This window comes from Balearica regulorum, chromosome 5 (genome assembly GCF_011004875.1).
Source record: "Balearica regulorum gibbericeps isolate bBalReg1 chromosome 5, bBalReg1.pri, whole genome shotgun sequence".
Classification (NCBI taxonomy): Eukaryota; Metazoa; Chordata; class Aves; order Gruiformes; family Gruidae; genus Balearica; species Balearica regulorum.
The window spans coordinates 38,450,852-38,652,828 of record NC_046188.1 but is presented as its reverse complement, the minus strand read 5'-3'; the positions used below and the strand labels follow the sequence as shown (position 1 = coordinate 38,652,828).

The 201,977-nt window shown below is 44.3% G+C and overlaps 3 protein-coding genes and 1 long non-coding RNA gene across 15 annotated transcripts; 1 reads left to right on the top strand and 3 right to left on the bottom strand.

Moving 5' to 3' along the window:
* Nucleotides 1–10,426: 10,426 nt before the first annotated feature.
* On the bottom strand, nt 10,427–148,101 carry SMOC1 (SPARC related modular calcium binding 1). Of its 9 annotated transcripts, none has more exons than XM_075754232.1 (13): nt 147,820–148,101; nt 100,759–100,930; nt 91,432–91,544; nt 81,199–81,298; nt 78,931–78,978; nt 59,157–59,213; nt 54,241–54,321; nt 36,720–36,912; nt 35,760–35,842; nt 32,048–32,153; nt 22,059–22,306; nt 15,925–15,975; nt 10,427–13,943 (listed from the first exon to the last, which is right to left on the bottom strand). In XM_075754232.1, the coding sequence occupies exons 1-13, from the start codon at nt 147,925–147,927 to the stop codon at nt 13,927–13,929; spliced, it is 1,377 nt and encodes a 458-aa protein (XP_075610347.1). In that variant the 5' UTR covers nt 147,928–148,101; the 3' UTR covers nt 10,427–13,926. The 9 variants fall into 9 exon arrangements, with proteins under 9 accessions (XP_075610347.1, XP_075610345.1, XP_075610346.1 ...); XM_075754230.1 differs by having other exon boundaries at nt 59,157–59,246; nt 147,820–148,088; XM_075754231.1 differs by having other exon boundaries at nt 10,427–13,940; nt 59,157–59,246; nt 147,820–148,088.
* Nucleotides 148,102–170,924: 22,823 nt separating this feature from the next.
* On the bottom strand, nt 170,925–184,764 carry LOC142602051 (uncharacterized). Its single transcript, XR_012835696.1, has 4 exons — nt 184,053–184,764; nt 183,272–183,433; nt 180,926–181,052; nt 170,925–173,910 (listed from the first exon to the last, which is right to left on the bottom strand). It is a non-coding gene; the product is annotated as an uncharacterized LOC142602051 (long non-coding RNA).
* Nucleotides 184,765–185,429: 665 nt separating this feature from the next.
* SLC10A1 (solute carrier family 10 member 1) lies at nt 185,430–194,059 on the top strand. Of its 2 annotated transcripts, none has more exons than XM_075754224.1 (7): nt 185,430–185,759; nt 186,629–186,783; nt 186,878–187,317; nt 188,030–188,240; nt 189,372–189,550; nt 190,478–190,674; nt 191,506–193,559. In XM_075754224.1, exons 3-7 carry the CDS (start codon nt 186,917–186,919, stop codon nt 191,646–191,648), a joined length of 1,131 nt encoding a protein of 376 aa, XP_075610339.1. In that variant the 5' UTR covers nt 185,430–185,759; nt 186,629–186,783; nt 186,878–186,916; the 3' UTR covers nt 191,649–193,559. The 2 variants fall into 2 exon arrangements, with proteins under 2 accessions (XP_075610339.1, XP_075610340.1); XM_075754225.1 differs by having other exon boundaries at nt 185,488–185,759; nt 186,649–186,783; nt 191,506–194,059.
* Nucleotides 193,704–198,432, bottom strand: SRSF5 (serine and arginine rich splicing factor 5). 3 transcript variants are annotated; one of them, XR_012835695.1, is made up of 8 exons: nt 198,267–198,402; nt 197,553–197,698; nt 197,274–197,344; nt 196,984–197,079; nt 196,572–196,641; nt 195,206–196,298; nt 194,779–194,889; nt 193,704–194,617 (listed from the first exon to the last, which is right to left on the bottom strand). XR_012835695.1 is itself a non-coding variant. In XM_075754227.1 (8 exons), exons 2-8 carry the CDS (start codon nt 197,676–197,678, stop codon nt 194,368–194,370), a joined length of 798 nt encoding a protein of 265 aa, XP_075610342.1. In that variant the 5' UTR covers nt 197,679–197,698; nt 198,267–198,432; the 3' UTR covers nt 193,704–194,367. The 3 variants fall into 3 exon arrangements, 2 of the variants coding, with proteins under 2 accessions (XP_075610342.1, XP_075610341.1); XM_075754227.1 differs by having other exon boundaries at nt 195,206–195,279; nt 198,267–198,432; XM_075754226.1 differs by having other exon boundaries at nt 193,704–194,614; nt 195,206–195,279.
* Nucleotides 198,433–201,977: the final 3,545 nt, after the last annotated feature.

The window sequence follows — 201,977 nt, the reverse complement described above, 5'->3', positions numbered from 1 at the left end:
TTTCACAGCGCCCGCATCTCGCTGGTGGTCTTTGGGCCATTGAAAAGTACGGGCTTAAAAACTGCCACCCACGTCAGGAGTCCTGTGTCATCTTAAGTACCTTTTAGGAACACCAGACAGACAAAAAGGCATCCTTTTCATTTGAAGTGCATTTCTTTTTAAGGAAAAACAAAAAACAAACCGCCACGAGAGTATGTCATGAATTACATCAATGGCTGCAAATTGAAATGTTGGGTTGGTAATAAAAATAAATAAAAACTATACCTATATCTATATAAACAGTGCTATCTACAAACATATTTCTTAATTGAGAGCCCTGGAAGAGGATGTTAAAACCTTACACTTTGTAAAGTGTTGTCAAGATGAAGATCATTTCTTCTCTCCAGAAGCAGGCGCTGTAAAGGGAAGCATTTTCGTCATAAAGGTCCCTGTAATAAGCCAAACGGCGGGAGGCAGTGCCTGAGAGAGGGGCTGCCAAAAGGTACGTCTGTGCCTGCTGCGGTGCTTTCTGTGCCCGGGAGGCAGGAGGAGGGGTCCGCAGCTTAGGGGAAAAAGGAATGGCAACGAGGCTGTCCCGGACACAAAAAGAGATGTAACGCCATAGCAGGTGGCTAGATGAGAGTGACAATGGTCCGTAACACACAGATGAAATTTATTTTCATACAAAATGTTTATCAGATAGCTCTATATAAATGTGTATACACATAAGGCAGAGAAGGATTCTTCTCAGAGGAGCGGCAGGAGCTTTGCCGGTGGAAATCCACCGTACGTGAAAGCCATTGAATTTGAAGCCAACAAGCATCCGACCTGCCTCCTTACCCTTCCTTCGCCATGCCTTTGGGGAAGGGCCTGAAAAAAGATGGGCAAGAAACTCCCAGGCCAGGCTCCCAACGAGCTTGCCGGTCCTTCTGGCCTCCGGCCGTGCCAACAGCCACCGAGAGCAGCTGCTGCCGCCGCCGGCCACCGCCACCGCTGCCTGCCAGCCAGGGACCCCAGAGCACATGTGGGACACTGAAAGAAAAATTACAAAAGCCTCCCCAGATATTGTCTGTGGGGGTTTAAAGTGCAGCTTTTGGGGGGGGGGGAGGGTTGTTAGCATCGCTGTTTTTAATTTGGACATACAAAGTCTGTTGAGCTCTTATTTTACCCATGCCAGCTCACTCACCCCTGGGTAAAGCCCGGCCTGGGGAGCTGCCGTGCTGTTCTTCTGTTGCTTGTGCTGTATCCGCCATGTGCTTTTCATCTGCTTCCTTCTTCAGCTGACCTCGGGGAGGGGACATGGGGGGGGAGGACTGGCTGCCATGAGTACCAGCTGCATGGAGAACCTGGTGCCCTCAGTGCACAAGGGTGATCTGCACCAGGCCAACAACATCCGTGGAGTGTTTCTTTCTTTTATCTTTATTTTTTACTTCATTAAAAAATATGCAAGCTAAAAAACAAACAAACAAGTTTGGTGCCTTTGGGGATTTTTTTAATTTATTTTTTTTTCTGAGACTTTTATGTTTTATATTGGGTCTAGCTGTCTGCTTGCTTCTGTTTTCCTTTGGGCAGATGCCTGGACCTAGTCACACTGGCTCTGGCTGGTTTGCTCCCCCCCGCCCCCCGCCCCACTCCACCCCAGCCCTCCGGTTCAGTGCTGCTGGGAGGACCCCACAGCGCTTGCCCCTGACTGGCTGGTGGAGAGGAGATTTTGCTGGTGGTTTTGTTGTCACTGCTCCTTCCCCTTTGTTTCTCCCATCAGCTTCCCCTGGCAGCCTGCAATAGCAGCCGCTGGCCCCTCTCGGCAGCCCTCGCACTCTGGGCAGCACGTGGTTACCTTCCAGCGTCCCTCTCCCCTCCGTCCTCGCTCCTCAACGAGGCCCCTTTGCTGCTGTGGTTGGGGATAAATAACGTGCCCTGACATCAGGAGGGAAAAGAGGAGCTGATCAGAGGAGGTGCTTAGTCCCTGGGGACTGCCATGGCACAGGGGACATAGTCCAAGGACCACGGCATGGTGCCAGTGCTACCTCTGGCTGCCTTCCCACTGCTGCTGCCATGGGGGCACCCCACAGGTTTTGCCATCCAGGTGATGCTGTGCTGCATGGATGCCAGCCAAAAATCAGTCCGTGCGTAAAGAATTGGTTTGCAAAGAGCTGTCACTCACCTGTCCCCCTCAAGCTGGCCAGGAATCGTGCCCCGGTTTGGGCTGGTACCATACCAACATCACCACTGACTGCCTTTTTCTACTTTATTTGGGTGCCTAACCCCAAAAAATCCTCTTTACAATGAGCCTTGTGCCTTTCTGCAGCAAAGGGGCAGCTGGAGCAGCCCATAACCCTGGTGGGAAGACCCCAGCTGGGCACCCATGCTGTAGGACAGGTGATCCTGGTGGAGCTGCCGCGGGGAGGTTTTGCTGCAGCCTGGGGGCAGCCAGAGCTCCGCAGAGCCACAAGAAGGCCACTGCCCCACTGGGTGCTGCTTTCTCCCATCTCCCCGCAGAGCTGTGGGGGTCACTTCCCACCCCTGGCCATGTCATCTGGCTCATGCCCTCCATGAGCCAGCAGCGCTTCCGCCCCGGGGGGAGCACACATGTTCCAGCTCTGGGAAAGGACCCCATTGCCTTTGACTTCAGTGAAGGAGCTGGGGCTGGTGGCATGGCAACCCTTGGGGCTGGCTCAGTTATCGGACATCTGGGTCCGCACAGGTGCTGAGCTTAGGTCCAGGACAGAAGAGCACCATCCTTGAGCAAGCTGGGCTGAGTGACAGGAGCACGCAGGCATCAGGGAATTGGGTGCAGTATGGTACAGTGAGATGAGATGTTTTTTAGAGCTGTTGAGCAAAGGTTTTAAGCTAGGAAGGAGGCACCTGCAGCTCTTGGATTGGGCTTTGTCACCTTTTTGTCAATTCCTGTGGTGCTGGCGTGATCAGTGCTCTTCTGGATAAGCACAGCTTAAACACAAAAATATTCTGTGATGCCCATTTCCTCTGATTCCATGTCTGGGGCTGCTGGACTGGTTTGCAAGTCACTTGTCCCTGGTATGGGAGGACCCCACCACTACCCTCCATCCCAAAGTAGCAACATGACCTCACCTCATGGCACCATCTGCAAGGAGAACCTCCCGTCAGCTGCATGTGCCACTTTTGGCTTCAGCTGCCCTGGCCCACTGCTGTGGTGGGATGATGCCTACCTGCATGTCTCCACTAGCACTGTACTTTGCTTCAGGAAAGCATTTTGGAGGACACCCAGTACTGTTGTAGCTGGACCCTGGTGAGATAAAGTGCAGGTAACAAGACCTTTGAGGAATGACCATCACTCAGCTCTCGATAGCACAATAGGACAGATACAGACAATAACAGAAAGGCATCCAGGAGATCTGGTCATGCTTGAACATGCCACCATTCAAAATCAGGACACCAATGTCCCAGACAGGACTGCTGCTATTGCCATGTATGTGGCAAGTTGAGTGGAAGCTGTGGCTAAAGGAAAAATCATGACCTGCCTACTACTCATGGCTGGGCATGCACTCAGAAGTTGGCCCAGTTTGAAGAATGCACTAAAACAACCCCACAGGTCTAGGATGTACTTTCATAGAATCATAGAATGGTTTGGGTTGGAAGGGACCTCAAAGATCATCTAGTTCCAACCTCCCCCTGCCATGGGCAGGGACACCCTCCACTAGACCACGTTGCCCAAAGCCTCATCCAACCTGGTCTTAAACATTTCCAGGGATGGGGCCTCCACAACCTCTCTGGGCAACCTGTTCCAGTGCCTGACCACCCTCACAGTAGAGAATTTCTTTCTAACATCTCATCTAAATCGACCCTCCTTCAGCTTAAACCCATTACCCCTTGTCCTATCACTACACTCCCTGATAAACAGTCCCTCACCATCTTTCCTGTAGGTCCCCTTCAGATACTGGTAAGCCGCAATTAGATCTCCCCGGAGCCTTCTCTTCTCCAGGCTGAACAATCCCAACTCTCTCAGCCTGTCCTCATAGGAGAGGTGCTCCAACCCTCTGATCAGCTTCATGGCCCTCCTCTGGACTCACTCCAACAGCTCCATGTCTCTCCTGTACTGGGGCCCCAGAGCTGGACGCAGTACTCCAGGTGGGGTCTCACAGAAGCCAAGTAGAGGGGCAGGATCACCTCCCTTGACCTGCTGGTTACGCCTCTTTTGATGCAGCCCAGGACATGGGTGGCTTTCTGGGCTGCAAGCGCACACTGCTGGCTCATGTTGAGCTTCTCATCAATCAATACCCCCAAGTCCTTCTCCTCGGGGCTGCTTTCAATCCATTCCTCGCACAGCCTATAGTCGTGCTTGGGATTGCACCGACCCATGTGCAGGACCTTGCACTTGGCCTTGTTGAACTTCATGCGGTTCGCATGGGCCCACCTCTCCAACCTGTCAAGGTCCCTCTGGATGGCATCCCTTCCCTCCAGTGTGTCGACTGCACCACACAGCTTGGTGTTGTCGGCAAACTTGCTGAGGATGCACTCGATCCCACTGTCCATGTCGCCGACAAAGATGTTGAACAGTGCCGGTCCCAGTACCGACCCCTGAGGAACACCACTCGTCACTGTTCTCCCCTTGCTCATTGAGCCGTTGACCACAACTCTTTGAGTGTGACCATCCAGCCAATTCCTTATCCTCCATGTGGTCCATCCACTGAACCCATGTCTCTCCAATTTAGAGACAAGGATGTCGTGCGGGACAGTGTCAAATGCCTTGCACAAGTCCAGGTAGATGATGTCAGTTGCCCTTCCCTTGTCCACGGACGCTGTAACCCCATCATAGAAGGCCACCAAGTTTGTCAGGCACGATTTGCCTCTCGTGAAGCCGTGTTGGCTGTCACCAATCACCTCCTTGTTTTCCATGTGCCTGAGCATAGTCTCCAGGAGGGTCTGCTCCATAATCTTGCCAGGCACGGAGGTGAGACTGACTGGCCTGTAGTTTCCTGGGTCTTTCTTTTTACCCTTCTTAAAAATGGGGGTTATGTTCCCCCTCTTCCAGTCAGTGGGAACTTCACCGGACTGCCAGGACTTCTCAAATATGATGGTGAGTGGCCTGGCCACTTCATCTGCCAGTTCCTTCAAGACCCGCAGATGCAACTCATCAGGTCCCATGGACTTGTGCACCTTCAGGTTCCTTAGATATTCTCAAACCTGATCTTCTCCTACAGTGGGCGGTTCTGCATTCTCCCAGTCCCTTCCTTCTGTGACCTGGGCAGTGTGGCTCAAGGATTTGCCAGTGAACACTGAGGCAAAGAAGTCGTTGAGTACCTCAGCCTTCTCCATATCCTGGGTAACTAGGTCACCCGTTTCATTCCGGAGGGGACCCACATTTTCCCTCATCCTCCTTTTTTCACTAACATACCTATAGAAGCTTTTCTTGTTGTCCTTGACATCCCTGGCCAGACTAATTTCTAATATGGCTTTGGCTTTCCTAACCTGCTCCCTGGCTGCTTGGACAGTTTCTCTGTATTCTTCCCAGGCTACCTGCCCTTGCTTCCACCCTCTGTAGGCTTCCTTTTTTTGTTTGACTTTGCCCAGGAGCTCCTTGTTCATCCATGGGGGCCTCTTGGTGGATTTGCTTGACTTCCTCTTTGTTGGGATGCATCGCTCCAGATTTTGGAGGAGGTGACCCTTAAATATCAGCTAGCTGTCTTGGGCCCCTCTTCCTTCCAGGGCTTTGTCCCATGGTATTCTACCAAGCAGATCCCTGAAGAGGCCAAAGTCTGCTCTGCTGAAGTCCAGGACAGTGAGCTTGCTGCGTGCCCTCCTCGCTGCCCTGAGGATCCTGAATTCCACCATATCGTGGTCACTGCAGCCAAGGCTACCCTTGAGCTTCATGTTCCCTACCAGGCCCTCCTTATTGGTGAGAATAAGGTCCAGCATGGCACCTCTCCTCGTGGGCTCCTCTATCACTTGGAGAAGAAAGTTATCATCGACACCTTCCAGGAACTTCCTGGATTGCTTATGCTCAGCTGTGTTGTCCCTCCAGGAGATGTCAGGGTGGTTGAAGGCCCCCATAAGGACCAGGGCTTGTGAGCGTGAGGCTGCTCCTATCTGCCTATAGAGGGCTTCATCTGCTCAGTCTCCCTGGTCAGGTGGCCTGTAGCAGACCTCCACTATGATGTCCCCTGCCCCAGCCCTCTCTTAATCCTGACTCATAGGCTCTTGGTCAGCTCCTCATCCATCCCCAGGTGGAGCCCCATGCACTCCAGCTGGTCGTTGACATAGAGGGCGACGCCCCCTCCTCATCTGCCCTGCCTGTCCTTCCTAAAGAGCCTGTACCCTTCCATCCCAACACTCCAGTCATAAGAGCTATCCCACCACATCTCTGTAATGCCAATAATGTCCCTCACTATCTTTCCTGTAGGCCCCCTTCAGATACTGGTAAGCTGCAATTAGATCTCCCTGGAGCTGCCTTTTCTCCAGGCTGAACAACCCCAACTCTCTCAGCCTGTCCTCATAGGAGAGGTGCTCCAGCCCTCTGATCAGCTTCGTGGCCCTCCTCTGGACTCGCTCCAACAGCTCCATGTCTCTCCTGTACTGGGCCCCCAGAGCTGGACGCAGTACTCCAGGTGGGGTCTCACAGAAGCCAAGTAGAGGGGCAGGATCACCTCCCTCGACCTGCTGGTCACAACTTTGAAATTGGTATGAAATCTAGGTGAATTAAATAAATAAACCATTCAAACAAGGATTTTTATTTTTAGGGTGTAAGATGTGAAGTTCCCAGGAAGACGTCTCTGCTAAGAAAATAAGCTTGTGTTACAGAAACACTGGTCCCATTTTGTGAGAATTATTTGTGTACAACTTGGGTGCATGGAAAAGATGCAGGGAAAAAGAATCTCAACACAAAAGCTTCAACATTGCTCTCAGAAAGTCCCCTAGGCACATCCTTGGCACTAAGGCATACTGTACAGAGCACCTCCGCCCCTCTATCAACACCATGGTTGTCCAATAAGCTCTTAAAAAAAGCTATCAAAAGAGATTGCCTCCTCTTCTTCAGGAGCATCTTGGGTAGAAACTAACAGCAAACACAAATGGGTGGGGGCTGTCCCTGCTAATTTTTTTTCTTCTTGTTTTATTCACAAAAGCATGGAGAACAACTGATTACTATCCTTGTTGTGAGAGGATTTCGTATGTGGTAAAGCCTTTCATGTTCTCCACTTTTTCCTCTTACACGTTCCGAGAAGTCTTTTCTACTGGATTGCTGCTGGCTGGGTCTCGCTCTGGATCTGCACATCCATGCCGGCTGCCTCACGGCAGGTCATCCCATGGTGCTCTGCTGAAACTCATCCTGTTGACTTGGACTATTTCCTCAATGTATCAAGCATTCTGGTCCTACCCTTCATAGGTGCTCACAGCCCCCCAGTCCCCTAGCTGGATATCACCAGGAAATGTTATAGCAAAGCAATTTCCTAAAGCCGCTGCTGAAAATACTGAATAGACCTGGACCCTGGACAGCCACTGGGAAGATTTCCCCAGAAAGCTCTCTGACTGTGACACTGAACTCAACATATTGTGAGTCTAAATAGGTTGCGTTTCCTCAGCTCGCTTACGAGAATGTCTTCTGGGACAGTGCCAGAAGCCTTACCAAAGTCAAAACATATCACATCTAGTGCTGACCCCCCTAGCCATGAGGCTAGTTATCCTGTCAAAGGATGGAATCAAATTAGCTTGATACAATTTATCCAAAGCAAAACATCAGCAAACCCATTCCAGTCATTTTTTTACAAATTTATAAATCTATCTAGGGGATTAGAGAATCACTGGTGAGTAGTTGACTCTTTTATGTTTTCCCAAAGAGATATTAGGACATCAGGTCTGTAATTCCCTGGGCTTCTCTTCGTCTCTAGGTAGGTGACGTTGCTATGCCATCCTTAAGTCCCTTGGAAGCTCACACGTAGTCTACAATGCTCCAACACCCCTCCCACATTTCATATTTTCCTTTCCATGTTTCAGGATGTTGAAGAGCTCTTCATTCCTTTTATTGGTCTCTACTTATGCTGCCTTCATGTCCCTTGCAGCAGGACAGTTACATATTGGGACTTTGATCCCAGCTCTTTTATCAGTCCTCAGATCTGTTTTATCCTTTAGGACATCTCTTCATAGATCCTATCCACCTGTTTTCTGAATTCATTGATATTTGATTTATTTTTTTTTTTGGAGTCTAAGTACTTTTTTTACAAAGCTCTAGTATTTAATTGCATTTTGTGGAGAAAAAGCTTGCAGCAGACATCTGAATACTTGAAACAACCATTAACAGCTCAAGAGAGATGCAAACATTTACGTTCATGTTGGGCTGTACGTGAACAGATCCAACTTCAGCCACCTTCATACAGCTTTGTCTGCTATAACCTGCCAGCTCATAGCAAGAACATCCAAGTCACTTCAGAAATAGTTCCATCGCTTCAGCCAAGCGCTGCATCAACTCTTTTCTGACATGGTGAAGTCAGCAGGGATTACTTCAGTGGTCCCAGCCAAAATCATGACTGAGGGAGAGAGCAGTAGTACTTTGTGCTATGCAAGGCCAGAGCTGTACTGTATAACAGGGCACCGGACGTTCCAGCTCTGCAGTTTTTATTCCCTGAAGCACAGCACTGAGATGCTACAGAAGAACTCGTTTCAATAAAGCGAGCCCTTCATTCACATACCAAAAAGCAGTGAGTGAAGGATCTGTTTTGCACTGGGACTGAATTTGTCTATCTTAGTAAGTTGAGCTGAATTCATCCGTACTCCAGACTCCCAGATCTTGCACTGAGGAGCTACTCTGAGATCCAGATTAGGGCCACCTAGTTGTGAACTGCACATAGGAGCCCTGGGCCTGCTATTCCTGCTGGCACCAGAGAGGAGGCAAGGTGTGGAAACCTCAACCTCTGTGGGAGCCACAACCTTCTGCCTCCTTCATCACTCAACGTACACCCCGTGCACCCCTCTGACTGCAGCATAGTGCAGGTCTGGCTCAGGCAAGGAGCAGAAAGCCACCCACCACCAGCACCTTGTCTTCAAGGGGAGGACAACTGGTTAAGTACACAGCAGGGCCACAGCTCCTCTGCCCAGGAAGGAAGCTCCATCAGCTTCTCTGACAGAGAAGACCCTCAGCCCAATCTCAGCGTGTTGAAAGAAAACACAATGTGGAATAAACATTCATTTATGCTTTTGCAGGAGGTGGGGATATAGGTTTGTGCTACAACACGCATCACAGAGCTGGTGGTGTTTTCTGAATGAAAGCTAGACACCTCCTGGTGCGCACAGGGCAAGGCACCTTTGAAAAACAAAACCCACCGTTAAAATCAGTAAACAGGCCCTCAGATACAGAATGGGGGAAAAGCATCATTGCTTCCCAAAGCAGCCAGACAGCCTCAGGTTTTCTGGCAAACCCTCCGTACAAAACATTTGCTGTGGTACTCTTAGTTCCCAAGGTGGTAGGTTTTTAACCCACTTTGTTTTCAAGGTGTTTTCCAAACTAAGGAGCACCACTTCTGCAGATCTTGCCGTCTAATTTAGTATCAGCTTTTGGAGGGTTGCCAAGTTATTTTGCCTGAAATGGCTTGTAAGGGCTGGTTGACGAGAAGTCAGAAGGTCGGCATTCTGCATGTGGATTTTGTTAGTTATGTCAAAGATAAGGGGGAAGGAGGTGGGGGAGGAGGAAAAGCCTTCCGGCAGTATCACTGCTGGAAGCAGAGGCAGAAGCAAGCTATCTGACTTGCTTACAGAATGACTGCACTGCCAGGGAAGGGTGAAGACCTTTCAGAGTACCTTATGTTGACCCCAGAAACATGAAGCATGGCCAAAGAATTGCCTTTTTTTTTTTTTTAATACTCTTTTCCTATTTTTAATTAAGTCTTGCAGAACTCCAGAGATGACAACTACTGCTTCTCCCTTAGCCCCTAAACTTGTTACCTTGGCAATACAAGGAAATTAGCTCGGTTTGCCAATTTATTCTTGACAAATCACATTGGCTGTAACTTATCCCTGCAATTTCTCCTTTCATTATTGAACTTGCATCTAAAGACAACAGTCTTAGCAGGCCTGTGTCTGCCCCTCTACAAACAATCCAACCTGTGACTACTATACAAGGAGAAAACCTCCCTTTGGGAATGCAATTGCCTTGTGCTACAAGAACCCACTGGGCTGTGGTTCCAACCTTCTGCACTCACCTCTATGCTCCTGCTGAAGCCTCAGAGCCTTTCTAAGCAGCCTGGGCAGATTCAGGCAGCTGTCATCAAACCACAGAGACGCACTCTAGGGCATGTTTTAATTCAGCTTGGAGGCTTACACACAGGAGAGAAACATCCAAGGACCTCAGATCCCGACCAAAGACTAACACATGACTCTGCGAGCAGGAAAGTCCCCCATCCCTCTCCTATGGCACTGCGTAGGTAACAGAATAGTCTGTGGAAGAGAAACCAAGATTCAACAAGAAACCACCACAAGACACTGGAGCAAAAGTTATCTATTTTATTACAAAACCAAAATCAAACAGATGCCTTTCAGTCTAACAAACAATGCCATAGGCAGAAATGTGCTGGGGCAGGGTAACTTCAATACAAACTCAGGCCATGGAAAGCAGTGCCTTCACACAGAGGAATCCCACCTTAATGCAGTTCCCTCCAACGCACTATGCCCTTGGAGGATCAGCAAAAAAGGAAGGATTTTTCCTTCTGGCAGGAAGAGCAGATGACTTGCACTGTGGAGCCCTGGTTCTCTTCTCTTCTCTGTCCCAGCTGTTTTCAGCTGTCATTCAAAGTAGAGCTGGACAGGCCCAGGAGGACTTGAAGGATGAGACGACACATGCCCAGGATCTGCTTCCAGACACAATGCTGACACTCCCCATGGCCCAGCTTCAGTAGGATGCTACTGATACAAGGCAGAGCAGAAGAATGCTTACCACCACCAGATAAGAACATGATTGGCCTGGCAGCCAGGTAGACTGGCCAGTTATCTGGCAATAAAAACAACAAGGGAAGAGGGGAGCTGAGGCTCTGCTCTCTTCTGATGAGTACAGACTGTTTGGACAACTCACAGGATGGACTATATGAATCAGGACCAGTACTGTCTGCATGATCTTCCAACACACAAACCCAGAACAAGTAACCTAACCTCTATCCAGATGTTACACAGTCATGCTGGTTGGGTCTCGCGTGCCAGTGTTCAAGTGTTGCCAGAAGCTGCTCAAAGGCCCATACAAACGCAACAAGTCAGGATGTGGCGACTTGGACTTGTGTCATGAAAGTAAAGGGGAAAACAATATAATGCTTAGACCCCAACCCATCCATAAGTCAGCTCTAGCATAGCAACATAAATAACCACCAATACCAAAGCTAACATCAACAGCCACCCCTTGTTTGGCTTCCTTGAAGAACTGACCCAAATTTAATTACAAACTAGGTGTGAATGCAGGCCTTTTGGATGGAAAGGACACAAGGATGAGAAAAAGGAGGTCTGCAGAAGGATTTGTGTGACAGGTGGGAATGTTGGCTGGCTGGTTTACCGACATTTCCAAAAGAAAAGATGCAGTAGCTTTTAGCAGCTCTGCACTCCCCCTGCAATCTTGTGGGGCACTGCTCGGACCCAGGGGCTGGCTGACAGAACTCCTATAGGCATCCAATTGGCTGCTTTTGCTGGATGCAACTATACATTAAAAAAAAAACAAACCAAACACCAACCCAGTAGCCAGAGCTTTTAATTCCTAAAACTAGCATATTAAAAAAGGAGAGGGTTGGGGTTTTTTTTTGTACAGTTGGATTCATTCTTTACTCCTACAATAGGATTAATGAGTGACAGGGACATTTCTAACTATACACTAAACCACATCATTTAAACACACAAAAGATGTGCCCTGGCCATTTAAAAAAGAGAAGATGCAATCAAGAAGATGGGAGTTTGCAGGCCAAAAATAGCACATACATTGTATATGAGAAACCATGAAGACCCAGCAGCAGGATCTGCTCTTGCTAAAGAGACAACTTCTTTTACTATGGTGGTGTGATGTGTACTTCAGAGATTACCAGAGGTGTTTTCAACCATGCCAAATACTTTCGTTAGCTCCAATCTACCTCCCAGAGGAAGAGTTATTACTACTCTTAAACAGCTATTGATAGAAAGAGTTTTTGTTTGTTTGGTTTTTTTTTTTTTTAACTTTCCATTTTGTCAACAAGGCACTAACTTACTGCATCAGGACACTCCTGCTGTGATGTGTTTCCCATGCTATTGTCATGATGATATGCCACAAAGTGAGATGCTGTGTTGCAACATCTTTTACAAAAGCAACGAAGCCTCAAGGGACAAGCCCAGTCTCTACAGTAACACAATGCTGTTACAAGCAATTCCTGGTGTGATCTCATGTTAGCGTGGCACATCATCTCCAACTACAGGTTCTTGGTAGAGACAAGTGGCAAAGGAATGCCAGGTCTGAAGGGGGAGGCTGCTCAGAACGTTTCCTATCAACAGGATATGTTGGAAATGCACAAAGCAAAACACTGCATGTCCCATCACACTCTGCTCAAACCTAGGTTTGTTGATATTGGTGTCCCTGCCTTACTGCTGACTTTACAATTGTATCCGAGATTGAGAGAGACACAACTTTGGAAAAACTGCTGGTAGCTGAAACAGCCCCTGTGGCCTCCAGGAACACCAGGCTCCTCAATCCAAGCCTTCACTGTTACGGCAATGTGCCACTGGAGTGTGATTAACACAGGAGGTACTGAAAACAGCGAACCAGGTGAAGTGGATGCTCTAAGCCAGGCAGGCACACCACTGCACAGGAGAGCAGCTTGGGATTCACAACCACCAAAGACAAGAATAGTCATTGCAGACAGACCTTCACCAGTGAGCATGGCCCCAGCTGTAGTGTTGACGCATAAGTAACTTCGGCTCCCCAGATTCTTGGGGACCAGCAGCATGATTGTGTCTTTCTGCACCGACAAATATGTTCTTTGCTCTTCAGCAAAGCAACAGACAGGCCAATGCTGCTTTTAGCAGGCTTCTCAATACTTTTAATGTTGTACAACACAGAGATGAACACTTTGTCAGAGAGGAAGATGCAAGACTTCACCCTGCTGACTCTACTAGGCCTACGGCTCCCACATCCTTCCTACAGCGTCAGATTCCCGAGGCATGGCACATCTTTGCTAAGCATGTCTTCTGAGCCTGGATAGTAACACATTTAGAATTCATTTCTGCCCAACTTGCAACAGGTGCAGAAACTACTGTTGTATGTCCTTAATATGAGCCTTTTCTATCCCTACTTTAAGCAGCTTTGCAGTGCACCAATACTTAGGTGAAATCTGTGCTCTCTCAAAAGCTCAATGGCCTGTGAGTTGCACAGGGCTTTACAGTAAGAGGAGAAGGGGTTCAGCTGCTCCCAAGAAGCATTTGGTACCTGGGACACTGCATGCACATCTGTAAGCACAAGTCACGCAGATATACTTGCTCCTTTTTGCATAGGGGTGTTAACATTTCCAACTGAATGATGGTTTGGTGGCAGAAATAAATGCATTACTGGAATCCATTAAAAGCAAAGTGTCCCTCTAACCCTAACAGCCTTCAAAAGCAAAGGGAGGAACAGAACAGTGACTCCAACCCCTGTACAAGACAACTGTACAATTTACATATATATTTATATACAGTATATAAAATTCTCTTTCTTTGAGTCCCAGTGAACTCAATTTTACGTCATCAGTAGCTGTTCCAATTTTAAAACATCATGATCCTGCTTCCCCCCACTCTCCAAAGTATTAGATAATGGCATTGAAAAGCAATTAAAAACAAACCCAAACCAATTATTAAAAAGTGCAAATGTTCTGGGTGCCACTTCTGCTACGTTGGATGTTGCTGATGCTGCGTGCTTGGTCACAAGCAGCAAGGTGTCTGTCCATCTGTTGCTGGATCTTTCTTTCCTTTGGGGTGGCTCCTGCCTTCCCTTCCCGTCTTCTGCTGCTACACCAGGCGACCTACTGAAAAGGGTGGTGGAGAGGGCAAGGAGAGAAAAAAAAAAAAAAAAAAAACAGAAGCAGGAAAAGTGAGGAAAAAAGGGATATTAAAACCAAAAAGGCACCTGACTGATAAAGATACAGTACAGTCTCTGCTGCAGCCATGGCCTCAGAAGGGTGAGATCCCAGAGTAAGCTGTGAGGCTGAAGACAACTGGGGGCTAATGAGACAGCCTTGCTGAAAAAAAAGCATTGAATGAGTCACACAGAGCCCTAGGAACTGACATTCTTTTAAACAAAACCCACTACTTTCCTTTCCCTCCCCCACCTTAGAAATGGGCACGCAGTCTGGGAAAACCACTGGTCTGACATCTCTCCCTCTGCTCTTCTGCCTGCCATGGCTGATGCAGAAGCCTGCTGCTGCCAGGCTGCCCTGCCACCATGTCCCCCGTAAGCCACAGCCAGCTGCCTCCTCCCTTAGCAGGCATGCAGGCCTGGAAGGAGGCAGGCATGCAGAGCAAGGGCAAGCCACCTCTCCCCATCTCTGCAACAGCACAATGCAGCTGTTTCCCTGCTTAATGGTTCTTAGAGACCTGCCTGCACCAGACACTCTGAAGCCTACCAAACTACTGAATCTGCAGTGAGGATACAGCATACTTGGAGCTGGACGTCCCAGGACCCTGCTGAGCTATTACTGTCCCATAGATGGTGCAAGGGTGCTGCTTGGCATTTCAGATAGATGTGCACACCTCCACACTCATTTCTTCAGAAAGTTTTTGTCAAGCCCCTCATCAAAGGTCCTTAAAGTATCAAAGTTCTTACGGGATCAGAGTGAGAGCTCTGTGGATTAATTACAGGTGAAAACACGCTGAAGTAGAAGTATGGATTTGGTTTTCAGAAAGGAGAAGGTTACCAGAGAGGCCTCACTGGGACCAGTGCTAATGGATATTGTTAAATGCAAAATTATTCCAGAGAGTCGTGTTTGCAATTGACTGCACAGCTCTGCAGAAGGCGCACACAGAGCTCAACAACCAGCTCATAAAAAGAGCAGATCGACTTCAATGTCTATGCAATGCAGAGCATGAGTGGGGAGCGGGGATGACCTGTCCTACACTGAACACTGAGTGACTAGGGAAGAGGCTGAAGTGACAGTACACAATTATTTGAATGTCTCCACTCAGATTTGAATTATTTGAATGTCTCCACTCAGTAGACAAAAATCACATACATGCTCAGAACTGAGGACACACCAGGAAACATCACTACACCAATGTATAAGGCTTAGCTGATCTTTATCTTCAGTTCTCCGTTCAGCCCATCTCATCAGGACCAGATAAGGTACCCAGAAAGGTAAGGAGGATAGCAAGAGATACGGGAAGTCTGTCATTAAGCAAATACATAGCCTAAGTCTTTTCAACATGGAAAGGAGCCTAACCAGACATGTGGTGGAAGGCTATAGAACAAGAAGTGGCAGGAGAAAGGCAGGGGAGAACTGCTCACTGTTTCTCACAGTCCAAAATGAGAAGCACCCAATGAAACTATGAGGCAGCAGGTCTAAAAGCAAAACAAATAAAAGGTGTTCTTCATGCCTGATGAAAGGGTGCCATTCACTGCCACAAAATGCAGAGGAGAGCAGACCTTCACTGGGACAGAGAAGAGTCTTCATGGGAACTTGTCCATGGAGTAATGTAACATAAACACAACAAATCACCTAAATCACTGCTTGCTAGAAGCAGGAAGAACAGGGCAGGGGAGTGTTCCTCCCATAGCTGCTGGATCCTATTCCAATTCCTTAGCAATATACTGTCTGCCCCTGCTAAAGACACAGTCCTGGACTTTGAAATGATGCAGTGTAGCTACGTGTTATATTCACGCCTCTTATGAACAACATTGGTTTCCAGCTGTTTCTATATTGCTATTCATGAACATAGGAGAGCAGGGGAGAATGAATTTTGGGACACATGGTTATCACAGAAAAAAAGGAAACATTTTGATAAGATACTCACTGAAAGGGTTAAGGCCTTGTCTTTTTCCATTGGGGAAACTGCTCAGGCTACCTGTAAAATCCAAGAACCACGTTAAAGGCAATAAATGCCGTGGCACGACTAAGGAGCCTCCCCACTGTCTGCTGCCAGAGGGCACGTTCAAAGCAGCTCCTCTGACTGAGCACACAGCGAGTCCTGCCAGCACTCCTTAAGATTCACATGCAAGAGTAAGACTAATTTGCTTGAGATGAGAGATGTTAAATACCTGGTGTTGCAGTAGCCAAACATCATGAAATCCAGAGGTTTGGTGGGGGCAAGAAGCAACAATTACAAGGTTAAACTAAACTGTAGAATGAGAAAGAAGAAAGGAAGGATGCAAGTAGTGCCATGAAGTTTCCTTAAATGTTTTTTGTTAACGGCAAGCAAAATAACATCATGTAGAAAGGGGGCAGCCAGAGAAGAGTGAAGGCATAGGCAATACAGATAGTCCAAGTTCACTAAATCTTTAGCTTGGACCAAACAATCAAACAGGTGCCTGAAATCAAAGACCAGAACTCATACGTGGCAGAAGGGCAGGGACAGACTGCAGAGCTGTGACTGTGTCTTGAGATACCGGCCCATGCACCCTACACCAGATGGAGCTCACAAGGGCTCTCACCTCAATAATAAACCTGTTCCTACCACGTGCTTGGTACAGACAGCTCAGGGATTACAGGATCATGTCACATTTCCTGCTAGTTGCTTGGTCTGATTTCAGATGAGGGATTAGGTGGAAATGGGAACTCCTGCTCCCAGCCAGAAGCAGTAAGCCTGTTGCCACCCTCCATTCTAGCCCAGCCTAAGAAGTATCTTTCATTTGTGCATGCATCTGACCTGATTGCTCAGCTTGCTTTGCGCATGAAGTACATTGCACACTTGCACACAGTGCAAGAGTAAGACAAGCAGAAGCTCAGAGAGCAGGGGTGAGACTGGGGAAGCCCCCGGGGGACGGGATGCTGGGCTGCATGACAGAACCGCTGGGAAGGAAAAGAGAAGGGGAAAGAAAAGTGGTGATGGTTGAGTTTGAAATGGGTCGCAAAGCACAACCTGTTGGCTTTTGAGATCATTAATAAGAGAAACTGTATAAACACAGTAAGTTATTTCAAGGCCCCTGAACGCCAGCCTCGTATCAGCCATCTGCCCTGGCGAGATCAGAGGAACCGCTGTTCGCTTATTTCTGCGCCCGTGTATAAAACGCAGAGCTCCGTTGCCAAGAGGCAGATTCCTCCAGAGCTAATTGGGACTCTCCCGAGGAGCCGGCAGTAAAAACCCAGGGCTTTTACGAGCCGTCGCATCCTCCGGCTGGCTGGAGCCGCGGAGCCGGGCCGCTCCCGGGGCCCTGGAGGGCGCTGCTGGGCCGCGCACGGCCCGGCCCCGGCCGGCTGCCTGGGTAAGGAAAAGGCATCCGGAAAAAACCCAAACCCGAACCTTTTGCACCCAGTGCAGCTAAACCGACGGTGCGTCGCCGTGAATGAGACCTATTTGTCTTCGGGAAGAGGCGGGGAGCTCCGGGTGAGTTGATTCCAAAGGCGGGGAGCAGCCCTGGCGTGGGCGCGGTGCTGCAGGCCGCGCAGGCCGCGCCTTTCCAGCAGCACGGCGGGGCGCTGTGCTTCCCGCGGGAACGGCCCCGAACGTCCCTGCCGGGAAACGACCCCGAAGCTCATCACCTGTCGCTCCAAAGGCAGCGAGTATTGCCTTCAGCCTTCTGCCTAAACACAGAAGACAAACCCCCTCCAAAGCAACACTGCACCGAGCGTAAAGTTGACATGAAAGAGAGGAAGGAATGCGGCAGATGGTGACAGCGGGTTACAACATGTACCTGGGAAGCCTTTGGGTGTTAAAGGGTAACATCCCATCATTCAGTAAGCTTCATAATGCAGAGTATTTGCTCAGCCTCACAAGTACACTATTTTGGGTAACAATTCTAGCCAGTCTGGATTAGGCCACGTGTCTTGTGCAAGGAAAAGCCCCAAGGAAACCCCGGCAGCTTTTTATAGGTAGAAATGATTCCTCAGACTTACCAAGCAAAGCTCTCGCCTTTCATGGGGGAGGAACACGCTACCGCAAGCCTTATTGTGTGTTCCCAACACAATACTGATGTCCTGATTCATACTAACCATCAGAAACTTTCCTCAAGATTAAAGGTGACAAACTATAGCATCTCTATTGAGCTCCGAAGGGGGATATCTGAACAAGGCAAACAAAACCAAGCACTGAACCAGTGGAACTCATTTACCTTCTAATCTAATTGTAATTAGATATATTCTGAATTTCCTTTTTATTAACTCAGTTGTTACCTGGTGACAGTTTTCTCGTAGCCTCCCAGACTGTTGTCAGCTTTCTACCATCATCGATCCAGAGGCTTTTCCCAGGTGACTGCTCCTTGCTACCTGCTCCCACACAGCTGCTTGCACAGCAGTGACACAGAGCATCCTCATTCCCAGAAGCCTCCTAAGCATGCAGAGACTCAGTTTCTTCTGCAGATACCAGTAAGAAGGGTCTCAAACATCACTGAATTAAATCTGCTGTTTAGATTGTCCATTATTTTTCCTTCTTTCTGTAGTATTTGCTCAGCTCCAGTAGAAAGTGACATGCTGTTTAATTACACACACACACACTTTTTAATTAAGACATTTTGATCCTGTTTCTGGACTGTGCTCTTGGTAGCTGGCTGCTTGGCAGAGACAGTGGCCAGGTTCCACCCCAGAAGTCCTCATGGCCTGTGAAGCACGCCCAACACCTACCATCTGACAAGCTCTTGGATGGCAAAGCTATCATGGGATCTGAACTGGCAGAAGGAAACTTCCCGTCAGCTGGCGGAGGGACATTTCTTCGCTGCTTAATCCCTTAGCTCCTCTTTGGGCAGGCACAAAATGCTGACTTTGTCTTCTGAATTTGGAAGAATGTAGAGGTAAAAAACTCCAGCATTTTTCAGCCAGCACGACTAGAATAAGCCTTGCTCAGATCTACAGTCCTCCTCTCTAAGATCACTGGACTCCAATTAATCTTGGGTCCAGTAACGCTCCAGCAAAGCTTTCCAGTGTGTGTCTATCTCCTCTCAAGGACCCTGCCTTTTGACTAATGCAGAAAGCTAAATTTGTTCTTTGATCACAGATGGTTCCCCCCTTAACTCAGGCTATGCAGACTGCACTGATGAATGCTAACTTTTAACAGGCTGTAAATCAGTCTGTTTTCCTCCCACAATTCCTCAAACAGACAATCCTAGATCAAATGATGGCAAAGACTGTTTCTGGCATACTCCGAGCTACAAGCGCTCCCTACTTGTTCTGCCCCAGTTTAAGAAACCATTTGCAGGCTTGTGCAAGCCCTCAAAGGCTGCCTCTATGTGGCTACTCTGTTCCAGATCCAGGGACAGCATTTTTCCATCCGAGTTGCCCTAATAGAAACACATCTGGTTTAAGTAGAGGGGCAAAAGCTGTGCAAAGTGGCCAACAGACCTAGCAAATTTCTCAGCAACTTTCTGGGTCATCATAAGGATGGAAAAGAGGAAGGGTTGCTGGCAGACTGACAGCTATTCCCCTCACTGAAGAACCACTGGCTGGCAGCACCCACATATTAGGTTACCACAGGCATCAAGAAAACCTGCTGAGGAGGGGAAGACAGACAGAACTATGCATCTCAGATTTGATCCTAAGCTGGAAAGAGCTCAGATTCAGGTTTGTCGTCTTTATGAATATCCCAGCTGAATCCTCCCACATAAATCTTGTTTATTTAGACTATCTAGTGCCCAAGAGGCATATAACAGTGCTGATTTATCTATGCCCTGTGCTTCCTTCAAGCAACACTATTTCCATGTTTGGATGGAACTGGCCACAGGGAAGAAGAAAAAAAAAAAAAAAAAAGCAAAACACTGACAAAAATGTAGAAGCCTTAACATTTGTTTTCCTCAGCATCCCAAACCCTACAAAAATTTGTATTAAGTTTTATTTTCAAAATCATTACAAGTGTTCAGTTTGCCTAGCAGGAGGCACATGGAATGATGACCCACTTCATTTTAGTCCGTATGCTGCCGAATACCCAACCAGGATTTGGAATATCTGAGGCAAGTTCATTTGTAATGAAGTATATCAAGGGGAAATGATGACTTTCCTCGCTTCCCTCCAACCCTTCCTCATCCAATCCAGACCAGAAAAACCTTTCCAGCAAAGCTTTTGTTGAAACAGAAACATTTCCATGAAAAGTTTTGGTTTCATCTGACTGGCAGTTTACAACTGAAAGTACATCATCAAAAAGGTTCCCAACTAGCTCTTGGCTTGGACCCACAGTGACCTCAGCCCCAGCAGATGTTTGGAGGCCACGGTACGGAGAAAGAAACAGAGAGCAAATACATGGACTAGTTGACTGACTGCATGCACCCATGATCAGGATAAGCTGGAGAAGGGGTAAGCTACTGATTATTTCTTAATTTAGAAGTTCTTGTGAATAGAAAGCAGAGCAAACATGTCATCTACCACCTCACAAATTCATAACTTCTTAAAAAAGATCCATCACAAACTTGCTTACTGCATGTCTAGAGTACTCTTCCCTCAGTTTTTTCCTACATGTTAGTACCTGCTCCCTGCACTAATCCCTCCACTGCATTTTGGCCCCCCTTGGTCCTCCTTCCACATAACTTACCCATTTATCTTTGATCCTCAGGGCCTATCAGGCCTTTAGTAGGTATGTGGAACTGTATGATCAAACAAGGTCAGAGCCCCTTTTTGCATACAATCCTGTCCTCAGACAATGGAAGAAACCATGAAAGGTCAAAGCTGTGTTCTCAGCAAATAGTTGGGCAATCAGACACTTACAATAATGTCTCACTGCTTTCTTTCCCCTTCACATGGGCTCAAAGATTCATGTTTTCTTCCTTCTCTCCTTTTCCCCCCCGCCCCCTTTCCATAAACTAAATTTTGAACAGTCGGTTGGGCAAAGCAGGAGATTCCAGAGAGTCTTATTCCAGGCCAAATAGCAATAAAACTCATTTGGCATATTCATCTTATTGGGAAGGTAATAAAATTAAGGAACAGGGTTGCTATTTTGGAATGTCATTCCTCAGTACCAACAACTAAGAAAAAAAACTTCCACTGAGCTAGGGAAGCTAAATGCTTCTCACAGCTGACAAGTAATGCAGCAGGCTTGTTATAACTAAGATGTTTGCAGAGCACCTAGAAAGGGCAACTTCTCAACACCCAAATGCACCAACAACTCCCTTCCCACTTGTGCTAAACCTGAGGAAAGAATTAAGGAAAGGTTAAGCCTGGAGAAAGCTACCCACCTTTCCCCAACTGGCACGACGGTTATAACAAGAGCTGTCCGCGCTGCCAAAACACCTGCACAGGAAATTAGCTTGCTTTCTCCTGCCAAGCAAGTCTGCCCACAGTCAAGAATGACTGATAATTATTGAATTTGGGTTGAACAGTTGCAATTCATAAAATTTCCAAAAATATCAGTTTGGTCCAGGTTCCAACAGAAGATGAGGTGAAGATGAAAGAGGAAGAAAAGGAAGGAGGGCGGGTTGGTTGCTCAGGCACTAACCAGAAAGGAAAATACGTTATTCATATGCCCTATTTCTTCCTCAATCTTAAAGCACAATTTAACTCTGAAAAAGGGCAACAGTACAGCCCTGCACTTTCTTTCTGAGTTGTTCTCTCTGCGTCATCCACTTCCCTGCATGCTGGATTTAGCAATGAAAATAAATATTATTTCTGTTAGTCAACAGGGTCTCTGGAGAAGGACTGGGTCTGTGCTGGCTCATACATCATCCAACCTACATGGTTGAGACAACAGAATATTGTTAGCAGTGTATTACTCAGAAGGGACCTGATCTGAACTACAGTTTCCAAGGACTTCTACAGTACAAGCAGGGTTCTGGGCAAGGCTCATCTTTTTGCCCTGTTTCTATATAGCGCTTAGCACAAAGGTCCACGATAAAGGATAAAAGACAGAGCCATAACACAAATAATGAACTACATTTGCACAGCAGGGTATTAATCCCACTCATTTTCTCAAACTGTGGCACTTTTGAATCACCTGGGAGAAAACAGATTCCTGAGCTTGCTGTAACTCCATGTCAGTCTTTTATTCTCATGCAACGGGGAAGGAAAGGCACTCACCTCCTTCCTTGCTGACTCCCAAGCATCCCTTCAGCTCCTGAAGCGAGATCGACTTGTCCTTGTTGAGGTCACAGTAGTCAGTGAAACGTCGGGCACATTTCTTGGGCTTGGCTTTCTTCTTTACATAACGCTTGAAAGGCTTCAGCTCCCGCTTGTTGATGTCATTGCTGCTGTTGTTGTCCAGCTGGCTGAAGTACCAGTGTACCACTCGCTCCTCCAGTGTGTGGCTGGGGTCTGGCTCAGAGAATCTGGAACAGAGAAAGCACAGACCCCCGACAAGTGGGTGCTCTCACCGACACTGTCAAGCACGTGCTGAGGAGCCAGAGCTGCGTGCCGAGCCAGACACGCACTATGCCATATTTAAAGCAGGCAAAATACGCAGGTCTTGCATTCTCCTCCTTTTAGCTGGGCTCTTTTGAGAGAGATGAACTTTTTCTAAAAATGTCCTTTAGCATTAACAAATGGACCTAAGAGATTCGTGAACACTGATAACCTCAGTAGCTCTGGTTCTCCTCACACCAGTTGCTGAAATTCTGCCTAATCCCAGAAGGATCTCCCTTTAGAGGGCAAGAGGCAATCTCCATGGTCCTTTTGACCCTTGGACTCCCATTCAAGTTACCAGCAGGAGAGCTGTGAGTGTCAGCTGTCACAGTAGTTTCTGTGATAGAAGAACATCTAGACTTCAGAAAGGGAACAAATTAATTTAATACAAGACACATTCATTATTTGAAAATGTCCTTGGCAAGATGCAACATTCCTGCTGTATCTATTTATACGATCTGAACTCCTGTGCTGTATTTTCAGCATATTTAATGCTTTTCACATGGTTGATTTATACACAAGAATTCCACAGCAGACAAGCACCACAAATCCATTAAAAGCAATACTACAGAACTGGCAACTTCAGTTTGCTTCATTTCTTACTCATTGTGATATTACCAGTTTGACATTACTTGGCTCACATTTTCTTTCTGTGGACAACAACAAACAATATCAGAGAGGAGGAAAAGAGGAGCAGGAAGAAAAGCAACAGCTGAAGATACACAAATAGAGAACGCTGCTATTCAATGTCAAGCCATCACTGAATAGGCACTGTTATGTCATGCCATTTAAGCAGTGTCTGGTGCTCTGCAGCAGCAGCAGCAAAGGGGTTATTCCTCAGTGATATGGAGAACCAGGAAAGAAACTCTTTCTAAAGAAGAATTCTTTAAAAATTATGCTAGGCTAGTCCATCTTTTCTCCATGTGATGAGTGTGCCAACAGAGAAAGCTGAAATGATGCTGAAATGAGGCTGTGACTTGAGCCTTTTTCTGCCCAAGAATAAAGCGTTTCAGTGCATAGAAATTAGTGGATAGGTAGTCAGACACACTACACTGGCACTGGTTGCTCTGACGAATTCCAGGAGACACCTCCAGCTGCTGCCTAATTCCTTCCCCAGCAGTGAGAGAGGGACAGTCGTGTGCTGCAGGCAGCCAGGTTCTGGTGTGAGTTTGGGGCATTCTGGTGTGAGATGGGGAAATATGAACCCAGGTACCTTCTAAAATGCACTTTAAGACTGTCACCAACCTTGTTTCAGAAACTGGTAGGATACATATTCAAGCAGTCACTGAAAATTTCTTTTTTGGGAACTAGAAGGGAGAAAATTCTTTTGATCTTCCAGTATGGCCAGTTTTGTCTCAAACACAGCTACAGTGCTTGAAAAATAAAAACCTCACCCTACGGCCATGGTAATTTAAATCACTAGTGAAGGGGAGTCTGCAATATGCAGAAAGCAAGCACTGGAGCTTAGGTGGAGAATAGAGATTTCCATTGACCTTCCCGATAGCTTTCACAAATGACAATACAATCTAGAAAGGTAGCCCCTATCCAGAGACACCTGGATCCTTGAAACAAGTAAACACACACAGCAGGGAGAGGCAAATAAACTGCACAACATTTTTCCCAAGGTTTTACTTGAAACTCTCTCCATCGTTTAATTCTTAGCTGAGAAGCAGCCTGGCATTCAGTCACAGCATCTGGCCAATGTACAGTAGGATAAGCACTGTCGGGGAGGAAGAGGAGGTTGGGAATAAGTTTGGCTTAGTTTTGCAAGCCAAACTACAAGGCAAGCCCCTGGAGCCACCTATTGACAAGCAGAAATTGCAAAAATCTCCCCAGGAAGCTAAGGGAGTGCCTAGATTTTTCAGAGCCTTGAAACTGTATGTGATGACCAGGATGACAGGAGAGAATAAAAACGCATCCTGTGGCTTGTTTTTATGACATTTATGAACACAGTCATTGGCCTCTCTCCCTTTTGGAAATGACCTGGCTATCATTTGAAGACTAGCATGTTTCCAACAGCTACAGGGAATTTCTGTATTGCAAGGGACAATATTCTGGTTTTGCTGAGATAGAGAAAAAAGCCTGAGCTTTTGCATGTGAGATTCCCCTTGTCCACACCTTGGCCTGACCTTTGTTTCCTGAAGACCTACAACTGGAGAGGCAGAAATGGAGAAAATAGCAGAGTATCTTAGAACCAACAGCAGAAAGACAACAGACAGGAACACAAGTTTCTCTGCTGAAGAGACACTCGGAAGCAGGAATTAAAAGTGCCTCTTTTTCAGAGGCACACCAAGGAGGAGCTCCTATGAGTTACCAAGAGAGGCAATATAGCTCTCTTCAGCACTTCCATAAAGAAAATGAGGCAAATCCACAGGCTAATACAAATACATTGACTCATGAGGTGATGATACACCAATTTTTGCCATTACAAACATGCTGAGAGCTCACACTAAAAACTGCAGCATCCTAATGAAGCTAAAGGGAGGTAGCTTAACTGGTGTGATTGTAGGAGGAAGGAAGATACAGTAATTTCTGAGGTTTTACCACTTCCTGTTGGCTGGCTTAGTGGGACTGCAGTTCCTGAGTTGGTTGCCTGCCCTTTCTGATGATCATCTGGAAGCCCCAGCACAGGAAGAATCCACATCATCTCAGTGCAGCCATATCTCCCTGGCTCTTGAAATTACATGATACACTAAAGAAGGCTGAGGTTACAACATCATATCTATCTTGACTGACGGCTGGCCATGCAAGACACTTACGCACCATCCATGAAACATGAATTGGAGCAATTTCACAGCACTGTTAAGCCACCTAGCTTTGATGATGTGCCATGACAACAGCCATACCCAGTGGGGCAGCTGAAATAAATCTGGGGGCTCTAATTGTCCTGCAAGCACAAACTTTGCAGGAGTATTCCAGGGGAATTTCCCTCTATTACTTCTCCATTGCTGTTGCAAGAGAAATGAATCAACCCTCAGATGCAAACTTCATTTGCTGGGCTGCCTCTCCACTCATTCAGACCATAAAGGAATCAGAAAAAACAAGAGAGAACAAAACTGCTTTGTACATTCTCAACTCCCAGCAAAACAACATCTCTTCCTCTAACACCAGTCACACAAAAATCCACTGGATTCCCGTCTCTCACTCCAGTGTTGTAGCAGCTAAGACAGACATTACCAAAATGCAGCCAGCCTTCTCATGTTCACTACATTACAGCTGTACTTAACTTTTCTTCCTAATTGTTCCTCTTTAGCACTCTATGGCAAAACAATCACTCCTAAAGAATGAGTGCTGGGGAAGCAAAAAGTTCTGTCCAAGCTGATTTTCCAAATCTAACCTGCTATCACAGGATCGCTTCCGTACATAAGCCAGCAAGTTTAGCTCCATTATGCAGCATAAACCCACCTACGGTCCAACAATGAAGAGAAGCACGGCCTGTCATTAACAGCCTAAGACAGGGAACCGGCTCTCTCAGCTTTCTTACAAGTTTGTTGGCATCTAGTATATAGTCTTCTCTATGAGGCTTTTGCTCCTCCTCCTGTATAACATGCTATCAGTTCCCTTATAAGAGGAGAATATTTATTTCTTAGGTGCTTATGCTTGGAGATACATGGGTTAAGGTACTGTTACTTTTAACAATACTATTTTCTAGTCAAGACACGCTTCCACAGAATACTTCCATATCATCTGGTGTAACTGGGGTACAAGCAGAAAGCAAAGAGGCTATGAAAAATCATGGACATGTACTTTTGCATCTGCACTGAATTCTGGGGCAGAGAGGGAAGAATATGCCAAAATATCAAATAGACAGCTTGAATATGCACTTTGCATACAGTCTGTAATGCTTTCCAGCCCTTGAGACCCCTTGCAAGAAAGGAGGAGTTAGCTCAGTGGGAAGGAGAGGAGGTATATAGGGTAAAGTATACAAGAGCAGCAAGTGTCATGCATTACTCACAGAATTGTGTACAGTGTGCAATCACATCATCCTCCATAGAACTGTGCTGTCAAAGCGTAATATGTCCCACTAAATTTTCTAAGTAAACTCAAGTCCATTCCTACCAAAGCTGGTCCTTTGCTCCCTGAACACTTGCAGCCCCACTGCATCCCACTACACAGGCTGCACGGACCCACAGTACTGTTGCAGTGACAGAAAATCCTAATACAAAATACTGCTTGGACAGCAAGCAAGGTTGTGGTCTCTGAAGTACCCAGCAGATGATAGTCTGTTTGAAGACCTTCAGAAAACCTGTTCTTTTGTAATACAAACTTTATGTAGCAACAATAGCAGCTGAGGCAGAAGGAGGGAAGGGGAGTAAGACCAGCCTAACATCACCTAACTGGACTGCAAACAGAGACTATAAACCAAAGGGAGCTGTTCCAGGATGAAAGAACACTGATGGACAAGAAGCTGCTAGCAGAAGCAACAGAGTAGAACAAAAATTAGTCCAGCATCCACTCTCAACACACAAGGTATGTTTTGTGGTCAGGATGTCTACAGGAGTTAAAGTTGTAAGTTTCTACAACTTGAAAATACTTTGTGAGGACACATACCATGCTTGGTGCTGTTGCTGAATGAAGAACGGATGAGAGTGAGGCAAAAGAAATGACAGGACTGACCCTGCCAAGTCAATGCCCATGACAGCATTGATGATGTCCACTAAGGTGCCTGCAGGGAGCGGTAGGAAATTATGAGTTTAACACAGGGGGGTAAAATTCAGAATTGTTCTTGTTCTGCATCCACTTCTTACTCTCCTTTTGTTGTTGTTTGAAGTTTTCTGTTCTAAACTTAAACGCTGTAACAGTGGAACACAGCTTGAATCAAAGAGGCTTACTCTAATGGAATTGCAAAAGGATCCTGTATTTGTTTTATTATTCTCCCCTTCCTGTAGCCAAAGAATCAAGAAACCAACAGAAAACTAAGCTGTGTTCAGACTAAACAAAAGGGTACTACACAGTCCAAATTCATTACAGGGACTGCGTAATTCCTCTACAGTTAAAACTTAAGTTTTCCTATTACAGGCCCAGTTTCTTCCTCTCCTCCAGCTAAGTAGTGTATGAAACATTATTCTGAACACAACTTTTCTGAAGATTGTGGGATAAATCATTTAGAAAGTTTAAAAATCACCTCCCTTCACTCCTCATTGACTGCTCAAAGATCCTCCTCTTACATGAACTCTCCCATATCTTTAATTAGGCTAGAATTTCCATAGGAGCACAAAGAGAAGTTGGTATCCAACTTCAATTGAAATGCAATAGGAGTTGGGCATTAACTTCCCTGCACTGTTTGAAAGTGTCAATCTTTATTAAAACATGGCTCGACTTCAGAACACCCTGGAGATGTGCTGAGCTGTGCTTGCCTGCTTCAAACTGCTCAACCAGAGCATGAAAGGGAACCTTGGGGGCAATTTTCTGAAGTACTTTTTAGGGCTATTACATGGGGAATAATTGGCAACTTAAAATGAAGGGACACAGCTGCTGTGTTACATGATAAGGGTGGCTGTTGTAAGCTGCCCTTTTAACCCTAAATTCCACAGGACAGTAATATTTTTGCTGATAATGTAGCAAGCCATAGTACACACATTTTGGCAACTAAAATTAACTTCTGAATTGGCAGGGACAAAAGGGAGTTTCTCAGATCAGGGAAACCCAGGCTGGGATCCCTTTTGGTCTATTTTAGTTGAGGCCCTGTGTAATATGAATATGGCCAAATTAGAAAATAGGCTAAAATGTACTAAAGTGAAGTATAAATCTTAAAAAGTGCTGCTCCTATTGTATAGGATTTATACGTGAACAATTTCTACTATGTGTTTTTTCAAAAAGGATAACAAACACTGGTTAATAAACCAATTTCCTACAAGTGCTCCCTTAATTACTTTGAAAACATACAGTAACAAGATGTGCCTTGGAGTTATTACATAAACTTAAAATTAAGAATGAATTTTACCAGAGATTTTCTGTTTCAAAAGTCTAAATGAAGTCTCCTTGGCTATTTTGCTGTAATATAAACCAGGGCCACAAGGAAGGGAAGTTCTCGTCTCATTTACATCATTGTAAAGCAAGAGTAACTCAATTAAAGTCAATAGCTTTGAACTTGCTTAAACGAGACAAGACCTATAAGGGATTACAAGGTTGTTTTAAGCATGCCCAATAAAAAAAAAAAAGTCTTATCAGGTTTTTCTTACATGGCCCGCAGCAATCCAAGTTGTACAGCCTCACTTTGCTGCTACTAGATTGCTCTTGTGTGTGCCAAGTATAAAGTGTGCAGTTTAGCACAGCTCTATGTAGTATTTTAAATGCAGATCTCTAATTTCTCCACATGCTCCTCTGCCCCCCCCCAAAAAAAGCTAATACAGACATTAATTGCAAAGCCACAAATAACTTTGCAGCATAAATACATAAAATCTTGAAGATGAAGACACTCAGCAAATGTAGGAAGTTTTCACTTGCATATCCAGATTCAGACTGAAGGCAGCAGGGTAATTTAATCTGATTTCCTGTATATCATACTCACAGAATGTGAATCAAATTACTCTTAGGACCATAACTTGGGTTAGACTAAAGCAAGTCTTTCTGAAAGGCATCAGGCCTAAGATGAAAGACTTAGAGAGAGGGGATCTGTCACCTCCTTCATGACTTCATTTTGCCTTAGAATTGCCCTTGCTTTAAAGAAATTTTGATCACAAGTTTGTTTATATTCAGCTAATCATGTTCTTCCCTGGTAGACTAAAGAGTCTGCAGAGCTTTTTGTCCCTATGGAGATACTCAGATTATACAAAATCATCTTTCAGCCTTTTTTTTTTTCTCCTCTTCTTTCTTTCACTACCCTAAGGAAGGCTGAGCTCCTTAACACTCTCACTGTTAGGCTTTTTCAGGCCTTGACACTTCAGGCTCTTCTCTGTGTTTGGTCCTATATTTTAATGTGGATACTAAAGATGTATATTGTATGCCAATATCATCTCTCTGCTGCCATGGAGAAACAGGAATACTCCCCACCTTCCCTAAAACTCCTACTTGCTGCTTCTCCGATTGATTAAAATGCATAGAATCATAGAATGGTTTGGGTTGGAAGGGACCTTAAAGATCATCTAGTTCCAACCCCCCTGCTGGGGGCAGGGACACCCTCCACTAGACCAGGTTGCTCAAAGCCTCATCCAACCTGGTCTTAAACACTTCTAGGGATTAGGACAATATATGGGACCAATTGACATGGGGGTACAGCTCACCGTTTGCCTGGCCTGCCCTCTGCAACAGCCATAAGCTTTACTGGTGATATGTTAAAAATGTACCTGAGATCATTGGACACATTTGTTCAGACTTTAAAAAAGGTCCAGGAGAATGAAATGCTGAACACTGTAAATGAACAGAAGAAGGGAGGGTACAGAGGGAACCAGTGCGTATTTAAATAGAGAACCTGTTCTGCCATCATTATGGCAAAGATGGAGAAAAGCCTGCAATAAGTCTTACTTGCCTCACAAGTAAGAAAACCGACATTAAAACTAACATGACTGACATTAAGAAAAATCAGATAGCCAGATCTCTAGCTTTTCTTTGAACATGACCTTCTCAGCAAACCTGGGCCAGAGAGATGCAGGATAAGCACTGTCATAAATCCAGTGTTTTGTTATTTGTTAAGGTTAAAAATGAATTAGCCTCACAACCCTATAAATAAAATACCCCTGTGTCTTGGAAAAAGAGCTTCATTTCCAGTGCCAAAGGGAAGTTAGGTTACCCAGACAATTTGAGATATTCCTGAAGAGAGGACTCAGGACATTCCTCCTCTTGGGAAACTTGGAAAGCAGGACTCATTGCACAGAGACAGCTTCCCAACTCTCCAAACTCATATGAAATGAAAGCTGTACTGATTAAACTTTTATTTAAGTACCCCAAATTCCTTGAAATGCTTTTCTTTGCAAAATAAATGGTCCCATCATGTCATGGTGGGACGGAAAAACTTGACGTACGTTCTTTGGGGTATGCGCTTAGCCTAGCTGATGCACATGGAAGTTTACGCCAGAGCAGCTTCCTGAATTTAATCGTGGCTGTGGGCAGGCAGAGTATTTGGGTGGCAGCAGTCTTTCGCCTTACAAAGGACGGCCTGCTAAAAGATTTCTTTCTCCCCTTGCAACTGGGCTGCCAACACTGGAGCTGAAAATAAATCAACATGAGGACTGTGTGAAGAGCTGCACAGTGAAAAATTCTACCAGAAAGGCCTCTATTGAAAGCTGAGAAATACACAAAGCTTGGGGAACATTAGGAAGCAAGCCTGCTGGTTTATAGAAGTGCAGTGGGGGCATACATCTCTGGTCTCTACAATATTGGTTTATATTAAGCTTTATTTTAAGAGCGATGATTACATTGGCTGGGTTTCAGTTCCCGTGCCAAAGATGCCAAATAAATATCAAATACTCTCCAGGGCTTCCCGCCACCCCTACCCACTGCATTTGAACCATGCAAATTAGACAGAATTGACATTGGAATGCTTATGGCTGGGAGAGAACGACGTATTTCCCATCCTTGGGGCATTTTTCATCCTGTTTATATGAATACAGACATGCTAGGCATATACTACTAATTCGACGGGTTACAGAATATTCAGCGTGCAGGCACTCAGCCACTGGCCTGATTTGTAAGGTCCAAACACGAAGTTAAAACCATATGGGCTCACAAGCAATCCATACTGAAACCAAGAGGCACAGAGGTGCCACCCAGGCAGATTTTTGTCTTGAGTACTTAAAGATGGCACTGCTTCCTTCTACATTTTGAAAGAGGAAAGAAGGGGATCAATATCACTCTCGATACATTGGAGGAATACCCACAGAAGTAACACATGCACAGAGGCACCTCCTTCATCTCTACATCCCTATGAACACAAGCACAGTATTCGTTGTGGCATCGCTGCATGTTAAACTAGCACTGACCCCTTTTCTAGCTGGGGGAATCCAGAAGCATAGAAGCCTTGCATAGATGAAGCAATATAGTGCTGCTTTTAAATCCATCACAGTCCATTCTCAATGGCCTGTCCTGCTGCAGCATCGCAGCTGCTGCACTAAGGGGATTTGCTGTTACCAAGCAGAAGGGGGAGACAAGACCTCAGCTTTTCTCCAGTTCCCCAAAACGCAGACTTCTGCCCACCTCTTGCAACAGGCCTGACCTGCTGCTCCTTCCATGAGGGATGAGCAGGCAGCCGGTCAGAGGGGAGGGCCATGAAAAACAGCTCCTCTCCTCATCGGCAGGCTGGCTCGGGCCCCACAGCAAAACCACAGCACTGGTACTGCCAAGAATTCAGTTTGCATTCTTCACTCCCCATGGTAGCCGCTAGGCCACATGGTCTCCTTCAATCCATTTGCATTTTATTAGGTCTTTTCATTCACCAGGCGACAAAAGAACAAGCCACTTCCTCCCACTGAGCTCTCATTTCACACTTCAAATGGGCTACACTAACCTTTATGGTGGAGCAGCTGCCAGGGCAGAGGGGCAGGAGGAGGCAGGCAGGGCTAGGATGACAGGACAGAGCAGTCTGAAGATGCAGCCTCGGCTCCTCTCCCAGCAACCCAGAGGAACCCGAATCAGCACAGAGCAACACCTTTCCCTCCCGGCCCCACCTCAGGGGCACCCAGAGCTCTGCAGCCACCTTAGTGGCATTCAGCCTGAGTGCTTTCTGGACTCACCTCCCACCCCCAGTAGGTGCTGCTGAGTTGATAGCCTGTACCATGTCCGTAGTCAGAGCATCAAGCAAGCTGGTAATAAATTCAACTTTCTTCCCTTCTGGGCAGCCTGCAGAAAGAAAAGAGAAGGTTTAATGCAGGAACACACAGGATTGTTCTCCTACCTCAGTTCAGCAAGGATCAGCCAGAACCTCCTTTGTTTGTAACATGGCAGCCATCATCACAGTCCCTAAGGAAAGGCAGAAGAATCCCTTAATGGGTTTCTCTGCATGGCAATTTGTCCTGCAGCTTTTGTGCAGGCACACACAGGGTCACCAACAATATCTGGCAGGAAGACAGTGTGGTTAGCTTTACGGCCTCTCCCAGTTCTCTACCAGCGTAACCACAGGGATGTGCTGGAAGTGCCTGGCAGACCGGGAGTTCCCATGGTGACACTTGCAGAGAAGTTTACAAAACAACTCATTACCTCCTGGGTCATCTTCCTCTGCAAACATGGCTGTTCTGAGGTCCCAACTGACTGCTTAAAGCTTCCCAAAGCATGGGCCAAAGCAAGGACTGCTGCTTGCACTCTCCTCTTCAGGCACAGAGAGTGTTGCCTGCCAGCAGCTACCACAATAATTCAGTTCTTTGCATGATCACACTGCATGGGAAATACGTCAGTCTAAGTCAACACGTGGTAATTGCCCCCAGTCACTGCTGGCTTAAGCAGGACAAAGCGGGCTGAAGACGAGCTTGGTAACTATTTCCATTACTTAGTGCTGAGGCCATCTAGTTCCCCACCGTCATAACCACAGTCTGACAGAGCTTCCTAGCCTTAACAGTGCCAGCCTGTTATGACACAGCTCAGAGGAAATTCTCCATCTCCTCACCTTTATGAGGCAACCTATGCCCTTTCCTTGTTTCTTAAAGGAGCAAAAGCATGCTTCATTTGCTACCATGTTAATACTGTAACAACGGCTCTAGCCTAGCAAGGAACAAGCTTACTTAACTTCAGCCCACCACCTCCAAAACTATTGTCCAAACCTCCCATCCTATTGTCTTCTCTTGATGTGACAGAAAAGCCATCACCAACTCCCTCACCTCTTCTCTTTCCCCAAACCACCATGCACTACCAATTAGTCAGCTGATTAAGGCACCAGCCATCAGAAAACAGCCTCCCCCAGCAACATACAGCAGTGTCAACACTTTCGGCTTTTCTCAGACAAGCAGAGAAGCACGTGTACCCCAAACAGAGCACCAGAAACTTAATGTAATCCCTTGACAGCTGAAAGCAGCTTGCAAATTGATTTGACAAAACCCCCTCCTTTGCAGTATTACAGGCTCTGTTCTCTGCAATAGCTAACCAACAGTCCCTCGCCTGTCTCCTGTATTATGTGCATTACACACACGCACACCCCTCAGCACTCGTTTGGCACATGGTCCAGAAAATGTCAGCATTGTAATGGGTAAGCTGCTATGGCAGCCAGAGTAGACCACTCACTTAAAGGAGCTTTTTGTTGCAGTAATGAGAAGGTTGAAAAACCATTTGCTAGAAGTCATCTCCCTGGGGCCTCAGCATCTCACCGTCTGCAGGAATTAGCAGCTTGCCATTTGCTATGTGCAAGCAACACTTTCCTTCCTTCTTTCTTTCTTCTGGCCACAGCCATGAAACGGTTTGTGAAGAGGGTATGTGTAGGTCCACAAGGATCTGGACTTATGTCTCCCCCACCTTGGCCTCTGCAGGGTCTCTTCACACAGGCCAAGGAGCATGCTGCCTGCAGCACTGAGCGTCTGAAGAACAGGCAAACCTCTAGAAGACGAATAAGGTACGGGGTCCCCCTTACAGAACTGAGTGCAAATGGAATGATCAGTCTCAAAGCAGGGTTTTCTCTTAAAATTCAGTTCTGCTAAGGAATAAGAGCAGAAAAAGAGAAGAAACATCCTCTATCACCCCCTGCAGCTCTGGCTCACCAATGAATTTTTGCATACAAGAGCAGCTAATCAAACAAACCTCAAGTCTGCACCAAAAGATCATGCAGCACAGCATCTCTCAGGCAGACAAACCAGGATCAGGTCCTCCATCTCCTTGTCCCTCCAGAGACAACGGTATTTTCAGTGACAGGAACCATCATGCCAGCCAATGCAGCCAAGCACAGACCTGAAAGTTTACTCAGGCACAGAAAAGTGGCTTGAGCTGAGGGGGGAACTCTCCTGGAGTCTGATGCTGGGACCAGATCACTAAGTTACAGAGCATCATGTGTCATCTTCTGCATCAAGCAGTTCCTGTCCCCTTGTCCAGCTACAGTGCAGAAGGGGAGGGAGAAGGGAAACGAAACCATTCTGTCTTCCTGAGAGATCAGAAAGAGAGTCTCAAAGAAAAAGCCCAAGAGCAAAGGATTTTCACAGAGGAGTTCTAGAGAGGTGGGGGTGGAGGGGGGGGAAGTGCAGGGAGAGGCAGTAAAGCAAGGGGAGAAGGGGATGGGGAAGAAAGGAAGTAAGGTTATTCTATTTTACTGCTATTTCCTAAGGAAAGGAGCCTTAATGCAATCATTTAGCTAGTTTCCCTACCCCTACCCCCCAAAGTAATACTTGAAACAATTGGCCAATTTCATTCGAATGTGAGAGGGAGGCAGAGAGGAAATTTCTATATGACTTGTGAAAATGAGGAGCTGCGTAGAAGAGAGCCCTACTGAGGGAAGAGTTGCTAAGCAGAAAGCTATAGGACCCAAGGTCAGGAGCCAGTAGGAGGAGAATTAAGAGACATAGAAGGCAAATCTGGAACAAATCTCATTTCCTTCGCTAACCTGCTCAGGGACAGCTCAATTTTCTCCTGGCCCTTTCTAGGGATAGCATAAAGTATATCCAGAGCTACCAGCTCTTTCTGCAGAGTTCTTGGTCTCTACCACTCCCTCATGGTGGAGAGGGACCCACTGTAGCTTCTGTTTTCAAGCAGTCAGCCCCCCACCCAGGAGAGCAATGGCTGACCTGTCAGTGAGGACCCCTCACTCTGCTCCTGAGAAAGACGGTGAGAAGGGAAAACCAGAGGGCAGGCAAGTAGGATAGCATTTTTAAGAGCTGCACAGACACCTATGCCCAGCACATCTTCCTAGCAGAAACTAGGTAGGCAAACAGTAAATTATGGCTTGTCACTCTGTTAAGAAGAAAAAGCAGAATATAAAACAAGCAACAATGCAAGATAAAGCAGTTCCTAGGCAGAAAATGAGGGATAAAGTCCAGCTACATGAAAAGCCAGCATTAAAGGACCTTAGTGTACCAGGAACGCTGCCCTGCCTGTCCGTGCAGTGTCAGGGACCCAGTTGGTCTACTGACAATTGCCAGCTGTGTCGTCTTCTGTTGCTCGGGGGCACCAAGCTGCTGAAAAGCCCTGCTATATGGAAAGGATCCTGTCCTGGCCAGGCTTTGAAGAAATTTCAATGCTGAGCCCATTCTTCCCCCAGGAGGCCTCCAGGCATCCAGGTTTCTTTTGTGAAAATTCTGATCCCAGACATGTTTTCAAAGGACAGACAGGCAATAAACCAGCCCCCAGGACACTCCCAGCCTTTTCCAGTTCATTGCTGAAACTGGAGGTGATCCAAAATAACACAGAATAAAATCCATAGTAAAACATGCATGGTGAGGGAAATTCCCCATCTCCTCAACAATATTCTCGGCCTCTTAAGAGTCCCAAGGTGAGACAAGGGAAGAAGGCAGAGACAGGATCTTCTTCCTCTCTGACCTGGAAGTTCTCTGTCCTTGAATGGATCATCAATCTCTGTGCTCTTCGATCTGGCATCACTTTCACACACTGGGGTCTCATAGCTGAAAAAGGAGAACAGCAGATGCTAAACTATGTGATATAGCTTTAGTGTCATCAGCTGGTTGCTAAGAGCTTGTGTCTTATTTGCTTACTGCAGGGGAAGCCTATAAACCTGCAGAAGAAGTCTTATTCTTAAGCATCTGTCTGCTTATGGACAGCCAGTAACAGCAGCAGAAGTGGAGAGAGAAGGAAGAGCATATTCTGAAGTCCGGTACCAGCCACCAACCCAAACCCACAAACAGCACAAGGCCCTCTTCCAACTCTTGTGGGCACAGGGTGAGCTTTTTTACAAAGCTGCCCATGCTCTGCAGAATCACTGGGTCTAGCAGACTTTAGGTCCCAAGTCCTACTGGCCTGGTTTTATAACTTGCAAGACCCACAATTTGTTTCCAAACTCCAAGTGAGAAAAGATTCCCCAAGTAGTTTTAAGATACAGTGTAACTTAAAGAAAAAAATCTATCACTGGCTTAAAACCTATCAAGGCACAAGCAAGCAGTCTTCTAATTCTGCACTGGTCAGGATCCAAGTGGCTGCAGCATGGAAGCATAAAGCAGAGGATAATAAAACAAAGCCACTTGTCTTTTCACTACTCATGCCCCTGATCTGTACTCTGTACCCTGCTTCCTGCTACCACCCAAAAACTACCAGCCAGAGGAAAAAAAAAGCCTGCTTTGCATGAATACTTAACACAGAGGAAAGTAAGGGCAGTAGTTACTATGTACCAGCCCCTAAAGAGAGGGAGCTGCATACTAACATTCAACAGGAAACATCACGTATGGCATTGCTAGCTCTAAGGAAGGACTGGTCTAGAAGTAGGAACTCATCTGATATAGCAACAGTATTTTTTTATATCTCATCTACCAGGCCTGTAGCTCTTACCGAGTGGAAGTACCAGGCAGGGGGCGTCCCGTGTCCACCAGGACACACCAGCAGTATCCAGTCGACTGGTGGCATTGCACTGGCTTGTACAGCCCTCCAGGAGCACACTCGGGGATGACAATACCCTCACGAGGGTTCTGCCTGGCCTCCTCCAGGGCACTCTGCCTTTCCTGGTCGCAGGAGTGAACTTTCTCTGGAAGATTAAAGGGAGGTTGGAGGGGGTGGAGAAAAAAGTCAAATCAAGATCACCTTCCTCAGCTCACCAGGACATGGGCATCCTTCACATCTGGAGACCTTTGTGTCCATTTCCTTCTCAGCAAACATCAGTATGCCTACGTCCCTAGGGACTTCTGGGTTGAGAGCTTCCTCCTACATTTTGCTGTGATACAAGAAGATTATGGAGTATAGACATTGACTGCTAAGTGCCCAGCAAGCCAGGAACAGCAGGAAAAACTATTCCCATTCAACTTGGGTTTGGGAACAGAGCTATCAGATAACAATAAATTCACTATTACTGCAGCGACAGGGTAAGCATTTCCCAGATGATGTTTTTTCATATCGAGAGATCCTAAATTGTGACTTGTATTTTCCCATGAAACAAAGGAGGCAAACACCCTGCCCTGCCCCACCGTCTCCTTCTCCAGACTGCAACACACACTTCCCTCCCAATAGCATCTCTCCAATGTGATCCCAAAAGGAGCAGAAGGTTGTGCTTTAACAGAACCTTATCCAATGCAGAGAGCACCTGCACGTACCTCAGCTGAGAACAGAACGGGATATCCCATTCTACCCACGCTTCTATCACCTCTCCAGCACACTCCACCATTGTGCTCACTTGGAAAATGGAGGGCACCCAATATTGCTTTCTACCAAGGGGTAGGTAGGACCCTGTCCCTCAATAACTTATTACACAGAAAAGGTTACTTACAAAGACATCACCAACCAGAGAACAGAGTGCACAGTTGGCATGCACCAAAGAACAGAAAGAAGCCCAGAAATGGCTTCCACAGCCAGCCCAGCACCTTCGGCCCTAATGCTGCCTCTTCAGCTACCACCTGCAGAGGAGTGACGGATGCACGGAGATGTGCCAGGCTGCTCCCTCTTATATAGACCAGCCATTAAAGGGGGAAGAGATGCACTGAGTACCCACAGGATATTAAGAGCTATTTGGCTCAGTAGCCAGAAGCTCTCAATTACATGTCTTCAAACATTCTGGCCCTTTGAGGAGTAAGAAAATTATTTCAACTTTGGAAACCACTGAAGGTATCACAGAGAGAAAAAAAAAGCATGCATGTAGAACAGAAAACAGTCAAGGTAGCTGATCATAGGATTTAAAACATGTCTAAGTCTAGGGTAAAAAAAAAAAAGACAACAATATAACTCCTAACTTTTATCCTTAGGAGAGTGACAAAAAACAGAAGCAGGAACAGTTGCTCTCTCCTTCCCTAGCTTTCCTCTCCCTTGCAGTTTATTGTGTTTTTTCTTTTCTAAGCAAGCCACATCATCTGAAATTCCTTGCCACAGCCAAGAATCCCCTCAAGCTTTCAATACCATAAAATGCTTCAACACTGACAGGCAGTGACACCACAGGTTCATCCCAAACCCACAGATGTTTGCACGGTCAGCCAGCAGACATGGCATGACCTCAGCATCCTGCCCCCAGGACAGGCTCAGCACACAACTAACACATGCTCACTGTTTCTGTGTATTTTGTCTGTCTGTACCCCATCAGTTACGTCTTATATTTTGGTGATAAATTCTGGTGCAGAGAGTAATTTTTGTTCTGTATTTGGGGAAAAGAAGGTGTGCTGATTCCCAACTAGAATTCCTCAGCTTGGTAGCAGCAGGTACAACACAAAAAACTCCAGCAGGTCTGCAGGGTGTCACCTGAGTACAGCATGCTTTGGGTACCAGAAGTGGTTTTACTGGTTTCTAATTGAACTGTAGCAGCTAAAGAGTCTCAGAGACCCAGAACAGTCTCCCCTCTCCTCAGCATTTCAGATCACTGTTGAGGCTGAAAATGTGAAGGGCACCTGAACTTTGCCACACACAAATCCACACAACCGAAACACAGAATAAAAACTTTTAAGTGTCGGCAAGTCTGACTCAAGCAGAGAGAAACTTGATCAGGAAGGAGCAGGAGGGGATAAAGTCAACAGAAACTGAAAGGGAGCTCAAGCCTCAGCTGATATTTAAGCTGACTTCACTTTGCTGACAGATTTCACATCTGAAAAATGTGACTGTTCCCAAGCTGTACGTGGACAGAGAAGTCATTGAGCAAGAGGCCTGCAGGCTCCTTAACAAACCGCTTACATCACGAGGGGCCCCCCGCTTGCCTGTGGTTTGCCGACAGCAATTCACACCTTGGCCCTCAGGTGAGGAGGATCATTCATGCAGCTTAGGAAAGCAAAAACAGGAGCAGAATTCCCTATCATCATTTTATATAATAAGCAAAAGAAAAAGACTTCTGCTGAGGAGAACTACATTCCAGAAATTTTTCTATCTAAATCCCCAAAGCTTCCTGAGTGCATAAAGTCAAACCAAGATCTCTCAAGTCCTTTGAGTCTTGCAAAACTAGCACTGAAAAAGACTCTGAAAAACATAAAGCAGGGGTTTTTTTCTGTCTCAGAACAAAAAAAATATGCCACTTTTATTGAAATCAAGGAAAAAAGGAAAGAATAAATGCATTTTAATGAGTATCTTATTTTACATACATTTGCAGTTAGGTATGCAAATTACACAGAATAAATGTGTATACTTACACACACGTTTGTACTATGCCATAAAAAATGGCAAAAAAATCCTCTGCACATATTAACAGAAATTTGTGGGAATTTGATAGTCACAGCATTTACTACCAGAATACAGAACTAATTGGTAGTCATTCCTGTTTGAAGGGTGTTTAAAGTCTGAGTGAAACAAATCTTACAGGTTTTGTTCAGTTGACATCAAATAGATGCAATGATGCAAAATCTCCCATCATCACCAGTATTCAGTAGCCTGTCATTAGCGGTGACAGCAGTACAACTGAAATAGCAAGGAGATCAGATTTTTTTCTCATTTCTAGCATACATTAGAAGTAGCCACTATGAAAGTCTCATCTATTCCATTACATCCTGAAGAACACGAACCAGACATACTGGGGCAAACCAAAGCCCCAACTTGTCTGCTTCGTCTCCAGCCATGGCCAAAAGCAGAAGCTTAGAGGAGAACAGAGGAACAGGACAAGCATATACTACTTTCCCCCATGTGCTTCATGTCTCAACCAGTTGTGGATCAGAAGCTTGCAGAGACAGACATGGAGTTTGTCTTTAGTGAGTAGCATTGGCTTTCCCTTCCACCAGTTTGCCATGTCTGTCCTTATAAATTTTTATTAACTATGACATCCTGCAGCTAGTTCTGTGGCTTGACTACATGTTGCATGTGGAACACAGCATGTCTTTTGGTTTGATCTAAACCTGGCTCCAACTAGTTTTGTTTGCTGACCCTAGTTCTTCTGAAGGATGAAACAGTGAACAGTTTGCAGTCTCCCTCCCTACCTCTCACTGCTTTACAGATTCCTACTTCGTCTTTTATATGCTGAGGAGTCCTAGCTGACCCAATTCTTTCTCTGAACGCTTTCCAGATCCACTGTACTTTCCCTGAGGTAGAGGGGATCAGAACAGCAAACATGACCCTAAATGGAGGCTGCAACAACAGCCTAGTGGAAAGTTCCTTCAGTGACATCTGTCTACTAAGCAGAAGAAAGTATTAACTAGCACTAGCCCCTGGAGAGGCTCTTTCCTCCAGGCTACCCCTCTAACAGCACTTAATTCCCTGAAAAAATAAACATGAATATTAACAGTTGGGGTATATTTCAACAGCCAGCAAAATCAGCTGGGAAATCCATACCATCAGCTTCCCTAGTATGGGACTTGGCATGAACTGCATACACTGTCACCATGAAAGACTGTCTTGCAGGTAATGAAGGGACCATCAAATGCTATCCCAGCTCCAGGACACTGAAGTCAGCCTGTTCCAGTCAGACCACTTACTGGAAACTTTGCTGTTGTTGCCAAGGCCAGGTTTATGGAGGATAGTGAAAGCCTATGGCCAAGCTAGAAGGTTTAATTCCAGCTATGAAATTAAGCTGTCATCTTAGAAAGAAGCACATATTTATTAAATGTGCAGGGTACTTAAAAGCCTAGTCCCTGTTTGAGTTAATGGGGGTTGCAGGCACGGAAAGGTAAAGAAAAAAAGTTTTCCTTCTTTCCCTATATTAAACATTTAGAGAGAGAGAACATTTAAGACACCAAGTCAGTGGGACACAAACAGCCTTCCCAGGACCAACAATAATATTACACACACTTTTTTTTTTTTTAAAGGCACTGTCACATTCCCGTTTTCTGCCATCTCTGCTTTGACTTAAGACAACCATCAGCAAAGCAGCTGAGTAACACTTGCCAACTTGCTGTTGCTGGGGAGTGAAACCTTCAGAAGACAGCAAATCTAGATTACAACAAATCCAATAGCAGCAAAAAACAAAAAAAAGACAGGAAATGCATGCGCACACAAAGAAGAGAATCACTGACAGAAATATCCATTTTACCGTAATTGCTCAGCTCTAAAATGCTGTTTGTTCCTTCTTACTCTTGACTGCTTCTAACACTCCCCAAAATTTTTTTAAAAGTAGTGTCTCTGTCACCGTGAGCTATTGCAGGAAAACAGGGCTTGGACATCTGCAGTTGTACATTATTTATGCAGCAATTTTCCCCTAGTAATAGCCTTCTGAGAAATACATGGTCAGATTCATATAAAGGTCTCTCATTCCTGGTCCCTTAAGTACACACATTCAAACATACATCTAGTGCCTGCACAACAAAAATAAAAATGATGGATGAGGTTAGGGACTCATCTGACTGTCTAATAAACTAGATGGTTATTAAGGAGATGGGGTGTTTGTTTACCTTACAAAGCTGAGCAGAGAGGGTGTCTAGCAGCATCTAACCAAAGGCTTGTGCTTAACAGTTCTAATGCTCAGCTTGCAGGGCTGGATGCAGCCAAGGTGCTGCTCTTGGGATGAGGCAGCCTCCCCCAGCTGCTCTCCTGACACGTAACAGCTCTCATTGCTATCAGAGCCAAAGGACCAAGCATCAGTCACCAGGGCTGAGAGGATGCTGCGGATGATAGGGGTGAGACATAAGGAAGATCTGCCATCCAACCACTGCAGATTACTTTTTTTTAATATTGCTCTTCTGCATCCAATTTTTTTCTCATTAAAAGGAGAGAGAGACCATGACACCAAAACCAACCACCCTGGAGAAATCCCTACAGTCTTGAGAGACCAGGAGTCCTTCTTCCAAACCAGGCAAAAGAGAGGGTCTAAACTCCCTCTGTGCTTCTGCCCAGCCCGTATGAACCTATGTGAGTAGCCTAACCCCAGAGCTACAGGCTACGACAGGCAGAGCAGATTTCCTTCTCTTTCTCTCTCTCTTTTTTTTTTTTAAACCAGAAATTCTGTCTGGACAAGGGAAACTTTTCCCATGGAGTTCCCACAAAAAGCTTCAGTTTTAATGAACAAGCATTCATCAAAAGGGGAAGAAAAAGTCTCTTACTGAAGGATTCTTGACCAATCCTCATTGTTAGTGCTGCAACAGGGACCTGACTTCAAAATACCATTTCAAAAAAGTCAGACACATGCCTCTCCCAAATTCTTTTTTGTTCAACTTCCAGCTTTCCCCTCCAAGAGGAACTAGTGCAGCACAGAACGAAAGGCAGCCGTATGGATAGTGCCAAGTTCCTATTGACATCCTGTGTCAACCCAAAAGTGAGGACTAAGTGTCTTTGTGCTTCAGTTTTCTCCTCAGTGAGAGAAACTGTTTGCCTGTCTCCTAGGCAAGCTTCATTCAAACAGGGTTGATTTCTCATTTATATTTAGCCTGTCTTTACACTGCTCTGGCAGAGAAGAGGAGCCTTGAACTGGTTATTTTATCACAGCATGTACACCAGCTTAAAGGTGTTTTTACATTGCATAAGGGAGCTCTAATGTGAACAGGACCCAGGTCTGCTCTGGGAGAACAGGTGCCACACTCATCTCAGTACAGAGCTTAAAAAAGCTGTGGGCAGAAAGCACAGCCTCATTCCACAGAGAAAGTTGGGCAACTGGTTATATCAGCAGCCCAAATCTGCATCCCTTCCACCTCAGAGAGGAAAGAAAATTTGAAAAGCCTTGGGTACGCAGATGCACAAGAGCTAGCAGGACTAGCAAAGCAATGCGGTGAATAGGCACTAGCTGCCTGTCCCCCGAGCAGGGCTGTGGGTGGAGGGAGAGAAACAACCCCTTCTGTGTTTACTAGGAGCACAATAACAGCTGAGCAAATAAGGCTCATGGGGATAGCATAAATCTCTCTGCACCTCTGTTAGTCATCAGCACTGCTACCCACTCCACCCTGTTCTGTCTGGGACTGTGGTCCTTCCAGGGTATTCTGGCTAATGTAAAGGTAAAGAGAAAAAACAAACCTTGCAGGTGCTCCAACACTGTACCAGTTGAGCAGTCCATGCTTTACCTTGGTACTTACTCAATTTCATTTCTCAAGGCATAGGCTACAGAGGAAGCAGAGGTTACTACACGTTCCAGTGCTGAACAAGTACAATGCAAAGGTTTAACACGTGACTTATCTTTAAAAATACATTGTTCCAAGTGGCTCATTAAACTTCAGCTATCCAGGAACACATCCTTCCCCTGCCATTTTCCTTCTGCTCAAACCTGCACTGCTCTCCCACCAGCATGACGTGATGAGAAGCCTATTCAATAACTACCCTCTAGCTTGAAATGAGGAGGAAAGGCTGAAGGAAGCACTGTCCCAGGGATTAGAGTGAACTTGCTGAGGGACTTTTTGATGCACAACCTGTGGGCACTGGGTGCTGCCCAACTAGGAGTCTGTTCCACAGGGTTTCCAAACCGCACAGGAATAAAGCTCCACACCTGCACATCTTGAAGCCTGCCAGCTGAAAGCTACCTGTCCCTGCGATTCTAACTCAACTGTCTTTCAGGCAGGGCTTGGATTCTTTCTACCACTCCATCTCTCAGGCAGTTACACAGTCTTAGAGCTGTAGCCAGACTAGCTGAAGGATGGCAGAAAGAGAACAATTTTTTTAAATTTTTTTTTTTAATGGCTACAGTATATCATCCTGTCAAAAAAATGCAAATATTCACATATTCATACACAATGCATTAGATAGAGCTCTGATTAAATTCTGGTTCATTAGAGTATATTATAAGCTGTAGCGTTCTCATAAGCAAACAAGGAAAATGTAGACTACATAGAATTACTATGAGATAGTTGGCTAACACTGCAGGTTAAAAAAAAAACAAACCATATTCCAAGAGGAGAGGTCTCAAAAGTTCTTTGTGAAACAGCTCTTCAGTATTGAAAATGATCACAAGACGTGTCTCGTATCAAATTAAATGACCAATTTGGCTAGCAGAACATAGCATCCAATTTACACACTGAAATTCAGGAAAGAATTCAAAGTCATCTTGATAAATGGTTTTAAACCAGTGTGATCACAACTTACAAGTACAAACCATAACAACCTGCAAGGAGAAATCCAGTGCATGGAGAGGAAATTACTGGCGAGACAGCAAGACTTGGAAAAAAACTGGTCAGGAGCTTAGGTAGACCACAAAAAAGGTCTGCAACTTCGTGACACTGCAAACAACAAAAAAATCAAAACAGGTCAATCTAGCTGTAGGATGTAGTGACAGGGGCCTCACATAAGAAAGAGGCACTAAGGACTGGTAAGCCTTTAAATCAGCTCTGTGTCCAGCTCTGGGCACTGCACTTTGAGGGAGAGGTGGACTGTTTGGCAAGAGTGCAGGAGAGAGCAAAGGCAACAGGCAGAGGTCTAGGAAACTTGATCTATGAGAAAAGGCTGAAAGAATTCCATTTGTTTAGTCTAGGGATGACATTCAGTCTTCTGAGACATAAAAGCTGTTATATAAAAAAAGATGGTCATAGATTTTTTTTTCCTTCCCCATGGGTAGTTCAAGTAGCAGTCAGTTTGCTTGGAAAAAAGAGGTTTAGATTTGACATAAAAAAGCCCTGGTGATTAACTGTTCAGTCATTGGAAGATGCAGTGGGACCCCTGTCACTGCATTAGGAACAGGTTACACACATCAGAGCTGCTGTTAACTGAATATGACCCTGACTTAAAATGGGCAGGGAAAAAACCCTATGTGACCTCTTCAGGTCTTTTTCACTGTCCTCACACAGACCGAGAAGCTCCAGCAGATCCCAGATGATTGCAGCATCCTCTTTGCAAACACAGCCTAAAGCCTTAAAGATATTTGATCTGGTTTAAGTTTCCAGATTTTTGGGTCTGATCTTGCTAATGCACCTGGCTTCCATATTCTGTATGACAGCTGTAGCTGTGTAGTACCTTCACAATGACAACAGTTTCTGCAGTCTAAGCAGAGAGCGTTCGGCACCAAAACACAGCCCTCTTCAGCTCTTTATATCAGGACGGTTCCCCAGCAGAAGAACAGCTTTCAGCCTTAGACACTGCCCTTATGATTTTGAAAGGAAGCTACCCAGAGTCTGTTTTTTCTTCCCTAACTCCTCTTTTCCATTTCACATAGTTTCTAAGCACTATTAGCTTGTGGCATACCCAGCTTTGAGATAAGCCACCTGTCTTTGAACACATTCATTCATTTTCCCTATACTCCTTTCTTGCTGCACTCTTTCCACACTGAGGAATGCTATTTAATAAAATGAGAAGCCATAGGTGTTTCCACTGGAGCCTTAACATTATTGGGAAACTATTTTCACTTCCACACCTGGTTTTAATACTGCTTGGAACAACTAGCACAGCAATTGTTGGAGAACTTGCCTATCTCTGCTGGCTGGAGTATACAAGCACACTATTTTTACAGTATTGTGTGTAGTTATAGTACGCCAAATGGAAAGCTTTTGAAAACTGTCACACACAGGTAAAGTATTTCAGACTGGTCTTCCTAACTACAATAACTTTTTTTTTATGCTACTGCTGGTGAGTAAAAGGAGGGGAAGAGAGACAGGTTTACAGCATGATGAGTCTTTTCATGTAATGACAGATCAGCTTTTTCCTGTAGTATTTAGCACTTTACGAGGAGGCAGAGGGAATTGCCTCTAACAGGAGTGCTAGCACTCACTCTCGGACATTTAGCTTGAGTCAGCTGTCTCTGGGCAAAACGTTCAGGCTTTGGAAGTTTAATGACGTAACATACGGGATCCAGACATCAGCCACAGGACAGAGAAACTTCTCCCACTCCACCAGTGCCATGTGATGGGAGGTAGCCCTCTTCCGCGCTCTGGGTTGAAAGGCAAGGGAAAGACTACTTTAGGTTAGTGTTCCCAGTAGGATTTCTCTGAATTGTAGCCTTACACAGACAACAGTCTCCAGCTGAGGAACCCCACACATTCTGGGGATCCCAGTTCCAGAGAGAACCTGCAGCTTTGTGCTATCAGAGCCTATTCAATGAGCCTAAGATCAGGTGGGAGACTGATCACATCAGCAGGATCACAGACCTCCCTGCATTGTAACTGGTGAAACCAGAGAAAAGCCATTCCATGCACCCAGAGTGAGGGTAGCCAGTTTAACACATCTTCCTCCCTCACATGTTCCAGGAGATTGAATGCTGCCTTAAACACACTCCCATCTTTTTGCCTGGCTCTGAAGGTGGGTTCTCTGCCCAGCCTTCTTTCCTGACTCTTCAGAGACAACCCTTGGGACCCTCTACCAAGAGGTCTTTCCATTTCCATTTCAACACCCTGAAAAAACATGCAGTTAAGTCACCCTTGAACTGTACCACAAAGTGTCTTACTAGTTCCCATTGACCACTTTCTTATTTTGGTGGTCTGGCAAAATGCAAAAATGAGATGACCACGAAAAGAAAGAAAACATGAGGATGGCACCTTTTACTCATGCTCCCCTCCCCAAATATACACAGGACTCTTACAACACAGCTTACAGGTCTGTTGACATCAGTTTGAAATTAAACACAGTCAACATACAAGGAGGTTGTAGCGAAGGGGGCATCGGTCTTTCCTCCCAAGTAACAAGTGATAGGACAAGAGGAAATGGCCTCAAGTTGTGACAGAGGAGGTTTAGATTGGATATTAGGAAAAAATTTTTCATGAAAAGGGCTATCAAGCACTGGAACAGGCTGCCCAGGGCAGTGGCTGAGTTACCATCCCTGGGGTATTTAAAATACATGTACATGTGGTGCTTAGGGACATGGTTTAGTAGTGGACTTAGCAGGGTTATGGTTGGACTCAATGATCTTAAGGATCTTTTCTAACCTAAATGATTCCAGGATTCTATGACATTTTCCTTAAATGTCCCATGATGCTGCTCTACAAGCCCTACTGATATTCCTGCAGGACCTCACACATTTCCCTTCTTATCTACTCACTCCATCTCTAAGACCCACCAAAGTGGAGAACCTCTTCACCCTAAGCCAGGCACCAGAAGGAAGCCTTCGTGGGAAGGGTAGGGTTTTCCAGCAGTTCTGGAATGCAGCTCTGCTCCCTCACAGCTCTGTGCTGTACTAGGTGATGTCCATGGTCTCCTTGGACGATGCTGGGGGCAGCAGACACTCTTAGGGATAGACTGACCTGTGTACCACTGAACCCTTTTTTTCTCCAGTTGTCTCCTTGAAAATTACTTGCAAGCCCCACCAAGGCTTTTGGTTTCAGGAGAAAGCCAGAGGGAATCTAGAAGTGCAGGTCAAGCTGTTACTTTGAAATGGCTCCTCCTTATTTGTGGCACCTTAGAAATGTTATAATCTCTCTTGTGAACTTGACAGGAACATTTCAAGAGAGGCAGCAATGTGAGTCAATATGTGTAGTCTATCTGCAGGCATCAACATATGTTCAAATGGATGTCTGAAGTACAGACCCACATACAAACCTGTGCAGAATACTATTACACACAGCAAGGAGCACTCTGCTGCTAAGGAATTACTTCAGCAAATCAATGCAATCCTTCCAATATGAACCAGCTTCTGCTAAAAAGCAAAATAAACTCTGTGAAGTTGACCTCTCCACTTTCTGTTTGTCTCTGTATGTCCAGGTAATGTCTGGTGCTGGAGCTTATTTCCTGTCCCCTCAAAATCCTCAGTGGTTTTAAATGCAGAATTGGGGGGGGGGGGGTTCCCCCTTTCACCACAGCTTCTTATATCTTTGCCCCTCTCCTACTGCTCCCTGTTCACTTGCCTTAACTGGCAGCTGTAGAGTAGCAGTTATGACTCTATGTCTAGAGTAACTTTTTTTCTTTCTTAGGGGCATGGGGGGGGAGTGACTGAATTCTTTGGGAATGATTTATCACACAGCACTCAGGGGGAGCTTCATTTATTTGCCTAGCTGCATATGGTTTAACACCTATGGTTGCATGCCGATTATTATACAATGTTATTTTTCCCACTTGTATACTTTGCACCTTTTCATAGAGCAGATTAACTGGTCCCAAATGGCATGTTATTTATGACTTTGTTTGCTGACTGTCTGGGAAGGGTCCTGGTCCTAGATTCTTCCATTCTCCCTGCTTCTGCTCTCCCCTACATACTCCCTTCTTTACCACACCTGTCACACTGAGACTGTGGGAGAATCACGCTTCGGCATCACATATCTCATAGCTTCTCAGAACTTCCAGGAGGGAGAAAGAGACAGAGGACTCCCAAGCAGCGGTCAAGACAGGAAGGGGTAGTTGAGCCACAGATGGAGCCAGAGGGAAAGGAGAAATAGAAAGTAAGGGACAAACATCACATTTTGGCTTGCAAGGATGCAGGAACTCAAAGAGCATAGAGATCTGCTGTGAAAATGTCATGGAATTAGTAAGTTTTCATATCCTACTCAACAGGGGCTTCTCTTGAGATTGCTTCATTTGGTATCAAGCCAGAACCTAAATTAAAATGAATTCAAAACCAAACCAAAACAAACCCTCACAAAAAGAAGGGGTGGGACTAATACAAAGATCTGAAAATAAATAGTTCTGGCAGGTGGGACAGTAAAGTGACAGATTTTAGTCCAATAGTTTTGACAGGTCAGAGGAGCACTGTGTTAGGAGGCACTGACTCAAGATGCAGGACAAGAGCCAAGGAGGACACATTAATAGAGTATAGTAGAAAAAACAAGATGTTTCTGACTCATTTGTTCCCTCCCATGAACTCTTGGTTCTTGACATCATCACTGACACTTCTTTTTTTCCTCTTCAGCTCTGCGGAAGTTCAAAAGCCACTACTCCCAGCATTAAGATGTCATTCCCAGGCTCCAAAATTCTCCAGTTCCAACGCCACTGTAACATCTTATTCAGATGTCGCTAAAGCACAATTGTGCCTGACTACCTCCCCTTCTCAACCTGCTTTCCTGCTAAAGTGGGATCAAATTTTGCTTCCACCCATCTCCTCCACCTGGTGTCCTGACTAATGCTAACCAGCCACAGATTTTGGGGAAGAGCCTACAATGCTGTAATAGACACTAACACAACTGGGATGGAGAGACAGCCAGACAGTTTGTAACTAAAACAACGAGTTTAGGAGTAGCAGGAGAAGCAAGAGCCCATGGTCTCACATGTCTTTAAATAACAAGGTGGGGAGGGCTGTGCGCCAAGAGTAGCACAAGACAGGTAAGGAAGAAGTAAGGCTGAGAAGATGGGATAAAGACAGTGATAAACTGCTCTCATTCAAAGCACTGCTTTGCTCTTCAAGAGCCTCATCTGAATCTAACTGAAACTCCCTGGTCTCTGCAGTGTTCTACATTTCCAAGACACAAGGAAATTTGCTCCAACTCCAAATAACTATACTTTCAACACAAATAGGTGCACTGTCTCCCTACTCTAGAAAATAATATAGGCATTCAAGCTCCTTGGGGTTAGTCCTCACTGCTAAAAAAGAAAGTCCTAATAAATCAAACTTTTGTCTAACCTTGGCTATTTTTGTTGTATCCCACCAAGATTGCCATATTCCTTTTTAAGGGCAAATCAGCAGGCCCTGCCCTGTTATATGTTGGTTGTGTTTCCAATTAAGGAAAGAACACAGACAAACGAGAGAACCCAGGTTGGGGTAGCACACTTGATAGAATCACATCCAACCTCACTGTGCAGATCTCTGGAGACAAACTGCACTCAAGAGTACACAGACTCCCTTTGGGGTGGATGGCAGGGTGTGCTTCTGCTTCTTGCAAAAGTGTGTACAGACATGCAGCTTTCAAGCTGTTCCCCCCTTTGAGAAGCTCTAAAGTTTGGGCTCTGAACGCATTCAATTAACAAAAAGAAATGCGAATACCACCATTCTTGTTTTCAAAGCTCATATACAGTTATACTCTGTCTGCTAAGAGCTCCTGACAGCAGAAAGCTCTATCACTGGAAAGCTGTCACATGAGATACCTGCATGATGCTTGGGTGCCAAAGCTGAACAGAATAGGCCACACGGAGCTGGCCCCCACTGAATAAGCAAGATTTTGAAACAAACTACTATGGGTTTTTTCTCTTTTTTTTTTTTTTAACTAGGCACACACAAACCTGTCTTCAGCTGCTAACCTTAATATATTACTCATTCTTCCTTTCAAATAACGTCATGTTCAAAACCCAAGTGACTGCAGAATATTTACTTGAGGCTGCTACTGCTAGTTTCTCTAGAGCTGTTTATTTTTCCATGCACGAGCTCATTACATCACTCTGTGGTTTTCTTAAAGGTTGTCAGGGTAAGCTGGATACAGGCTGGAGTCTCTTGCTAACTAAAACCAAATCATTAAGTAGCACAAACGGATTTGGAGATAACCCAACTCTGGAAATGAGGAACGACCATGGATTCCTCAGTGGAGATGGGGTGCTCCTAAACTGGCAGTCATTAAATTTATTTTCTGGAAGCAGGATACATTATCAAGTGTTTTCCTAGATTAAGAACTATAAAAGAATAATCATTTGGACTGTTCCAGGCTGGAATGGGTTGGAGGAATGAGGTAGGAAAGTAGGAGGATGAAACAGTAGAAGTAGAATGAAGAGACAGTTCCCATCCATGCTGATTAGAGAATGGCCATTGCAAAGATCCCATCTGTATCACCTGTTGCTCTGGCAGTGTTAAAAATAAATGACAGAGGGTAGTGCTAAGTAACAGGCTTAGTTTGGGGTATCCATGTGTGTGCACAGGTGGGTCTGCAGGTTTGGGGAAGGAGAAAATCAATTCAAAACAAATGTAAAAAAATGTTTTTGTCATTTTGTCACAGCAAGAAAAATACTGTGTTGATCTAGATCTTTCACTTGCCCCAGAAAGAAAAACTTACTTTTGAGCTTTTAGGATTCATAAAGGCAGAAGACTTAGTTTGTAAGCGTAGAAAAACAATAACTTTTCTGCTACTCAACAGTCCAGATGTGAGAGCATGTTCATATGCTGGTTCCTGCCTCTGGCTGAGAAGATTTGAACGTGGATCTGACCCTACTGAGAGAGAGATCTAGTTGTCATTTCATTCTTTAAGGCAGGCTGGGGTAACAGCACTAGGAATCCCTCCTAGCAATGCTGTTTTACTTCGCATAGAAAAATTCACTGGCAAAACACCTGGAGACATACAGATGCTCAGTCATGTGCTCTAACCACCATGCTAGAGTCATTCTGCTTTTCCTGATCCCTGGTTTAATTAGTATTTACACATGCAAAAAACCTCAAATGCTACAAGAGAGAGGACTGTTTCAGAAGAGTATCTTCTATTTGTCAACACTAAATGCAAGGTGGAACACTCAGATTTCAAATGCAGGTCTTAAGAGATACAGGCTGCATATGCAACATGGGGTGTCACGAGCTCAGCAATGCTCAGCTACCTGGTTCACTTCGTAGTCTAACTTTGATCAGAGACAATGATAGCAAATTACAGAGCCTGTTTGCCTCCATATAGGAATTCTTAAATTCTTCTCATGGTTGATATAGTGATGTGCTAGCTTTCCAAGATGTCTAATGTCAGTGCTAATTAAGAGCAGCACACGTCCTCCAACAGTAGTATCTACTGGACCCCTCTTCCCTGCAAAGGACAGAGCTATATAACCACCACAGGTAGGAGAGAGATCAGGGTTGTTTCAGTATACAAACTAAGGAATAGGGTAGGCTTTCAAGGACTCAAGACTAATGAAAAAGAACAGAAATAAAAAGAGTTAAGCTGGATATTACAAAAAAGAAAATCCTGAGATTGAGTTCAGATAGCAAGGTAGCTTCTTCCTGTGGGAGGAAGTGAAATCTTTATTGCCTAAGGCATTATGCTACACTAGAAAATACTGCTCTTCATACAGTACAAACATTTACTAGCCCTAAGGCAGTAGATTAGATGACCTACTATGTCTTTTCTCACCTCTAATTTCAGTGATCCCATTAAATTACTGCAAGAGGATACCAGGCTGTACGTGCTTTAAGGCAGTAAGTGCAAGCTCAGAGACACAATATAGCCAAGCAAATACCAAAACCAAAAATCCAATCCTGCACTAGTAAAACTTACCTTAAACCTTTAAAAAATAAATGAAAGATCAGAAATGTGCTGAGCTTTAATATTTCAAGCTGACAAGGGCCAAAAGCAATTAAAAACATCACCTAATTTTGCATGCCCATCTCATGACAGCTGTTTCATCATCTTCAGCCAAGACAGACTTGAAGACATTTGAAGGACCTGATTCTAAATTATAATTATCCTCCCCAGCTCTTTGTTGTTCAATCCCACCTACCCTACAGTGCCTTTTAAGATATATGACAAGAGATGAAAGGAATTAAAGATACCAAACAAGGGGACTAGGCTTCACTGGCTGAAAGAAACAGACTCAGGTAGCCCACACCTAATATCAGCTTAACCACAGCCCTATTTTGATGAGGTAGCATTTCTTGATAGCAATAATTTTATGTAAAAAAAACCAGATAGCTGTGTATTTGTGTGGTCTAATGTGGAAATTTGGGGCTAAAAATTGGCAACCCAGTTGCTTACTGACATCCTACAGCAAATGAGTGTCTGTCAGGGCAACCAGTAAGGCTGACATATCTCCTTTTAGCTTGCTGTAGAAACCACCTCTTATGGAACTCTTGAATTTTCCAGAAGATCATTTATTTTCAATTTCTAGCATGCACCCACAATAATCTTGTTTGAGTAACAGAAATTACATCAGAACCAACTTAAAAAAAAAGGACAAACAGTAAACTCACAAAAGGAACTCTTCCATGAAGAAAACTCCAGTTTACATCAGATGGCTTTCTGAGGAAACACTTGAACAAACCAATTACCTTTACAACATGAAAGCCAGCCTACTTTGGCTCTGTCGTGCCAAGAAAAGGTGGGAAACAGACTCTCAAGTAAAAGACCCTCCCACTCCCAAGTCCCTTTGTAGCCTTCTAGAACCCAAATCTAGGAACTCTTAATTCTATCGCAGCTACCAGGTTTGATGCATTAGAAGGAAAGTTGGTCTCAGATAGGTAGGACCTATTACATAGGATTTTAACATTAAACTGTCACCTTCAATTGCGCTGTGAGTTGCTGGTTGCCCCAGCAGCTCACAAAACATAAGCTGCATTTGCTCTCCCACAGACAACATCCTTAAAGAAGAATGCTGATACTCCCTACGTCGTCTGAAGCTATCACAGTTTATCTGTTCTGGGGACTGGAGTTATTCCCAACAGCTGCTCTAATCGTATGTTGTCTCATAAAATTGATGCAATAGTAGCAGCTCCTATTTAAACCTTAAAGTAAACCCATGGCTTCTTAAGGCAATTTTCTTCTTTTGATATTCCCTTTACCTTCTTCCTTTCTCCCACTTCAGTGGGAAACCATTCCTTACCAAGAATCCCTAACTTTCCACTTCAGATTCTTTCAGTTGCTTATGATTTCAGTGGCTCCACACAGTTTCACCCCCATCTCCAATCTCAAGTTTTACATCCTAACTTCACATCCTCCTCTTCCTATTCATGTTCATGATCTTTCTTTGCTTTTTTTATGCTTGGGTCTTCCCTCATCCACTCTATCACCCCAAAAAATACTCTCAACATTTCTTAGACACAGACATAAGTAACCTACTTTTAGTTGTGAAATAATCCAATCATTTCTCTATGAAAAAATATCCACTGCAGAGAAGAGTCTTGAAGTTGCTAGAAAAGAAGCCCCTTCTCTGTATTTTCTCAACTGCTTAGACCAAAACCACAGCCCAGATCTCAGAGCCAAATGCATCAGTTTGTACATCCATGAAACACTGCTGAACAGCAAACAGTATCAAGATGACAGCCAGCTAGGGTGCATTATCAGATGAAGAATTTAGAGGTTCCCCAGTTATGGTTTGGGGAAACAGAAACCCCTCACCACACATCAACTGTGGCCTTCCAAACACAAAAGAAGGAGGCTATCTGTAATTATTTTATAGCCTGCACTTCAAGTCCTGCAACACTGCAAAGCAGCAGGATAGCTACAACAAAGAAAGAAAGAAACAAAAACAGACTGTAGCCTAGTTAAAAAAAAAAACACTTTTTTTTTTTTCTTTAGAGCATTACCTGAATTCCTTATACTGGAGCTGTTCAGTTTGGAATCTTTGATGACCAAGTGCTTAATCCAAAGGGTGGGTGCTGTGATTTCTGAAAAAGAAAAAAATAACTGCCTTAAACTACAGCAACTAGTGAATACACATGGTTATCTCATGAGGACAAGATGCTTGCTACAATCATGCCTTAACCGGTCCATCATCTTTGTAGAGATTGGCTCATCCCCTGCTGAGGTCTTCCACCTCTTATGAACCAGTATTTCTAAATCTTCCACAAGGTTATTTCATTACGCTCCTATTCCAGAGAATACCCTTTTTTCCTCCCTCTATCCTCTACTTCCCAACTTCTCAAGTGTAAAGCCTTTCTCCTCAAGACTTAGAGATCTCAAAGGTCGTTGTGTGCTATAGTATATGTTGGTTTCCACTAAAATATGTATGAAATCCAGATTAAAAGTCAATCCAGACCTTAAATATTGCTTTAACAGCCCAAGAAGAGCTGATCACAGTCAGTTCCCTACTACAAGCAACAACAAAATCCAAAACTAATAGGCAGAGAAATGAAGATATTTCTGGAAAGACTTGAAAGTAAGTCTGTTAAAGAAATAAGTTCTGGTTAAAAAAAAATCACTACAACCAAGACATCCAAACATAAATTAGTGGGGAAAAAAAACGCTTAGAGCACCTTCTCTGAGGTGTTATAATCACCTTGAAAACACAGCAGAACCTGCCCTAAGCCACAGAAACAATACACAGCATTTGATTAGAAATGAGCAAAGCAGTATTCAATATCACACGCTAGAGCTCCTAAAGTATGAGTTCTGAAAATGTCACTTTCTGAAAAATTTTCAGTTTTCACAACAGCATGCTTTAAATACTAGATCCTGGAGTTTGTCTTAGGTTCCTCTAAGTAGTTTTTATAAGAGTTTTCCTGCTCCCTTGTTGACATTTATATGGATCTGCACAGCAAGGGAGAAACTGGCTGACTACAGGAGCAACAGATAAGACCACAAAGGAAAAGTGAAAGGGAATTTTTCCTTCCTGAATGTTTTCAGCTACATTGATTGTAGGCACTATTGTAATCATATTCAGGGCATTTTTTCATATGGAAATATGGGTCGGTCGCTGATATTCCAGCAATAGTAAAAGTTTGCTTAACAAAGATTGCTTTATCTGCAGGTTTCACTACACTATTTTATCATCACTCAGTCATGATGTGCTCCTAACAAATACATATACCTATAGACTTTGGGCCTTTTGGGGGGGAGAACATCATCAAATTAAACACTGGGTCAGAGGTAGGAAGGGAAGAAGCACAAAAGTAGAAAAAGTCATAAACCAAATGCATAGAATCATAGAATGGTTTGAGTTGGAAGGGACCTTAAAGCTCATCTAGTTCTAACCCCCAAAGTCCTGGATCCAAACTCCTAAATCTGGGATGAAATTTAGCTCTGGCTCTGCACTGTTGAACTGTGCATGTCTACAGCTGACAAAAGGAGGGACAACCAAAGTCAAAAGATGTCGAAGAATGGGTCAGGGCGTTTAGAGACACAATGGTTCATATCTAAGTGAGGTTGAAAGGTGCAGAAAAGGGAATTGTGGGGAAGAGGAGAAAGGAAAAGAAAACTAATCCTTTGGGATCTACCATAAAAATGTATTTTCCATCCAGTAAACTTGGACATTATTTGGAATACAGGTAAGCAACATAGACTCCTCTGAACAACAGTGGAAAGAGTAGATTCCCACTGAGTTAAGAGGGAAAGTTTACCAAAGAGAAGATGTTTAAAGAAGTTACTTTTTAGGAAATGAATACAACTTGCATGCTGAAACTAAATAGATGGTGGACGCAAAGAAAACAGAGCCTAGACGTGCAGGAGGAAATAAAACTTTCTGTAATTTAAAGCTATAGCCAAGATCATTAATAAAATACTGTTCTGCAGAGGAGAATCACTATAAACATCACTGAGATCTGCATTGTAACGAAGTGAAATAATTTTTAAAGAGATGGCTGCTTCATGATTCAAACCTTGGACAGGAGTTTAAGTTATCTGATCTACATTATCTCTGGCACTGCTCTGTTATGCCCTCAGGGAGGATTGGTAGAGAATGGGAGGGGAAGTTATTATGCCTGAAATTAGAATTTTCATTATCCTCTAATGTAAGTGAAAACATGAGAAAGGTCAACCTTACTCTTGGAGATGTTGAGGTTCAAAGGGTATCACACATTTCAGGGGCAGCTGAGTGTATTTAATGCCCTTTGAAAAAAGTCAGCCCCTTGTGGATTGAAGGTAGGCACCCAAAAACAGAGCATGAAAAAAATTCCACTTTTTTATTGTTCATTCATGTTGCTATCAGCTCCACCCTGGTTGCCTGACTTTGAATACACAGGTTTTCAGGAGCCCAGCAGATCTCGAACCCACTGAAATGGAATGAGATTTGGGCTTTAACTCCTTTGAACATCTATGAAGAGTCCAGACCTGACAGGTGAATGGATAACTGTTTTGCCCTTGTCATCTGACATTTGTGTCAGACACCAAGTACAAGCCGTTCCTCAGGAAGACCTACCCAAGACACTAGCAGAGTATTCTAGTGAAGTATCATGACATGTTTGCTCACATAGAATCAAGGGATTGTTCAGGATGACATGCTGAGGTGCCTAGTCCAACTTTTTGCTCCAGACAGGGTCAGCTATTAGAACCGACCAGGTTGCTCACAGTTTTATCCAACTGGCTCAGAAAAGGAGTACAGAAAATCACGTCTCTAGGCAATCTGTTCCACTGCCTCATTGTTCTCCTGGTAGCTAAGTTTTTCCTTATATCCCATCCAACCATTTTGTTTCAATTTATGACTGTTATCTCTCATCATGCATTATTGTGAAAAGCCTGGCTCCATCTTTTTGATAAACCTCCCTGTAGGTATTGGAAAGCTGCTATTAGGTCACCTTTAAGTCTTCTCCCAGCTACATGCTTTTTACACTATTCCTGATGTACCCACTTTATCCACTGTTGGAGAAGTATGCTCAAAGGTAGTGGATATACAACCTTTTGGTCAGACCCAGAATGGATTTTCTTATGCTTATCGCTACAACCACCACTGAAATCTAGTTAGTCCTATTTTACTAACAGGGATGACAAAAATACAGTGACAAACTTCGCAGAGGTTATTTGTTGATGCATAGCTCGATTAACCTGCCTGTCATAATCTCTTCTCCCAAGTCATAAGGGACACTGCTAATACAAAAGGAAGCCATTGCATTAGTCATTCTCTCTAGAACTCTAGGAGATAAGGTACTACATAATATATTGCAAGAATTGTGAGAGGCAATCTTTCATCATACAGTCCAAGCCCATTTATTAGACTTGATTTCTCCTACAAATCAAAGCAAAGGTTTCTGATTGAAAATGTTTTTCAGAGAAGACAGGACAAGATTTTTTCAGACTCCGCCTGTCACCAGAAGGACTAGAAAAGGTCTGTTCACTACACTATTCCATTTCTCAAGAACTTTGCTCAGTTCTATTTGAATAACCAAAATGCAGAATCTCTCCTAGAAAGAGCTTCTGAACAGGCTGTATTAACCAGATGAGCTCTCTCCTGCATTTTACCAATGCATTCTTTCCTTTGAATATCTGTGGGCACCCTCTCAGGAGAAATCTTGAAGGCCAGAAGCATGCTGTGATTACAAACAGCAATTCAATACATCAGCTTGCTGCCAGGAGGAACTTTTTGATATAAAAAAAAGAGTTAGTCAGCATGGCTTCAGTCTCCTCTGTTTATTTGAGAATGCTTTTTGCTCTGAGGGCTTGGCTTTGTTTCTTAAAGTTCACAAGAAGATTCTTACAAACCTATGATCACTAAATGGAAGCAACAGGACTACAGCATCTTGCCATTAAATAAGCTTATTTTAGCAACAAAAAACCCCACCCCATCACCTGTTTTTACAACAAGGCAGGAGGTATCAACAGCACCACCTATTCTTGTTCAGTAGTGTCCATTTCTGCCTTTGGTCCAGTTTTAAAAAAAGCGTCAAGTACAGCAGTTCAGTATGAAAATGCATAGGCTTTCCCTCACTGCCTTAAGGTCCACAGTTTCAGGTGGGCCACAGAGTGGTTCAGACTTTAGCCTATAGCTTGACTATAATGGTTGTGAGTTTAAATCTGTAGAAAACATGCACTACTTCTAAGTAATATGCAGGATCTAAGCAGCTGCTAACAGGCCCAATTCACTACCTGAGGACCACTATCCCCACTGGTATTTATGTTTGTATGTACAAAAGTTTGAACCCTCTGCAATGACAGCAATTTCAAGGCTTCCAGTGGACTAAAATCCAATATTCCCTCTCCACAATAATACAATTGCAAGATTAGGCCGTTTGAGAAGGAAACTGCCTTGGTGGGCCATGAATTAAGTGGGCCCAGGACACTTTCTTCATTTGCTTAAATAGTATGTACGTCAATGAAAGTAATTGCTAAAGAAACCTCCGAGCAATTTTCTTCCAAGTCAACATTCACAAGCTGTGGTTTAGCACTACCCTCCCTTTCATGAAGCTGTAATGCCTTGCAGAGGTTATGAAACTCCCAGCATTAGTATCACAAGGGTGCAGAGAGCAAGTAGATAAGGACAGTCTAAAGGCAGTTGTCATTTCTGACTCAATGCCCGGTTTTTTTGCCGTGACACCTTTTCCTCCAAGGTTACCCCAGGAATCTGGTCAACTGGTGTTATTGTTGGATTCCAGGGAAAAGAGGAGGATGTAAAAGGATTAGGGAAAATGCCTGAGGTCCCAAGGGCACTGTGAAATTTGGATGACTTATGAGATTCACTAGCTTTTCTGCTTTGCAGGATAAAGAAAGCATTTGAGCCATAAATCCTAGGGAAAAAAAGAGAGGGAAGTAGCTTTTTTGTTATTTTTGTGGGTTTTTTAAGGGATGCTCTTACCTTCTCCATCGAAAATAGGCTGGGTTTCCATGGTAGGCGTTGGCTTCGAACCATCATCTGAATTGAGGGTTAAAAAGAATCGAAAAGAAACTACCATTATTGAGGTAAATACTATCTACTCTCCAGTACTGTTGAATGATTGGGATTTGTACATGGCCCGGCCAAGTCCAGAAGAGAGAGAAGACAGACAGAATGAAAACAAATTATTCAGAGTTTACACTAACAGCAATAACATTTTACATAGCAAGCATGCATCAAGCACTATCCTTACACTTAAAAGAAGCCTCCCTTCCTCCCTTCTCCCTCCATAGACCATTAGTGTGCATCACCTGGTAGTCTCCCCTTGTTGCAATGGTCAGGCAATCGCCTTCCTAGTTTCAGGTGGCTATATATCCCACCCAGGATAATTCTTGAGACAACATAGGTCTGGGGATTGCTGTCCCATTGTGTCTTCCTCCTTATTTTTTTGTTCAAAAGAAAAACTCTTCTTCTGAAACTTACCTGTGCAGAACCTGGCACCATCATTCACTGCAGAGCTGTTAGAAAGGGATTGTCAATACAAATCTTTTTTCTTACAATGCCTGCATCAAGGTATTCTCTAATTGCGATGCTGTGGCAGCGTCTTCTAATTGCAAAATCATGGAAAAAGAACTTCTCTTAGTTTAGGTTTTTCATGTGCAAGAGCGCTCCATGTCTTCTGACCACAAGTCTTTCATAATTAAAAGCTTCAATCAAAAAAGATTCCACAAGAAATACAAATCTCAAAATTCAGAGACGGACCACAGGGAAAAGCGTTGAGTTTACACTCTCTTTGGCTTGGTACACCTATCCATCATATCTACAATCCCAGCTTGGATTCAGGCTGAATCTAATTTCCTCAGTCCTCAGAGGGATCTGGATTTCAAGCCCCAGCTTGGAACATTTCTTACACAGCACTAGGACAGCAGCATAGCATTAAGTGAGGCAAACCCTTCGACTGTGGGCAAGCTAAACTGGAACAAACTGTAGAGGAAAGGCTTTTGTCACATTGCAATATAAGAATGTAGAACATTGTTGGATGTAAATTAAAATGAGATTACCTTAGAAATGTCCTTTTTTTTTTTCACCCTTTTTGAAATACAGTGGCTTTAAAAACCTACAATTTGAAACAACTATTTTTGCATATATTATGGACAAAGATCACACTAGGCATCAGTTGGAAGCAAAAATCAGCTGGAAGGAGAAGTCTACGCCAGAAAGTCCAGCTTGCCACCATCTCCACAACTGTATCAGGTGCTCAGGGCAGAAGCCATTTGGAGGAAAGGTGCATGGGACAGCCCCTCCTAGAAGTAGGAATAACTGTCCACAGCCTTTCTTTATATTAGTTTCAATTACAAAAACAAAAGATCATTGGAAGAGGAAGGGCAGAGGTGGAAAACAGAGGCTTGTAAACTATTTTTCCACCAATACCTGTATTTGTAGTTTTATAAAGCGAGCAAGAGCATGAACACCTCTTCCACAGATCATTAACTTCATGCATTTCCACAGAAAGCAATCTAATTCACAGAAATAAAAAAGTGTGCTGGTAATTTCATTTCAACAGCAGAGATCCACTGAAGTAAAGGAGATTGACAGAAACAAGCAAGAGATCCTGTTGTCATTTTCCATCTTGATCAACATATTTGGTTTTTATGCTTAATTATAAGCATAGCAAAAAATATTTGGAAGAAAAAAATACTTACCATTCCTCAAGTCAGGTCTTGTTCTGAGTTTTCCTGTTATTGGGTATTACCAGTAATATGGATAAGCAGTATTTTTCTTTCAAAGTTTGAGTAACTGATTTCTTGACAAAAATTCCCAAATTTTTGTTTAATTTACAAGGAAGATTTTGCCCTTTAAAGAAATCTCTGGATAAAAGTAAATAGTTGATCTTCACTTTTCTGTCAGAATAGGTGTCTCTGCTTCTACAAGATCCCTGAAACCACAGCTATGACATTTTATTTGGAACTGGAAAGGTGAATAATTCTGAAGTTATATAAAATAGGAAGAAACCTGGCATAAAAAAAGTACCGGCATGATAAGAAGTTTATTCTTATTCCCATTGTTCTCATGAATGCTTCTGCACCAAGTAATTACAGAATTGCTTTTCAGATTTAAAGCAGCAACCCAGAAGCCAACACTGGAGAAAAATTCAAAGTGGATCTAAGCTGCAACATTTTTTACCCAAACCATTATGTGAACTTTGGCAGAACTTGGGATGCTTCAGGTTCAGGGGGTTTCTTTTAGGCTCGTGTGTACGTGAGAAGAGAGACAGTAGCAATTACAATTTGGGAAATGCATTCTTCTTAAATAAAGAGAATTTTATAGCAGTTTTTATATAAAGTTAGCCATTAAGCTACTGAAGGATATTAAACAGTGACAGAATAAATGCAGAACATAAACAAAAATACCAAACTAACCTTTGAACTGTGTTTTATTTTTAAGATCATCTCAGTAAAATGGCTGTGAACTACACAATCATTTCCTGAGTTACTACGGCCAAATTGTCACTAAGTCCACATTGTAGCAGCACCCAGTACAGTGTTAAGGTTTTGCAAATAGAGGGAAGTATAATTACTCCCCTGTTGTTCAAGCAAGTATAGTTCTTTCATCACATACACAAGAAAAAATGCAATAGACAAGAGCACTGTAATAACATTCACCGTATTTCAAAAATCAAAAGCAGGGATATTACTGATTTTTTTTAAAGGTCATGAAATAGTCACATAAAAGACAAAAATTGCACTTTATTAAAAACACCATACTCGCTTCCCAGCTGCCAGCTTCTTACTCTGAAACTACCAAATCTATTTTTTAAACTGGAGAATTCTCAGTAGGTCTCAGTGTTTCAAATTAGCTTATGGCAAAAGTTTCACTGCCGTTCCCTTTGGGCAGAAGAACAACCCTAATACTCATCTACTCTCATTTGATTTTTCCTCTCACTCAATACACTGTTCACACTGAACATTTGTTTCACTGGACTGTTTGTTCCTGGTAAATAAGGAATAAGTTCTGTTTTACATACCTGAAAGTTTTGAACAAGCATTTGTATTTCTTAAAGCAGCATTTTAGCATGTAACAGAAAAAACAAGCTATTTCAGAGACATAGGGTCTCCTGTGATATTATATGAGATGTACAGGTTATCGATAATTTGGAGCCAAAGGTCATGAAATACGTTCGAGTACAATCCATTCCTTTCTTCAAAAAGCTATTAAATTCCACACTCTCAAAAAAGGCATGTAACTGCAATAGTTCCTCATGCAGAGCACGTCACATGCAGAGGGATCAAAGAGGTCAAGCGCATGCTTCCTAATCCCTCTAGATGGCAATACTTCCAGATCAGAAACTCACAATCTGCAGAGCCATCAAAGATAATTTCCCTTGGTTGCAGAATATTCTCAGAGCCTTGAAGAGTGCATTAGCATGCTTCTCTTACATGTTTTACAACCCAGCATGAATACCCACTTTATTTTTCCAAGACAACCACTGAATACAGACAGCATTACTCAACAGAATACCTCTGATGGGACAGTTTTAAAACCATAAAACTCCTTTCCAGTAAGCCTCCTTTTCCTAGGGTACACCTGCAAAAGCTGAACTGATTTTTCTGGCTCAACTGGTGTCAACTTAAAAATGGTATTATCACTGGTAAGAGTGAAACAGGCAGGTCCAAACAACTCTCCCTAAGCCATTTTCAGATGAAGATACCACGGCTATAAGCATGAAGCCCACTTGCACTACAACTATCATAAGCTTGTAAGCTTAAGAACAGTTTTTGTTGCGTTAGCCTGACAATAACTCAGATCTATTGCTAGCGGTATGCTCCCACTAGGACTTCCCTCCCTTACCCTTGTGCAGAATGTCTAGCAAGCATCCACATCTGGAATGACTGGAGCGTGCACTGGGATTGAGGGACAAGGAGATTCAGTTCATGTGAAAGATGACTGTTAAAGTGATCTTTTTACTCTGAACGACAGGCATGGAGGCCACGAGCAGCTCAAGTTATGTCTGGGGAAAAGTAAACTCCCTGACATAGAAAAAACATAAATTACTATGGAAAAATGTGAAGTAAATGCCTGCTGCTGTGAATCACTGCTCTTGCCTCAAACCACCTAATGGAAGCTGAAGAAAGGGGAAGTTAGGTGATAGAATTAGCCTCCTGTATATCACATCTCCTGCCTAGGAAAATATACCCAACTGCAAGAGTCATCTGTATACTTGCATCACCACATTAACAGGCTAAGATCTGCACTCTTCCTAAGCAACCTCAATCTTCAGTACCTCACCTATGTGTTCTCCCTGGAATCCATGCGACACACTGTAAACATTTCTACCATTTTAAAGAGTGCTAGCATTTATGGGGTCAACCATCCAGGCCCCATACAAAATCTAGTCTTTTTTGCAAGTCTACAGCTTGAACATCAAGGGTTCCCAGGCTCTAAGTCAGCCTGATAGAATGAGAGGACGACAATTTTGAGTGCATAGCTCTGCCCTGGGAGGAGGCAGCCTTTGTCCAGTGTCAAGTGGTTTCTTCACTTACCATCACCTGGTTTTGGGTGAGCCGTTACAGAGCATAGCTGAAGCTAAAGAGACAACTTTGAGCACAGATAGCCAGGGCAATGAGTGAATTCTTAGCATGTCCTGTTCAATGTAGCAAAGCCTGCCGTTGGTGAGTGTGTCAAATCAATGGGAAGGGAGAAGAGCTTTCGTAGGTTTGAGCACTAAGAGACTTCAGTCATACATATACCTTTCTGTGCCTCTAGTAACTCTAGTCAGATGCAGCAAAGACCTGCCAGGTCAACTCAAGCTCTCTGTATCCGTGCAGTTTCTGAATTTTGATGATGAAACTTTACAACTTTGACATTTCTATGCATTATCCCCTAGCTTAGGGGTGTTGTTTTAAGTATTAAAAAAGGACAAAAACTGTGTTTGCACTATACATAAAAATACATGTCCCTTCCAGTATTGTAGAGGTGGAAGAAATTGTTACCTTAATCACAATCCTTCCCTACACCAAATGAAATAGTTTCAGCAAGTCATAATTAATTTAATAGTCCATGCAACTTTTATGCAGAGACATATATTGCCAATATAAATGCAGAAAGTTAGTAGTCATGCCAAAAAAATGTGAAAATCTTATAATCCAGCCAAATCAAGATAATTTCTTGCCAAGCAGCTGAAATGGAAATACACCAGTGCAGATAGACTTCCCTGCCAGGTTTTCACACCCCTTTTCCAGTCCTATGCATGGAGATCCCACAGCTGTTAAGAAAAAAACAACTTTTTAAACCAAATTAGCAAAAGCGAGTTCTCACTCTTCATTGCCTCCATTTTAAGAAACAGCAACAATATGCTCCCTTCAGATATAACAACGCACAAACATTTGGACACAGACCAAAATACGTAAAAGTTTTGCTTAAAAGGATGAAAATGTGCCTAAGTGCTGAACATGAAAGGGCTCTGTATGGCTAAAGGAGCTCTTAACTGCAAAGGTTGACTTGCTCTATCACTGCAGTGATTTTTCCCTTCCTACATCAACTATTCCGTATGCCGAACAGATGCAGACGGTGTTTACTGCAACACTGCATTCCAGGCATCATCCAGATAGGATGAGGAGCCTTTCCCTGTGCCTTCTGGAAGGCATTAGTTCCCCCCCACTCCCTCCTCACAACTCCCTTGCAGGTGCGTCAACATGAAAAAAGCCACTCAAGCCCCAAGGACTTTGTGGTCCAATGTAGTCAGTGCATTTGTATGGCAGCACAATTCTTCGCCCTGCAAGAAAGCCTATCCCACGCACAGACAGCTGGAAGTAACTCTGACCCCCGTGACACAATTCAAAGCCTCCACTGTTTGGCTTTTTGATTCCTGATTGACACATTCACTGCCAGGCGGAGATAAATGCTGCTGGGAGGACAATGTTGATCCGCTCAGACTATTCTTGTGAAGGACTTTTTCAGAATAATAAACAAAAAACATTGGTGTGCTTAAGTGTCTGAATAGAACTGGAGATAGACAGAGGGGACCGGAGTGCTTTACAGAGGCTGGCAAGTCAATTGAAGAGTTAATTGTCTGGGTGTACAATGAGTTTATTCTGACCGCAAACAAAGAGCTCTCTCTTCCTGGGCCTGGTCCTTCAAAAGCAAACGTGTCAAAAGGGGTCTGGAGCAGCACTCTGTATTAATAGCAATACTCTAGTCTCTGGGATTCGGCAGCTTTAAAATTGTTGAATCCTGAGATTCAGATAGGATCTCTCTAAAATCCAAAGTCTTCATTTACTGCTTAAGTTCTCAAGGTACTTCTACAGTAATTAGCCAAAACAAACCTGCCCTCTAACTTCTCATTCTTTGTAGCTTTCAGCAAACTGCTCCTTTTAAAAAATAAAGGCACAGCAAGATATTACCCTTCAGACACAGTGCTGTAGACACCTTCCCCAAAATTAGATCCAGTTTTATATTATTTCAATTATGTATCATTTAACAGGAGTCAGTTTAAACAAAACAAGTGGCCCTGAATGTCTCATACTTGAGAAGATACAGAATCCCAGTCCACATCTGGACCTGCATTTCAGAGCTTGCATTATAATAGGTCAAACCAACACAATGTCCAAACACACCCCCTGCCTCTGGGAAAGTTCAGATCCAGATTCAGATTTGAACTTTACAGGTTGAACCAAGCCCTATGGTAATTACCACTTAAATACCTGACTCTCTTCTACAAGTTATGCAAACCTTTCTAGGGAGGGAAAAAAAAAAAATCTTCCTAGGACTACTGCATGGAGGACAAATGCAGCTGAAAACTAAACCATTATACTCTACCACTTTGATGGCAAAACTCTTACGGATTTTGGTGCCAATGCAGAGATGCATACATATTATTCTAGGAACAAGCAGCAGCCATGAAGGCTCAGAGAATCAAGCTGAGCTGGTTGTGAACTTTCTAGTGATGTAAATTTGCTTCAGTACTTGTGAAAAGTTGTTGTTTTAACTCACTTATAGAAATGCAGCATTACAAATAATACTTTTCATCAGGTATATGGGCATGCTTCCAAGCAGAAGACAAAGCAAGAACCTTAATATAATTAAAGTCAGCATTTAGAGCACTCATCTAATTCAAACTTGAGACCCACCCTTTGCTCTCCCCTTTCTCAAGCTAAGATCCCAACTACTGTGCTATCAACTAGTTTGGGAGGACAGCAGGGAGCCACAAGTTTATGTGATCTTTCTTTTGTTCCCGTGAGTAATAAATGAGGGGTCCAAAACCTTGAAACCTGTGAAATAAGATTTCTTGGTTTTTCAGCCAGTTTCTCTCCAAATTGTGAACAGTAAACCACAGTCTTAACCAATTTTACAGACTTGGAGTTTTGGACAAGAAGCAGCAGTATCTCTCGAGTGGCCTGAATACAGAAGTAATTCAGAACAAGGAACATGCACACAGTCCTGCTGCTTTGAACTTAACTAGAATTTTCAGTTAATTTTTGGGCCAAAGTCCAACACTGAAATAATCTTTTTTATCAAAGCAATTTGTCCATAAGAGATGGGCAGAGAAGGAGATCAGGTTTCAGTTTGGTTAATAGAGCATTTCTAAGGTCAAATGCAAGGAAGCCTGAATGGAGAAGACCTGTCATTGAACATCGGTTTACCTCATGCAGTTTCACAATTTTCAGACTCCACAAATTCCTTCCTAAAAGACAAAACAAGTGCCTTCAAAGATCTGGAAGTATTATGAAAATAAATTTCAAAGGCCAGATTTGAAACTTACCTGCTAAAAAGGAGAAGCAGGTAATAAAGGTCAGGGTAGTTTGAGACCATCTCCAGTTTAGAGTTGCATGAAAAGCTTTGTTTTGATCAATGTGGAATCACTCAAGCTATGAAGGTATTGTGTGTGTGTGTGTGTCCGTCCCCCTGTCATCTTCAGAGACTTGTTATTACCACCCATCCCCAACAATCCCCGCAGCAGTTTCGTTTGTGAAGCTAGACAGAAATCACGTGGCATTGTATGGCTTAGAAATACACCCTGTTGTCATCAGCCTCAACCTACAGAACCAAGCCTTAACTCCTTCAGTTATGTCCCTTCCCCAAAGAGAATGGCATCTAGATTGGCAATGGTTTTAATTGTCTTGATTTAAGTCAAAACCTTCAATTCATTCACAGAGTAGCTCAAATTGCCAGGAGAAGAAAAAAAAAAAATAGAAAAAACTTAAAGAACCTGCTTATCATCCACGCAAAGGCTCTTGAAAGAGCTGCTAAGGCGCAAGTCATACATTTGTTAATCTACCTCTTCTACTGCACCAGATTTGACCATTTCTCCCCCCTTGAGCCAAGTTCCTCCCTTCTCTCATAGGGAAAGTGGTGCAATTCTTTGGAAGAAGGCAGTATTTCCCTGGTATTGCTCCATCTTTTCTATCCTGCTGCTGTTCTTGCCACCCTGCTGAGATAATAATCAAAAAAGTAATTTCTTAATAACTGTATAAACTATGCAACACTTTCATCTTGGAAAACAAGCATATTCCTAATCCCATGGTGTCAGAATTCATCCTCCTTTGTATTTTTCATATACCTCATGAAATCAGCTAGGCAGCAGCAGGGACAACACTAAAATCCCTCTTTGGCCTAGAGTCCATTGGCTCCACTATACAGCTTGCCTAGAAACACTACATGTAAGTGTCATACATTTACATGTAAACCTGTTTATTTCACAGCAGATAATTTCAGAACATAGCATTTTGCAGCACACAAGTTGTGAGCCCATCCTCACCAGCCACGCAAGCATGGTTAAAAACACTCATTCAACTACTTGTTGGAATGAGAAGAGGAGCAAAGCTCAGAACCCCACCTCAGTTTTCAGGCTCTGCTTCAGTCATCTGGTAAATTTTCAGGACAGGATCACAGCTTACCTGTCATAGCAGACCAAACTTTCACAGCTTCTAACAATGTTCTGCATGGCTAAAGATGAGAAGAACCTGCAACTACCACTGAGCATGGCTATTTTCCTTAAGCACCAGCAGCAATTTCAATGGTGTAAAAACCTCAGCTACAACAACGCACAGGAAGGCTATCAGAGTACCTTCAAACCTAAAGAACTCATACAGGCTACAGAAAGAGGCTTTCTGTGTAAGTAAAGAATATTTTTCATTCAGCTGCATACTTAGCTGTCCTTCAAAAGTCTGGTGTCATCCCCCTGCTAATACACATACCCAAGGAGAAACGGAGAGATAGCTAAAAGAACCAAGGCAGACTGGGTGGCTTTTGGGATTGGTCTTAACACACAGCATCAAAAATTATCTGTTACCAAAAAATCATGACTACTTGATGCTTGCTGAAGAATCATGACATATTTCCAAATGGACAATGGCAGCTACCTGCAGGGATTGCAGTCAGTCTCAAAACTGAGTCTAAGGCTCACTTTGACCAGCAGACACCTTCACGGTTCAATTGGCATAGAAAAACCGTACTGTGGTAAACACAACTCAGCAATTATATGGCTGTAAATCCAGAACTTCCTTTTTTCTCTAGGCAAAAGGATCAAGGTAATGAAGAGGAGTGGAAGAATAGGAAAAACCTTGTCCTTCAAGGAGATAAACAACTGAAGGGAAATAAAACAGCTGTAATAATCAGTGAATAAAGCATAATTAAGCCTTGCATCTGTATAACTAAAGTTATACAAAACCAGTTTATTTGGTTTTATTTATTATTATACAAATCAATTTATTTGGAAAAGGTCATGCCAATCCACAGAAGGGATGCTGGGCCATCTTTTCCCAAGGAGCACTGCCCATAGTAATAAAGGTAGAAAAGGCAGGTGAGTCAGAAGAGGCAGTATGGTACATGGCTACTCCAGACAGTCCTGGCACTAATCTTCACAGAGAAAATGGAGAGAACAGGCAGAACACAAAACCAGAGTAGCAATATTATAAGTGCTGGGTAAATCACAGTCCTCCTTCAGCAAGAGTTGGAGCACACGCTACTAGGAATGATTTGGGTTTTGGGGGTTTTTTTGGGGTTTGTTTTTTTTTTTTTACCCCAGAACAGAAACACCTCCAAAGCATCAGTGTTACACTGTGGAGTGAGTGATGAGATCAAGGAATCAGCACTGAGAAAGTTTAAAAATAGATTGAAGGCGAGGAAGAGGAAGAAGAGAGGCTTACTTTTTTTTTATGGCTTCCTACTTGGTGGAAGAATACATTTTTATCTCACCCTGTAAGCACTGTAAGTATGATAGATACTGCAGAATTATAAATCACAGTATCTTAATTTTGAACCATCTTCCATTTGGCTCGCTGCCTTGAGTGACATTTGAAATAAAACAGGGAGCAAAAAAGTTTCCGCATGAAGAAATATTTCACTTAAGACACCAAATCTCATAGCAAGATTTTAGCACTCGACATTGCCCCAAACTTGGAGAGGAGTTTGCAGAAAGCTCTATAGCACTGTCAACAGCTGCCTGATCACAGCTGGGAAAAGCAAAAACCACCATATGATTGTTTAGTTTAGCTTCTCTAGTTTGATTCTACCTACAATATATCACATCTTCTTTCAGGAGCCTCTGCTTTGATGTGAAGTATTCTCTGTTCCCTTCTCAACACACAGCCCCTCCTTGACTACCTCTCTTAAAAGGCTGCTCAGAGCACACAATCAACTCCACCTTGCCACTTCTAGGCTGTGTAAGAGGCCAGATACCTGCAGCTGTGGAAAGGGGAGCACATCTGAGAAGCCCACAAGGCCATTGTGATTCTGATCTTAGACTGCTTTGCTGAACAAGGAGAAAAAAAATTAGCAATTGTTATGCAAACTTCATGTGAGTAATGATCAGATCCCCTGCTTTGAGAATGTTTTAGAAGCTACCTGAAATATATGGTGGCCTGGGGCAAGGGGCATGAAGGGTGTGATTGGAATCTCACAGTCTCCCTTCCCTCTCCCCCCAACATCACACACATTCCCTTTCACTCCTCTCCTTCCAGCTCTGGTCTCTTCAAGGTAAAGACTCAATAAATTCCCCCACATCTTCAAGGAATACGGCCTACAAGTGGGGGGTGGAGACAGCAGCAAATTTCCCAGATCAATGGCCATTTGAAATTCAGACATATGGCTGAAGCCCTACAGCTGCATGTGTTAATTACCACACGTGTCCCCTGTAAAGCAGTCTGTTAAACACAAAAAGAAAACAGAAGAGAAAAAAGCCGTTCCAAGGGATTAAGTAAATAGTCTAAATTTTTGACCCTGCTCCCCCAGATACATGCCCACGTATAAGAACACAAGCTCCCTTCCTTTCTCCCAACACCTGCATGCTGAGGAAGCACAAGACCCTTTCCATCTCTAGCCGTGTGCATTGAACCTATCTCAAAGTGTACTTTCCCCCTTCCAGCTCCCCCTTCCCCCTGCCCAGTCTCTTCTCTCACCAGCCCCTCTCCTGTTCTCCTTTAGAGGACTAATTCCTGGCTGACAACCAGACTAGTCTTGGGCTTACAATACGCCTTTTCATTTCCTCGCAGGCAAAGAGAATGGATACCTCGCTGCTACGTCTGTATTGCATGTGTGCAAATGAGGGAAAGGGGAAGAAACTTTTTTCTTCACTGTTTGTTTCTGCAGGTTTTTTCCCCCCAGGATGATTAAGAGTAGAGGTTCAGAGCTTTAGAGAGTGAGCACAACTCTCTAACTATATTGCCCCAGCTAGTTCACCCCAGGATCTGAATTTAGTCTAAAGGAGTTTTTGATTATGAAACTGAAGGAATACTTTTTTTCTGTGTGAGGGAAGGAATGGGGAAGAATAGAGAGAGGCAGATAGGCAGGGTAACTGAGTAGTGCTGAAAGGACCTCCAAAGGTTCTAACATGCTTCAGTAAATCAGTATGTATGGAACAAAGCACGTCTCAAAAATGTACACAGGGTACAAGTGATACCATATTTTCAAAATTAAAATATTTTTATTTTAGGATGAGGAAGGTCATTCTTCAAAGTTACAGACTGCCAGACATACACAGATTAACTCTTCAAAACAAGCCCAAGACAACTGATCATCATTTAAAGGTGTATTTGTGAGCAGCTGAACAGCCAAGATAAAACCTGTCAAGTCCTTACTCTTGAGAATTGTTTTGCTGCAGCACCTAAAGGTCTCATCAGAATCTGAGCACCAAGCTGAGCACAGTGACATGTAATAAAAGACATGGACACAGCCCAGAGAAATTCAGTCTGTCAGGAAGACCTTTCCCATCCCTAGCCTTTATCAAAGCATTTTGCAATACATCTCCCTTGCTGTCAACATAAAACAAAAACCCAGATGAGCCCATGAAGGGAAGCTATTATTCCAGCTAGATCTGCTCTAAAGAAGCTTTAATTCCCATAGGTGCTGTCTCAGGAACTTGAACAAGCATCCGGGTTGCCTCTCCAACTTTCCCCACCTTATTTACAAACACACATGCTCTGCGTGCATTCAAGCTTTAACATCACAATTTCATAGCTTCTCTCTTATAGAGAAACCTTGACAGAGCTTATGGGGCAAAGGAGTTGAAAGCAAAGTACTTCCAGTCCCTCAGCTAAACCCCTGCACCCACAACAAAATACATTTCCTGATGTATTACTTTGGTTTGAAAGAAAACAGCACGAACATTCAGACATGTAGATGCTTCTGCAGGATACGAATACTCAAACAAAATAGGGTCATGTTAGGCTGGTACAAGAAAACAGCTTCTAGCTTCACTTATCTGCAAGCCCAGCATTTTCTCCAATTTATCCTCAGGTTTATTTTTAAGAACGAGTTACAGAAGACAGGAAGTCTAGGACTATTAATTTCAAAGTTATAATGATGCTTTTTTAAAGGATGTAGAGAAATACATAGCATAGTAGTATAACATCTTGGCATGCTGATCCAGAAACTCAAAGAGCATGGGAAGAATTTTTTTAACAACTCTTTAAAAAAGAAAAGGTGTTGAGGCCACATAACTACGAAGTATTTAAATGACAAAAACAACCCACAGACCCCAGAACTATTCCACTTCTCTGCAAGCTGTAATTGGTCAGACACCAGAAATCCATGTATAGCACATAAACAGTTAATAATACCTTAACAGATGCTGCTTAATCAATTGTTAGTCTGCTTATTATATCTACTCACCAGGCTGCTCATACCATGACTTAATCATTTAAAAACCTTTACAGCTGTCCTTAAGACATTACAGACATGAGTAGTCTGTAGATTGCCATAATAACACTTGTAAACTACAATTTTATTAAGTCATATTATATAGACTAACCTACCGATTAGAACTGTTGCTTTATAGATGAAAGCAGAATTCTTGCATTATATCAAGCAAAATATACTTTAGAACAGAATTTGCCTTCTGCTTAAACTTGCCAATGAGACTTTCTTCAACCTCAAATTTGATACATATGTTCCAAGGCCCACAAAAAAATGTCTTGATGAAAACTAAACAATTTCAGACAACTCAGTGATGTGGGGACCCAACAGGTTTGTTTTTAATTCTACTGCTTATATAGCAAATTTGAGGTTGAATTTTTCTTCTAGACCTTAATATTTCAAAAATCTGTTTGATTTATGAGATATATCTAAGTGTTTCTTAGAACATTGGCTCAACTCTGGAAAAGTGAATCCAGCATACAGAATATTGTAAAATTACATTCCTGTTCTCACAAAAATTGATCACAACTCCCAATTAAAAGCTAGAGTTCTCTCTATAAAATCTGTAATGTTGGCAAACTACAATCTGCCATATATGTGAAATTCACTTGTTTTCTACAATTGCATTTAACTAGAATTTAATAAACAATTTCATAGATTATATACAGTATAGGGATAGTGATAGGAACCAGACAGAATTCTGAATATCTACAAACTGGCAGACCTGCTAATAAGAGAATGGTATTTTTTTTACAGACCTATTTTTATAATAGAGAAGCAAACTTCAATTCCATTGCTAAGTTTGCTCAGAAATATAAATATAAGCTAACCAAAATCTTATGTCCTACAAATTCCATCTATAGAATTTTTTATTCACAGCCCACTCAGGCATTTGCAGGACAGTGGTTTTGTTGCACTAATGTCTCCCAGTTACTTCTCAGTCACCTGAGAGTTTCTATCCCCATTTCATGAAAATCAGCACACATTCACGTTTTTCCCAGAGATTATTTCCTGCCCCGTTAAATTTTATCAGGGTAGACTGAGAAACTGTCACCATCAGTGCATGGTAGGACAAATCAAGCTTTTGCACATCCAAAGGACTTGGAGCATCCATGTAGCACACATACAGCAAATCTGCTGCTTTTAGGAAGCAGATTTATATATGCATAGCGCAGTCTGACTTTCCACATCACTACGCTACACATACAGCTCTGTCCAGAAGCATCAAATTGCATGCACATGCTTTGTGTACACCTGTGTCTTTTCCCCCAGAAAAGACCTGACAAACATGTCAGCCCTGGTCTAGGAATATTACATGACAGAGTTACTCAGTCCAGAAAGCAATTTTTGCATGAAAATTCTCCTTCACCCAGACTTACAAACTAGTATATTATTTATTTGAAAATAAATACGTAACATAAGGGATCCAGAAGAATTGTTTGTGTAGAGCACTGCAGACTTTGTACCTGCTAATGTTCTGCAATAAATTCATCATAAGATGGTGTTCACCAGCTAGAACCACCACTTGACTTCATACTGCCCCAGTAAACTTGTATTTCCTTCACCTTACTGATGAAGGCCATACAATATTTCTCTATCTTTCCTGTATCCTCCACAAGCTGCTAAAGACACCACAAAGCATTTTCTCAGTATTTATGAGGGTGGAGAGGCAGGAATAATTGGGCACTCAAAGCTTGGTTTGTGTAATAGCACGGGTCTGTTTCAGATTTGGTCAGTAGCCGCTTGAATCCAGAAAGAACTGGAGAAGGTAAAAACCAAAGTTGCATTATCAGGTTTTGGTCACATTTCAACTTGACATTTTTGTCACGATATCTGTCTTCTGAAACGTACTAACCTCTGTGGAGGTAGCGTGCTCCCCTCCCTGCGAGCAGACTGCAGGTGAATCAGTGCCAGCTGCACCTGACTTCTTACCACCAGCAGACAAAGCTTCCAGGTCTCCATGTACAAGCAATTCCATTTATTTACATCAGCACAAGCTGTCCTCCACTTGGGTTTGCCTGAAGAGAGCATTCACCCTTTACTGCTTAGTCTAATTACTGACTCAGACTAATGGCTCATTACAGATTCAAATTGCTCAGTCTACTGGCTGCACAATGAGGCCATTACCATTTTCTAGAGGTAAGACTCTTGGAAACCAGCAGGAAGAGAGCCACAGAAGGGGCTGACTTGCCCACAATTGCAGTAGAGAATTTCCCTGCAATGAAGCCTGCCTTTAAGACCATTTCTCACAATTAGACCCACAAAGAGGAACCCAATTCTAGATGTTTAATTGACAGGAATTTTAAGTTGTTCATCTTAAGTTCCTCAAATTGCTTCAGTGTTTTCTTGTAGACTGCAAATTCATTGGGCAAAGTTTTTCACAACTCCATACAAGAGTCATCTCTACACGTAAGGATTGTAAATGTAATAAGAGCTCAGCCCAGGCTTTGCCTTCTGTGGGGCCATCAGAACTTACATTTCACCAATATCACTGTACCCACCCCAGGTTTGGGAACTGCAGATGCTATTGGCAGCTTTTGCAAGAGGAAAACAAAGCAAGTCAAAGTAGGCCTGAAACTTTATGCATTGCAAGAAACTTTATGAAAGAAAAAGGGAGTTCATACCACTCAAGATTCATGACTGACACTGACAGTTTATCCAGCCCGTATTTACCCTCTACTTGCATCATCTTTTAATCCCAGGTTATAGAACCAAGCTTCCTTTCCCATTTCCTTCACTCAGTTGATTTAAAAATGGTATCAACACCTCTCAGTGTCCAGAACAGTTAACTACCACTAACAAACCAGTATCCCCACTTCAGGTTTTTTCTTCTTCACTCATTTCCAATCTCTCCACTTTTAATTCACTCAGTTTCTAGTTTTAATAAGGAAGACCAAGTGACTTTATGGGGGAGATAAGCAATGACATGACTGCTTTTTACATATCTCTGTCTCCTGACTAGCCTACTTTTTAAAAACTGCTTGCAAAAGACACTTACTCAGGGCTGCAATACGTCAAATCTGTAGCTTTGAGCTCCCTAAAGCCCCAGCATTCCTCAGATAAAGAGTTTTGTTTTGTTTCGGTGTTTGCTTGTTTTGTTTCAAATGTGTGGCACAATTTCCCTTTGGCTGGAAAGGAACTTTCTGCATTCTTTAGGCAGGGAAGAAATCCAGTCATGTTGGCTCCAAGGATGCCTTTCACTGCTTCTTAAAACATTAAGAACCTCCCAGTGGGAGAGAGGGGGGAGATACAGCCCTGGAGGGTACAGTGTGCATCTTCCAAGTCTCTCAGGCCTTTCAAACTAAGCAACAACTGGAGTAAATTAGTGCAAGAAGCTCCTTACAAGAAAGGATTGTACAAGGAACAAGTTGGAATAAGGAACAGACAGCAAGAGAAATCTGCAGGTTCTGGATATCCTAATCCCACCCAAGAATAACTGTGTTTCTGACAAAGGTCCTGGAAACTTGTTCTTCACTTGCAGCCTGAATTCAGCATAGAAAGAACAGTGGTAAGTGTCTAAGCTGCAAAGTTCACACACCAAGCACATCCTGGAAAACCTGGGTTTCCATTCTACCTCATACAAACATGCCTCCATCTCCTCAGGCCTGGGTCTGCTCTGCCTTCCAGCAACAGAGCACGTCTCAGACACAGAACAAATCAATACATTCTTTTTTAAAGTTTTAAGTTCAGTGCCAATTTAATTTGATTTAAATTACCTTACAGGGCAAATTGTATGAGTAACTGGCATTGCATCATAGAGCAATAGCAGCAATGTAAACACGGACAACCAGAGCATGGGCTTTAAAAATAAAGAGGATTTCTTGCCAGCACCCTTGCCTGTTCTCTGCAGAAAGCTCCACAGAACCACTTCTAGAACTACATGCCAAGGCATGTGACTATAAAGCCATTTCATTTTCTTTTCATCAGTAGTGAAAGACCCTGCGAGTGGAACTGCATGTTACCTCACATCTTCTGGTGACTCCCTCATACCAACTGACCCACAGAAATTAAGGCTAAACAAGATGGAAAAGAGGCCAAAACATTTTGAGAAAGAGAGTGAATATCAATAGCCAGCCCTTTTCTCATTCCAACATTCATTTGTCTCTTCTAAAGGACAGCTAATATGCTAGTAAAGTCTTCCTTTTCATTAATTACCAACAGCTTAAGCCTACCCATCTGCACTGTTTCTAAGGCACAGCAGCCTCCATACAAAAAAAAAAACCAAACCATTTTGCCCTGAAGACTTGAAAGGCACCAGCATCACACAAAGCTTATTAGCTCCATATTTTACATTCCTGTATGAACGGGACAAAAGAAATAACTTGAGAGTCTTAGCTATTCCTTTTCCTCCTTAGAGTGCCTATTCTGTGCCAGAGACCCTCATCCAGGGATGGAGAGAGGAGTCTGCTGTGCAGTGGGGAAAGTCCAAAAGCTCCCAAAACAGATAGCAGTTGCCCAAAGCGATATCAGAAGTTTCCAATATGTGCCTCTACAACAGAAGGTCATCACTGACCCAGTTCCTGTTGGACCCCTCCTCATCCTGCCCTTTCTGTCTTCTTGCAAAGAGCAATCTTTGTAGAAAGAGTCTGAACACTCAGCTGGAATAGACAGTTGTATGCATGCTGGCTAGCCACCAGTCTTCAGAGAAGCCAGAGCTCCAGTGACCACCTTGCTTCAATGAAGCTAGGCTGTTCTTGGTTCCAGCTTCCTTACAACAGGTCCCAATACTGGAATTTTCACTCAAGGTAACTTAAGAAAAAACACTGATAAGCAAGCCAAATTCATTCGTAGATTAGGCATTCGTCACTAGCCAAAAATGTAGTGCTAAGTCCATCAGATTTTAAACAAAGTTATTTCAGCTTCTAAAAGCCCTCTTGATCTTAAAAGACCTATTTAATAATTGGTCACAAGTGTTTTTCTAACATCACGGAGAAAGGCCAAAGTGGTTTGTGCAGGAGCTTCCAACAAATATGAACAGATTCAGAACTGGCGGGGACAAAGTTTACATGATTGCTTGAAGCATGCTGGCTCAGAGGGAAACATTTTCCTTTTGACAGCTACTGCATAGGATGTTTCTGCAGCCACATGACCAAGTGTACCATTCTTGAACTAGGATGCCACAGGCAGCACCAAGGAGAATCAATTTATATTACAAATTTTAGATTAATTCATTCCATTTACAGTTCTCTTGTTTTGCATGTTCCAACCTCTGAGTTAATAAAGGGAGTGAAGTAGAAAAACAAGTTCAGATGTTTTCCTCTTTTGCTCTTTCTTATGAAATCCAATGTCAGCTGCTTCTAATTCTAGAACAACAGACCAGGACTACTCAGGTAGGAAGCCTACAAACAATTCCCCCTCAAAAATAATGCAGATTTCAAGAGCTACTCGATTTGCTTGTACTTCAGGCTAGACTAGCAATGATTGCATTAACAGAATGATAACAATGCATTCAGGTGCCAGTTATACATTAACACACACAATTACAGGTTTAGAGACATATCCTTATCTAAAATAAGGAGCAGGCTCAGGCATTCAGTCTTTAAGTAGCTTTCCTTGCATCTTTCTTCTCCCTACTTTTTCGTAAGCTACTATACACAACCAATAGACTGGAGAGCAGATATGCTCAAAGCGCATCACTGCTCTGAACATAGTAATCCATCATTCCTATTAAGTGCTTTCTGGACTGGACTGACAGTCCCAGCATAGATGATGTTCTTCAAATTAAAGCGTTGGCATTAAGGAAGGCCTTTTCCTGCATTTTGAAGTGTCAGGAATAATTGGTTTAGAGAATTAACAGTAAAAATCCTGCTTCAGATATCAAAACAGGAACTTCTCCAAGGAAATAGCTTTTATCCTCACCAGCAGAATAAGGATGCATTCAGCACTGTTTTCCTGTAGTAAAGAGACAAACTCAAAAGTTGACTCTGAATGGGGGGGTAGAGGGGTGAAGGGTTGAAAATCAGCATGTGGAGAATGCCTAAAGACAAACTTGACCGGTCATCGTTGTATCCTTCGGTGGTCACCCCTCCCTAGACTATTTCAATGAATGCAAATCAGAGGACACAGAAGGGCTACGACACAGAAGGAGAACAACACATCTAGTGCCTTGCTCAGGAAAGGCAAGGACTGAAGAAAGGAGTGTAAAGGAGGGCCAATGCACAAGAGTGAGGTTTCCAAGCACAGCTAGGGTTGAATCCAACACTGCTCCAGCTGGCCAGAGGGTTTTATGCTCTGCTGAAACCCTCACCTTTCAATGCATATAAAGCCACAACCATGACATTGGCACTCCTGATTCCCAGTCTACTAGTCATATTGATAGCCTTCCTAACCTCTAGGGATTTTATTGAAAAACTCTCAGTAAACTTCAAGGTGAACAAGCACAGTGTGAACTCTGCTTTCAGGTACTACATCTCAGCTGATGAGCAGAGAGCATCATTTTCTGCTCCACAGGGTGTGCACAAACAGACTGTCATCTTATTCCTCCTACTGAGGAGAGATGTCTAAAGGTACATAAGCCTCCTGCACACCGAGCTGGTTAAGAACCCAGGTTCTGAATTATCTCGAGGGCCTTGACTGGACAGCTGCTATTATAAAACAACTTGCTGAAGCACAGGACTCCACTCACCTTTCCTTCCTGAATTACCCTGGCTTGATGGTTTATCAGTTACAGAACCTAAAGGGGAAGAAAAAGACATCTATTCAGATGTGGCATGATCACACGGAACATATAATTTCACATTAATACAGTCAATATCTCAATCCACAAAGCGTTGGCTTTACTTGCCAACAGCTCAGTTTCCAATTCAGAGAGCCTGTGGCTTCAACCAACTGGGATAGCATAAGGAAATTTTATGCATTAAGATGTTAAATCAGGATGAGGGCAAACAAGAAATCTTTAGTAGCTGGATCCAGTGATTTGAAAGAGCTCAGAGCAGCGTGCTAGTAAGAAACCTGGAATAAATCCAAGGGCAAGAAGAAAAGATCAATAAGAGTAATTTCTTTCATTTGCAAATGTCAGGAAGAACAAATCAAAAACAGGTGGGGAGAGTGTGCAGGGAATGCAAGGGGCAGTATTCTAAAGGAAAGGGATTTAAGTGGGACAATTTGCAGAAAATGTATTTCAACCACCCCCTGAACATCCCCAGCTGTTTGAAAAGGGAGACTGAATAAGATCCAGCATGTATTTGAATACGACACATCTTGGGGTTTTTAATATAAATTAGATCTTCATACAATATATGATTCTACACTTATTTCTGCAGTTTGCTTTAGTGCTTCATCATACTGTTTTCCACTAAAACTTGAACTGATAATAAAAGCTTTTTGAACAAATCCATTACCAAAGTGTATTAAAAAATCTATGACAAGCTTTTTTTTTTTTAATAGCTTTATTCCCTGGAAACTGATTCTTCTGTGCACCATTACTAAACAGTTCCAGTGATTACTTCAGGAAACAGGGATCAAAAGTCAGCTCCAAAGGAGGTGGCTCTGACAGGGCCAAGAGTCTGGACAAGACAAACTCTAAATGTAAACTCTATTGCCCAGGCACTTTCACTTGCAGATCAGTTCACCACAAATCTATTGCTGAATTACAGGTAGGAAGCACATACCTAATATTATTCATCATTGGCCTAACATCGGTGTGTCCTACAATACACCATGAATTTACTTTCCTGGCAACACAATTTCATGAACAGCTCAAAACTAAATGAACAGATCAGCAAAACTCTAAAGCATGTCCTACCAAAGCTATATACTGGAAATGGTGGAAGTCAGTCATATTCTAAGGTTTAAGCCAAATTACTGTGGCAATTCACCTTACACAAAACCAGGATATTAACCTTATTTTCTTTCCCTGTACCTGTGAAACACCAAGCATGCCCTCAAATTACATCGACTCACTGGTTCCCAGACAGTTCTCCCCACTCAAATCAAACCCTCACGCAAGTCACTCTGCTTATTACCACAAAACACCCTACAGCCAAGAGGACACTGAAAAAGGTGAGAAGGATTAAAAAACCAAGTTTGACTGCTGTCATGCTCACGTCTAAAGGGCAAACACTGCAGGGCCATATGAAAACCCAGATCCCAATCTCATCCCATTTGAGCCATCGGCTGCCATATTGTATAGCAGGGAGAAAAAAAACCAAACATCATTCTGTTTTAAGTACAGAAAATGATTGATCTGGGCCCAGTAAGCCATAGGGCAACAGAGCCCAGAGTGTCAGGCTGAGAGCTCAAAAGCATGTCACTTAATAAACCCAAGAGTAACAGCCTGGCTCTGGACCTCCCTCTTGCACACTGTGGTGCAAGCCCAGTGCTGTCTAGCCCTATGACACAAACATGGGGATCCTGGAACTGAGCAACATGATCAGAAGACCCAAATCCATTATAACAGCAGGAGCCCAGATTTGGGGGCTAGTAGTCAACAACTACCAGTTTCTCAGAGCCACCTTAGGAAACTCTTAACTGACATCACTCTGCAGGCAAAATGACTCCATAGCCCACTCAATGCAGCCCAAGAACAACTTCTTTAAAATACAGCTCACAAAAAAAGTTATCCCAGCTGCTATAGGAATCTCTGCATTTGGAGTACACAGCAACACTGCAACAATCGCCTTGGCTACCACAGGCTGTTACCTTAGTGTTTTTTCTCAGTGAGCCTTGCAGGAGGGTCTGTACCCTAACTGTAGGGTGGATGTGCCACAGTCCAAGCTCCCTTACAGCTTCCAAATGCCAGCAAGCACACAGGGAGGTAGAGGCACAGCTGCAGTATTAAATTGGGTAAACTGGCTAAGTCACCTGAAAAGATCAAGCACTCTGAATAGGATGCGTTCTCCCCATCCCCCTTTGGTTATCAAATTAGTATTTGTTGAAGCCACTCCCACAGTACCTGAACATACAGGAGTTTTGTTCTGTACAGAAGAACCGCTAATAGGCTTGCCATCAGGTGTCACACACCAGCAGTATCCAGTGTAGGTATGGCACTGCACCTGTTTGATAAAACAAAGAGCAGGCATTTCATTTCTCACTATCACCCTTGACTTTTATTATAATCCAGCATCTTAATGGAAGTCCCAACCCAGACACATCACAAACACATGCTTCAGAGTGAGGAGGTCACGCAGAGAAGTACCTTTGATATCGTTAACTTTTCTTTCTCCCCTCGCCTCCCTCCCCAAAGAAAGGTAATTTCTCCTACTCCAACTCCTTTAGCTGCAATTCAAGAGGCAAAAGAAGTTACAAGTAGTTAGCTGAGAACACTACAGTTTGGGAATACAGCAGTTGTGTCTCAGCTCACACCACCCTCTGCTAAATCCCATTTACTATTTACCATTACGTAGTTGTCCCACTACTGGGATGAGGAAAGGCCACCCTGGCCCAATTCCACAGTCACTGCTTGAGAACAGCTTTCTGTGAGCATTTCAAGAGCATTTCATTCAGTAAACACGGCTGGAAAAATGCAACACTGATTTGTTATGTTAACAAACCCTCTCCAGACAGATTTAAGCTCATTCCTGTTACTATGTCAACCTAGGCAGTAGGAGCAAGATCCAACATGCTCTTCATGTATTGACAAGGACTTAAGAACATTTGATGAAGGCTCTAATGAGTCAAAAAGGTACACAGCACAAGATTCATCTTGCTTAACTTTAAAGCTCTACACCTGAACTGAACATCTAGAGTTGCCCAGTTCCTTCCTCCACCACTAGGAATGACTAGTTCAGATATGGAATTCTAAAGTGAGAATAGATAAATCCTAGTCTAGCAGACTATTCCGAGTAATATCTATGCAGATATTAGTTCAGTGGCAGTTTCATCCAATTTAATAAATCTAATTACAGCCTTTGCCCCAGCTTTCAGAGAGCAATCAAGCATTTGGATGAAGTTCAGGATGCCTTTTGACTTCCCTCGAGACACAAATAAACGATCATCATAGTCATCTGTGTAAATACTAACAGTTTCCAAGATTCTTTCTAGGATTCAAGCCACACTTTCAGTTGTGGTTGAGTGTGCACATCAGTACTTCCAGCACCTTGAAATGGTATAGAAATGCCTACATTACTATAAGCTAGAGATCATGGCTCCTTCAATCCATTTCTGAAAAAAGCCATGAAATGAGATCACTTCAGAAACTGCCTTTTTATTTTACTTGTAAATTGAATTCTGTCCATTCTCTCTTTTTTTTTCCCCTGCAAGTTCACTGAAGCCAATTTCCCATTCCAGTCCTCTCCATACAGAAGAGTGATGGGGTGTTTGTACCATTCTCTTTGTTAGGGATCCTTCAGAGCTAGAACAGTCATTCCCCCTTGCTGACAGCTTGCTCCGATTCCCTAAGGTAGCGGAGTTTGTTCACAGACTTAACAGCAGTCTTTTTTAAAGGCTTTGAGTATCACATAAAACATGATCTAAGAGCAATTATTACATGGTACCAGTGTTTATCTTGGGTTTGACTAAAGTGCAAAGCAATCATTTTGCCTCAAGCAAATTAACTTTTAGCAGCCAAAATGAACAATAATCTCACGTACTCATGTCACTAAAGTCACTGTCACTGCTATCTGCACATTTTCATTTTTATTCTCTCAATATATATCACAAAATTGATTGCAAATTGCTCAAAAGCACTATGAATTTAATTAGCAATAATCAAGTTGCAAAATATTTCTTATTGTTCAATCTAATCAACTGCACATTCAAAATAAGTGTGATGGAACTGCTTTGTTTGCTGTGTTTAGTGTTTATCTCTGCTGATCACACACACGTTACTGCATTCCCAACAGCACAAGAAGCTGTCTTTACATCTAAGCATTAATTGTAAGAATCTTACCCAGAGATGAAGCCAAATTCCAGGATAGGGTCTTGAATTCGTAGGGCAAGACCACTCCATGTTACATTACAGAAAAAATCCAGTGTACCCAGCATTAAAAAAATTCAAATGTTAGTGACTTGATAGTCCTTCAGCCAAGCCTTTTCAGAAAATAAACTACATGGCAGAGGAGTCCAAAAAATGTATTGACATAAAGTTAGGACAGATGCATTAACTAACATGTTATGCAACTCATCTCAATGGAGAGCTACCAATTACATACACTCATTTATGCAAGCCAAGCACATTACATCCATAAAAGCAAAATAATTTTGTAAATAAGCTAGTGAAGGCTGGTCCTTGGACTGCTATCCCGTGACCCTTTTTTCTCCCTGCCACCGTTAAAAAAAAAAAAACCAACCTCAGATTGACAGCACTTTCACAACCACTACGTGTTATAATACAGCACCAAAGGACTTCCCTACTACAGATAATAGCAGCAATGAAGTCTCAGCCCTTATTCAGACAACTACCCTGAAGAATAGACACTTCAACCTCCTCAAAAATCACTGCAGTTGGCTTTCCTGAATGTCTTCATGTTGAGAGATGCTATCTTTCACCATAATACTTGACCAGGTCTCAGCATATTTAAGCATCACAATAAGTGGCCTATGGCCTGCAGTTTGCAGGTCAAGGGTTCAGGGGAAAAAAAACAAACACTGGTGTACTTTCCATTAGTTACATAGCACTAGTATGGCATTGAAAAAGTGTAAAGATGATCACTGACCCAATACCATTTCTAAGCACTGTATATAAACACAAACTTTGTAAAAAGTGTCAGCTATTCCAGAACACCTATAGTAAGGAATCTTAAAAATTCAAGTTTTTACTTTAAATTTTTCCAATGAGTTTCCAATTATCGTAGGTTTCAGGTTCTGTTTCTAAAGTCCATTTAAATCTTCTACTTTAAATTTATCATCATTCTACTCCCATAGTAGCAAGATTTTTAAATACTGTTAAAATCAGAAGAGTAACCATGTAAAAGTGACACCTGTTTACTACATAGATCTAATGCAATAAATAGAGTTAATTTGGGCACTATCAAAATACATGTTAGAAAAAGTGTGTTTGACTTTTTGCCTCACAGTCTTCAAAAGCTAAGTACTGTGTCAGAGAAAATACCTTATCAATTTATATACAAAATAAACTTGATTGCTAACCAAGGTGCAGCTACAGAATGCTCATTACTGCTCAAAGGCACATGACAGTTTGACATCTCAAATTTACATACACTTGTCCAACAGTTGAACATTTTAAGTTACATAATAGGGAATCAGAAATAAAAGCTGCAATTAGCAGCATTAGCCCTGCAAGCACCTGAATCCCTGATCATGCAGGAGGACACTGTTCCTATTTTTCAAGGGTGAGATATATGCCATCTCAACTGTGCCTCAACTGAAGGATGAAAAAGCACGAAACAAACCCAACAAGTATTGCTCTGCCACCATTACCCAAATTAAGAGTGTAGCAGCAGATCCTCTACTCCCCCTCTCTAGCAGCTAATGTACTAGCCACCATGAATGAACATCCTGCTCTTAACTTCATTACAATATGAAAACATTAAAACTACAGTCACTGACAGACTCCACATCCTCTTAATTTCCTAAGGGAAAAAGAAACTACTGTTTGAGTTTCTTCAGTATCTCACTGGCAGTGCCAGAATCAGATTCCCAAGCATTCCAAAGCTTCCCTTTACAGCCATTTGACAAAGGAGGATCAAGTGGTTGTTTCCAAAAGAGAAGCTGGAAATGGGAGAGACATTGCATGCACATCTATGAGGGAGAAAACAGGGGCAAAGCAGTAATTCTGTGATGGCTGAAACCAGTCTCTATAGAGTTAGAGAAAGCAGAAGTTTGCTGTAAGAGGCTTGAGAGCACCTCGGGCAAGCACTGGGCTGAGCACAGAACAGCAACACTCACACTAGCCTTTCACTGCTGTTCAGATGCAGAGTTTGGTAACTGACTCCTATCCCATCGCAGATCAGACAAACATTTCTCCTTCCATAATGGAGGGCAGAGAGAAGGGAAGAAAAATATTCCCTCTGCATTCAAAGCAATACTTTTATGAGAGAAGATAAAAAAACACATCCAGTTTTTGAATGGCACTGCTGAGGGCACGCAGCAGAGCTACTGACCGCACTCGCAGCACGAGGCAGGGCTCCAAACCCTCGCTGCACCCGAGTGTTCCTTGTAAATACTGTAAAAACAGTTAAATAAGTTTTCCAAGCCAGTAGATCATCTGGTCTGACCCACAGAGCAGAAGCCGCAGTATCACACAGCAATTCTTTAATCAAGCCTTTCCTTTGTTCGAGCCATTGAGGCTTATCTAGAACATCCTCTGAACCCAAGTTAGAGGCATATAATCAGTATATTGGTCTGATGACTATTTATTCTACTGTAAGTGGCGATGCCTCTGTTTTGGTTTAAATGTCTTGCTGTACTGCTTGGACCCTGGATCTTGTCATACTTTCTGCTAGATTAAGAGTCAGCTGACTATTGTCAGAAGCCTGCCTTGCCTTTACAGACAATTTTAGGGAGCTATGAATCAGTCTGCATGTCAAGTTTGAGTTTCTTTGGGACTGCAACCCCTTAAATAATTTTTGTCACTTTTTCTGTTCCCTGCTCACATTTAATTCTTCCCAAATGATGTTGTGCAGACAAATATTCCCACCAGGGCTTTATGCAGCAGCCACCTCCCTCAAGTCTATGCATCCTTCAAGAAAGGTTTGCTCCACAGGAATTTCACTATTCACATAACCAGGGAAATAAGTTATTTGTGGCAAAAAAAAAATCTTAGCCATGGTCAAGGGCAGTCCCAACACACACTCTGGCACAGATACCATTTTTAGCTTAGAAGAGGGATCCCCAAGAGAGACTCTCTGCTTCTGACACAGAATGTGACTCTTTAAAGTTAAGAATGATCTTACATTGTTATCTTCCTTAAGGATGTCCATTCCTGCTTTAAGAATCTGTTCCTTTGCTCTCTTAACTGGTGGTACTTTGAAGAAATACCATATATAACCAAAGTTGCTACCTTATGAGAAACACAATGAGAGCTGCAGGAAGAAAGCAAATGCATAAGTAGCCGAATCTGCAGAGCAGAATTCAGAGAGCTCCAGCTACAGTCTTCTATAGAAGTGATGTCTTAACAGAAAAAGCCAGAACTATCTAATAATTAAAGCCCAGATTCTTTATGAAGAGCTTCTTTAATACAGCAAGACAGACTGTTCTTTCCTTCTGAAAGGAGAGGTTAAGTCCTTGAGAGCTTAGTATCACTAGAGTATGAGCACTGAATAATGAAATAATAGACAGAATCCAGGGAATGCGGGACATGTCTACACAGTGCCCTGCAGCACCGTGCTGCATTAAGAAATGAGTTTGTCTTTCTGCCCAGCACGGTGCTACACTAGCCAACACAGAGGAACAGACTTGGATCATGAAGTCACACTGAAGGCTGTGAGGGTTCCCCATGGCTTTAGAAAGGGGTCTGTTTGTGGGACTTAGGAGAAGGCAGTACTTTGTACATACGTCGGCATAGCGCAGAATGAAACTATTGCTATGGACCGTAATATAGATCACTCCTTCCAAACAGACTTGTATTACCAGATGTGGGAGTCCTCTGGAAGCTATCTGATAACTGAAAACTGCTCTGACAAAGTCAGCCCACTCACTGATCCTGGTGTGAGACAACATGTTTGACTGATGCACTTGCTTTAAGAGAAATCTCAGTGCTGCATCAATAACTGCACCAGCAGCTGCAGTTTTGAGAGCCCTAAACTCAAACTCTCCAAGGAGACTCGCTCTCAGCCACGTGTATGCAGACTTGCAAGGAAAAGAAACCACAGCTAGACAGTGGAAGGTGGCAGCAAATAGCAAAACACACCACAAAAAGCCCCACAACACTACACCCCCAAAGCAGGGTTAACATTATTCATGTTCATATTAATCTGTCTGAAACTGATCCTGTTTAAAACCTCAGCAACCTTTTCTAAAAAACCGCTTGGGGGAAAACTATGAAGAATGCAAGTCTCTCAGCCCATGGCAACATGCCCAATGGCACTAGGCAGCAAAAGAAAGTGTGCAGATTACCCAATAGAGCCTGTTGTTTATGAAGAACAGATCACAGCAGGTTAAGTGCAGCATGGAAAAGGAATGGCATTTATGCAAAATACAGCATAACAGCAAAAAGGAGAAAGCAAGTCTTGGGAACAGAAACTGGTTTTAGTCACGTCCAATTTTGCACAACAGTACATGAACTCAGTTTTATACAATTAATCTAGTTACACATTTCAAACAAGCATTATGTTGTGAATAACTCAAATTTTATCTGTGTACTTACATTGCTGTGGGCTAAGTGCAGTGAGATTTCATTATAGGAAGTAATATTCCCCACACAAACTAAAACATAAAGAAATAGCAATTCCAGAGCAATTCATCAGGTCTGCTCCCATTTACAGACATCCCATCATGCCTGTAATATCACCACCTCTTCCATACTGCAAATCCATGCCACATTTTTAGATGCGTAAGGAGTGCTAAAAAAGGATTTTCTAATATGTTTGCAATACATAAACTCCCAGAATAAAGGAAGCGGCACACACGGTGCATAGAAACAGTTGCTAAAACCAGTGAATTGACAAGTGCCTGCTCCTCTTCATGCAGTACGCAAAACCCATTATAACTAGCCATGTCTAGGCAAACCGGCCATCCAAGCAATAGAATTTTTGGCAACGATTCTTTTTGGTCTAGATTTTACAGACAATGAAAAAAGATAGATTATACAAGTGTAAGACACACAGGATGTCTCTGTCATGCAAGGTTTAAATACAATCCAAGGTGTTTGCCTTCAGGCCCTTCACCCTTGTTACCACACCTAACTGTTGGGCCTCAGAGCCAGCTGCCCTGCAGGGAAGCAGGAGGAGATAAGACGAGAGCGGTCTCCCCTCTGCAGCTGCTACCCCATGCAGCACATGCTGCTGGTCACGGAACAGCAGAGTAGCTATGTTCTTTTCACCACCCTACAGCCTCATCCAGTTTGCGGTGGATCCAGCCTCAAATTCATACAGTTTTGTACTTCATGCAGTTCCAGGAGCTGGAAAGGGCAGACTCGAGCTCCCAGCCTCACTTAGCGCTGCTTTCAGTGTTGACCCATATTGACTGCAATTTAGTTTCTAATCAAGAGGAGAATGATAAACCACAAAAGCAACAGTTCAATCTGGTTAAGACCAAACAGGTTCTGGGACCATATAGTTACCACTACCAAATGCAGCTCCCAAACCTGCACCGTTTGTGTTTTTCACGCCTGCAAGACTTTCAAGAATTTCCCACAATAAATTAGACAAAACCCCAGATCTTTTGAAGTCTGATGGCAAGGATGATGATGTGGGCTTGAACATCTACAAAAAAGAGGCTCAGCTCAAGACGTGAAAGCAAGTCATCCACATCTTGAGTGAGTGCTATAACAATTGAGACATTTTATATTTTAAGTATATGCATGCATCTTGGTCTCCCCTCTGATCAGAATTTCTTCTGCCCAAAATATTCCTCCAATAACAGTTACATAGAATGGGGGAAGCTGTTGAAAAAGTTTCCCTAGCCAACTCTGCATACAGGGTATACCCTGAAGCGTATGCATCTGCTTAGATTCTTGTTGGGATGAGGCTTCAAGGTTGAAGACCATGGCGGGTATTTCTCCTAGAAACTTCTTTGAGAGATGCTGTTCTGTTTTGGACTTCCCAACCGAGATTTTGGAGTTTGGATGGAGCAAGTCTCTGGGTACTGAACCAGAATAAACTAATAACAGTTCAGACCTGACTTCAGCAAGGCCTCAGGGACTTCAAGAACTGGCCTAATACAGCTTCCCCTCAGAGCAGAACCCAGGGGTGCCAATTCTCTGTGCAAGAGATGCAGTATCCAAACCACCTCCACCAGATGAGATCTATTAATGAGTTGCTGGAAGCAAAAGCTGTTTAGACTGTTCACCAAAACTCTGTTTTTTATATATCCTTTTAAAATCAAAGTTTAATTAATTTGGACCAGAAGTTAAAGGAAATATTTGTCTCAAATGCAGGTTGAAACTGGTTAGCTTCCTTGGACATTGTTTCATTCACATCTTATGCAGGGACAATGACCTTAAATGCTGCAATATAAATGATGAAGCTGCTTCCTGAGGTATGTGGAATATGGAGTACTTTTACAACCCAAGGAATGATATGAATTTCAGTTAATTCCAGCTACAAAGGGATCAGAAGTTTCCATCATGCCAGGTAAAACAACAACGTTTTAGTGTTCACAGATAGGACTGAACAGAGGAAGAATGTGAAGCATCGCTTGGCTGCCAGCTGAAAACACACAATTTTTGTAAGCAGTTTCATGCTGCCCCTCCACTGGCAACACACACTGGCCAGAGAATGTGCAGGAAAGAGGCCCAGCAACTGCTCAGCAATCCAGACACCAGTACCAGCCTTCTAAATAAAGTTTTCTTTCAGAGGGGTTTATCAACTGCACTCTCAGTCCAGCTTATTAGGATAAAAATTTCACCTGCACCCCCTACTTTAGTCTCCAAGAGGTTGATGGACAGCTGACAGAGACATCGGAAAGTCAACTTTCCTTCCTCCTTTTTTCTTGAACTATAAAGTTTAACATGGAACACTTAGTTGGCCCACTGTGCTAGGTTTTAAGTATTCCCCTCCAGTGCCAACACAACCCGAGCAGCTCTACACAAAATCAAATTTCAACAATTGAGAGTGTAGTTAGACTGCAAGAAACTGCAGCCACCTTCTCTTACTCCCACCTTCATAAGATGGTCCATGCTGTACACAAATATGATGCTGCTCCAAAGTATGCAAAGTTGGCAGGATGGAGAAAATTTTTTCTACTTCACCATTAAAAAAAAACAAAACAAAAACACTCCCACACACCAGATAATGGGAGGGTAAGGCTGAGGGGAGAAATAAAAATTTTTGGTAGGTTATCACAAAAAAATCTTTCTTCTCCTCTTCCCCCAGGCATCACAAAGCGTTTGAAGCAACCCCAAAGCTTTTTGTCTCCCATCTTTTTGAAGCCAATATTGATTATATTTTGGAATTTTTTTTTTACCTTCAAAAGATTTTGCGAAACAATAACTAATGAATCCTAAAATTTCTCTGAGGCATAAGATCTCTAGAGTAGCGCTAGATATAGGGAAGCTAAGACAAAAGAAGTTGTGTGACGTACCGAAGTTCACAAAGTAGAGGTCATCAGGGTTGCAGAATTTTGGCTTTTGAGACACAAGCCAAACTGAGCAGACAGCATATCCCTCCTATCTGTTAGGGAACTGCATGAGCCATTTTTAACACCCAGTTCAGTTAGTACTGGGACACTGCTCAATATACTAATGGTAACAGAACCAAGCATCACTCTTCATTTCTACCCTGCCTCGGCAAACTACTCTTCCTCTCAAAATCTGCTTCACAAGGGTTTTTGGGGGGTTTTTTTGTTTGTTTGTCCCCGTCTGTCCGTCCCCGTCCCCCCCCCCCCCCCCAGTAACTACTTCAACTTCTCTGGAATTCTGTAGGACTTCTCCCAGTCCACCTATTTCTATAGGATGCTTAGTGACCAGGACTGACTATTCATTTTTCACAGATGTTAAAGGCCAACAAACCATAAGCCTCCTGTGCTACCCCTGCCTGAGATTATTGCTTCTGAAGAGAAACAGCATTATGAAACAGTCTACAATCCCAGCACATCATTTAGTTCCAGCAAGTAAACAGTGAAGAATCAAAAACCCAAACAAAGCAGTCTCACATCACCTCCCTGCCAGACCCCAAATCACAACAAGGCACAGAACAGGAAAGAGGCATCTGTCACTAACAAGTACCCTGCAGAGGCTGAATAGACCACTCTTTTTAGCTGTGAAAGATGAAGCACAGGTAACAGCAGAAGCAGCTTGGTCCACCCTGTTCTGCATGAGCCACAGCTCTCTTTGCAGTTCATCTTCAGGGGAAAATACACTTGGTTTTGTTTCTGTGCTATGCTGGAGGTTGATGCCATTTGTTTCTGTACTACGTTGGAGGTAGATGCCTTTATATATGTGTCTTTCAAGGTATGGTAACCAAATCAAAGCTTCAAGTTGGTTAAACAAGTCCCCAGCTTTCAACACTTCCACCTGAGAGAGTTAGCGTGCACACCCATGCTGCCATCATCACTTGGCTCATGCCTTAACAGTGAATCTCCTGCAGCAACCGTGAGCCTCCCTGAAGGAAGCCAATAGAAATTTTACCTGTGTGAATGATCCATCCTCATTACATTCTGGGATGAAGACTGCTTCCTGGGGCTTCTTTGCCTGTTCCAGTGCTTGAGCTCTCTCTAATCGACACTTGCTTTGGCCAGCATCTACAAAGATAAAAGAAAAACCCACTTAAATCGCAAACACCATTTGGCCTCTTCAAAAGCTACCAGATGCACCACGCAGCTACAGGGGGGAAAAACCCCAAACAAATACAAGGAATCAAGGACCATTACCTGCACATTAGCGAGGCAATTATGGAGTTAGGACTCATGATCCCAAAGGCAAATATGAACCTAGATAATCCAAGTGCAAGCCAGTTACTGAAGAGCTGCCTAATTTCCTAGGCAATAGTTTTTATGGTCATCCAAGGGTTCTCGAAGCTTTTTCCAATAAGTGCTAGAGCACAATGTCCATGCAGTGAAAGGCCTTCCCAGAGGGAGTTACTAATAACAACAGCCGGAAACTGGATGGCTGAGCATAAGTCAAGTAATTCAGGCCCAGAAGTGAGCAGTGTGGAAGAAAGGATGGCCCCAAAGCTTCTTCTCTGAGCAACTCTCCCAGTAAGATGCTAAAATAACCAGCCACCCAACTGTACTTCCATCTTTATGTGGTTCAGATAAGGTAGATATGCCATTGCCTGTGTTTTCCTGAAACCCAGTTTCTACCTCTAGTCCCAGTGCTTACAGCCAGGTTTGCATTATACTTTCTCATATCAGTTACTTTGCTGCCAAGAAAGAACATTGCTCTGCAAGCAGAGCTTGAAGGGGTTAAGATCTCAGCTCTGCACTTATTTCAGATGATGGCAGCATGTAACAAGACCTTAACCATTCCAGGTCCAGCTCACTGTTACAGAGCATAGACCCAGATAAGCCTAACACTGATGACTGATGGGTCAAAGAGAAGAGTTCTGCTCTGCAGAGATACACATTGAGTCAGTGTTTACATTTAAAAACTTGATGTCTAATAGTACTGCTGTTCATTTTAGAAAGAAAAACAGCAAACATCTGTTTCCATGGACTCTGACACAGGGACTAGCACCTTCTCCTCCTTTCCCCATGAATCCACTGACTGAAAGATTTTCAGCGCAGAAACTGCAAAATCTAATCATCAGAATCTTTCAGCAGCACCATAGAGCGTGATCACTGTTGAATCCCCATTCTACCAGGCACAGAAGTCACGTTGGTCAACAACAACAAAAAAATTCCACTGGATCCCTGAAGATCCCATATTCTGCATCACAGATCACATGAACTTCAACAACAGAATCACTAGTGCCAGCACTGAATTAGAAAGCCAGTCTGGGTTCTCAGATCAGCTGAACTGACATTGCATGGCAATAGAAGCCATTTCTATCTAACCATATCTAGATGCAGAAACCAATGACAATGCTATAAATAGTTTTGATAAAGACATAGACCAAAGCTTTCAAGCTGAGTACTTTATTTACACAACCGATGACTCAAGAGATTAAGTTTCCAGTTTGCCAACACAGTTTCATTTTAATCACGTTACTCCAAGAAGGATTTCACAGGTCTTCCGAAATTATGGAAATCAAACCCTTCTTTTTAGAAAGAGCCATTATTCATAGCAATAGTACAGATGCCAGTAGCTTAAGCGCTGGGTTACAAAGCAAGAGTGCCTATATCAACTGTGCCATTGGCCCACTGAGTGATTATGAGTCAGTCACCTCACCTCCCTAGGATCAGAAGGGATAGAAGGTCATATGTCACTCATCTTTAGAGTGTAATTTGTTTGTGGGGTGTTTGAGCAATGCCCTTAGCACATGGAGCTTTGATCTCAGGTGGACCTATTATGAGCTTGTATAAAGAACAAGGCTGTTACAGAATTAAAAGACTTTCTTGAATAAAGCTTATGCTGAATTTAGAGAAGTAGTAATATTTTTTTTCCTAATTAGCCATGATATAACCTCTAAGCTGGAATTTTCTTTTTTGCTCCTGCTTGCCAAAGTGAGCAGATAATCAAACCTTGTTTGCACACCTCCACTGGAGGATGGTCCTGCCAGGAGCACTGACCCTTCCAACACATGCTCAGTGTTTCAGCTGAAAAGGAAGCACTGGCAATGCTGTTAACTGGAACACCTACCACCTGCAGATCTCCTGTTCAAGCTTGAGTTTAATCTTGCTTGGCATGACATAGGACATTATTTCCAAACCAGAGGGTGTGGCTGCTGTTTTATAGTTAGCTGTCTGACTACAAACACCTTCAAGTTCTGCTTCACAGGAGACAGCTAAGTAGCAAAAAACCCAGCATAGATTATGCAGATCTGCACACATACAGCAAGAAAAAAAAGTTGTGAATTTCTCACATGACAATCAAAGCAGATTCACAAATGAAAGTGTGTTTTCCAGTCTCTCCATCTGAGGATACAGGACTGCAGACAGGCTTATCTGGTTCTTCTCCTGAACATAAAACAGAGGCTTAAAGCATTTCCTCATAGCATCTACTTTTGTGTTGGCACACTCATAACTACATGACTGAAACTGGATGCTTCACCACATGGCTGGTAGGAACAAGCATTCTGTGGTATCCTCTGTAGTACAAATACATTAGGAGCCCAGGCAGAAGGGATATTAACTCAGATCTTTGTCCAATTTGTCTAATGAGCAAACGTGCACAAAAATCAAGCCCTTACTATAAGGAAAAGATAATATAAACATGTTACTGCTAAGGTGACTATGTCCCTCTTGGCAATTTTAACTGGTCTTTTATAGATTGAACTCTGTTACCACCCAGTAGGCCACACTGCGTAGCACACCACAGCATTTAAGAGCTTGTCATTGTTGCGGTAACCTCTTTTGCAATTCAACCCTTGGCTCAAGTGGTATCTCTTCACAAATTGCTGCTGAAGCGCAGAGAAGACAGACAATTTTTCTCCTGTTCATGAATGCTCAGCCCTGATTATACTTCTCCCATCCTCTTTCATTGATTTCCAAAGGTCATGCCAGTCCTTTTACAGCCTTGACTTGGAACAACCACCTATATACCATGCTAGCTAGAGAGGTGTGTGCATACCACTGTTTTTTGTCTGTCATTTCATAGTTCAGCTCCAGTAAAAACAGTGCCTTTAATATCAACACTTACCAGTTTGTTTTTAGAAGGACTGTCAATCCTTTTCTTCCCCACTCCACAGGCTGGTATTTTTATAATGTTTGCATCAACATGTGATTTCAGTGGGATGACTTCACCTTGCTATTTTTGCTTTGTTAATTAGAAAATGTAAAATATTACCTAAGTGCCAAGCGTTAAAAGTAGCTGCCAAATAGCTCACCCCAAATAAGATGCATTACAAATTTTACTAAAGCCTGATGTTATGATGTAGATTCATATACTCTATTCTGCATTTTGATTGTTTACCTGAGAGTTTCAGTACTTTCTTCCCTCTTCTTAAACATGTTCTCTGGAGTATCAAACACCAAGCTTATAACACAGAATAGCATCAATGTATTCTAGTTTTATAGTCTAGACAGACTAAATAGGACTTTCTCCTCTCTTTTACATAAGGTGAAAAAGTAAAACAGGATGACTTTTTTAAAAAGCAGAGCTGTTTAATAATTTGACTTTAAATGTCTTCAAACTTAGGACAGATTTACCGCAGCTCAGAAAGCTATGTTTTAAAGAAAATTCATCCTCAAGTTGGTAGCTGGCAATGAGGAGATTGTGAACTACAAGTGATGGTTTTGACATCTGTGGCCTAATCTGCAGAATGCAGGTGCACATAATTCTGGATTTTGCAATGAAGTTGGCTAGTTACCATGGTTGATCTTATCCATGAATAGTTTATTCAAATGAGACCACCGTGTCCCTCATAATATACACAGTGCACTCCTGAATAGGTCCCAAGAATTCCAGCATCCTCTCTTCAGAGAGAAGCAGTTTTGACGCCACACAACATCATAGTATAAAGACCCGAGCTACCCTAAAAATACAAAATAAAACATCTCCAGGCATCCACATCACACCAGCAGCAGATCTATATGACAACTACAAAAATCTAGCTATTTAATTCTAATTCTACTTTGCTTTTATCAAAAGCCTGAAGGGCAAAAATTGATGCAGGCAGCTTTTCAGCTATTTCTAGTTCTATTAGGTAACTGTCTCATACAAGCCAGGTGCCCACCAGGCACAAAGCAGTCCAGCTACACTGAAGTCAGCATATTCATTCCCATTTATTCTAGCCACTGATCTGTGTCTTTGCATAAAACAGACAAAAATGCAACCTGAGCAAGCTACAGAAACATGCCCATCTGCCCCACAGGGTGTCAATCATTCTCCATTCTCCCCATTATTTTCTACTTCATTTCTGACAAGTCCTACACCTGCAGTCTCCAACTTTTTTCCTTTCATGCTAACATGCTTTGCTCCTTCTTTGATACCCACATACCATTTCTACTCTGAAGTTCCCTAACTTATTTGGAGCATATCTAAAAACATGCCTAAACTTGTAAAGCAATTGGAAATGTCATTTCAGATTTTATTGACTTAACTGCTGCCAAAGAGGGACTCACTTTATTCTCCCTTGACTAGGAATAAGAAAGTTCAAAGACAAACACATGGATCTAGGAAGTGGACTAAAAAAAGTGATTTCAAAATATCATCTCCTGTCCAACAGAAACAGTAGGTAGAATAGAAAGATTACCTTCAAACAACCCATCACTAGTCAGGAGACCTTCCTTTCCTGAACATTAGCCAATACTTATGTTCTTCTAGGTGTCCCAGGAGATGGGCTGAAGATCCCTGTTACAATTCTCACCAGTAACTTACAGACAGGTTCAAGTCACCTAGGAGAAAAGGACCTAGAGGTATTGGATGATAGCAATCTGAATATGAGCCAGCAGTGTGCCCAGGTGGCCAACATGACCAACAGCATCCTGGCTTATATTAGGAATAGTGTGGCCAGCAGGACTTGGAAAGTGATCATGCCCCATACTCTGTACTGGTGAGTGCTGTGTTTGGTTTTGGGCCCCTCACTACAAGACAGACATTGAGGTGCTAGAGCACATCCAAAGAAGGGCAGTGAAGCTGGTCAAGGGTCTAGAGCACAAGTCTTATGGAGGAACAGCTGAGGGAACTAGGGCTGTTTAGCCTGGAGAAGAGGAGGCTGAGGGGAGACCTTACTGGTCTCTATAACTACCTCAAAGGAGGTTGTAGTGAGGTGGGTGTTGGTCTCCTTTCCAAAGTAACAAGCAATAGAACAAGAGAAAATGGCCTCAAGTTGTGCCAGGGGAGGTTTAGACTGGATATTAAAAAAAATTTCTTCACCAAGAGGGTTGTCAATCATTGGAACAGGCTGCCCAGGGCAGTGGTTGAGTCACCATCCCTGGAGGTATTTAAAAGACATGTAGATGTGGTACTTAGGAACACAGTTTAGTGGTGAATGTGGTAGTCTTAGGTTTACAGTTGGACATGACGATCTTAAGGGTCTTTTCCAACCTAAATGATTCTATGATTCTACATGGTGATTTATGATTTAAGAACAAGCTCTATACCGGCAGACTTTCAGCATGATTAGAAATCTAAAGGGGAGTTTTTAGAACACTCCTACCCTTTAATTTTTTTAATTAAATAGGCCAAACAAGTTCCTAGAAACCAACAAGTTAATCAGAATCACAGAATGATTTGGGTTGGAAGGGACCTTAAAGATCACCTAGTTCCAATCCCCCCTGCCATGGGCCACCCTCCACTAGACCACATTGCCCAAAGCCCCATCCAACCCGGCCTTAGAACACTTCCAGGGAGGGGGGCATCCACAACTTCTCTGGGCAACCTGTTCCAGTGCCTCACCACCCTCATAGAAAAGAATTTCTTCCTAATACCTAATCTAAATCTACCCTCTTTTAGTTTAAACCCATTACCCCTTGTCCTGTCACTACATGTCCTTGTAACCAGACCCCCTCCAGCTTTCCTGTAGCCCCCCCTTCAGGTACTGGAAGGCTGCTATAAGGTCTCCCCGGAGCTGCCTTTTCTCCAGGCTGAGCAATCCCAACTCTCTCAGCCTGTCCTCATAGGAGAGGTGCTCCAGCCCTCCGATCAGCTTCGTGGCCCTCCTCTGGACTCACTCCAACAGCACCATATCTGTCTTATGTTGGGGACCCCAGAGCTGGACACAGTACTCCAGGTGGTGTCTCATGAGAGCTGAGTGGAGGGGCAGGATCCCCTCTCTTGACTTGCCGGTCACACTTCTTTTGATGCAGCCCAGGACAGGGGTGGCTTTCTGGGCTGCAAGCACACACTGCTGGCTCATGTTGAGCTTCTCCGCAATCAATACCCCCAAGCCCTTCTCAGGGCTGCTCTCAATCCATTTTCTGCCCAGTCTGCAGTTGTGCTTGGGATTGCACCAACCCACATGCAGGACCTTGCACTTGGCCTTGTTGAACTTCATGTGGTTTGCACGGGCCCACCTCTGCAGCCTGTCAAGGTCCCTCTGGATGGCATCACTTCCCTCCAGTGTGTCGACTGCACCACACAGCTCTGTGCCATCAGCAAACTTGCTGAGGGTGCACTCGATCCCACTGTCCATGTCACTGACAAAGACGTTAAACAGTGCCTGTCTAAATACCAACCCCTGATAGTTCTATGATAGAACTTAAATATGTTAAGTCACAGATATCCAATATACCCTAACACTGACTACATAATCTTGACAGCTTGCCAAGACTATTTTAACAAGCATTTGCCTTCATCCCTTCAAAGTTTTGAGGCAGAACTCTTACTTGACATCAGGTCTTAAGATGTCTGCTGACAAAAGGATCCAGGTAGGAGTGCTTGGCCATGTATTTTATACCCAGCTAGGCCATCTGGAACTATTCCCTGGAATCCCATCAATGAGGCTCCATTTGTCATGGATGCTGTAGTTTGATCATTTTAAGCTACTCCTGACTTTTAACCCTTTGTGATGTGTAAGTGAGAGTTTGACAGGAGTTCAGATAATTTAGCACTGAAGGAATTTCATTGAAAAGCATGTGAGGAAACTAACAAGGAGCAAGAGCTGAATAACAGTTATAGCTCCCAAAGGGCTGGCAAGATTTCATCTTTAAAAAGTCCTTAGCTTCTTGGTAGAGAGCAGAGAGCTAAGCTGAATCAAAAAGGTTCTGTTCTCACTATGGAAATCATTCTGCTTGCCTTGGCACAAGCACAGTTCAAGTTATCAGCATATGAAATTGGAAACCTATGGTTATTTGAGGTGCAGAATTATGCCTTGCTGTCCACAATATACTTCCTCTTTTCCTTATTTTAGTTACTGGAGGTTTTCCCCCCACTCAGAGAAGGAAGTACAAGTTAAAATTGCTCATTTCATAAGGATAATTTCTTAGATACAGTATCTATCACAATTGCATGTGACTGGGCTCGATGGCCTATGGGTTCCCTACCAGTTGTATGGGAGCTCCCCTGTAGAGCATCTCTGTCATGCAGAAGGAATGAAGGCTGTTACAGGGAAAACCTGGTATCCTACTGCAGCAGTAGAAGGTGCTCCAAAGCTGCTGGTGATATCTTCCTTTGTGCAAGTACAAAATAGAGACCTGGCCCACCTCCTGTAGTTAGGCACACCTGTCTTGCAAACGTCTGTATTTGCGTAGAACAGTGATCTTTATGCACAACTAGAGGTTGTATTCTTTAATGCGACTAGAAAAAACAAAATACCTTTCAATAGCAGCACACATGGAAATTACTAGCAAGTTTAAATTTGAATGTGATAGCTAAAAGAATATTCCTACTTCACAGGATTCATAGGAGCATTAGTAGTTCAAAACTAAAACTTGCAGTTGCCAATCAATCCCAGGCTATTAGGTGCTGCTCTTATCTCTTTGCCTCTTACAGGTTAAGAGGAAAAAGGAAAGGAGAATGCAAGTAGTTTCAGCTAAACATTTCAATTGTGTCAGAGAGCAGAAAGGAAAGTATACTTTACCTGAGCTTAAGAAAAAAGTCTTTAGTTACTTCTTTGGGACTCTGCAATCACAATATATAGTGGAGTGTATAGTTTGGCAATCAACATTTTCTCCACTTCCAGAAACACTTTTGCCTATGGATGTACCACATTTCAGATCCCATGTTTTAAGTGACTGAACAGTGCCAGCTTATATGCCAATATCAGCCATAGAGTTGCTTATCTAAGCCACTCTGCTCAAGTGATGAAAGCAAAAGCCGGACTCCCACCCTATCACTTCTTATTGTGATACTCCAAAATGCATCACTTGAAAGAACAGTCCAACTGCTTCTTGGGCCCTGGGAAGAAAGCAAAGCTTCTTGATTTCTAGCACTCAGAAAGCAGCATGCTTCAAAGGCCTTTTTCTAAGCTACAGGAGAGAAGCTGCCATAAAACAACCCAGCAGTGAGAAGAGAAAAAAAAAAAAAAAGAGTCATACAAGCAAGCTGTTTTTCCAATGAGAAACTGTTTAAGAGAGCAATATTTGAGGTCATGTTCATAATTCACCTAAACTATAAAGTTCGTCAATACATTGAAAAGGGATTTCCATTTTAGAACAAGTAATTCTGAAAAAGATACATTTATATAATAGTAAAAAAGTCTTCCTAAACAGAAGTCAGGTTTAAATGTATGGCTATTTATCCTTCCACAGGAATTTTAATGAATTTCTCCTGTCACTTTAAGCAATTGCTAAAAACATCTGTGCCATCTGCCCTCTGAGTCAATTGTGTCTCAGAAAATGCACTCAACTGGATTTTCACTTCAATGCAGAAGCAAACTATTTGTGTAACAAGACACCAGTATTCCCAAAAAAAGTTGCAACTTCATCTTTAGACTATGCCGAAGGGGAGTTGAACTAAGAAACAATGTTCTCACTTTTAAGTAGATTTGTAACAGCAAACAGGCAAAAAAGAGGCCATGTAAACCCTTGTATGCATTCTGTCTTCTTAATCAGCACAGCACAGAGAGGCTGTGGATGTCTGAAAAGGGACTAGACATCTAACATGCACCACACTTTTCCCCACTCCACATTCCTATCACTCTAAGGTATCTCAGGTCCTCACTGACACAGGTAGCAAGAAAGATCTCTTCTTTCAGGATCTGATTTTGCATTTCCATGCTTCTGTTTTGCAGACACGCATTTCGGCCCTTTTTCAGTGACGTCGCTGGCTCCTTTGCCTTCTTTCATTGATAATTTGGTCAGTTCTCACACCTGCCGCCTAAACACAGGCTCAGATACCCATGCTCACATGGATGCACAATTTCAATCAGATTATCTCACAGAGCATGGTACTAAACTCAAGGGTCTAAGAATCCAATTTCTCATGAGGTAGGACTCCCATTCCTCCCCTCAAAGGCATTTGAAATCCACCTACCTTTGCACCGGCCACGATGTGTCACACTCAGACTTGACTCCCGGCATTTGGCTCTCTGATAGTCGCACATTGACTCATATGTTCTGCCGTCAGAGGCACAGAGGGGTTTGGACTGGGACCTGGAGCAATGCAGGTTACACTGAGGGTCTCTGTCACGGTCGCTTATTAAAAACTGAAGGAAGTGAAAAAAGGAGGAAGGGAGAAAAAAAATATTGGTTTTGTTTTGTTTTCCAAAACAGAGCATGGTGTGTTTTGTTTTTATGACAATAGCAGTATGGTCTGTAATGCAGTTTAAGCTGCCTACCAAAGCTGACTTTGCCTGAAGGGAACTTAAAATGAAACACGTACATCTTTTAAAAAAATTAAGGGTCTTTGCCATTCCATTTTCTTTAATGGAACGGAAACATTAGTCACTCTGCCTCACCTCTGAAAACATAAGATGTGCAAAGCCAAACACAACCCACACGGGAAGGGCAATACTGAGTCACAACAGCCCAGCTTGCCCAGTGCCCTGCCACAAACAGTATCCGGTACTAGACAATTTTAGTCAGAGGTGCAAGAAACTTATCACTGAGGATGGAGGAACCCGAATAACCTATCAAGATTGGCCTTGGTAGTTGAACCATGGATGTGGCCAGTTTTATATCACCAGTTATTTGTTTTTTTTAAAGGATTACTTAAGTCATCTGTGGATACCACCTGCAACAGCATACCCGCACACACCCAAAGCCACATCTTGTTCCTTCCCAATGACATCCAGCCCAGCCGGTAATTGCATTCCATGCATCCCACAATCTAATTGCACACTATGTGAAAAGTCATTTCTTGTCATCTTTCTGAATACCTCTTCCCAAGCATTCAGTTCGGATGCAGCTTATTTTGTATAAACATGACACTCCTTTCTTGTCAACCTCTCAATGCAAACAACCCCAGTCTCCCAATTCCTTGCCCAGATTACTTCCTCTGTACCACAATCCCTGCTGTTTCGCTTCTCTGAAGACAGCTTAACTTTTGCCTGATCTTTTGGAGATGGGGAAACCCACAATGCACACGAACGAGTCACCATTTTCTGTCCACTTGTTCCCTGCAAATCCCAACATCTGGCAGCAGTTTATTGTTGTACCCTTCAGCTGTACTTTGAACTGCCTATAGGCATACCCAGGTCTCTTTTCCAAGTTCATACTGTCTTCCTGATGACCCTGACTGCCAGTCCTCGTTCTATAACGATCGGAAGAGTCTCACCAGGATGTGACAGCAGCCCTTTTCACTTCCCATGCCACCCTGCTCAGCGGTTAGTCAGACCTTCAACTATAACCCAAACCCAACCATCTGCTCCCAGGAAAATTTCAGGGGACTCTTGAAGCAAGTCCCATGAGGATTAAGCAAAGAAAAGAGAAGTTAAACCTGCTTGCACTTCCCCTTCCCAAGCTCCCATGTCTTAAGCCTTTCGCAAGCCAGGGGGGACCAGAATTGCCCTCTAATACACCGATATCCCAGCTCGCTCTCAAAGCTGTATGAGCTCAGCAGTTCGGAGCTGGCTGGCAAGCGGGCACTGACTGACACCCTGCCTGCATGCACAAAGCCACGGCTCTCCAAGTGTGTTGATAGCTGGATGCCTTACAGGGAAGTGTGAGTCATTGCCATAATCACCTTGGTGTTACAGTTGCCTACAAAGCTGTCTGCTCTATGCTTTGAGGTTAAAGCTGTTGAAAAAACATTGCCTGAAGCCGAGTTTGGGTTGGTTTTTAACCACTCCAAGAACATGCATCTCTGAAATTTGTTTTTTGACATTTAAAAAAAAATTTCTTCACCCCCATTCTCTGCCCAATTAAATGAGATGAAAAACAATTGAGAAGTTGCATATTTTCATATAAAAACATATTAGCTCTGTACTGCTGGATCTTTTGAAGACTCATGCATTACTAAGAACACCATTTAAACATGACAGATGGGAAAAGTAAGCAAGGTCTACGCTTGTTTTAATTTGGGTGGGGCAATTTTTTTTTTTTAAATCTCATCTGTCAGAGACTTGCCAAAATTTGTAACAGCACAGACTTTTAAAAATGTTTTTGTTCCTTTTCTGCAACACTTTCTATAACCTGGCAACACCTGTTCCAAATGGGAAATTGGAAAATTTAAACCTGAAGGCAATTTTAAATGGTTTATAGAGACCTGGACTAGACTATAAAAACACCATAAAGCTGGACCAGATTTTTGCTCAGTTCTTGTCAGGGGTTAGACTACCACAAGTTAGCTTGGAATTGCTCTGACTACAGCAATGTCTTTCTGTAGCCCCCGAGGTGCAGAGATCACCAGTGACTGTAAACATACAGCAAAAAGCAGCAGACTTCAGCAGGATGCTGAAGCTTCCTCCCAGTGTGCAATGTCAGAGACCCTAAAAGGCTCACCAGGCTTTTCAGCTGTCTGTATAAACAGACTTTAAAAGCCAAGCTGCCTGATAGCACAGTATGGTGCACATACAGTGATCAAATATTCAGTTAAACACAGAAGCCATTCTTGTTTAGGAGGAACAAGAGTACCTGCCATTTATCATGACTTTGAGGGCTTGAGCTACTGACATGAAACTTTTTGCAGATTCCTTGTGTCAGAAGCTGAGTTCTACAGATCAGAGTTATCCAGAGGTGCACCAAAAAGGTTAGAATACTGGTTCCCAGCAAACCATATTACAAACTTACTGAAAACTCAGCTTGTATCATGAAAACTCACCTAAGCTTTCTGTAGCCTGTACCAAAATACTTAGTATAGAGGGGCCTGTGTGGCCCAGGAACACCCCTCCTCCCAGAGAGGGCATCTCTGAAGATTAGAAAGTCCTTCTCAGGGCTGACACAAACCAGCTAAACCTAAGGCTATGGAACAGCTTTCCTCTAGTATCTCCTCAGAGAGGGATGGGGAAGGAACAGCTCAGATTTGATTAATTATGAGGGCCTGAGGAAACATGCAGAGTACCCCAATGCAGTCTATGAAGTTCTTGCCTACCCAAATTAAGCCAAGAACCACGTTTACAAAAAAAAAAAAAAATCAAAGCCTTTTTAGCATTTGTAATTTGGATTACAGTAGGGAGCCCACACAGCATGTTAGGTGCTTTCCAGACACTGAAAATGCCACACCTGCCTTGCCAAAAAAGTTTATGGTTTACGTAGTTGCACAAGATGGTGCTTGTTTTGTTCAGCTATATTACAATTGTAAAAGTCTGCATTAATTTCCAGAAGGATCCAGGATCATGCCTGTCTGATCAGGGTTTTTCTCATGTGATCAGACAGCCCTGCCAGAAAAGCTGGATCTCCTGGACATACTACCAAAGGGCTTCAAAGACTCCCCCCTCAAAATAGGGCACCTGCTCCACTGTAGCTCAGAGCCCTTGTCTTTCCCCAGCAGCCCTGTCTGCTTTCCGAGAGTAAAATGGTGGTTCTTTGTCCCGTTTCTAGTGTTCACGCTACAGAAGTGATCACCAACACCCACCACCCAGAGACATTTAACATATTAGTTGTTTTGACTGTCCAGCCCCTCCCGCCCAGCGCAGTTTTCTTTCTAGCATTTTACCTGTCTGAGAGAATGACAGCTGCCCTCCTTTGCAAGCAGCCTCAGCCACTTGAAAAACACTGGATGGACGCCAAAATATGTATCTGCTTGTGTGGAGAGCACTTGAATCTATCACTTTAACAGCTAGGACTACAATTTGAAAGTTACTTGTTCCCAGTTATTTACTCCTACTTTGAGCAAGCTGGCACCCCTTTTCCAAGGAGCACAGCCCTGCTCCAAAAGAGCACCATGGTCACTGCAGGACATACTGCTGAGCCAGAGGGCTGGAGCAACATGCACAGAGTGCCCTGACACCTGGCTACCGACCCTCCCCAGACACTGTCAAGGAAGTAACATGATTCTCTGGTCCCTTCAAACCAAGGAAAGCATAGCAAGATAAAGTGTTCTGCCTTTAACACCAAACATCCTATCACGACTCTTGAAGCTCAAATCAAAGCTTGTGATCCTAACAGCCTCAGGATGCTCACACAAACAGGCTTTGCAAACAACAGGATCAACACTCAAAGCTATGTTTGGTGCTGTACACACAGACACACAACATGAACAGATCTGGACTCAGGGAAAAAGTAATCCTGCAAAAACATGTGCAGCACCAGCAGGTTTCTAAGCTTCATCTAGAAAGAAGAGGGAAATAACAATCTCAGCTCTGAGATTTCTCAAAGCTGCTTCTTGGTACCAGTGTTCCCATTTGCTTCAGCATCCAAAACAAATCGGACTGGGGAGGGTGTCACTAGTTTATCAGTCCTTTTCTGTTCTCCCTTTTCCTTTGAGAGAACTATTAAAATCAGAACTAAAAAAACCAAACAAAAAGCCCCATAAAAATCACACAAAAATTAGCAGGAATATTCTGTTTTCCAGGGAAATGTTAAAATTGACCAGATAGCAAATAGTATCCCTTAAATGTAGGCTCAATACTAAAATAAGCATAAGTAACACTAGTATTAGACAACAATATTTGTATTCTTACAGCATTTGCTTACATTAAGAGAGCCTGCACAGCTCCTACACCAGTCAGTTTGAGCCCCTGCCCTAAAGAGCTTCCATTTCAGTGCAGCTCTCGGAGCATCTTTTTATGTCAAATGTTGTATCTGTATAAGGACATAAACCTCCTCCTTTAGCAAATACATTTACACAGGTGTTTGCAGAAACCACTTCCCAAACTACTTTCTGCTTCTTCAGACTTGAAAAGAAAAAGGAAAGATAAGGGGTCAGAAAGAAGTTAACTTTGCCAACAAAGCATATCTGTTCTTTTTCTCCACACCTCAACACCACTGCTGACAAACAACAAACACTGATTAAAGGCTTTTTAATGCCTGTGAAGGAAAGCAGACTCCCTGCAGCTGCAGAGCAGCTGGGAACACTTGTGTTATTTAGCAGAGAAAGGTCTGACCCCACAAGTGAAAATGAGCTCGGTGGTCACTCATTCTATTCGCCATCTGGGTACATTATAAGCACAAACAACAGCACAGCCCTTTGTGATGGGGTAAGGAGAAATAGGCAAGACATTGCAGTACCAGAGTAACATGCTTTAGCAAAGCTTCGCAGGAAAGAGGGACCAAGGGACACAAGAGACACAAGCGTGAGAAAGTGGAAGTTTATTAAGAAACAAATCTACAAGCATCCACTACAGATCAAAACAGAGGTCCCTCCACTGCTCAGCAGTTTTGCTTCTGATTAGCGCTACAGGCTGCTGCCTAATAAAACGGAGGAGCAGATAGATCAAGAAAACAGCACATGCAATGCCTTACTCCTGTTTTGGCAGGCTTCAACTTTGAAGACCCTTAGAATACATCTTTGGAAAAAGTGATCAACCTAGGTATGCTCATATAGCACAGATCACTCACCCATTTGTCTAAGCATTCAGACTGGCCTGTCTTAAGTACAAATGAGCAAGTCCATCCCAGGGAAAATTCCCCAGGAAAACCATACCATTTTATACATTAGAGAAGACTACAAACTTCTGGACATTTTTGTTGCTGTTGGAAAGCATCATTTCACGTTTCCTAGTTTTAACCTCACAGATTTATGCCTTGGTTTCAGGCTCCAAACTGGTGCAACCAGCCATACTGGAGGCAGAGCTAGAGCCAAGTCCCAGTTTTAATCATGACTAGGCTCTCAGCCCCATGGCAGGTTGCCTACAGGGCACAAGGACTTCAACTTCAACCATGAGTTTGGGACTCCAGCCAAGTTTCCTGCCATGGAAGCAGAAGCCTAGCAGGTCTCAAAGGTGTCAAAGATCCTGCTCTAAGTCAGAGACCCAAAATGTTTGGCTTCTGGAAACACCAAGCAAAAATTTGGAAGCCTTAGAAACTCTGGCAGAGATGGGATTGTCAGGGCTTGCAGTCTTCCATGTGCAGAAAGATATCAACCAGCCGAACAACCACAACTCTCAAGAGCTGACCAGGGTGTCCAACCTCTGTCCTGAAAGTGTCCATGTAGCCTTAACCTAATCTAGTGAAAAAAGGCTAAGTGAGCTTCCTGGGAAGCCTGTCACATGGCGGAGGAAGAGATTGATTTATTTTAATAGTCCCATTTGGAAATGCTCACAAGTTTTATTTCAATCACATCTGGATGACTTTGGTTGAAGAATACGTTTTTAAACTAAAGTTTCTCAAAGTCCTGCATCTTAACAAGTTCCAGTCCTTGTGTGGGTGTTTTCTAGCATCCTATGGTTTTATGCCAAGACTTAAGGCTTTCCCAACAAATTTTAAAAGGGCACAGCAATTTTCCCCAGACAGGAGGGACTTATGAGAAGGATATTGTAATACTTTTATTCCTTGAGTCATGCCACCTGCAAAGTGAAGAGTCTAGCTTAAGTTAAAGCACCACTTATGTTTCAACCCCAGGCCCCCAGCTGTGCAAACAACAATGGGTTCAAAGCACACAGCCTGTGCTTGAGGATGGTGAAGGCTGGGCAAACATATGGGATCACACCACAAAGCAGGCAAACCCTAGATATATTTGTATGAGTTCAATTCAAGACTGTTTTCTGCCCTTGTAGGCTAGAAACCTCATTTTTCTACAGTGATTCTTCCTTCCTTCCCCCTCCCTCATTCTTCTTCCTTTTTTTTTTTTTGTGTAAGCCACTACAATGAAGGAAAGGACTTAAGTATTGTGCTTCATCCACTAGATAACTTCTAGCTAACAAATAATAGCTTTATGTTCTTCACAACCTGGTCCCCAAACACGATGCAGCAGCTGTGCTCTGCTTTTAGTAGATGAGGTACTAGATCCAAAGAAGTTGCCTAACAGCATATTTGAAGAGCCCACCTACGACAAACAGTTCAGGAGAAATGCTTAGAATCTAACCTCATTCCAGAGAAGCTCTACCGGGGTTTTTTTGTTGTTGAGGTTTTGTTTTTAACAGAAAAACAAAACGCCATTGCAGTCAGGGAGTGAACTTTAAGTTATATTGGTTTTGCTTTTGAGGTACAAGTTTATGCAAGTGCTTCACTACAGTTGACTTGTGGGAAGAAAAATGCCAGAGACATCAAGGACACAAAGTTCATTCCAGATTTTAAAATAATCCCTTCTTCCACTGAATTTTTATCCACATGCCTGTATCACCATTATAAAAAGTGACTTTGGTTTTAAAAAACATCAGGTTTAAGCATCTTCAAGTTGTACCACAGATCAGTATACTGATCAACTGAACAGAGGAGGAAACCAAGACTCTAAAACATAAAATAGAAATTTCAGCTTAACTCCCACATTTCTAGCACACAACTTCTAAACCTTCTAGTAAGTTTGGCAATATTAAGGTAGAGACTGATTTAATTCCTTTGAAATAACATTACTTCAGCTTCTGTCAAAGCTCACTCTGTCATGGTTTAACTACTCAGATTATTCTTGCAGCCAAGATGACATGCAAGCCTAGAACAACCTTGAGATTAAATTTAATTTGTCAAACACATTGACAAGAGAAGGCATGCTTAACTTGGACTATGTCTTCTCTTTAGTTTAGCTACTATGCATGTTGAACCAGATAGAAAATCCAGATGTTTGCATATTCAGGCAATGAACTTCTTGTCCCAAAGAAAACAACAGCAAAACTTCCATTGACATAAAAGGTAGAATCTCATCTTTAGTAAATTGTATTGTTTAATAACCTGATCCAGTCTTCCTGGTTTAGGGACTCCTCTGCTTATTCAGCATAACTTGAAAACAAACAGAAAGATATTTTGAGTATAACTTATGCCAAGTTAGTCTCCTTTGAGTAACCATATCTCCTTTGAGAGGGATCATATCCCCTACTTTAGTTTGTCATAATGTTAGTTGAGGCTGGGTTTCTCCCCTAGAAAATGTAGCAGGATTACAGCCTTTGTGCTGTCACTAGAAGGTGAGAAGTTAACCATCCATTGTAATGGGATATGTTTTTCTCAAAAGAAGCTCTCAGGAAAGCAGAAAGGTTGAAGTAATGTCAGGTGTATAATTTAACAAAGGACAGTATCTTAAGCAAGATTTCTGGGAATAGGGATCCCTATCCTTACACAAATAGTATGTTGGATGCTTTAAACCACTGCATGCATTCTTCATGATCTGCAGTAAACCCTTTTGGCCCTGATTCTCTTGAATCATGGAGGAAATTGAAATACATGCTTTCTTACCCTCCGCTGTGTAAAACATTAGAAGTCAGTTCCAGGATTTGCAGATTTCTGTGCATTCACATGGGAAGTTTAGCCACATATGGAAAGTGGCCATGAAAGAATACATTCTTGAGTCTACCTCCCTCCCCTCCCCACCCCTGTACTACCTCTGGTAGGACTGGCTATACAGTCAGTCTAGGAAAGCTTCTTCCACGTTTACAAGAGCTGGGAGTAGTTAGACAGAATGGGCAAGCTCTAGGGCCATCAGTGCTGAGCTCTTGAAGTGTTAGAAGATGGAAGCTTACCTAATTAGATCAAGCTGCATAACCCACAATAATCTTCCCCTCCACCTATATTTAGTTCCTTCCCAATAATTCCACTAGAACCTTTCTGGGGGCTGTTGTCACTCTATAACAGTGCAAGACTCTTCCCTTGAATTTGTCTCAAAATTTCTGCTAATGCAAATTTGGCAACATTACACTGTTCATTACAGCATAGCGAAAGGTATTACTGGAACACTTGTTTCAAAGGGCAGAAGAGTCTTGATAGGAAAGACTCATGTGAGAAGCTTATTTGATATGTAATGTGGGGATACACATTAACTGCAAACATGTCCGATTACAACCAAGTTTTGCTGAAGCATTCTTAAATGAGTAATCTATTTGATGAACTACAAATTCTCTGATGAGTTTCCATCAGAAGGCTCATAGCTATAAAGGTCTTCCCTTTAAATCCAAAGCCCTTAAAGTTTAGCTTCATCACTTGACATCGACTCATCCAGACTCCCTTCTCCCAAGCACCTTCTCATGCTGTCTTTCTCTCAAGAACTCAAAGTACTTTGCCCTTCCACAATGTTATTGCCTAAGAGCAGGGCACCTACTTTAAGTGGAGCCTCCATGTCAGTTGATAAGCTTTTTAAACATCCCAAACTGGCAAGGAGATAAAAACCACATTTTCTCCTCCCATCACTCATTCTCCCCAACAAGACAAAACCTTCTGTACATGACAGAGACCACCCACTGCAAAAAGTAGATATCAAGTCTTACTAAAGATGGCTTTGAACACCCATGAACACTGTATCCTAGGTGAGTGCCATCAATTCCCTTTAGTGTGCACACAAGGCACATAAGCACACACAGCAAGACAGATACAACTGAGCTCATTTATACATATATATATCAAGCCAGATAAGCTTTTCCCACTATCTCACTTCAGTCACAGCCATATGTATTAGACACTATTATTATAAACAAGACAGGTGTATGAAGAGGACTACCATCTCTGGAACTGCTCTACTCTGCAAGGAGACAATCATATGAGGAGATGTCATAATTAAATATCATTTACAGACACAGTTTGGCAGCCATATCTTCAGAGTTGAGCTCCAGTGGAAATACAACTGTACAAAGGCACTCCTTAGACCACAAATGTTTTGTTCTTGTAGATCTTTCAGGATGGAAAATGCCACCCGTTAAAAGTTCATAGCTCTACAAGTTTCAGTCCTTCTTAAATCAATTCTTCTAAAATGCTGAAGAGGCATTCAAGTTGAAGCTAGCCTCCAGCCTTCAATTACAGTGGTTGTTATTGCTACCAACAGCAGAACCAAAAAATAGATATTAGAAATAGCTGAGCTCACTAGTTCAAAACCCAGCAAGGACTACCCCATCAGTAGATGTATACTAACTGAATGCCAAGACTGAAATTCCATTGCACAGGAGAGATATTAAAGAGTAGGTACTGTGAACATTAAAGGACTTTCTTAACTATATTCTTACCCCTACACGATCCAGAGACAATGATCAACCAAAGATAACTCTCAGAGGAAGATGGCTGCATCAGGGGCTTCTCTGCATTTCATTTGCCTTTACACATAGTATCATCAACACTTCAGTATCAAAGCCTCTGAAGCATTATTACCACTTCTGTCTGGGGACATAACTATCTTGACATGTCTCCTTCTATAGGTCTGCTTCCCATCTCTAGAGATATGTTCAGAGCTGGGTTCTGGCCCCATCAGCTATAGAGAGTAAAGGATGTTGCCCTTTACTCTATTATTCCTCTAAAGTGTCTGAAACAGTGGAATTGAAGAAAAAAAAAAGAAATTTCACCTTGTTCATACATAGTATCATGTTCTCATATTAAATACATAGTAGCTCATGTTGCCAATGTTGTGAAAGTAGCAGCTTTCTCACATTTATGGCTAACATTATTCCAGTGTTCTTAAAAAGAAAGTTTTTCTTCCCTAATATCGTAGAGGTGGTGTTATCCCTGAACTTTTAGCCTATGGATTAAGGAACAACATTAGAGACACATTCTCATTAGCAGAAGTATTAACTATTCAGTTAATAGCTATGAGATACTCTTTGCTCCCCCTACAAAACGCTGCAATAGCAATGTCCACCTACAAATACATGCAGGTATTTGACGTTAAGATTGCATATGTCTGATCTGCAGACAGGTAGTTTCAGAGACTCAGCTTTATAAAAGTCATACGATAACATCTAAAGACACCATTAAGAAATCTTACCTCTTGCTTTAGCAGGCCAGCAGAGACTTGAAGGAACTGGCAGATGAAGTGGCCAGGCCACTCACCATCATATTTGAGAAGTCCTGGCAGTCCGGTGAAGTTCCCACTGACTGGAAGAGGGGGAACATAACCCCCATTTTTAAGAAGGGTAAAAAGAAAGACCCAGGGAACTACAGGCCAGTCAGTCTCACCTCTGTGCCTGGCAAGATCATGGAGCAGACCCTCCTGGAGACTATGCTCTGGCACATGGAAAACAAGGAGGTGATTGGTGACAGCCAACACGGCTTCACGAGAGGCAAATCGTGCCTGACAAACTTGGTGGCCTTCTATGATGGGGTTACAGCGTCCGTGGACAAGGGAAGGGCAACTGACATCATCTACCTGGACTTGTGCAAGGCATTTGACACTGTCCCGCACGACATCCTTGTCTCTAAATTGGAGAGACATGGGTTCGATGGATGGACCACATGGAGGATAAGGAATTGGCTGGATGGTCACACTCAGAGTTGTGGTCAACGGCTCAATGAGCAAGGGGAGAACAGTGACGAGTGGTGTTCCTCAGGGGTCAGTACTGGGACCAGCACTGTTCAACATCTTTGTCAGCAACATGGACAGTGGGATCGAGCGCATCCTCAGCAAGTTTGCCGACGACACCAAGCTGTGTGGTGCGGTCGACACACTGGAGGGAAGGGATGCCATCCAGAGGGACCTTGACAGGCTGCAGAGGTGGGCCCGTGCGAACCGCATGAAGTTCAACAAGGCCAAGTGCAAGGTCCTGCACATGGGTCGGTGCAATCCCAAGCACAACTATAGGCTGGGCGAGGAATGGATTGAAAGCAGCCCTGAGGAGAAGGACTTGGGGGTATTGATTGATGAGAAGCTCAACATGAGCCGGCAGTGTGCGCTTGCAGCCCAGAAAGCCAACCCTGTCCTGGGCTGCATCAAAAGACCAGCAGGTTGAGGGAGGCGATCCTGCCCCTCTACTTGGCTTCTGTGAGACCCCACCTGGAGTACTGCGTCCAGCTCTGGGGGCCCCAGTACAAGAAAGACATGGACCTGTTGGAGCGAGTCCAGAGGAGGGCCATGAAGCTGATCAGAGGGCTGGAGCACCTCTCCTATGAGGACAGGCTGAGAAAGTTGGGATTGTTCAGCCTGGAGAAAAGAAGGCTCCAGGGAGATCTAATTGCGGCTTACCAGTATCTGAAGGGGACCTACAGGAAAGATGGTGAGGGACTGGTTATCAGGGAGTGTAGTGACAGGACAAGGGGTAATGGGTTTAAGCTGGATTTAGATTAGGTATTAGGAAGAAATTCTTTACTGTGAGGGTGGTGAGGCACTGGAACAGGTTGCCCAAAGAGGTTGTGGAGGGCCCATCCCTGGAAGTGTTTAAGACCAGGTTGGATGAGGCTTTGGGCAACGTGGTCTAGTGGAGGGTGTCCCTGCCTGCAGCAGGGGGGGTTGGAACTAGATGGTCTTTGAGGTCCCTTCCAACCCAAACCATTCTATGATTCTATGACTCTTAGGGTCTTTCAATTATCATAAGGATCCCAAGCTTTGTTTCTTACCACTCACTGCTACACATGCCAAACACACCTTTGTGGATTCTACAGTGACCCAAACAGACATATTAAGTCTAAGGCAAGGTTTAAATTCAGAATAAAAAAAAATCCTGCTAAACACAAAAAGAAGTAGGCCAGCCAGGTATTTAGAGAAAGAGGGGAAGAATTGGGAAAGGATGTGTGGAACAGAACCAAAAAACTCTTGTCAAAAGTCAGGGGGGAAAAATAAACTTTTCCCCCAACTCCCTAAGGGAAAGAGTCATTGTTTCATTACTTTGTTCTGCAGTTCTGTTTGCACTGTATTTTACAGTGTTTACAATAATTCTCATCTTTCTACTTACATTTAAACTAAACACTTCCCTCAGTTTTGCAGGGGTAACCACCCGCAGAGTTTAGCCCTTTGTACAAGTTAACTGCTGGACAATGCTTCCTCAGACTGCCAGGCAGTCAAAGCTTCAGGACAGCACAAGCAGTAGCAGAGAAGCTTTTCCCATTACTAAAGCCTTCCTGAATCACAAATGGAAGAACCTGCTGTGCACAGAAGACTCAGAATATAAGCTTCAGTTCTGCTGGTATGAAACTAACTCGGCTCCCTGCTCCCACCTCAGAAAGAGTCACTTAATATCACTATCTATATACATGATAAAAACCTTCCCATGACAGACAAGATGCATGTACTGATTGCTTCAGGAGCTGGAAGAACTACAGAGACAGTTCTAAGATAAAATGCTTGTACAAGGCAAGAATGACAGATCGTTGTTACCTGCACCATGGTTAGCTTCAATGCTAACAGACAGACAACATTTAGAAAAGTGTTACTGTGTACACTGAAGAATAAATACATTTTCTAATTTCTGCAGACAGTATTCCTTCACAGTAGTTACTTGTGTCTATCTTCAAAGTTGCAGCAGTAACCTAGCTGCTAATTACTGAACTTGAAAAAAAAAAAACAACCAACAGGTCAAGCATCACTACAGCACTGCCATTTATTGCAGTCATGCTAGACAACACCCCTTCAAAATAGCAAGTTGTTAGTGGGCAAGGTTTTCTAGCCTATTCAAGCAGAGTTCATATGTCTTCCGATAGCTTGGGAGTAAAGTGCTACATTTTATCACTACTGCTGAGCTACCTAGTAATATTACTATTATATTAACATGAAAATCTGTTTTAGCATGATAATCTGTTTACACAGGTCAGGAGTACTTATCATACTGAAGCGACAGACTGATTTGTGTCATGTTCCCAGCAGAACCCCTCCTGCTGAGATCTATAAGGAAACATAGATTAGAATCATAGAATGAGTCAGGTCAGTCTCACCTCTATGCCTGGCAAGATCATGGAGCAGACCCTCCTGGAGACTATGCTCTGGCACATGGAAAACAAGGAGGTGATTGGTGACAGCCAACATGGCTTCACAAGGGGCAAATTGTGCCTGACAAACTTGGTGGCCTTCTATGATGGGGTTACAGCATTGGTGGATAAGGGGAGAGCAACTGATGTTATCTAACTGGACTTGTTCAAAGCATATGACACTGTCCCACACAATATCCTCATCTCTAAATTGGAGAGACATGGATTCAATGGATGGACCACATGGTGGATAAGGAATTGGCTGGATGGTCACACTCAGTTGTGGTCAACAGCTCTATGTACAAGGGGAGATCAGTGATGAGTGGTGTTCCTCAGGGCTTGGTATCGGGACTGGTGCTATTCAACACCTTTGTCAGCAACATGGACAGTGGGACTGAGTGCACTCTCAGCAGTTTGGTGTCACCAGCAAACTTATATGTTGCGGTCAACACGCTGGAGGGAAGGGATGCCATCCAGAGGGACTGTCGTGGTTTAGGCCCAGCCAGCAGCTGAGCGCCACGCGGCCACTCACTCACTCCTTCCCCAGCATGATGGGAGGAGAAGTTAACAAAAGGCTTGGGTCGAGATAAGGACAGGGAGAGCTAATTATCATCACGAGCAAAACAAACTGAACTTAGAAAAAGGGATTCATCTAATTTATTACTAAACAGAATAGAGCAATAAAAAAAAACAAATAACATCAAGCCTTAAAACACCTCCCCCCACCCCTCCCCCGTTCCCAGGCTCAACTTCACTCCCAGCTTCAAACCTCCTGCCCCCTCAGCAGCGGGGGGGGGGGGGGGGGTGCAGTCAGTGCAGCGCACATTGTTTCTGCCGCTTCGTTGTCCTCGGGGGGAGGACTCCTCTCATCCTTCCCCTGCTCCAAAATGGAGTCTCTCCCACGGGCTACAGTCCTTCCCGAACTGCTCCAGCGTGGTCTCTTCCATGGGGTGCAGACCTTTAGGAGAAAACTGTTCCAGCATGGGTCTCCCACGGGGTCACAAGTCCTGCCACCAAAACCTGCCCTGGCTTGGGCTCCCCTCTCCACGGGTCTACCGGTCCAGCCAGGGACTTGCTTCAGCCCAGGCTTCCCACAGGCCACAGCCTCCCTCAGGTACCTCCACCTGCTCCAGCACAGGGTCCTCCACAGGCTGCAGGTGGAATCTCTACACCCCCTCATCGGTCCTCCACAGGCTGCAGGGGAACAGCCAGCTTCACCATGGTTTTCACCACGGGCTGCAGGGGGATCTCTGCTCCAGTGTCTGGAGCACCTCCTCCTCCCCCCTCCTCCTGCACTGACCTTGATGTTACATCTCCGCACTTCCCCCTCAGGATCTAAAAAAACTTCCCACCTTCTTAAATATGTTATCACAGAGGCACTAATTGGCTTGGCCTTGGCCAGGGGCGGGCCCATCTTGGGGCTGGCTGGCATTGGCTCTACCAGACACTGTGGAAGCTTCTAGAAGCTCCTCACAGGAGCCACCCCTATAGCCCATGCCCCCACCTGCTACCAAAACCTTGCCACACAAACCCAACACAGGGACCTTGACAGGCTGCAGAGGTGGGCCCGTGCAAACCACATGAAGTTCAACAAGGCCAAGTGCAAGGTCCTGCCAATCCCAAGCACAGGCTGGGTGGAGAATGGATTGAGAGCAGCACTGAGGAGAAGGGCTTGGGGGGATTGGTTGATGAGAAGCTCAACATGAGCCAGCAGTGTGTGCTTGCAGCCCAGAAAGCCACCCCTGTCCTGGGCTGCATCAAAAGAAGTGTGACCGGCAAGTCAAGAGAGGGGATCCTGCCCCTCCACTCAGCTCTCATGAGACCCCACCTGGAGTACTGTGTCCAGCTCTGGGGTCCCCAACATAAGACAGATATGGTGCTGTTGGAGTGAGTCCAGAGGAGGGCCACGAAGCTGATCGGAGGGCTGGAGCACCTCTCCTATGAGGACAGGCTGAGAGAGTTGGGATTGCTCAGCCTGGAGAAAAGGCAGCTCCGGGGAGACCTTATAGCAGCCTTCCAGTACCTGAAGGGGGGGCTACAGGAAAGCTGGAAGGGGTCTGGTTACAAGGACATGTAGTGACAGGACAAGGGGTAATGGGTTTAAACTAAAAGAGGGTAGATTTAGATTAGGTATTAGGAAGAAATTCTTTTCTATGAGGGTGGTGAGGCACTGGAACAGGTTGCCCAGAGAAGTTGTGGATGCCCCCCTCCCTGGAAGTGTTCTAAGGCCGGGTTGGATGGGGCTTTGGGCAATGTGGTCTAGTGGAGGGTGGCCCATGGCAGGGGGGATTGGAACTAGGTGATCTTTAAGGTCCCTTCCAACCCAAATCATTCTGTGATTCTATGAATCATTTAGTTTTGAAAAGATCCTTAAGATCATCATGTCCAACCATAAACCCAATGCTGCCAAGTCTACCACCAAACCATGTCCCTAAGCACCACATCTACATGTCTTTTAAATACCTCCAGGGATGGTGACTCAACCACTGCCCTGGGCAGCCTGTTCCAATGATTGACAACCCTCTTGGTGAAGAAATTTTTCTTAATATCCAGTCTAAACCTCCCCTGGCACAACTTGAGGCCATTTTCTCTTGTTCTATTGCTTGTTACTTTGGAAAGGAGACCAACACCCACCTCACTACAACCTCCTTTGAGGTAGTTGTAGAGACCAGTAAGGTCTCCCCTCAGCCTCCTCTTCTCCAGGCTAAACAGCCCCAGTTCCCTCAGCTGTTCCTCCATAAGACTTGTGCTCTAGACCCTTTACCAGCTTCACTGCCCTTCTTTGGATGTGCTCCAGCACCTCAGTATCTGTCCTGTAGTGAGAGGAAACATTACTAAGCTGTCAGGGTTGCTGCTATGAGGTCTCTAGTTTTTAATATACAAGAAGGGGAAGCAAGGACAGGGGTGTCTTTAAAAGTAAGATTTACAGGTATCTTGATGCTGCCCCAGATTGTTGGTACAAGTTTCCCCAGCAAGATACAAAATCCCTTTCCTAAAGTGCTTCCCTTCCCTCCCACCATGTTTTACACACACTTAATCCTCACATCCAAGCAGAAAGATGCTAGCGACTGATCTTCACACAGGCCATTCACTCTCTCAGGTTGGCAGCTTTTTCAAAGCGTTTTATACAATAGGGTTGTTTACTTTAGCATGTTTTACTTTCAACTTGCAGAAAGGGTGATTCTAGCTACACTGAACTATTCTGCACACTTTTGGTGAGAAGCTGCAGAATATTCATGCTGATTCATTGTTGCTAGAAGATGACATGCTTTCCTTATTTTCTGTGGAAATAAGTTTTAGAGCATTTCTAGCTCTACAATATTTCACCTTAAGCACAAGTGAAGTTAACTTTCATTGTCACCAAGACTCGTAGTTAAAAGCCATCCAAGCCAGTGGGGCATCTCCATACAGGAGCCATTCAGTCCAGGACTGACAGCTTTCCATATAAGTAGCTACCTCTAGTCCAAATTCACACAGCACTCCCCAGGTTAACTTTCCTCCAACCGCACTCACTGGGGTTCTGGAAGTGCTCAGCTAACTTTGTGCTGCAATTTATATGTCTTTCTCTAGTGGAAGCTAAAAAAATATCTAACATAGATACTGGTCTATTTTTGCTGTCTGCCTCCCTGAAGGGAGCAGGGTATCAGTCTTCATATAAGCAAATATGAGACCTTTGCACAGAAATTCTTTGACACAGATAATTAGCAAGATTATTGCAGTCGCTCATCTTCCTTTTCAGGGCATGTTATTGAGAAAGCTGCAGCAAAACAGCTGTGGCTTTATCTGGATTCTTCAGATTTTCTGGATCTCTTTCCATCTGGTCTAAGACCTGGCCTCAGTACAAACACATACTCAGGCTTACTGGTCAGACTTCTCACAGTGGACACAGACCAAATCAACATTTTTAGTTGACAGACTTAAAGCAGGCTGCGATACCAGCTTCCACATAGTTTGACTGCTTCAGACTACAAAGGGTAAGCAGTACTCATAACCATCACCACATCTGGAAGAGTACAGTGAGCTTCTGCACAGGGTTGAGCAGTTTTCTTTCTTCATACCTTCTATAGCCTAAGAGGCTGCTAGGCCTGATCCCATCTGAAGTAATTTGTTTTTCTGACCCCAATGATCAAGGTGGTTCTTCTCATTGGAAGATATTACCTACCTTTCCAGCAGCCTGGACTATGACCTATAAGACAAGGAGCCCAGAAAGAAGTGGCACCAGTAGGACGGATCAGAAGCAGCAGGACTCGCTTTATCACTGAATAGCACAACTGAAGGGCAGGCTGCTTACTGCTCATGTGATACTATACCGCTTGAGGGGATAGCAGGCAAGCTAATGCATTGGCAGGGAACAAGGGAGATCAAGTATCAGTAATCACTTCTCCCCATATACCTGCAGCCACCCATGTAGGTATTACAGCATGCATTTCTCATCCAAACAAGACAATACCAGCAAATCACACTCCTTCACCCTGCTCAAACATATGCCTCATGAGAGCTCTAGTCACTATAGCTATAGAGTGCTACAGACCTCAGTTAAGGTTTAATTTAAAAATAGCAACAATGAAGGCCTAGATGTGGTGGTTGACATCCACCCCACAAAAAGCAGCTCAGTGCTGTCTAAATATTAGCAAGACTAGTGGCAGCAGCATCCATAGGATCCAGCTCTCAGTGGGCTTCTGGTTGAGGAGGAGCCTGTTCTGAAGCAAAAGACCCTTCTCTCCCCTCCCCTGAGATCAGCAACCTCTTCAAGCTGAAAAGTTATCCCAGGCACTAGCTGTCTTGGCAAACATTGAGAATTCCTAGTTTCACATTAAAAAAAAAAGAGTATCTTGACATGCCGAGTCACATATCATCCCACTTACAAGCTTTTTAGTTCACACCAGGAGGTAAGAGATAATTGGAGATGGAATCAATTATAAGAAATTCAGGGAAGTTCAGCCTTACAAACAGGAAGAAAAGAGTTAGAAAAAATTATTTTATGTTGTTTGATAGGACTCCAGGCAGATACTAAGCCAGTTTAGGTCAACTGTGGCCCAAGAGGAAATACCTATTTTAAGAAATTGGGCTGACAGTCATTAAAATGGTTTTTTAGGTGCATGAGAAATGGCTGTGTACCTGGCCTAGCTGTAAGATTTCAGACCTTTGAAAATTAAAGATGTGGCCACCAGTAAAGATTCCAGCCTAATTCTGTCTGAATCAGCTTGCTTATCCTTGTCAATCCTAATTTTGTCCTACTCTTGCCATGACCGTCTGCTCCATACATTTCTCTAGTCGATCCTCCTTGTAACCAGACACTGCCAGTTTCTCACTTTTACTTACTCACCATCTTTGCTCCTTTTTAATTCCAATCCTCTCAACATTCAGAGAGGTCCTACACATTTAATCAGCTCTCTTCCAGTCCTTACTTGGAAAACATCAAAACCTTGATAAAAACATTAAAACCAAGAGTCATCTCTGCTCCTCCCAGCTGAAATTTGCCAGCTCTTGCACACAGAAAGACTACTCCTATAATTGACTTTGAAAGACTTTTCCTTTAGCAATTATATTTACATCTTACAAACACAAATATCGTTACCAGCTCATGCACCAGGCATCTTCTTCCCAGGTTTATTCATATGCCAGGCTGCTGGCTCATTCTCATTCCTCATCACTGTTCCAGCTCCTCCCCTCCCATTCTATATTTGCTCAGCTTCCTAGACCTTTTTTTTCTTCCCACTACCAGTTAAACACTCATACAACTTCATTAGACAATTTCTCATTTAGAATTCAATTAGAAAGAGGAAGTTATTAACCAGACCCTCAAAACCTTAATTATACTCAGTAATCCAGCTCTATCACTGGATACTATTTCAATCCCCAATTCTGTCAATGGTTACAGCTCAAGTACCAGCATATTCCTTTGCTTTCACAGGACTTCTGACTCCAGAGAAATAAGTTCAATATTGCCCTGTTTTTTGATCCAACAAGCTAGATAATAAGTTTTAAATCTTGAAAGATTTTATTCCTATTAGTTTTCAGTGACAGAGCTAGCCTAGTTTCCTATTGCTAACAAGCCCCTGGATATCACATAGTTGTTGTCCACAGGGTAGTGAAACAGTAGCGCCATTTCTTGCTACGATCTTTTAGAAGCACCACACTACAGTTGCACTTGGGTAACATGAAGACAGTGAAAAAAGCAGTAGCATTACCTAAAATAAGAGCAGCGTGGAAAAGAGCAAGAAAATGCACACTCAAATTGTCCTTAGGAAAATACAAGGAATCTGAAAAGAATACTAAGTTGTCCTGCAGAGAATCCATCTCTGGATTCAGCTACGTTCACCCTGGGTACCCAGAGCCTGCTAACAGCACTGGTATGTTGGGGCTCACACAGCACTAGGACTCATTGCAATTCCCACTGTGAAGTCTCTGCCAAGGAGCTTCCTTCTCTCTCCCCCACCACCGGAATTTCCTCAATTTGTAAGTGGAGCCCAACACAAACTTCTTAGAAGAGCTTGCAGGGTAATTTAGTCATCATTAATCCCTAGGTAAGAGGGAAGGAAAGTTTCAGTAGGTAAAACCAGAGCCAGATTTTGAACACCTGTGAGAAGGTTTAAGGGAAGGAAGGTCTGAAGTTTGCACACAAAGAAGATGACAGCAGTATTTGGCTCCAATATGCAGATTTATATCCCTTGCTTATTTCATCATTCTCCGTGTTCATACCCAGAAATGGATTCTGTTACAGAGTATGAGGACTGCCTTGGAGCAGGGATCTTCAGCTGAGCACTGTTCTTAGAATGGAGTCACATCAAGTCCTCCAATTCAGATGAAGCCCAGGTTTGCAATAACAAATGGACTACTTTTATGTGGTAACTTACATGAGAAAGCCTTGAAGCAGGACCTGCATATATTCTTGAGTATGGAAAGAAGTTTCTTCAGAAGTGCCAAAATGTAAGTATGGATACTTAAACCCGTTACTGAATGAATTGCTAAGGAGCAGGAAAGAAAGTTGGAGTGCCCAGTCTCCCAAAAATCACAGGTCACCACACACTAATGACACTTGCCTCAAATATTTTTATTCAAGTCAGGTCTCTGAAGCGGTAAGCTCTGAAGGTGTGTAATGCTTCAGGCAGCAAAGTACTTATAAAAAAGGCTCAGCTTGAACTGGGAAGACATCAAGCCAAGGAATGGAAATACAGCATCTTCACAGAAACTCAGTATAGTGTGAACTTAAGAGATTTTTATCAGAAGATTGTTGTCTACTGTTGCCTTCCCAAGAAAATTCAAGAACCTGAAGAATCTATGAAATAACAGCTCTGATTTTATTATTTCTATGCAGAAAATAGCTTTTGTCCAGTATTTATGCCAACTCAGAGAGGCAGAAATAGCGTACCCTCTCCAAAGCTGCACCCTGCAAGGAGAAGTATCGAAAAGACTCCTTTTTAGCTCAAAGCTAGGAGATTGCTTTTATAGAAGGATGCATAAGTCAGTAGCTAGCTTTTCCAACATTTCACAGGCTAGACCACATTGTTCAACTGGTGGCAATTAACCCAAATTCATTGGTCAAATTCATTAGGTGCATAGTAAGTACCATAGAAAAAATACTAAGTCACTCTTACTAGTTAATCCTGGTTTTCCTCATCTTTTTTCTACTTAAGCAGAAGTCATCTTTAACAGTAGAAGCAGCCCATAACAAACATTACTTTCAGATAAAATTCTTCCCATGTCATACTAAGTAATTCAGGCAGAAAGAGACCATTACTAGTTTGGAGTAGCTCTACTCCTGCTGGTGGTACCACACAATAGATTCACAACTAGATGATGCTGGAACTGCTTATCTTCATCTCAGTACTTGTTAGCCATCACACACACCCCCCACACCCCCCACAAAAAAAAGGGACTCCACATCCATAGCAACAGCTACCCAAAGGCAATTGTACCAGGATTGATTAATGCAAGCAGTGCATAGGGTGAACCTGTCTGGCAGGTCCCTAGCTAAGTAGCTTGTTGATTTCTATTTGTCACCTTGTGCCTGGGCATCTCACTCCATTTTCTGCTTATAATCATCTCCCTAGCATAACTTTATCTTCTGATAAAGTTTACCACTTTCAGGCTTACACTAGTCATCCTTCTCCCCGTAACCACCAAGAATAAGAGATACCCCCAGCCCACCAAAAGCAGCAGTACCACAATCCTGAACACATTGCTTCTCCCATTCACACAGTTTAGTTTCATTAACTGGTATACAGCATGCAAGAGCCACAAGGAATCTGTCTCAACATAAATATATACCACACTTGCACTGCAGAAGTATCACTAAAGGTCTGTTTGAAGACACTTCAGCAACTGTTCATAAGTCCTACAATAACTAACAGATGTTCTGACTACTGAGCCCACATATTTGTGTTACCCTTAAACAATGTCCATGTATGCAAAGGATGTTTATCCAATATAGAAGTTTCTTTAATGTCTGACTCTACAAAAAATTAAAGTAGTCAGAAAACAGTAGGTAGCTGCATGCAAAGCTATTCCCATAAGTTTTCTTGTTGCTGTAGACTCCTTAACAAGGGAATCAGTTCAAAGTTTTTCCAACAGCTTGCTTGTGGGAGGACTTATTCTTACGGTCATCATGAGCAGATCTGTTCACTGACCTTGAGACTTCCTCCCCACACACTAAACTGTCTGCACTGGGTTCAAGTGCTGGAAAAATATTTGTGTCCTAACCACAGAGAACTGGGATTCTCAATTCCACTGACCTTTTCAGCTTACCAAGCTTAAGTTCTCCTTGTCAAGAAGAGTGGAGCAATGTTGCCTGAGAAAGGCAAGCTATTTAGCCTTAATGAAGTGATATTGGTAATACATTAAGAACACCAGAAAAATCCTATAGCTTTTGACTGTCTTACATGGTGATAACACGTGGTACCAGCTTGGTATTCTAGCCTCAGAAGCTAAGGATCAGCAAGGAGCTTCAGCTCAGCATTTAAGGAAAAATTATGATACCTGCAAAGAAAACATGCAAACCCAAACTTAGCATCAGGAAACATACTGACAGAGTTTTAAAGGACAGCAGGCAGAATGGCAAAGGAAAGGGTCCAAGGAAAGCCCAGTACAAAAAAGTCACAGAATATTTAACTGTGAAGATCTTTCCTAAGACTGTATGAGGTTTCCAAAACAATGTCCATCACAAAGGTTGTTTTAATTACTCTCATCTCTAGCCAACCCAAATATGGTTTATCAGGAATAATCTCTATCTGCTTGAGTCTTTCAGTCCAAGTCTCTTGTCCACAATCTTCTAAGATTTAGCTCCTTGAACTTTATTGTAAAGGGGAAACAATGCCAAGAATAAGCCTTCTTCCTTCTGTGATGTTTTAGAAGCAGTGTGGACAACACAACTAGCGCCAAGGCAGCTCATAGATAGTATCACTCTTCTATCTCTTACCTCCCTCCCATCCCGTAAGAACTCTTACATGGCAAACATGTGCTTCTGCAGCAAACCAATACAGCAATTAGCATGAATTCTGTTACTGATACCTAATGCCTATAAATAAGCAGCCCAAAATAACTAAGGATTACAGAAAACAGCAAGAGACTACTGCCTCTCAGGCATTCTTAGATAACTTGTCAGGACTCTTCAGGTGGTAGGCTACAGGCTGCATTGAGCCCCCAAGACAGCAGAGTAATCTCTTGCTGTTCAGCAAGCCTATTCTTTGCACTGAGACTCTGGGGTGCAGGAACATAGTGTTGAGGAAAGGGCAAGTTCTACTATATTAGCTCATCCCTTGAGTAATCAGCACCTCTGAGTGGAAGAGCATTGCTGTACACTGATGCAATGGAAACTGTGTTCCCAGTAACAGCTCCAGTACCCCAGAAGCAAAGGGGAGGACACACCTACAGTGCCATCCCAAGACATTGCTATTTCAGAGGCTGCAAGCCAGCCTCAAGGCACCAGGGTGGGACTGCCCGCAGGCAAAGCCTTATGCAACATATATGCTCCCCTCTTCCTCATTCTCCCTACCCTCAAGCTCTTCTCCACTTCCTAATGGCCAGAGGCTTCACTAGATACTACTCCCCCAGTTCTCCCCCAGACACTGGCCTTGACCTCCCTGCCATGTGTTTCCAGCCTGTCCAGTTCAAAATCCTTATTTGCTCCCTGAATTACAAAGGGCCATGCTTACTTACATCAGCATCTTTATAAGTTCCTTAAACTCCAAGCTTGCTTTTTATCCTAAATTAAATGGACCTGACACCCCACTACTCCCCCCATCCCTTTTTCAGATTATAAAGCATGATATAAGTGCTTGCCACAGGAGTGGCAAGGAAAACTGGAGGAACAGTTTTCCTATTGAGCACATTGCTGCTGTTAAATTTAAGTAAGGGCATACCAAACCGTCTGGTGTATCTTATTTCAAGTTTTACCAGATTGCAGGAATGACATTGGAAGAGTTTCTTCTCTGCTGTTCCCAAACCAATACAAAAGCACCCCAGACATTCTTTGCTCTTGTTTGAGCTTTAAGGCAGTGATTCTTAGATGCTGTGCAACACATGAACAAGAATAATCTGGGGTCCTGTTTAAGAACAAGAATGGCCAGGATCCCAAATTCAACAGGATACATACTTGGCTGCCTCATATGAAATAAAGAAGACTTATTAAAAATATCAGTTTAAAACATCACCTGTTCTCTTGGCAGGGCCTGAAAACATCCCTCATTAACTGGAAATTGCATTAGACATTGCCAAACAGCTGTTTAATAGGGATATGTTATAAGCATGCTGTGCAGCTTCAGAGGCTTTGCACTTCTGAGACTTCTTTTATCTGTGGACTACAGCATATTTACTAGGAAAAAGGCTCTGCCACATACCTGTAAGGCAGGCATTATCCCACTCTAGGTGAAAAGCTTTAGAGATGGTAACTCACTCAAGTTCACAAAACAAGCCAGTAGAAAAGATAAAAGAGCACAAGCTGCCACCATTCTCCAGGCATTTAATGCCTGGAAAGCTTTCCTCTACCAGCCTCCGGTCATGCTCATAGTTACTCACCAGAAGCACATCCAAGAGAAGAGTATAATAATGCATCACTGTGGTGAAATGCAGTATGTAGTTAACTCCTTATCCCTCAGAGCAATTACAGCTGCAATGGAAGCACAGGCTTCATTTAGATGCAGTGTTTGAACTACAGGGAAGCACTCGCTGATGCAGCCTGGCTACCTAACATTGGACAGAAGTGAATGAAGTGGTGCTACTGCTTTAACCTAATCAGTACAGAGAACACCCTTCAATAGGGAAGGGTTAGGCAAGAACCTATCACTGCTGTTTTATACCACTGCATGAGCATTGGACTGGGGACCAGACAGAACACCACTATTATCAGATTTTTTCACTTGTCAAGGAAAGGTTAGGTAGAAATATACAACAGGTGGCACAAAAGCTACAGTCAGTCCAGTTGAGTGAATACATGGGATGCTTATTGTGGACTTGTTTGGGCTTTTAGAGAAGTTACACACATACTAATTTACATTCAAGAGTTAAGTGTACTCAGATCCATGCAGCTGTAAGAGTAACATGCCATAGTTTACCTTATAAAACTAGATTATAACTTCTTAGCATCTTACCCAAAGCCGTAAGATAAAGATACTAACCCTCAGTAGCAAAGGGGCAAGTTATCCTTTATTAGCCTGCAAAAGCCTGCTCCCCCTCCCACAACAGCTGGTACATTCCCCCTCAAAGGAAAGGGGTCAAAACAGAGTAGAAATTCAACACTAACCTGATGCTCCAAGTTTGACAGAGAGACTTAGATTGTCCATATAAGACTCTGGAGCTTTCCATCACATTTGACATGTTTACTCATTGTTTGAAAGACTTGAAAATCCTCTTAAGTTACCTAATCACATCCTGTGGCAAGTTGAAGATACTTGACATTCCTCCCTTCCCTTTCCCCACCTTCGGGGCAAGCTAAGTGTAAACATGGCACCAACCCAACTACAGCAGAGCAAAGTGCCATTTAAGATCTCAAAAGAGTACCCTGTGCCCTCAGAGGTTAGCACAGCACAGGAGGTCCAGGCACTGTCCCTTCCCATCACCTAACTGGCCTGCAGGATAGAAAGCACTGGGAGAGACAGTGAAGGATGAGTTTGTTTTCTATTCCAGTGCTGGCACTTCCTCTCAGCTGCAAATCTAGAAACACATGGCAGCTCTTTTTACAAAGAAAAATAATCACTCATCCACGTAACTAGGAAAAGGCACCCCAAAACAGGCAATGGGGCAGAACATGCAAAAAGGCAGACATCTCCTTCAAATTCTTTATTTACAAGTGGCAGACAAGAAAGGAGCCAGAAAGAGTAGCCAGTCTGATGTGGCATTTAATTCTCAAGACAACTCTCAGCTTGTGTAGATTCTTCCTGAAAGCTTCCAAGAAAATTCCTTTGGACTGTTCCCACCCTGCAAATCTGTGGCAGAATATATATACTGCTGACAATCCAGCTTAGTATACTCAAAATATGAGAAGATCAAGTAGGACTGCTGTTAACATCACTCCCTTTCACAGAGAAACCACTCAGCTTCTGACAAACTCAGAGTGAAAAATATCAGATCTAAGGTATGTACCTTTGTGGGAGACCAACAGCTATAGGCTTTAGCAGATGCACCCAAGCCAACTGCTTGAAGAGGGTACAGAAGTTGCATGCCAGCTTCAGCAACTGTTTCACAATCTCAGTATTGCTCCTCCCTATCCAGCACAGGAATGTCCACCAACTTCAGTTGCAAACAGGATTGACTAGATAAACTCAGCAACACAACTGTAATCAATTATAGTGTCCATACTAAAACCAGAAGCTGAAGAGTCCAATTCAGTGCTTAATCAGAGTACAGATCTGCTGAAACAGTGGTTAAGAGCCTTAAAGGATTTCCTCACCTGCTAAACAACAACTCTGTTTCTAGACCCAAGCAGCAGCCCAGCAACTTTCTATCTTTACCTATTTCTTAGACAAGTCTACATTGTACAGAATGAAGCTGCCTCTGCTTAACCCCACAGATGGGCAGCCATGTCTGTGCAGAAGCACTACGTGGCAAGGTAACTTTAGGTACTTTAGAACCAGGAAATCCAAAGCTGCAGTAGGCATGATGGGAAAGAGATACCACACTGAGTTTGTTCAGAAGCTCTATTCTCTTCCTACTAAAGTAATCAAACCACTGAACTGAAAAAAGAAGAATCAGTCAAGTATTTTGGCAGCTATACATCCACTGTATTAGTATAGGACAAGGTATCCTTAAAAAACAGTTATTTACTTCACTGGAGAGTTACTCATGATCCTAAGCCTAGCGAAATGAAACCCTTCAATTCTTGGGACAAAGGCTTAACACACTGGAGGAGCATGACATCAGAGAACACAATCTAAAGAGAAGAGACAAGTCTTATTGCATCTTAGGCTTTTTTTTTTTTTTTACCATGTTGAAGCTATTTAGGAGTTCTGACTTAAAACACAACCTGAGCAAGTTACCAGAACATAGATTCGCCAATTCACAAGCACACTCAGATTAAACCAAGTCTTCAAAAGCCAGATGCATAACCCAATCTTTGTTCCTTCAGCACAATCTACTAACTACAACTTCCACTGCTTTTATTAGTTGCTTCCAGAGGTAATTGCTCAATTTCCAGTTCAAAGCACTTGATACTAAGCATGCAAGAAAGCCATCTTTGAGACACCTTATCAGTATGCTGCACACCAATGCATACACCTCCAAATGCCACAAACAGCCAATTAATTATGTCATTGGTCAGACAGACTATTCAAGTGGAATTAAAGCATCTAATTAACTTTCACCAACAACATACTGAAAGTTGAACTACTACATCATTATCAGAAGCCAGAGTAAATTTAAAGATCAGATTTAAAGGTGAGAGTCTTCCAAGCAGTTTTGATCTTGAAAACTCCTTAAGGCATATTCCAGTTTTCCTTCTTGATAGTAAGGAAGTACAGACAGCCAATTATGCCACCAAACACCTTTTTACCTTCTACAGCCACACAAACAGTGAACATCCCAGGTTTTACTCCTCAAAAGATCAAGAAACAGGGTTAGCACACAGTAAGCAGCATTCAAAGCAAAGCAGTTACTTTAGGAGATTAACCTAACTGTTAGGAGCTCAAACCCATAGCTGATTTCCCTATATAGACCTCCAACTGCTCCAAGTCCCCAAGCCTGTACAGTCCTCCACGGCTCTTGCACTGTAGATAGTGGTGTGCATTTTATCTACATGGTGTGAGGTTAAAGTTGTTTTGCATCAGCAGTGTGAAGTAGTTCTGCACTGCAATTCTGAAAGTCTGTCTTGACTAGCTTTGCATTTTAGTATTACAGTATCTGATTCTTTTCTTAAAACCCAGGCTCTTACAGAAGGAAATGCTGAAAATTCTGCAATGAGCTCCTCAGAGGTTTATCCCCAGCCTAAAGAGGCAAAAGTACCTCTAGATCTCACTTCTGGAATGCTTGACATTCCGTAATGTTTAAATAATTCAAGTTGCAAAATACTTCCTGAATGTTTTCCATTGTTCCTCCTCATACAGTTATAGCATAGCTGTGCCCCCAGAACACACACCTCCAGCTACCTCTTCCTGCTGAGCAAAACAGGTTGGTGTTCTAGAGCACAAGCCAGCCATTCCTTGTACAGTTAAAGCCACTAGAGGGCATTGACATTTACTCTGAAAACAGGATTACTGTGCGAGACAGTACTTGCCCTATGCTTTATAGGGAAGTCAGAGACTTTGCCACTGGCTTTCTCTACTCAAAGTCCTCTGTCCACCAAGATCACATTGCCACTTGGATGCTCATGCCTAGAACCACATGAAAGACACCATGGCTATCATAACCGCCTTAAGCTAAAGGCTCAAATCTTGCATTATGCCAGCAAATTCACCTCATCAAGCCACAAATAAGACCAACCCATATCTTCCCACCTTGGCACACCCCTGTGTACATTGGTCAAGTTTTTGCCATCTCAAATTTTTTTGGTAATTTGGAAGGCAGAAAGTATTTCTGAGCATTCTCTGCCCCATCTGCAGTAAGCAATAGTCATCTTCCTTTCTAGGCTAAGTTCAACATTGCTACATGTTCCAGACCTACTTTCCCCATTCCTGTCAAGTGCCTCGTTCACAGTTGCAGAGTGAATTCTTTAACATACTGTGTTTACATACAACCATGACAGATTTTCACTTTCACATGCTGCAAACCTAAACAAGGAGAACTGAAGGCAACTGACAATCCTGCATTCAGATTTAACAAGCAACAGATGAGCCGAGAAGCCCTGCACTCGGCTGAATCATCTCACTGTTCTATTTCAAGCTAGTACTTAAATATTTGACAATGGAGAATAAAAAGCAGCTGTCAAGAACCTTCCACAGGCTGGCCATGGGACTTAATAGCAAAGAGAATGTAGAAGTTAAAAGCCCAAATTAATAGTGTGCCCTAGCAAGGCTAGATCTAGTTCATCACACCCATACTTGATGGCTCAGAGTTTCCTTCCTCTATTTAGACAAAAGGCCTTTCGGGTATACATAGGGTCAAATCCATACACCAAAGCCTCTTGAAAATTCAGTTTCTAGTGTACTGCAGATAACTCTTCCAGGTTCTGAGGAGTCACATCATCCCCTCAAGTGCTGCTCCACATCCAGTTTGAAACCTGCTCGCCCAGGGCATGACACAGCAGTGTCCTAACGAATGAGATACAGCCACATTATTCTAGGGGTTGCATCTTGCCCTTGTACAGTTCAGTAAGTGAGAGTACAACATGATAAACTATGCAAGTTTAGAGTACCTCCAGGTCATCCACACAGCTCCATGAAGTCAGGCAATGCTTTTATCAGATCATAGGCATGCCTTCTACAGTTGTTGGCAAAGGTGGGCATCCTTAGAGTTCAAAAGTACACGCAAACAATTTGGATCTACCCACCACCACTATACCAGGTATGCAGGGAAAGCTCCCAGGCAAGCAGCAGGATAAAACTAATTATAATCCCAAGATTGGGACATACAAGTAACCCCAGATCTCTGCTAGAGAGATGCATCATCTTCTTTTAGGAGATAAGTTCTCATAGATATCCAGTAAGGATGTTTAAAGCGAGCCCAGACAACGCTAGTGTTCAATTACACCTACACTAGGTGTAGCATAGGTAGAGAGCTCAGCCAGCACAGGATAGCAAAGTGTTCCTGTGTTAAAAGCAGAGAGAATTGCTTTCAGCTGAAGTTAGTCCAGACACCATTAACTATTCTCACATTGAGCTGATCTGCCTCATTTCACATTAGCAAATAATCTACTATTGCTTTGAGCCATATACCCTATTCCAGGTGGGGGGGGAATAAGTCCTCCCTATTCCACAAGCTTTATGCAGAGCCTTAGCCTATTCTGTCTTTCAAAAGCAGTAGTAGTAGTTTGTCTTACTCTTCCTTGGAAGTAAAGTTACTCCTCATTAATTTAAGAGTGCTCTTACTCTTGGCTGGAACATCACACCAGAACACTGCAACTGAGCACAAATCTGGGTGGAATAGGGGTCTATAATTTTTTTTTAGTAGACGTTAACATTTGCTCCTATTCTCAGCTATCACAACTCACAGCAAGTACACAGAAGCTCTGCGGAGACAGCATGAAGCACTTTGCATTACAAACAGTACAAAGCAGTACAGAGCAGTGTGCCCAGGTGGCCAAGAAGGCCAACAGCATCCTGGCTTGCATCAGAAACAGTGTGGCCAGCAGGACTAGGGATGTGATCATGCCCCTGTACTCAGCTCTGGAAATACCGTGTTCAGTTTTGGGCCCCTCACTACAACACAGACATTGAGGTGCTGGAGTGTGTCCATAGAAGGGCAGTGAAGCTGGTCAAGGGTCTAGAGCACAAGTCTTATGGAGGAACAGCTGAGGGAACTGGGGCTGTTTAGCTTAGAGAAGAGGAGGCTGAGGGGAGACCTTACTGGTCTCTACAACTACCTCAAAGGGGGTTGTAGTGAGGTGGGTGCTGGCCTCCCCTCCCAAGTAACTAGCAAAAGGACAATAGGAAATAGTCTCAAGTTGCATCAGGGGAAGTTTAGATTAGCTATTAGGAAAAATTTCTTCACCAAAATAGTGGCCAGGCATTGGAACAGGCTGCCCAGAGAGGTGGTGGAGTCACCATCCCTGGAGGTGTTCAAAAATGTGGAGATGGGGTACTTCAGGACATGGTTTAGGAGACATAATGTGTTGGGTTGACAGTTGGACTTGATGATCGTGGAGGTCTTTTCGAACCTTAAGATTCTATGATTCTAAAAGGGACTTGTTACACTGAACAGAAGATAGGAACCATAAGTGTAAGTTAGCATAGCTCCCAAGTGTACTTTACAGAAGAGGAAAGCAGTGTTTTATCTTTAGAGTTTAACTCATAGCAGAGACCCAGAGCTGTAACTCCTTTTTTCATGGGGGTTATATAATGGGACAGCATTAAAGTTCATTACTAGCAGTTCCAGCCTTTGCCTGGAGCTCTTCAGTACAACTCTAGGATTTACTGCACATTGCATACCTACTCAGTCTTCATAAGTCACACTATTGCCTCTTGCTTAATGAGACCTCCTGTAATCTAAAAGCAGCTCAAATTCCAAGATATAGTGCTTCAACCAGGAGGTTAGAGCTGTGCAGCATGCCTTCAGTAGCTGTCCTTCATCCAGACATGATCATCAAAGCAAGTGACTAAATCTAGCTCCAGCCATACAACTAACAGGCAAAATTTGTCAGTCCTGCCACGGGACTGAGCTTTCTGGCTAAAGTATGGCTGTAGCTCAGAGCAGGCCAAAACAAGTTCAACACATAGCAGAGAATGAGAAAACACTCTCAGATATGGACTTGCAGACTCAAACCAACAGTATGGATGCAGCACAAATGATTGTTTATGAGTTGAAAAAACAGACTGGAAACATGAGGCTGTTACAGCTCATGACAACCGAAATAAACATGTTGTCTATTGCAAACAATCTTTGCTCAAGCAGGGGTACTTCTACAGCTAGGACAGGCCATTTTTTTCCCATAAATTGCTTTATTTTACTTAAAGCTTGTATTTTCCACAAAATCCTGCCAAAAGGCAGCAAGCAATGCAAGAAGGGAAGTACAGTTTTACTGTTATAAAATTATTACTGTTTTAAAGCATAGGGTCAGTAAATGCTTGTGAATTACTGCAGTGGCATAGCATTCGTGAGGCTTTAGGAGACAATTTGTTAGAGGCCTAAACCCTGAGATCAAAATGGTAGAGAAGTTGGCAGATTCTGGAAACTTAGAAAGGTTTGTTTCTATCCTGTTTGGAGACTGTGACCACAATTACTTACTTCTTGCTGTCCAGCAAAAGACAGAATTTAAAGACTACTATGAGAAAAATGTTTTAGCCTCAAGAAAATTAAAAAACCTTAGAGAAGTCACATTTTCATCTTTGACAGACAGGATATTTAAGTAGATAGCCTAAGTATTTGGTCAATAGCTTTTCTCTGAAGCTGCATTCTGTTCAAATATTTCATATTCCTTTCTACTATCAAGCACAGAGCACTAGCACTGTTACACGTCAAGTTTCAGCACCTGTAGCTTGAACTCTAAGAAAATTGCTCACAAATTAAAACTAGTGCAAAGTTTTATCATGATCCTATACCTCAGTGGATAGAACTGACATAACATAACTTTTGCTGATAAGGCCCAAAAAATACTTTCATTGGGGATTCAAAGCACAGGGGCTTGTCCACGCCCAAGGATGCCAAACACTAGATCCAGATGTTATATAGATACTCCTAGAGGTTTCCCAAGTTGAAGTTTGTCAAGAGTTACAATATTTGGCACTCCTCTTTCAGAATTATTCAGTACCAGTACTACTAATAGCACTTCTTCCCACTGCTAACTGTGTGATCTCTTCCCTTTCCAAGGGGGGGAAGATGAAAAGCCAATGCCTAGGTTTGGCTGTGACAACCTTGTAGTGCCATGCCAAGATTCTTAGAGGCTCCTCACAGAGCCAGAACTTCCAGAATTTAATAGCATCTAGGTGCTTGAATGCCTGCGGGATTCAGCACTCATCACCCACTCAACTCACTGCCAGAGAACTTGCATCAGTACCCCATGAACTGAAACATCATTAGTGTTTGGAAGCTAGAATCTTAAAGAACTTCTCAAGCAAGGTGGGTGATCAGAATTTCCCCTCCCTTACTATTGAAGTCACATACATGCCTGCAAAGCAGCTGTTCACAATCAGTACAGAGCTGCAGTACCCTGGAAGCAGAGGCACTCATATGGAAAAGAGTAGCACAATCGATACTCAAATCTACATTCATATGAGAACAGAGCCTGAAAGTACTCAATCAATTTGAGCCTACATCTTAAATAAAAAAGACTGACAGTAGCATATATATGTTAGACTACATCTTCTCTGAGTTTGTTTAGGTGCACTGGCACCTTTCACAGCAAAAGCTATATGCAATCCCTGTAAAACATCCACACTTCCTTGAAAAGGATTGAAGCAGTTGACTTCAGGGCACAACCAGCTTGACTGACATGTAAACCCCATGTTGATGGTACTTCCAGAAGCACAGGCACATCCACTGTGACTCTACTGGAGGCTTTCCAGGCCAAGGCAGCATTGCTTCTTCAGCCTGTAGACTAACAATATAGAACTTGGTCTAACCATCTGTGTTGGGTTTACATGGCAAGGTTTTGGCTGCAGCGTGGTACTGAGGTGGCCTCCGTGAGAAGTCAGGAGCTGCCCTGTGGTGGACACAGCTGATTCCACAACACACCCACTGTAGAACAAAGGTGACCTAATCAGCCAAGTTGGCAGCACCTCTGAAAACATTCTTAAAAGACAAAATGTCAGACAGCAGGAAAGAAGTGTGAGAAACAACAGTGTAAGAGAAGGAGTTGCTCCAGATGCCAAAGCAGATATTCCTCTACAGCCCGTAGAAGAGACCATGGTGGAACAGGGATTACCCTGCAGCCCATGGAAAGGATGCCATGTCAGAGCAGTCGGACATTTCCTGAAGGACACTGCAGCTCAGAGAGCCCATGATGAAGCAGATTTTTTCCAAAAGGCTGCAGCCCATGGCAAAGACCCATGCTGGAGCAGAAGAAGTAGTAAAGAGGGGTCTGGCAGCTGGGCAAGGTCAACCAACCACACCAGCAAGGAGAAAAGCAGAAACTTTTCTATCTTACAGATTGTAGGCACCATCCTCACACTTCATCTGAGAGCTGCCCATGCCATTTGGTCCTGTGAATAACTTAGTTGTCATTAGAGGTGACTGTAGCATAAATGAGACCTAAGAAATACAGGGATAGTTTGAAATCTAGAAAGGAAGCTTTCCCTGGCATAAATGAATAAACAAGCAAATAAATCAACCAAGGGAAGGAATGGGGAATTAAGCAAATGCAAATGATTAATTACAGTTCTGTTTAATCTTGTCATGTTGACTGACACCAAGTCAAGGGTTCTGAGCTTTCCCTCTTTCCAGGAGAACTGTTGACCTTTCAAACTGATAAAGAAACATCTGCCTTTTGTTTTTCTTTTCTAACCTAAGAGCTTATATTGCTATTACTAGAGTGGATTCCAAGCTTCAATTAAAACAGACACTTGCCAGTTATTCATTCAGCCCTCCACAATTGCCTTTTTAGTAGCTTGTAGTGTTTGTTGAATCACTGCCGTTTCAGTTTTAAAGTGGGATGACTTTGTAAACTTACTCAATTTCCACACAGACTTCCCCCAATGGGGAAATCACACTTAAAGGGAAGCTTCCTGCAAAGTCAAACTCACTGAAAACAGTAGGTCCAGCTAAAACTGTATGCAGAGGCTGCTCAGCTTGAACAGCACTAGATTTAACATGGATGTTGCCATATAATACATCTAGAGATATTCTCAAGAGCCAGCCATGCATTCCAACCATCATCAAGTGATAACAAGATGACACTGGGTACCAGCAGCTTCATCCCCAGAAAATACCTAAGGGAGAAGCATGCCTTCCTGGTACTTTCCCTTCACTTCAGAGATCTGAAGCTCCAAGACAAGTGCTCAAGATGAGTAAGAAGCCAGACAGCAGCTTCACAAGTTTCAAAGAGTTGATATTGCAACCCAGCAACTACTTTATCACCAAATATAAGGACAGAGCTGGAGAATGAGGAAGAAAGTACTCCCTACTCTTTGGGAAAGAAATTCTTCCTCAAACCCTATCCCCCGCCTATTTTAAGAGGTTTCCTCTATTCAGAGCCATCAAATCCTGATTGCAATTTAGTACAGGTTATTAACTAAGCAAGCTTCATCAGCATCAGCATTTATAAATGCTTTCTTCAGTATCTTGTTGAATCCAGCAGTAAGTTCGTTCAGATGCTTTGTATAAACAGCGCCAAGCACTGGTGTCAATCACTTCACAGCAAAACAGATACCAAGAGAGAACCTTGTATTTTTACATTCAGCATCTGCTGGTGAAACAAAAGCCACTAGCAAGTCCCACTAAAGCAATTTTAGATAAGTATGGTTCTGCCCATCTGAACACTGGCATGATATTTAACAAGATTATCTCCTCTCACTTGATCCTAATTGATTGCCTTAGGAAATGCATGGATATACATGGACATTACTCTGCCATACAGTGAAGAGTTGACACACTTGGCTTAGGTTGTTTGTGGTAATCTCTAGGTTTGCTTTTTAATAAATACTAACCAGAGTCAAGCCAAAGATAGCACCTTTTTTGTCCTCTTAATGTGAGGTGACCTCATCACATCTATCATCACCCTTCTGGCACTTCCTGAATATAAGTGCTTGTATCCTCCATGGTGTCATGGAAGGTGAAGACAAGGAAAGAGAAGTCATCTTTAGCTTTTGCTCTGACAAGCTGCACTGAAAGGTTGGTTAAACTTCTCAGGTGTAGAGATGTATTAAAGCTGATCAAACTAAAGGACAGTATGCAAGGTGGAAAAAGTATGTGCAGTTTAACTTGATTTACTTGCACCAGTGAGTTCCAAAGAAAAGTGTGAATTCCTGAAGTTGGACTCATCTTTGCCAGAAAGGCAGCTTCAGCAAAGGTTCAGAACTGTTCTCCCATTCTCCTTGTCCTGCCTGAAGAGAGGCACACACAGACTACACATCTTGGAGGGTGAGGAGAAGAGTTTGACAAGTGTCTGGACATAAGGAAGAAGATAGTCAGAAGCTTTTCATCTATAGGTATTCTTGAAGTGATACGATCAGTGAGCAGTTATAGCACAGGCAACCCAATTAGGGTCAGATTTCTTATTACAAGCAATAATGAGCTAAAAGCTGCATGGGACACCTGAGAAGGTATTAAGTTTAACAGGAAGAACAGTTACTGTGATAAGATACCTACCTTGTTTCTAACATAGGAAAAGATATACCTTTGGAAGTCAATATTCTTTGCTACAGAGGAAAAAACCTGCTGACAGCTGAAGTTAGACTTTGTATTTGGGATTGTCATACACTCAACAGCACAAGTGTTGCTTGTTGTTTTTAAAGTTTCAACTAAAAAATTAAATCTTTCTCTTTGCAAATTGCATGTGATTTTCTTACTGAACTCTTCCATCGATTCTGGGGCTCCTGGCCAAGGGGGGGGGGGGGGGCAGCAGACACTGAAGTCCCTGGGTTATGTGAAACAATTGTGGAAGCTTTTTTTAGTTTGTCTTCATGCCAGCAGAACTAGAAGCAAGTCTTGCAGCCTTTTAGGTAAATTCTTAGAGATCCAACAGGAAACTTAAACTTACTTTACTTCTGACACTCACCAGCTATTCAAGCTAGATGAGAGTCAAATCTTTGGGCTCAAAAGATACTTGTCTCATTACTGGGTCAATTCCAGATATGTTGAAGCGCAGGTTTTAAGAATGCTCAAATTTACTCAAGTATGGCAGATTTTTCTTCCCACTCAGTTCCATTTTCAGCACCACAAAACCCTAGCATTCTAGAAAACATATTCAGTTTTTCTGAAGTTAACTCCACAGGCAAAACTCAACTTGGAATTAGGGACTGATTTTTTTTTTTTCCACTACTTTCATGCAAGAACCACAGATGAACCAGGATAGTTTCATCATTCCAGGATAAGAGCTAACATAGCTACACATTATAGCTGTTTATGCACTGACAGGTTTTACAAAACAGAGCAGACCAGTTAAGGTGCTTTGTCCTATGGGTGCTTTTACATCCAGAGTGGAAATCTACAAACTATACACTGCAGTATGTTGATGAGCAACAGCTAGCTTTGGTTTCAATACTGCTGCCAAAGTGCCTCAGGTAAAGAAGCATTTTTTTGTGGTAGAAAAAGCTCAACTTCCTTTTGTTCCCAATCCAGCTAATTTGGCACTTTAAGTATCTATCATTCACAATAAAAATCCTGGAATTTAATGGAAGTAAATTCTCATTTAGTTGTCAATGAGACTAAAACAAGAAAAGCATCAGCAGCCCTAGTTCCACACTGATTGCTTCCCACTCCCCATCCTATTTACCCTCAAGAGACACCTATACTAGTGACAACATGGCAAAAAGTTTAACTTGACTAGTTATTTAAATCTCCAGCCACCACCTTAAATGTAATCCTGATTTTCAGAGTGTGTATAACTGATAAGCTGTGAAGTTCAGAAGAGTTCTTGCAGTTAAACAACTCTACAAGTTTTAAGAAGGGTAGTAGCTTAGGTGACATCTCAAGTCCAGCAGAATAAAATTTTCTGCCACCACACTTGTTACTTCAGGGGAAGTGAGGAGAGGACAAAAATGGCAGCCTTGGAAAACTTATATGATCAATAGCTACAGTTAGAAATTGCATCTACTACTCCTTCTACTCTTAGTTTAAGCTTGAACTGTGAAGTCAATGCAGGACCAGTTACTGCAACAGAGAGCATCCTGCCTCAATGCAGCAGAACATCGCTGGCTCTACAGAGCACCTAACAAGCTAAAGCCTATAGAGGACAGCTTTGACTTTCAATCCTGCACCTAAAGGTACAATTCCTGCTCCTAAAAAATACTGGCTGCACCTGTGTAATAGTAAAGAAGGAAAGATAGCCCATAGACACTGACAAAGACAGAGGAACACTGGTATAACTCCAATAAAAGTTCCAAAGCAAATTCCTTCAATGTTTACCCCCTTATGGAGCTACTCATTAGGTAGCATGGCCACCAGCCACCACTGAAATACCTTGTTTCACCATTAGGTATTACCTATTTGTATAGGCAGTAGCCATTTTGCCACCACTTCAGATTTTACCTATAAAGCTGCAGGACAGCATCTCTAGAATAACCTGAGACTTTTAGGTGCAGCAGCCAGAAGCACCATTCTCTTACAGTCAAGAAGAAAACCTATGGACTTGTACACAGCTGCAGGCACTAAAGATATCCTATCCAATGGCAACTGCTTTCAGAGTTTAAGTTAAAGCTCTAGCAGGATAGATCTCTGCATCTAGCATCATTTTCAGGAATATTTCACATGCATTGCATCTAATTGAGGGCAAATAGCACCAACAGCAGCAGCTCTCATAATCCAACTGGCTACAGTTTACTACAACAGCAGGAAGATAGGGCAGCAGGGCTGTATTACTGCCTTACACCAGACCCTTACCTGACAGAACTCCAAAGCCTTGGAGGTAGATATTGGTATCATTTTTAAGTTAGAAGGGTGGAGCAAGTTTTTCTAGACTTACATATTCTTAGATTAAGACACAGAAAGGGAAACAAGTGAAGTTAATCTCTAGAACTGTGCAGCAAAAAAAGCAGTGTTCATTGCATGAACAGCCCTGTACATTTTATACATGTCAGTCTTTTATGGACTTCTACCTTAGAAATATTTTGCTTTCACTAAGCCTCAGAAACATACACATTAAAACTCACCTTTCCCTTACAAGTTTGGAGCAGATTATCCTCTAGTGTTCCAGATACATACACATTTTTAAAAGCTACTTTTGTACACAGCTTATCTACTTTTGCAACACTTGCCTGCTCACTTAAGAGCAGAGGAATAAGCCAGATGCAAAACTCCAGACAGAAGCCAAGAGTTACTACAATTCTGTATGATAACTAGACCAAATCAGAAGTAGCTACTTGGCTCAGACAGAAACCCCTTTATCTGGCCAGTATCCACAAACTCCAACTCATTTAATATCCTCCACTTAGAAATTACACCCAAGAGCTTCTGGCTTTTTAGTTCTTAACTTGCACCTCATTCCACCAAGTATTTGTTTAAGCCTAAGTGTAGCCTGCATGTAAATCTGCTTCAAAGAAATGGGAAGGGAAATGGTTTGATGTACCAGCTAGAGTAGGCTCTTTAATCTTCACACTACTCAAGGGAGTCTATGCTGCAACAAAAGATTATCATCCTAGCTGCTTCTGACTGGTGTGCCTGGCACACACAGAAGCAAGATCCAGAGATAGTGTACATCTGGACATCTTTCCTAGGCATGTGTCCGTGTTGTACATTAAAGGATAACAATACCTTTACCAGGTGTTTTCACCTGAGGATGCTTCCTTATCTATTTGATTCCTGGTTCACTCCTCTATACCAGAGTTAGCCACACTGCTGCTTCTGCAGCCCAAGGAGCAGCCATGAATTCAGCTTCATGGTGACCACAGAACATAGATAGTTACCTTTACATTAAGACTGTATTGGATTGTTTTAATTTGTTGGAGTCTCAAACCCTAAAGTATTAGAATTACAACTGAAGGATCAGATGATCTAATATTTCAGGTTCTCCATATAACCAAAGAAAAAGTTCTTAACCCAGTATTCCAGAGCTCCACAAGAGTATAGAACAAGCACTACTCCATGCATCACAAGAAGCCTAAGTTAGTGGACTGTCCTCATCAGAAGGCAGAGTAAGGCTTCCACATGCAATTTAAGTGCTTGATCTCAGTCATGGAACAGGGAAGAGAACAGGGATGGACAACATTTTCCACATTCCTTCTAGTCTGTGACCCAGCTAATGGTAACAGAAGACTGGTAGCCAAGAGAAACTCGAAAACAGAATCTGCCCACTAAGTGTTTGGAACCTCTCCTTCCTATTTGAGGACCAGTACTTCCCTCTGGATATGATTCCAACTATCATTAACTAGACCAGTGGCCAAGAAAAACCTCAGAAAAGCAAGTCATTCAATCTGTCCTACTTTCCCCATCTTCCTTATACCTATACACGTTCCCTTCTACTTCCTATGATTCTTTCTATCAGAAGCTCACCCATGAAAAAGCCCACAACCTTTACCACCCCCTCAACTCCAGCTTTAATCAAATGTCTTAGTGGCACAGAACAGCACACATCTTCCACTCTAAAAAGGGGTAAAATTACATTCGTTCACTTTACCATAGGACTCAGAATAGGGAAAATTTGTTAGGCCAATACTCTTCCAGCAGTGGATCAAATTTAACTTTAGACTGACAAGGGCTGCCGTGTAGCCTACTGAACCAGTCTCAATAGATTCAGTCTATGCCCTGCACAGAAAGAATGCTGCATGCAGACAGTCTGCTTCTTTCCCCTTAGCCACTCTGAGTCAAGGCAACCCAGTTTACACAACCATGGCACGTGGTCTGGATCCATACTCAAGTACCAAGCAGTGCGGTACTCTGCGGCACTTATCCACATACTACTGTTGTACTTACGTTCATTCATGTTCTTCATCCATAGGCAGTAGTTGCTCCTTAGGAACTCCAGCTCCAGCCCAGGAGAGGAATCTGGGGTGCCTATAGCAGAGCAAGTTATCTGCCTACACCCACCAGTTTCTGTATGGTTTCCTCCACCTGCATGGAAGAGTCTGCCAGCAGCACTGGTGGGTTGCTTGTCTGAGCTTTGCTGCCAGACTCTACTTGACAAAACCCCAAGCCAACCTTTAATGATGCAGCCTCTGTTCCTATAGTAACTCATGTGATTTTTTTTCCCCCCATCTCTAGGCACAGGTGCTTCCCCTCAAGGTCTAAGTTTGCTCTCATTTCACACCCACCACTCACTTTCCCCACTGCATAGCTACGTGTCACTCCAAGTGAGAACACCTGCCAGTGGGCCCTCAAAAGCAGCTGGCTCAGCCACAAGCCAAAGGGAGGGAAAAATGCACAAACCCAACACACAGGCATGTCCTCCCAAGCAGGTTACAGCTGGGAGACTGCCAGGGAAGAGTTTGACAGTGCAGGCAGCTGGAAGCTTATGGAGGGCTTCTAGGTCACTGCTCAGAGGACAGAAGCACAAATGCTCCAGAGAAGCCAGCACAAGGAACATCTGGCAGGACAGGTTTCCACTATGGCTGTTACTCCAGGCTGGCACCTTAGCATCATCCAGTCAGGCCCAGGCCAGCTTTAAGGCTACCTTGGAAGGTTCACACAGACTGAATGAATCCCTTCATAAGCCAAAGACTCTGTGCTCCATCATCCCTCCCCACACCATAGGGACTGCGCTTCCAGCACGTAGGCCTTTTACTTAGATAGCACAGACTTCCCTCAGAGCAATTCTTGTAGGGGAGCATAACAACCATATTTGTCTCCTCAATTCTGTAAGGAATAGCACTTTGAGTGGGCAGGCCCACTATACACAGCAATGTTTTCCTCACCAAACAAGCAGATGATTTTTCTAATGTTCATGAAGATCACTATCTACAGTGTTACTGCAGCATCCCACAGGAATCTAAGCTGCATCAGGAGGCCACTGTGATAAGGAGAAAAACCATCCAGGACAGGAGACATGAGCCCAATTTCAAGGTAAGGCCTCATCCTGAGGGAGATGGCTGCTCTCAGGCCACAGGGCTGCCGATAGCCTACACGAGGTCACATACAAAGAGCTCCTTTGTATGGTGGGTGGTTGTTTTCACAGCCCTGAGTGTAAGCTTTACATTATGGTGCTACTAGCTACGCTTTACTGCTGTTACTCTCCTGTAGCTACAATGCCTCCAAAAAAAAAAAAAAGAGGGCTGAGTTGCATTCTCAGTCATCACCAGAAGGGTTTCTGTGCCAGAGTACTCCCTCCTCATACCTACAGGCAGTAAAGCCACCACACACAGAAAGCTTCACAGGGCTCATATGTAAGCTGCTGAACAGAAGCCTGAACTGCCCATCTGAGCTCGTCAGAAGAGGGAGACAGTTACATATCACATCCATCACATGCTGGTAGTTACTCTGTGTAAGCAAACATCTCACACTGACCTCACACCTTACCCAGAAAGCTCCAGCACAAAAGTGATTTACCCACAGCAATGGCAGCCTTCAGTGTTGAATCAAGCACTTGAGAAAGTGAAGAGCTTCTCTCCAACGTGCACAGGAAGCTTAGAGTCCTACCAACACAACAACAGCAGTTAAGCTTGTAACACGACAAAAAAGTAGGCTTCATAGTTTAAGTTGCAAGTTATAACATTTGCTTCTCTGCCAGAGCTTCACTTGATCATGAAGCATTAAGCCACCACCACTGCCCACCATGCTTGGCTCAAGGTCTGCTGTGCCACAAAGCCCCTGGATGTTGCATCAGCACCAGAGATCTTGTGGCAGCTGCTGGGGGGCTCTGGCAAGAAGCCATCATGCTGTCACACAGGAGGTTAAGTGTGACAGTCACTGCAGCAGCCTTCAGGGATTCACTTCAGTTTCACCTGTATTGCCTCACTGTTTAGCTTTTAATGTGAGCATAAAGTTTATTGTGTAACACTTAGCTGCACTGTCAGACATGCCAGCCCCAGAAGAACTGGGGATTCAGCAGCCAAGTAGGAGACAAATGGGGTTTTGTTTGTTTGGGGTTTTTTTTGACATAGTAATGTCGCAATTAGTTTGAGATTGCAGGATAAGAACATCTAAGATATTTAAACAGCAGTATTAATATTTCAGAGCTACTATACCACTGAAATGAGGTTTACAGTCATCTTACCAATTGCTTCAGGCCATCTGGAAATGAAAGAAGCCAAGACAGCATCTGCTTTGCACTGATGGCAGTGAAGATTATCTTAGCACATAACTAGTTCTAGAAATTTGCAAACTAGTCCAAGAGGTTGTCATTGCAGGTGTTCCACCAGCTACAGAGCTTGCTGCCACCACCAGCAGAAATACATGAGCAGTTTCTTTCTCTATATCAAGTCTTTCGGTGGCCAGAAATCTTTCATTAGCAGCAGAGGTTATTAACATGAGCAAAATTCTCATAGCCAACTCAGAAGCTCAGACAGTTAAAACACCAACTCTAAGACCATACAGAGCAAGTCAGATCCTACAGTATTCTCCCATTTAGAACAGGGCCTGCTGTTCCAAAAATGTTTCCACACTTTTCTACACAAGAATTAATCCTGTTCAACACAGTTGCATAATGTATAAAAAGCTAGATCAGTTTCTTTGGTACATATTAAGGAATTCAGCTGTTTAACATTAAAGGTCTAAATAGGAACAAGGAAAGGGAAAAATAATTATTATACCTCTATATACAATTAGAGCTTCCACTTAAGCAAGAACATTTCTCACTCAACCAAAACAGAGTATCTGTAACCAAAAAGTATATGCCATAAAAATAACAAATCTGTCCTGCCAGGGGATGTTTTTCTAAAGATTTACCTTTGGGTACTTATTCCTTCGTTAAAGTGAGTCTCTCCAACAGTAAGGAAATCTAAAACATTAAAGTGCTTCAGTTGTTACTTATCAGTGTAGACCTTTTCAATGCAGAGTGATGATCAAGCTCCAGCCAAGAAACAAAATTCAGTGAAACAGGTTTTCAGCGACTCTTCTGTTCTAGATCTCCTTCATATGGAACCCTTTGCTTTTTATTTTTATCATATGTCCTTTTCTAATTTCTTCTCACCATGAAGAACACAGTAATTTTAGTAGAGCATGTGTAAAGACACCTGCTTTGTGGAACTCTCCCAGTGGGGCTGCAGTGAGAACACGCAGCAGAACATAGGCTCCTGGGCAGAAACTGTGACACTGCTTGCTCCTCCAGAGGGCTCCTGCAGCTTTGCCATTCCTTTTCAGCACTTTTCAATCAAGGTTCTTGTCTGAGGTTCTAACTAGTAGCCAGCTGCAGCAGGGAATTCCCATTGCTCTGTGGCACTCCAATTGATGCATTGGAATCTGTGGGTATCCTCATAGTTTTACTATCTACTTCCTCTTACAACAGCACTGAACCATCTCCATCTCCAACCAGCATGCCTCTGAAGGAAGGATATGGTGTGTTTGCATGCATGAAACTAGGAAGAAAGTTAGTGACTGCCCTACCCTTCCATTCCTTAGTCCTCTGCAGTCACTGGGGAGGGGTTCAGATGCCCAACCTTCCAGAAATCCAAGCCCATTCCTAGGACAGCTTTTGACTGCTGCGGTCATGTTCTGTTCCTTCTGCAAGCACCTACCATTTTCCTGTGCTAGTATTTGTCATTACTGCCACCAACAGTTCTCTGCTGTAAATGGAGCAAGTTCACAATGGTCAAGGCATTACACTCAAAAAGCAGGTGGGCTACGCTTCTGAACTAGGAAGACAAAGGTCACAATTTGTTGTCCAGATGGGGAAAAACAGGGCTTAGTGACACAATCTATTTAATCTACTCTGAAGGAGTACTGCTCAAATGCACCACACAGTAGGAGATGGAAGAGCCAGTCCAGTCAAGCTCCCAGTCTATCACTTTGGGGTCAAGGATGGGAAACAGCACAACCTGACTTGTCACACAACTGCAGATCTCATGCCAGCAGAGAAAGAGGAACACAGGAAGAGAATATGAATAGAAAGTAAAGTCCAATTATCTTTTTCCAGAAGGCAACATCCTTGAGACAGACATTTTCCAAGTATAGTCAGTTGACAGCTTCCACAGTGCTCTTTAGACCTACAAGAGTAGAAGAGATCAAGCAATTGCCTAGTACAGCAGAAGCTTTTTAGAGTCTGTCAAGTGAGGAAACAAGTCACACAGCAGCCTTGAGCTTCCAAGTTATTTCTAGGACACCCAATATATTAGACTTACTATGGGGCTTCACTTGGGACAGTTGTTATTAACTGTCAGTGGGTCACAGCATATGTACAAAAGCCAGATATTTCCTACAGGTCACTGACACTTCCCAAGTCTAATGGATTCATGTCACTGCTCATAGTTTTACTATAACAGAAAACAGCAAGCAACATCTTGTTGCACAAACAGCATCTTTTGAGAGCCATAAGTACCTCAGCAGGCCAGTAGATACTATGTGCACTTGTAATTTACCTTGGTATTCAAATAATCATCTTCAACTAACTCACTCCATCGAAAAGTTTGATCCCTTATTGGCACAAGAGATGTAAATATACCTATTTCTCTTCAATACCCTTAGTTTTTCATCATTTTCTGCAAACAGTAGCAATCCATACTCCTCTGTCTATGTATTCAGTGACAGTGCTGGCTGCCTAGCAGCGACACTACAGTAGTAAGAGAGAAACAAGGTGAAAGATCAAGAACTTGCTTCAAGCATTACTGATGCTCATGTAAACTGAGTAGGATTAAGAACTGCTTTAAAAGCATTTCAGTTTGCAAATATTGTAGTTCTTGTGCTTACCACAAGTGAAAGGGTAAATATGACACCTAGCAATCAAACATGTACCGGATCAGACCCCAGAAGCACAACACTGACCCCCCCCCCCCCCCCCATCCAGGGAGGGTTCCTGACAGATATACACTCTTGATCACAAGGTAACATGAGAAACACTGGTATAACCTGGTAATCATGACTAAAAAATGAATAGTAAAGAATTTTCTTGTGTACATTGGAATATGAAGTATAGCATCTTTATACTAACAATAACTTTACTAGCAATGTCTAATCACTAGAAGAGATGAAGCTCAGGGGCTTATATTGATCAACATGGTTGCAAATGAGTATACCAAACTCTGCATCTTCACATTCACTTATGCATGACACTTAGAAGGCTGAGAAGACAAGCTTCATGAATTAAACATCCTGGATGTTCACAGCATTCTATTTGAGAGTTCGTAAGTTAAAACTTTAAGAAGTTAAAACTATAAACATCTTTCTACAGAACTGTAGACACTGGTGCTCACAGCTGATGTTCTTCCCTAGTCATGAAGGGAAAACCAGCAAAGTCAGTTCATTCCAAGCAAAAAGTAAATCAGTAGTCCTTTGTATTTGGTTTTCCACTCTCCTGAAGTAGCTCCCTTTCCAAAGATGACACAGCATAGAGAGCTATTAATCTGCCTTGTAAAGTACAGTATATAAAAATGGCATATATGGAAACTGTTTGATAGACAGGCTTATTGGCAGAGCATAATTGCACATCAGCATTTATTTTCTTCTGTTTCAATTGCTCTTCATTAAAGCATTTAGATACCAGTGCTGAAGGACCCTAGTCATCCAGCCAGACTCTTACTTATCACCTCAAAGCTCCTATTTGGCACCACTCCAATTTTGAGTATCAGGTAATACAGATATATGCATATGCACCCCTACGTTTCCCCATCCTTTAAAACAAGTCTCCAAGACTTCATGGCACACCCTAGTTCTGATCTGCCACACACTAACAGTTGCTGTTACACATCTGGCCATAAGAAAGGCTACACAGCACAGCTGAACACAAGGACACCAGTGCAGCCAGTACACTTTCCATAGCTCTGAGAAGCATTTAATAGCCATCATGGTCAAACAGTACTTCTATTAAAAAAACTAGAACACTGCACTAAAGTCCCTTATTGCTATATTTCAGCTGAGCAGGGACTGCAAAGACTCCTGGTCTTACCTAACCATGGTGTAAGTTAATTAGGTACTACTTTTCATAGCATTTCAGACTGATGGGTCAAGAATGCACGTGGTCAATACATCCAACACGCCCGCAGAGAGATCAAGATTTTCCACTTACCCAAAGCTGTGCTTTTATTGCAGCATTGGCTGAAGAACAGCTACTGTTTCGCAGCTTTGTAAATGAAAGCTCTCATGCTACTCCAGAGTGGTGCTGCAGTGGTAACATTAGCTCACTGGGAGGACCATATTTAGAAAAGATGTTGGGTTCTACCCCAGAGCAATGTAATAGTTTGGTAAGTGAAATTAACAGCCCCAGCAAGAGTCAAACATTGTCAGATTAAAAAAACAGAGCTAGACTCCTACAGGGAGAAGTCTGGGCTGAAGGCATCTAGCTTTATTGCAGGGATTCATTTAATCCCTACTTGGGAAACATAAAAAAAGAAAAGTCCTAAAGCTATGTGCTCAGAACAGGGGCTACATTAAACACAAGATGAGCAATATAAAAATACAGCCTGCCAACCTCCCCCCACCCCTTTTTTTCTGCAATAAATACCAACAAGTTAATATCGATGTGTATACTTCGCGCATTCTCAGCCGGTACCCGGCTTTTAATGAGCGGGGAGGCCCTTGCGAGGGTCTGCGCCCGCGGGGAGCTGGGCCGGGAGGAGCGGCGGGGCCGGGGGGGGAACCGGGGCTCCCCAGCAGCGAGCGCCGGGGCTTCACCTGCGGCGCTGACACGGCGCGGGGGCGGCGGGCCGGGGACAGGGCAACCTGCTGCGGCGGGGCGGGCGGGAGAAGGGAAGCCCCGCCGCCGGGGCGACGGCTCACTTACCCGGGGTCCCGTGGCTCGGTGGCCGCGACCTTGAGGCAGATGCATCAGCAGCAGCACCACCAGCAGGAACAGACGAGCCCCCGCGCTGCGCCAGGCCCGCGGCACCATCGTCCCTCGCGGGGGCAGCGGCGGGGCGGTGGGGCTCTGCAGCCACCGGAGGCAGCTCTCCCGGGCAGCCGTCTCTGAGCCCAGCAGCAGCGTGCCCGTTGGCGGCCGGTGACCCGGAGCCGCTCTGCCTCCTCCCTCGGCGGCAGGTTACGCGCCTCGGCCATGGGGATGCCCGTTATAAAGCCGCTGGGGGGCGGGGCCGGGCGACACTGACTGTGGCGCGGACCTATCGCAGCGCGGCTGCCGCCGGCTGCAGCCAATGGCGGGTCGGCAGGGTCCTCCTCCCCGCCGCCGCTCCCGGGCGTGAGGCGGCCGGCGCAGGTTGGCCCCGGGCGGCGCGGTGCTGCCGGCGGTCCGGCGAGGGGCGTGCACCTTCCACGCGCCGGCGGCACCTGGGGCGGCCGCCGCGCCCTCAGCGGCGGGCGGGGTGCGCGGGTGGCCGGCAGCCCCGGCGGGGGGGGGCGGGAGGCGACCAGCCCAGCCAGCGCGGCTGGCACTCGCCCCGTCCGCCCGCCCAAAAGCCCTGCTGGGCATCCCCGACCCCAACCCCGCGGCGGTGGCAGTGACAGCTGAGCCGTGCGGTCGGGTCGGGCCAACGAGCAAATGAATTTGGCGTAGGAAATTACCTCATGATCCGCATACTGCTTTCCTTTGGTTCGGCACTCTCGGGCCGAGGCTGCTGTAGAAACAAGTTCGCGCGTCAGGGAACGTAGGTCCTGTTGTCACCTCCGTGCCAGGGCTCAAAGCATGGCTGACCCACAACCACGGGGGCTACCCGTCCCTGGAGATCTTCCCCTGCTTTCCCAAGTGCAAACGCAGCCCCACAGCTCATTGCTCTGCATCGCCCAGCAAAGCCTGGAGGCCTTGTGGGGGTGATGTGTGTGGGGGCTTTTGTAATAATACCTTGCACCTGGAAAACCATCCCAAGATCGAGTTTGATATCTCTTGAGACAACAAGCCCTACAATCCCAAGATCAAGTTTGACATCTCTTAAGACAGCAATCCCTGCTAGGCTACGTGTGGATCCCAGTATGTCCAAGCGTACATAACCGGGCACTCGATAATGGGAAGCTTGGGTAGAAAGTGAGTGTTGCATCACACAGCAGGCAGGTGTGTGGAGCTGTGGAGCAGGAGCAGAGCAGGGGGTGAATGGAGGTGCGTCTGCCAGCCGGGTCCAGCCTCTGCAGGCACGTCTGTCGGATTAGAAGCTAAAGAGGGAGCAGTGCTGTGGCAGTGTAATGGCAGGAAGGTGTAGACCCTGAGCAATGGAGACGGAGAGCAATGCCAAGCCTCTGCCTACCTGCTGACTGAGTGACGGAAGTATCTTGTGAACTTGCATTTACACCGAGTCCTTCATTTTTAAATTACAAGCATGAGTTTGATGGCAGGCATGACAGGGCAGAGGCCCAACATGTTGCAAAATAATATGCATGGGGGGTCATAGCTGTGCACGTAATAGTGATAATAACATTTTTGTGGGACTGTTGTGCGGTGCTCTTATGGAAACACACAAGACATGCAATTTCTTCATGCAATGTATTTAACTTTCTTTACTCAGTGACCTTACAAGAGGCAATACTCACACTTGTAAAAACTCCCTAGAGTGTATCCGCTAGGTATGGGGAGGGGCTGCTACACCCACACCCTTGTTACACAGTAGAAGTCGTATAATTCTGGCATCTTATCAGAGCAAAGCAGGGTGTTTAGCTATAGCGGTTGCTTTAATCTTTCTTTTCTTTTAGGAAAAAAAAAAAAAAAAGCATTTATTTAAAAAATGCCAGTACGTAACATTTTGTCATTAGCCTAGGCAGGATAAGCCGTTTGTTACTCATGCGGAGCTCTGCCAGTATTCATTATTCTTGGCTTGCAGATCTCTCTGGAGCTCCAAACCCGGCACCCCATACAAGCCTGCTGATGTACCTTAGTCCTAACCCTCACCACTCTTTTCTATCCTGGTCCTAAGCTTTGCCAGCTCTTTTTCAATATGGCCTGTGGTATCCTCTGATTTTCCATTTCAAAGTCTCTCTGATCCACACCTGAACTTCTGCCATTCCACATGACATGAGCAGAGAGACCTTGAGGGGAAGAGGAGAGGAAGAACTGGGAAATCTGAATATGAGTGTCCTTGTGTACATCAGGATCAGCTCTGTTGAGGTTGGACAAGTTATACCAGTGCACACCTGACATCTGTGAAAAGACAGGCAGAATCTAGTATCGTTTTGCTGGGGCGGTGATCCCATCACTGAAGTACCACATCACCTCATAGTTAAGTCTTGATTAAATTCCAGTCCAGATAACAATATCCCACTTGCCTACTTTCCCTCTCCAATTTCATAGGGAGTTTCTTTGACCTACTTTGTATGATGCCTTCATGTCTTCTTTATCACTTGCACTTTAAACATCAATGTCTGTCTTTGGTGTATTTTCCACAGACAAACCCTTGGATACCAGGATATCTCTGCTATATAAATGCTCATTACCACCGTGAAAAAAATGATTGTTTTCCTATTCCGTAACAGGGAACACCAGCTATGCTGGAAGCCTACGCTCCAATGCCTGTGAGACCCTGACACCAGCAGCATCTTAACACCAAGTGAAAGTTCCAGAGAGGGTCAGAAATTCCCAGTAACTGAATACTTTGACCACTTTATGGTCAGAATTGTTCATAACATTGCAGCATGTACTTCCAGTCTCGGCCAAGATTCCCATGGCCAGGTGTTTCTCTGTATGGACATATATGTCCTTTGCAGATAGTAACTGCCTTACTGCAATAACGAGGCCAGAAGAGACCCCATATGCCTGGCCTATGTATCACAACCATTAAATTTCACTGAGCTGTTCTGAGCCCAAAAACCTTAGCAAAGCACCATCCAGGTGGATGGAGGACATCCAGCCCCAGTTTAAAGACACCAGGAAGAGAGAAAACATGTCTTTGTTCCATTAAGTTGTCTGTTAATTCCCTCCAGGAAGTGCTGCCTTGGGCATCGGTGGCATTGCAGAGATGCTGATGAGCTGAGAGGAGGCTAGTGTCCAAACGTAAGAGGAATTGAACGCCTAACCTTCTTGCTTGAGCTCTTAGAAAAATCCCTGCCATCATTCTGAGGATGCAGTGCCAAACGCTGTGCTGGCATAGTGCCACTTCAGTCAGTGGTGTCTCACCAGCAAAGAACTTGCCCAGGGTGTTTAACTGAAAACCTCAAAGAAAGAGGGGCACAGAACTAGAAGAGAAGTTGTTCTTCATGTCCAGGCATTCGTAAGCCAGGCCCAACATTTGGATCTTTCCGAGGAAGATGTAAGCCCAGCCGTAATGAATTCAACTATGCAATGCTGCTGGAGGTAGCGCTGAAACTGGTACCGTTGGGGCTTGTTGTGTATAGCAGATACAGCCTACAACTTGCACCTCTGAGGACTTACCCCAACATGTGCCTGTATGTGTTGATGATTAATATCTTGTTGCTATGGTGCATGCATATCACATGCACCACCGCAAATCCATGGCACAGGATGGATATATTGGTGGTCTTGACAACTGTTCAGGGAGAACTGTTTGATTGCTTTGATTATTTGCCTCTGCATCTACTTGTCTTGTCCTCAGACAAGTTTCAGAAGATCATTGTCCTCTTTTGAACAGTATTGGCACCCACAACAGAATTGTCATGGGATCTGTCTGCCACAGCTTGCATCAGGGAATGTATCCCCTCTTGCACACGTTTAGCAGAAATGGTTACTCACCTTTTCAATAAAGAATAATCTGCTGCCTCCAAATTTGAGCTAATTGCTTTTAGGGACCAAATTTATGTTAGTGGTGCTTTTTTAAGTCGGTGGATGCTACAATTGCTCCTGCAGCAGGTCGAGATTTAGTTCACTTTTTGTCACAAAAGGAGTAAAGAAGAATTTGGGGGATTTGCTGTGAGATTGTTGTAGGTTGTAATGGTGCAGAATTTAGAGCTATTTTTTTAAACATCGTGCCTACTGAATCATTTGGATAATTATAATCAGAGAATTATCTATTGCTGCCAGGCCTTAATTGCTGACAACTTGCAGCAGTGAAAGAGCCTTTTCTACTATGCTGACACCCCCAAATCTCCATCCTAAGGTGAGTTCAGTGCACCCCAAAATAAAGACTGAAAAGCCACAGTTGAGCAAACTCATGACCCTACGCAAGTTGGAATAGCAGCCACAGGATAAGAGAGTCTTTGCAGTCACCCTAAAATGAGGTAGAATACAATTTCCTCAGCTTCCGAGACACAGGTTGAATATGGGAGAAGTGGGGGGGAGGAGTAAGTTTAACTCAGTGATTATGAGGCTGGAAATCAAAAGCCATTAGGTTTAAAAGGATTGACATCACAGCATACAGCAATTTTACAGTGTCATCCTACTGTCAGCAGAGTTGCTGCTGTGGGCAAAGTATTCACACTTGTTAAGATGTAGAGACACATTGCTATTAGCATGTCTTGGGGTGTACTTGCTGGATTATGTCAACAAAAAGGAGTCTCAGCTTCTTATGAAAGCTAATTATATATGTATGCCTGAATGAAACAGAAACCCTGTTAGTAATAGTAAGTGTCCTATTGGGCTTTTCATCCTGGAAGCTCTTTGCAGAATGTTCGCTTATACTTGAACAAAAAGCTTTGTTAAAAATATGACAGGATGCAAGTCTTTTTCCATCAAATCCATCTAGAGTCTGCCACTCCATTCATTATACTTCATATAGAAATTCTGTGCAGAGCTTTTCTTTATTACATATGTTAAATTGCGTGGGCCCTGGCTGCACTTCTTTGGTTTCCCGAAGAGTTGCTAGTAGTTCTGGTTAGTTCCCCATCACTGCCAAACCTTCACCTCTCACTAGTGCCCATCCATCTGATCCTACTACCCAGCCATACCTTCATCCCCTTATGTTATTCCACCACAGGAAAAGGCTGTTGGCCATACACCAGTATTATTATGAAAACAAAACAAAACCCCAAAAAAGGAATGCAGTGAAGTGCAAGATGTAGTAAAGAGGCAGTAAAGCCCATTTGAGCCTCAGTATGTTTTTTCATGGTGCTGAAGCACATACCTATTTTTAAGGATAGAACCTCTACAATGACCTGGCTGATGTTAGTCTGTAATCTGCCAGCTCCTTGAAAACAAGGATATGCTCTTTTTTGCCTTTTAACTCTTACTTATGTTTTGCAGATTCTAGGGTATAATGTTGAGAATCAGTATGAGGCCCAGGGCAGTCGTGGTGAATGATGAGCATTTATGTGGCACTGAAAATTTAGATGACTCTTTCAATAATCTATCTAACAGATTTCTAATGTTCATTGTGCACTTTATTTAATTTTGTGAAGTAAATATAATATCACTCCAGGCTCTAAAAAGAATGCCAATCGACCATATCTTCAACCTTTAGTATCTTTAAAAGCACTTAGGGATTTGCCAATCTTTTTTTTTTTTTTTTTTTTGAGCCAGCTATGAGATTGGAGTTGGGTTGGACTCCATATGGACTCCAGAAGAGAGGAGCTCTGTTCCAACCTCATTTATCAATCTTATCAAGGCAAGGCTTCTTTCTGCTCATCCTGTCTACCTGGGTGGGATAGATGGAAAGTGGGTGGGAAAGAAATACCTCCATGCTGAAATTCTGAGGACTGGGTACTCTGGGCCACCAATGCAAGGGAAAGCAAGTGGTGAATCTCCCATAGATGACCACACTGCCCATGTAGAGTGGGCTGACCATGGAAAGCACAAAAGAAGGGGGGGGGGGATCATACCAAGGTACATGGAAGGCAGGGTCTCTTGCCTGACCTCCCCTCCATGTGATCCTCCACCAGCACAGACAACAGCAAAAAGGAGGAGGAAGCAGCTGAGAATCAGGCCCTGTGAGCTCAGCAAGTCATGACATAGGGATTATTTTTTCTCGCTTAAGCACATTTACCTTATCTCAGAGAGATGCTCAGATGAATGGAATAAAGTATTTTGTTTCACAGCTTGGCACCCCCCCCTTCATCTGCCTCCCTCCATCAGCAGTCCTTATCCTCAGGAAACTCAGAATTAGAATTGTGTCCTAAATGGCATGAAAGCAGCTCAGAAACATCCTCCAGCAAAGAAGCTCTGGCATCATATTAGACACTCTTTGTCTTCCAAGTTGGGGAGGCAAAGTGGTGACAAAACAGCAGCATACAAATTCTAAGATGCCTTGATCCTGCAATTTTTCATCAGGGCCAAGAGTAACGTTCATTATCGGACAGGCAAAGTTTGTTTTTTCTTCCCTACCAGTTTCTTAGCACTGATTTAGACTTCATACTGACACCAGCAAAACTGCACTTAAATCACAGCCCTGAGAACCAGCTACATGTATCCAAAGCTGAGCAGAGTTCAAACCTCAGCCCTGTGCTGATACAGAGTCTTTTCTGTTTTAAATTGCCCACCCACTCACTATTCCCAGCTGCCGAGCCACATAACGTTCAAAGACCACACACAAGGTGCAAGAGCAATAGCGGCCTGTTGAAAATTAAAGTGCAACAGCTTAGTCAAGAGGATAGGCTCCAGCATTGCTGCCTAGAAAATGGGGGCAAGGAATGAGGACGGAAGGGCAGACAGAGACCGTGGGAGATCCGTACAGAAAGCGATGGGAATCTACACCGGAGCGTATTTTACAGAAATCCCCTACCCTCAGCTCACAGATCTGCAGAGATGCAGAGCTTCCCATATGAAGACAGGCAAGAAGCGGCTCAGAAAAGGAGGTGGTGCTTTCCAGAGGCTAGAGACAATACTGGGGTCCCAGAGCTTGTTCTCAGCTTGGCTGTTGGCTTGCTACAAGGACCTGGAGCTGGTCAAAAACCCTCTCTGTGCCTTATTTCCTCCTCTTTAGCATGTATCAAGAAGTATAAGAGCCTCATGAGAATGCTGTGCTATCTCCCACAGGCCCCGACAGACAGCAAATCTGTCAAAGAGCTCTGGTTTCTTCTTTCCAGTGCTGCTGCTGCTGCTGCTGAAGGGACCTTGCTCTGAAAAGCACTCATTTGAATGCCATACAGTAGTGTCACCTATTCCTCTTCATCCCATTGTAAGAGCACGTTACCATCAAAAACTAGAGTGTTGCGATACCACTCAGTGGTGACACAAAGACAGAAGCAGGTCAGTACTGTCACACATCACGGTGCAGCACCCCCACTTTTAGAAAAGAGCGGGGCCCTTCTGCTGACCCCTAGGCTAGGATTCGCAGGGTCCAAGGCAAACTGGTAAAAATCAACCTTATCCTGAACATACCTGCTCAGATGGCCGAGTTTGCCATGAGTTTGCACAAAAAGACACTGTTCACCTCAAAGCATTTTAAAAACATTCTTAAGTTTTGTCCTGTTGCTTCTATACATAAAGAATGTGTGTTTATATGTTTACGCATGAAGATTTTGTGCTTAGTCGCTAACCAAGGCTAAATACTTACAGGCTGAGTCAAGCTGTACTCTAAATGTGGGCTATTTTACCCATCGCTAAATGAAGCGGCTTCACTGCTGAGACAAGGCAATGTTGTAACGGCGCACAGCACAACCCCGCAGTCGGAACAAGAAACAACGAAGGTGGTTTCTAACAGAAAGCGCTCAGGGTGTTTGAAAAGGCAAACTGCCAGGGGTCTACGGGTATCATCCTACTCCCTAGTCCTCAGCTGGGACAGCAGCTCAGGAGAGATGAAAGGCAGAAAGATGAAGCACAACATGCCAGGAACTTTCTCACTGCAGCTCTGATGATTGCTGCTAGCAAGAGAAAGCAAGCGAAGGAGACACTGGAAGGAAAGACTCAGTCAAGCATCCCGTACCAAATACTCCAAGATGGTGGTTTGAACTCAGAGCCACGTATGGTAGCTAGCATGTATGCCTATAATGATCTACACTAGAACCACAGATAGAAAAGTGCTTGCAGCATTTTCAAGCTCTTACATTTGATCCCAGATTTCGGCTTCAGAACACATTCAACAATAAACACAGCAAAAGATACTGAGACTGGAACTTCGGTAGTTAATGCTATTGCTCTATCAATTTTGCTACCTTCTTAAAAAAAATGGTAAATGTACAAAAAAAATATAGGTGTACATGCATTCCGCTTCCTTCTTCTGACCTCTGTCAGAAACCTGGTGCAGAAAGAGACCTTCCAGCACACAATGGCCTGCAACCAGCTTTTTGAAATATCCCACTGTGATACATATCAACCTTTTTCTTTTGATTGATAGATTTTGCTAGGGAAACACGGCAGAACAGATGTGTGCGCATGGGTGCCATCAAATGAATTTTAATGCTCTTTCTCCCCCCCCCGCCGCCCCAGGCTTATAAAGTTATTCTGGAAGACATGCGAATCCTAAATAATGGGGGAGGGGAGAGTGGGGATTAAGGGACATCTGAAGAAAGCAGTATAAAATTGCACTGAAAGCAAAAATCCTCCCACCATAACCTACCCTCGTCCACCCCTGTGTCAACAAATATGCAACCAATTAATGTAATTGCAGAGTTATTTATGGCGCACAGGAAAGTGTAGTCGGGGACCCTGAGAAACAAGGTTGTAGGGATAGGAACGCCTGGGTTTCCCCCTCACCCCCTCCTTTGCAGATGTTTAAGTTGACTTGTGGTGTCCATGTGTCTCATAACTAAGAGCCTGTCTACTTTGCAGGTGTTGCTTGCTGCATGGGGGTGGGTAAAGTGGATGAAAGGAGACCTGGAAAAGAGTTGGGGTCTTCTGATTTCAAACTGTGACCAAAAGATATTGGTTGGGTTAAATATTCCCCCCGCCTTTGCAGCCTACAAAAGCCCCATACTTAATCCCTTCAGATGACCCTTCCGACAGCAGCAACAACATTTGAACACAAGAGGGGGAAAAAAAATTTCTTAGCTCCATGATTTGATTGTTCGGGGTGACAGTTTTGTTACTGTTCAGTGCCCTGCACAAGAGAGGTTTTAATTAGAGCTATTGAGTGGTTTGAATTGGCACAATTAGGGTCAGCATTAATGATTGCTGCATGTGTTCTTTTGAACAGTAAGGGCTTTTTTTTGCCCACGGACAGGAGGGGGTAGCAGCTAATGAACTAGGAGAGTGCAAATTATCTCTGCAAAGCTGGGGCAAGTGTAATACACACTGGGGATGAAGTGGAGAACAGGAAGAGAGACCACAGCTTATGGGGCCAATCCAGAAGACTTCCCAGTGGAATGCTGAGTGCCATCAGTCCCCACTGTTTGCCATTTGCTTCCTCAGGTGCTGAGGCTGTGTAGAGCACTGACAGAGATGCGTTTCTTGTATCGCAAGGGAAGGCTTCACAGAGGCAAAGCATCATACTGAAAAATACAAAACGAGGTGGGAAAAAGGCTGCAGTCTGCTGAGAACAGTAGTCTGCTTCAAAAGCAGGGACGTGCTCATGCAAATTGGTACTCCCAGGAGTAGGCTTGTAGGCTTTACCCACCTCCCATTCACTTCAGTGGGATACTGCATCAGTTCAAAGAAGCACAGCCACATAAAATATATATATATTTGTGTACAAGCACACCTCCTGTGTGTATGTGGAGACACCTCTAAATACGCAGACCTGCCTTAACTGCACTGCAGGTGGCTGCCAGAGCCCCATGCGTATGACAGCTCTGCCAAAGCTGCTCCCACCCCTGCTGAGAAAACAAGAGTCCTCACAGCACATGCAACTTGACTTAAAGAGAAGACCTCCTGGGGGCATATCTATGGTCTCCTCAGAACTTGCAGGTCTCCTGAAATGTGCTCATTGCACAGCCTCTTCCTGACCCACAGGGTCTGTGAAGGTGTGCAGAAATGCTCCTGGGTTGCACAAGGAATACACTCCCATGCCACTCCAGCAGTCAAAGAGGCCTCCCTTCCACTTAGCTGCTTGTTGGAGAAAGGGCAAGTAGGTGATGGTGACAACAACCACGTGGGTGCAGGATCTGACTGGCAGCACAGGGCCTGTCCCACTCCTGTGAAGAGCCTCTATTGCCTCTGGACCATTCAGGTCCTCCCCAAAGCATGAGCTTTTTTTGCTCCAGGCCTAGAACACAGCTTTCCAAGGGCTCTCTGCTAAAATGAGCTTTTGGTCAAGCATTATGTTAGAATCACAGGCCTCTCTGCACCTTCAAGCTACAGAAAGACTTTGTTCACATGCCAGCTCCCCAGCATAGCGGCTCCTCGCTGCCCTCCACCATGAGCAGCAAGAGACAGCCATTCCCCGCTTACATGTGCAACACGCCCCTTTTTACTCACCGTGCGGTGACCTTCTGATGGCTGAATCAGCCTACAAGTCCCTTCTGGCCTCCAAAATACAGATAGGGCATCACTGGTAGGGATACCTGTGGGCCTGTCTCAGGTCTGGCAGCACTGGCTGAGTCTGCTGCTGGCACTGGTCTCTTGGTCTGGCCCCTGAATACCTGTGTAAGCCAGCAGGCTCGCTGTAAAATGTCATTTCTAATTGTCTGCAGTAGCAATGTCTCCTGAACTTGACCTAAAGATAGAGATACATTATCAGGCACCACATATCAAAGAAAAGGTTGATTCTTCAGAAAGTTCAGCTAGTTGGTAGAGCAGAAGAGAATAGCACATATGTATATACTGTCAGAGGACTGATCCTCATACATTTTTCAGAAAACATTTTCAGCCAAACTTTCTGCAGCCATCCCAGAATGTGACCACCACCAACTAACCACTCAAATTTTTGAGGCCAAGCATGAGTACCAGCCAAGGCTGCACACCCCACCAGTGCCTTTGCTGGCAAAGCAGGTAAAGCTGCGTGCACAACTGGAGCGGAGAAGCTGGGTGAAATCCTGGATGTGCAATCTCAGTTGGGAACCAGCCAAATATTTCACCTTTCATATATGAAAAAGAAGACAAAGGTGCCCAAAATATGGAAAGAATAGGACTCTTTGGTGTGGTTAAACAGAGCTTTCTGTATATTTCTGTTAGTAGGTGTTTTCAGATATTTCAGTATTTCCCTCCTCTAAAAAAAAAAAAAAAATCCCATTTCTCTGGCTTTTTTTAAGTAGGTGATGCAAATTATATTATTCTTACTTAGGATACCTGTTAGCCCAACACATGTGGGAAATAATCACAGACCAAGATCTTGCCATGCAAACAGAGGACAAACATGATTTGTGCCCAAAGAGCTCATGTTCCATAGGCCTAAAGCAGCAGAATTTTAGTCTGCAACATGAAGATTAACCAGTGATGCTGTTGCAATCTATTTGTAGCCTGTGGATGGATACAAATCCAACCGGCGCTCACAGCTAGGGTAGTCTCACTTCGTTCTCAAGGTAGAAAAGAGTAGCCTGAACTAGACCCCTTCCTTTTAAGTGTTGGTACCTACTCATTTGTCACATCTGTGGCTTCACAACAAGTTCTTGACCTTATTACAATTTTTTGTGGTGCTAATGTCCAAGATGCACAAGAGCCAGTCTTGTAAAGGATCTTTCCCCAGGTGTGCCAGCCTCTCGGACACAAAGCACCCAGCAGCCTCAGGCAGAGGAGCTGGAGTTGAGCAGGTGGATGGCAGGAGGGCGAGAGCAGAGCTGCAGCGGCTGCTGAACCACAGCAGCTGCCTGGGGCAGGGTTTTACCCCCAGCAGCAGCATGGTCCTCCTGCAAGTGAACAGAACAGCTGCAAGTGGCTTCATCTTGCCGGCACCCCTGAGTGGAGAAGACATCCCTCTGCCCTGAACTGGCCAGGATGAACCAGTTCTACCAGGGCTTAGCAGAGAAGCAAAACTGGAGTGCCAGGGGAAGGGCAGAGACAGGGAGCATCTCAAGAGTGCTTTCCCCTTTTGCCATTGGCTGCTTTTGCCGCCTGTTCCCCAAGTCTCTCTCATAAGGACTTCAACTGTTCCCACGTCCAGCATTTTGGTTTGGGCAGACATCCAGCATTGCTTAGCAGATCCAAAACGACACCTCACACATTCTTGAAGGTGTGAAAGAAACAACCAAGCTGAATCGTTTCACCACCCTTGGGGTACTAGAGGTGATACCGTAGACTTGCCAAGGAACATGCAAGGACATCCACAAACATTTCACGACCACCTTCTTTGAGTCTGCTTTGTTATTAAACAGCCATGGGTTTTGGCATTAGCTGGAAAGCTGAACGTACAACTGCTCAGAAGCAACCTCTGCCTCAACTTTCTTATCCTCAAAAAGGCAAGACTTTTCAGTAATGACTTAGATTTACCTTGTCAAATAAATACATTAATAGTCTTCATATGGATCATTTACAAGCAGGTAATAATGGTGCAGCCTGGAGGATGGGGATGGAGATAGCACTGCAGGGACCAGGTTGCCAGCTGGGCCCTAGCCTGAGGTTGAGCTACCTGGAAAGGGTGTGGAAGCAAATGGATGTGAGACTGCATGCGACGTGGAAAGCTGGATGTGAGAGGGAATATTGTGAGAAGGTGGCAAAAGCTACAGATGGTGCTGTGAGGGCTGGCTGGATCCCTCAGGTGGTTAAGGGGGACGTGCATGAGCAACAGCCAAACCACAAAGATAGCTGGAGTGGAGCACTGGGGACATTCTGGGAAGCAGGACCTTGCCAGGCCAATGTGCCTGGTAATCATGCCTGTAATAGCACGTAAGGCTGAGATAATCTGGCTAGCAGTATCAGAAATAACAAATTCAGGTAAGGATATGGCAAAACTAGTACTAATGAGGAAAAAGTAGTTAGGTGCAGGTTGTCTCTCTCAATTGAGGGAAAAAAAGGGAGATGCAGGAGTGGCAAAAAGAGGAGTCAAGAAACACAGAAATGGATAATAAGATATGCAATTCATGTGGCTGAGGGTGTCTGGGAGCATTTGTCAAGCAGCTCTACGCTTGATCACTGCAGCTGGAGCCAGACAATAAACCAAACCCTGTGTTTCTGGCCAGGCCAGCAGAGTCAGACCTGCTTCCACCCCAGGCAGAGGACAGGGGTTGGCAGTGCAGAGGAGGTGCTTCCACTTGCTGACAAGTAAACACCTGGCCAGACAGATTGAGCATCCCAGCATCACCATGTCAGTGCCTGTTCCAGGTCAGATGGCATTAGCAACTGCCCACCACTCTATAACAGATAGGATTTAGGGGTTTTCTGGGGTTTTTTTTGGTTTTCAGTTCAGTTAATACAGATAAAACCTTGGGACTAAAGAAAGTGCCTTGTCTACCTTCAAATCCTGGTCTACACCCAAGAGAAGTGTCATCCAGGAGAAATGGAGTGAGTCTGCACTGAGAAATCAGTATTGCCCCTCCTCTGCCTTAGTGCAGGCACAGATTAGGAAATACAAAATATGCAATGAGCCTGTCTCTGAAGTGATGCTTAGCAGTTCTCAAGCACTCCCAGCAGAAGCTATAAATGCAGCTTTTAAAAACGTGTCAAGAAAAGCAAGTTACTCAGAATTTACTTAATCTGAGTTTTGGCTGAAGGTTTGATACAGTCTTATTTTACTGGAATTAGTCAGCCCATCTCCAACTTAAAAGAAATACATTTTGATTTTAAGCTCCACAACATTTCATTCACTGTCCCTCAGATCACCTATAAACCAGCAGAGACTTTGCTTTTCATAATTCCTCTGTAATAGTTTTTGACATACCACTACATTTCTGTGCTGCGGCCAGACCAGCACACCTTGCAAGCAGACCGGCTAATCTACGGTGATGAATGAACCCCTGGAGACTAAGCTGTGAGACATCTCTCCTTGGCCTGAACATTGAGCAGTGAATTTCCCCTCACGGCCTTTCCTCCATGTTCCCAGGTCTCCTTCCCCTGGCAGGTCCAGACTTTGTCCTAGCTTGGAGCTTGTGTAGGGAAGCCAGCAGCCCTCAGCACCCAGAGCTTCAGATCATCTTTCTAGGGCAGACTGCTCGCTCTCACTCCAGAGCTCCTCTGTCCTTGCTCTCTGCTGTAAGCTTTTCTGAAGGCAGCTTTTGCTCCAGCCTTGCTACAGAGAAAATGTTACTCAGATTCTGTATCTAAGAGAACTTTGGAAAACTCCAGTGTTGCCAAGACACTGGCAGGGGGCTGAAAGAAGCCAAATATTTTCCTGAATGCTCTCTTGCAGAACAGAAACATGTGCAAAGCCGGACTCAGTATATCATCAAATTCATCCGATATGATAATCAAATATCCACTGCAGAAGTGTTTGTGAGAAAGCAAGAGACAGCTGGGGACCTTTAGTACAGCTGGCAAAGGGAACTGCCATGAAGAATTCTTCACAATTTGAACTACTTATCAAGTTGCCTTTTTATTTAATTGAAAGCAACGTCCCTTTTGGCCACCCCATGTTTTTGCCCCCCCCACACTGTTACGGAGTCTTTTCAATATTGTTGCCTTGGTTTGGGGGAAGGGTAGATTTCTCCTTCTGTCATATCAAGATCTCTTCTGATATAAAAGAGAAATGTCAGGCGGACAAGTTCATTTTCAGTCATGTCTGCTTCCAGAGCAGAGCTCTTCCCCTGGTTAACCAGTGGGACAGATCTGAAGACATGGCTCAGGAGGCATGTGGGTCTAGGCTCAGTCAACAAGCTGACAGGCTTGAAAAAGGGCAGCTGATATCAGGAAAAAGCAGCAAGAAGAACAACAACATGAACTGCGTGATAATTTAGGAATAATATCAGGAATTCTGATGTAAACTGCTCAGTTTACATCACTCAATCCACAGCCACAATGAGCTTGTATGCAAGGGTTTCTGCAGCCTGCAAAGGCAGCAGATCTTCCCACTTGCACCACGACTTGACAGCACCTTTCCAAAGGTCACAGTGCCCAGCAGCCCAGCTCCTTCACCACCACCCTGGCCAGGCTCTGATCCCATGCTAGGTACCACAGACAGCAGCAGAGCTGGCTGGAGAAGAGGTACATCCATGTATCACTTCTAAACTTCCCAGAGTGCCTCCCTGTACTGATTTCTCAGCAAGCCTGAGAATGTCTGCACTTATTGGAGACCCTGCAAGAAAGAGCAATTTGTCACCACAGGAGCATATTTCACATGCAATATCAGTTTAGAGTGGTGTGAGGATTCTATAAAAATTTGAGCTACAACTATGGTCTTAAGCTTAATACAACAGATTCAGGAGACACATCCTCACTTTCTTCAGCTGTCCCATCTTCACCGCCTGCAAATTATTGACCTTCCATTAGCCTCATCTCCTCCACTCTTGAACTAAAGCAAGTCAATGTGGCCTTCCTTGGTTCTATGGCAGCTAGTGGCTGTAAAGCAAGATCTTGCACAAAAAATATAGGAAGTCATGAAAAATCAACATTTTAACTCAGTCCTCAACTGGCAAACATCATCAGAACTGATGCTGGTGGTGTGTCAGCAGGCCTTTCAGCTAGGACCAAGGTCCAGGAACAAATGAGCACAGTCCTGCTATCCAGGCAGCTCTAAACCAGAGTGCCTTAGGGCTTCACCCATGTCATGGGTGTCCCCAAGGAAAGCTTCCCACAGGGAGTTATGGCAAGGGCACGGATAGATGGTAGAACCTTAAATACAGTGGAAGTGAAGGTCCAGTGATCCAACTGTAAGTACAAATGAAGAACATTTATTGGGCCCTCTGGCTGATGAAGTATTACAGCCTTTCTGAGAAGCCAGTCTTTGTCGGTGTATCATTTAAGGTCCAGTTAGCTCATACTGTAGGATACACAGAGCCTGCCTGGAGACGGTCCTTCATTGCCTGCAATAGTCCCTAGGTCAGGTGTCTAGAGAGCTGATCTTCCTCTTAGCTCCTGCAGCGCTGTCCCTTCCAGTGTGTAAATAACCAGCTGTCCAACTGGTGAGATTTCTAGCACATTACTCTTCCTCAATGAAAAGCAAAATTGGAAAGATGAGCAAATGCCTCTCAAAATAATGACTCCATGCAAATGATGGGGGGGAAACAAACTAAAAAAACCCAAAGCAACCCAAAAAAGGGCTTTAAAAGAAGCATGAGCAGCAGTTGGCCAATCACAGGCACCACTGCATGGAACTCAGGATGCTGAGAAACAGCCATATTGCAGCAAATGCAACACCCCTTCCCGAAAACTGTAGAAAGCCAGTATCTTGGAATTTGTCTGGGGCAACACGGCTAACTCACTCTTCTGAACATCATCACATTCACCCTGGTGAGAACAGCCATTACAGAATTAACTTATTGCTGATGGGTTTTAAAAGAACTACCATGCACAGTTCATAGGAAGAAAGTCCTTTCAGCACCAGCTTTCCCAAGGGTAGCTGCACTCCAAGAGGGTAGATATCCTGATGAGGGGCAGACCAGGGGAAGAAATAATAGTAGCACTGATCATAATTTTTGGAAACAGCAGTCAGTCAAGCAGGTTGCAAAGCAACAGCTGCCGTTCATCCCTGCTGAGGACATGTAAGATAAGTGAGGTGCTGCACCCTCTAGAGTCCCAGGGAGAATTGAGATGAATGGCTTCAGCTGGGTATCCAGCTTTTGGGAAGCTTGTTAGACACAGAGGGTTCCATCTCAAGAGCGGCAGCATTGGACTCCCCCAGATGCATACTGGATAAAGCCTGCATCACTATTTCTTGCTTCTTAGGAATCTAGATATCACTGGGCTTAACAGCAAACAAATTTTGCTCTTCTGCCAACAATTTCGCTGAGCATACAAGCATTTCCAGGTCACATTAGTACTTATGGAGTACCTTTACCATGTAGCCATTGCTGTGATTTACCAGAGAAATCATCTACAATTGCCACAATCAGAACCAAAGGCGAAACTTCCACTGCCCGAGCGCGGTAATTCCCTGAGTGACCTCAGCCCCATAACATCCCTTGAAGGTGGCGATAGCCACAACTAGACTTTTCTCATAAGGAGGCTGAACTAGCCTGTCACATACGTGTACATTACTGAGCAAAGTAAGTAGCTAATTTTCCAACAGTGATTAACTAAGTTCAACTCTGAATTTGAGGTGAGATTTCTATTGGGTATACTGGCTTTCATGGTTTCCGTGCTGATATTTCATGCCCCCCCTCCTCACCACCGACTTCATCTCTCCAAGCCAAAACAGCCTAGCAAGGGGCTGGTCCACCCTGCCTCCTGTACAGCTCTGCACTGCTAAACCGGTACCAGCGGCAATACCCTTTTTCTTCACCAGGCCAACAAGAACCCAGCCTCACCTTCACATCCACAGGTGTGTTTGCAGTTAGAATAACTTCTATTATTGTTATATTACGTGATGCCTGAGCCTTTGGGCTGCAGTGGTCTAGAGAGTGCAAAACTGGGAAACAGCAGAACACAGCACCCCTGCCACGCTGCCCAAACCACAAGAGAGGCAGGGGAAGGGTTCCCAGCAAGGAAAAAAGAGTGTAACAGAGTCCAGGAGAGGCACTGGTATTCACCGTAGTCCTCAGCAAGTTCTGTCCTTCACCTTGCATCATTCTCCCAAGTGGGGAAAAAAGATCAGTAACCTCGTCTGCTCTCTGCCCTTAAATTCTCCCTTTGGATGCAGAGGGCCAGGCTGGCACAGGGAACATAATTTCAGAGCGTCTAGCCTTGTGCTTGCTAAATTGGGCCCATTATACAACCCCCCATCTGTATGTATCACCTTACATATAGAGTACATATTGATGAAGGGGGATTTTTGCACGCTGAATAACATCCATATGTCACCCAGGAGATATTTCCTGTTCTCGGTGCTGCTGTGTCATTAATTTTCCTGCTTGTTTTGACTGTTTATCTCTCAAGCTGAAGTGTCTAGAACAGTGAAAGCCACAGCCAAGAAAAAGTCAGTAATATAAACATCATCAATATTTATGATGGACACACAGAGAAAAATATTCCACGATGCAATGCCTTGTTTTCCACATAGCTCAGTTAGGGCTAGGATGCCTCAGAGTTCTATTCTTCTTCAGCTCCCTTCCCTTTTCCTCCAAGCAGCGAGGGCACCTCAGAGCAATGAGGATTTTCTGGCCTTTTAACAATCCCCTTGTCCGCCAGACTTCCTCCTTTCACAGCCCCCATGCGCTCCCTCCCCTCTCCCCCAGGGCTAGTTAATATGTGCCAAATCCTGACACCCTGAATGGTTTCCCAACGCCGACACTAATCACGTTTTCGGGAGCAGGTCAGCAGTGAAGGAGCTGAAATTCGTGTGAAAAAGTCCCCGGGATGGCCCTGGTGCCTCACACCTGCATGCCCTATTCATCTGCACTGTTTACACATTGTCATCCACAATTAATTCTTTCCAGGGACGCTCCACTGCCTGCCCTCCCGTTGCACAGGGACCCCATTCTGAGCTGTTGTGTCTGTTAAATTGAGCATGGGGTGCTGCGATTAAATTAAGTTTTGTGGCGCTCTCTCTCCCCCTCCCTCCTCTTCTCTTTTCTCTCCGTTAATAACGATGCCTGATGGAAGATTGCTGGCACTGGAGTAAAGAGGTAATTACAGGCACCAAAAGTAGGGGAAGAAAAGTTTCTATGTGGAAATGTGAATGGGGACATCTTTTCTGGCTAGCTGACGTTACCCTCAGCACGAGGTGGGAACCGCAGCCCCATGCGACGTCCAGGGTACGAGGAAGAGAGGAGGGCACGGGGCTGAACACGAAAGCCTCCCATAGACATAGCAAACCGGCAAAATTCAGATCTGCAAGAGTCTGTACCCGCTGGTCTGAATAGGGGTTTTCTTCAGCAAGTGGCATTCCCACCTTCTGCCACAGCACGGGAGTGCTTTGCCTGCGCAGCTGTGTTTGCACATGTATGTGGCATCCACCAGGCAGACTGCTCTTCTCCCAAGATACCAGACCCAAACACACCAGGAGAAATTCCCTGGGCTAACGGGCTAGCAAGTCATCTCCCTACACTGACACGCTCCTGCACTGTGGAGTAAAACATGGAATGAGAAGGGCTCACTGGAGATGGGGTGGGGGGAGAAAAAAAAATAAAAAAATAAAAAAGGACAGGAATCTCACCAGTTTTTGCAAAACCTCCACGAGGCAGCAGCATTTCTTGCTAAGTGTTCTGCTCGTGTGTGAAGTGGACAACTGTTTTTTATTACTGGGAAGTCTGTGAAGTCAAAGAGCCATTTTTGCACAGAACAGTAACGTGCAGTTCTCTGAGTTGGGTGGATTTGACTTCATGCCTCAATTCAGGACTTACTACCACAATCAGGCTGCAGCCCTCCGCCACAGCACACAAAACATCTCCATGGCAAGAAGGACAGAGCTCAGACCCTTCTAGCCAGCAGCATGGACTACAGCTATGCCCAGGCTAAAGAGCAGCCTCTATTTGCTCATGTCAAAAAAAAAAAAAAAAAAAAAAAGACAGACCTGAGAAGTGCCTTAAGAAGTTCTGAGGCCCCAATATCCCAGGCACACATTAAACGTAACAAAATTCATTGGCCACAAGCAGAGTCATTTAAGGCTTGGAAAATAGCAGCCTCTCTGATTTTTATCCTACGCAAGAAAATTGCCCCTGCAAGAGAAAAATCTTCTTGTCAGCAATTAAAAAACCAGCCTCCTCATAAATACGGCTGTAAAATATTGTTGCATGCACATACTAAACGTGCTGGAAAGCACATGCTACATCTCCCTCTAGTGCTGAACCACTACAGAGTAACAACCTAATCCTGCTACTGCTTTCTTCAACTGGAACATGGACTTTCTGTGGCAATCCATGATTAAGCCCCATAAACGAACGAGGAAGGTGGCTGCCACATGTGAAGGCGTCTTTACAGAATGACTGCTCGACAGCAGATGGATTCACGGGGACCAACATGTCTGAGAGTCCTTGAAATCAGTAGTGTTTTAATACCTCCTAAATACCTACGTGAATCCAAGGCAAATCTGTTTTGTTTTGCAAGTCTCCTTATTCATTCTGTGCTTCCACTTAAAAACTAGCGAGCTGTACACATCACGCACCCAATCAACGCCCATCCCATGGCATCATAGGTCTGTCATACTTCATACAGAGTAGTACCTGGGGAAAGCAGCCCCTCCAAGAGCACCAGCTATAGTTATTACCCTCCCAATTATCCTCCATCACAGCAGCCATAGTGGTCCCAGCAGGCCTTATTGAGGAAAGGAGCCCACCTTAGTCAGACAGAGAGCACCAGCTTTCGGCAGCTGCCTGTATCGTTCTGCATCAGCCCCCCTCACTGCCTGCACCTACAAGGACACTCAGGCTTCACACCGAGGTTACACCAGCCCTACGGGTCTCCAAGGCGAGGCAGCTCACACCAAAGCCATTCAGACTGCAAGGCTCATTTCTCAAGCACGCAGGGCAGCACATTGCATACCCCTGAGTTTTGTATGCTCGGTGAAGAGCTCTTTGGGCGGTCAGTCTGCATTTACCTCATGTCCCGCTTTGGGATAGTCTCAGCTCGTTGGCAGGAGAGGGAGGAAGCCAGAGGGAGGCCAGGTGTCAGGGAGAGGGTGCTGCACAATGAGAGCTGGCTGATTTCACTCACTCAGCCTTTACAGCGCTTGAAGAAGGTCCTGGGGGCTGAAAGAAGCTCCACCAGGTTGCCTGGGTCAGAGATCAGGATTCACAACCCTCACGGGCAGCAGGCACATCCTCAGCTGCGCGTGGGAGCAAGGCAGCAAGCACGGCACGGGCAGCGTGCTCCTGCTTCCGTGTCTCCTCACCCAGCTGACACAGCCTCCTCGTACAGTCCTTCCAAACTGACCCTACAGGCACAGGGCACACAAATTTTAGTGATAGCCTGCACGGCCTCCTGAGAAAAACACACCAGCACTCAGCAGGGAAGAGCGGCTGAGCCAGAAGCCATGCTGCACCACCAGCTGCAAGCACTCTCCCAGGCCTCATCACTTTATCCGGCCTCAAGAAGCAAGCCTGACCCTTCTTTTCAGGTAGGTAAAATCTGCCAAAAACCAGCTGAACACAGGTCTTTACAACGGAGGCATTTGAGCAACCTTAGTGGCAGGTGTTGGGAGCAGCCCTGCCTACAAAAACTTGAAGGGAAGGCTCATATTTAAATTATTTTCCTGAAGCAGAACTACTAGTATTCTTAATATTATAATTATCACAAATTCTGCAAGTTGCCCACCACTCTTTCCTCCCACTGAAACCAATGAGAGTGGAGGATGTTCAGCAAATTATACCGCTTGCCCAGTTAATAAACAATTTACAGAAGATTGCACGGTTTTGAAGTGCTCTATAAACATATTAATCAATCATTAAATAATTAAGACAATTCTCTGCTCTTTTTCTCTGGCACTCCTAAGTTGATAGATGTTCCTATAGCAACGGAGGAGCGGGACTGACGGCAGGGGGAATGCAGGGCTTGGGGAGGCGATGCTAGCGCGGGACCTTTGCTCTCCAGCCCTCCAAAAGTCACGCAGGGCAAGCGGAAGGGGGCTGTGAGAGGTGACATGCAGGAAGGAGGCTTTCAATTTTAATGGAGATTCTTACGATGACAGTCTATGCAAATAGGTACATGAAAGAGGAGAGGAAACAGACTGGGGGAAGGGGGAGAGAAATTAACCCTGGTTCAGATTTCAAAGCAAAGCCAGGAATAATTTTTGGAGCTAAGAATAGTTGCAATGCACCTTGTTCTCCTTGGGCTCAAGCCCTGCATAATCCTTAGGCTCGGGGTCTGAAATTACAGCGGGGGGGGGGCGGGGAGGGGGGAGGCCAACATGCACAGTCCAGAAAATGCGGCTGTCCAGGCTGCAGCTCCATCACCTTTATGGTTCCTTTGTGTCACCAAAAGGGACTGTTTAACAAAGGACCCAGCCCTCTGCTTTCGCATGGCCCTTGCAGTTGTTTTGCAAATGAGATTGCTTGATGGTGAGCAAAATCAGAGATCTTTTGAAGCTGTTGCCCAGGAAAGGGGGAGGGGGGTTCAATTAGGATTGAAGTAGTAGGATCTGCCTGGTCTATTGAGAGCTGTTGAGAATGAACCAAAGCAAGTTTTGGACTGACTTTTAGGTAAATCTCAGGAAGACCCTACAGCCACTTCCAGAAAAAAAGCAAGAGTCTGCCGACGTCCTAGGAGAAACTCCTGTTCCTATTGCAGCCCCCTCTTCCCCCCGGGAACAGCCAAGCCAGAGGCTGCCCTGGCTTCAGCCAGCCCCGTGCAGGCAAACGGGGGTCTTCAGCTTGTCAGGAAATCTGCTTGACCAACACTAAAGGACAGCTTAACCCCTATAGCCCAGGGCACCAGTGTGCAGCCCTTGGGGAGCTTCTTGGTGTAGATCACGTCAACAGCTATGCAGGCACTCACTGGGAGATCTTTTTTGATGAGAAAACAGCTTCTGCAACACAAAAAGTGCCTGTTGGAAAACAGGGATGCTGCTGACAAGAAATGATGTTTTGTTGGAGGTGAACTAGAATGGAGCGTTTTGCTTCAGCTGCCTCGAAATTTTTCATTTTAGTTGACTTCAGCATCAAAATGAACTTTCCCGAAAAGGCCTCTCTTCTTTCCTGTGCATGGGGCTTGCGGCTGAGCTGCATTTACTGAGAACAACGTGGACCTTGCCCAAACTTTATGGGAGCTGGGCAGAGCTCCCAGGGAGCACAGTCCAGAGGAGAAAATGGGACCCAAACCCAAGGAAAGGCGCTGCCTACTTTAACGTTAAGCAGACTTGAAACAAAACATTTCATGTCAGTTCAACAAATTAAAACAAAACATTTCTACCTAAGAAATGTCAAAATGCTTCACTTTGATCCAAAAAATGTCAAAACAGAACACGGAGACGTTTCTGAACGTGGCTGTTTTAATTCCAGGAAACAATTTTTTTCCTATTTTTTTGCCCCAGTTTGTTCTGTTCTGGAAAACAGAAGCAGAAATTCAAAATTTTGCATAGCTCTGCTTAGAGCCATTTATCACAATAGGAGCCAATATTGCCTATCCACACATGTACACACAGTACATCCACTGTGTTTTTCAGTGGCACCCCCAGAACTCTGTCTGGACTGGTTTCACCACCCATCTAGCTGCCAGATCTCCAAACCCATGACTGGAGGATGCCCTTCAGTCTGCAGGAGGTCCCAAGTGTCTGGGTGTACCCAGTACAAGTGCGCTGACAAACACAAGTGGTGGCTGTCCACAGGGTACCCTAAAAACAGGGTACACACTACCATCACCACAGGGTTCACACACAACCCAGTCTACTTTAGAGTCCTCCCACCCTCAGCCACAAAGGCACGGGGTTTGGTCTGACACATTTCGGACCTCATAGTTTGGTGCCAATGTGAATAGCGAGGAATTGTTTTGAATAATTCCCTGCTTTGGGGAGCAATGCTAAAAAAAGCGCTTACTGAAAGAGAAGAGGGAGGGGTGTGAGAATTTCACAACTTTAGTATAATTTGACCAGTGATCTTCATTTATATTGCTGAGGATTATGGATCCCATCCCCTAAGCATGGTTAAAAGCACACTGATATGGAGAAAGGTGACACACTCCCAATCACACACTACATGCCCAAGGTGGATCCACAGGTCTATTTTCACCTCAGTAGGTGTAATCCTAACACTACATCTAGTAACAGTTCGATGACTTTGCGCGGACACGACTCACAGTGTTCTTGCCCTCCAGCTGAAGGATGCAAACGTGACTGCCTGTGTCACCCACCCCTTGGAGAAAGTGCTCCCACCTCTCTGCCAGGTAACAGCCAAAACAGGGAATGAAGTCTTCCCTGTGCTAAGCCCCGCCAAAGCTTTTTAGCTGTTCTGTGTTTCCCATATGCTTGGGATAGCCCTGTTTTTCCCAAAAGCTAAAAGACAGCCTAAATCATCTTTTGCATTTATTTTGAACAGTCTTTCAGTGTTGATTTCCTCTCCATCATATACCCCAGACGGGGTCCCATGATGCCAAGGGGTGACGTGTCCACGTGTGGGTAGGCCATGGCTCTCTTGCACAGGTGGGATAGTTGACATGGCCAGACTAGCCATGTCTACCTTAGCCCTCTGGACCAAACTGGCCAGGAATGGGGCTCCATACTCCTCTTCTGCCAGACTCTCAGCACCCATTGCTTAGGTTTCCCTGCCACAGACCAGACTCTCCCTGGTGCCTTCATCTGGGGGAACATTTCTGTATCTTGGTCTCTTCCTTATTGGGGGAAAATCTTTTAAATATTTCCCAGTAGGCATTACTGCAAAAGCAACAACTCTCATCACTCTTGGACATACACTATTGCACCAGGAGATATATTTCTCTCGTTTTGTATAAATAACCCCTAATAATTCATTCTGCTAATTCTCCAATTCTCTCCAACTTTTCCAAATTCATTCACCCTCTAAGCATGTAAAAATAAACTGCAGGAACAATTCTTATTGCATCTACGGCTAAACAAACTCTCTTGGGTTCCACTGTTACCCAAACAGTACCCTCCGGACTCGTTCCCTGTGGGTTGGCAGTAGCTCAGCGCTTGCAGGCTCTCTCAGAGGCTTGGATCTGATGCAAAATCAGTCTTCTTGCTGAGACCTTGCAGTGTCTTCACGAGGCTCCTGCAAAAACCTAAAAGAACATCCAGAAGGCCTTATCCATCACCAGGCTGTCCTGGGCTGCAAGAGGAGAGTGGATCTGAAATGGGATGGCTTCCAGGTGATGATTGTTCCCACCTCCCAGGAACAGCTTGCAGCAGCCTTGCCAGTTGCCGGGATGCATCCCTAAATATAGGAAGGTTTTAAGCTTTCAAATGTGATGTGATTAAGAGATCTTCCTTTTAGGGATAAAAGTGTAGTGACATTTCATGGAAGCAGTATATCACCTTTGAGAACCAAGGCATGCATTGTTTTAAAAACAAAAGATAATAAGATAAAATGAAGACTAACCACAGGAACAGAGGAAATCGGCATGTCGGTTATGTTCCAAAAGTCTCCCCAGTGAGGCTTCAAATGTGCTCTGTTGCCATCATCCCCCTTGAAGATTATTTCAAGGCTGTACTAATATGCAGATCATGAGTGTGGCTGTTACCATGGGCACGTATCTAATCAAATGGTGCCTAATTATGTATATTACCCAATTTGGCACTTGGAGAGCACTTCAGTCATGATTCTTCTGCTTGTCTGACAAATAACATGATTATTCAGTAGGCTGCATATGTTTTAATGTTGCGTTTTTGTTCTTTGATAAGAAACTGTCTAGCTAACCAAAAGTTCTTTTCACTTGCAAAGGCATAGCTAATATTAGCAACCAGATTCAATTCATTATGTTTAATAAGCTAATAAATATATTTAGGACTCTTTGTGCTATGCTCAGTCACCTTTAGAAAACACTTCATCATTAATCACCAGAAATGAAATGGTCTTTTTTTTTCAAGGATGAGAGCACTTTAAAATCTTCAGTTTAAGATCATAAATTATGATACAATTTACTTTAAAAATAGATTTAAAAATTAATGCTTTTCTTTAGCTTTAAAATTGAAAACAGATTTTTTATATAGGTCTCAGATTTATGGGAGAAGCAAGGAATTTTTCAGGAACATGTGAGAAATAAGTTGGCGATGCTCATTCTTATACCCTCGCTATATGCAAAAAATGTAAAAGATTGCTGCTTCTATTGCTGCTACGATGCTCCCTGGCACAAGCAGAAAACAAGGCTTTTCCTGTGACATCCATGGACAGAAGGAGATTGCCAGCAGAAGGACAGTGGGATGGGTAGTGACGAAGGCTGCAGAGCTGATGAGCTGTGCTTTAAATCGCGACAAGTTGGGAGCCTGTCAGACTTGGGTCAGGAGGATTCAAGCTTTTGAGGACATGAACGATCCTACCTGCACAGGTACTGCTACATATAGCATCTTGCTTTTCTTCTCTGTCTTTCTGCCAACTCTTTACTCGCATAATTTTATCCTAAGTATATCTGAGGAAAGGACAGAGAAAGGCACCTCTGGAATTTGCCCCTACCCCATGTTGTTTTACCTTCCATCCCCATCACACCCACACAGCCACCAGGAGAAGGACACACAGTCATCGGGAGAACCTGCCAGTTTGAGCAGCCTCTTCCTTCCCGCTCTTCCATGCACTGAGTGGATAACATGAGGAGAAAGAGAGCTTGTAAATCACCAGGTGACCAGAAACATACCACCTTCCATGCTTTTCTTCCTACAACAAGGATTCCTCCAGTCTGCAAGAGACAAATATGCGAAGTGTGGAGTTAAGGTGGTGGGTACAGGAATAAAGCGAACTGTTGAGCTGCAGGGGAACTGATGTAACAGAATAGGAAACCACCCATAGGAAACCACCCAAACTACGAGGTGTCTAGTTAAGACTAACAGTAGAAAAGTGTGATCTACCAGAAACAGTAATGACTACATAAGACATGGCAAGAGGACTGAGGAAGTACCCAACAGGATAAGCCACGTGATGTCCAGATGACAGATCACCGATACAAGCACAAGTCATAGCAGGCTGACTTTGGTGGACCCAGTTGCTGACCAGAGAGAAGATGAGGACCCTCTGCACTTGCAGCCTCAGTGTGGATGGGTGAAAGACCCCCCAGATCAGCACCAGTTGCCCACTGTCATCAGCACGGGTACCCTGCCCCGATCACCAGTTGGGTGGTCTGCGAGGGCACGACTTACCTGGTGCGGCCATGCTGTGTTGAGAGGTGGTCGTCCTGCTCCAGCCAGTCAATAAGCATGTGAACGAGCCAGTATGATTTGTGTTGGTATGGCTGTCACCTTAATGCTTAGGTTAGATGTCATTTGTGTATAATTGAAGCATTAGTAGTAAAACATGTTGTAGTAGTTGGAATATGGGTATCCTAGTAAAGGATGGGATCATATCATTCAATATTCCCTGTGTTGATCATTATCTGATTCAGCCAGCAGTCCCCATGCAAATCAATCTTGAAGTTCCCAGCTTCAGCTGCTCTGTGACACCAGGCACCACACAGCCTCCCCTCCCTCTCCCAGCCCCCACATCATTAAAAATAATTAAACTCTTGTCCCATGGTGTCCAGGTGTCACAAGACACCTGGTAAGTCTCACCTCTAACTACCCGCTCAGCTGTGCTGGAGTAGCAACACTGCAGATGCTGCCTGTGGGGCTCAGCCCACTCCCACCGAAGCACTGGGTAAGCTGCTGGCAGGGCACCCCCAGCTCTGCTCGGCTTCCCAGGGCACAGTAGGGAGCTGCAAGTTAATCAGCAGTGCCCCGACGCAGGTCAGCACACCCAGCTATCTGTATTTTCCCTTGTTTGTCATTTTCCATCAGCCTCCGTTTTCCTCCAAATCTCTTTGGTGTACCAATTAATCCAGAGGGTTTTCATTTACTCGGGCCGTCCAAACCAGCAATACACGAATACCCCCCACAATCACTGCCAACAGCTCGTAATACATTTTAACTGCTCCTTGGCCTTTGATGTGTTAGCCTTCTGGGCAACATTATCATTACCCTTTATATACCTCCGTAGATGAATGCAGCGCTGCACAGCGGCTCGCATATGCTAAGTGCAAGCTAGGGTTTGTTTGTGTCTGAAATACAGTGCATCGTCCTAAGAACTGTGCAAAAATTGTGCCGTCTTTGCTAGCAAAACCCTGAACAAGCCCAAAATAAACATCAGTAATAGCCTGGGCTCTGGAGAGCCTAATTGCAAAGTGGATGTGCAAATATAGGAAGGAACAGGACAAACCAAAAGAGGTACTTTCCTAGGGAGAAGCCTTAGTGAGAGAAAGGAGTTCTGATAGAGTCCCAAAGTGTGGGCACCATGTCAGGTTAAACAGATAGCGTGCCTTGCACACATGCACGTGCTGGAAGTAAAAACACCATTCTAGCTGAAGCATCAGTTACAGCCAAATTCAGAAAAATATAATGGGCCATTTTTAGGGAGCCAAGGGCATTGCAGTCCCACATTCAGGCATTTTTCACAACTTTGGAGCCATTTATGGTTTTGAGGGCTCTCTTAATGGAAATAGTTACAATTGCATTTCTCAGGGAACATAAATCATGATGGGTGGCGTCAGCCTGACAATTTGGAAGGGTGCTCAGCCTGGCTAGGAAAATGTGAAAACATTGAAAGCCCTGACAACTTAGTTGGAGATGGTACAGGTTAACCAAGGGTGTTCCACAGTGGCCACATGACTCACAGGTGCTTCCAATAGGGGGTGGAGAAACAAGCTCCCTGTAATAAGCTATTTTTGTGGGAAATTATGGGTACACAATGTTAACAAGAGTGTGCATAGTGGGACCAGTGGGAGGTAGAGCAAAGTCATTTATAAGGAGAGTTGTCAGAGTCCCTGAGCCCAGCCAGTGAGGGAGGAGATCCTGGCCTTGCCCAGCCAGGCTGTAGCCTCTGAACTTTTCTACTGGTCTTGCCCTCTTCTCTTACAAAACATGATAAATGGCTCCCCCAGTCTCCATGGTCATCCTATAACTGCAGAACATCGTTGCCCTCCTGATTATATTTTTTGCCCTGCGGATTATGTTTTATTTCTTATAATTCAAAACTATCTTTGATTGAGAAGGCCAAAGCATAATTTCCCTGTGGCAGGCATCATTCTGCAAGGGACGCACTGGGCTGTGGCCCCACAGCAAAGAGCCTGGTGTAGTGAGCATGGCCAGCCCCCAAACCCACCAGTTCTGCAAGGAACTAGTGCTGGATTAAACTAGGACTACCCCAAAAAGCTGGGAGGGGGCAGAAAAAGAGGCTGCTTGCAGCATGTTCCTGCATCCGTCCCTAAAATAGGAATGAGCCCTTCCCCACTTCCCCTGAAAGCACTGGGGGATAAATAGATCACAGAGAGGAGCTATCAAAATGGGTCCGGGGAGACCTGGTTTCAAGCAGGGCTTGGGATGCTTAACAATAGGCTGCCATTTTGGAGCAGCTAAAGCACAGGGTGCTCTTGACGACGTGGTGGAAAACACTGTCACAGGGTACGACCCTTGCTTGCAAAATAAACGGGCCCCTGAGAGTTCATTGTGCAGTGGCTGCTGACGTGCAAAGCTAGCACTGAAAAACATAAACTGTGCTTTCTAAAAATATAAGAGAGCAGTGCCCACGGGAGGGTGGCTCACAGCAGGAGAAACAGAGGGAAGAGATCAATGTTGTCACCGCACCCCGGTGGGATTTTCGGTATGGCACCATGCCTTTCCGTGCCCCACTAGGAGCAGGGTCACGCTGGGGACCCCCACTCACAGGGCCCACCACACCATGCAAACAAGGCCCCAAAGGGAAGAGGCCCTTCCCTTCATGAGCCCTCAGGGGAGATTGCATGCCTCCAGCAAGTTCTGGAGATAACCCTCCAAGCCAAGCTGTTGGTTTGCAGAGGAGGACTCTGGCTGTCACTCAGTGGGGGACAAGGTGTCTTCCTGCCCCGATTACCTCCCCGGGTCCTTCCCTGGCAGGACAGCGGACTTCGAGGCCTCGGAGTGGTTCTGCTGCCTGGCAGATCTGAAGCAAGTGGCCAGATGCACCCACGCAGGGCAGCCCGGCGTCTGCTGCTGGGGCGATCCCAGCCACCACCACCTCCGGCTGCACTTCCCAAGCCCCCAGAGATGGAGAAGACTCTGCAGCCACAGGAGAGGTCAGCCAAGAAAGAGGGGCAGAAATGGTTAAAGTAGCTGGGAAATGAAATTCCCAGTAGAAAAACATGATCTGGGCAGAGAAAAGCATCCTTTCCAGCACCGCCAACCCCACATACTCCAGAGAATCACATCTTTAAAATCACAAGGGTTTTTGTTCTGTTTTTTAAAGAAAATTACAAATGTTTGAGCTTTTCCTAATTGCGCTCTGGTTTCTTGAACTTTATGATCACATTTTCAAATTTTTCTCCGAATCCCTGAGGGCTACAAACTTCTACATTTTTATTATAAAATAAAGTTGAGAAGCTCACCTAATGCCCACAGCTTTGGGGCAAACAGCAAAGATCAAAAGACTTACACTAAAATGAGGAGAATAGGAAATACTGGAGATCTCAAGAATGAACACCCTGCAGTCTCTTACCATTTTTTTTCCAGTGTTGCACAAAAAACTTTTAGAAGATATTTTGCTGTTTTAACAAACATCACATTGCTTAAGTACTTTATTTGCCAGCATGAAGAGCAGGTCTTCAGTGACAGTTTGCCTCTGAGAGCAATGTTGCTTGCAGCCAAGGGCTGCAAAAGAATCAAAACTGAGGCTGCTGTCCCAGGCGAAGGGGACCAGAGGACCACAGTTTCCAAGAGCATGTTGCGTGCTCAGGGTTTGCTGCTGTTCACGGAGCAGGGAAGGTTGGGAAACGTTATGCAAGGTCAAACCCAGACCTGACCTTCCTCCATCTTTAGCCTGATCCATACAGAAACTTAATGCCCAAAAAGGGCAGGTGGGTGCAATCCAACTTACTTTCTTCATCTCCGAAGGCTCTGAAAGAACTGCCATATGTCTTCACAGAGATACCTGTGTCATGGGGCAGATAGACTGTGGTAAATATATCAGCCTGTAAAGAGCTCAGTGATCCTCCAAGATTAAAGGCTGACATGAGTGCAGACTCACTATCGTGCCTTTTGAAAAGATCTGGCTTGTAACAGCCTAATTATCGATTGCTGCCCTTCAGAGAATGTAATACCCTCTTTTGCACTGATCCTGTTAGCTTTATTTACCGTAACACTTGCTGAAACATCCTTTTGTAGCGATAATAGCTTCCTTTGGTTGCTGTCAGAATGAACAAATGGAAATAAAAACATGCCACTAATAATCGTGTCCTACTCTAATTAAAGCAAGACAAAAGCATTGCGCTGCTGGGTTTGGCTCGCCATTGACCGAGTACTTGGACAAGCCTGAGCACAGGGGCTGACCACAGGAACGCCAATAACTGAAAGACAACGGTGCCTAATGCATCAGTGGAACTCAAAGCCACAAGGTTTCCACCAGCCCAGAAACTCAGCAAAACATCCAGGAGGACAAGGAATACGTTTGGTGCCCAGACTGGGATCCAGCTGCCTGGAGATGCTGCTCTCGGCAGACCTCAGCCCACGTGGGCCTAAGGAGCTGCAAAAGGTGAAGGCAGATGGGTAAAGCACACAAATAAGTAAAGGTTTTTCAACAGTCCTCTGGAACTTTTCATGATCCATTCTGCACCATGCAGAAAGGCCAATGGCTCAGTTCAGGCACAAGGCAACAGGACTTTAGCAGGATGGTGGAGAAGAGGCAGGAATTTGCTTGCCTGTGTCCTACAGCAGGGGTAAGCAAGGAAATAGGTCCAGCTCTCTTCCTCTGCAAGCGAGCACCATAAGCTTTGCACAGCCTGTCTCTTCAGGCTGAATCAGGGTCCCATCTCAATGGGTGCAAGTTGAAGAAAAAGGGGACAAAATAAGTGGGGGGAAAAAAAAGACCTAAAGTCCCCCCAAATCCAAACTAAAAAGCAGTGGCATAACCACATCACTGAGTGCCCACAGAGCTTGCCCTGTAAACAAACAGGTGACCATATCCTAGTACTGCTGTACACCCAGATGTGTATTTAGGATTACTCTACTGATTGTGGATCATGCAAGACCTTGGCCAGTAGTCCAGGACTGACCCAGGGCTGGCCAGGCTTCAAACACCCCTTGGGACATTGTTTCAGGTGCCCCACCTCAGCTGCAGTGCTGCTTTGTGAAACCCTGCTGTCCCCCATGCCTGCTCGGGGTGCTCCCTCGGGCTGGCACACTCGGGGCTCCCCAGTGTGCTCTGGGAGCTGGGCTTTCACACCAGCCTTTCTGGGGCTGCTGAGAATTGAAGCAGGCTTAAAAGAAAACCCTTCTGTAGCAAGAATGTGCTATGGTCATCTCTTACTAAGCTCAGATTGCTTCAGGATCTTTCCCCACTGCTTTTTCCATGCGGGATACGGTGATAAAGCAGGGAGATAAAGCAGGGAGCAAGATCTAGACCAACACCAGCCATCCCCTCAACGACTTTCTTGGACCTGAGCCTCATGAACAAGTGCAGTCTGGCTGCTGCAGCCACTTCTGCCTCTTGGGGAGCTCTTCGCTGCTAAGCAAGCTACCATGACCTCTTCTTGAAGCTCCTAATATGCCTGTGAGAGAGACAGAAGTCTGACCTTCTAATATGCACAGTCTACAGCTTCTCTGCAAAGTCCATGAGTAATCACAAGAGGAAGAGAGAAGAGAGACAAGGTCACCTCCAGGCACCGCAGTCAGTGATGCAAGGATGCCGAAGGAGCAGAGAAGAACCTGGCAAAGCCACGGGCTCCACAGTGGCAACACAGTTTTCCTCCTGTAGCCCTGTAACTCCAGTGTCAACTTGGTCCTACAAGGTCAAGTATGCACTTAAACATAGCTCTGTTTTAAACTGCATTACTTAAATCATGTTTTTTTCTTTTTGGTTTCCAAAAAAGAGATTTTTCCTCCTCATGCTGGGATGGATGGTGGCCAAAGGCATTACAACAGAGTGGTGGGACAAGAGGATATGGGTATCAGCATGTCGACAGGTAATTACCCAAACTGATTTGCAGGTGAGGATTAAAGTTTCCAGACCACTAAAGCTGCTTGGTTGCTAGCTGGAGCATTGTCTCAGCAGCTCAAGGATGGTCTCCAGAGCTATGTCAAGACCTAGGCTTTGCTGGCATCCCACTGACACCTGCAAATGCACTGAGGAGCATGGGATGCTCTCTTCTGGCACTGTGGACACGCTGCAAGGGAATCCCCAGCTCTCCCACTGAGCCCTCACACGCAGGCACCAAGTTGGGTGGCTCTGCTGCACTGCTGCTCTGTGCCTGCTGGAGAAGTCTCCCATACAGCCACCTGGGGACTGATTTCTAAGATTAAACTCTGGCAGTAGTTTCCATGCCTTCTCCTTGACATGGAGATTTCTTTCCCTTATCAAGGCAATTTGACTGCACTTCAGATGGGAGCTTGGGAAGCAACAGGAGGGGAAAGACTGGGTGGTAAGTCTGCCTTTTCATAGACCTCCTGGTTCTCCCCTGGGGTTTGTGTAAGGGTCTTGGACTCCTTCAGTAATCCTTGGCTGTTCCTGATCACCCTATTTCTTACTTCTCACTTTCCTAACCATCTCCTTCATTAAATCTTCATATTCCTCATGGAGGAAGGAGGGCTAGTTCATGTCACTAATGGAACAGTTTAAGCTACAGAGTTAGAAATCGAGCACAATCTACCTAATGAAATTATTTTAAAATGTAAGCTTTGATACAAATGAAGCACACTTACCTCAGCTCAAGGTGCAATTGTTCTTCACAGGTGTACGGCATGCACAGCTGAAAGCTGGGCAAGGGACTAGGAAACCTTCTGCTGCCCATATCAGCTCTCCCAAGCTCATGCCAAAGGGGCTTTTCACCTGAGCCAGAGAGAACATAGCATTTTCTGAATAGTCATCACCCTGCAAAGATCAGAAGAACAGCAGGCAAGGCTCGTTTCTCCCATGAAGCTAAGAGCAATAGCCAAGGCTGTATGGATCGGATACAGGCTTAAGGAAGGTCCTGCTGGCCTGCCAACAGCATTTTACCAAAATTTCAATGAAACTTAAGCTGTCAAATTTTTATGAAGCTGTCTTTGACATCTGGTCCCTAAGGAAATGAAACAGTCAAGATTAACTAGACCCACTAATTATGTAGTTAACAAGTGACTACAGTAGACAATAAACAATATGTCTTTTTCTACAGGGAAAAATAAGCATCACGGACATGAACACACTTCCTTCTGTGGAGTTCCCCCAAAAAAATGTCCACCCTCAAGATGAACCTGCTCCAGTACCATGCTGACACCCTTCCTGCAAGCAAGGGCAAAAGCCAGAACCACCCTCTGTATCTGGGAATGTGGGTTGCCTGCCGGTGCTCCCCCTCAACCCATGCAAGGGACCCCCTCCCATCAGCAGGGGCTTCTACCCTAAACCTGCAGACTGCTCCCTGACAAGGGAAAACAGAGCCTCTCCCACATATCACCACGTTGCACTGGCTGCTACAAGCACTTTAGAGGAAATCCAGCAGCCATCACAGCAGCCAGACATCCACGGCAACCTGTTTGTTAACTGTAAAAATCACCCCTCTCAGGAAGTAGAGCAATAGCAACACTACTGAAAGGATGGGGCAGGACCCATCCTGCCACCAAGACCCTTTGGCACTTCATGATGCTGGTGGAAAGCCTCACTCTAGAAGTTAGGAGGAAGAGGCCAGGTACTGAAACGTTGGCCTCTGGCTGAAGTGCCTCACTCATGCTCTTGAGAGTGGCTTTCCTTTCTTGAGAGCTCCCCACTGCTGCTCTCAAGAGGCATAAGCAATGCCCACCTGGCCAGCAAGGTCAAATTTAAAATCACTTCCCTAAAACGGAGAATAGGCATCGTAGTAAGCTCGTTTTTCACTGCTGACCAACCGAAGTGTGCTGCAGCTGACACTGCCAAGTCCTCTCCGGGCCTCTGGATGGGATGAAGCCCTCAGTAAAATCGCAGGAGGGTGCACTGTCCCCTCCTCTGGCTGTTTAAAATAAGTGTCACTAAACCAGACAGATGCTGGCGCTGTGTCTCAGCAGGCACTAATTTAGCCCATACGGAGTGCTCTTACATCATTTGTTCTGGGCAGAGCTTAATTGCAAAATTAATTATTTTCCTATCAAACAAAATTATATAAGGGGGTAGTCATGGGATTTTTAAGCCTGATGGTGCTAAACAGGATTTGAATAAATAAAAACAACTTTGGCTCCTGTCTGCACTCAGAACCACTAAGAGAGTAGTGCTGCCAGGGCAGGGAGCCAGCAAATGCCCGGCGGTGGGGGACAGGGCACGGCTGCCAGCAGGAAGGCAGGCACGCACGGTCCCAGCCGCCCCGATGTGGGGTGATGGGATGGGGCCCCCATCCGTGCCAGGGTGCCACAGCAGACACAGCTTGGCAGTGAACCATGGATCGCTCCGCTGCTCATCTCCGGCAGCTGCAGGAGGTCTCCAGGGTGTGCTGCTGGTATCATGGCAGGGCTTCCAGCCCCGCTGCAGGCAGCCAGCAGGACGGTGCAGAGCTGGGGGAGCCTCTCCAGCCCCCTTTGCCCTGTCCCACTCCAGATGTGCCCCTTCCCCGTGGCACACAAGGTGGTAGCCATCCCCAATATGGAGCTGGCATGGCAACATGATGGCACCTGGCATAGGGGTGAGGAGAGGGGAGTGTGGCCATCACCGTGGCATCAAGCTACAGCTGCCCTGGCCAACGGTATGAGCCCAGCTTGCGCCCAGATTGCTCCACACCAGGTGATGAGTGGTTTGCATGTCAAGACAAGCTTGTCCAATTTGTTCTTGTTTCTGACCCTATTGCAGCAGGCTCACTGGGCTGCATCCTCAAATGATGGCAAAAGTAAAAAAACCATGGATAGGACCAAAACTGTGGTGTGGGAGAGCCCCAGCTGGTACAAGTCATGATTGTCCCTGCAGAAGCCCTCCCTCTTCAAGCCCGAGGGACACTCTAGCGCAGTACCTGCCATGTGGGCAGGGCTGTGGTGGGCAAATGGCCTCAAAAGCACACAGAAATGAGCAAATTGATTAGCCAGGCACATAACTGTACAGAAAGAAAACCTCACCTGAGCAGAATATGGGCACCAGATGCCAAGGTCTTGTCTCGGATTGTGGGCCAACATAGTGTGAAGTCTGGCACAAATAAGTCACCACTGCTCTTATCAGGCATGTCTGCTGAAGTATGGCCTTTGGGTAACAACTGGGCTGAGCTTGAGTTACACTGAATTCTGTAAAAACACAGAAGAAATGACAATCCGAGCTGCAAACTGGAAAACTGGACCTCTGTTCCCCACCAGTGAAAGGGGCACGTGAGCCATTGCATATTTATCCAGTGAACTTATGAGGCTGCATTATGAAAGCATGAAACACTGACTCCTTCGGGGTCTTTAAAAAAAAAAAAAGAAACAAAAACCAAACAAACCCAAAAAAGTCCACAACACAGCTCATTTTGTGCTCCTACAGGAAGTCTGCAAACTTGTATCTCCTTTAAATATCTCCTTTAATGCTTCACGTTTGTCAAGCATCCTGCAATGCCTTTTGTATTAGACCATATCTCTGAATTTCAGAGGATCTGGCTTAATAAAAACCATCTAAGTGATGGCACCTATGGTGAGACTTTGTTGTTTTATGAGGTCTTTTATCCCGAGAGAGCAACCAGGCTCTGGGCATGCAACCACTGCCCTCAAGTGGCACGAGCTGTGCAGGCCCTTTCAGGCAGCTCCTTGGCTTTACACAGAGCAAGGGCACAGGCAAAGGCCTTTGCGCTGGGAGCAAGCTGTTTGAGGAGGATATTTGGGGCATGAGGGGGGGAAGAAAAGACCATTTAAATAACATCTAGAAATTTACCTTTTAAGAACTGAGCCTAGAAAATGGTCAAAAGAAGGAAAAGGCACGCTTTGCCTAGGGGTGAAACTAGGGGCTCTTTGCCGAGCAGGCGGCTCCTCTGAGGCCAAAGCCTCCTCTGAGCCGAGGTAGACGACGTGGCCATCAGGTCAGGAGCAGCCTGTCGCAGGCTACCAGCAGCATGCCGTGCGCCACCGGGCCCCACTGCCTCCCTGCTCCTTCCTCCAGCCATGCTCCTCAGTGGTCCCAGCTCCCACCGCAGCAAGCGGTGGCTTTAGAGCTGAGATGCGGCTCTTCGGCCATGTCTGAACGCAAACCCCCAGCTGCAGTGCCTGTGTAAAACAACTGGATGTCCCAGCATGAATCAGGGTGAAATAACGATCCTAATTTATTCTGCTTCTCTTGACCAGTCTCTCCTGTGGCTCCCGTGGCATTTCCTGTGTTAACTACTGGGAACCAGCAGGAATGCTTGACGAGCAAACAACTAGCAGGCATTTTTTTAATTACTGGGGTAGTTGAAACATTCTTCTACAGCCCTGCAAAGACAAAGAGCGAGAGCATTACAACGTTGTCATTTGAAAACCCTGAGCTGCACTGAGATTGTGGGGAGGTCCGTGCATTGCCTAAGCTTTATAAATGCTTAATTGTTGGACTTGACCCTTCTCGCATCTTCTGACAAGATTCAGCGTACAGCTAAAAGGCAAACACAGTGAAAAGAAGCATTCCCTCAGGAAGGCTAGGGATCTGCGGGAGAAAAACCAGGAGGGATGGAGGGAAAGAGAGAAGGAGTTGCGGTGGGCTTTGCCCCTGTGTTTTCTCCTAATTCCTATGGGCCTTGCCCATGTGCTACTTGGGCAGCCCTTACTCGTGCCTGGAAACGCCCAAGGAAAAATGAAATACAGTCAGTATGGCAGGCCACCTCCTCCCACTTGCTTAGCCAGCGCTCCAGCGATGACGCTGGGCAGTACTCTTTGCCACCACGCCGACAGAGAGGTCTCCAAGCACCACCTGCAATTTACGGGGAAGGGCCCTTGTCCCCAAGTGTGGCGGCGTGGTGCTCACAAGGGTGCAGGGGAAGCTGCAGGAACAGACACGTGGAGCTGCCGGGAGCGGCCAGCACAGCTCTGTCCTGCACTGCTGTGGGCACTGCTCCTCCCTGCCCGATGGGGAATGCCCGTGCTGGGCTCCAGAGCTGTTGGTGCTTTTCCATCCTGGCTGCCAGCCTGGAAAACAAAGTTCCCAACCAAAGTGAGAGCAAGCGGGGAGGAACAGCTCCGGCATTCCTGCCTGCCGCCGGCAGCGTTTCCAGGCAATGGGGCTGGAGAGGCTGAGCCTGCTGAGCTCCCAGATGAATAGGAGCGATGGACACATTACTGCAGTATTATAATGCCCTTCGGCAAAGGGATTAGAGCTTGGCCGTATTGCAGCAAGTCTCCCTGGTTAAAATCCCTTCCCTAGTACTGCACCAGAGAGAAAAAGACTGCAGTCCTATCACATAACTGTCATATAACAACTTCCCTTTCTAAAAGGCTCTTTTAGACCCAGGCTTCATATTCTGCAAGCAGAGGACAAGATTTTGCCAAGGGAGAAAGATTTCCTTGAAGCAGAACGACTGAAGAATGCTATCGCTCACTGAGCTTGGCCAGGAAGGAATGGAGCAGCGAGTAATCTCACCGAAGCCTCCTACAGCCAAATCCACAGGCATGTAAGGTAACAGCATTCACTTTGCTCTAGTTTAATGCGTTCAGCTCTGTGTGTTTCTAGAAACCCATGCCGGACCTCGGGGTTGGCCTTTAGTGAAGGCAAAACCCATAGAGGGGTCAGGGAGTGTGGCACCTGGGGATGAGGCAGGCAACGTGCCGTTCCCCAGCATGGCAGACCCAGGGAAGCACGTCCCGTGTACAGTCAGGGACAGGGAGCAGCGGGGGTATGAGCAGAAGTCACTTCTGCAGCAGCTGGAGGAACAATCTTTGCGAACCACCTCTCTCTTCCTGCCCAAGCACCAGCTGCCCAGCTCCTGTTTCCCTGCAAACCAGAGCTCTGGGCATGTGTTGGCCAGTGCAGCCTTGTACTAAAAGCACAAGGCAGGTATTGGTCTGGGGTGCGTAAAAGCTGCCTATTTGGCTTTGCTTGGAGAGCTTGGGCAATGCCTGCACCCCTCACCTGTCATGGTGCAGAGCACCTCAGCTCCTGAAGCAACACTGCCATGCTGCAGCAAGCACAGCTTTGCACTGCACAGGTCAGTTGAGGCTACTGCCATGCAGAACCTCCCCTCAATGCTAAGAAGGGAATAATGCTTTGAAGGAAGGGAGACATGAAGGCCTCTAAGAGTTTGCTAGAGAAACTACTCATCCATGGAAGAAGTTTCTTCTCAGCTGTCCTATCGAGAGATTGATCTATGGCCAGAAGCATAAGCATTTATAACCTTTGTTAAAAATAAAGTACTGTGGATGCATCATGTTTTTAAGGGTTGGCCTCAGCAGTATCTTGTGGATGCGAGGTTCTTCTGGTTTGTTTTCCCTTGTATGAAGTGCCCATCTTTATTAGTTTTGAACAAGCCTCCCTCTCATTGTCATCAGCTATGCCCACGTTCTCACAGTGAGAGCAGACACTGGAAGAGGTGGGGGACCAGAGCAGAAGATACACAAACTGCACAATGTATTCCTGAAGGGAACGGGGTTCACAGCTGATGTTTGCTCAAAACCTGAATTTCTGTTTCAACAGCTACTAAACAGTAAGAGCTGTGGCCTGAAAGACAGCTCACATTTTGCTTGGGTTAATTTGATGTTATTTGGACTTCTGAATCAATCCCTTCCTCACCTTCCCAGCCACTTACAGAAGAAGGGACTTCTCAGCTCTTCAGCAGGATGAACAAGACCAAAGGTGCCTTTGAGAGCCCAGAGCTTTGGACCCCAAGTCTCACACAGAACACCTCCTTCATCAGTGTAGCACCACCATTTGCATTTAGCCAGCAGGCCACAGACAAAGCCCTGAATGCGATCCTTATTGTGGTCCTCTTTGTCATCATGGTATCTCTGGGGTGTACGATGGAGATAGCCAAGATCACAACTCACCTCAGGAAACCCAAAGGTGTGGCAATTGCCGTAATGGCTCAGTATGGCGTCATGCCTTTGACAGCATTCATATTGGGCAAGCTCTTCCAGCTGAGTGCTGCAGAATCCCTGGCCATCCTCATCTGCGGCTGCTGCCCGGGGGGGAACCTCTCCAACATCTTTAGTCTGGCACTGAGAGGGGACATGAACCTCAGGTAAGGAAAGCTGAGTACGTGTTCATTGCCCAGGCCAATCTAGTCATATGACTGGTTCAGAAGCTAGTTTAATCAACATTAGCAATCCCCAAGAAGCTAGAGAAAGACTGAAATACTAAGTCTAGGATATTTTTAAAGCACCCATATTGCTCAATGAGCCAATTTGTCCCAGTTTTACAATAAAACAGGATTTTGTACCTTTCTGCAAAGCACGTGGCATGCTGATCTTGATGAGATGGGTGCAGGAACACTTTTTTGCCTCCGCATAGCAGTACATATAGCATCTATCTGCTGCATCTATCCATATAGCAGCATACAGTTGTGTAAACTGAGCACACTGAAGAGGCTGCATCGGTGAGAAATATTGAACTAGCAGAACCCCACAATCCAACAAACTCTAGCGATAAAACAAGATCTGGGGGAAAATATCAAGCATGACTTGCTGTGTCACTTTGAATTTCTGAAACATGAGCTGTACCCATAACGAGGGTCCTTTCTGAGCTGGTATAGAACTTGAGTCATCTTCCTCCCTCTCTGTTCATATCATGTCCTTATACAACCTGACAGTGATGGGGAAACCTCAGTGATAAGTTGGGAAAGATCGAGGTGAAGTCTTACATTAAAATCATGTGTCCAGGTTAGTAAGAAAAATGAGTGTATTCCATAAAAAAAAGTGTCATTCTTCTACTGAAGGGTCCTTTCTTCATCTCAGCATTGTAATGACCACATGCTCAACGGTCCTGGCAATTGGACTAATGCCTCTGCTTCTGTACCTTTACTCGGGAGGACTATATGAGGGCGATTTGGAGGGCAAGGTGCCTTACAAAGGAATAATCACCTCCCTGGTCCTAATGCTAATCCCCTGTGCCATCGGCATCATCTTGAATGAGAAGAAACCACAGTACACTGGCTTTATCATCAAGGTAAGAAGTACCCTGTGCTAGTTGCCTTTCAACCAAGGGCCTCAAGGAAGTTTTCAAAAAGAAAGGCACAGAAATATTCACTTCTTTAAGACATACCACAAATCAATGAAAGGGTTGAGGACAGAACTCAAGACATCCACTTCACCACTTTAATCATTAAAATATTTGCCCAAAGAGAAGTCCTTCACCTTTTCCAGACAAACAACATTTTGTAAGCAAGTTCCTATCTTGCTCTCCTTTGTTGGCTGCAGTTTTATTTTCTCTTGCTATAAGCAGCACTAAAAAGCCTCATAGGCACTACCCCTGACTATTGCTCTAACCAAAGCAGACCCCAGATTAAAAAAGAAAAAACCACACACCAAAAAAACCCCAAAAACCCAAAACCAAAAACCCCAAACAAAGAAACAAAAACCACAAAACCACCAAACAAATGTACCCCACTATTCTCAGAGGTCTAGCATAGGGGAAAAGCAACATCACAAAGTTGCTGCTTACATCAATGAGATATCCATCCAGCAGAAGCCACTAGATCACTAAGCACCCGCTTATGCCTGGAATCAACGCCCTGCCTCCTTTGTACATCAGGCATTTAAATAGCAAAAGGGAAATCTGGACAACCAACTACACCACTGTCTAACTCAAGAGCTTCACTGGCAGAACCCAGAGAGCTACTAACAACTTTATAAACCTATTTTTCAGTTTCTTTCACTAAGGCTTCATCTCAGAGAAACTGGGACCAAGCACAGCAAGAATTTGGTGCCAAGACTCAAAACCAGACCTGATAAAATGACATTAGGAATCGCTAACCTTTAAGAAGCATGGGAACCTGGGAGTCAGGCTATAGCAGACACAGGACGACCAGAGCTCTTCAAAGGTTCCTTTACCCAGCTTAGGGCAGTGATGACTAGACTGTTTCAGAAGCAGCTTTATAAGCCTAGCATGAGAAGGTGACCTACACTGGCCAGATGACCCTTGGTTCATGTTCCTTTCTGCTAACACCAGCTTTCCATTTATCTTGTCTACAAAAGAGGAAGGGAGTAGAAACTTACTTTTAAAACGCACCTGGGGAATTCCATCCAAATTTTGCTGGAGATCTCTCTCTTGTCCAGGTCTTGACCACTTTTATTTTAGGCAGGGATGGTTGTCCTTCTACTATCATCTGCCGCAATAATTGTACTGTCCGTGGCCAATGTGGGAAGTGGTATCATGGTCATCTTTTCACCTTCCCTCCTGGGATCTTCTGCCTTGATGCCTTTTATTGGATTCCTGCTGGGCTATGCTCTCTCCGCAGTCTTCAAGCTTAATGACCGGTATGTTCCTCCACTCCCCCCTCCCCTCACTCTGTCACCAGAAGGAACAGAGAGGTAAAACAGCTCTGGTCTATGGACCAACGGTGAAACGTGGTGAAAACAAAACGGGCCCTAGGAGTACAGGCAGACACACTGTAAGCTGGTCCCAAGTCAATGCTGTCACACCTTGAGTGGGGAGAGAAATGAGTTCAACCTCTGCTCGGCTCAGCAGAGAGGGAAGGAGCAGCTGGAGCAGCTTTTTTGACACGGGTACCTGATCACCACGGAAGGGGTAGAAGGTTCACTGGACAAGCAGATGGATGGTTTTGACTTAAGGTCACCAGTGACCTGCCAGGCACGCATTACCAGCCTCTGCTTTCAGTAATGAAGCTGGAGGAGGAAGAGAATTAATAGCACCATATAAATAAAAAATTAAAAATCGGAGAATACCAACAGAGACCAAGCTCCAGGTAACACAATTATTCCTCAGCTGAGAACTACCCCAACCTAGTCAGTGCATTCAGCTGCAGCCCCAGGGATTCACGATGGAAACCTTGCACTCCTTCCCTTTCTCATCCTACCTAATCCAGGTAAGAAGCCTGCTAGTCCTCACTATTTTCTATTCGCTTTTACCTTCACATCTGGGAGACTCCTCTTTTCACTTCAGAAGCAGATCCCTTCCCTGCAGGAAGCTGCAAAGCCCAGAGCAGGACACAAGGCCTCCAAACACCATCAGGCACAAAGTCCACATTTATAACGTGTTCTGTCTGCACACTGCAAAGGGAGCATGAGGCAAAACCTTCTAGGGATCCCAGTATTGCTCCTGATAAAGCAGCTTTTAGCACACACAAAGGGATGAAACATTACAACAGCAAGGTGGGCAGGCTTCTTTTTCAATTGTTTAAAAGTGGATTAAATCTGTAATCTGTTTAACTTTTCCTCCTTCAGATGCAGGCGGACAGTGTGCATGGAAACTGGCTGCCAGAATGTACAGCTGTGCTCAACTATTCTCAAGATTGCCTTCACCCCAGAAATCATCGGCCCCCTGTACTTCTTCCCACTGCTCTACTTACTGTTCCAGCTTGGAGAGGGACTTCTGCTGATCCTGGTCTTCAGGATCCATGACAGAATAAAGAAACCAAATGGCAAGTACAGCTTTCTCCTGCAGTTCTTACACTTTCCAATCCAAACCATATACGCTTACGTGTAATCACCAATGACGCTGCTTTCTAGGGGCAGAATCAGGCTGCCCTTTAACTCAGTTACAATACCCAATGCATTCAACACAAATCACAGTCAAAAATTCATAGGTAACTGAAGACATTAGGAATGATGGCTTCTTGCATCAGCAGAACATTTCCTATAGCTATATACTATCTATATTATCAGTGCTCAGAGGTTTTCAGAGCCCTGTGCTTAACCTAGGACGAGCATCCTGCAAAAGCTATGATTTGCACTGGGTACAATCAAAAAACAGTCACACGCACAGAGAACCTAAAACTACACGAGAACATTAGGTATTCTTTAATGCAACAAATTCCGGCTTTCCTGTAAACTGTTGAGAGATTCACTGAAGGGTGTCACTTTTGGAGCGGGGGGAGGAGGAAAAGGACAGAACTGTCAAGTACTGCAGCTGAAGGAAGGAAACACCTGGATCTTTTGCTAGAAAAGTACATAAACAGATTCGAGCTTAATTAAAATATATATACAGTACTGGTATCGATGCGAGGTAGACTCTTCTCCAACTTCAACTGGTCCATAACGCGAAAGCTCAGCTGAGCACCTGTGAAGCTGGGTGGAGAATGCACTGCTGCAAACTGATTGCAAACAAAACAGCTTAAATATTTTAACAGGACTTCCAAGTTCCTTCCTTTTGCTTTAAATCACCCAGCAACACCAATTGCAGCTGTGCCACAATCTTTCTATAACCTAGGTTCAGAACTGCCTATTCTCACTACATTTTCCTTTTTCTTCAGATGCAGCAAAAACAATCTGCACAACTGTGGATGCGGTTAGCGCTCAAGAAATGAAACCAGTGTCAAGACCCTGTACAAACAGCGGGAAACCAGGAAAACACCACGGACAGATTCTGCAGCAGCCGCTCTCGCAAACCCTCTGAGCTCCACCTTGTGCAGCCAGTGTACAGGTCCCCGCCAGTTCTGTGTAAGGCTTCTATCTATATGCGCGTTTTACGCCAGACAAAGGGATGCACCCGCACTGTTACTTCCCAAAGACCTCACTCCAGACTAAGCCTCTCCCTGCCAGCCCACAAAGACGACTTCCAGTGACTTCCAAGCCATTGTGACAACCCTTTGGGACAGCTTAGGACCACAGTCCCAAAGGGCTGCCCCCAGTTGTGTCCATATGAAAAATCACTACCTGCATCAATTTTCTTTTTTAATTTCACTTACCTGTGATCGCCTCGCTGGCCCACATTGGAAGCAGCTCCCAAAGACATCACTGAAGATCAACGTAAAGTCTCTAACAAAGGCCCAAAATGAGTTGTGAAAGTTTCTCAGTGCAGGCAGGAGCCACCAAGACTCAGCATGCGGTCAAGCAGCCCATGGGCTACTGGTCGCTCCCATTTTCCAAAATCCAAGCGCTGTGCCGCGTACCGCTGAGCAGCTGAGGCCGCAAAAACTGAACATGGCCTTGGTATGTTGAGTTTAGGTACAGTGAGCTGTACCTCTGAAAACAAATGAGCCCTGAACATGCCTTGCTTTGTAGGAGTCAGCCAGCTAAATACACCACCTGCCTATTGCCACACTACAAGCACGAGGGAAGACTGGCATTAACATCTCCGATGCGCTCAGCACGCACTGCAACCTGAACTAATCCATTTTAACTAAGAATAAACAGACTCGTACCAAGAACCTACACTTAATAAATGCAGAATCACTTCTGGCCAGAAGTCAACACAACCCTCCATAACGCAAAGCCTGGGAGTTTGTTTTAAACAGAAAGTTTGCCACAACAGCCAGCTCCCCAAGTGAAATGCAGAAATCCATTCATGCTGCTGCAAGGCAAGTAGCATGGCTTAGAAACAGAATTCGGAACAGCCATATATAGACCAGGTAGTTTTTCATACTTGGCTCGAGGGAAGGAAGCATCTGAAATGCCACCCCCTTCCAACCATCAGTGGCCTTCAGCCACCTGGGGTCCTGTTGGAGCCACATCCCACTTGAACACTGATGCCCATAATTATTCAAGCAAGCAGGACGCTCAACTGACCAGGTAACCAGCTAACCTTACACCTGGAGCAGCGTCCCTGGAAGTTAAAACTTTCTTCCACACCCCTTAAGGTGATGGAGCACCTGAACTACTACCCTCTCAGCATGAGGCCATCCACTCCCCAAAGCCAACTAGTAACAACCCACTTAACCACGTACCAATCCGACCACCTCTCGCAGCCCACTCCCAGGAGCCCCTGACAGTCTGATGCAGCGCCACACTACTGGACGTATTCACGAGGCACAGAAGCTCTTTCTTAGATACCAAAGGACTAACCTTAGGACTAACCTTCCCCAAGGCCAGACCTCACTCTGAGCAGAACCACCTTGCCCACCCTGGGCTCCAAAGATCTTTTTAAAGGTTTCAGTGGGTTACTGGAGTAGCTTTGTAAAGCACTTTAGAATTTGATTTGGAAAATAACATGTTTTCTTATAAAGCTCTGTCTTGCAAAACATGGGGCTTGCAGAGGGCTGCTGACCCATAAGGTACAACACTGCAGTACTCCCACCCCCCAAGTTCCCCATCCCTCCTCTTCCTCCAGAGTGCGGACTAACGCCTATAAAAAACGCTTTAACCACACCTCAATGTTCTCTCATACGGGTGTGCACAAACACACTCATGAAGTATGCCAACTACATCCATTTTTAACATTCCATGTTTATTATCCCAAGTGATTAAAGCCTAAATGACTTGTCCATTCCACCTTCTGCTATGAACTATGACAGCATGATTCTCATTGAGGTTCTTATTTCAGAAGACACAGCATGATCTGTTTAAAAGTTCCCTCCTCAAAAAAAAACCAACCCAAAAAACCCAGAAAACCCCACTCAACAATAGCTTTGCTGTAGACCCATCTTTAAGAAAGATTTTAACACTGTCCAAAACAGCACGTGGCATAGGCACAAACACTTTATTATCAGTAAGAACACACTAGAAGCAGACACATGTTTCTTTATACTTTATTTGAGCTACTTAATTCTTAAGTATCAAGACTTAGGGTGCTTTATAGAGTATTATTACCACAGGGCAGTGAAATGGGCATTTTTGTAGTGTAGTGCAAGTCATGTTAAATGAAAAGCTTTTAAAATAAAGTTTTATTACCAGTACTGACCAGCACTTAATCTGCTGACCTAAAACTGAAACAACGGTTCAAAAGCACAAAAAAATACCCTCTGAAATAAAGCTTTATGTACAGCACATGTAGAGCTCTTAGATGCCTAAAGCTATTCTTTAATTTGAGATATTAAACTGATGGTCTGAGTTGCTATTCACAGTTGAATATACTGGGAATTAAGTGTTTGGATGACCTTTTTTTTTTTGGAGTACAAAAAAGTGTAAGTTGTCTGCTTTAGTTATAAAGAGCTCTGCCAATATACACAAACTATACACTTCAGACATTCACAAAAAATGTGAGCAAGAAAAGGGTTATCAAAAAACATTTAATACAATTAGTCAATAACCCTTCCCACCATGGTCCACATCTACAAAGTTTCCCCATCCCTCCCCCCCTCCCCATCCAAACCCTTCCCCACAGAAAGTCACATACTTACCACAAGTATTAGCAAGTATGGTTTAAAAAAGGGCCCCCAGGGCAAGTTACTTATAGTTCAGTTGCCACTGTCAACAGATCTCGACCTCGATCTAGACCTCTGCCGATCCACAGATGATGGGGATTTCGATCTACTGGAAGAACCACGTTTCTGGCTCTTCTCTGGCATTGGAGATCTACTAACTGATCGAGACTTGCTACGGCTCCTACTCCTTGACCTGCTGTAAGACTTGCGGCTGCGGGAACGGGAACGGCTACGAGACCTGGATGAGCTTCTGCTACGAGACCGTGACCTGCTTCTGGACCTACTGAGGAAACAGAGAGTATCAGTGTTAGCAACGAAATGTCACAGACCACGACAACAGCCAGGCAATTTACTGGTCTCCAGTTTGGTTGCCTGGTCACTCAGTGACTTCCAAGCTTTCTCAGTGGGTGTTTAAGCATTACTGAAGAGAACAGTAATCCATACCTGTGCCTTTTGCTGCCTTCAATTAGTTTGATTTTCCTTCCATTAATTTCTTTACCAGAAAGTTTTTCAATAGCATTCTTTAAATCACTGTAAGAGGCGAATTCAACCACCCTGAAGAAAAAAAATAAAACAGAAACAGAACACAGAGTTCACAACTGCAATTTCTATTTTTGATGAAAGAGCAAAGCATATTCTGGGGGAAAAAACCCAACTCAAAAACCCCACGTTGCTCAGTGCAACCCTTGTCGTAACTCAAGCATGAATTGAAGAATTCCCGTTCCCAAATACCAGAGAATCGATTTTCAAAGGGTAGCTAAATTAAACCACGAACAGCTGCCTAGCACTGAAAGTAGCCAGATTCCCCCCCCAAGAGTTATACATACAACTACTACTCCACAGCTTTCAAGAGATGAGTTTAGAGGCTTACCCTTCATTTAACTTAGGTCTGTGTGCATCTGCAAAGGTTACTTCCCCAGCTTGTCTCATGAAGTCTTTGAGATCCTAACACAAGACCAGTCATGTTATTCAAAGAAGTGAAATTAATACTTATCTATATAAAAATAGTTAAATACAAACAAAAGAAACTTATGACTACTGAAAGAGAAGGTTAGATAAATTACAAACATGGCAATTGCCACACTTGTATTCTATCAAAATTGAATTATCTACATCAGGGCACGAAATAAATGAAAAAAGCATATTGCTTTAAGCAAAATGCCAATAAAGTGTCTTAACATTAAGGAAAATGTTAGTCTACAAAGATTATATAGATTAAATAAGAAAGAGAGAGAGAGAGAAAGAGAGAAAGAAATAAAAAAGTACATTTGTATATATATATACTGGACTGAGTGTGAAATACTACCCACGTATTTTTGTACTATTTCAGTCTCCATTTACATTACGAGTCTTATATGCATACAGAATTACATTTACATAACGCCAATTATTTTGTGCCCCATATGTCATTAAAAATATAGTTTACTTTACCTTTATTAACATTTCCCTAGGCTAGCCAAGCAGCAAACTGCATTAAGCGACCGGAGATACCGTCATGATATATGCCCGACTGGCTCTTCGCCACCCACTTGACGAACACTACCCAGTCGATGGAAGCCATTAATCGCACTGCCCTCCCTATTAGGAGACTATTGATGGATCCAGACATTCTCTATGCTTGATGTTACCAAGGACCACTTTACTGCGATCAGGATTCCAACGACCACCTAATTTCGTATCTTTCAACTCTTTTCGACCAGGACCTCGTTATTCGGAAGCGTTACAGGAAGAACAGCTCTCAACTTAGGAATCAGATCTCGTTAACGCTCTGGGATCGCTGCAATGTGGCACTTTAAGGAGTGCATCGATTACGTCTAGACCGGCAAACACAGATCTAGAGGTGGCCAAGTGACATTGTAGGAGCTGACTGGAAAGTCAACCAGGCCCAACCAAGAGTGACCAAGACAGAACGATTAGGATAACCCACAGGCACTCCTCGTCATAAGGCCAACGACACAGATAGGCTGGCAAATAAAGGGTTTAATATGTGGTTAAAATGGATTTAAAAAACAAGAAAAAAATAAATATATATCCTCAATTACATACATTTATTATTATTAAAAATTAAGATTAACTAGTTTTCATTCAAAATATTTAAATTACATTATTTAAAATTACATTAATTACATAAACATTTTTAATAAATTATATTTACTTTTAAACTAATTATTTTACAAAATAATTACATTACATACCGATTAAATGAAGTCAAAATAGTTAATCGTGTTTCAACAAACCTGCCAGCTGACTCGGGAAGACAAATTTTCTACTATGAGGCGATTTTCTGTTCTTACAGGTGGGGCATTTCTGTTTGGAAATAAACAATTGAGACTTTTATTAGTAATTAAAATATAAACACGTTAATACTAATAAAGGCTATACCAATAACCGGTACATCATCATCATTACTACAACTTAACTATGGAATGCCCTGATTTATCTAGGACAAGCATTAAGTACTTGGGGGGGAAGAGCATAAAGATGACAAGCATATCTAAGAGTTTTGCAATTCTTGTTATCCTACTGCCACATCAAATGATTTACTAAAGAGACAAATACCTTTTAATATCTCATTCTAGCTCAAGTTCTTGGATCAGATCAGTCTACAGTATTCTTTTTTAAATTACATCAGTTCAAAGCTATACATACCTCCTGTCACTACGTGGTCGGCGGCTACTAAAACGGTCAGAGTACCTCCCTCTGCCTCTACCCCTAGAGCGTGCTCTTGCATGCTCAATTGTAACCCTAAGGAAAAAAAAAAAGAAATGGAAAACCATGCTTTTACATTTTTCTTTTTACATATTCCTTCAGAGTTACGGGGAGGGGGGGGAACCCACAAAAAAGATTAAACAATTCTGGTAACACCATGCAAGTTACAATTGACTCACCCTATTTCACAAATACATAAACATGAATATCTAAAATAAGAAGTATCTCACCTCTCACTGCAAAGCTCTTTTCCATCCAATTCATAGACAGCATCATCTGCATCCCTCGGATCCTCAAACTCCTGCAAAACCACCACAGAAAAAACATAAAAGTAAAAAACCCTGTATCTCTAAAAAATTAACAAACGCTTATTTGCCACATAATATACTTAGCTGAGCACGTTAATGGCATTATCTCTAAAAGTAGCTTCGTGCACATCAAACGCACATGAGATCCGAGTGACCACCAACGGACAGGGACTGCAGTGCCCTGCAGAGGGGCGCACTCACCACAAACCCAAACCCCCTCTTCAGATCGATGTCCCGGATGCGGCCGTATCCCTTGAAGAACCTCTCCACGTCCTTCTCCCTGGCGGCCGGGTTCAGCCTCCCGATGAAGACGCGGCAGCCGCTCATGGCTGTGGGCGCGGGGCTCGCTGCGGGAGACACGGCGCCCAGCCCGTCAGCGCCCCCGGCCCGCCGCCCCCCAGCCCTGCCCGGTGACTCAGCACACCCCCGCCCCGCGCAGCCGCCCTCCCTGCCGCAGTCCGCAGCAGGCCCGCGGCCCGGCCTCGCCCCCACTCCGGCCCAATAGGAAGGAGCCAAGTGGGATCCGCCTTAACCTGCGCCAATAGGAACTCGACAGTCCGCCTGCAGCCCCGCCCAGAACATTCCGAGGACCGCGCAACCCCGCCCCTCTCCGCCAGCGCATGCGCACCGCGCCCGCGAAGCTAGGGAAGAAAAGCCAACGCCATCGCTCCACCACAAAATGGCGGTTCAGGCCGCACCCACAGCGACACCAACAGCGCTAACTCCGCGGCGGCACCACAATAAAACAGAGCGACGAGAAAACTGGCCGCCAATCGGAGGCTGGCTAGCTGCACAGCCGGGAGCTCCCTGCGCCACCGACCCTGCTCCCCCGCCGCCGCCCGCCCGCCCGCGGCGCTGCGCTCCGCGGGGAGGCCCCCACGCTCCGCCGCGCCCGGCCCCTGGCCTGTCACGAACCTGGGCTGCGGGTCTCGGTGCGGGCCGAGCCGGGCGGGCGCTTGGGGCAGTCGGCGCTCGGCTGGCGGGCAGCTCCGTCCTCCCTCTGTAACAGCCAACTCCTGACTGCCGCGCCGCCCCGCCGCTGCGCTGCAAAATGGAGGTGGCCCCCGCGCGTCACCGGCGCCCCACGTGACGCTGACGGAGCGCGACGATTGGCGGAGGCAGCGGCCCCACCCCTTCCCCAGAGAATCTGGGTCAGGGCGGGGAGGGATCGTGCCCGCGCCCGGCCCTGAGGCACCGCACGAGCCCGGCCCCGCTCGCAGCCCTGCTGGTGGGCCGGGGCCCAGCCCAGCCCAGCCCTGCCCCACTCTGCCTGCGGACAAGTGTGGGGGCGGACGCCCCTCGCTACCTGCCCCCCCCGTAACTGGGCCTTCCCGAGCCCCTCCTCGGTCCGCCGAGGGAGGATGGCCGTTGGTGTACTCACCTTTGCCTGGTTTAGGTAACCGGTGGCAGTATGCTAAAGCTGCCTGTGTGGGAAGAAAACTTATAGTGGCATTAGTGCTGGTCCAGAGTGTGGAAAACATAGTGTGTTACTTCACCTGGAAGCCATTTTGAGAAGGCAGTGAAAGCACAAACTTGGATTTTCAGTGTGGCATAGTGTAGGGCTGTCATTAAAGCTGAGGTGATGGGGTAGAGACAAGCGCTGGGCTCTTTTATTTGTACAGTGCGTAAGAGGCTAAAAACTGCTGCGCTTGTGTGCTAGGCAGGCACAGGAGTGGGCATGGTCTTGCAGGAACAGGCATTTCTCTCTTGGCTGTGTGATGATCAAAGAACAAGAAGAGAAAAAATACATAAGGAGCACCTGATCTATTTGCATCCTCATTTGGAATCAAGTGTGTAATGATAGAGAGCTGAGCTTCGTTTCTGTTTTACATAACTCTGCAGAATTTATCACAGCTTGGCTTCTAGATGACTGCAGTAAAGGCAACGGATTATCCCAAGGGGCATTCAAAATGCAGAAGACAATCTGGAAGTTGAAGATACACCCACTAGTTTTCTAATACAGACAGAGGTTGTGGTTCTGTGACTGTCATTGCCAGATTTGTGCACTGCTGGATCAGTTGGCTTTACACAAAGAGTTAACTGACAATTATAGCTATGTCAGGTTGACCTGAAAGACGGTGTGACCCTGTTGATAGCATTTCCCCGACTTATCACCTGGAGTCCCATGTTGCCTTGAGTCCTACCCCTACCCATTCCCCTTGCAGACTGTGACATGCCATCTTTGTTACATCCGGTGTCTGTTATTAATCAGGTCTATGAGGATGAACTTCTCTATTTCATGCTTAGTCACTGATGTAAATTTCTCTGGAACAATACTGCACATGATGCCACTGACATCATAGCTTTATATGACTGCCTCCACACGCACTCCTCAAACTGCAACAGTATGCAGAGTCCCAAAACTGGGAAAGTTATTTCTGCTATGTGCGAGCAATGATGAGAAAGTGTAGCTAAAGGTTTAGCAAGGGTAACTGACAGCATCGCCTGCTTTTCTCAAGGATTACAAAGATGCAGACTTCCATTCTGTGCAGTGTCTGGCTCCGTGAGGAAAAGGAAGGGTGATGCACACATGGGAGAACCTGCAGTACAGGGAGGACTTTGAGCAATGAAAGACAACACTTGTGATGATCCCTGTGGATCATAACCTTTACCTGCTGAGGAAGATACATTCAGATGTGCCATCTAACATTTAACACTGCTAATTTCATAATGAGTTACGATGCTCTAACAGGTGCTGTGGGAACAGGCAGTCGTGTTCCTGTCAACACTGGGACTCTTCTGACTGCGGAGCGAGCTGGTTCACAAAGCTAAACCAGCAAAAACTAGCCCTGGAAGAGGCAGCAAGCAGATTTCTACTGGTTTAATTTCCTGAAAACCAGCTTGCAGTGGGATAAACAAGGGTTAGCTCTGGACAGAGAGGAGGGGAAGGGGGGCAGGAGCGCCCTATTAAAGAAGAGCTGTTCATTTTAGCAGTGTGAAACTGCAGCCTAAAAGGTGGTGTCTTTTTACTGCAAGGCAGTGATCTCCCCCCTGCATCTCTTTTTCAGACCACTAGGAGAAGAGAAGCAAAAGTCAGGAGGGGATCCAGGAGACAACAATCACTCTTTCAAAGGTTCCTGTGTTAGCCAAGGGTGTCACCAACATGAAGGTCATATGCTCTTTTACTCACATGAGCTTCCCACATGTGGGTCATGGGCAGGCACATCTGTTTCCTACCCAGTGTCTCTGAGGTTTGTGTTAACTGGGAGGAGTATTTCTCCCTTTGGCCTGAGACTGTTTAAGACCACCTAGGACTAATATTCTTGCTGCTGGCTAGCCCACTAATGTCCACACCCCTGCCTTCCTTGCAACTCTGGGCTGCTGAAAGTCACATAAGCAGGCTGAGATCCCTCTAGTTAATTCATCAAAGTAACCAGGTAAATACTATTCACTATTTGGAAGCAGAAAGGGCATGAGGCAACGGAAGACTAAATGAAAGCTGAAATAATGTCCCAGCCAGCCACCATTACTATTTGGCACTGCTTGTGGAAAATAGTAAGGATTAACTCTTCACTGTCTCTTCCAAATACCAAAATTAGATGTTATCAAATGAAACTAATGAAGTCCAGTTCAAAACATGCAAAAGGAGGTGGTTCTTTACCAGCTAGTAGTAGACCTCTGGCATAACTTGCTGAAGGATGCTCTGGCTACAGGAAGTTCATATAGTTTCACCCTACAGTTTTAAATCAGGGAGGAGGAGGGAACAGGAAAAAAAAAAAAAGGAGGAGCAAGAGAGAGGAAAAAAGAGAGGCTCTAATTCAGAGACTCTACCTGCCGTTGCTGAAGACCCTCTGCAAAAACAACTGCCCCTCAGATCCACAGTGAAGCTCCTTGTGTAGGCCATATAGCCAAAGACTCCGCACTTGCTGATTTCTGCAGCAGCTCTGTGAATGGAAGCAGAACTGTAGCTAGCATCGTCTCCTGCTACTGGTGAATACATTTGTTGTTGCTTCCACTATGGTTCTGTATGCTAATGTCCTCTACCCACCTTTACTTTCTCCTTTTCTGCACACATATTTACCTATGCATTCTCTGTCCTTTTTTTCCAAGGCTCTGTGAACTAACATATTTCTGTTACTGCCAGACTAAATGTAGCTTTCTTAAGGGTGGCAGCAATGCGGGCTCAAGAGCTGCTTTGCAAAAGTCTCAGGGAGATGGCAAAAACTAGAGAATTTAATCTTTGAGCACCAATTGCTTTTCTTCAAAATACTTGGAGAAAGAAAGTGGAAATTGACCTAGAAATAATTGAGTAACAGACATTCAGAAATAACTTTGTCACTGAGTTTTTCTATTTTTCCACTTTTCAGGAAAGCTGAACTTTTAAATTGCTCAAATCCAAACATATAGATTTCTCATACGTTAGTGTCAGGCTGAGAGTCCTTGCCCAGCAACCAGAAATATACTTAGCCCTAGCACCGTTTTTTCACTAGACTGTAATTCAGAGAGAAACGTGTTACTGAGCAGTCAGTAGAGTTAGGGAGCTTGACTGAGGGCTATTCTTCCGCAGTCCAAACAGATCCTCACTGCCTAACCGGCCTTGTTTCAGCTGGCTCCTGCTAAAACCCTTTGGATACAGTTCCTCACGCTCACCCTTCCTAGTCAAACATAATAATTAATATCCCATTA

What these genes read in the sequence shown, in the direction of transcription:
- SMOC1 (XM_075754230.1), bottom strand. Translation starts at nt 147,927, where the DNA reads ATGGTGCCGCGGGCCTGGCGCAGCGCGGGGGCTCGTCTGTTCCTGCTG. An exon ending in CAAAACTCCTGTATGTTCAG is followed by an intron (nt 78,979 to 81,198) that starts GTACTGTGGGAG and finishes CTTCCCCTTTAG; the next exon opens with GTTCTGTAACTGATAAACCA. An exon ending in CTGCCTGGTACTTCCACTCG is followed by an intron (nt 35,843 to 36,719) that starts GTAAGAGCTACA and finishes CTCCTTTTTCAG; the next exon opens with CTATGAGACCCCAGTGTGTG.
- SLC10A1 (XM_075754225.1), top strand. Translation starts at nt 186,917, where the DNA reads ATGAACAAGACCAAAGGTGCCTTTGAGAGCCCAGAGCTTTGGACCCCA. An exon ending in AGAGGGGACATGAACCTCAG is followed by an intron (nt 187,318 to 188,029) that starts GTAAGGAAAGCT and finishes TCTTCATCTCAG; the next exon opens with CATTGTAATGACCACATGCT. An exon ending in ACACTGGCTTTATCATCAAG is followed by an intron (nt 188,241 to 189,371) that starts GTAAGAAGTACC and finishes CTTTTATTTTAG; the next exon opens with GCAGGGATGGTTGTCCTTCT.
- SRSF5 (XM_075754227.1), bottom strand. Translation starts at nt 197,678, where the DNA reads ATGAGCGGCTGCCGCGTCTTCATCGGGAGGCTGAACCCGGCCGCCAGG. An exon ending in CGACCACGTAGTGACAGGAG is followed by an intron (nt 196,642 to 196,983) that starts GTATGTATAGCT and finishes ATTTCCAAACAG; the next exon opens with AAATGCCCCACCTGTAAGAA. An exon ending in CTTCCCGAGTCAGCTGGCAG is followed by an intron (nt 195,280 to 196,571) that starts GTTTGTTGAAAC and finishes GTCTTGTGTTAG; the next exon opens with GATCTCAAAGACTTCATGAG.